The 288358-nt window shown below is 37.7% G+C and overlaps 13 protein-coding genes across 15 annotated transcripts in view; 1 reads left to right on the forward strand and 12 right to left on the reverse strand.

Moving 5' to 3' along the window:
• Positions 1-18216: 18216 nt before the first annotated feature.
• On the reverse strand, positions 18217-29782 carry ubl3b (ubiquitin-like 3b). The gene is made up of 6 exons (XM_067386307.1): positions 29301-29782; positions 28799-28950; positions 24217-24325; positions 23030-23116; positions 22720-22797; positions 18217-19839 (listed from the first exon to the last, which is right to left on the reverse strand). Exons 2-6 carry the CDS (start codon positions 28823-28825, stop codon positions 19787-19789), a joined length of 354 nt encoding a protein of 117 aa, XP_067242408.1. The 5' UTR covers positions 28826-28950; positions 29301-29782; the 3' UTR covers positions 18217-19786.
• A 2267-nt stretch (positions 29783-32049) lies between these two features.
• On the reverse strand, positions 32050-43263 carry slc7a3b (solute carrier family 7 member 3b). The gene is made up of 12 exons (XM_067386340.1): positions 43115-43263; positions 39615-40024; positions 39207-39368; positions 38711-38882; positions 37218-37336; positions 36906-37128; positions 35927-36066; positions 35727-35829; positions 34701-34933; positions 34388-34554; positions 34188-34296; positions 32050-33958 (listed from the first exon to the last, which is right to left on the reverse strand). The coding sequence occupies exons 2-12, from the start codon at positions 39982-39984 to the stop codon at positions 33813-33815; spliced, it is 1944 nt and encodes a 647-aa protein (XP_067242441.1). The 5' UTR covers positions 39985-40024; positions 43115-43263; the 3' UTR covers positions 32050-33812.
• Positions 43264-43505: 242 nt separating this feature from the next.
• On the reverse strand, positions 43506-49689 carry si:ch211-126c2.4 (uncharacterized). 2 transcript variants are annotated; one of them, XM_067386320.1, is made up of 9 exons: positions 49614-49689; positions 47314-49195; positions 47163-47205; positions 46558-46719; positions 46294-46383; positions 44124-44189; positions 43939-44010; positions 43782-43849; positions 43506-43635 (listed from the first exon to the last, which is right to left on the reverse strand). In XM_067386320.1, exons 2-8 carry the CDS (start codon positions 49174-49176, stop codon positions 43782-43784), a joined length of 2364 nt encoding a protein of 787 aa, XP_067242421.1. In that variant the 5' UTR covers positions 49177-49195; positions 49614-49689; the 3' UTR covers positions 43506-43635. The 2 variants fall into 2 exon arrangements, 1 of the variants encoding a protein (XP_067242421.1); XR_010895210.1 differs by lacking the exons at positions 43506-43635; positions 43782-43849; positions 43939-44010; positions 44124-44189 and having other exon boundaries at positions 46558-46736.
• Positions 49690-55745: 6056 nt separating this feature from the next.
• On the forward strand, positions 55746-64769 carry foxo4 (forkhead box O4). The gene is made up of 3 exons (XM_067386355.1): positions 55746-57702; positions 58770-60239; positions 61328-64769. The coding sequence occupies exons 1-2, from the start codon at positions 57271-57273 to the stop codon at positions 60213-60215; spliced, it is 1878 nt and encodes a 625-aa protein (XP_067242456.1). The 5' UTR covers positions 55746-57270; the 3' UTR covers positions 60216-60239; positions 61328-64769.
• A 1055-nt stretch (positions 64770-65824) lies between these two features.
• sesn4 (sestrin 4) lies at positions 65825-84285 on the reverse strand. Its single transcript, XM_067386366.1, has 8 exons — positions 84132-84285; positions 75297-75494; positions 74685-75113; positions 71652-71766; positions 71320-71444; positions 70680-70846; positions 70327-70471; positions 65825-68099 (listed from the first exon to the last, which is right to left on the reverse strand). Exons 1-8 carry the CDS (start codon positions 84195-84197, stop codon positions 68010-68012), a joined length of 1335 nt encoding a protein of 444 aa, XP_067242467.1. The 5' UTR covers positions 84198-84285; the 3' UTR covers positions 65825-68009.
• A 6722-nt stretch (positions 84286-91007) lies between these two features.
• c1hxorf65 (chromosome 1 CXorf65 homolog) lies at positions 91008-93245 on the reverse strand. Its single transcript, XM_067393973.1, has 5 exons — positions 93125-93245; positions 92308-92430; positions 92133-92198; positions 91621-91736; positions 91008-91375 (listed from the first exon to the last, which is right to left on the reverse strand). The coding sequence occupies exons 1-5, from the start codon at positions 93243-93245 to the stop codon at positions 91292-91294; spliced, it is 510 nt and encodes a 169-aa protein (XP_067250074.1). The 3' UTR covers positions 91008-91291.
• A 1301-nt stretch (positions 93246-94546) lies between these two features.
• Positions 94547-100596, reverse strand: il2rgb (interleukin 2 receptor, gamma b). Its single transcript, XM_067386381.1, has 8 exons — positions 100483-100596; positions 99940-100027; positions 99620-99795; positions 98579-98715; positions 98341-98497; positions 98164-98260; positions 95669-95753; positions 94547-95585 (listed from the first exon to the last, which is right to left on the reverse strand). Exons 1-8 carry the CDS (start codon positions 100568-100570, stop codon positions 95394-95396), a joined length of 1020 nt encoding a protein of 339 aa, XP_067242482.1. The 5' UTR covers positions 100571-100596; the 3' UTR covers positions 94547-95393.
• A 791-nt stretch (positions 100597-101387) lies between these two features.
• Positions 101388-103041, reverse strand: zgc:92907 (uncharacterized protein LOC436733 homolog). Its single transcript, XM_067386395.1, has 4 exons — positions 102872-103041; positions 102573-102735; positions 101621-101759; positions 101388-101518 (listed from the first exon to the last, which is right to left on the reverse strand). The coding sequence occupies exons 1-4, from the start codon at positions 103037-103039 to the stop codon at positions 101407-101409; spliced, it is 582 nt and encodes a 193-aa protein (XP_067242496.1). The 5' UTR covers positions 103040-103041; the 3' UTR covers positions 101388-101406.
• Positions 103042-105107: 2066 nt separating this feature from the next.
• rap2c (RAP2C, member of RAS oncogene family) lies at positions 105108-109170 on the reverse strand. Its single transcript, XM_067372730.1, has 3 exons — positions 108285-109170; positions 106312-106616; positions 105108-105787 (listed from the first exon to the last, which is right to left on the reverse strand). The coding sequence occupies exons 1-2, from the start codon at positions 108555-108557 to the stop codon at positions 106338-106340; spliced, it is 552 nt and encodes a 183-aa protein (XP_067228831.1). The 5' UTR covers positions 108558-109170; the 3' UTR covers positions 105108-105787; positions 106312-106337.
• Positions 109171-111793: 2623 nt separating this feature from the next.
• Positions 111794-163866, reverse strand: mbnl3 (muscleblind-like splicing regulator 3). 2 transcript variants are annotated; one of them, XM_067386422.1, is made up of 9 exons: positions 163590-163866; positions 149531-150620; positions 134284-134448; positions 133984-134184; positions 132545-132778; positions 127156-127306; positions 121871-121978; positions 120867-120961; positions 111794-118125 (listed from the first exon to the last, which is right to left on the reverse strand). In XM_067386422.1, the coding sequence occupies exons 2-9, from the start codon at positions 149702-149704 to the stop codon at positions 118108-118110; spliced, it is 1146 nt and encodes a 381-aa protein (XP_067242523.1). In that variant the 5' UTR covers positions 149705-150620; positions 163590-163866; the 3' UTR covers positions 111794-118107. The 2 variants fall into 2 exon arrangements, with proteins under 2 accessions (XP_067242523.1, XP_067242534.1); XM_067386433.1 differs by lacking the exon at positions 134284-134448.
• A 1952-nt stretch (positions 163867-165818) lies between these two features.
• On the reverse strand, positions 165819-172486 carry hs6st2 (heparan sulfate 6-O-sulfotransferase 2). The gene is made up of 2 exons (XM_067386410.1): positions 171527-172486; positions 165819-167569 (listed from the first exon to the last, which is right to left on the reverse strand). The coding sequence occupies exons 1-2, from the start codon at positions 172084-172086 to the stop codon at positions 166726-166728; spliced, it is 1404 nt and encodes a 467-aa protein (XP_067242511.1). The 5' UTR covers positions 172087-172486; the 3' UTR covers positions 165819-166725.
• Positions 172487-174397: 1911 nt separating this feature from the next.
• On the reverse strand, positions 174398-215540 carry gpc4 (glypican 4). The gene is made up of 9 exons (XM_067386448.1): positions 214849-215540; positions 190992-191150; positions 182179-182576; positions 180221-180386; positions 179457-179587; positions 179142-179288; positions 178903-179027; positions 177239-177411; positions 174398-177123 (listed from the first exon to the last, which is right to left on the reverse strand). Exons 1-9 carry the CDS (start codon positions 215000-215002, stop codon positions 176906-176908), a joined length of 1671 nt encoding a protein of 556 aa, XP_067242549.1. The 5' UTR covers positions 215003-215540; the 3' UTR covers positions 174398-176905.
• Positions 215541-224653: 9113 nt separating this feature from the next.
• gpc3 (glypican 3) overlaps positions 224654-288358 on the reverse strand; it is a 194103-nt gene continuing 130398 nt past the window's right edge. Inside the window, exons 6-8 of the mRNA XM_067386460.1 lie at positions 280954-281065; positions 252352-252571; positions 224654-225473 (exon numbers count right to left, since the gene is read on the reverse strand). Of these exons, the coding sequence (XP_067242561.1) occupies positions 225295-225473; positions 252352-252571; positions 280954-281065 (511 nt within the window). The 3' untranslated portion in view covers positions 224654-225294. The remainder of the gene's footprint in view (positions 225474-252351; positions 252572-280953; positions 281066-288358) is intronic.

Genomic DNA, 288358 nt, shown 5'->3' on the forward strand with positions numbered 1-288358 from the left:
TGAAAGCAATGGCCAGTTAGAGGTGTTTATGTTAGAATCTGCTCAACACTCAAAGTTTTTGTCCAGCATTGAGTTCTTGCACGCTCACAAATCATCTCATTATAACAAAGCGTAGACATTAAATAAGAGATTCATTGTACAGTGTAGACAACTTCAGTGATTAGAACTTTGTAAGATCCCGTCAAAGCGATGAGTGACAGCTTTTTAGTAATTTTATAAAGGGAAAGCTCTTTGCTTGCTTTAGGTGATATATAATCAGTTCAGAATTTAAAAAAATCTTTGGTTTTTCATGCTTGACCAGCGGCCACTTACACGCTTCAAAGTTTGGGAGTGGCATCTGTATGCATTTGAGCAATTATTGTTGTCATGTATGCATGATTTTTCTCTTTTCCACAAAAAAATTATTTTGTGTCTCATTTGATTGGGTGGACAAGCAATCAATCTGAGTGGGCCAGTGCCACCCTGGCAATAGGTTGTTTGCAATCACGTGGTTTTGGTGACGCGCGAAATACCGGTGGAGGGCAAGCATTGAAAATTAGAATGGAAGAGATGGAGTCCTTTCTGTGCTGGTTTAGAAAGGTATAAACAGAAAATCACAACATATGTTGGACGTGATCTTTATGTTATGAAGATGAGCGACTTTTCCACTGAATTGAAAGAATTCCTGCCATCGAGGAGGTAGATATAGAGAATGTGAAGCTGCCGTCACGCCGCGTTCAGATCTAGTCTGGGTTTGTTTACATCGCACTGCCTTTCTGCTAGTGAAGTTATAGGGCAGTATTTTTGATTTTCTGTCGCGATTGTGAAAAATATCGCCATTGTAGGTCATGCTGAATCGAGAATTGCAACATGAGCTCACATCATCGTTCAGGACGTAGGCCTACGTAAGGACTTTAAGCAGCAGCTGCTGATACAACGGCAACGGCATTCTGGCGTTCCATTGCGCATGCGCAAATTTAACTGCTACTTCTTGACGTTCTACTGTAACCGTCTACTACGTCAGGGTAGCCGATTTGCCGTAGTCGATAATTCGTGACAGACTAGATAAGTAAATGTTATGTTCTATGGTTATGTGGTATTTTAGTTGTATCTGTCATTTAATGCCAACAGCAACCATTCTCTTGCTTTTATTTACATGTAGCCTAATGTATTGTTTACTATGATTAAATGATCCACGCCATCCTCTTTGTTGTTGCTTAGTGATTTTTGCGTTCTTTAGCTACGGCAGTTGACAGTTTACTTCCGGTCGTCGTTGCCGTTCCATCAACAGCTGTTGCTTAAAGTCCCAATGTCACTGATTTAACTCCCTATCACTCAATAAAATAATCACATATAGCTGAGTGTTTTTTAAAGTGTTGTCTTTGTTGTTGAATCGACTTCTGTCAGCTTGTTAAACATTTATTTATTTGGATATTTTCTACCATATGATAACTGAAGCAGCAGCGCGTGACACTGTTCTCATGGTAACCAGATCAACATTGTGAACGGAATACTACAAAACTGAAGTGAAAACACCAAATTATCATTCAGTGGGATAAAGTAGCTTATCTTCCCTGCAAACAATACCATGAAGAATGTGGATATTTAACCAAGTCAAAAACAAAAAAGGTAAGCAGGTATTAATTTCAGTAGCCTATCAGCAGACGCAAAACGCTATTAAAGGCGACAACTTTTAAAGTTAAAAAACGATATAAGTTATAAAAAACGGTATAAGTTATGTAAACGATATAAACACCTTTTGGGTTCTCGATTTTATCGATCTGAGCAACCACAAACGACGCAAAACATAATTTTCCCAAAACGAATTTTGAGAGAATTCCTATATAGAAAAATTACTCCCTGCCCTCCAGACTCATTCGCGCTGCTGCTGTGACGTCATGTGCAAACAACCTATTCACTTCTACTGCTTTTTTTCTACTACTTAACTGGTAGGCTATATTGTAAAGGGACAGTTCACGCAAAAATGAACATTTTCTCGTTATTCAATTGTCCTCTTGTTCTGAATTTGTATGTTGTTATAATATATCTTATTTATTATTATTTTAAGTTAATGAGTGAATAATGAATTAAAGTCACCATGAAATCAAAATTTAAGTTTTTTGGCTTTTAGTATGAGTACGTTAGCCTTACTCTTATCTATAAGCTAATGTGCTCCAAAACAATGACAAAATTCATATTTAGAAGATATGTGCGTTTAAAACTTAGTCTTTCACTTCCGCCAATATGGATCAATGATTTTGATGCTATCACCCTACACTTCAGCTCCTTGTCAGATTTTCTGTCCAACCAAATGCTCTCTAGAATTGAAAGCGTCCTGTCCCCTACATCTTAAATAGATGCTGAAGTTGCGGCTGTCACTTGTTCACACATTTACTATTTTCTACATGGTGAATGGCGCAAAGTGCACTATATAGGGGACAGAGAATGAAAGTCTGGTTTCACATTAGTGTCACGCAAACCACCGCAGCGTGCACACAGTCTGCTCCGGTCCAGAGACACGATAGCACAGAGCGGATGATATGCGCGAGTCGGCACAGACCACAAAATGTATCAGACCCATGTGAATTCTTCACAGAATGCTATATTTTAAAGTGATATAGAGAAGGACAAATGGTTAAATATTAGAAAAAGAAACTGAGGCTTTACCAAGCTCAACAGCTCTGGCTGAGCTGTGAAATAAATGAAATGCTATTGGCTATTTTAAAAAAGGGGAGGGGCTGTTCTATATGCCCCTCCCTGTCTTCCTGTTTCAGTGGATATTACGTCAACACATTGAATAATGCTGTGCGTTCCAAGGCACTTCAGTGGACCTTTAAATATCAAGTCTGTTCCTTGTATCACGTGGCTTCAGAAAACATGAAATATATGAACTACTACTTTGAATTTTTTTTGTGTGTGTGTGCGCTTGATAGCCATAGTCACTATTAGCTGTCACTGTATGACAATTGCTTTTTAGTTTGTTTTTTGTCGTTGTTTATTATTATTATTATTATTATTATTATTATTTCACAGAAAAACAGCATACAGATTTAGAACATCATGAGGCTGAGTAAATAATGACAGAATATTCCTTTTTAGGTGAACTATCCCTTTAAGTCTATGCTGAATTCTCTTTGCCTCTGCATTTAAGGACAAAATAAGCTGAATAGCAAACTGGGTTGTGTTGGGAATTGATAAGAATGACAATAGCAATTTACAAGCCAACCATGACAACTGGGAGTGACCGGAGGAGCAGGCTGAAAACCTCTTGAGGGACCAAGATTCATGTGGATTTCTGTCTTTGCAACTGGATTGTTCTAGAATGACTGTGGCGTTAGTCATTCTAGAACAATCCTAATGCATAAAAGAAAACTACAATATAAACCACTGCTCATGATCAGAGCGGTCTGCTTGAAATATGAAACAGAGTTTGAGGCCAAAACATCAGTTTTCAAAAATATATTCCTTTCTCAACCTCCGATTTATTTTCTGAGCTGTCAGAATTAATATATATCTATATACAGCATAAGCTCATGCATTATCAAGATGACAAAAAGACAAAGACTTTTTCATCTCCTGTGTTTCTAATGTGATTTCTAATCCACCACAGAGACACGTTTGAGCCTCCCTGTGCATTGCATTTGTCTGCACGACTGCAGTTTTCCTTCACCACATCTCAAACTAATTACCAGACGTACTTCACAAGCCAAACAAACTGCAGTCTGCGCTTCGTCTCTGATACTGCGTAATGAGACATTTCCCCTTTGACACTTCACAACAAAACAAACACAACTACTTTCCCTTGTACATTCCCTATAGTTCTAATAGGTGTTGTGCTGCCCTTTTTTTAAACAGACATCACATATCAGTATAAAAATATTTAACCATTCATACCGAGTAGACTTAGACTTATTTGTCTTCATTCAAAATGATGCAAATCTATTCAGTTCTTCTACAATGTTTGAAGCATTTAGAGCCCTTATTACTGCCAAAATTGTGAAACAGGAAAAAAATGCAATAGTAGAGAATGGATAGGACAATTTAATGTTTTTTTAAGAGAGAGAGAGAGAGAGAGAGAGAGAGAGAGAGAGAGAGAGAGAAAAGAAAAGAACAGTGAGTCGGATGGAGGGAAGAAAATGTGGCTTCTTTTCCTGCTGCATTCTTTCCTTGATCAGGAATTCTCTGAGGTTTTGGCAGGCAGCTTTTATGGAGTCTATCTCCTTTACTTGGGGAAGGACAGATTGTATGTAGAGTGCTGGGATAACGGTGCAGGACACTGAACTGTAAATCAACATACAGCCTCTCTTCTCCATCTATTCATAAATAACAGCCATAAGACTGGGTCAAAGAAACCTCACACTCCTGGTGATAAAAACAGCTCATAAATAATATTCTTGGATTACACATGACCTCTTCCAGATTTAGTTTTAATCTTCTTTACTAATCTCACCTTTGGTATTTCAATATATTTCAAAGAGCCCTGCCCTGATATGGTATTTTATCCACTTCTTTTCCTCTGAGGTGGATTCCAGTGCTGTCCCGAGAGCATCATTCCTCTGGGGCATTAGCACCAGCAAGACCAGGCTCATCACAGCACTGCACTGTTAATGCATGTCAGTGTAGCAGAAGATCCATGCGCGATCTCAAACATTTAGTGTCTGGCCAAAGAAAACATAGGGGAAAACATCATCCCTGTCCATGACAGCAGGAATCTATCTGAGAGAAGCTTATAAAAACAGAGCGACGGTACTATAAAAGAGTGGATTGTGACAGCGGGTTTGTACCAGCAACAAAACCAACATCCCATCCTTGCATTAATCTGCTCAGAATAGCCACATTTGACACCAGCTCTGTGCTCTATTCAGGACATAAAGTATAGAGAGAATGAGCTTGTTACAAGACAGTTACACTTGCACAAAGAGACTATGGGAATGAAGCTCTTTAGGGTCTTCCCATACTTCACAGAAGTGAGAAAGCATTTTTCTACGCTGCAGAAATGTTTTGTCAGGCTGACTAAAATGTGCTTCATGTGGTAAATGAATTGGTTTATTCTAATGTTTCATATAACCAAATAAACCTGACTACTGGTTGAATGTAAGTTAGTATATTTGTTTGATTTGTTTATATATATATATATATATATACACCGATCAGGCATAGCATTATGAGCACTGACAGGTAAAGTTAATAACATTGATTATCTCTTCAACACGGCACCTGTTAGTGGGTGGGATATATTAGACAGCAAGTGAACATTTTGTCCTCAAAGTTGATGTGTTAGAAGCAGGAAAAATGGGCAAGCATACGGATTTGAGCGAGTTTGACAAGGGCCAAATTATGATGGCTAGACGACTGGGTCAGAGCATCTCCAAAACTGCAGCTCTTGTGGGGTGTTCCCGGTCTGCAGTGGTCAGTGTCTATCAAAAGTGGTCCAAGGAAGGAACAGTGGTGAACCGGAGACAGGGTCATGGGTGGCCAAGGCTCATTGATGCACGTGGGGAGTGAAGGTTGGCCCGTGTGGTCCGATCCAACAGACGAGCTGCTGTAGCTCAAATTGCTCAAGAAGTTAATGCTTGTTCTGATAGAAAGGTGTCAGAATACACCGCAGTTTGTTGCGAATGGGGCTGCATAACCAGTCAGGGTGCCATGCTGACCCCCGTCCACTGCTGAAAGCAAAATAAGGGTCTTGTTTAGCGAAACGATATTCGATTTTCTAAAAGAAATGGTAAAACAACAATGTCGGATGATTTTAAAGTTGAGAAAATGAGATGTACTTCCGCCTACGTCAAGCGTGACCTTTCCATTGTGATTATGTAATGCGTGGCACATAGCAGAGCAAGTGCAAGACGAGCATTTGTGGTTAAAAAGTATATACATTTTTATTTTTTTTAGAAAATGACAGCGTTTCGCTAGATAAGACCCTCATTCCTTGGCTGGGATCGTGTAGAGCCCTTTGAAGCTGCATTGAAACTGCAATTTGGACCTTCAACCTGTTGTACCCTAGTTAAGCTCACTACATGGAGAAGAATCCTGGAATGTGTTCCTCAAAAACCTTAATTTATTTTCGACTGAAGAAAGAAAGACATAAACATCTTGGATGACATGGGGGTGAGTAAATTACCAGGAAATTATAATTCTGAAGTGAAATAATCCTTTAAAGGTGCCCTAGAACCCCTTTTCAAAAGATTTAATATAAGTCTAAAGTGTCCCCTGAATGTGTCTGTGAAGTTTCAGCTCAAAATACCCCATAGATTTTTTAAATAATTTTTTTAACTCCCTATTTTGAGCCATAATTACATATGCACAGATTAAGCGTGCGGCCCCTTTAAATCTCCCGCTCCCCCGCCCCTGTGAGCTCTCAACTGCCTTAAACAGCAAACACAAAGTTCACACAGCTAATATAACCCTCAAAATGGATCTTTACAAAGTGTTCGTCATGCATACATCGATTCCTGTGAGTACAGTATTTATTTGGATGTTTGCATTTGATTCTGAATGAGTTTGAGGCTGTGCTTCGTGGCTAACGGCTAATGCTACACTGTTGGAGAGATTTATAAAGAATGAAGTTGTGTTTATGAATTATACAGATTGCAAGTGTTTAAAAAATGAAAATAGCGACGGCTCTCTTGTCTCCGCGAATACAGTAAGAAACAATGGTAACTTTAACCACATTTAACAGTACATTAGCAACATGCTAACGAAACATTAAGAAAGATAATTTACAAATATCACTAAAAATATCATGTAATCATGGATCATGTCAGTTATTATTGCTCCATCTGCCATTTTTCGCTGTTGTTCTTGCTTGCTTGCTTACCTAGTCTGATGATTCAGCTGTGAACAGATCCAGATGTCCTGCCCTTGTGTAATGCCTTGAACATGGGCTGGCATATGCAAATATTGGGGGCGTACATATTAATGATCCCGACTGTTACGTAACAGTCAGCATTATGTTGAGATGTTCGCCTGTTCTTCGGAGGTCTTTTAAACAAATGAGATTTATATAAGAAGGAGGAAACAATAGAGTTTGAGACTCACTGTATGTCATTTCCATGTACTGATCTCTTGTTATTCAACTATGCTGAGATAAATTAAATTTTTCATTCGATGGCACCTTTAAGGGTCATGCTCAGTTGAAAAAACTCTTTAAACATAACTTAATCTAAAAATTTAAATTCTGTCATTATTTACTGACATGTCATTCTGACCCGTTTTCTTTTTTGTTGTGTTTTTTTTGTTTTTTTAAGGAAACACAACAAAGATAATTGTTCTTGTCTGACATCAAACCTGATGCTTGCTGCCATATTTCAGAAGATTTTTGGTAAAAAAAAAAAAAAAAAAAAAACATAAAAAAGGCTTCAGTTTTGGTCCCTTCCGCATACATAAAGTTTATTCAGAGATTCTCTGAATAAAAGGGGTGAGTAAAAAAAACTGATCTGAAAACAGTCCCATGACTTAGTATTTTAACAGTGCTCTGGGCCTGTAGTGCATGAGGTGTTGGATTTTTAAACGCCCCATAAGTCATTAATAGCAGCACAAATGAGCCACACACAAGAAATCCAGTTTCTCTTGTGCAACATTTAAGCTATATGATGCAAAGATGTGCAATAAATGTCCCGCACTAACTTTCTGTTATTCTCTTGTGTATCAAACTTCAGCTCAGAGCTGTAAACAGTGCTCAGACTCGAAGATCAGTCCCGCTGCTCTTTAATTAATAGCATGAGAGACCGAGATGGGATGATACACAGACTGGGCTGCAGCTGCGTGTCCTCTTGTTCAACCTCTATCTCTCTGTTTTGTCCGATTGAGCACAAAATCCAGTATCCCAAGAGAAAGCCTAGTCTCCCTAATACTCTGCCAAGCACAGGCTAATACATCCTCCTTCACAATTTTCCCCGGCACATCCCCAACAACGAATTTCCAGAGCCAACAGTCTCCAGCATGCTGGAGAACAAGAGCTCCAACATATTTAAGGATGAAATCCAGCTCCACTACACCTTCTACACGTATGAGAAATTATGACGATAAATGAGTTTTAATATTATATACTGCTGCCAGTGTAGTGTCTGGATTTATGATGAAGATCTGGAGCCAGAAAGCCAGTCTAAGGCCAATAACTGTCAGTGAGGACCAAATGTGAAAGCAGCTGTTATTATGCAATACTTTCTAAATGACCCACAACAATCGCCTCAGGGTGGCTGGCACAAACTGGGCAGGTTGTAAACTACTGACCTCACAGGTACAATCCCATCTGAAGACTTCCTAAGCCAATCTACAATGAAGGTGTTGCAGATTTATGTGCATAGTTGTCCAGGGTGTTAAGTGAAGAGGACGCTGAAAGCTGTCAAACTAAACTTCTTCCTCCAGTGCTGAAGCATAGAAGGAATCTTTTGCCAGAATAAAGGAATAATCTGGGTTAAGTATGAATTAAGAAAGCATTAGTGGCAAGTTTCTCTTGTTCCTCCTTTTCTTTAAAAAAAAAATAAAAAGCAAAACATCTGGGTTGCAGAGAGGCACTGTAGAAAAGGGGCCACAACATTGCTGAAAAGCCTAAAACAACTGTAAAATGTTCTTTTTCTTTTTTTATAATCTACATTATGCAGACTACTGAGTTGAACCTGTTCAACTTTTATTGAATCCGGAATATTCAGATGCTTCCTATGATTTTTACATCTTTGACTTGTCCCCATTATGTATGAGTGAGCCAAAAATAGTCAAAATATTTATCTAAAAACCTTGTTTAAAATAATCAATAGAAGCTGATATGTAGAATCTGACAATATAATAAGCTTGGCAAAAAATTGACAGCACAGCAAGATATACACAGCACAGAACAACCATCAGAACGCAGAAAATTGCAGAGTGGAGCCTAAAGCAGAGTTTGGGAGATCCGACAGCGGAGTTGATTTATAGCAGGGTGTCTCTGCTCTTTATGACCATGCTACAAGGGCTTCCCCTGCGGTTTTTAACAGGCAACCGTAATGGAAGCCAACACCTTCAGAACACCTGTCTAAGGTTGCACACATGTGTGGGCATCCTTGTGAAGGTTTGTGCATTGTACACAAAGGGATAAAGGGATGGATTAATTCAATATCCTTGATCTTCACTTTACTTCAAGCTCATAATTCCCCCAAAAAGCTTTCATGAAACATTAGATTGAACCATAGACTTTCCTCATCTTCTTGGATGCCGATGAACATGAACTTCTGACATGCTCTTTCAGTGGATGTTCTGCCAGTAAATGATAAAGTGAGCTCAATTTTCCACATCAGTCAGGAGGCTGGTCTGGACAAGTTTCACAGTACCCAAACAGAATCCCCAGATGTAGAATAATAAAGTGTGCTCATATATCTCTAAAACACTCAATATCACACAAACAAGTTGATATTCAGATAAATAGGACAATTAAATAAACTGTTTATATTGAGTAACTTACATTTTAGACACAATATTGTCAGTTTCTTTGTGTTTTTTGCTCCTTCAACGAACATTCCAATGAAGTTCCGAATAGCCAAAGCGGAGTCGACCTCCATGCACATCTCAGAGGAACAAACTGTTGTGGTGTTCGCTCCTACGCAAATGAATAATAACGAAGCGAATGATTCAATGACACACTCAAACATATCATTTGTTCGCAACGTGTGTGTAACGATTTATCCTACAGAGTCGGAGGAAGAATCTCCACCATTAATAACAGATAGAAAAGAACCCTACTTGCTGGAGTTCACAAGTGGAGTGGTACAAACAGTGAAAAGTCAGAATTCTTGGAATGTTGCACGACCAATCAATTTCGAGGACCGGAACTAATTGTTTTATTATCTATTCTATGTTATAAGGAATAATTGACGATGGGCCGTTGAATTCTTAGAAAATAATGCACACCCGAGGAGGTAATGTGGCCACAATGTGAAGCAAAGCACACCTCGGGTTTGCTTTATTATTTTCTAAGAATTCAACGGTGGAATTCAATTGTGTGTTAGTGTAGTTTAAAGAATAGCTGGTTACTTAAAGGTTCTGTAAGCAATCCTGGGTGGATGTAACTTCCTGTTGACGTTCGAAGTGTTGTCAAACAAAACAGAGGCTAGCTAAACCCTCCCTTTTCCCCCTCGCCATCCCCCTCCCCCTCCCCTCCGTGCTTTCTGAAACATGAACGCACATTTAAAATCATTCTTGTCGGTTATTGGCTGGAGCATGTTTGTTTTTATTGCCGTTTTCGGAGCTTGTGGCGACTACAGAGACCGCATTTTTACAGTGTGTTCAGGGGACAGGCAGCTAGAGGATAGTGAGGAGATGTTTGCTGTATGTGACAAAAAATGTTTTGGCCTAAAAACGCGTGACATCACTTAGAGCACCTTTAATAAAAAAAGAAAAAGTAAAAGAAAAAAAAGATAGGATAGTATATATTGGGATCATTTACTGTCAGTGTGTGAACAAAAGGCCTAATCAGATTAATTTATATTAGTATTCTACATATTTTTTTTTTTTTATAAATAGCAAACTATGCCAGACTATTATGAAACTGATTAACACATTACTTTTAATATGGTGGGAAAACTGCAGAGATTCCATTACATACAAAGGCAATCATTAAAAAACATTAACCACAAGCATTAAAGACATTAAAGAGTATAGACTGAACACTGAAAAGCTGTTTTGTGCACATCTTCAGTGTATAAATCAAACACAATAGGAACCAATTAAAGCTTTGATGAGAACAGAAACGGCATGACAAATACCAGGAACAAAAAAACAAGGAGACTGATGTTGTTGTGACAGAAAGTGGTGGGAGAGATTAAATTAATATCATCTGCTGGGTATATATAGGGAATTTTGTACAAAATTCCCTATTGGGCATATGAAGCACAGATGAGTCTATATTCAAACCAGAAAGACACGCCGTGAACTGAATGCAAAATGTTTATTCTTAGGACAATGAAAGGCAGTGTATTGATCTCTATCTGTTTCTCTTTGATTTTTTATATAACATAAGATAAAGAAACTGAATTTTTGCTGTTTTCTTCCTTCATTCTTGATCCAACCTATGTTTTTTCTTTTCATTTTGGCTGGAACTGCCGGTACAGAACATCCGTGGAGCCGCAGAATGCCTAAGCGAGTCCAGAAAGCTCTCAGCACTTTGTAATCCTTCAGCTCTTTTCCTAATGACTGACCTTAAATCCTCAGTGTTGTGAGAGATATTGTGCTGTGTAAAAACAGCAGGACATCAAGGAAACATTAATCCTTGTCTCCCCCCCCCCCCCATCATGTATTATAATAATTGTGAATTTGCAGAAAGACTTTAAGAAAACTTGAAATAAGTCCTGCAGCTTTGTTTTAATCTTTAATAAAATGTTTTTGGATTGTTTGTCGAGCAGAAATTATACTTCTAGATGACCTGTAGCAGTCTTGTGTCCTCCTCCTGTGACATAAGTCAACAGATTTCAGCACACAGCTGGTTCACACTTGCTTTGGCCATGCAGCAGATCCTTGGTGAAATCATTTAAGTGCTGTATTAAATGTCAGACAGAAACAATATCCTTCATACGCCTTTTGAATACACTGTCACATACAGGCACTTATGGACTTTTAGTGCTGGATGACAAAATGGAATGACAGACTCCAGTGACCTGAGGGTTGGCAGGCCACTTGGTTCCTGAAAAAACATCTCATGGTTATACAACGTGAGAAATAATTCGGCAAACTCTCTCAAGTCAGAATGTACTGCTCCAAACAGGCCGCCACAAATCATTCTGCTCACAGATGGAATTAGTCCTCACGTACCACATCTAAAAGCAAGACGTCATATTAAGTCAATGTGTTTGTGTGTGGCAAGCTGCTTTCACAGATTGGATGGATCCACTTTAAATGCTTGAGAAAGATTAGGAAAGAGGAATGCAAACAAGCACACAACACAAAACTTTATGATAAACATAGCAACTGAGCTGATGTTTGATTAAGGCGTGTGTCTGTATATTTTGTTTAGAGGAAACCAAACGAAGAGTTATGGATGATGGGGGATGTTTTTGTTTGCAACTCGGAGATGATAAATGCAAAGGATCCCCTGACATGTGCAGTTACAATGAGGTATTAAGCCATAAAGAACAGCTCACAATTACTTTGAGTTTTACAGCTTTAATTTTGTGGTTTTAATGAATTATATAGTAGGTGAAAAACAGTATGTGAAAAGAGCAGTATATCCGAATTTATTCATGAAAAAGTAGACAAAAAGTACCCGGATGACCGAGAAGGTGGAGCTTACGTTGGCTCCCCCTCGCTAGATGTCCAGCGAGGAGGAGCAAATGTACAACCACACCCTAATCCTACCCTAACCCTACTCACAACTCTATCTCTCCACCCCATTCGATGTCAAGAGAGCAGAAGCTGGCCATCATAGACTCTGCAGTGATTACCACTTGGGATGACCTGCTACTTACGGCAAGATTCTGAACTGTGTATCCAATGGACACTTTACTATCCCATGAGGCCACGGGAGAGAATTTTTGAATGGCTTTGAAGTTATAATAGCCTTGCTTCCACCGAAATTCCCCAGAACGATTTGTCTCAGGAACGTTTTCCCCCAGACCTGTTGCTGTCTGCGTTTCAATCTTATTCTAAAGTACCCTGAAGATGACGTAGGACTGCGCGTGACTTTCCAGTTCCCGCTGGATTTCGTCCTCCACATATAAGCTTAATAAAGCCTGAACCTTGACTTCGGTCCATCTGTCGTATTTTTTAAACTCCATTGTTGATTCGAATAGCAAACAACTCTTACTGCACCCTTACTGTTGAAATAAAATGCTGCATGAACTCAACCAATCTGCATGTTCAGCACCCAAGTCCCACCCCCAAAAGTTCCTGAAAGTATTACCTTGCGAGGGGGAAATTTTTTAATTGGTGTGTTTTTAAAAACACACCAATTACCACCACAAAGTCCCTGGTTCCTGGGGAAATTTCCTGCAGTGGAAGTGTGGCTAATGATACAATGACAACATGGCAAATACGCCCAGATACCATTGATATTACGCACATATAGTAGAACATATTTTTTAATGTTTGCAAAATAATTACTTATTCAAAAGAAGTACTAAGAGATTACGAATGCATTCAGATGCAGCCAATGTCTTAATGAGTGAGTCATTGAATTATTCACTCAACAGATTCAATAACTCAACATTGATTCATTCAGGAACAAAACACCAGTACTGTGATTGATTTTGAGGTTCAGGACAAAGTAACTGGCTATTTTGTGTCTAAAATGTAAGTTAGTCAGTATTGACTTCTTGTTTATTGAACTGTCGTACATAAAAGAAATCATATTCACAATCGTGCTTGTTGGTCTTAAGTATCAGCAGATTGTGATGGCCAGCAGTCTTTCTCATGTGATATTGATTTATTATTAAAATGTATTGTGGTCTCAGACTTTTGGGCCCCATTTTATATGAATTAATGGCTTTCAAATGTGGCCACTAAACTTAGCAGTATGTGAATAACCAGTAAAGTAGCCAAATGCAAAAAATATTCTAAAAGAGGCAAAGGCAGTCAACAGATTTTCTGTGGCCTGAGCTTCTCCTTGTTTGTGACTGACCTCTTAGCTGGAAATCTCCATAGTGATCCCAAAGGCTATTCGCTGAGCGTTTGGCTCCTTCTCATCAGCTTTATACTGAGAGTCATACATCTTTAGCACCATCTTCTCAAAGAAAAAGAGAGGAGTTTGAACAGAAGCCAGTTCTCCTGATGCTTACTAAATACACAAAGTCAGACAATTTGCAAGAAAATGTTCCAAAACCTCAATAAAAATTACTTGCCCAATGTTCACACATCATCTGTGAGTAATTTGCATGGCAGCAAAACAAGAGCGCTTGTGCTCTGATCTTCTCTCGTTAAAACCTATAGTTCTCATTATATTCTTCACAACTTTTTAACAAGGAGAAAATGATGTTTGTTTGGTTTGTAAACCCATAGCAGCGAACGCAAAAATGCATTATTCCTTTTCCCCCCTAAAAATTGAAATTGCGCAAATCCTGTGATGAAGATCCCCTGAATGCCTGCCGTAAAGAAAACCAGCCGATGGGGCTCTTGGAAGGCTCCAGACCCAATTTGACAATTTAGATGCAACAACTTGACTCTTATTTCCAGCTTTCAAAACGAGTGTCTTTGAGTCTAATACAAAAAAAGTGCTATAATTTCACCCTCATGTAAAGTCTGTTTCAAATTATAAGACAATTATACATTCGTAATTTGGTCATTGAAACATTCATTCTTCACATTTTATGTCCAAATTCCACATGTTGACCAAAAAAAGAATAATAAATCAAATCGAATTTGCAGCACATGAGGACACTGTCTAAAGAGGATAAGCGATAATACTGAAATGGCTGCATGACAGCTAACAGAACGAACAACAACAGCTGATGTTTATCACACTGCTCTACTAAAACTGTGAGAAATTCTCCACCCATAATGCTTAGAGGCACATGTCTGCAAATCCTCTTTAGCTGGTCTCCCTCTATACCCCTCATTCTCTCTCCTTCCATTGCCACAAGGTACAGAGCTCACATTGTTATTAAACGGCCCTCCCTGCAGCCCTCCCTCCCTCTTTTTTTTTTTTTTTTTTTTTTACAGTGGCATGTTATTGAACTCAAGGGACCACCTGGTAAAATAAACAGGCAAATAAAAGAAAGGGGAGATGTAACAAAGTCCCAGTGCCTCCTCCCATCCTGCCATGAAAATAAAGAAGCATGTCCGGTTCCCCTCCCACTTCAGTCAGGCAGCTCCAACTCACAGGTCTTATTTTACAGATTTTCCTATGTCAAACCACAGCTGTATGCGCTCGTGTCATTCCTATAATTGAGAAAATGGCTTCTGGAGGAGCTGGAGTGAGTGGTGAGAGGAGTGACCTTTAGTGCAGTCACGAAAATGTTTCGCACATTCAAGACGTGTATCCGCCGGCTACAGATTCTCTCATGCCTCGAGCAGCAACTTGGCAGAGGACGCAAGCATGCGTGCAGAATGACGGCGCTGGCACACACGCTCATGCACTCTTTGTGGCAGGGAAATTGGCTTGACACTCAATACTCTCCCAGACGCACTACTTGCTTCTCTGATAAGCGACAGAATACCACAGGGCAAATGATCTGGATGGACGGTCAGAGAGTCCAGGCTAACGGTAGCCCGCTTGCTTTGTTCACAGCTGGTTTTAATATCAGCCGTAATGACAGTCTGGGAGCAGGACGTACAGAATTGGAACTTGAAGAAAAAGCAAAAACAGCCCCCTACTGGTGCTGAACGTGACACATCCATCATTCTGTGTTTATTATATATTTTCCACTCATGAAAGATGGTGCATTTTAGAGTGAAGGATATATAGAGCTTGTTGGATAAAGGTCTCCGAGGGTTAAATAGATCACACCACTTCCCCTGACCACTTACATATTTGTGTTTGACCTCAGAGAATCCCTAAAACCAAACAGAAGGATAAAGAGAGAGCTTTAAGTTTTAAGGCAGCTGCTCCGTTGTTTCTTTCCAATCTCCCACGAGACTTCCTGCTAAACCATTAGTGGGGCTTTCTGTTTAGGTTAACCCTGGATCTGATCCATCCCTTCACACATAACAAGCAACAGAGACCTGAACTCACGCAGGTTAAGTATATTATTATAGCTCAGGTTTAGAAGATTGACAGGATTCAGACTGACTAAAGCAGAGCAAGTCACAATTTAGGCCTACACAAATATATATTCAATAAACTTATTAAATAAGCATAACTACAAATGTTGTACTACATTAATTCTGAGCTGTGGTCCTGTTGAAAAAAACAGTATTTGCTGGTTAGGTATGTTTTGAAGCTTCGGAGCATATATGAATAATGAATAATGAATCAGTGTATCGAATCATGATTCGGATCGCATGTCAAACCGCCAAACTGCTGAAATCACGTGACTTTGGCGCTCCGAACCGCTGATTCGACATGCTGATTCATAACGCTCAGAAGCTTCCTGAAGCAGTGTTTTGAAATCGGCCATCACTATACAAGTCGTTATTTAGTTTTTTTCGGCGCACCAAAAATATTCTTGTCGCTTTATAATATTAATATTGAACCACTGTACTCACATGAACTGATTTAAATATATTTTTAGTACCTTTATGGATCTTGAGAGAGGAAATTACATATGCAGGCCTCACAGAGCCATCGGATTTCAACATAAATATCTCAATTTGCGTTCCGAAGATTAAGGACTTACAGGTGTGGGACGGCATAAGGGTGAGTAATTAATGACAGAATTTTCCATTTTGGGTGAACTAACCCTTTAAGCACCACAACTGTTTTCAACACTGATAATGAGAAATGTACCAAATCAGCATATTAATATGATTTCTGAAGGATCATGTGACTCTGAAGACTCTAGTAATGATGCTGAAAATTCAGCGTTGCCATCACAGAAATAAATATTTAAAACATATTAGTTATTTTAAATTGAAATAGTTCACAATATTGCTGTTTTAACTGTATTTTTTGACCAAATGCAGCCTTGGTAAGCATGAGGCTTCTTTCAAAAGCAGGGCTCTCAAGTGTCACGCATTGAGCGTGACAGTCACTCATTTCGGTCTTTTGTCACGCACTCCCGCCACACATTGTATTTCTCACGCAGAAAAACTATTTATCATATATTTAATATGCCGCAGCGCCCAAAATGTATCTGGTCGCGCCGCCCTCTCTGGAACCGGGACGGAATCAAGCATAGACATATAATATGTTTATTATATGTCTATGGAATCAAGCGCGTCTCGAACCTGCCACTTATCAGCCAATCAAAAAAAGAAAGAGGCTACACAATAGCCAATCAGAAAATAGCACTGTTGTATCTGGGTAAGATTTAACGCAACAACCAATGAAAAAAAAGCATAATCAAAGCGTGACCATTATTAGTTCCACAAATACAGACACAGGCTCCCACAAATAAATTAATTCAACAAAGGTAACCTCTTTTGCTACATATTTTTAATGGTTTAAATGTATACTCTACATGTTTGACCACTTACGAACTCTCATTTAGCCTACTATATGATGTGTACATGACTAATGTGCCCAACCATCAGCAATAAATAAATTACTTTTAGAGCACAAAATTGTTTACAAGAGAACAAATTTCTTTATTGATCTAGTACTGTGTCACAAAATCCTGCGGGAAACACTGTGGATGCATTAATCATTGCATCTGTCTTTCAAAGAGGTCAAGTAAAAGGCAACTAATAAGCATAATCTCATTCACCCTGAGGCCAGGTTACCGACCCCAAACTTTTGAACGGTTGTGTACATTACATTGTATGCATGTATGTTTATTATGAGACATAAGCAGCGTATAATGCGGTTCATTCAGTCTTTCTCAACTTTTAGCTTTATTATAATAGTGTGGCCCAGTGCAAAAAGACACACCACGAGAAGTTCACTATAAAGCGATTAAGAGCTTGTGTGCTGGAGTCAATGCACGATCTGGACAATTCTTCTTCCTTCAGTTCTCTGCCAAAGTCAACTGGAAACCTGGACATGTCTCAACAAGAAGTCATGAAAGGACTTTTCAAAAACAGAAGGAAAATTTTATTACACGAGAAAAAGTCTACAGTAAATTAAGGCTCATTGGAATCAAATCTTATAGGTCAAGCTACTGAGCCTGCTGTCGAACGGTCAGTGGAAATTGATGGTCATAATAACAAAGAGACTATTGACTTTCCAGAGTGAACACAAGCATGAATACAATTCTAAGTAATGATAGTGATTATGCTGGCCCATTTATTTAATTAATGTTAAATAAAATGCTAATTGCATCAATCCAACTATGATCAAGCAGGCCAAATAATGAGAGAAGCACGCAGTAAAGAATGACGTCACAGAACCAACCAGCGAACCGGAACCACATCGCCATCTAGAGGCTGAACCGCAGCACAACAAACAATTCTGATTTATTTATGAAGGATGTGAGAATGACTTTCAACAAAACAACAGGTTATTTCTCATTGAATGCAACGCTAATGTATACAATACTGTGCTAGAAGATTTAGTCTGAAATACAAAGTAATGTTAATAGTAATGGTTAATTGGTGATGCAGTTATATAGGCATTGTGTTATTATAGTGATTTCTGAATGACTGGAACATTGCCGACCAGTAAGCAAAGGCTGGGGGAGATATCCTTTTTAGTTGATAAATCAATTAAAATGCAATAAAATTCACAGAGACAGTATTATTTGAAAGATTTTATTAATTTATAATACAAGATTTAGGGATTTTTTTTTTACATGTAATAATTTGTAGCTAATTTTCATAGCAGTGACAATGATAAACACACTTGCAGTAATTGGCCAATCAAAAGAAGATTAGACATTTTCTGTGGACACTTTCCACAAAAGCCTCATCCTCTCACTCACTCAGTCGCGCACGCACACACAATTAACACGAGTCAGCCATCTGATGTGTACTAATAAAAACTCATTCTCAGACAAGATAAAAAGGTCTCCGATATTACTCCATTATTAATAATATTAAATTTCCCACAATCAAAAAGCAAACAAAACAGAAGGCTTACAAACATTAGGAAATAAAACACTCAGTTGTTTCTTTCTTCTGGCCCAGTGGGAGGCCATTAAGGCCGGTCATCCCCAACGCACATTTTTACCTCTAATGCAACAGCGTAGCAGGGGGTCCATGAATCCATAGCGCTTATAATGGGGGCTTTTACCAGCCCAGCCCTTCGCTCCAGACAGAGCCTTTCAGATGATTTCCGTATGCTTTGCACCTGGGCTGTGTCCCACAGGACGCATTTTAAACAAGCATGGGACAGGATACAGATGATATATTCTGACTGGGCAAGAAGAAGAGTTTGTGTTACTTCACATCAAACACAAAATCACCAAGCTTCCCTCATGCTTCTTCAGCGGAGACGAGAAGAAAAAAAAAAAAGAAGGCTATTCAAGTAGACACAGGGTGAATGGTTTTCAAAGAAGGCTGGTACACACCCAGGGCGAGGAAACACTAGACTAGGGTCATGCACAGATGTTGACATAACTAGGTAGTAAGAGGAGTCTGGTGACTTTGAGATCCACTCTCGATTGGTCCTATGACAAAGGCAAAAAACGCAGGTGGCCATGGCACAGTCAAATCCACCAGCGCAATAGCAGACTCCTTCGGTCCACAGCAACAGACTGGTGCTCGTGTCATCGCACCTCTTTCCGTAAGCTCCTTCTGTTTGAGGCAGGTGGGAGGATTAAGACTACAACACACACATAGTGACTTCAGATAAGGATCCGTGTTAAGTGCAATCAAAAGTCTGTGATTATGACGCATATTAAGCTTCATCTGAGTCAGGCGTGTGATGCCAAGTGAAAACACTGACACTTGGGTGTTGGGAGAGCAGAAGGTCTCTCGAGTACAGGACGTCCCCCTGAAAACCTGTTCACACATCATCAGTTTACATAATTTCCTTTCAATGATTCAGGTATTTCATATTTGCACAGTTTAATATTTTCAGAGGACGCAGCGGCCTATAAACAAATGGTCAATTTACTAAGCAAAAAAGTAATTTTGGCAACCAAACTTATCGAATACGAGAAAACCAAATAAAGGCAAACGTATGAGATTTAATAAACTTGGCACAAGAGAGTCTCCAGCTACTATAAGGAGCAAAAACACTGAACGAAAAGTAGTCGCACTGTCCCTGGAGCTGTTCTGTAATCATCCAGAATGCACCATGGGTTGGTGAGCAGAGACAGGAGCGGGGAGCAGAAGGACAGAAGGAGGCGGGGGAAGCTTTGTCTGGGTTTTACAGCAGTAGACAGCAGCTGCTCTCTGTGGTCTTCTCCCTGTTCCTCTGGCCTACGAGAAGAGAACAAATATTGAGGGACTTCTAATAAATCAAAGGCAAAAATGTGAACCACAGGTCCTCCTCTGAAACACTCTTCAGTTACAAGAATGTGAGGGAAAAGTAGGACACTGATGACTTTAAGAGGAGAAAATAGCCGTTTCTTCCTCGAATCACATGCTATGTGTAACTAGTCTATAATTAATGAGGGGTGGATTAGAATCAACGTGAAACCACATTCAGAGCGCAGTTGCTTTGGTAATGTGATGCGTTTTCAGAGTGAAAGAGAATATTCAATGAGAAATGCAAATACGGGATTTGATTTTATGCATCAGAAATTGATTGGATCAAAGTGGGCGTTCTATACGAACTTTATAATCAGACTCAAATTCCATTTCAAATATGAGCTGCTCTTTTGAACTCTCTATCAAAGAATCATGTAAAAAAAAAAATTGTATTATGGTTTCCACAAAAATATAAAACACTGATAATAAATGTTTCTTGACATGTGACACTGAACACTGGAGTAATGGTGCTGAAAATTCAGCTTTACCATCACAGGAATAATTTACATTTTAAAATATGCATAAAGTTATTAAAAGTTATTATCTTGGTGAATATAAGAGACATATATACATATATATATATATATACATATACATATATACATATATACACATATACACATATACACATATATATACACATATACACATATATATACATATATATACATATATATACATATATATACATATATATATTTTTTTTTTTTTTTTTTTTTAATGAATTAATGATAGTAAGCTATCTTACCCAAATTTTTGAATGATAGTGTATATTAAAGGGTTAGTACACCCAAAAATGAAATTCTGTCATTAATTACTCATGTCGTTCCATAAGACCTTCGTTCATCTTCAGAACACAAATTAAGATATTTTTGATGAAATCTGAGAAGTTTTTTTTATCCTCCATAGAAAGCAACGAAATTACCACATTCAAGGTCCAGACAAGTAGTAAAGTTAGGTTAAAAGAGTCCATGTGACTACAGTAGATCAATTTTAGGGTGTGTTCACACTTGTAGTTCGGTTCGTTTGGTTCATTTGGTCCGGACCAAAGAAAAAAAAACATTTAGTCCTGGTCCGGTTAGCGTTCAATTTTATCACTGAACCAAAAGATACCGAACCTAAAGGCATAGGGATACATTCACAACGTGATTGGTCGGATTTTATTACGTACTGCCTATTTTGAGACGGAACTTACCGAACATCCAAAACAGTGCTGTGTGCTGAGGTAAATGCGCTCGTTGTGTGTGCGTAGCCTGCATGTGATGGTATTTTGGCCAGCTGGGAACATGGAAGAGCTTATAAAATGTGTAAAGTAGTCAAAACACCGGCGGGAATCCATCCGTCACACACACAAATGATCTGCTGCGTGGAGACGCGCATCTGATGCCGTGATGGGCAAACTCGCGACTATGACAAGAAAAACCGACATGCGTGAGGATTCTGTCCTTTTTAGGGTCTCGTCTTCCTGTTTTTGGTTCAGTTACATGTCTTTGGTCCGTGTCTGTTCATATATCATTCGAACCGCACCAGAGTTCGTTTGGAAGCAGACCGAGACCCATCTTTTCAGCGGTCTCGGTCCGCTTGTTTGGTGCGCACCAGGGTTCGGATGGCAGCGTTCACATATGTTCAAATGAACTGCACTATCCGAGCAATCGCACCAGGGTTCGTTTTAATCGAACCAAACATGACAGGTGTGAACGCACCCTTAATGTTATGAAGCGAACTTTTTGTGTGCAAAAACAAAAATAATGACGTTATTCAACAATTTCTTCTCTACCCTGTCAGTCTCCTATGCAGTTGACACAGTGCAGTGCTTCTGTGTTTATGTCCAAACGGCGGCTCAGTATTGGCCGATGCTGTTCATGTGAGCAACATGATGTGTGCATATGATGCTGACGCAGGAGCCGGCCAATACAGAGTCAGCGTTCTGATGTAAACTGCATAGGAGAATGACAGGGTAGAGATGAATTTGTTGAATAAAGTCATTATTTTTGTTTTGTTTTTGTGCACATAAAAGTATTCTCATCGCTTAACATTAAAGTTGAACCAATGTAGTCACATTGACTATTTTAACGATGTCTTTACTACTTTTCTGGACCATGAAAGTGGCAATTTGGTTGCGTTCTATGGGAGATAACAAAAAAACCCTCGAATTTCATCAAAAATATCTTGATTTGTGTTCTGAAGATGAATGAAGGCGGATTTGGAACGACATGAGGGTGAGTAATTAATAACAGAATTTAAATTTTTGGGTGAACTAACCCTTTAAGTAAATATGGTCAATTCAGTTCATGTTTAATCAAGAGAACTTAAAACCACAATGATTGTGGTGGCATAAAAATGTTCATGTTAACTTTACCTACTGTGAAACAACAGTGTGAATGCTGGCTAAAATAAGCCTCTGCTCTGAAGCCAGGCAGTGTTTCTATTATATAATGTATTCTCAATACATCAAAACATCTAACTTGCTTCCTCATTCCAAACATAATAATGACAAGTCATAGTGAACATGACACTTGCTCCAATAAAACCAACACAACTTGTTAAACAGGAAGTACCAAGGAAAAGGAAATTTACAAATCTTACATTACAGTTTTGACTCAGTGTGACTAGATAAAGCTCAGTGTTAGGCCTTTAATATGGCATTATGCATCTTAATTATTATAATGTGTCTGGAAGATTGGAGCCAGTTGCTACCTGGCAGCACTCCTCCAGTAACTGCTGTGCCCTTGTCCTTAAGACAAAAAGTGGATGTGGATAGGCAAGCCAAGGACATTTAGCCAAGTTTAGAGCAGTGGGAGCTTGCCAGAGAAATATATCAGCACTTACCATGGGAGTTCGGCTCTGGCAGCGTCTCTCTGGCAACCAAGTGCATGACAGTTGTTCGGCCAGGGGGCAACTTCAGAGCTATTCAACAGAGAAGTGGCATTCTGAAAATCTGCAAACAACTTGGCCACTTTGCCAGTAAACACAGCTTCTGACCTACAGCATATTTTTTCATTCATTTTCACAGTCCTGTTCTGTTCACAATAACGTGCAGAGAAATGCAGATTACCAGAGACAGACAAAGAGAGAGAAACAACAGGACTGTCAAAGTGCGCTGACCGTGACAGACATGCGGACAAGGTCTAGTGCTTACCTCCTAGTGTGACATTGCCGTGCAGGAAGCGGCCCTGGAAGATCAGCCTTAGGATGCTGGGGCTGCTCACACTCTCCTCCTCCCAGCCTGCAACACAAGTCATTACAGTCACTACTGAAACAGGCTTACATGAAGCTTAGCTATGAAAAAAAGATCATATTTTGACTGCATGTGGTCACAAATCCAGTGAAAGTAAACTAGCAATAAGAAAAGTCTACTCCATATATTTCTTCCATATATCTATGACAGGCATTCAAAAGTTAAAGTTTTTCCATGTTTATTATGCTCGCCAAGGCTGCATTTATCTGATCAAAATATTTTTACAACTTTAAAATGACTTACATTTTCAAATATATTAAAACGTAATTTATTTCCTTGATACGTTTAATCGTTTGCAAAATAAAAGTCTGTGTTTATGTAATATATGTGTGTGTTCTGTGTATAATAATTACGTATATATAAATACAGGCACATACATGGAAATATTATATTATTTATATATAAAATATTTAGATTTATATGTAATATAAAATATATATTAATATATATATGTATTTAAACATGCATATATTTCTTAAATTTATATATGTGTGTGTATTTATATATACATAATTATTATACACAGAACACACATATTACATAAACACAGACTTTTATTTTGTAAACGATTAATTGCGATGCATTGCTCCAGTCTTCAGTGTCACATGATCCTCCAGAAATCATTCTAACTCGATGATTTGGTGCTCAAGAAACTTTTCTTCTTATTATCATTAATGTTGAACAGTTATATGTTATGTGTAATATATTTGAGAAAAGATTCTTTTATGAATAGAAAGTTCAAGAGAACAGCATTTATTTGAAATAGAAACATCTTAACAGCCACTTTTGATCAACATAATGCATCCTTGCTGAAAAAAATGCATTAATTTTTTTCAAAAAAACAAAAAAAACAATTAGTAAGTCTTACTTATTAACTTTTGAATAATAATGTAGATATTTTAAAGTGATTGTTTTTTTGTTTTTTTTAATTAACGTTCTGCAATTGTTATAACATTTTACAGTGGATGATGTTAAGCATAGGACTTCCATATATTTTTGAGTGTGCACAAAAACGTACAATACAATACTTTGTAATACAAATACAACTTCAACCAAAGCTAAAATTAAAATATTCACTTAAAACATACCCGCTGGCCAGTTTTCAAAAACATGACGGGCAATGTCTGTGGCAGAGTCATTCGGAGAGAAGGTGAAATCCTGCGTCTTCCCACTTACAAGGATCAGCCGTAGATTCACCTGTAGCCAAGGGGAAGGAAAGAGGAAACAAATCATTAAACTGTGAAGCAGTGCCCTATAACCCATACACATAGCGACATTTCCACCAAATAGACCTTAATGACCCTTGAATCTGAGCTCACCCCACATAACATGAGACGACCTGGAGAGTCCTTTGCAGAAATGGGCATTCCTTCCTAATTAGATTTATGTTCAGCTTTAAGGGTGAAACTAGCTGCTACGCTCTTTAAAGGTTCTTGTGAAATGGTCTGGTGAAGGGTGAAAAGCAGGGTAGGGCAGAGAGGAAGTGCCAATGTGTTTGATTTCCATGTAGTGATACCAGCCCCCCCTCCTTCCTAGACACCCCTTCACCCTAATGCGATAACCCCAGGTGTCCCAGACAACCCAGGGCTGAGTTATTAAATTTACATGGCCCATGCATAACCCCTCGCAGGAGGAGGGGAGCAGCACGGTGGATTAGCACAATAAATTTGCCCCATGCTTGATTCCTATTAAAAAGCAACAGACAGACACAATGCCTCTACAAGCAGTATTAATAACACCACAAAGCTTTCTGCCACAGGCCAACACATGCTTCATGCTAATTTTCATACGTCTAAAGAGATACATCATGCATTTACTGCCTCATAAATTGTTTTTTAATGCCAACAGATCAAAGGCACCATCATTAAAACTAATTTAGAACATGTCAGAATAAGTAAAAAAACTAATACTAATAAAAATATTATACTATTATTTATTTACTACTTTTATAATAATGATTGTACTATAATAATTGTAATTAATATTATTAAATAAATTCCAGCAATAATAGATACTACAGCTATAAATTCATAGATATATTTTTGTTGGAAAACAATAACATTCAGTGCCAAACCTTACTGATTTGTTTGGCATTTTCAACTTGATTTAACTGATGCTTCCAAGACTATAATGACAAATAATTCAAACAATTTTGACTAAATCTCATCCATGTTAGCCGGCTAGACAATTTTATTGTTGGTTCAAACATAAATCAGTTTGCATTGCAACAATATTCAATATATCCGAGAAAAAAAAAAAACGAAAAAAAAAAAAACTAGTCCTGTCAAACGATTAATCGCATCCAAAATTATATTTTGGATAATGTTATAATATATATATATATATTATGTATATATATAAATAAACACACATACATGCATGTACACATTTAACAAAACACTTGAATATTTCTTTAATATATACAGATGTGTGTATTTATATACACATAATAAATATACACAGAACACACATATAATGTAAACACAAGCCATAATTTGGATGTGATTCATCACTATCAATCGTTTGACAGCACTAAAACAAAAAAACAAAACAATGGTTTAGCTTTGCAATGATGACATGAACTTGATTAACCAACACAAGATACTGTGATTTCGCCACACTGGAAACTGGCAGCATCATCTTTAAAAATAAACAGCACACCATAAGACTCAATGTCTGCATAGAAACACACAGAGTGCCAGTATATCAAGCCATAAATAAAATCAGACCAGGAACTTTGAGAGTACCGAACAGATTCCAAAGAGTCTCTTGTTCAGTTTATTTCTTCCAGGGTTTAAACGTCCTTTTCCCCCTTTCATGGTTTTCAATGACTGCAATTTAAACATTACATCACCCACACTCAGTGTGCAGAGCTTGGCCGGGCTTTAATGCTTTCGTTCAGAATCAGATGGAGAAAGAGGAGGGGGGCGTAAGAAGGTGAGCCAGTTGGTACTGGCACTGCTGTGTGTAAAGCCACATTCAACACAAAGCACAAAAAACGAAGGAAAACAAGCTTCAAGAAGACACTGCAACCAGTCAGCGGACCAGAACAACTTTCAACATGTTTCTGAGAAAGTGGAAGTGAAAGTCGACACTCAGTTCCTCTCAGTTTCCCCTGAAAATGTGCGAGTACAATTTAGTAAGTCTGCTTATATTAGCACTCAATAATTCAATTTGAGTCAAACATACTAAATCGTAACAAACGGCAGCTCGCAATAGGGGGGACCGAGTTTTCCTTCCACCCCACCGTGACAGCAGCCCAGGTCATGACCCAAACAGTGGAAGCAATTAAATAACATGAGGAGAAAAGGACGACCTCTTCACGCCACAAAAATATGTTCATCCTCTCACACCACGTGCCACCTAAATCCTTACTAAAGGCCCCCCAATGCCCTAACCTAACCTACTGTGAAATCAGGCTCCTGTGCCGAGGGCATTTGCAATGTAGGGCACCCCACCCCCATTCAGACACTCTTGAAAATATTCGGCTTTCACCTATGGGGACCCGAAGCGAGAACAAAAGAGGTCAAACCATGATGCATGACGTCATGATAACAGACTGTTTACAAACATCAAGCCCCCGATAAAGGCATGGAAAGCCCTCCTCCAGCCTGTTCGGGTGGATTTAGGGTGTTATCAGCAAATCTGTGACGGATAATATATACAAGAGAGCATAAACAAATAAGCACTCTCTGCTGCCCCAGTTCTTAAAGCCTTGACAAATACAAAACACCAAATCTACCTAAATGCCCCAGAACCAGTACGCAAACACCTCTATAATCTCACGGCTTATACATTTGCTGCAATATCTTCAATCATGTTGCTTTTATCCCCAAATCAAGAGCATAAAGGCATCACCATTTTCCCCATCCCCAAATAATGGCAGCAAAATCCAACCCTGAAACAAACAGGTTCAGAAAACAACAAATCTCAAAGCAAGAGTAGGACTGAGTGTGTAACATACGAGCTTCATTTGGTTACCTCAGACTCAAATTCACAACTACTCTAGTGTAAACTCATATTAGGACTAACAAGAATGTTCAGTGTTATTTTAGTATTATTTATACATTTTAAATATTTTAAAGTGCTAAAATTTAAGTGCTTGTGTCATTTTCATTTTTCGGAGCATTATGAATCTTTTGTGTCGAATCGGTTCGGAGGTTCGGAGCGCCAAAGTCAAGTGATTTCAGCAGTTTGGCGGTTTGACACTCGATCCGAATCATGATTCGACACACTGATTCATAACGCGCCGAAGCTTCATGAAGCAGTGATTTGAAATCGGCCATCATTAAATAAGTCGTTATTTTGTTTTTTTTGCCGCACCAAAAATATTCTCATCGCTTTATAATATTAATATTGAACCACTGTACTCACATGAACTGATTTAAATATGTTTTTAGTACCTTTATGGATCGTGAGAGAGGAAATTTCACTGCTGGCTATGTAGGCCTCACAGAGCCATCAGATTTCAACTAAAATATCTTCAGTTGTGTTCTGAAGATTAACGAAGGTCTTACGGGTGTGAAACGGCATGAGGGTGAGTAATAAATGAAATTATTTTCATTTCTGGGTGAACTAACCCTTTAAACTAATAACAGGGTTTGTACAGATACTGCAAAATGAAATGCCAGGACTTTCAAGCATTACTTTTTTGGTTTTCAAGGACTACAATCAGAGATTTCACTTATCAAACAAGATCTTTATTGTCTTTCAAATACTAAAAAAAGGTAAATAGATAAATAAAGATAAACTAATAAAACAAAATGGTACAAATAATGTGCAGCACATGCAATGACTGAATGAATGAACCATTGAAGAAATACTATGACAAAATATATTGCTTTCCTTTCTCAAACTTATTTTTTCATACATTCCCATGAATTTATGATTGACCTGAAGAATGCAAGCTGTTTGGATATTTATATGAGCAATATCATGCTCATAGCCATGCAAAATCGCTCTATATCGCTTTCATTTGCCCTGAAAAGATTGTTTTACCGATAAAACACTTTCAGTAATTCAAGCACTTTTCAAGTATCTTTTCATAAATATGGCTGTTTTCAAGGGTTTTCCAGAACTTAAATGTCAAAGTCAAATTCAAGTACTTCAAACACTTTAAGCACCTTGTATGAACCCTGTAATAAACAATTTCACAGACAGAAATACAATGACGTCTCCCCACAAATGCGTATTAAAGAAACAGTTTACAATGAAAACTGTCATCATCTGTTCTCCCTTAGTTTGCATAAAACATGCAGGATGTAAACAAAGACTAGAGCAGAAAGTTTTTTGGTGAATCATGATGAAAAGTTCAGTCTATTCATTAGATAAAGCCATCAAAGGCTTCAAAAGGTTTGAAAAATAGTTCATGAATCACATGGAGCACTTTTTTCCATCTTTTCAAGAGCTTAACAGCCGTGGTCACCATGCACTTTCATAACATGGACGTTCTGCTAACTTTTTTTGTGTGCGTTTCGCATACAAAATAATGGCAATAAAATCTGATCTGTCCAGCAACAAGGTAAAAGTAGATGATGACAACGTACATACTTCAGTGAACTGCACCTTTAAGATCTGAATGCATTCTAAAACCTGACACCTGATGCTTTATCATTCTGATATTGTGTAATGGTGCATGATGCAAAGAGAGAACTAGACTGATATACTCACTGTGTCAGGATCTCTCTGAGAGGTCATGTCTGTGATCAGAGGTGGAGGGCAGCCAGGAATCGATGGGTGACCAGCAGTAAGAGGGCAGCACAACCCCTGGCACAAAGACTCAGTATGTCTTCTCCCTCTGGCCTTTCTCTGCCTCGCACAGCCTAACACCAAGTCAATCATTCACAACATACCACAGATCTGTTTACTATACACAGTCCAGTGTTCAACACTGCATTAACACAAGATAATTAATTACTATCTTAAGTCACATACTTCACTTAAGTATTACAACACAGGGTTCATATGACAAGACATTACAAACCCTAATTCACAACATCCTGGTGAATTTTAGCAAGTAACTGACTGCTAGGTAGTACTTTAAGAGATCCGATAAATTGATTAATGAATATGCAGCCATATAAACAATACACTGCATATGGCTAATAAACAGACTGACGTTTAACATCAAAGATGTGTAATATGGAAATGCAACAAAACAAACATCACATACCTTTGCTCTACTTGACTTAAAGCCAAACTGTTGTTTGCATTACTGGATCAGCATTATATATCAGAGTCCGTGTTAGGAATCCAGATCTGCCTGCGAATCAGACACTACACCAGGACGAGCTCGACTGCTGATTAGGAAAAAATATAGTCCGAAATCAAAGACGATGACACGCAAACTATAAAAGAAGAGAGGTGTCTAGTTTAGGAAACGAGAGATGTGATAGGTTGTATGAGCAGAGACAGTGCGCGCGACCGCTGGCCTTGAGCTGGAATAATTTTGACTGCGGCAAAATAAAGAGGAACTAAAACGACCGTTTTGAACGAGTCACAGACGCCTATCAGATCCAGCGTGGTCGTTTGATGGTCCAGTGCTTCCCTAATATATTAACTGACGGGTATATCCATCGTTCTAATCAGATAAGATGTAATCAAAAACACTCGCAGCGCTCGAACAGATTAATGGCTGAGAATTTAAAGACACCGGAAGTCAGCTGGCCATATATGCAGGAAACGGAGAGCAAGGCTTTCTGGGACTTGTAGTTTTGAGGCAGCTCTCCATTTTGATCGCACTTTGCAGAATGGCAGTCATTTCACATACTGTGTGATGGAATGTGGGGTTTTAAAGAATTAGTCCACTTTTAAATAAACCTTTCCTGATAATTTACTCACCCCCCATGTCATCCAAGATGTTCATGTCTTTCTTTCGTCAGTCGAAAAGAAATTAAGGTTTTTGAGGAAAACATTCCAGGATTTTTCTCCTTATAGTGGATTTTAACGGCTACCAACAGTTTGAAGGTCCAAATTGTAGTTTTAATGCAGCTTTAAACGATACCAGACGAGGAATAAGGGTCTAATCTAGCGAATCGATCGGTCATTTTCGAAAAAAAAAAATACAACCGTTTATGCTTTATAAACACAAAATATCGCCTTGAACGTACTTCCCGTTTCCGTATTCTTCAAAACGCTTACGCTGAATCTCTCTAATGCCATTATGTAAACAAACTCAACATTTAGCATGAGAAATACTTACTTTATTGGAATACTTCTATAGGGAATTCCTTATAAAATGTAGTTGTTTCCACACTCAATTCAGCAATCTTCCCCTTTGCCTTTCATTTTAAAAGAAAGCTACTGAGTGACAACTGAATGACAATGCTTGATATATTTATTTGATGATAGCATAGCACATAAAGGCACATTAAATAGGCTATTTACATAGGATTAAGAGTGAATTTGTTTCAGAGATAAAATACTTTCTCATTCTAATATGTCTAATATAAGGCATATGTGTTCTTATTTACCCAAAAAGTGTAAATACTGCAGATCTAGGTAACCATCAAAACTTTTCGTTTCCAATCCCAACCAGCCCGGCACAGTAACACATGCTCAACCAATGGTGTGAGCTTAGGCTGTTTTTTTTTTTTAACCAATGGCAGATGGGGGGAGCATTCTGGAAACATGTCTGAAAACAGTAACTATTTTTGCAGTTCATTTGGTGACATTGGTAGCACAGAAATGTACGTAACATGAATGTAACATGAAACATTAAGTCTGTTACAAAACAGTACACCATAATATCTGTTCAAATACATTAGCAATACAGCTATTCAATCATGATGTAAATTTGTAAGCCAACCCAGATTATTTAAAGGATTGGTTCACTTTCAAATTAAAATTCCCTGATAATTTACTCACCCCCATGTCATCCAAGATGTTCATGTCTTTCTTTCTTCAGTCGAAAAGAAATTAAGGTTTTGATGAAAACATTCCAGGATTTTTCTCCAAATAGTGGACTTCAATGGAGCCCAAACGGTTGAAGGTCAAAATTACAATTTACAGCGATCCCAGACGAGAAATAAGGGTCTTATCTAGAGAAACCATCACTCATTTTCTAAATTTATTTTAAAAATTGTATATGTTTTAACCGTAAATGCTCATCTTGAACTAGCTCTCTTCTTCTTCTTCTCTATTTGAATTCCAGCAGTGTAGACACTGCTAAGTGTATTACTGTCCTCCACAGGTCAAAGTTTGAACTAATTTGTCATATACAATATGCTAGAGAAAGTATATAACAATTAGTTCAAACTTTGACCTGTGGAGGGCAGTAATACACTTAGCAGTGTCTACACTGCTGGAATTCAAATAGAGAAGAAGAGAGCTAGCTCAACATGAGCATTTATTGTTAAAACTTATAGATTTTATTTATTTATTTTTATTCTCTAGATAAGACCCATATTCTTCGTCTGGGATCGTGTAGAACGTTTTGAAGCTGCAATGAAACTGTAATTTTGACCTTCAACTGTTTAGGATCCATTGAAGTCCACTATATGGAGAATAATCCTGGAATGTTTTCATCAAAAACCTTAATTTCTTTTCGACTGAAGAAAGACAGACATGAACATCTTGGATGACATAGGGGTGAGTAAATTATCACGAAATTTTAATTTGAAAGTGAACTAATCACTAATCCTTTAAGCTATTCACTCAGAAATCAAAAACAGGCACTTAAAAAAAAAAAAAAAAAACCCATAGGAAATTCCAGAGTGAATGCATTCCTTGAAAATTTTCTTCAGCGTTTAAGACTTTGAACTTAACAGCTCAATACCTCTGAAAGAACAGATAGTCACGGCACTGAGCAATGTAAAACCATCACTTTTGAGGAAATGTAGTCTACAATAATACCTGTAAGGGTCTGTATTATTAGAGGAAAAGGAAGTGACAGTTCAAAGATAATACTACTGACTCGTAGCTCAACTTTGTATCATATAATTTTCAATAAACAGGAAGAAACAGTTCCAGCTCAACTACACAGCAGCACTGCGTAAACATTAACTGTAAAACAGGCTTTAAAGTTGCAACATTTGCATCAAATTGCAATAACTTTACTGTACAAACCGCTGTGTAGTGTAAAGAGCCATACATCATTCTGCCCATGTCAATATGATGCACATTACAGCAACAAATGAAAAAGCCACCAAATTCCCAAAGCTCCATAATCCCCACTTTAAGACCTACTTTTCCTTAAAGAAAAAAAGCATTTACATTGCTATGTTTTTACAAAAAACATGAAAGCAGCATAAACAATGTTATCTTAAGACTATAACTACAATGGCAAAAAAACTGCATTACAAATAAGAGCACTTAGATGCTTACATTTAACATGAAAACTAATTTTGTCACACAAGTAACAAAAAGACTATATCAGAAAATTTGACAATCATGTAAAGTCTGATTTTGCTATTAAGCACTTTTAACATTTAAGACAATTAGGTCTTCCTATTTTACATCCCAAATATGTACAGCTCAATAGACAAAACTATGCCAAAATGAATTGTTGTTACTGAAAAAGCCAAAAATATGTATATATACACCCATAAAAAAATTACAATACCATCAACAATAAATACATTTTCTTCCTACTGGTACATAAATACATCCATACATTTACAAAAAATGTACAAGAATATACTTTTACAAATAGAAATGTACTGATGAAATCCAATGTATCAGTTTAAATATTTTTCATGTATCACTTTTTCAATCATATCAAGTTTATAAAATTAAAGTACTACAAGGACGTTTTGAGTTCAAAACAATAAAGCACATTCTATTTTACTAAATATATTACACTCTCCCAATTCTCTCTGGTCCAATAAAAATATTTTGATTTTGTTCACATTGCACACAAAACCAATTCGTCTTTAAAAGTGAATTTAGGACTGACTGTGCTCACTGTCATTTTGCAAGGGATGAATTGTGGTCCATTTGCTTACAGTAGATAGGCTCATCACTACCTACATTGGTCACTATAGTAATGATGTAAATGGCAGCATAATGCAAAGAGACTTATAAAACACCTGTTGGGTGGAAAGAGAGGACAGAAATGCCAACCTTGACATCTTGCCGCAACTCATGAGGCACATTATAGAACATCGTTGTGCAATTACTCACATCCACTAGTGAATGTAACACAGTGTGCTATGAGAGAAGTGAATTTGGACATAAAGGATGTTAAATACACATTGCATCATGAACTACATAAAAACTCAAGTTGGATACGCCCAATGAGATTTGCTGCCTGTCTGAACAAAGTCTTTGAGTAACCTATTCCCATTAATTATGACAGAGAGGAGACATTCTAAATGACCAGAGAACACCCAAAGGCAGAGACACCACATATTTTCAAGTGTAACAGCTCTGTTCCATCTCTGGACTGGTTCAGAAAAAACATGTGCATTCAAGAACACATAGGACTAGACCATATCATAATGAAGCCCATACATACATAAGTAACACTGTTTACAGTACCACTGCGCACTGACAAAAGGTAAATTATTAGTAGGAAATACACAGTGTACCCACCCACTGAATAAAAAAGGTTGATTGAAATCATTTTTCTTGTCACTTTTTGATACATACTTCAGAAAAATTATAAGGTGCAAAAATGAAAGTGACTACAGCATTTTACAAAACCGGTTGTAACATAGCTGCCATACCAATCATGTCACTCTTCTTAAGGTGTGGCCCCCTCACGTTCACTGTCATCTCCAGCCAGGTAGATTGGTTTCTTTCCTTGAAAAATGGGCTCAAATTTTTGTGGGGAATTGTTTTTACCCTCTGAGCTGTTCCATATTCCATACGCAAAATAAATGAGAAAACCTAAAAGAGACAAAATCAGACTTTCAAACATAGTGACAAAATATCCAAATTATTATACAATTACAATACCATTCAAAAGTTAGGGGTCGGTAAGATTTTTTGTTACATTATAAATGTCTTCACTGTCACATTTGATTAATTTAATGCATCCATTCTGAATAAAAGTATTCATTTCTTTCTTACTAAACCAAAACTTTTAAAAGGAAGTGTACATTTATATATAACTTACCAAAAGCCATCCATACTGCAAAACGAACCCATGTAGGCCCATCCAATTGCATCATGAGGTAAATATTTACAAACATACTGACCAGTGGCAGGATGGGGAGAAAAGGCACCTGCAAAATGTAGACAGAGGAGTATTATAACTGCCTAAAGATCTGACGTTCTCAATTTTTCAAGCACAAGGATAAGTATTCAAGTCTGTACCTTGAAACTGAGATCCTGTTTACTCTGCGGCTGTCGCCAGATGATGATGATGCAGGCAGAGGACAAAACAGACAGGATAACAACCAAAGTGATATAAAAAGGGCTGCCCATCCCCACCTGCTGAATGTACACCGACAGCACCACACACAGCATAGTGAACAGCACAGCTGAAGAGCAAAAAAGAGAAGGTGGTTATCTGCCTGTTCACTTTGTGAACAACAAATTTATTAGTTTACAATTCCCTGAGCTTAATTTTACAGTTAAATGTAGCAAAAAAAGGAATCATAAAAGCTGGACCAATGGAAATACTTACATATGGTGCCAGTAGCAGCATAAACAATGGTGCCTGAAATCTTGGTGGGTACATCACAGATAGGATGCACCAGCATCCTTATGGAAAACCTCTCCTTGAGGGGAGTTGTCTCCAGGTCCTGGCCGTACTCATCCCCGCTATCCACATCTGCCATGGCTCCTTTAGCCTCCAGCCTCTGTAGTTCCAATGGCTTCTCATCCGCACCACTGGAGCCAAGGCTGCCTGGCTGGTACCTGCAGATGAAAAAAATAAAATAATTAAACTAATAAAAAAAAAAAAAAAAATGTTTTTAAAAGAATTCTGGACCCACTTTATATTAGGTGGCCTTAACTACTATGTACTTATGTCAAAAAATATGTACAATGTACTTATTGGCTTCATATTGAATTGCAAAACACTTTTGCTGCTATTGAGGTGGGATACGGGTAAGGTTAAGGAAAGCTTTGGTGGTATGGGTAGGTTTAAGGGTAGGGGTAAGGTGTAAGGGATTCGTCAACAGTGTAATTATAAATGTAATTACAGAAATTAATTACAGATGAAATTACATGCAGGTGTTTTTAAAATATAAGTACAATGTAAAAACATGTATGTACACAATAAGTACATTGTATCAAATGATTAATTTAAATGCAAGTACATAGTAGTTAAGGCCACTTAATATAAAGTGGGACCAGAATTCTCATGTGCTCACGAAGGCTGCATTTATTTGATTAGAAATACAGTAAAAAACAGTAATATTGTGAAATATTATTACAACTAAAAAAAAAAAAACTATTTGAATATATTTTAAAATGTAGTTTATTCATGTCGTGTCACATGATCATTGAAAAATCATTATAATATGCTGGTTTGGTGCTCAAGAAAAAAATATTATTACTATCAATGTTGAAAACAGCTATGCTGCTTAATATTTATGTGGAAACCATGACACATTTTTCAGGAACATTTGATGAATAAAGTTTACTGCATCCATATTTCTTTCAAAACCCCCCAGACTTTTAAATGGTAATTTACGCATTTACTCACCGGAGAATGAGTACACACACAGCGACCAGAGTGTATGCCAGCAGGGTCCCGATTGACATCAAGTCCACCAAGGCAGCGAGATCAAACAGGAAGGCCATCAGGGCTACAGGGAGGAAATATAGGAGATTCTAGGAGTTAGTCACAATTGATAAAGGAGTCATCTACTGACAGCCATTACATGAATAAGAATGCAGTCTTACCTGCTACAATGCCAGACACAATGGTTGCCAGCATGGGTGTCTTGGTTTTCTTGTGCATGCGGGAGAGAAAGCGAAAGAGCAGACCGTCCTCAGCCATAGCATAAATCACACGAGGCATAGGGAACATGGAGCCCAACAAGCTAAAGAACATCAAAACAAAACAAAAAAACAATCAGAATGTATTAGTTGTTGTTTCATATTGACTTACAAATTCCAAACAGGCATTTTTGCATCCTTGAAGGGCATTTTGGGAAGGGGACACCATTTGTAAGAGTGTTCCAAATGAAAGTAAACAAATGAATCTCTTCATGAAGTAATTTCAAGGAAGTAATTTAATTGTTTATTATCATGTGAGCCAGGGTTACAAGCCCTCAAGGTTAATGTTAAAGGGTTAGTTTACCAAAGAATTCTGTCATTAATTACACACCTCATGTCATTCCACACCTGTAAGACCTTCGTTCATCTTCAGAACACAAACATAGTTTCGATGAAATCTGAGAGGGCATGTGGATTATTTTAACAATGTCTTTAGTACCTTTCTGGACCTTGACAGTGGTGGTAAAATCTTACGGGTGTGGAACAACATACGGGTGAGTTATTAATGACAATTTTCATTTTTGGGTGAACTAACCCTTTAAACCTAGCTATGGCGGAAGAGTTTGAGTTGTATAAACAGAATAATTCAAGTTGTTTTGTTGTGAATGTGATATATTACACATGCATTTCATAATAAGTTCATATAAAAGTTTCATAGGTAAGAAATGTGTTTAATGCCTAACTTATAAAGTTAAGAGCAGATCGGGAAGCATATTTTAAAAACTTAATTATAAATGTACATTTATTTGTATCATATCACATAAATGCCCTGCTCCCTCCAAAGTTCTCTTTGGAGTGAGTAGGGCATAGAGATGCTCACTTCCGATTGGAATTTGCCCTTTATGTCAATGTCAGTAATGTAATTACAGCTTGATAAATGTACCTGGTGGAAAGGGCACACAGAGACCCCACAGCCACAATATAGCGAGCAGGCTTCCAGTTCACATATTCAAAGGCCTCAGGAAGTGGACTCTCTACATTCAGCTTGTAATATGGCATCATGAGTGTGAGCGCTGCAGACACTCCGAAGTAGGCAAAAAAGCAGATGAGCAGAGAGGCCACTATGCCGATCGGGATGGAACGCATGGGGTTTTTGGCCTCCTCACCTACGACAACATCATCAACAGAGCTGTGGTGAGTTTGGTTTTAAAAGTAGGACATACTGGTTTTACACGAGAAGTTTTGCTTAACTTACTTGTGGTTGCAATGCAGTCAAAACCAACAAATGCATAGAAGCATGTAGCAGCGCCAGAAAGGATTCCAGTTAAGCCAAATGGCGCGAAGCCACCTGAGCCGAATTCTTTTTCAATGTTGCTAAGATGTGAAAAAGATTTCAACTTTAAATTTACGGACAACACAATGCATAAACATTCTTATATACATTTATACATATATAAAATATTTTTAATTAAATAATTTCTTTTTTTAATGTTTACTTCCCTTTCATTTTCATTCATTGTAATTTTCATCTGATTTATTAATTTTTATCTTTCTTGTAATTTAGTTGTGAATATGATAATGACCTCAAAGACCAAGTTTCACATATTAATATTTTTCATTTATAATTTTTTTGTTTACTAATATTATCTTAACTTTTAGAAAATACGTCTATTAAAAATACATATTTTTTCATTTGATACCCTAATTTTAATCTTAATTTAACTGTAATTTTTATCTCATCAGATCTACACTGCCCTCCAAATGTTTGGAAACACCCCTGGCATTGCGTGGTTTTGGATGATATCAGCATAAATCCTTATTTTTTTTGGTGCAAATACATTACAGTAACTTGACATTATCATTGATGACCAGCAATAATAATGTTCATTTTGATTACATAATAATGGCAATATATACATGTCAAAGTAAGACATGCCCCTTGCCAGCTGTGATGCCTGGTTACTGCTTTAAACTTTTTTTGGGTCAGCACACCTTAATAGCTTCAACAATTGATTGCCAATTAAGTTTAGAATACAATGAACCAATCAGAACCCAGTTAAGGCCAGATAGCTGCTAATGTTGGATATTTTGATGAATCAAAAATTTAAGTTTTTTCTATGTATAAACTGTTTATTTAATAAAATATGTTTTCGTAGTTTGTGTTGTCCCTTATCAGAGCAAAATTATCACAAATTAAAAAGGATTTATGATAAGGGCTGTCAAACGATTAATCGTGATCAATCGCATACAAACTAAAAGTTTGCCTAATATATATGTGAGTACTGTGTGTAATTATTATGTACATATAAATACAAACACATTCATGTATATATTTGAGAATATGTATATGTATTTATTTATATTTTTATATAATATATATTATATATAAATACAAATATTTTGTACATAAATAACATATTTCCCTTAAATATATACATTAATATGTGTGTATTTATATATACATAATTACACACAGTACTCACATATATATTATGCAAACTCAAACTTTTATTTTGTATGCGATTAATCGTAATTAATCGTTTGACAGCCTAAATGATGCATGTCAATATTGTCCAAAACCCCACTTTTCTAGGGTGTTTCCAAACTTTTGGATCTTTCTTGTAATTTAGTTGTATATCTGTAATCAGTAAATATGACCCAACTCATCAACTTTAAATTATGCTCGAAACTACTTTCCTGATTACTATTGCTATGCCTACATATAAAGGTTGAGGAAGTGTGACTTACTGTGCTTGAGACATGTTGGTGCCGTTAAGGTAGTCCTCCACAGTGAGGTTCCAGTTGGCAGTGTCGCCTTTCACAAAGGCCGATATGATGACAAATGTCAGAACCACCAGGTTGATTCCTGTGAAGATCTTGTTGACAAGTGCAGACTCACTCACTCCAAATGCCAATAATCCTGTAGTGTGGGAGGTGAGAGGCAGCAAATTCACACCATTATGGTCTTTTGCATGGCAATGGTAAAAAGTAAGTGTGATTATATTTGTGAAGCGGATCATTTAAAATGATTTTAAATGTAGCTTGTGTGGTAGAACCAATGAACCATCTTTTTTTGATTCCCCCATCAGAAACACACTAACCAAAGCCAGGTGTTGGATAAGAAGTGAAGTCAAGAAGAATAATTCTGGAACAAAGATCCACTGGCTTAATGGAATAATAGAAGATCTCGAGTTTGTGCTAACTAAGAATTAACTAAGCACCATCATATTAAAGTGCTTCTCACCAGTAAGCAACATGACCAGGATGAGGGCAAACAGATCTGGATACTCCGCTAACACTTTTCCAGTGTCTGGAAATGACATGGTGCCATTGAAGAAAACAGAGATCTTCTTCTGCACTAGATCATCAAAAGTTGAGCTCCAAGCTCGTGCCACACTAGCTGTGCCTGTGAAATAGAGAGAAGGTAGTGAAATGTAGATGCAAAAGACCTCAGAAAATCCACTTGTTATGTTAAGAGTCCTTCAGTCCAGAGAAGTAAACACTTTCAAAACCACTTCAACTCATTTGTAATAATCACATATAATTGATCAAACTCTTGGGAGCTGACAACTAATTAGTACATTTGGATTCAAAAAGAGAAAAGCTAATTTTAGTCACGTATTATAAAACTAGATAATATCTATGTGCTCACCAATCACATACGACAAAATGAGGTTCCATCCCGTGATGAAGGCCCATATTTCACCCACGGTCACGTAGCTGTACAGGTAAGCGGATCCCGTCTTGGGAACACGTGCACCAAATTCAGCATAGCACAAGCCAGCGAGGACAGAGGACAAGGCCGCAATGAGAAAAGATACCACGATTGCAGGTCCAGCCTTCTCTCTGGCCACTTGCCCAGCCAGGACGTACACACCTGCACCCAGTGTCGCCCCCACACCGAGGGCTATGAGGTCCAGAGTGGTGAGACAGCGAGCGAAGCGGGTTTCGTCCTGAGAGGTGTCCAGCATGCGACGCCTCAGCAACATCTTCCCAAAGGAGGCAACTTTATTCTGAATCATGATGGATAACGTTGAGGAGACGGGGATAAAGCTGAAGGCACTGAAGGAGAAGAGAAAATGTATTATATATATATATATATTTATTTTATTTATTTTTTGGTCAGAAAATACTGCCTTCTGTGCTAATTAGGTAAAAAAAAATGAGTGGCCCAATTTAGATGTTTACTTTGAAGAAAAATAACCTAAAGCACAAAAGGACAAGCTATTTTCAACTTTTTTGACTTGAAACAAAAAAGTAAGGTAAACTTTTAAGGCCCATTCACACCAAGAACGATAACTATAATGATAACTACATTAGCCTCCACAACAACGCACTATAATGTTGATTATAAGCACATACTGCTCTTTAAAGTCGGATTGGCTGTCAATGTTTTTATCGTTTATTAGCTGGTATGTGTGTAATGATACCATCATGTCATGATTGGATACATATCACGATACAATATTATTTCGATACTCCAAGAAATGGTGAAAGGATAACAAAAAAAAGATTAAATTGCTAAATTTGGTATTGCATTGGGAGTGGAAATGATTAGGCTTGGACTTAGCGCTGGTAACCCAATGCATAGGACAATGGTGACACCAGAATAAAAATATTCATGATTCTAATGGTGAAAAACAGATTCATTTTAGAAGAATATATTTGCACTCTGTCACTAATTAGATACATTTAAAATAATGTAAGCCACTTTTTATTGGTAACAAGACATTTGGCATTATCAGGACCCACAAATATTCCCCCATTGCACTATTATACACTTTATTCAACATTATATATAGTAGTTTAATGTAGTGCTGACACAAAATTTTAAAAAATGTAATGTTTTCTCATGTTTTGGGTGAACTATGCACAACACATATTAAGTGATTCAAACTACATGGTTATTCATTATAGGTGTGGTGTGGAATTCTCTCTTTTCATAGAATTATAAAGATTATTAAAACTTTATAGTTTTTGTCCTTGGTGTGAACGCCCTTTACCCAAGTCATTACATGTAAAGCCAGGGCATAAAATAAGGGTGCGATTTCCAACACACCCCTAGACACAGACAGATCACTGAGCACTTTATGAACAACTCATTTCACCACAGGGCAGTTCAATCCATCAGGAGACATAATAAGATTACTATCTAAAAGGTTTATATTGCCTTTTCAATTATTGAGTCATAATTCATATAGTACAAAAGCTTTAGAGCACTGACGTTGGTGTGGACGGAAACAATTTTCAGGCAAGACCAAACTGATTAATCACAATTTACTGGCTAGATGAAAAGAGCAGACTGGGTGAAATTGGATCATGGCTGAGGTCAAAGAAAAAAATTGAAAGAAAATGAAGAAAAAAAAAAAAGTATACAGAGGTAACTCACCCTCTCAATACAAATTTTGCAACTATTTTAAAAATGCTTTTTGAATAATCTTTACATAAGACAAATATTAGCGGCTGAACAGTTGGCAGTCCAAACACTTTCCAGAAGTAAATAGAGCAAATGCATGGAAGGTTTTCTGGTGTGGTTTCGGACCAGCAGCTTGAGTACTCATACATGTTTGATCAGATCCTGTCAATGGAACTAAGTAGACCACACTAGAAGTAAACCTGCACCTGCTTACATGACTATCTAACAGTTAAAAACTTCTAACACTAACCCTTAAGAATTTTGTTACTGCATTATTTGTGGTCAAAGCAAATCCTCACACATAAAAATAAAACAAGGATGACTTTTCTTTTAAAGTAGTACTGTCTACCGCTACAGATACCTCTTTTTGCATAACTCCACGACGTCACTACACGGAAAACATTTACTTCCTTCCAGGGGCATTACATAAAACCACTAACACTAAAAAAATAAATAAAAAAATCACCAACTTAAAAACAAAGCAAACTAAAAAATCTAGTCCATGAAAATGGTTGTTAAATCTACCAAAAAGTGTAGCACTAACGTAAACTATTGTGATGATTATCAGTAACCTCACATAAAGCACTGCCTCAGACACTGATAGGACTGAAACATGATTAAAGGATATTTTATTGATCTTCCAGTAGATCAGACAAGCACATTCTAACTGTGAAAAACATTTCCTGTTAAAAGAAAGAGCAGCAGTCATGTAGTAGATATCAGACATTCCTATGCCCTGTGCAATTAAATAAAAATAATTTCAATCAATAAGCAGGCAAATTAAATAAGTTTGGACATGGTGAATTCACAGATCTCGTGTCTATAATCTGAATATCCTTGCTGGCACCTGCGTCAACCTACTGATAAATTTGCTTATTTGAGAATCAGATTAATATCAAGATGATGCTTGAAAGCAGTTTTTGAACCAGAGGCAATTTCACTGAGGCGTGAACTTAACAATTATATATTTATTTGAGTATCAAAAATGAATTATTGATTAATTAACTTACAGGTTATCTAATACTGCAAGTTTGCTTGTGTATCTTTACTACCTGTAGCACCTGTTATGACACACCTATATTTACAGTAATGGAATTCCATTATGACTAAATGAAACTACACTACTACAGCTCAGCATCCTATTAATAATGCTCTTGTTTTTGAGACACATTATAGATCCAAAGGACATGAGTTACATGATTTATTAGGAATGACTTATTAATTCAAAGATATTACCGTTTTATTAAAAAAAAAAAAAAAAAACATGTTTAAATTAAGCAAAACTGTACCTGGAAAAGTAAACATCAAGAAAACGTGCCTTCATGATGGAAACTATCAATGTTGCAAGGCAGCATAATGATTTATGTCATTTTCAAAAATATATACATGAACGTATATTTTTCATATTATTGCAGTAATAATTGATCGTTTTTGCATACGAAAATTACATTTCAAACAGTCCGAGAAAATTGTATATGCTAGTATAAAAAAAAGAATTAAGAGTACATTTAACATCATCTAAATATCTACAGGCGCGTGCGCGCCATTTCTACCACGAGGATGAACGCAATGATAAACATATGGGATTTCCGCTTTAATGCAACGGAGGCTTTCAACACTTATGACAGAAAACATAATTCAGATCTTTTAGTTAACGAATACTCCCTTCGTCACATATGTGAAGATTAAGAATGACATTATAGAAATAAACGTTAAAAGGGCTAAATAAACGTTACCCTCTCTTGAGACGATGAAGTGAAAATCCAGCAACTCAGACAGACGATGAGAAGCGTGGCATGTAGTCTAGAAGAATGAGTAGCTGAGCAGGACATGCAATACTAAACAGAGCCGGAAATTCAAGCCTTTTAAGGAAAAGCCGCTTCCCCCAGGGTCGGTTTTGTCCTGACGTCAGTGACAAAGCCAGACGTTGACAACCATTGTTTTGGGAGAGTGACGTTGTTTTTCCAGCTCTGCTTATTTCTGCATTTTAATTTTAATATCACAGGATGACATAACGAACACAATGTGTTATAATGTAAAATATGAATATTCTCCCATGTTCTCAAAAACAAACAATAAACCATATTGTAAACATCATAATTAACGAGGAAAAGGCTAAACACTTAAGCCAGACAATATACTTGATCGAGTTAGATTTTATTAACAAACAGTGTCACATTTTTATAAACATGCATAGAACTGCACAGAAAGTCCACAGCTGTTAAAAAGTTAAAACTTTCCTCATCACTTTTCTTCTCTATGTGTGGGAGAGAGAGAGAAAAAAGAAAGAGAATCAGGCAGATGTAAACAATTTTGCTTGTATTAATATCAGCATAATACAATGATTTGATATTTATCTGTAGAAAAATAACAATGCCAGGAATAAAATGCCAGAATACCTACTTAAATTCTCTTCATATCTCTTACACACATCTCTAGTTTTTCGTGCAATGGTCCCCAGTTTGTACACTCTATAAAAGATAAAGGTATCCAGAATATAACAACAAAACATTATCTCGTAACGAATAATGAGGAAAAAAATATGAAAAAATACAGATACCTGAATGCAAACACATTAGTTCTTGAAGGATCCTCTCAAGTTTTTCTTGATGTTGCAAACAATCAGCACAGCCTGGATGGGGGGTGGTTAAAAAGATTAGGTAGAATTGAAAATATTAGACACTATTTGTGAATTAGAAAATTTATTGTATGAGATCTAAGATGACAACAACCACCAAAATTCACCTGATTCATGTGTTCCTTCAGCTGGATGCACAGCATCACTCTCGACCGTAGACAGTGCAGCATGTGCTAAGGATACAAACACACATAAAATACATTATAATGGATATTTACAATAAAAAGATAATATTTTACAAATATTTACTACAAAGTTTTTGTCTTTGTCATGGGATGGTAAACTATACCAACCAATATCTAATTGTCTTAATAGTGTTTTCTCATCCTTCTTCACATTTGCTCATCCATATGTACATGAACACTACTGTTGAAAAGGTCAGGACTGAATTTTATCATCATATAATTGATTAAAACATTTCTAATGCTGCGAATTATTATTATTAGTATTTGAGAAAAAAAAAAAAAAAAAAAAAAAAGCTTCTCATCTTTACCAACAATGGCACATACTGTTACGTAATCCTGTGCTAATTTGGTACAAGAGGAAACTTTCTTCGTTTACAAGCACATTTTTTTAAAAGTGGATCTTAATTGGTTCTTAGGAGAAACTAAACTTGACCAAACCAGGACAGAGAGAAGTGGACAACAGAGGACAAGTACATCAAAGGGTCTAGCAGCTTCATTATCCGGCGAATAAATTCTTGTTTGAGATGGTCAAAACAGTTTGATCCTAAAAATCCATAAGAAGAGTCCAGTGTGAACAACACAGAACTTATTAGAAACAGAAATATTAATTTGCAGCATTTTATAATGCCTTAACTGTAATGTTTAATTAATTCAACCCGACTGGCATGTTCTGTGCTGTATTTTACATCCATAATTAGTGCAGTGCATTATGGTGCCATGGATGCCAATGTACCATCTTATAATTGAGTTTAAACAGACCTATAAATCTCCATTTCAAAAGAAATGAAAACAATCAAAAGGGGAGGCATGCACACACAACTCCTTTACATGCACAAATTAAAAAAGGCTTCAACAACAAGCTCCCAAATGCACCAGTCCGTTCAGCAAGGCTATTACTGCGCACTTCACAAGGATATCAATCCAACTGGATTACATCTAGTCAGGCAGGGAAAATATCTTGCAAATAAGACATGTAATGACTCAATTCTCTTGTCCAGTTTTCTGGCAGCTTTAGGAAAAAATATTTTGCATTAGGAGCTGTCCTGTTGAGATTTGTCAGTGTGGCTTAAGGCAAAGGGTGACTATTTTCCACATTTTGGAGACTAATGTTCTTGAGTATTGCTTTGATACACCCAGTGTTTTTTGTACATAATGTCTTTTAATTTTTAAATATCACAAAAAATTGTTAGTAGCTATGATTCCACCCAAAGCTTTGAATTTAACTTGAGCACAAAATTGGAATCTTGTATAAAATATTTGCAAATAAAGCAGTGTTTCCATCTCATGGGTTCAAGAGAACAAAATATCCACTTCCAAGGAAACTGGGAAAAAAAAATCTAATAAAAATGGAAGTCACTGCAACTAGGGAACCCACTGTGACTTTTTTTTTTGCTACATCATAAATGCACCTCAGAGGAGGTGTAATGTTATCTTGCATTTGAATGCCTCTTGTTTGGGAACAATCATGTGATTTGCTTCTCGGAGAAGAACAAATCATTCTGATGACAAACTGCTTAGGCATTTCAGAATGATCAAGCCAACATTTGAGATGCTGTGCAATAAAATTGGTTCACTGGTTAGTTAATTTATCCAGTTGATTGAGGCAGTTACATTTAGTTTGCCAAGCTTTTTGTTGCGCATCGAGGGATTTATTCGGTCAATGTGTTTTCATCACAGTTTATCCGCGTCGTCTTATCGGATAAATTTTTTTTTTTTTTTTGAGTATTTTATATGCATCTTGGCGTTTCCATTCAGCATTTCTTAATGCAATGTCCAAAAATGTGCATAAAAACAGGTGGATGGAAACATAGCTAGTTACAATAATCCTAGTTTTATGAGGGTATAATAAAAACTGAGTGGTATTGTACAAAGCAATATCAAAATACACCAGAGACTGATAAATATTACAATAAATTGCTAATTTAGTTGGCTTTCCTTATAAACCTTCATTGGTTTTATTAAAGATTTTTAGTTTTAAAAGGTGCTGTAGACCTTCTGAGAGATATACCTGTTATTTATCAAGTCTCACTAATGCACTTAGAAGTCCTCTAGTTGATAAAAGTAAATAAAAAATAAGGACAAATGACCGCACCAATTCTTTTTCTCTTTGCCGAAGGCAAACCATCACTGTTCAAGTGCTTTTGGCCCACACTGGAAAGCAGTGAATTCCTCGTCCTCATACCTTTCATAGATAGAATTAGAGGAAACATGATTGGAATGACAAAGCATTACATAAAATCAGAGCCCTTCATTTACAGAATCATATTTATATTTACTATGTATTCATGTTGCATAAAGGTATAAAATCAGCAAACCTGATCTTAACAAAATCTAAAGATAGACAAAGGAATAGTACCTGGTAATGCTGTTGTTGGTTTATTACAGGACTGAGTCTGAATGGTTTCTACAGAGGATTGTGTAGTCTGCGGTGTCTTAAGAGCCATCCTTTTACGGGTTGGGGGCTTTAGTCCTGATTGTTTCACCCGGGGTATACCACCAGAGCTTGAAGGCTTTGCAACTGCAACCACATTATAGCTTATAGAAAGCACAATTACTATATAATACAGCATAGTAATAAAATACAGTTATGTACACTACGTTCAAAATGTTTTAAAGTTGTTGTAAGAAGTCTTATGCTCACATAGGCTGCATTTATTTGGTCAAAAATATTATAATAAGATATTTTAAAATGTAATTTATTCCTGTGATGCAAAGCTGAATTTTCAGCAGCCATTACTTTTTAAACATTTTGTGGGAACTTAATATTTAAGGATTCTTTGATGAGTAGAAAGATCAAAAGAACAGCATTTGTTTGAAACAGAAATGTCTTTACTGCCGCTTTTGATTAATTTAATGCATCCTTGCTGAATAAAAGTATTTTAAATAAAAAACTTAAACCTTTGCAAGGTAATATAATTATGTGCATGTATAAAATGTGTAAAAAGTGTTTAAGCCACTCACCAGCAGTGAAGTTATATCCAGTGACAGAAGAAACCATAGAGGTCTGTTTACATAAAAAAATAATATTAAATTAAATCACATTTTAACCCAATTAAACCCAACATCTTGTATGCATCCAGGTGGCTGATTCATAAAGCATTGGGTTTCCTACCTTAACAGTGCTAGCTGACGCTATGTTCCTGACAGGTGCGATGTTCTTCCCCTTGTTCACCTGTACTGTATTCCTCTTGCCGAGCACGGTGGTGGATGATGTGTCAGGATGATGCGGGGCCTGTGGCCCCTGGATAGTCTTTGGTTTGACCACTACTGATGAGCTCATGGACGACTGTGGCCTTGGTGGAAGACTAGATTTGGGATAACTGAGCTTAGAGGAAAGTTGAGGAAGCTGTCTTTTGATTGGAAGTTTTGTGGGAGGCTTGTTCTCATTTGCTGGTTCTGATGTACCGTGACTTGAAGTACAGTTCGCCAAGACCTTCTGACCTGAGCTCTCAGTCACCTGCACAGCATCAGTTCCATTGTGATTACTCACACCAACAAGCTCATCATTCGATTGGGCCTCAATACTGTTGATCACAGACAGTCTTTTTCTCATCGGTGTGGGCTTAGCATCTCTCAGTATCTCAAATCTGGATTCTTTGCCAAAAACGATAGGTGTGGAGGTAACCATGAAGCTCGTCTTCAAGTCCAGTGTATCATCCAAACAAAAAATACTGTTTCTGCTGATATCAGAGGAGGGAACGGACTCAACTTCAGCCAATCCAGGTCTCTCTGTCATTTTGTGATGCTCTTCTGCTTTGAGCTCAGGAGATTCATTGGGAGCGTCTACAGAGCAAACAAAAGCTGAGGTGCTTATCTCAACTTCTGTTTCTCTGCTGTTAGAGACAGGTTTAGTGATTTCCACTGCATTAGAAGCACCATTAACCTGGTCAGCTAATTCTGTGCTTGGGGGGTTTATTTCTACAGCGGTATCCTTCAAAACTGGAACGTCTGGTGGAGTAAGATCAGTAGTTGTATTATGTTTAGTAAACACTGTCTCAGATGGCTTTAAAATATCTGAGCTCGATTGTTCAGTCTCAGCAGAGGGTTGATGAGGAGCACTGGCCATTTGCTCCACAACATCAACTGTTACATTGACTTTTAAATTAGCTTCCTCTGTGTTTTTTATTTTATCATCTTCAGTCAAGTTAAGACCACCATTTGGTTTTTCTTGTGGCTGAATGTCTATAGTTCCTTCAAGCTTTTCTGTAGTAGTGTTTAAGGGTGCACTGTTATCATCAGATGAATTGGCTTTAGAATGTGTGCTGTCTATATTAGGAATATCCACAGTTGCATTAACCCCGTTGTCTGGACTCTCTTTAAGGTCATGTGACTGGACCACGTCAACAGTGGTATTTCCTGAATCAGCCTTTATACTGGGGACATCAATGTCCACTGTTGAATTAGGGTCAGGCCTCTCCTTTGACTCCTGAGACTCAAAAGTGCTGTTCTTCTCCCTGATGTTGTGTAGATCAACAGTCGTATTACCACCAGTGTCAGAGCGTTCTTTCAAGCCTTGACTCACATCAAAAGTGCTGTTCTTCAATTCTGCACTCATGAAATCAGATTTCTCTAAAGATGCAATGGATACCGTGGGATCATTGCAGTGTCCATCTGCTTTATCTGCTGATGCACTAATGTCTTTCTCATTCTGTAGTGATCTAGTGGACATGCTTCCATCGGCCAACTGACAGGGCGCTCCAAGAGAGTGATTAAAAACAGAATCATCCTTATTTTTGGTTTGATTTTCTGATGGTGTGCAAGCAAGGGAATTCAACACAGTTCCAGCTTCATTTGAAAGAAACGACGGGCCGACAGTGTCATCCAGAAATCCAGACACTTGGGGAAAAGGTTCATCTGCAATTGAATAGAAACTATTACACAGATCAGGCAATTTGATAGCCTGGTAAGAAGAAATTGGTTTCTGAAGAGTCGATCCACCGGCCTGGGCAAGCTTTCGCCTTAGAAAGCTCTCCATATCAATAGCAGGCGGGTCTCTGAAAGAAACAAGAAGTCTGGGAATTCATTTGTAGCTTCCTGAAATCTACTTACTGACAATCACACATCTCACAGAAGATGACACATAAGTTATACAAAAGGAAGAACCAGTTTGAATTCCTTGAATACAGATCTAAAATTAAACACTAAATTACCACATTGAGAATAATCCACGTGTTATATAAACATCTGACAATAGTTCGGGTTTTATACCATTACATAACAGACTAAAAATACTAGAATAAACACAGTTTGTAACTGACAACTGCAACGAATGTTTTGCTATGGTAACACAAATAACCCTCGACACGGAAAATTACTAACAATCTTATTTTCCAAAAGAAACTAGCAAACTCAGTTGCATTCCTAAACAAATAAACATATCATAATCTTTAGGAAGCATTATCATCTTCTTACCAGGTCTCTAAACAGGCTGAATGTTAGATATTTCCGCGTCGATTTGAAAACGGGGACATTCTAGTCATTGGACAAGACGCTCAATCCTTGACCAATCAGAGCGACGATCTGTGACGCGTCAGAAATATCACAGCGCCCCCCAGTGCTGGAAGTCAATATAGAACGAACACCTCAGTAATATCATTGATTTATTTCTTATATAAAAATATAAATTTGCCATATTTAACAACTGGATATATATGCACACACATCTGTTTTTTGTTTTTTTCATGGTGCTCGAAAACAATTGTCGATATACGACCTAAAAGGATAAAAATATTACTATTTATAGCACATTTTATAGGCTATAACACACTTTTGAAAAATTTGATGCTTCTTGTAAGTGAAATATTTATTTATAATAAATCGCTGTCACACAGATAATGGTAGTTAGTGAAATGGTTATATAGACAATGCAAATTTATAAACTTACATAAATTGTGAGCTGTTAAAAAAAAAGAATAGAAATAGGCTTACTTTTCAATTTTAACATAAAAGAAAAGTTTTCTGTTCTTGTTAGCTTTCATATCAGTACAAATCTGTTAATAATAGATTGCATGCATGTACGCTGAATTGTTGTTGAGCTTGTGACATCTTCATTAACCGATTTTTATTTCAGAACATAGAAAAACGTGATATCCATACATTCAACACAAAAAGTATAATAACATTTCATTAAAAAAAATTAAATACTGTAGCCTAAATGTTTGGTTGTAACACTTTTTCAGCATCTGTAACTCAGTGAATTTTTGAGCTAGAGTGCTCAAACCTTTATACCCACATTTGTTCACTATAAAAGGCACCTATTCAATCCTCTGCAAGAATATCACATCCCTTAAGAGTTGATGTCAAATACATGTTGTACCTTTGTTACAATCTACCCAACTACCGGCTGTAACACATGCTGGAATAAGTTATAACAATTAAATAAGAGATGCAAAAACAGAGGCCACACTGAGACATGCTTCTAAAATAGCTTTACTGAAACAATCCAAAATAATAATACAGCAGTCTCTTTTTGTGACTGACCATATCTCAAATCCACTTACAGTTCGACTGTGTGTGTGTGTGTGTGTGTGTGTGTGTGTGTGTGTGTGTGTGTGTGTGTGTGTGTGTGTGTGTGTGTGTGTGTGTGTGTGTGTGTGTGTGAATTAGTGTACTAGAGCAAACTTCCTTAAAGGATTAGTCCACTTTTAAATAAAATTTTCCTGATAATTCACTCACCTCCATGTCATCCAAGACGCCTTCCCTATTCTACTTATGGAACGAACGCGACACCAGTTTCGTTTTTTTCCATAAGTAGAATAGGGAAGGCGTAGGACATACAGCGTAAACGTTTTGAAGAATGCAGAAAGCGGAAGCACGTTCAAGGCGATAATATGTGTTTATAAAGCATATACAGTTGTATTTTTTTCGATGACCAATTGTTTTGCTAGATAAGACCCTTATTCCTCGTCTGGTATCATTTAAAGCCCTTTGAAGCTGCACTAAAACTGTAATTTTGACCTTCAACTGTCTGGAGGCCATTGAAGTCCACTATAGGAATATATATCAGGAAAATTTTATTTAAAAGTGAACTAAACCTTTAACAGTATTTATGCTTAATGAACACTCAACTCCAGTGTATCTGTGTAAAGAACATGTAAGTCAATCAGTGTAAATGTGTGTGTGAGATTGTGTGTCTATGTGTGAATATTCTCAATTAGAGTAACAATGGTGAAAAATCAATGTTTTTAACCCTAGAGTGCAGGCTTGGCAGGCCCAGAGACTGCACTGGGCACAATTTACACACACTTTCGTTGGCTTGCCAAATGACTCCATACAGAAGTTTTACTTGCCTGAGGTTTTAGAATCCTCATCACTGGCTTTCAAAATTTTCTTCGCAACTAATTTGACTGACCTAACCTTTACTGAAACAACTTCTATTAATAATAATAAAAAATTGCAGACACATCTCTGTCTTTCTTCTCCACTGTCTAGGCATTCTGTAAGATACTTGTATGTAAGGGGTGTCCCCTCGCAGGCGTTGTTAGCTGTATAGAGTACCTCAGAGAGGACGTGTTTTTGTAGGCAAAACCCGGAAGCGAGTTAGCATTTTAGGCCTTCCGGTTCCATCTCCCTAAAGTCTATGGGTTTTTTGAATGGTTTTTGCTAAATCGCCTGAAATAAGGTCTGTGGTTAACAACGCCTCTAAATATTTTCACGTTTTGATCTTTGACATAAAACGCACCAGTTATAACCCGCTTGTGATTTTTTAAACCTTTATTGTGTCTTAAAAATGGCAGTTGTTAACAAGTTACTAAAAGGGACTACTTTCTTTGGCGAGGACTTTAGACGTCATCATGACAAACAGGACATTTGGACAGCATTTCTCATAAAAAAGTGGATTCATACACAGCGCAGATCATAATCAGAGCATGTTTTTAAATAAAGTTTGAGGAAGCTTGGTGGTGGTGACGTTGATCCGCAACCATGCTGTGCTGTAGTCCGTTTATAGCCTACTGTTAGCCTTTTATATCTGACCACTTTATCTAGGCTTCAAAATCTATAAATGTTGTGTTAACTTGTAAAGATGATCTTGATAGACAAAAGGTGTAAGTATCATAACCATTTGTTAAACACAGAGCTTATTTTTTGCGCTTTTCCAAAAGTCTATGGGAAAATTGCATAGGTTTTCGATCGAGGGAACCCGTGCATCGCTAACTTCCGGGTTGGCCTACAAAAACACGTCATCTCTGAGGTACTCTATTAGCATAATGGTTTAAAATTAGCAGATTAAAATGTATCACATTTTGCTTGAGAAACTACAGTTTAATGTAATATAAGTTATATTATAGTTTTGGTAAAAAAAATTAAAAAACATTCTTGACTAAAATTCTGTTGTTTTTTTTTTTCTTTATAAAATCTGCATGTGCCTGTTTACAGCCTTGACAACCATTATGGATGAAGTGGGTAAATAATGAAATGATCACAGGACTCCTAGCTTATCCCTGATTGGTGGTGTTACAACTCTCCCCATACCACATATGGTGCAGATTTAAAGGATTATTCCACTTTTAAATAAACTTTTCCTGATAATTTACTTACCCCCATGTCATCCAAGATGTTTATGTCATTCTTTCATCATTCGAAAAGAAATGAGGATCCAGGATTTTTCTCCATATAGTGGACTTCAATGGCCTCCAGACGTTTGAAGGTCAAAATTACAGTTTTAGTGCCGCTTCAAAGGGCTTTAAACAATACCAGATGAGGAATAAGGGTCTTATCTAATGAAACTATCTGTAATTTTCGGAAAAAAATGTAAATGTATAGAAAAGCGGAAGTACGTTCAAGGCGATTATTTGTGTTTATAAAGCATATACATTTACATTTTTTCTGAAAATGACAGATCGTTTCGCTAGATAAGACTCTTATTCCTCGTCTGGTATCATTTAAAGCCCTTTGAAGCTGCACTGAAACTGTAATTTTGACCTTCAACCATCTGGAGTCCATTGAAGTCCACTATAAGGAGAATAATCCTGGAATGTTTTCCTCAAAAAACTTAATTTCGTTTCGACAGAAGAAAGAAAGACATGAACATCTTGGATGACATGGGGATGAGTAAATCATCAGAAAAAGTTTATTTAAAAGTGGACTAATCCTTTAATTAAAGCAATAAGGAATTGTTTTGGGACATTTTTGTAAAATGAAAAGAAACAGAAGGGACTGTTTGTAAAAAGTCTGAAATTGTGTATTAAATCACTTCATTTTGACTAATGAATGTTCTGTGACATCAAAAGGCAAGTTAGGACCTGGATCGTAAGTCCCTTTAAGACAAGTCATTTCACTCGGCGGCCATCTTTGAAACGCCTCTCAGGCATTCAAGTGCAGCTCCAATCTCTCTGAATGGGGAAACATCAAATTCTACAAAGCTTTTTGCCAATCTTTCGAATGAATTTCGTATTTGTCAACAATGAAATCTGACAACAACTGTCTCATAAATTTTGTTTCCAAACGCTCGAATCATGACAAAAAAACGATATTTTTCAGGCTGGGTCAAGTTAATCTGGATCAGGTGTCTTTTGTGCCTCATTTCGGAGGTGCGAGTCTGACTGTTTCTATATGAACCGGCGCTTCTAATGGCCGCTGCAGTGATGCGATGACTTTACCAATCGCTGATTGGCTCTTATTTAGAAGGCGGGAATTATTCCGCCATATTGCGCGTTGCACTTTCTCCCATTCAAAATAATACGAGTGACGCGTCTTGTGTTATATAGTCTTTAGTTGCATCCCAAATGACGCAGTATACACTATGCACTTTTGCACTATGCACTCATCCATGTAGTGCGTGAATTATATAAGGTTATTTTGTCATTTAACAACGGAGTCCAATCCTCCCTTCCCTTCCACTACGTAATTAAAGCTGCGACAGTTGTGTGCATGAAGTGTCCAACATTCCACACTTCATTTTTTCCGTTAATTTAGTGCATCATCCGGGTATTTAAAGTACACTTTAGGTGCTTCCCAATTCGCGTACTTATGCACTATTCTATGACGTTTTTAAGTACAAATAGTGCAGTAGTGCGTTCACACTGAAAATTCCAAAAAGAAAAAGTGCACTTTAAATACCCGGATGATGCACTAAATTAACGGAAAAAACGAAGTGTGGAATGTTGGACACTTTGTGCACTCAACTGTCGCAGCTTTAATATGTAGTGGAGGGGAAGGGAGGATCGGACTCTGTTGTTAAATGACAAAATAACCTTATACAATTCACGCACTACATGGATGAGTGCATAGTGCATAAGTACATAGTGTATAAGTGCATAGTGTATAGTGCGTCTTTTGGGACACAACTTTTTTCTTTTTGGAATTTTCTGTGTAAACAAACTACTCACACTATTTATACTTAAAAACGTCATAGAATAGTGCATAAGTACACAAATTGGGACGCACCTATACTGTCATAGTTTGTCTTATTATTGGTAGTGGTGAGATAGCAATTCATGCTCTACCCTAACTGCAAAGTAAAATTATATATATATTTTCCCAACCACAAAACTAGTATTTAACACTTAGTTATTTTAACAATTATTTCACTTTTCTTTGTCAATCTTCAGTACCGGTTTTGAGTATGTAGTGCATACAAATAATGAAACCACAAAAGAAAAGATATCTTAAATGTTTATTTTTAATGTCAAACGGTTAACATAACTTTTCATTGAAAACATATAATTGATAATGAGCACTAGTGTGGTGTCAGCTACTGATTTTTATTATTATTATTATTAATATTAATAATAATAAATAGTGGTGTTATGATGTGTTATTGGTCTAAAGGACTGTTCAATTAAAATAATATCTAAATGAATCAATTACTTTCTAATATTGGTTTTCACTAACATTGGGAAACCTGAAGAGTTGCATCATACTGTGTCCTCACCGCAATTCTGGGAAAAGAGGCAATGCTTTGGAAGGTCCTATGGGTATTGTAGTTCTCATGGCAGATTCGTGCGAGACAACTAACATGCATTTAAAAACTTACAAGCAACAGCTGATCTAAAAATAACAACAGTCACAAAATTAAAGTCCGTTTTAAAATATTACATTCAGTGGAGGTTATAACACCAAGACGTGGGCTCTTCAAAATGTAGCCTAAATTTGCTGTATATCAACTTTTTTTTCAATCTTATTTCAATAGTTTCAAATAATGGCGCTTCTTCATTCTGGCGTAAACATCTAACATAAAAATAGCTTCCATCCACTTGATCTTAATTGAAAAACGAGATTGCAATTTCACCGGGAACCATCATCATGAGGTCAGGGGATCTCGCGCACAGCATTCCATCGGAGGTCTATAGGGGATTATTAAGGATCTTCACCCGCTTCAAAACAACATAGAGACCCTAAAATGACAAAACCATCTCCCAGTCAGGACTCCCTCTCGCACGCACACACATATTTATAAACTATTACATAACGTTTTGTGTGCTCAGTCTTTTTCGGGATCCCGGTTCCCTCTGGTTGTGTTTACGCTGCACAATTTATCACATGACTGACTGCAATTCCCATCAATCCCTTTGACGCATGCGCAGGACCCGTTGTCTGGCAGTGGTAAACAGACGTCAGAAGGGAGTCTTCGCCTCGAGTCAAAACAAAACAAAACAAGAAAGATCTACGAGGAATAGCTGTTTGTCCATCTCCATTAACAGCAGAAGGGAAACGATTTCGCGTTAATTTCAAGAGACGACCGAGTTAATGAAAAAAAACAGGTTTCTTCGACTTTTACCGGAGGGATTTTAACTCATAAAAACTGGAGTTGGCTAACTAGGTGTCCATCTAGTTACTCTCTCCATAGTAAAACTACGCTTTCGAGTTTGGTCCCAGAGGCCGGTGATTGTCAAGAAGCGGACGGGCTGCAACTTTTTATCTTTTCGAAGAACACATCGACTGTAGTGAGATTTGGGAAGGCTTCAACGGAACGGACACGTTCGGCTTAGATGTGCCCGCGCGAGCATCGTGTGTAGCTGCGTCTCGAGGAACATGGCAGATGGTGACACGCGCCAGCACACAGCGTGGAGGACCGTGCAAACTTGAACGACAGTAACTTAGATTTTTATTGTATGGTAAAAACCCATAATATGATCGAGCACTCCTCTAAGATATTATCTTGGTATTTTTTTTAAACATGTACATTTTGTTCGTGATGATTTAAGTTAAAGCGCGTTTTATTCGTACGGCTTCTTTTGGCGATTTAAGTTAACGTTCTTGCTGGTTTGTTTTAAACCTTGCATTTATTTGTTTTTAACTTAATAATGGATCCCGATTAATAACATAATATGGCTTTGTTGATTTTGACAGGCAGCTCTAACAAGTAATTCCCATTCACTTGAATTCGTTTACAAGTACAGTATTTTTACATTATATAGAAATACACTCAGTTTACAAGAGCAGCTAGTGTACGACGCGTTTATAGCTTTTTGTAGAGTTTATCAATTGGTCTGCTTTGTTCTAAAAAAAGTCTAATTGCGAAAACCAATCAACCATAGGAACCAGCTGGAGGTGGATATTTTAGCAATTACAGCGTATGTTATGATTGGTTTCACGAATTTAGTTATTTAACTGCCTCAGTGATTGTTTTTATCTGTGTTTAAATATCTATGAAAAGTTCATAGAGTATCGGCGCGTCTTCTTTCCAGTGGTTTATTTCAGTAGTTGCTCTTGACAATCCAGCTGTTTTGATGTGTAGTGAATTTCCTTTGTTCTTTCTACATAAACAAAGAGATCCCCATCCTATCCTCGTTTGCTCTATGTAAATCAGAAGGTTTATGTTAGTTACTATTAAGGAGATTATTTGGCCCCTTTAATCTCCAATCTGAGGATTAACTGACGCTATATTGGTGTGTTCAGATTATTACGAATGTGCTCTGTTACCATAGACAGTCACGGTTAAATTTAGTCTTGATACTGTAGTGTAATATATCAAGAGAAAAATCCTAAACAAGATTATTTTAGTTATAAATAGTCATACCATTCATCGCCCGGTTGGTGTATTGAACCGTGTTTTTAAAAGCATCGCCTCAAAACTATTTCACTGAAATCCAGCCTTCGTCTGAAATTATCTGGATTGCGTCGCACAATGGAGGAAGAGAACGTACCCCCGATTGACCCAGATTTTGAGCCGCAGAGCAGACCGAGGTCATGTACATGGCCGTTGCCTAGACCCGACATCTCAGCTGTCAAAGCAGGGGGCCCAGACGGATCAGAGTCTGCTGCTGGAACTCCGCCCGCCGAAGATGATAAACACGAGCCTCAGCCAATCATATCCGAGCCTGAGAAAGTAGCGCTCTCGGAGGGCGGGGTCGTCGCTGGAGTGGGCGGGGCAACGCCCCGAAAAGGCACTTCGCGGCGTAATGCCTGGGGTAATCAGTCCTACGCAGATCTGATCAGCCAGGCGATTGAAAACTCTCCAGAAAAACGACTTACTCTGGCGCAAATCTATGATTGGATGGTAAAAACGGTGCCGTATTTTAAGGACAAAGGAGACAGTAACAGTTCTGCTGGGTGGAAGGTATGTAGAAGAAAGTATTGATTTAATAAATTTTAATATTAATAATCAGGGTTTGAAATTTTAATTACCGGCCATTAAGAACTTCTGCTAGCCAAAACAAAACAATCAGAAATAAACCACATGATCAAAATCGAAATCTTTTTATTACAGCGCAACGAAGCCTCTCCTCCACTGACACACATTAAAAAAAGATAACCCGTTAATGATAATTAAAATCATGCTCCAAAATATCATATCATGATGACAAAGTTATACCAAAGCAATATTATTTCATTGGTGATAAATGTTTCGCAATAAAGACGCTTTTAGAAGGTCAGCGCTTTTAGTGAACGAAAACCAAACTTAATTAAAGAACGAACACTTGAACTAACACCAGCGTGATTAAAAACTGCCTAAAATGACAGAAATTGTCTTGTGGAAAAAAAAATTGAAGTGTAATTTAATTGTTTAGTATGGGAAAAAAAGTGTGCACAATTTATTCATTCGTTCCCTCGATTAACTAAAACGTGCGCACAATTTACTAATTTGTTCCCTCAGTTTACTAAAACGTGCGCATGATTTACTATTTTGAAATATTTAGTAAATCGAGTTGTGCGCACGATTTAATAAATCGAGGGAACAAATTAGTAATTTCTTGCATGTCATGTGTGGGGCTCCGTAGTTTAGTTTGTCTCACGTCCCATTGGAATACATGGAGAGGGTGTGGTTTATGACCTATACTGCTTTCAGCCACCTGGGGGCGATCAAGACACTTTGGCTTCACTTTTCAGGACTCGTGTGGCACGCTTAAGTCTGTACAGTGACACGCAAAAGTTTAGCATATGTGGCATATTTTTTGGACTACGGACAACTAGGTAGTGAGACTTTTGAGTGTGATTGATAGAACATAATCAAAAACAAACCTAATTTATCAGTGAGTTCATAACATTACCTGCCAGGGTTAATTGGCAGGATTTAATTTCAAACCCTGATGATAATATTTTCAGCCCTGAATCTTGTTATGCAGTAACATTTCTATTTCATGTTGTTTAAATTTTAGATTTGATTTATTTTTTTGTCCTATTTAGAACTCCATTCGCCACAATTTATCGCTTCACAACAAGTTCCTGCGAGTGCACAATGAGTCCACAGGAAAGAGCTCTTGGTGGATGCTCAACCCTGAGGGTGGCAAGACCGGCAAAGCCCCTCGCCGCCGCGCCGCCTCCATGGACAACAGCAGCAAACTGCTTAAAAGTCGTATGCGAGCAAAGCAGACTAAAAAGCAAGCTGGAGCAACTGGGATTGGAGGCTCTGGAGGTGCCCTGCAGGGTGAGGGTGCGTCCGGCACCAGCGGTGCAGACAGTCCCGGTCCTCCGGGACAGTTTGGAAAGTGGGGAGTGAACAGCAGCAGCCCTTCCTCTCGTGGCAACCTGGATGACCCTGACATGTGGACGAGTTTCAGGCCACGCACAAGCTCCAATGCCAGCACACTGAGCGGTAGGCTTTCTCCCATTGCCACGGGGCAGGAGGATGAGGATGACCTACCGGAGGACGGCCTTCTTGGTGGCTATTCTACAGGGAATCTTCCCCCAACACTAACTGAGACCCTCATGGAAGAACTGGATTTGATCGACGGGCTCACTTTAATGACGGGTCCGCAAGGGGGTGCGAGCCCAAGCACAGCTCCCCCTGCCCCGCCTCAACCGCTGCCTTCTGCATCCACTCTTCTGCCTCGAGGATCCAGCTTTTCCTCCTTTAGGCAGCTGCAGCCAACGAAGGCTTCACAGGGATCCACTCCACCAGGTCCGCAGAGCTCGGTTCAACCCAGCGGCGGATCCAGCACAAGCCCTTCAAGCTTCGGGAACTCCCTCTTCAGCCCTCTGCCCGGTCCTGGTCACAGTGGTTTCAGTACTCGTGTGCCCTCCAGCCTCGAAGCTCTCCTGACCTCCGATTCGCCCCCACCCAGCGATGTCATGATGACCCAGATGGATCCTCTCATGCCGAGCCAAGGAGGTGGCAGCCTTTTGGGGCTTGCGGGATCTATGTCCAGCAGCCAAGCTAAAGCAGGTCAGATGATGTTGAGCAAAGGCATTGACACAAGCACAGTGGGGCAGATGAGCCTCCAAACTCAAACCCAACTCCAGCACTCACAGATGGGCTATGGAATGATGCACTCATCCATGAACCAGGAACCGCCTCAGCTCGCAACAGTAAAGACCCAGCATCAGGTGCCAGGCGCTGGGCTTCTGCAGCATGGAGCGCTCCCCTCACCCGGTGGGAACGGAGGCCTGCAAGGTCTAGGCCAGTTTGCGACAGCGCCCTGCTTCATGCCCTCCCAGGACCGCCTGCCTACAGACTTGGATATTGAGATGTTCACTGAAAACCTGGACTGTGATGTGGAATATATTATCAACAGTGATCTTATGGATGGAGACTTGGTTGACTTCAACTTTGACCCCATCATACAGGGTGGACAGGGCTATCCTGGGCCAGCGACCACACAGAGCTCCTCCCATAACTGGGTGCCCAGCTAACTCCATTATTAAAGATGAGAACAGGTAATGTATTGGAATTTTGGTTTGTTTTAAATGGATAGTTCACCAAAAAATGACACCTCCTCACCCTCATGTCGTTCCAAACCTATATGACTTACTTTTTTTCAGAGCACAAAAGAAGACATTATGAAAATGTCTTCTAATGAATGTCAGCTGGGTCAAACATTGTTTTGGGCCCCATTGAATTTAAAGGGTTAGTTGACCCAAAAATTAAATTTCTGTCATTAATTACTCATTCTCATGTCGTTCCATGACCTTCATTGATCCTCAGAACACAAATTAAGATACTTTTATGAAATCCAAGAGGTTTTTTTTTTTATCTTCCATAGAAAGCAATGAAACTAACACATTCAAGGTCAAGAGAAGTAGTAAAAACATGGTTTAAATAGTCAACGTGACTACACTGGTTCAACCTTAATGTTGTGAAGAAACGAGAATACTTTTTGTGTGCAAAAACAAAAACAACGACTTTGTTTTTTCTCTTCCCTGTCAGTCTGTTATGCAGTTGGTGAACGCATTGCAAAGCCTTCGTGTTTACGTCTGAACGTCGGGTCAGTATTGGCCGGCACCTGCATCAGCATCACACGCATGCATTGTGGTGCTCACATGAACACAGCCACGGCCAATACTGAGCTGGCATTCAGTCGTAAAAAGTACATTTTGCGCACAAAAAGTATTCTCGTCACTTCATAACATTAAGGTTGAACCACTGTAGTCACATTGACTATTTTAACCTAACTTTACTACTTCTCTGGACCTTGAATGTGGTAATTTCGTTGCTTTCTGTGCAGGAGAAAAAAACTTCTTGGATGTCATCAAAAATATCTTAATTTGTTTTCTGAAGATGAACAGGTTAGGAGCACCATTAGAGTGAGTAATTAATTACAGAATTTTCTTTTTTATTGGTGTGAACTAACTCTTTTATTTAAAACAATTGTTGAAACATCCTTCAAATATCTTCTTTTGAGTTCTGTAGAAGAATTAACTTTTTTTTTGTGAACAATTCCTTGAGTTTCAATAATGTTTTCTAAAGCAGTTCGTCTTTGTCTCCTAATATGTTAATGTATTTTCTCTTTATTTTTTCTTTACAGGATTGTCCCCCATCCTTAAAACGACCTCGAAAAACCGACATGGCACATTGCCAGAACATATTCTCATTTTTTTTGCCTCTGCATTTGCCATTGTACCTCAAATACATAAACTGCTTTGGCTAAGGACAACACGCACTTGGCCAAGAAGTCTTGTGTCAGAACTTTCAATTAGATGACAAAATCAAACCTCATACACGTCAAGTGCCAATGTCAACTGAAGAGTGTGCTGTTGGACACATATAAACATATTTTTTTTTCTCTTCTTGTCTTATATGTGCAACATTTTTTTTTATTTGAAAGGTGCATTTTTTTGGGCCAATCTTGGACTAAAGAAGCACAACTAATAAACAGCTAATCATGTGTATTGCATTAAATGCCTATGATGCACAGTGTAAGATGGAGATGGTACTCCTTGATCTTCACTCTGATAATGGAAGTCATTCAGCCAGGAGGATCAAACTTTGCAGCTTTTCTTGATGTGAACTCTTGTTCGTTGAACAGCAGTGGAGAAGTCTGAGCATCCGCGATTCTGCATTGATGGAGTGACTTCCACAGCTGGCCTAACGTTGCTGTCTGCCCCCTCTGAGGACGAACACAACATGGCACCACAGGAATGTTAAGTTGAGAACAACATTAAGTGACGATGGTTTCACCAACCCCAGAACACTGAGCAGCGTGCAAAAGCGCTCTCTCAGCGGTATGATGCATACTTGTGCAACAAAGAGGTGAAACTTTGCTGAAAGCTTCAAGGTGTTTGGTGAAGCTGTGGTGTTCAATGTGCAATGTGTGGCTTTTATGACATCTGCTCTCAAAAAGATTTTTTTTTTTTTTTTCCTGTGATATGTGTCGAAGAGGCTGATAACTGAATGATGATTTAACTGTCTGCTCTTAAGTGTTTGTTAGTGATAACAACAGTATGAAGAAATGTGATTTTTTTTTTTTTCACAGGGCATTTTGATGCATCTTTTAATCCTGCCAACAGGTTTAATGGTATAGTGTTATTGTTGGAAACTCGGTTCCTTTATGCAGGATGCAATATCTGAAGATTTTTTTTGTGTGTGTGCGGGAGGGCGTGTGTGTACATTTGTGTGCGTGCAAATATGTTTAATGCTCCCGAAACTTGATTCCAACACACTGACAAGAGAATACAAGGTTATGGTGAATCATTTCATTAAGGCACAAAAGAAAGTTTGTTTTTTGAGTTATATGCGAGTTTGAAGCGAATCTTGAAGAAACATGGCTACGATACTGAGGTTATGGTTCCTCTGGCATGTTTGACTGTGTTCACAGAGGCACAGAGGAAAAAACTATTTTCTCATTGATCAGTTTTTCATAAACAGCACTACTCATATTTTGTTAAAAAAAAATGCTATTAAAGAACAAAAACAGTTGGATATAACGACTACAATTCTAATCTAGATTGGAGCATTATCGTTAACAGAGACTAATAAGAAAACATGCTGTTAATTAGCTTTTTTAACGGTCATTTTCTATGTAATCTTTTATTTTTGTAAAAGATGAGATGCATATAGATTTTATACAATAACCAAAGGAACACTAAGGACTGCATGTTGGATGGATGGACGAATTGCAGTGCAAATAAGCTTTACAAAACCTTTCCGAAAAATCAACATGTAAACTAAATCTTAATTTGATTGATTGCATGATTACATTTATCAGAATACAATGTTCCAAAAGTTGAAATATGCTATAACTGTTTGTGCTAAAAAGAAAAGAAAAGAAAAGCTCAGTTTTCTAGGTTGCATCATGAGCTTTCTAGGCAATGATTTCATCTCAAAACACAAGACTGGTCCAACCGAAAAAGGATTAATCCAATGTTTCACTCTCAGGGTTATAAAAAAAATAATAATTAAAACAACTTCTGTTAGGAAGTAATGAGATAATCATGTTATGAGTTCAGTGCTCACGGCCTTGTCTAAATTAAATGAGTCATTTATGCAAGCCAACGTCACGTATATATTTTAACATTGCAGAAATATATCTAATGTTGCAGTTTATTACGAGAGATTTAATGTATGCATTTGTAGTTCCTACAAAAACTTGTAAACTGCCAATGAACACTATAGCATGTCGCTCCAGAGCAAACCATACAGTTTTAATGCCCTTTCTTTTCAACTTGTACCTTTTCTGTAATAGAAGGGTTAACTTTTATTTAATAATTTGATCAGATGGTTTTTACTAAACCAGCAGTCTGACTTTTTTTTTGTGGTTTATTCTGTTTTAGGGGTGTATAAATTGGCTTCAGTTTGAGAGCTTGACATTAGTAACTCTTATCACATTAATGTAATGGTCTGAGTGCATTAGATTAGCCGTTAAAGCACTCTCTCCTTACAGAGGAATCATTTTTATCCTATTCATCGGTGCTAGATATTAAATACGACAATTAAAGAAGGCCATATTTGATTGGTGCATATGTAGACATCAGGGCCTTTAAGAATTTTATGCAACACATATTGAGTACAATTTCTTAATGTAGAACATAGTATGAGAAATTTACCTATGTTTTAATTCCCAAACTCTCTTTTTCTATATTATAAAAGAAGCTGTGAATGGGGAGGGAGGGGCTTTGCCATCTCGCCACATATTGTGTAACAGTACACCTCATGAATGGTGTCAGCGTGGTGTAACGTTTGATACAGCAATTGATGATTTTTTTTCAATCAACCGTTTACATCGATGTTCTTGTCTTTTGGGGCATCTTTTCTCATGTTTTTATGTTTGTGCATTTAATGCAGATCCTTGATGTGGTTGTTATACCTGCATGGTACATCTTCCAGAAAGCTTCAGGCTGACAGTCACCTTTGGCATTTTCTTTCGTCATGTTGATATAAGTTTGAATTTTTTGTGATTAACACCCTGGTTTAGTTTCATTTCCCAAAGTGCAGATATTGTATTCGCCCCATTAGACAGACATCACAGGGCTGCTGCATGAAATGCAGGAATTCCATACCTTCCCTCTTTCCAAATCACAATCTCTCTTTCCATGTTTGATATTAGCCTTCTTTTCCTTTAATATCCATTCTTTTAGTTCTTTTAATTTTTCCAGGAGAGTTTGCTAAGTATCCCACTTGATAACACAGGACATTAGTTTATGATCTGGGTTGGGTTTTTTCCTCTCATTTTGTTTTGGGTTATGGCGGGATGTAAGACTGATGAGTTGTGCATAGCCAATATACTGTATATGTACTTGATTGCTTTTTTTTTTGTTTTGTTTTTTTTTGGCTTAATTCATTTTGTCCCCCCATATTTTGTTAGTCAGAGGTCATTGAAAGCAGTTCAGCATAATAGAAATAAACCTAATCTGTTTAACGCAGACTGTTTTGTCATTGGTCCATTCATTTGACATTAGCACAGATGCAGGACATTCTTAAAATCTAGACTTGTTAAGCATTATGATAAACTGAGGCTCAGAGTAACCATGCGCAGTAAATGTGAAATAAAACAATAAATTAAATCTGAATGACCTGGCTTGAGGTCACACAGAAGCTTGAGCTGATAATACATCTCACCTTAAAATAATATTCCAAGTTAAGTGTAATTTAAGGTCAATCGACGTTTGAAAGTTAATTTCCCTTTTTATATTTTCGATAAAATCTTGGTTACAATGAATGAGGCCCGCCAAGAACGATAACTTTAACGTTTTAATAATTGTTCTAATTGTATGAGAACGGGAATGACAAGAGATGAAAGAATCAGAATGCTTTTTTTTTCTCAGGTGATGAACGATTAAAAACAGTGCATAAATGTAGAAAAGTTATTTTTGTAATGTTATAAAAGCTCAACCCGTAAACATCAGTGGACCTCCTAGGCTAGATTTGAAGAACCATCATGTTAACACGAGTATTATTTACGTCTTGTGGCTACACTATGGAAAAAGTGAGTAGTTCAACGTTAACATTTAAACGCTCCACAATATTAAAAAACCTGGAATATTTTAATGTTTTGTTTGAATTGCTCCTGTTATTTTCTCAAAGGGGTTGTGATTGGAGATCTACCACTAGATGGCAGGATTGCACTTGTAGTCTCCGACGGCATTATTAAAAATTAATTCCCAAATAATTTGGATTTAAGACATTATGAACTTCTGAAGACATTACAATTATTTTCATCAATTGTTATCACAACATTTTTTCTTTTGTCAAATCAACTTCAATAGTTAATATGGTTCAGATAACATAATGTTTCGAGTTTCTGTTGATTAAACCAAACGCCTTCATTGTATTAACTAAATTTTTTTAATTTCACTGAACTCAAAATTTTAAGGCAACCAGGTAACTTTAAGTTAAATCAACAATTCTTTTTTACAGTGCTATAATTCCTATAAATGAAAGATGTTAATTTACTGAATCTAGACTAATAAAACCGTTACACATTCAAACATAAAAACTCACAAGACACATCAATGATATTGCATTTCTTTATAGAAAAAATAATCTTTCACATTTCAAAACTTTTTTTTTTTTTTTTTTTGCTTGGTTTTTCAATATTTCTTTGTTTTTTTTTTGTGTTTTTTTTCTCTTTTTGGTCAGTTTAAATTTTCATAGTTTCTACATTTACGTGGTAAATAAACATTTTGGCAATAGCCATGCTCGTTCAGTCTCCACCGCCGACGCACCACAACATCTTCCAGCTGAGCAGTCTGGAAGTCTCTATGTTTGAGGGATCTGGCAGACTGCCATTCAAGAACAAGCATTTAAGACAGTCCTGTTTAAGGTAGAATGGCCGTGCTGCAGTTGTATTCTGCTCCTCCTGACAAATGTCTCCGGTTGTCCGTAATGAACGTGCTTCTGGCTCATCTTCCATTCTCAGCTCGAATTAATGCAGTAGCATGAGACTTCAGTCCAGCTTAGCCATACTGATGAGCCATGACTCATCATAGTCAAAAGGCACCGAGCATCCAACACAGACTGCGGCTCCTGTACTTCTTTACACATTTCTGCTGATTTACATATCTTAGCATCTTAAATCTAAACAGTTCAGACAAGAGCAAAACTGACAACATCATCACCCTCCCTCAAAAATAGGGACAAAAGTAATGCAAATGTTAAATATTAAACACACAAAACCAACCATAGGTGTTGCCCAAGTCATTCTGCCAACTGTAATTAGGCAACCAGAGCCATGAGAGTTTAACACAGTACAGGTATTTGGCCTTGTCAACAAAACTGGACATTGAATATATTCATGGCATCAGAGGGCTCAACGCCTCTCTAAGATGTTTGTAAGGATGACAGCCGCAACCACACTCGTACAAAAGGTTCAGTGCCAAAGATAATAACAATAATAATAATAATAATAATAATTTTGTGCAGGCTGACCACAAACCTTTCTGCATCTCACAGACAGAAGCCTTCGTTTGATCTATACCAACGTGTTAACGTTAAAATCACAAATTATAAGCTTATTCGGAGCTCCTTCTCACATACATCACAAGGTGACTTTTAATTTTTACACGGTAAAATATTTTAAAACATGTCCTAATTATTGCGGATTCCTTTCTCGTGAACAAATGTCTACAAGCCAGCGTTAAATTAACCAGTGCTTCTCACTGAACGCTGGTCTTTTCAGAATCCATTCAGTGGGTCAGTTACTTAGGGCCTATCAAGACATACTTTTAAATGGTATTTAAACAGTTTTCAAAATTAGCACACAATGTAATGGATCTCAAATACACACTATTAATTTGGCCAGTCCGTATAGGGCAGGTGCCCTAAGAAACTGAGAAAGGCTGAGAACACTACCAACAAAGCAAACATACAATTTAAAGTAGTTTAGAAAATGCAATTCCTTTTAACTGCTTGGAACCCATCAACTGTAGGTCTTCACATTGTAAAGCTGTTTAAATGCCTACTGAGATGAATCGGATGAATTATTATGGATCCTATAAAAGTACCCATAATCAATCTTTATAGCACCCATGCAGAGAGGAAAGCATGTGGAAGATTTAGAAAAAGAAACATCAATGCTAATCTATCTGAATAAGACGACGACCTGCTGTGAGCTGAACGAAGCCACAGCCCAAAGCTTATTGATATTCTTTAGATACTGACTTAAAAGTGCTCATTTAAAAAGAAAGATACAGCCGTTGAACCTTCTCCTACCCTTTGTTAAATTTTGCTCACTATTCCACATTCGAATGAAATATCTGGAAGCCATGTTAAGCAAGCGCCTTTGTCCAGTCACTCATTTCCCTGTAAATTGGCTTTGACCTTTACAGAATTTTGTTACTTGGAGACAGACCGTTGGACACGTCTCTCAATTGAATAGCAACAGCAAAAAACTAACAAAACAAACAAACGGGAAAATATTAATAACAACGACAACTGAATAAAAATAATTGCACATTAACCATCTGGGATAAAGATAAAAAAAAAAAAAAAAAAAAAAGAGGAATGAGTACACACACACACAAGAACAACTAACAAAATTATGTAGGAGAAACACATGCAAAATGACAGTAGGGGCGAGCGATTGCTTTGCACTTTTTTTTTTCTTCTAAAGTTTCACCTTTGGCAAAGATTTTTTTCACAGCAGTACCTTATGTCACACCAGTCAACTCAGAGACAACAAATACAGAGACGGAGAGAGAGATCTCTGCTTGTATTTCTTTGCCTTGACTTCCGTTCTACCACATCCCTCTGTGGCGCTGAATGCTCGTGTCCTATGCGATCATGTATTGGGTGATGGCTCTGAGCGCATACAGCAGCTCGGCCTGCAGACGGGCCTCCATCACTAACAGATTTACATGAACCTAAAACAAAATGACAGAAAGATTTGTAATAAAACACTATCATAAAATATCATGCAGCCATTTAAAGTAGATGGTATATAAAATGCTGTCAAATCGATTAAAAAAAATTAACTAATTGCACATTTTTTTCAGTAATTAATCGCAGCATTGGAGTTTTAAATATTTTTATATTGTAATAATTCAGTTAATCTCCAAACTTAAAGATAGTATATTTTAAATATTTGTTTAATGACATCTTTTTATGAATGAAGGCCAGTATCAGTGATGTCTCTATGACACTGACATTCAACATTACAGTATAACTAAAAGCTATCAATTTAAACATTTATTAGGCTTTAAAAAATAACTTTTAATTTAAGTGAACTTAAAACAATCGTCACATAAACAGATTATAATAAGTGTTATATTTACTAGTCACCTTCCTATAAATATGCAGGAAATATACAGGAATTGAATAAAGTTACCAAACACTTCATTGCATAAATTAATTAAATAGAAAAAATCCTTATTAAAGCTACAATTTTCTGAGTTACTTTGTTCTTTGATTAACATTAATGACACATCACAGCAACTGGTTAATTAGGCTGCTGTGACTTTAATTCATTCTTGTCTTGTAATGCTTGAAAGCATTTGCGTGAATAAGAGCATGATCATGTAATGTCTAGCCAAATTATGACAAAAAACTGAAAACTGTTAAACTGAAAAAAATGTAATTGCATGCATTAACGCGCTAATTTTGACAGCACTAATAATTATATATATTATATATATATTATAATTATATTTTTATATATTTCGGATATATATATATATATATATATATATATATATATATATATATAAATACATCAGTTAAACCATCTCGGAGTATATTTACAATACAAACTGTGCAGTCCAGTAACGTATGTCTAATAGTCACAAGAGTTTGAAAGTCAGTAGGAAGAAAAAAAGTATTTAGAGGTCCAAACTGAATAAAATACGCAATTTGGTGCAGTTGCTGATTTTTATATGGTCAAAAAGTGATGACATTCTGCTAGCTTGTAATGTAAATCAGTGAGATTGTTATAATAATATAGTAAACTACTTGAATAAAATGCATATAAATATCAGTTGTCATTCTATGGGCGTGTGTCCACAAAAGCGTTTTTTCCAGCATCTAACATACTTTTCCAATTGTTTTCAATGGGAGTGCCACGTTTTTTTAGACGCCAGGAGCGTAACGAGGCGCTGAGCGTCTTTTTCATGCTCAATTGCTGAGAGCTCAGCGCTTTTTACCGGTCGCCTCGAGTTAAAGAATGTTCAACTTTGAGTAAAACCCTGCGCTCATCACTGCATTTGTATTTTGTATTTGTATTTTATTTATATAGCACCAATTTAATACAACATTAGTTGTCCAAAGTGCTTCACAGTGCCAAGAAAAAAACAAAAGTAGAAAAAAAAAAATTAATAAAACAATACAAAGCACACATATAACACACATTAAACATCCCTCTCAATCATTAGAACTTGCATTCAGAGTTAAGCAAATGTGATTTCAACATAGCTTTAAAAACAGGTAAAGATTTGATGGATCTAATCGCGACTGGGAGATCGTTCCACAATTTAGGACCGGCTCGAGAGAAGGCTCGATCACCTTTGTGTTTGTATTTTGTCTTAGTTACACTAAGCAGATATTTGTTTTCGGATCTCAAGGATCTTGGCGGAGTATACACTGTCACTTTTTAGCCAGCCGAGTGAGCCAACCAATCAGAGTGCAGGAGGGGCGGGACAAATACAACACCGACCAACTGTCACAACATTCCTGCTGTACAAACGACATCAAAAAGTAGAGAACGGAACAAAATGGATGACAAATTAATATTGCTGGTCTTCGAACATACATAGAAAGTACTCTACATTGTGTCTGCATTTTTAGTCTGAAACAAATTATCTGCGAAATCAATTAACGTGATGCCAAAGCGCGCACAGATAGGTGTTTTCAGCTGGCTAAAAACGTTTGTGGACACACGGCCTATATCTCCCAATAATGTCTTGCTAAGTTGATATTTAAATGCTTAGTTTATTTTAAAAAAAAATCATGACGTATGGATAATCAAGTAAAACTAAAGATCATGTTGATCATTTAGAGGCCTTAGAGATTTCCATATTACATAAGATACAGTAGGCTTTATAGGGTTAAGCAGAAGGTACTGAAGTGTACGCAGCACAAATTTTGACAGGAAATCACCTTCTCTGAAGCTTTGACAGGGGCCCAGGACAGTGGGCATAGAGGGGTCTTGCTAGAGTCGGGGTAGCAGGCCACAGCTTTAATGTAAAGTTTCAGTCCACGCTCCAGTAACCGGTTAACTTCCCCATAATCGTAATCATCATATCTGAAGGCAAACATGTCAACGTGTTATTTTTGCATTTTTCAGCATGTTCAAATATAGTTGATGAGTCACAAGAAAATGTAATGTAGGAGTGTGTAGTTGAAAGCTTGGCTTAAAAATAAACTCGTAAATAAAAATAAAAATGTAAACTAAAACCAAAGTCAAAAGTGTAAAAAAATAAATAAATAAATAAAATATCAGGGAACTGTACCTAATTCCATAGATACAATGAATATAGTTCCAGATGGCTCGTTTGAGATCGGGGCTGTGAGGGAAAGGGAGGGAGGCCACATTGCGGAATCGCTCGTCTAACAAGTGCCCTATATCAGAGTAGAGCCTGTTTACCAACGAAAAACCATGATCCTCCCATGAATAATCCTGCACAGAAACATACACAAATAGAGTTCATTACATCAAGTTTACCACAGAATTTTAAAGATTGTTAAAGATAATTTCTGCATCACTAGTGCCACCAAACAGAATTACTTAAATAGATGACATTTTCAAACAGGTTTCCCCAAACAACATGATTTACTTTTTTATTAATTGAAAGGTCAAAAGAACAGCATTTATGTTGAACAGAACTTTTTGTAACGCTCCATCACTTTTGATCAATTTAATTCAATTCCATCCAATTCCTATTCAAATCAAATGTAGGAAGCCTACTTGAATGAAACAGGGATTTGAGAGGACTTGTCAGTGGCACAAAGTTACCTTTTAAGGTTTTGAGAGTAACGTTAAGTTCTGACAGTCTTGAGAAGGGCGGACATGAGCTGTAATTCTGACCCTTAGTACCCTTTTATGCTACTACTTTTGGTAGGTGACACCCAATGCAATCTCTCAGTCCCCACCTGCACCCGGAATACTTGGAAATGGTCCTCCTCCCGTCTGGCAAATTCCTGGTAGCCGAATTCTGGATCTGTGACGAAGCGGGAGGGGTCTGTGGAGAACATCGCCTCCTCCTCCTCCTCCACATCTAATATAGAGTTGCATTTGAGAAAGAGAAAGGCAGGTTACGAAAGAGAGTCCATGAGGGAGAGATATATACACACAAGAAAAGGCCCTTGTGTAAAAATAACTCGAAACATTCATCCCAATCCAAAATTACGCTTCCTGTTTACAGCAGCGTTGGGAAACATGGTTACATGACACACTGTCTTTAAACTGGTGAACAACATCTTACCAGCATATAGGAGTGTCTGTGAATGGAGTCGGTCTCCTTTTCTTTCCTTGATCTCCTCCTGTGATTTCTGAATTTGTTCTAGAAGGCACGCAACTTCGCAGCTGGAGTCTAGGGACTACAAAAAAAAGGACAAAAAAAAAAGACCACAGTTAAAAATAAAACAAGCAGGTTTTGCCTGTATTTCAACAGACTTCACAATGCTTGCACACTGCTGTAGTAGGGATGTCAAATATAATGTTACTTAACCATGCTGATAGTTAAATTATAAGGTATGACAGCAGTCTTTCTACAGTGTTGATAATGCCAACTCAAAGTATCCAAATTGATCAAGCCAACCATGATTAATATGTGTGCCTATCTTGAAAAATCACAAAGTGAGTAGAAAGACCTTGTTAGTGATGCATGCATATTTGTAGAATACAGTTTTTGTAGTTTTTGTAATACAACTGATGTACACCATGTTCCAAATTATTATGCAAGTGACATTTCAGTTAGATTTCAGTAGAATAAACATTCAGATTTTAGTTTTTCTAAGAAAATGTATGTTTATATGTTTATGTGTGTTTGAGATTGATACCAGTTATCTAAAATGACATGGATAAATAAACAGACAAAATAATTTGCCAGATCTATGGGAAACCCTGCTTAGAGGTTGTTCCACATTATTAAGCAAGTCACAGTTCTCATGCAATATGGGGAGGAAGAAAGATCTTTCTGAAAATGAAAAGCATGAAATGGTGCAATGTTGTGCAAAAGGCATGAAAACAATTAATATTGTGGTATTTGAAGCTTCTGGTGTTTCTGGAGTCTCAAGAAGCTCTCCATGCAGGCTGGCAGTTGTGCATAAAGATGCATTTCAGCCACTCCAAACCAAACCTCACAAAGAGAAACATTTACAGTGGGTTTAGAAATACATGAAGACTCATTTTTTAAATAGTTTTATTCACTGAATAATGCCGTACTACAATGGATGGTCTAAATGGATGGATTTCTGGATGGTTGGTGAATGGCCACCATGTTCCAACAAGAATGTGACGTCAGCAAGGAGCTGCCGGGTGATGATTTGGGCTGGAATATTGGGAAGTGAGATGGAAGGTCCCTTTAGGGTCTCTGAAGGTATTAAAATTACTTTTGCAAGATATGTGGAGTTCATAATTGGCCATTTTCAGCTATGGATAGTGCCTTCTGAAATACAGTGCACTATGCACTATCCCATGCTGCAAAAAAACACCACAGCAATAAAACTGTTTGAAAATGTATTTCTAAACCCACTGTAAATGTTTCTTTTAGTGAGGTTCGGTTTGGAGTGGCTGAACTGCATCTTTAGGCACAACTTTCAGCCTGCATGGAGAGCTTCTCAAGACTCCAGAAACACCAACAGCTTCAAATACCTGTTTGCTGCTCAACACTGGCTTTTTTTTGTATATCTGCCCTTTTAATACAATTAATTTTTTTGACAGGAACTTTCATTAACAAGCCTTTATCTGACCGAGTTCTGCTGTGCTCTAAATCACTCACAAATCTTATGATAACTGAATGGAGATTATCGAATTCACACAATAGTTGTTTTCATGCCTTTTGCACAACATTGGGCCATTTCGTGCTTTTCATCTTCAGAAAGATCGATCTTCCTCCCCATATTGCATGAGAACTGTGACTTGCTTAATTTGGAACAACCTCTAAGTAGGGTTTTCATAGACCTGGCAAATTATTTTGTCTGAGACTGATACCAGTTATCTAAAAAGACATGGATAAATAAACATTTCTTAGAAAAACTAAAATCTGAATGTTTATTCTACTGAGATCTAACTGATATGTCACTTGCATAATAATTTGGAACGCAGTGTAGTTTTTACACTACCATTCAAAAGTGTCTTATGCTCACCAATTTATTTGATCAAAAATGCAGTAAAAAAAGTAATATTGTAAAATATTATTACACTTTAAAATGACAGTTTTCCATTAAGTGACGTAGGGCAGACATTTTGCAAGAATTGGGTAAATAATGTTTTGCAGTGGGTCGTTTTTGGTGTTGTTTAGGTGTTCTTTGATACGTTTTGTTTGTTCAGTTGTTTGTTCAGTTGTTTTTTTCTTTATAATTATGTTCATATAGGGAATGTATAGGATTTTTATTTGTTTTTGGATAAATTAACAAAACCTGTTTTTTACTATGATATATTTTAAAATGTAATTTATTCCTGTTGAATTTTCAGCATCATTACTCCAATCTTCAGTGTCAAATGATCCTTCAGAAATCATTCTAATATGCTGATTTACTGCTCAAGAAACATTTATTATTATTAATGATAAAAACAGTTGTGCTGCTTAATATTTTTGTGGACACTATGACACAAATAGATTTTGTTATTTGATGTAGAAAATTCAAAAAGATTTTTTTCTTTTATTTGTAATAGAAATCTTTTGTAATATTATAAATGTGTTTTCTGGCACTTCAGATCACTTTAATGTGCCCTTGCTGAATAAAAGTATTAACTTTTTAAAAAATCCTATCAACTCCAAATTGAGTAGTGTACATTTGAACAGTAGTGTATATTTGATACTTTTTTTTAAATTTCTGAATGTTTACTTGAATACTGATAGTGCAGTTAAATATTTATAAAAAAAAAAATCCACTGTTTACGTAATTTGCATCAGTGATGTATTGCTTGTAATTTGTTTGTTTTTTTCCTCTTTCAGCAATGTGTTATGAACTGAAAAATACTTAAACACTACATTATTTAATTTTTAAGGGCATTGATTTATTTTAAAAGTTAAATACATTTTAAATTAACATTTACATTTAATTTTAACCAATATTAACAAATTAAAAGTGCTCAGTAGTGTATTAACAGTGGAAAACCTTGAAATCTTCCTGGTATGAGTAATTACTACTGTACTTTTGGTATTGTGATGACTCTGCTGTATATTTTATCTGATTTCTGTTATTTACCAGCTGCTTCATCCAAACCTGAAACATAATTCAGAGTCAAACATCTTTTACCAACTGCAACTGTAGTGAATGATCATTCGTACCCTTCGCCGTGGTGCTTTCTCTGTGGGTCCAGCAGGGGGTGGTGATAAGGCTGTGTTGCCATTGGCAGCATCACAAAGACAGTAGCCAGGGGGCGTGCCGTGATGCACTCTGAGAATGGGAGTGGCGTCCGAGTCAGAACCAGAACCAAAAACAAAACTGCAAAGGGAGTGACAGTGGGCCAGCAGAACCACAGCTTGAACAAGCTCAGCCAGAGACCAGCACTGCTCTCCCGTCTTGAGCAGAGCCTGTATGTGCGAGCGTGCCGTGAGCCAAGGCTGATGGGCCAGGACCTTGCTGATGTGGTCAAGGTGCCGTAGACGTGGGGGTGCAGCCTCCAGCCCCTGAAGCCATAACGGGTCTCCGCCCACACGCAGAAACTGGGCTGAGTGCAGAGACACCAGGTACCCACAGTGATGCCGTGCTGCAGCCTGAAACACAAATATGTGTCATCAAATAAAAGCAATAAAGTTGAGATGTTATTTGAGCCTATATTTGTCCTATTGTTTGTAATTTGCTTCCTTGTTCTTATTTTTATTAACAAACTAGCTGAAGTAAAATAAAATGTCTCATAATGTGACTTTGGCCATATTGCCTGGTCATTCTGTTCTTACCATGATGGCAATGTAGTGGCGGTAGGGCAGAGGCAATGGGCCATCCATATAGAGGATGTAGTGCTGTGTGCGCAGGAAACTCTCCAGGTACTGTGGGTGAGAGGCCATCTGCTGAGACACCGTATCCAGACGCCCCCTGTTGGCCAGAGCCTTCATGCACAAGAGAGAAGCACGGTCTTTCTCAGAGTTCACCATCACCTGCCAAATAATTTAAAAAACAACACTGAGAAATTTACATACAAAAGGAGGATAAAAAGAGCATACCTCTTCAGTGCAGTTTTTGCATTGAAAGTTTGTGAATCTCAAAGGGAGCCACCTTAAAATGAAATTCACTAGTGCTTGAAGCTTTCCCAACAGAAAGAAATAAAGAAATAGTAGCAAACAAACATGGCTTCTGCCACGGGTCCTGTGGGTATCGAGGGACAGCAATAGACATTCCACACTAAGTGTGACCCACTGCCAGTTTGGCCTCCTTTAGTATACAGAATAGACAGACGTCTGTCGACCTCAATCTCCCACTTTCACACCCCAAGATGCTTAAAATACATCCAGATGATAAAAACAGCAACTGGACACCATACCTATGTATAATCACTGGCACAGCTTGGGAGCTGTGGCTCAATCATCCGTGTTTAGCATATGGAGTCTATTTTAGACAATTGAGACACCTTGTGGAAAGGAAGTTGATGTGAAAATAGCAAATATAATGTCCTAGTGCCTTTGTTTCATTGGTGTTGAGATCTGCTGACTCATGTCTTCATGCTCTTAACTGCTGACTGTGAAGGCCAATCGAGGCCTTGTTCCTGTGCCTTTGCCCTGCTTTTTGTCTGACTGTGGGATTATGGAAATCCTGCCCACTCCCCTCCTGTTTCAGCGACTCACAGAGAGAGAGAGAGAGAGAGAGAGAGAGAGCGAGAGAGGCCCTGTTTACACCTGGTATTAAGACGCATTTTGGTCGATCGGACCACAAGTAGACGAGGAAGACACATATCCGTTTACATCTGGTGTTTAAATTTGTCTCTTTATCCACTTTCAACCACTTCTGTCCGGATATCTTTGAGGTGAAGATCTATGGGTGGGTAAATGTTTGGGGTTTTTCACATCTTTCTATCTAATGGACAAAATAAGCTTGCACAATTTACATATGAATGTGCACAGAGACAACAGAAAAACATACAGTTTCAGTTTCTGCTCTGATAGCCGCAAGACCGGCCGAATGCAGTGAATGGTGAGAGAACATTGTGCTTGGTACATTTTTTGTCTTTAAACCAAACTTTGATATCCAGCCAACAAAGTTTAAATCACACTTCCCATAATGTGTACGCATTATGTCAGTAGGTGGAGAGTAGGCGGTCGTTTGTGGCTGTTCAAACACATTTGACCACATGAGCTTCTACACTACAAAAGCAATCTGGTCGAATGGTTTTTTGACTACCTCTGGAAGTGGTCCAAAGTGGACAAGCTCAAAACATTTTAGACCCCATTTACACCTGTATTAATTAGTAGTGCAAGAACAACTTAATAATAATAACAATAAATAGTTCACCAAAATGTAGTTGCATTCTCCGCTTTGAAACCATCTAATTTTTCTGGTGGTGGGGAAACTAGGAAGCAATTATTACCAATTTCACAATTCCACACAAAAATACGTCACATTGTGGAAGTTCGGCACATTTCAAATAACACTTAAGTTTCAAAAGTACATTTTGACACAATAATGGCTCTGTGGAAATGGTAGATTTTTGATTAACGAAGCAGTGGAACTACAATGTGTCTAAGCTAGGGCTGCACAGCATGGGCAAAAACATAACATTCGATATTGATATAACATGATATTCATTTTATACCACTAATGGGGAAGGAAATGCATTCCACATGTATGTTAGACCTCAAGAATGAATGTAAATATCTCCACAGGGTAATCAACCTTTTTAATTTAGGGACCCACAAAATCATCTTTTTATTTTTTCTTTGAAGTACATTTTACTATAAAATAGAAAAATATGTCAATATCTTCAAGTTAAACTGAACTTTTATTTTGCCAGTTTGTCCTGTAGACCTTTTAGTTTCAATGTATACTTGACAATAGCTTTTCTCAAATGAAACCGTGAAATGCTCATGAGGTGAATTCTCAGAGCAGCACCGGAGATGAAGTTCATGTGTACTGTCCTCATATAGTGTGACGGCAGACCATGAAAAAAAACGGACAAAACTGAGCCGCTCATTCACACAGAGACAGACAAAACCTTTTAGTCACACGCACCTAATCATCTAGATGTGGGCTAGTTATCATTGTTCGTATGTGATATGAGTTTTAGTGTTCGACAGTATGTACTGGCAGCAGTTATTCCTTTGAGTAAACCGCTGCTCCGTGAGTCTAGCTGGAGTTCAGTTACACTTTTCTTTTGGTGGGGGATGGAGAAGATGAGCTCCAACAGAATGCAAACCAACATGAACGTGGTCACGTAATGAATGAAATCTTGTTACAGTTACGGGGGACAACTGAGGGCCGTGGCCAAAACAGCTCTGAGCCATCATAACTCTTCCTGACAGTACTGAAGATTCACACTGATAGCACAGCGCGTACTGCACCTAAAATCCCTTTGAGTCACTAGTACATATTTTATGGCTCCAAAAAACCACTTAAACTTACATTAAAGAATTGATATTATTAAGCCAACTGAAAGTCTACTCACTTTCTTTAGTGATGATTGTGAGGGAAAGTATGTGGGTAATAAATTATGCTCTGGCCTACGGACTAACCTTCCCTTCCCAGCTCTTCATACAGCGGCTGACTGAAAGGAGAGGGTTATAAATAGTTCTGGGGGACAGCTGAGATAGCACTTGCATAGATAAGATAGAAACGCCATTCCTACGCAAGTGACACCACGAAGAAACAAAGATATCATAAACATCTCTCCAGTCAGGTTCTTTGAGTAAACATGCATGCAAGAGTATGAACTTAAACACAAGACTAAACCTTCAGTCAATATTTGCATCTTAACCCAGTTTAATGTGCATTTTTATCGAAATGGAGTTCTGCATTGAGGTGCAAACTGTGGTTTGTTCTCGATTTGGAAAATGTGTCAGCATAACCTGTTTACTGAGGTATTTGAATGACTGAAACTCAACATAAAGGGTCATTTCTCCCCCCAAAAATGCAAAACTGTTTTAAACATGTTTTTAGTACATTTTTATAGATCTGAAAGTGTTAATTATCTTGCTGGCAATGCAGGCCTCACTGAGCCATCGGATTTTATGAAAAATATCTTAATTTGTGTTCTGAAGATGAACGAAGGTCTTACAGGTGTGGAACGACATGAGGGTGAGTAATAAATGACATCATTTTCAATTTTGGGTGAACTAACCCTTTAATATTAAGATGATTTTTTAAATAAACACTAAAGCTGGTTAATGACAGATTTTGAGAGGCACAATGATGAAACAGGAACAAAGACACTCTTTTCCATCAAGAGAAAATATCCGGGTCAAGTCGCCGCTGAAAATACGATACGTTTCTGCCTGAGATAGGGTGTCTTGTCATTCAACAGAGTCAAGGATTGCAAAACATGTGCAAGCAAAACATGCCATGCAAAAGCACCATGGTCTAACATTACAGTTACCTAGAAAGTCAGGCATTTTGATACACGTTCCAGATCAAGTGGCAATTTTACATAACTTCCATAAATTTGCTCTGTGTTCAAAATGACACACTATACACATATACTATGTATTATGTACTCTACTTTCTAGTGTATGAACTTTATAAGGTTATTTTTGTCATTAAAGGTGCCCTAGAACCAGTTTTTACAAGATGTAATATAAGTCTAAGGTGTCCCCTGAATGTATCTGTGAGGTTTCAGCTCAAAATACCCCATAGATTTTTTTAAATGATTTTTTTTAACTGCCTATTTTGGGGCATCATTAACTATGCACCGATTCAGGCTGCGGCCCCTTTAAATCTCGCGCTCCCTGCCCCCCTTGAGTTCTCAACTATAATACATTGCATTTACAAAGTTCACACAGCTAATATAACCCTCAAATGGACCTTTAAAAGATGTTCATCATGCATAGTGCATGCGTCGGATCATGCGAGTACAGTATTTATTTGGATGTTTACATTTGATTCTGAATGAGTTTGATAGTGCTCTGTGGCTAAAGCTAACATTACACACTGTTGGAGAGATTCATAAAGAATGAAGTTGTGTTTATGAATTATACAGACTGCAAGTGTTTAATAATGAAAATTCTCTTGTCTCCGTGAATACAGTAAGAAACGATGGTAACTTTAACCACATTTAACAGTACATTAGCAACATGCTAACAAAACATTTAGAAAGACAATTCACAAATATCACTAAAAATATCATGTTATCATGGATCATGTCAGTTATTATTGCTCCATCTGTCATTTTTCACTATTGTCCTTGCTTGCTTACCTAGTCTGATGATTCAGCTGTGCACAGATCCAGACATTAATACTGGCTGCCCTTGTCTAATGCCTTGTACATGGGCTGGCATATGCAAATATTGGGGGCGTACATATTAATGATCTAGACTGTTACGTAACAGTCGGTGTTATGTTAAGATTCCCCTGTTTTCCGGAGGTCTTTTAAACAAATGAGATTTACATAAGAAGGAGGAAGCAATGGAGTTTGAAACTCACTGTATGTCTTTTCAATGTACTGAACTCTTGTTCAACTATGCCAAGGTAAATTCAATTTTTGATTATAGGGCACCTTTAAACAGTCTGATAGCCCCTCTACCTCTGGTACGCGAGTAAAGCTGTGGCAGTAAAATATATGAAGTTTACAACATTTTACACTTCATTTTTTCAGTTAATTAAGTGCATCATCTGGGAATTTTTTTTTGGGTGGGGGGCAGTTTTTTCAGTATGAACACTATTTATAGATACTGTATGTATTTTGCACTCTAAGTTTTAAGACTACAGAAGTGAAAATACAGGCCATACTGCTAATAGAGCACAAGCCATATAGGGACAAGTCATTTAAATGGGATTAAGATGCTGAAGTCAGCTTCAAACAACAGATCAAACATTAGTCTCCATTGGGACGCTAGTACAATTGCACTTTTCCTGGTAAACAGATCACATGTCTCAGAGTCTGTTCGCAATGCCCAAAACTCCTCAGCAGTGACCCAGAAAAACAAGCAACTGCAAATACAGTTATATTCAACATCATGGTTCAATACGGAGTGTTACTTTCATAGCCTGTACCGGCAGCTGCTCAAAATCACAAGGGGGAGTCTGTATACCTGGAACGGGACAAAACAACTTGCAATTAACTACTAATGAAACTTTAGAGGGAAATTAGAGACAAATGCAAAGTCAGATGAGAGGCTGAGAGACATTCACACACCCACACAGATGCGGTTCAACGAAACGCTGCAACAGATGCTGTCAACTGAGGATTTTTAATATATATACTAAAACTGTGATCAACAAAATTTAAAAGGACAAACCTGACATTTAAAGTATAAAGTTCATACATAACACCAGCCCAGTTCTTGGTCAACCGTGCAAGGTTATTTTGAAACTTGGGCCGATATTTGTCTATACAGGATGCCTCATCAGCACCAGTAACATGCACCGACATGTCTTTACCAACAGTCAACACGAAACAGGAAGTCAGTCTCATATCCTCTTGGCGAGTCCCTCTACGATTCAGCTGAAATCTTATTTATTGGGTAAAGATGGCACTTTCAGCAATCATAATTCCTGTTTCTGTGAACAATGACGGCATGCATGGCCTTTACATAATTTATTTGTACATTAGAAGTTATTTGTTAGATAAAAACGAGTTAATGCGCGATATGTGTGATATTGCAGAAAAAAAAAAAAAAAAAACGCATGATCACAACATGAACAAACAAAACAGCTTTAAGATTTGAATACATTTGCATGTACTCTTGCATTGAGATTTGAATGAGTTAAAGTGTTTATTCTAGCTGGTCAAAAGGTCCAAATACCAAAAAAAGGGAAAAAAATAAAAAGGGAATAGAGAACTTAAAAGGGACAGTCCACTCAAAAAAGAAAATTTACTCCAAAATGAAATCGTTAACTCACAGTTCTACACCTATATGACCTGTTCTTCTGTGGAACATAAAAGACTGAGAAATTGCTTTTATTTTTTGCAAACAACGGTTTGTCATTTTATGTTCCACAGAAAAAAAAAGAAAAAAAAAAAAGTCATACGGGTTTGAAGGTGAGTAACTGATGACTGAATTTTTGTGTGAATTATCTCTTTAAGTGTGCAACATATTGTCCTTCACTAAACCAAATAACCAAGAAAGCAGACATAGTGAAAACAGACAAATATAAGCCTACAGCTCATCTTTTGTCATTTGAGGACGGTCTAAACATGACGCTCTAAATGGCGGGGGGATTCAGTTTAGGGCCCGAGTCCAGAATAAGAGCAAGACGCGATATTCAATCTGCATTCTCAGAAGGCCTGGAGGGCTCCATGCTTGACATGCGCAAATGTCTGAACTGCAGTTGCACAAACCCCATCGCTCTGTCTCTGTACAAAGGAAACACTATTTTGGCCTGCCAACCTGGAAGCCAGGAAGAACAAAACAGCCAGCTGCACCTCACTGGGGGTTGGACTGAAACAAGCCCTGCAGCAAACACACACACACACACAGTAACACACAAACAGACAAACATGGCAAGCCACATATGGATGCAGTCAGACAACCAGGAAGACTGACATTTACATCAGCAGACAGTGTGACATACATTCAGCAGCTTGCGTATGACGGACAGTGAAGCGAAGGAAGATTATAGAGCTGTTTGGAAAGTCCGAGCTTTGGTCTGCTGGTGAAATTGGTTAATTATGTTAGCGTTGTGGTCTTCATATCCAGAAGTGAATCATGGTGTCAGTTATTCCTCTTCTATATATTATCCTCTTCCTCAATGTAAGCCACATAACAGATTGCTATTGCATTATTTATTTATCTATCCTTAAATTTAACCAGGAAGATCCCATTGAGATATCATAATCTGGTCAAAACGGGAGCACACATAGTTCCATACAAATAACAAAAACAAAACAATCCAACAAATCAAATAGGCCAAAGGTCAAGTGAAGCACTTACAAGACTCTATGTCATTTGAGGACTGTCTAAACATGACGCTCTAAATGGCAGGGGCATTACAATGTTTAATTAATGAGTTTTTCAATGTTTTTCGACTAATTTTACCATAATGTTCTGACCAGGATTGTCAGTATATATATATATATATATATATATTTATTTTTATTTTTTCAAAGATGCAGTCTATGTGAAAAACATCAAGGAAGCTTTGAAACGCACTGTGCCACTTCTCACCTACAGACATTTTCACAAAGAGTGTCTATCACAAAAGGACTATTGGTTAGTTAAGGGAAAAAAGGGAACGAGTTTATTATGCTAACAATCCAAGTACAAGCCTAGGGGATTTTTTTTTTTATGGGCTGGCAAATGAGAGCATATTTCTGAGAAATGATTAAATGATACATTCCTCTATTGTTCTCCTGTATGCGGAGCAGCGCCGTCACAACAGCGGCCCCCTCAGGTTGCAGAGGGTACTGCAGGCGAATGAGGAGAAAAACAACTTTGATTGGCAGTACATCAGCATCACATCGCACAAATGGAGAAAGAGGAAAAAAAACCTCACACTTACCAACACCAAAAAGTCAAGCATGTTAATAAATGTTACATCTTCCCTTAGAGTCGTGCAGACTGTCGTGTCTTAGGGTTGTAACTACAAATGTCTTTGTGTCCGCGCGACATGAACTGCGAAAAAACACTACGACAGCGCTACAGACATGACAGATTCTCATTTTCAAATGCTTTAAGCTTTGACAGGATGATAAAGCACACAGTTGCAATGAGACATTAATACCAGCGGTACTCACAATGAGTTAAATCAATGTTCCTATGCTGATCAATTATCTTCATGCATAAAACAAGACCTTTTTAACAACTCAACAAAGGGCTCAGACGTCAAACACACAAAACTTCAACAAGCTAGCATTAAAAAAAGCCTATTGTCATGTAGGTAGATCAGTTCTTTAAACCCATAACCATGACTTAATCTGCACCAAAGGCTTTCAAGACTGTTCCAGACTGCAGTCTTAATTCCCCATGAAGCTTAAATGCAGAATATCTCCAGCATTAACAGTTTTCAAATGCAAACCTTTTATATTAGTTGCAATATGAAACAATGGCCCTATGAACTGAGCATATGCGCGACAAAAAAGCTGATATTACTCTTTGCTTTAAATGCAATGGATTTGCAGCTCTTCATGACATAAAACGCAAAATAAAATGACAGAGCATCAGTATTGTGCGAGTTCAAACCCGACTTGTGTTACAGATACAGCAGGACAAACGTCCTCAAAGTCAAATTAACTGTAAGTATGCAGGTTTACACGGTGTAAACACTTTTGTCTTGTCATAAATGAACTTTATTTGAGGAACAATGAATAATTAACGCAACGAATTAGCGTTTAAAACTCGAAGTGAAAAGTAGCATCAGAAAGTCACATATAAAACGGATTGGTTCTGCAAATATGTGAATCATGACATTCGCGAGTGCTTAAAAATAACGGATATTTTCTATGGCGATGAGTCTTTTCTTTCAAAGAGGGACTTTTGAATATGTATTCAGAAATAATGACACATATATGCGATTGAGGAGCGTTTTTATCATGAATGAATGAACGACATTAAAGAGTCAAGCTTTTGCTAAGTAGATGAACTGTCAACTTTGAAACTTCCCTGCAAGAGTCTAGGTTTACAGTTAATATCTTTACTTCAGTGATATGTTACCTGATTTTGAACAAATTGACACTGGGTTCCAAGGCGATAATCCATGTTTTTCGTGCAGATGATCATTTTCCTCCCTGTAAGTGCATGAATGCGGCTCCTCTGGCTTTCTTGGTTCTTCTTACCGACTCGCTAACAAAGGCCAAGCCGCTCTGAGATCTACATGTCCGGACATACAGCTGCAGTGTCAGTGGGTGAAAAAACAGTTGACTGACACTTCCACAGCGACGGTGTCCAATCAGAGCGTTTGGAAGGCGGGTCTAAGAGTGGGGCGATGGCCAATCAGCTTTCAGTACTGATTTGTTTTGTGACGGCTGTGTTTGTCCGACATCCGAGCCAATGAGCGCTGTCATGTGGTGGAAAAGTACCTGTCTGTTAAGCCAGTTAAACCCGCCTACTTTCATGACGCAATGCAGCTTGACAATATCGCCCTGAGAATAACTTATAGCTTGTTTTGAATGAATTATTTGGCCGTTATTTATTACTGGAACAAACCTGTAATGGACAACATACATCATAGTGTTACTGCTCAAGAGAAAGTGTTTAATTTAAATATGTGGTAATCTAATATTTATAACTTAAAGTCGGTATGAAATGGAAAGTGAGATTCTTCCCTCATGTGACGTATTTTCGAACAAGAAAAAATGTAGCGGGATTTGATTTGTCCATTGGGAATCGATCTCATGTGATTGACAGGTTGTCCTGCCCTCGCGCCAGTAAACACGTAATCAGAGAAGAGATGTTGTTGCAAGAGGTAAGACAGGTTATTTTGATTAAAGATTAAAGGGTTAGTTCACCCAAAAATGAAAATTCAATTTATTACTCACCCTCATGTCGTTCCACACCCTTTGTTCATCTTTGGAACACAAATTAAGATATTTTTCATAAAATCCGATGGCTCAGTGAGGCCTGCATTCACAGCAAGATAATTAACACTTTCAATGCCCAGAAAGCTACTAAAGTGATATTCAAAGGGTTAGTTCACCCAAAAATGAAAATTCTGTCATTTATTACTCACCCTCATGCCGTTCCACACCCGTAAAACCTTTGTTAATCTTCAGAACACAGATTAAGATATTTTAGTTGAAAGTCAGTGAGGCCTCCATAGGGAGCAATGACATTTCCTCTCTCAAGATCCATTAATGTACTAAAAACATATTTAAATCAGTTCATGTGAGTACAGTGGTTCAATATTAATATTATAAAGCGACGAGAATATTTTTGGAGCACCAAAAAACACAAAATAACGACATATCTAGTGATGGCCGATTTCAAAACACTGCTTCATGAAGCATCAGAGCACAAATTAATCAGCGTATCGAATCATGATTCAGATCGCGTGTCAAACTGCCAACGGCTGAAATCATGTGACTTTGGCGCTCCAAACTGCAGATTCGATACACTGATTCATTTATGCTCCGATGCTTCCTGAAGCAATGTTTTGAAATCGGCCATCATTAGATAAGTCGTTATTTTGTGTTTTTTGGCGCTCCAAAAATATTCTCGTCGCTTTATAATATCAATATTGAACCACTGTACTCACATGAACCAATTTAAATACGTTTTTAGTACATTAATGGATCTTGAGAGAGGAAATGTCATTGCTCCCTATGGAGGCCTCACGGAGCTATCTGATTTCAACTAAAATATCTTAATTTGTGTTCTGAAGATGAACGAAGGTCTTACGGGTGTTGAACGGCATGAGGGTGAGTAATAAATGACAGAATTTTCATTTCTGGGTGAACTAACCCTTTAAAACAGTTCATGTGGCTACAGTGGTTCAACATTAATGTTATGAAGTGATGAGAATACTTTTTGTGTGCCAAAAAAAAAAAAAAAAAAAAAAAAAAAATCAACTTTATGAATCTTTTGTTTCGAATCAGTGGTTCAAAGCATGTATCAAAATGCCAAAGTCACAGGATTTCTGTAAACGAGGCTGCATTACATCATAAGTGTTTCGAATTTTCAGTGGTTCACCACTGGAGGGCGTGACATTGGCAGTTTGATGCACGCTCCGAACCACTGATTCGAAACAAAAGATTCGTAAAGTTTCGAAGCTTCATGAAGCAGTGTTTTGAAATCGTCCATCACTAGATATTGTTGAATAAAATCATTATTTTGTTTTTTTGGTGCACAAAAAGTATTCTCATCGCTTCATAACATTAAGGTTGAACCACTGTAGTCACATGAACTGTTTTAAATCCATCTTTAGTAGATTTCTTGGCATTGAAAGTGTTAATTATCTTGCTGGCAATGGAGGCCTCACTGAACCATCGGATTTTATGAAAAATATCTTAATTTGTGTTCTGAAGATGAATGAGGTTTACCTAATAGCATGAGGGTGAGTAATTAATGACAGAATTTTCATTTTTGGATGAACTAACCCTTTAAAAGGCCACATGTATTTAAAAAAAAATAATGATGTGAACGGATAAATCATTCATAATAAATAGGCTACTGCAATATTCCATAAAAAACAAGAAATGGTTTTGATTTTATGGTGACTTTAAGGAGAGTTTTATTTTAGTGACTTGAAAAAAAATCAAAAGTATTTTTTAAAATAGATACTCTTGGTTCCCATTTTCCTCCAGTCGAGACTCTCACAGCTATTATGACTAGGCTGTTTATTTAATTTTTTATAACTAACTAACTACTGAAATATGCTTGAGTAGTCATGCATTTGTAAAAGCTCCATCAGATAGGTTTATTTAACTGGAAATTGCACAATAATGCACAAGGAGACTGCACAATTCAGCTGGTGAATGCAGCAGTCCTGTCGCCTAAATTTATGCAGTTTTGGAAAAACTTTTATGAGTGTGATCATTTTAATATACTCTGTCACATTTAGAAATAATTTAGGGCAAAATATGATATAGTGGAGGCTGTTTGAAAGAAGGCGAGTCATCATCTGTTTCATATGCCTCATTACAGAGTGTCTTTCTATAGCAAATATGACAAAAGTGCTTATTCAACATGTGATGCCCTCCAGTTCCGTTCCCCTCAAGTCAGAGTGATCTTAACAAAAGCCTTTGGGCTCTCATTGTCTGGACTCATTCCATCATCTCTCCAACTACAAATGAATAGGGCTCTTGTTTTGTTAAAGGTCTTAGTATTTGGAATACAGTCAAATTTGTGCTGTTAAACTAAGATGAATTTGTTGTCTTTGGATGTAGGTGATGCCTGCAGATTAGATCCAGTGAAAGTGCATCAGACCTGACCCCAGACAAATGTCAACTCATTCTTTTTAATTTAATGTTTGTAAAATGAGCATTGCAATCTTGCAATAGAATATTTTACCATGTTTAACGGAGGGTGGAAATAACAGCAAATATTTATTACTGCAAAATGTAACAAACAGGACAGAATGTGATATAAGGTTTCTGATGTTGAAAGTGAGAGTGTTTGCTGACATGCCCTGTTTACTCAAGAATGTGTTTAGAATTTATAATTGATAGAATTTATGAAATCCCTTAACAATTTATAGGGCCACATGTCTGAAGAGCAGTAAAACATTACGGTTAGGGTAATATCAAATGCATTACTTCTTTGCTCTGTGTGTGTTAAAGCACTAAATCACATTTTGTTTTGTTAATCAAAGTACATTCTCCTAAATGGAGGGTGCACTGTAAACTAATACAAGCCTCTTTTACTCTATCTCACGCAGAACAACCAGTCGATTCAGCTGCCTCACTCTTCTGGTCCCTCAAAAGTGCCAGTTACTGAATCATAAGTGCTGAGGGTGACCCAGAGTGCTGTGAATGCTTAAAAAACAAGATCCTCTGTCCCACAAGGAGAAGGGACTTGTGTTCCTGTGTTAACAGTGGATAACAGACTTTTGAAAAGACAGAAACTCACAATAACAAATTGATAAATAAAGCAGCAATGTATAAAACTGTAAAATTAAATATAAGCAATAAAATTGCAGTAAAATTAAATATATTAATTGTCATGAAAATGAAAGGAAAGAAATCTAAAAAAAATAAAATAAAAAAAGGCTTTAGTCTTTAAGCAAAGTTTTATTTTTTTGAAATATGGTCTAGAGTGAAGACAGACAACACAAATGTTAAAACTAAACAATTATATATTTTTTTTCTAAATAAAGAACAATAGAAAAATGAGCAAATCAGACTAATGGCATCTAAAATGGCATGTTTTAATATGTTTTTATTTTCACTGCCAGTTATTTTTTTTCACATTGCAGTTTCTTCAAAGCACAGCCACAAGGGGGCAATTTATACAACTTTATTTTGAAAAGTTGCACTCTTTGCTCTCTTTAACATTTATAAAAAATATTCTAGTTTTTGTCTGACATTACAATATATTTATCTTTGAATAGACTTTGGATTTCAAGAGAGCTAATACAATAATAACAATGGATTGAAATTGAAAATGGCATCATGACACTTCCCTTTTGTATCAGCACCCTCGACAAACATCTCATAAAAGTATACGCGCACACACACAATGACATCTGGGAATGCTGGCTGATATATAATTATGAGAATGAGAAATTAGAACTTAAATGTACAAAAGAAGCCCCGTGAAACTTTACACAGAGGTTATTCACACAGGAGGAAGTAAGGCATTACGTATTGACCACAGGCAAGACAGCTGCAGCCTTCAGTTTGTAATATAGGCCAATAAGGCAGTTTCAGTTCAGTACTGTCAATCACATTCAATATCATCACACAGTATGACTATCCTTTCTGCTAGAATAACTGACATTTCCAAATTTCACAACCAGGGCTTTAAAGAAGAAAAAAACAAACAAAAAAAAAAACAGTCAGGAGATATATGTGCTGTACAACATCAGGGAAGGATGTCACGAAAGATTATAATGGCCATAGACGGTAAAACCGCTAACTGGCATTTCACCCACTCGTTCCTGTCTAATGGCTGCATTCCGCCCACATTGTGCTCTGTTGAAATGCTGAAAAGGAAAAATCTATGTGCTGAGTAACACATCATAAAGTTCCTTGCACCTGCAGGGCCTACGTACGTTTTGCTGAAAGTCTGCAGCTGCATGGATGAGAGAGAGACAAACAGGATACTGATCTTGAATTATATTTCAAGATATCATCATGCCTTTGACATAAAACTTATTGCAAAAGTACAGTTTACACCCACTGACAGGTTGATTGCTTACCAAATATAGATCCACGCATTAAAGTTTGTGCAGTAACTACACACACCAATCTATAAATATTCCCCTCTTAGATTCTCTCTCAATTTGCACCCAGCTGGGAAAAGCTTGGTAACAAACAGGTATTCATACTAACCAATCACAGGCAAGAAGATGACCTCATCTGTTGCTTAATTGCAAGGGACCAGTGGAAAATTCCAACATTTTAAAAAAAACACAGGAATAAGAAAATACAGTCAGATAGACAGACAGATAGATAGATTGACATACAGACAGATAGACAGACAGACAGACAGACAGACAGATAGATTGATTGAAAGACAGACAGACAGATAGATAGACAGACAGATTGACTGACAGACAGACAGACAGAACGACAGATAGATAGACAGACAGACAGACTGACTGACAGACAGACAGACCGACAGATAGATAGATAGACAGACAGACAGATTGACAGACAGATAGATTGACAGACAGACAGACACAGATAGATTGACAGACAGACAGAAAACAGACAGACAGATAGATTGACAGACAGACAGAAAACGGACAGACACAGATAGATTGACAGACAACAGACAGATTGACAGACAGACAGAAAACGGACAGACAGACAGATAGATAGACAGACACAGATAGATAGACAGACAGACAGATAGAAAGACAGACAGAACGACAGATAGATATAAATAGATTGACAGACAACAGACAGATTGACAGACAGACAGAAAACGGACAGACAGACAGATAGATTGACAGACAGACAGATAGATAGACAGACAGACAGATAGACAGACAGACAGAACGACAGATAGATATAGATTGACAGACAGATATATTGACAGACAGACAGATAGACTGACAGACAGACAGATTGACAGACAGACAGATAGACAGAAAGACAGACAGACAGATAGATTGACAGACAGACAGAAAGACAGATTGATTGACAGACAGACAGACAGACAGATAGACAGACACAGATAGATTGACAGACAGATAGACAGAAAGACAGACAGATTGATTGACAGACAGACAGACAGATTGATAGACAGACACAGATAGATTGATTGAAAGACAGACAGACAGATAGATAGACAGACACAGATAGATTGACAGACAGATTGATTGACAGACAGACAGACAGATAGACAGACACAGATAGATTGACAGACAGATTGATTGACAGACAGACAGACAGATAGACAGACACAGATAGATTGACAGACAGATAGACAAAGACAGATTGATTGAAAGACAGACAGACAGATAGACAGAAAGACAGACAGATAGATTGATTGAAAGACAGACAGACAGATAGATAGACAGACACAGATAGATTGACAGACAGATTGATTGACAGACAGACAGACAGATAGACAGACACAGATAGATTGACAGACAGATTGATTGACAGACAGACAGACAGATAGACAGACACAGATAGATTGACAGACAGGCAGATAGACAGAAAGACAGACAGATTGATTGACAGACAGACAGACAGATAGATAGACAGACACAGATAGATTGACAGATAGACAGAAAGACAGACAGATTGATTGACAGAAAGACAGACAGATAGATAGACAGACAGACAGATAGACAGAAAGACAGACAGATTGATTGACAGAAAGACAGACAGATAGATAGACAGACAGACAGATAGACAGAAAGACAGACAGATTTACAGACAGACAGACAGACAGATTGATAGACAGATTGACAGACAGACAGACAGACAGATAGATTTATAGAGACAGACAGATTGATAGACAGATTGACAGACAGATTGATAGACAGACAGACATACAGATTTTTCCTTTTTGTGCATTTTCCAGCATAAGGAAGATACTCGTATAATACCTGAGTTTTAGTCAATGTAGTAACTTTCCTGAATCACCTAATGAAAAGATAAACACTTAAAAAATAATACAGCATTTCTGATGAACATGTCTGTAATTTTAATGAATTTAACATTAAAAATGAGCATGAACACTGATGTGATGGTGTTTGCTCAGTTCCTGCTCTTTTTGTCCCCTGTATTGCGCTGGACTTCATCGGGGGCATTGACATGTGTAACTTTCTTGCGCTTTTTAATCTGCACAGCCACATGAAAACAACACACAATATTATCGTTCACATAAAGGTAACGTTACCATTAGTTTTACAGGTACATCTGTGTATGCTTTACAGCAAATTTCTGGCCACAGTTATAACAGTAAATTGAACAATGTTTTTTTAACAGTGCAGCTGAGCACCTACTGAATATTACAAATTGAGGTGAGAGCAGGTGGACAAATACGAGAGAACTGTGAAATTCAGATGTGGCTCTAAGATACTCACCATTTTAGTCAGGGCTTGAGCACTGTTTTTCTCTGATGTAGCCATAAGAGCCTGCACAATCTGAAGCTGCTTCAGACGAGTTTTCTCAAGATTGTCAATCTGAGTCTGTAGAGTCTCTGGAAGTCATAGACATCACACACACACACACACACACACACACACACACACACACACACACACACACACACACACACACACACACACACACACACACACACACACACACACACACACACACACATTAACAAACAGGGTAACAGCAATATAAAATACAATGAAACTGCTATAAAAACAGCTCAAATATTAATGAAATTGTAACTTAGACTGATATACATCAATACATATAAATGTATATATATAAAGTTATATAATGTTTAATATTTATATAATATTCTCTAAAAACAATGTAGGATATTAGTTATCTTTCAAAATATTTCTTCATAACTAAATTATGTTTAGATATTCTAAAACTGATTAATGAAATTATTTTTGTAGTGTACATGCAATGGCACCTAATACAGCAGAGTGAACACTGGATAGTAGAGCTGAGACAGAAGTATAAGCCCCATCAGACATACCTATAAATACACACACACATAAAAAACCCTTGATGCGTTACTTTCAAACTATACACAAACTATTCTCTTCAGGTTATCAAGAAATATCAAGTGATAAACTCAAACTCACGCTTAATGATGCAAACAATGAATGACTCTCTAGCCTTCAGCAGTCCACAAGCAGACTCTTGTGAATTCTGGGGCTGAAAGAGGAATTTCAGCATTCCTCGTTCATCACACAGGTCTATGATCACTGAAACACACACACACACACACACACACACACACACACACACACACACACACACACACACACACACACACACACACAGATTTGGATGGATAACCTTAAGGTATATTGTTTCAAACACGTGTAATAACTGTCATATAATCCGTGTTTACTGTTTCTGTGCAACATTTTAGCCCGCACAGAAGCGCAGATGCATTAGGGAGGAGGACAGTGTTAATGACAGTGGTAATGAGCACTCCATTAAGTGATGGGCTGATCGCAGGTAATGTCCCTTACTACATGCCACAGATGTAATCAGACACCGTTGTAGGAGTATGTGCTAAGAGAGAGTGTGAAATATTAACAGCTGAGATCCGTGACATCCTGCACAGAGGTCACGCCGGGTTTGAAGGGGCACGCTGGGCTTAACTAACCTCCTCTGACCTGGGATCTCTAAAGCATGTCAAGTACAGTTTGGCGTGCTCTCAGATACGCTTACAGGGATAAAAGACATTTCTTTGCAATGAATGTGCACTCAGAATTTGAATGACAAGAGCACAGCTCTGGAATGACTGAAAATATCTTAAAAGACAAGATTGTGTTCAATAAAAGTGCCTTAAACTGGGAAAAAAAGTGCAAATACAGTTTGCTTAATTATGCACTTTGATTATCCTCATATGTTGATGCATGAGAAAACGCATGAGAGAGCTGTACATACCTGACTCAGCAAGTCGCAACCTGGTTTTTATGTGCTGCATGAGGACAACAACTGGACAATTGGTGTTGACCAGGAACTGATCATTATCTAAATACACAGACATCACATTGATCAGCTCCATGTTATTTACTTACAGATCAAATAGAGAAATAAAACTATTTATTTGTGTACACAGAAAGAATATTAGGGTTAAGCATATAGATCTAAAAAAAGACTGTTTAAAAAAGTTGATTAATGATCCTTACCTCCATGTTTAATGTAAATAAACATTGCGACAGAAAAGAACTTGACACTTCACTGGCTGCTGTTCGGTTTTTAAGATGCTGCCGGCTGTAGCTGTGCTAACAAATTAGTGAAACAGCAGACAGAGAGTAACACAATCATCAAGACTGTGATGTCACAATGACACGGAATCAGAGTAAGATGAGGAAAAACATCTAAACTACAGCAAGAAAAACAACAATAGCATAATATGCATAATCAAAAGTTTTTATTACATATCTGTTCAACATGTTACCAAACTTAAAAAGGCAGTTTTATTACATATTATGTGCATACCCAACAAATAAAAGGTGCCACACAATTTGAAGTGATTTGAATGGATTTTGTAATTGTTTTTCTCAGAACTAACTTTTGCATTATTATTAAGCAACTGGTCACAAGGTGGTTCTTAGTGGATTTATGAAGTCATATTCACCGTCAGAAAGTGTAGAAATACCTGTAGTCTTAAAGGGTTAGTTCACCCAAAAATGAAAATTCTGTCATTTATTACTTACCCTTATGCCGTTCCACACCTTCGTTCATCTTCAGAACACAAATTAAGATATTTTAGTTGAAATCCGATGGCTCCGTGAGGCCTCCATAGTAAGCAATGTCATTTCCTCTCTCAAGATCCATAAAAGTACTAAAAACATATTTAAATCGGTTCATGTGAGCACAGTGGTTCAATATTAATATTATAAAGCGATGAGAATATTTTTGGAGCGCCAAAAATAACAAAATAACGACTTATTTAGTGATGGCCGATTTCAAAACACTGCTTCAGGAAGATTCGGAGCACAAATGAATCAGTGTGTCGAATCATGATTTAGATCGTGTTTCAAACTGCCAACGGCTGAAATCACGTGACTTTGGCGCTCCGATTCACTGTACTCCGGTGCTTCCTGAAGCAGTGTTTTGAAATCGGCCATCACTAAATAAGTCGTTATTTTGTTATTTTTGGCGCTCCAAAAATATTCTCATCGCTTTATAATATTAATATTGAACCACTGTGCTCACATGAACCGATTTAAATATGTTTTTAGTACCTTTATGGATCTTGAGAGAGGAAATGACATTGCTTACTATGGAAGCCTCACGGAGCTATCGGATTTCAAGTAAAATATCTTAATTTGTGTTCTGAAGCTGAACAAAGGTCTTAAGGGTGTGGAACGGCATAAGGGTAAGTAATCAATGACAGAATTGTCATTTTTGGGTGAACTAACCCTTTAACTTGAAACAATAGAGATATTGTTTTAGAATTAAAAACCTAACAATACCCCCAAAAAAGAGAAACACTTGTGAAAGTGTGCTATATTTCTTTAAATTAAATGCCATCGGTTTGATATATTTTTAAAATGATGTAATGCAATGACATTCATGTATTTTTGTTTTTAAATTTGGGTACAGTAAGAAATTAATCCTTCTGTTCAACAAGAGTGCATTAAATTGATCAAAACAATAACAGCAAAGGCATTTATAATGTTACAAAGGTTCCATTTCAAATAACTTTCTATTCATCAAAGAATCATGAAAAAATATATCACAGTTTCCACAAAAATATCACATATTTAATAGATATAATATAAAATATTAAAAATATTAAGCAGCACAAATTGTTTTCAACACTAAATCAGCACGATTTCAGAATGATTTCTGAAATATCATATGACACAATTCAGCTTTGCCATCACAAGAATAAGATCAGATTCTAAAATAGAGAACAATTATTTTAAATTGTAATAATATTTCTCAATGTTGTTGTTTTTACTGTATTTTTGATCAAATAAATTCCACCTTGGTGAGCATAACAACTCCAAACTATTAGGGCCACTGTAGTATTGATTAAGAAATGTTAGTCATTTAATTTTCCATCTTTCTTATACTCAAACTCTGCATATAATTGTAAAAGATAAATGTGCAAATGAAAACAGACATTGAAATGTCACTTGTGAATGTGTACAGTAAGAACGAGATGACAGTTCAGGTGAAAGGTTAACACCTCTTCGTCTTATGAGCTCTGCTCTTCTGCAGGCTCTTCTGCAGTGCTTGGTTCATCACACTTGTCGGTTTGAGGAGCAGGACTGGCCACAGGTGTGGGATCGGCTTCAGAAGAGGGTGTAACCTCGCACACATCGCAGGACGGCTCTGTGTAGTCTGGCTCAAAGGCATCCTTCAGCTCTCGGGAGATGTGAACCCAGCTCTGAGAATAAAGTGAGAGGGTTACAATGCATCCAAGTTTGAAGAGCACATTTACTCATGAAATAGAGCACAGAGTGTAGATACCTCAACATTTCCATCATGTTTATGGAACAAATCCTGTAGGTTCTTGCTAGGGTCAGGCACAACTGGAAGTAAGATGATCCCTTTCCTATTTAATATGGATTGTATTTCATTATTAGTATCATCACTCTTTATTATTACATTATATCAATACAATAAAAAAACTTTAATAAATTTACTTAGTTACTAATATATAAATAGAACATAAAGTCTTAATAAATTATAAAAAACAATAGCCTGATTTTACAGACATGGGTTAAATTAAGCCAGGATTAGGCCATAGTTCCAATTAGGACATTTAAAGGGATAGCTCACCAAAAATGAAAATTATCCCATAATTTACTCACCCTCAAGCCATCCTAGGTGTATAGGACTATCTTCCTTCTGATCTTGGCTCTTCCAAGCTAATGGTAGTGGATAGGGGTTGAGATTTTGAAGCCAAAAAATGCATCCATCCATCATTAAAGTATTCCATACGGCTCCAAAGGGTTAATAAAGGCCTTCTGAAGTGAAGCGATGGGGTTTTATGATTTAAAACTTTCTTAACTATAATAACTAGCTTCCAGCAGATGGCCGTATGCATCGATTTGTGTCAGAAAAGTAACTTCTGACCTGAGCCGACACATGCGGAAGCAAATTTTAGAGGATTTTTATAGAAGAGGAGCTTGAGTTTGTTGCACAACTTATTTAAACTGTGAGAAGCGTCTAAAGCTTATGTTACTCCATCCTACGTCATACATTGCGTCAAGGGGTTACTCTTGTGGTTTGTATGGTCGTCTGCTGGAAATTAGATATTATAGTTAATAAAGTTTTAAATATGGATATTTTTCTTACAAAAACCCATCGCTTTGCTTCAGAAGGCCTTTATTAGAAGGCCTTTATTATCCTCCTGAAGTTTTATTGATCATTTTTATGATGGATTGATGCATTTTTTCGGGCTTCGAAATCACGCCCCTGTTCATTACCATAATAAAGCTTGGAAGGGCAAGGATATTTTTAAATATATCTCTGATTGTGTTTTGCCTATAAGAATATAGTCATATACACCTAGGATGGCTTGAGTGTGAGTAAATCATGGGATAGTTTTCATTTTTGGGTGCACTATCCCTTTAAGTAGCCTTTATAAGTGTGCCTTAGAAAAAACAACTGGGGCCTCATGTATAAAACTTTACGTAGATTTCATCCTAAAAGTGTGCGTACACACAAAAGACAGATTTTCCGTATGCACAAAAGTTTTTTAGATTTATAAAACCATGCGTACACCAGAACCTGTGCAAAATTCCCTTTATAAAACCCAGTCAGTGGAAGATTGTGCGTAGCTACATGAATCTCCACCCTGTTTCCTCCCTGAAAAAACCATATTTGCAGCTTACAACGCCTAGTTTTACTATGCATTACGTCATCTGCATATCATTTCCATGCACATTCCCCTCCACGTGACACTATGTTTAATGGCACAAGACATTAGGAAAATATGATTATAAATGCTGTCACATTATATCGCTAAAAAAAAATCATTCACTATCCTTGTCTTGGTTTAGAAAAAAATAAATCAAACTTGTATAACATACTGTTCAGTATATTTTCAGTGAAGAGTTATTCTCGTTCTTTTCCACTGGCCAAATAGTATTTTTTAATTGCTTTAAACAAATCAAATTTATGCAATTTTGCCAGTAAACATAGCCTATATTTTAGGATGTTTATATATTTTTAATTGAAACAGAAAGGCGCCTTGTTTTGACAAAACATTTCAAAAATAAAATCTACATACTGTTTCCTTCAAAATCTATCCTTCAAATACAAAGGCATTTTTCATAATATTGGGAGGACCATGAAATGGGTTATCTTTAGGCTACTGTGTGTCTGTGTACGACACCAGCAGCACACCTACATTATTCGCACAAAAATATTTTCTCAGAACACGAGTAAAGCGGAATTATAATGCACCAAGCAATCCTCACTGTAGTTAAAATATTAAAACACAGCATGCCACAGGAAAAGTGTTCAAAAGCAGCGCATCCACTACAAATATTTCTATTTAAAGTTAATATAAAATATTGTAACTTCAGTATAATGATTTCATGTCATTTCGGTGCTTAACTCTATTAAGGAGAGTGACATATTTAATCTAAATGTGGGAATTGAAATGTTTAAATGGAAAACAGAGTTTAAAATCATTCTGTTTACTTCATTACTTCGCTCACTCAAGTAAAAGAATGCAAATACACGGTCTAGAACTCCAGTACGGTGTGCACATTTTAACGCTAAATTTATTTTTTATAAATCCTGACATGTGCATGGAAAATTGAGTATGCATATTTCAGTGCCTTTTTTGTGCGTACGCAACGTTAATACATCAGGCCCCTGGTGTGCATCTTGACAAAAAAACAGCACTAAAACACGCATTTTAGGCTAGGCTTAAGCCTTGTCTGTGGAATGGGGGAAAATATCAAAAATGTTATGTTTAGGAAAGACTGAATGTCTTGAACATCTCTCACCTCTCACAATAGCACAACAACAAACCCAGACAGAACAGCAAAAGTACTGACAGAATACCATACAACCACTGCCACCAGCCTTGTCTGCTGATGTTCTCTAGAAAACAGAAAAGCACGATTGAAAAATGTAAGAAGAGTAAATCTCTACATGTCCCTCACTGTCACTGTGTAGCCCACCTGCACTGCCCCACTCCACTGGAGGGCTCCAGTCACTCCATAAATCTGAAGAACCACAGACACCAGCGACTGTGCTCCGGACTTGGAAAACATAGTGCTTGTTCCGCGAGACCTGCGTCAGACTGTATGACTTTACTTCTGTCACATTTGTTGACAACTGGGAGCAAAAGAGAGATGAAGATGAGACAGTTGGTAGAATGAATGTAAAATGGTCATAATATCGTATCTATTTTCTCACCTGAGTTGCGTCTTTCTGGTTGCGGAGATTATAGACTACACAGTTATTTTTAGGGGTGGTGCTGTTCCACTGTAGTAAAAGTGTGCTGTTGTGCTCAATCCACTTCACTGAGAGGTTATAGGGCACATTTAGCTGCACTAAACAAATATATGTACAATAATAAACAAATGAGTTATTAGTTTGGAGGGAATCAATTATGTCAGATAACTTACAACATACTCATTAAATATATCTAATAATACATAAAGGGATAGAGTCATTATAACAAAAAAGGGGTGATGAGGATCTTGATATACTCTATTCACTAAATGTATAAAAAAGTGGACATGAAATATTTAAATTGTTTTATTATGTGTCATAATGAGAAGAAAAAAACTGGCAAAAGAATGCTATGATTGGCCAATCAGAAGCAAGAAACACAGAGAAATTAAATGATTTTAAGAGGACTAGAGGGTGAAGAAATTATGTATATTAATAATATAAACTACCATTCAAAAATTTGGGGTTTGTAAATTTTTTTTTTGTCTTAGAAAAAAGTAGTTTATGCTCACCAAAGATGCTATTATTTGATCAAAAATACAGTAAAAAAATATTGTGAAATATTATTATAATTTTAAAAATCTGTTTTGTATTTTAATATATTGTAAAATGTAATTTATTCCTGTGATCAAAGCTGAATTTTCAGTATCATTACTCCAGTCTTCAGTGTCACATGATCCTTCCGAAATCATTCTAATATGCTGATTTGCTCAAGAAATATCTCTTATCATTATCAGCGTTGGAAACTGGTATGCTGCTTTGTATTTTAGTGGAAACTGTGTCAAAACTTCTGTCAAAAGAACAGCATTTCTTTTGAAATCTTTTGTAACATTATAAATGTCACTTTTTATTCATTTATGCATCCTTGCTGGATAAAAGTATTCATTTTTCCAATAAAAAAATAAATAAATCATACTAATCCCAATTTTTGAACAGTAGTCTAGATTCACAAGCATCTTTTGACACACCATTGAGACATTGTAAATCTGTTTGATTTCTTACCACGTCTCTGGAGGGAATCAAAAATTTTTGTAAAAGTGTGGTTTCCTTCAGTTGACACAGATGTATGAAATTTTGAAAAACTCTGGATATGGTTTTTGAGAGGAATTCTGCAGCCTACAGTGTAATTGTGCTCCAAGATGTATTCTCGACAGTAGTGGGAGTCGTCGTTTGCAAAGCTGACAAAGTAAATAGAAAATCTAATATTATTTCTCACTTATCAGTTATTACCACAAAACAATATTCAACATGTGTCAAAATAATACACGTAGATACATAAATGTATTCAGGAATATGGGTGAAATGGGTTGTGGGATACTTACTTACTGCTGAAGGTGTAGTTCATTGTTGATGTGTCTGGGATCCAGATGCACTGCACATACTCGAGGTTGATGATCTTACAATCCACAGCTACACGGGCCAACATGTTCCCAAAAATATTAATGTAACAATTCACAAATAATAAAAAAAGTGTCTACAAGTTATTAATTTTTTTTTTTTTTTTATTGTTGAACTTCAGTTTCCCGCAACCCACACAGAGAGAATACTTATCAGTTTCAGAATCACAAACCTCAAGTGCATCACACACACGCACAAAAGACATCCGAAAGAAAAACCGTGGAAATCCCCACTACAACCATCTGAACTTATCTCCCAAACTTTTTGTCTTTTAGAAGACAAAAACTAAATGCAAACATACAATCACAATCCTCTTTTACAAACAGTATTTTCTCAGTGAGGATTATAATCCCAATCTTGTGATAACTCATAAAGGTTTGCGAACATTTATAGCATTGTTAACCACAAAAAAAAAACAAAAAAAAAAACACTATGTAGTACAATGTTGTGTGTAATTATATACTTACTCGGAGCAGCTGCTGAAAAGCATGGTTGAAAGGGCAGAATTAAGAACAGAAGCCCAAAATATAGTCTTGGTGTGTGAATGTAAGTCATGCTCTCCTCTGAGCGTCTGAGCAACAAATGACTGTGGTCTAATACTACACAGGATGTTCATTACAGCGTGTTTCCTTGACAACTTCCGGGTTTTTAAGTATAAATATCTTGATAAACAGCCTGACAGTTCCTTTGTCACTTAATAGAAGTCATGAGGAAAAAAATAGATATATTTAAAATAATTTATTAGTAATTACTGTGATCTGAAATTTTATAATAACAATGTTTTTTTTCGATCAACAATTGACTTTTCATATAATTGGCCAAAACAAGAAAGCACTGCTTAATACAGCTGCATATAACTCTCACCACTATGGTGTCTATATCATTATTATACAACCCTTTAGTGCATATGTAACCCCACACCCAGGTCCTACTCACCCCGCTCTGTGTGGGCCTCGAACCTGGGTTTCCGGCGTGGGAGTTGGGCGCTCTAACAAGGAGGCTAAAGGCTGTAACCTCTAGTGTCTGTCGCTAGAGCATCTCTTGAGGTCAGAGGAGTGAAGTTTTTACTTGCACAGCAACTATTAGCTGGCCTCCGTCACACTCACCCCCCTAAACCTCACTCCCATCCCGGTCACGGCACCAATGTAACCCCTCACCCAGGTCCTACTTACCCCGCTCTGTGCGGGCCTCGAACCTGGGTCTCCGGTGTGGGAAGCGGGCGCTCTAACAAGGAGGCTATATATCATCAAAGGTCAGTTATTAGTTTGGTAAAAACTAGTTCATCTCAAATCATTAGATTCCAGAGTGTCCAGTGCAGGTATTCCCATTAAAACAGGTTCATCCTCAGCCCAAAATGCCATCAGTAATCGTCACGGTCCAAGAGACAGTGCTTAAACAAGTCCGACGGCTTTATCTAAAAAGTTGGCGAAGATCTGAGGTTGACCAGGCACATAAGTTGACAAAGCAGACAGATCCATATCCCTCAAAGTCTGAGGCAGGGTACTGTGATAACGGGTTAAAAACACATGAAGATGGACATTTGCCGTTAGCACATCAAAAGTAACCATAATCAAAAGACTTGGTCACTTCGCATATAAAACAAACCTGCAAGTGCAGTAGATAAGATGAGAATCTGCCTGCAGCTGCTTTGCGAGCTCCAGCTGATGATTGTCCATTAATTTATCATTGACCACCACGAGGAGAGGTTTATTTGCTCCGAGTGCTTCCAAGCAGCTTCCTGCTCCTAATGGGGATAGAGCCAATATTATGACCTCATTTCTAATCTGGGTTCACCTTTTTAAAGTCCACACCAAACATTACAGGAGGGGTTTGTAATCTTTAAGATGCCATGGACCCCCAAATATGATCATCTTTCAACCCCCCCACCATAAAATTTAAAAGGCATCTATGTATTTTTAAGTATAAAGACCTAATTTATACTATGAAAAAATAATATTATAAATATGTGTAAAATATTGTTTGGAGATTTTTTTTGTCTTACGTTACATTAAAGGGTTAGTTCACCCAAAAATTTAATTTCTGTCATTAATTACTCACCCTCATGTCGTTCCAAACCCGTAAGACTTTCGTTCATCTTTGGAAGACAAATGAAGGTCTTACGGGTGTGGAACGACATGAGGGTGAGTAATTAATGACAGAAATTTTAATTTTTGGGTGAACTAACCCTTTAAGCTGTACTCTTAGATGTAGTATTTTTTATTTTAATCAATTTATTGACTTACTATAATCAATGATTTAGTTTAATCATTTTATTATTATTACTTATTTTACACTGTTTGTCTCTATACTTTTCCTCTGACCCTGTTGCACTACCTTTTAGATATAATTTTTTAACAGACACAATTATGCAGAAATTAAAGTAGAAACATGTTATTCTAATGATCTGATATTCACATTTGTCAGTCCAGATCTGTTATCTGGTGTTACTGATCTGATAGTTATTATATAAATTATATATGTTTTCTGAATTTGCCTGCATAAACCTAATTTATGTTTTAACTGAACTGTATTTTGGACAAAACAAGCTTTAACCCACCAGCATGACTGATGACCAGATCTGAGTGTCTCATGTCCTCGGCGATCGAGTCTTTGAAGCGAAACACTTGCAGTGTCAGTCCTGGACAGCTGTCTGGATCCGGCACGACTGAACCTCTGCCAACCTGAAGCACCATGTCTGTGTATCCACGGTGAATTAATGCCTTCATTCAGAAACATAAGTCATTAGTGAGTCAGGATATCTAAACCCTCACGGGATACTGCGGTTAAAACTAACTCACAGGTACCTAAATGTATTCGTTTCCTTCGCAGCTCACTATTTAGGAATGATATTATTACCTTCACAGACTCTTCTGAAGTCAAAGTGCCAATCAGATCATCAAAACTTGTTGTCCCGACAGTTACAAATACAGTTTTCATTGTATCAGTGTGATAGGCTTTACTAATTGTAGTAGAAAACAGACTGGGAAAAAATGAAAACAGAAATCGTGTAGAAAAAATAAACATGAAGTTTCTCTCCACCCTTCAAAATAAAAGTCCTACTATAAGGGAACTACTCTACCTGAGTCTTGTGTCTGATTTTAAAAGAACTTGGTGGTATCTCAAAGTATTCTAAAATATTTTTTATATAGATAGATAGATAGATAGATAGATAGATAGATAGATAGATAGATAGATAGATAGATACTGGTAGTCCACTGTATGAAGAATTTTCTGGGTATAATATGTCACACTTTACTTTATTTTGCTATCCTCACTTACATAAATTAACTATAGTGTCCTGCACCCACTAGTAAAAATATATCAAAAATAAATGAACTGTCGGTGAGCAGAAGAGACTTCTTTAAAAAACATTAAAAAATCTTACCGTTCAAACTTTTGACTGGTTTTGTGTGTGTGTGTGTGTGTGTGTGTGTGCACATATATATATATATATATATATATATATATATATATATATGCAGTAGCCTAAGCAAACAAACAAAACAATACATAAAACAAAACACTTACAGAAGCGATTTACAAATGAGAACAATAGAAGCAATCAAATCAACAAGAGGTCAACAGTATGTCAGTGCTGTGTCAAGTCTCAGTTAGTGAAATGCACGTAGCAAGTTTTTCTTTTTAAATATAAAGAGAAAAAGAATAGAAATATAAAAAGTGCTAAAATTAAAATGTTATTAAAAAATATTGATGAAAAAGATGCCTTTTTAAACATTTTCTGAAAAATTATCATGATGATGATCATTTTCTCTGAATGAGTTAGACAGGTCATTCAAACATAAATATTTTATTTGCATGGCCCTTTCCTGTTATGTAGTACATAACTGCACATCTCATTAGTTATCTATATATTTATATCTATATTACACCTTTTGCTAATATGAAAATCATTCTGTTATCAAAGTATCATATGATAAACATGGGGGGGGGCATTTTAAATAAATATTTTTACTATTTTCTGGCATTTTTTTATATATATATATATATATATATATATATATATAGAAATATGTCCTTAAAGACATAAAAAACTTACAGAGCACCAATGACTCATGTAATTATTAAATCCTTTTATATTGAAACCTACTGAGCACCCTTTAGAGAACTGGTTCTCAATAAGGGCGCTGGGGGCAGGATGATACACCTGAATTTGGAGCCCTAAATTACTTGTTTTTAAATATATCCTCTAAGTCTGGATAGTGAACTCTTGCTGGGTGACACAAGAACATTCAGAGATGACTCCTGAAGCCACTCCCATGAGTCACAGAAGGTCTTTGACTCAGATGTGCCTTTTGTCAAGTGTCTCTGCTACAGATATCTAATCAAGTTCTGCAGATGGTCACCATTCCAACAGGTTTTTCCATCTCCACACAGAATGTTGCAGCTGTTACAGTAGCTGTTACGTTCTTACCCATCTCCTTGACCAAAGGCCTTATGGGCAAACAGCAAAGGGCTGAACCTTGGTGATTTTTTTTGTATTTAATACAGCATTTAAAATACTTTAGAGAACACACATGGTTTTAATTCTCTCTCTCTCGGCTAAAGTCCTGAATTTCAGTTAGATGTGTATAGAACATTACATACAGTATATTAACGGCATCATCCCTATATATTTTGTATATATTATAAAAATTTAAATCTTTAAAACAGGTTTTAGTTGGGAAAGACCCACATAATCAGTAAGCAAACAGTGTTCCTCAAGCTCATCACGAGATCCGCAGATTTCAGACATTGGGTTTCTGCCACAATAAGACAGATTGTTGGGAACTGATAATGGCTGATTTCCAGGCAACCCAAAGGTCATTATCAAAAGCCTATTGTGAGGTATTGCATGCATCAATTGTGAGTTCTTTATTTAGTTGTTTTTGGTTTAAATGCCTCAAAAATGTCATTGATTACCAACTTTGGTATTTGCACATTTTTTGTGCTTACAGTATAAAGAGCTAAGAGTTATATTCACATTACTGCAATGAATGACCTTTAACATTGCAAGTTTCTATAGAAGCAGTGGTGGAAATGTGTCAAAAACAAAGATTACAAGAAGAGACTGACAACACAGGTTTCAGACTGTAATCATTTAAGGCATCATCAATGCTGTACTTCAGAAACAATGCATACTATAGTCACAAAAAGCCAAAACAGCCAACGTAATATAAAAACGCAATATTCATCTATCTCAGTAATTAAAGACTTTAATAAATAGAGTATTAGGAGAGAAAGCATACATACCAGTAGTTTAAAAAAAAAAAAAAATCAAGAGGGGGGGGGGGGGGGGAGAACAGAAATTTTAAATAATGAGGTTTCAAACCTGCATAATGGCTGTTACAGTTTAATAATAAGATATCAAACTTAATATGTTAAAAGAAAAAAAAAAAAACAGGGAACATTTACAACAGAGCATCTCCAGGGATGTTATAGCCCTGAGCTGACCTGCTCGTCATAACACTTTTCCCTATATACGAAAAATAGCTATTAATAGCCCAAAAGTTTTCTGTGCTCCAATTCGCAGACTTGAATTGTTTCCAGGTAACCAAAACATAACTTGAAGATATTGTATATGTGCTCTACAATCCAGACCCAGGAGGATTTGAGTTTTGAAGACCCTGCGATGATTTATTTCCGGGCAGAACATTCAAGCCTCGGCCAGATGTCTTAAGTGTCAGAGTTCAAGGGGCTCAGTGGCACAGGTGTGGCTCAGAGGGTCATACGATCAGAGACTGGTTCAAAAGAGCGTCCGTCTGGATCATGTGTCTAAGAAACACAGAAATGAGAAATGTGCTGTGGTTACAAGAAATAGAAACAACTTTATTGAACTCTTTGGAATTTAACTTTCAAATAAATGACACCCAAGTCTGAAGTAAGATAATTTTCAATCAGCAAAACCTCTGAGGCTGTAAAAAACTGTTTACATAAAGACACCACTGAAATGCCACATCTCCGGAACTCGATTTCCTGTTTTGTGACATCACTTTCCATTCAGGATGTTTGGATTTCCTTTTTCTTCACAAGGATCGTCCAGACAGCTTCATCTCGATGGTACTGGGACTAAGCAGTTTCACATTCTTGTTGTGATCCAATGATAACGGAGACAAGTCAGACTAGAGCTTCTGTCCTCAGTTTAGATTTATTTGTACTATCCATCTATCTATCCGTTTATGTTTGGTCAGAATTATCACAACACAATTATATGCAAAGACAAAAAAGAGAGACCCAATGAGATATGAGTGCACTAGAAAGCCTGAATGTTGGTTTGTTTTTTGCTCGAAGCTTTTTACCTGGAGTGAAAGTAAGGCCGGGACGTTCACTGCACAACGCAGGCGGTGCAGCACTGCTCTTGCTTCTCGGGCAAAGTGGTGTAGTTCATCTGCCTCACAATCTCCGCAAACAGCTCATCCACCATGCTCTTGCTCTTGGCCGAGGTCTCTATGAAGGGACAGCCCCACTCTTGTGCAAGGGCACGGCCGTCAGAACCCGCGACCTCCCGCTCGGACTCCAGGTCTACCTTATTCCCCACCAAGATCAGAGGCACCTTCTCAAAGCGCTTCACACGAACGATCTGGTCCCGCATTGGTCTGATGTCCTGCGGAGCATGGAGATAAGGGTGTGTTCATGGGAAACAAATGTAGATAACACACAGTTTAAAGGGATAGTTCACCCAAAAATGAAAATTTGATGTTTATCTGCTTACCCCCAGTGCATCCAAGATGTAGGTGACTTTTTTTCTTCAGTCAAACGCAAATTATGATTTTTAACTGCAAGCGCTGCCGTCTGTCAGTCAAATAATAGCAGTAGATGGGAACTTCAACTATAACAGTAAATAAAACTTGCTTAGACAAATCAAAATTAAAACCTGCGGCTCGTGACGACACATTAATGTCCTAAGAGACGAAACGATCGGTTTGTGCGAGAAACCGAACATTATTTATATCATTTTTACCTCTAATACACCACTATGTCCAACTTCGTTCAGCTTCCTGTTAGTGAGGTCAAAAAACGCGTTGTGATGACGGAAGTGATGTCTCGCCCATATACTTCAATGAGTGCGAGACATCACTTCCGTTGTCAGAGCACGATCAGACCTCACTAGCCGGAAGCTGAACGAAGTTGGACATAGTGGTGTATTAGAGGTAAAAAATGATATAAATACTGTTCGGTTTCTCGCACAAACCGATCGTTTCGTGTCTTAGGACATTAATGTGTCGTCACGAGCCGCAGGGTTTAATTTTGATTTGTCTATGGAAGTTTTTTTCAACTCTTATTGTTCAAGTTCCCAATCACTGCTATTATTTGACTGACAGACGGCAGCGGTTGCAGTTAAAAATCATAATTTGCGTTCGACTTTAGAAAAAAAGTCATCTTCATCTTGGATGCCCTGGGGGTAAGCAGATAAACATCAAATTTTCATTTTTGGGTGAACTATCCCTTTAAGAGAAATGAACACTGTGATGAAACCGAAGTAGCAACAGATCTTGTCTTCTGTATTGTAATGTACCATTGAGTGTAAGAGATCATTAAAAAGGAAAAATGTAGGGCGGGGAATTGATTCTGTCCATAGGTTGACTTGATTTTGAGATGTGGCACTCAAAAGTGAAAACAGATGAACGCGAACTTTACGGGTGTGGTTTAAGCGGACAAAATGATTGGAAAAGTCCTGTATACGTAACCACAGAGAAGTGTTGTTTCACCAGAATATCCACTTATGACATTTTGATTACGCATATTGCTCACTGTAAGATCTAACATGCATTTTAAAATGGGTGAATATTAATTTCATGCCAACTTGTTGAAGTTAGGGGCTGATGACTTCAAGTAATTTATCTGGCTTCAAGTAGACATCTTTTTTTCTGCTTTAGTGTATTAGGATCCCATCCAATTATGTTGTTCCTAAATATATTATTTTTCTGATTTGTGGAATAAAATATTTTCCTATGTAAAACAAAATGTTATGTACATGTTTTGAATTGGATAATAAAAAAGTTATAATACAAATAGTGGGTGTGTGAGGTCAACAGTGAATTTGAATATACCAAGTTTCAACCTGTTGCATGTGTCGCAAAACTACTTTTACTTATGATTTCATGTCATCTAGTTTGGCTGAAGTGGTTTAGGTTTCTAAATCACAGAAGTTCCTGGTTTTCCGACCTCGTTTGTGGTATTACGCAAGTAACAGTGGTCATAATGTCCTAATTTAAACCTCAAGTGCCTATTTGCTGAACTAGTATCACTAGATATGAGATGCAGCACTCACCTGAAATGACTGCTGATTGACAAGGCTGTAGACTAGAATGAAGCCTTGCCCATTTTTAATGTACAGATCTCGCATGGACGCAAACTGCTCGGTCCCAGCGGTGTCCAGGATCTCCAGCACCGAGGGGGACGAATCCACCTCGATCTCCTTCCTATAGAAGTCCTCAATGGTCGGGTCATATTTTTCTATGAATGTTCCGGTCACAAACTGGACCGTGAGTGCGGACTTGCCCACGCCGCCGCTGCCCAGCACAACCACCTTATACTCCTTCATTTGGTCTGATCCAGGCTTAATCTACAGCTAACTTTACCTGCTCAGCATCGGCCATAAAACCTAAAAAATACCACAGCACTTCTTATCGAGACGTTTTATGATCAAAACAACACCAGAGGAGCACTTTTCTCGGGTTCGAAGAAATCAAAAGCACAGATTCAACAGAGGAGTGTTTTATCTGAGTGAATGTCTAGCTAAATCCACAACGCCCCTCCATCTGCACTCTATCTCCATCGAGATCCGATCATCCGAAAGTTTATTAGCCACAGAGGCGATATAAAACACAAGTATAGTATGTAGTCGTGTCCATGTTTGGTGTCCGTGTGAATGGAGCGCTACATGACTAGCGTTAGCTGGCTAGTGCTTCTAAAAGAGAGCGAGGCTGCACTCACACACAAACGGCCCTTTCCTGATTTAATACCGCTTCTAAACGACGAATTTAATCACCGGCTTCAGGTTTCTTGGTCTGAGATCATCAGCTCATAGACGCTGTCTTTGAATCCTGCATTGCCTTCCCTTCTTGTGTCTCTTTCCCCCGGCCCGCCTCTGCATATCGGCCCAGACAGCAGCAGCAGCGGCCCCGCAGCGGAGCTCTTCTCACACAGTCGCGTGAACGAACTGTTCTTCAGATTCGGATCATTTCAATGAATCGGTTGAATTGGTTCACGGACTGGACGAATCGGCGAGGGTATTTGGAACCAAGGATTTGACTGACAGGCCTTAAAGGATTAGTTCACTTTCAAATTAAAATTTCCTGATAATTTACTCACCCACATGTCATCCAAGATGTTCATGTCTTTCTTTCTTTAGTTTTTTTTTTTTTTTTTTAGAAAATGAGCAATGGTTTCTCTAGATAAGACCCTTATTTCTCATCTGGGATCGCTGTAAACTGTAATTTCGACCTTCAACCATTTGGGATCCAGTGAAGTCCACTATATGGAGAAAAATCCTGGAATGTTTTCATCAAAAACCTTAATTTCTTTTCGACTGAAGAATGTCATCTTGGATGACATGGGAGTGAGTAAATTATCAAGAAATTTTAATTAGAAAGTGAACTAATCCTTTAAATAGCTGAATAGCAGAAATGTTACAAAAACGTACAGGAAATATGTTTACAAATTAACTGTATGGTAATTTTATCAACACCGTTGATTTACTGTGCAAAACGTTTTCCCAACAGATATAGGCTAAGCAATAGTCTGAATTACTTTGTTTGATAAACTGAATAATGACTGCAACAACAACAACAACAACAAAAAAACTGAAATGACATACATGCAAATTAAATACTCGTTTTAGTAAAACTTAACATTTTAATATGGGACGCCAGTCAGAGCCGACGTCGTGACGCTATTACGTTATGACGCAAGGGGAGCTCAAAGTCGTTTTTCTGAACCGGTTCAAAAACGAACTGTTCAAAAGAACCGATTCGCAGACATAAGGCGGGCCCCGTAGAGAAGCGCTTTTCTCTCACACGCCTCACACTGACCAATAAACATCCGCCGGAAATAACATCACTCTCACAATAAGTATTTAAAAAGTATAAACACAGGACAGCAATTTAGAATAGAAAATAAGTTTATTTTTATTTTATTTTTTATGTAAATCTGAATGGCAATGAACTAATTAGTTTTCAATAACCTGAAATGAATATAGCAGTATCTTTGAAAGCTGATTCTGATTCTAGGGGAATCATTGAAAAAAATAAAAATAATAATAATAAAAAATATACACAGAGAGAGAGAGAGAGAGAGAGAGAGAGAGAGAGGGAGTGCTGGGTGGATTACTTCCAAATTAGGTGACAAACATTGTAGTTAGTAATGTAATCTAGATTACTCATTTAAGGTAATGTAAATGACTAAATGACTACTTTTCGGGGTACTTTTGAGATTACTTTTGACCTAATTTGTTTATTACATTGATCTGAATGGGATAATCTTGTACCATACTGATATAAAAATACCAAAAGAAAGAAAATATATTTCATTCTATTCCATATCAACAACATAATGTGCATTAAATACTACATTACATCAGGTACATTACTCCCAACTGCTGAGGGTTTGTGAGTTGAAATGAAAAGCTATTAAGTAATTAAATCATGAAAATTAAAATAAATAATTTAAAGTAAATAATCAAAATAAAACAAAAATAAAAACTTGTCTCAATAAAAATGTATACAAAAATAATTGTTTGAAAGACAAAACCCTTCTGAAGACAGTCAAACATGGTTAAATGACTCACTGAGTGATTGATAATAATAATAATTAATGTGTTCATCAGAAGCTGATTAGATATGCAATCTTGCAATGAAAGTGAAATGATTTGTGTAAATCCAGTGGTCTCAGTTTTCACTGAGTCAGATGACTAGTGGCTGGTCTGTGTGATCAATTACAGAAACCCAGAAGACCTTCTGAACTTATATAAGCAGTAGACCTTTTCTACATAGAAAGGAAAATTTAAAATATAAGAAAGTATAGAATCAATGAATCATGAATAATTTACTGTCATTGTGACATTCTGATTACGTAAACCAGATTACATGTAATCAGTTACTACCCAGCACTGTATATATATATATATATATATATATATATATATATATATATATATATATATATATATATATATATATATATATATATATATATATATATATTTAAAAAAGGCTTTCAAAGATACTGTTTGACTCTTTATATACCACCACCCACACCTAGCATTCCCCCGGTTTCACAGACAAGGCTTATAGTCCCAGACTAAAATGCATGTTTGAGCTGTTTAAACTGAAAGCAACTTGCACTGATGTATTATTTTAAAATATGTAAGTGTCATTGTTTTGTCTCAAGATGCTTTTTTATACGGCACGTTTATAAAAGCTACTTAAATGTCCCAATTAATCTAAACCCTGCCTGGCCATTAAATAATAATTAATATTATTTATAAAAAATATTGGTATATAATAATCACCCTTCAATAAAGTCTATGTATTCAGCTATTGAGACAATATTTAGACTTTATAATACTAAAATGATAAAATAATAAGATAAAAATATGACAGTCAACGAGCAGTCTAATAGTTTTTTGATAGCGGCTAGTGTGTTTTCAACATTAACGCAGGTCAAACCTAGGTCATTTAAGTGTGTGATCATGAAGTGGTCATCTGTTTCTGTTAGCGGTCACTCTCTTCAGAGAGGTTTGTATTTGAACGCAGCCAGGAAAGAAAAAAATAAAAACACACCAAACACAGTCCAAAATTGCCTTTTAAGTGCTTTATTAAAATCAAACAAAAAGAACATAAGTCTTAAGTATGTATATATTCCATAGATTTATATATTGCAAAGGGATTGACAAGAAACACAGTTCTTGAAGCACATACAAGCACAATAAGCTAAATAGAAAGAGAAGCATTTCATATAAAGAGTCAAAGCATTCAGTTTTATCTTGTCCTACAGTGGGAGAGAGAGGAATCTATTACATATGGCTTTGAAACAATGTAGACATTCTTTGAACGGTTCCACACACATAATAGCATTTACAGAGGCATCAGCAGATGCCTTTAAAGGGACATAACCTCTGCATCAACGAGCGATTTCATTTGAAACTATACAGCTTTGTACAACATTAATGTGATGCTCCGGTCTCGGTGACTTCTATACGTTAACACGAACCAGTGACGTTAGTGTTCCAGTCACAGAAATGACGATGACGTGACTGAATGTAGGGCACAGTTAGGTGGAAGTCTAACCTCAATGGCTTTCTTTACAGACCAGTCCTTTCACATCACACTGAATGTTTAGGCACAGGATAATGGACAGCAGAAGAGTGTTTGTTGATTTTCTCTGTCAAGCACAGTGGTATAAGGAACGTCCCGTGTATTTGCATTCGCATTGGGAACCTTAGTCTATGCTAAGTCCTAAGTGCTACCTCAGCTTTACAGTCAAAAGGCTGAGGACCATGTTCAATTGGTCCAAAGGTGCGTCTATATGCAAGAACCTACAAAAAGACTCGGTCTCTCCCTCACTATTAGGGCAAGTGCCATGGCAACAAAATTATTGGCTTCCAAAGCAACTGTAGAGCACAGAATGTACAAGTTTTCTTCAACAGAGGGTTTTGTCTGGCGATTTCACGTGGGATTTTGAAGCAATTTGTTTGAGGATATCCTGTGAGATTTTCAGCTTTATTTGTTGTTCTTAGTGAATGCACAAGAATGGAAAATGTCCGTCAACAACCAAACCAAAAGGAAAACTGAAATTCGGTATTTTGTATAACCTGCAGCAATGCTTTCCAGCTGCAGTCTGATCCTGAGGTGCTCTTTATGCGCCCCGTGCTGCCCTTCCTGTTATTACACCCCCGTCTTACATTGCATCTAATGGGACTGCACAGAAAACAAAACTGTGAGCCTGAAGCTCACACGACGTAGAGGTAAAAGAGAATCGAGTTGGCCGTTCTTTGGTTTCTGGACTCGCCCGCACCTCGGGATCAGACGCAAGCGACGCGCTTTTGTAAGCTGCGCAAAACTACAAAGCCTTTTTTGACATCATTTTCTCCGCAAAATGCAACATCATGCTTAACGATGAGAACGAGGGCATTAGCAAACAGAACAAACAACAAATTTCTCCGCGACACCCCGGCAAAACAGCTTCTATCTCTTTAACTGTTTACCTGTATCCCGAACAATACAGACATTTGATTTGAATCTGCTCTTCTACACACATATATATATATATATATTTATTCATCTATGTATATTCAAAATAAATTCTGAATATTTTGACTCAGTTATGTACATAAGTGCAAACAAGGTGAATAACACACATTCGTACACCAATGGGGCGACGCAGGTCACCAGGTCCCAGCACAGCTGGGGTGCAGTCTGGGCGGGCCAGAGGGGGACAGAGACTTAAATCTGGGGCTCACTGTCGCTGACACCGTCCCGTTTCTGACATCACAGGGCTGCGCTATTTATAAAAACCAGAACGCACCATTGCGAATGCATGGCCAGCCCTTTTTGAACCAAATACGAGACTAGAAAGTCTTTCCCCCCCAAATCGATCCATCAGATTGGTTCAAAAGCTCAAATGCTGTTTAAGTAAAGATCTAAAAGTGATCAGCAACCCCAATAGAAAAATAATAATCATTACAACAGAAATAACGTATGATGTCTCCAAAGGGCCTTTGGACATAAAGTATCTCACAAGTCTGTATATATATATACGTATAATATATATATATATATATATATAATATATATATATATATATATATATAATTTTTTTTTTTTTTTTTTTACAAAATAGTCAATCATCTCTTTTTCCAAGACAACTTAAGAACACATTCCCTTTCTGAATAAGTTAACGTTGTACATTATTTCACTTGAAGTGTGAAAAAAATTCACAATTAAGATATACAAAGGTAGCCATGTTGTAGTTTTGTTGCCATAGCAACAAGAACTTACTATCATAGGTAACAATGAATCTATCATTGTAATACATACAAATGTGTATATTGATATATAGATATATAGATTAAGTAATTTTTTAATCTTAAACCACTAACTGCACAAACTATGATGTAGATTATTTAGATTATTTTAATTTCATGCGATGACAGACTTCACGATGTAAGGTAAGGAACCGAGTAACGCTAATGATCAAACTCAAACTACCATTGACAGCTTTGTCAAAACACACCGTAACATGACTGAAGTCGTGAAGATATAGTTAAAACAGGTACCATTAATGCGTGTCAATAAAAACTAGAATGATGATGATGATGCATTTGTAATACGTACACATAGATTATTCTAGCTAACTACTTTATGCAGGTATGCACACTTCTTAAAAAGTGAGATCTTAAAATCCTAAAGCCCCTGATGAGGCACATTGTTTTTTCTTTATCAAGTATTTCATTGATTCCAGCTGGATTGCAGTTGGAGAAGGCATAATTCTTTATATGAAAGAAAGAGAGAGAGAGAGAAAGAGAGAGAAAGAGAGGAGCATCTACACCTTGGCTGGGCAATGGAACTCAATTACAACACATCAATAAACAGAAAAGATCCTTCCTAAAGAAATCCACACGTATTTGCCCCAGTATTTCTTAAAACAATCTTAAAACACATTATACACAGATGTTTACAATACAGATATTTCAGATATAACACAGTATAGTATCATCTTGCTCGGATTTTGTGTTGTTTTAGACCACCATTGTATATCGTTTCATTTGTGTTTGGCCTAGATAGTGTGTGCTGATCAGCACAAAAGGTGAAATGATGTTTTTAAGGGCTGCTTATCACAAACAAACAAAAATAATTCAGCTTTATGGCTCTCTCTTGGGGTTATGCTGTTGAAACAACATGGCTGTCCCAAAGGAGACAACAGTTTAGAGAAGGGTCTTTGAGATAAGTGATGATAAACACTTTTTTTTCTCGGTTTTCTGTCTTTTTGTACATCAACAGTGGATGGCATTGGGAGGCTTTCACTTCCTTGATATGTTGAGAAAGGTTGTAGTTTCATTCGACAGGCGTCCAAAACCTCTCGTGACATTCTCTCTGTCTTAAATGTCACATTCATTTATGCATGTAAAGGCCCGTGAGGGGCGGTAATGTCTTGTAAATGAAGCTTTGGCTGATGAGGGCCTTTACTAAGTACCCAGTCTGAAAATAATCAATTTTCTTTTTTTTTTTTCTTTTTTTTTGTTCCTTTAATGGTAACATGTCTACATGAGAGCTGCAGCTTTCAGCTCACAGTCCAAACAAGGATAATATTCAACTGTCACACGGTCATCTACGCCCTTGCATTTTAGAGTCTGCCGACTTTTGAAAGTAAGGACACAGTCAGTGATTTAACCTTTTCACACTCTAAACATGAACACAACAAACACAAACTTAAATAGTCAGAAGTCAACCAGTTGTCTCTCTCAAAGTCAAAACGGGCAAAGAAATTCCAGTACGACGCTAATGGATTGCAGGCCTCTGTGTATCGTCTGTCAGACACAGTTTTCATGTTCCATCCATGGACGAACTATCAATAACATATTACGGCAATAATCTAATAGAGCTCTTGGTTGGCAAGGACTGGAACTCTATTAGTGGGTGCACATGGTGTCCACTGATGCAGTAATAAAAACATCTGCTGAAAACTGGCCTACTGTCAGTTTCCGACTCGCCTAATGAACGGTAACAATAACTGAGATGTTTCAAAACAAAGCACAAGATAATTGCTTGCTCAAGTGGCTTTACATTTGTTGCTCGAGTGGGCACATTTGCGATATTGCAATTTAAATCCATCTGGCTCATGACCTTGGCGTGACAAGGCCCGATTGCGCAGTCCAGTGATTGGCACAGGGTGACCTGTCAGGGAGTCATTGGCACAAAAGCAGTGCACTTGACATGTCTGTGCAGGGGGGCGCACATGGTGCTGAGTACAGCAAACTAATGGGAGAGATGCAGAATAATTACATCAGGTACCGGTCTGTAACTTCTAGAAAGGCTTTAGCGTATCTCCTTGTTGCGATTATGAATTTAACATATGTGTGCCAATCTGCTTTAAATGAGTGTGTATACAGCTAAACATGCAGTTAGAAGTGATTAAAGAATCATCTTGGCATCTGATGACCAGATCTTATAGTACTATGGGATGCACCAAACATGGCTGAACAAAGAGTGGAGACGAACAGACTGTCACACAGCAGGTGGGACAGAGCATAGATTGTGGCAGAGACAGTCCAGCCATCAGAAGGGGTTTGTCTACAAAAGACAGACATGGTAACAGGGTGAATCTCATGAACATATGTCACGTTTCACATCAAAATCAGAACAAAGAAGATGAAGCCTCATTTAAGCGACGTCATTCTCATGACAATTAAACCACATTTCAGTTTTAATTTTGATTTTTTTTTTTTGTAACTAGCACATGATTTTTTACTGTATAACAGCATTTTTTTGTGATATAATTATTTGTATTATTATATTTTTGTTAAAATTAGTATTAAATACAACCATTGACATTATTTATATATAATTATTTATTGCATATTACGGTTATATATATATATTTTTTTTTGCATTATGGTAATGGCTTAATGTTTGTCATTCAGTTGTCTTTTTTTCTTTTGCTTTTTGGGTGACATGTTTTCGTGAGATTCACACAATAACCGTAGAAATGTGATATGTACTAATAATCGAAAAAGCAAATAAATGTCATTATTTTTACAGTATTTGAATATCCAGGACATCAGGCGAAGGAGTATCTGCAAGAAAAACTGACTAGTCCAGCTGGAATAGAAAAAAAAGGTCCAGTTAAAATCTTCTCAATGAGACGTCTTTTACATCCAGAAGGCCTGCAATCAGACCTTACATTTCAGTGTGCAGCACACTTTGTAAAAAGAAGTGCTCAGATTTAGTCTGCTTAAGGCAGTTCTATTTTTAAAATGGAGGTACGAGAATGTGAACCAATCTTGCGTTTGACCATCTCGATGTGGAGCTTGAAATGCGAGGTGAGATACTTCAGGCATGAATATTAACACTTATCTCAGTAGACCAGTTTTAGCCTGTTGGACAGTGGTTAAATAAATAATACTCTTTCATGAGACCAAGAAAAACCAAGTCACCCACAACAACACACATCTCTAAGTCGACGGAAGAACGACACATTGATTCTGAAAGGCTACACAGGTATACTTTCTTAGTCTATGATAAAATGCAAGTCAGTTGTAGTACAGAAGAATGGGGAAAAAAGACGTCCACACACTTGTAACTCAAAGGCACGAACAACGACATTTTGAAAACCTCTCAACAAAAACCCTAAATCAGTATCAAGAACAGATTATCTTACAAAAGAACCAATCGTTTTCAAATAATCTTTTTTTTCCTTCTACATTTTGAAATGTAAACATGAAATAAAAACGTGCCACGTTCATTAATTATAATTAAATGTGAAAGAAATTACCACCACCACAACTATGTAAAATATCATTAGCAGGTGTCGCTCTCACACGCTCTGTCGTCACATTTTACGACGGAGAAACATTCTGTCTGCTGATGATCTGTATCGGCTCCATCTCTTACCATACATCGGCTCTGAAATCTAATGTTCACCTCCAGAGAATTCATTTTCTCATCTAATTGGTTTGCATGTATTCGTATGGCTGTGAGTTACGAGAGCGTTCCGTCTCCTGATTCAGCAACTGCACGCTCCTTACGTCTCCTTGCTTTGAGATGGCATGCTTCCTTATACAGTTGTAGGTCCAAATTTAAGTATTGCCTGTTTCAATGTCAACAAACCTCTGTTGACGCCAAATGAAGTGGGCATCTCTGATATGAGGATGAATGTATTGCCCGTTAAGGACTTACTGATTAGGCACATGTTTGTTGCATTCAATTTTCTGTTGTGTTTGGGCACACGTTGCATGAGTGATGGGCCTGATTAGGTTGTAGGATTGCGGGAGAGGCTTACTGGATTCAGCGTCATAGGCGCGGCCACCAGGAGTTTAGGAACGGGGCAGAAATGGGCCTCCATGGGAACGCACTGGAGGTCGATGGGGTCGGCGCTCAGTACCTCGGCGGCGTCTACTGGAAGACAGGTACAAATACAGCCCACAGATAAGGTAGTGAACCTCTTACGGTCAAACAAGCAATATGCAAAGAGAACGTAGTCAATTCTTATCTACTCCGACATCAAACCCGCAGTTCGTTTCGAAAATGAGAAAAAGACTTACAGGAGAATGAATAAATATTGTGCCATATCATCACGTAATGCATCAGTTATCTTGAGACAGTGGGTGCAGACCGGCGATTCCACGTTTGTAATTTTGCAAGACATATTTCAGCATAAAAGCAAGCGAAGCAGGAAATGAGAGCTGACACCTCAGGTCTGTGCAGCATTACTGGTATATACCTGTACTTTAAAATTACTATTAGATTATAAACCAGAGCTGAAAATAACAATGAACGTCTTGGCAGCTTACATAATGCTTAAACGATCCGCATTGTAGCTATTTAGGAAGTAAAGAGGCAAGCAAAACATAAACTACAACTAAGGTTGGCCTCGTCAATTCGTGGCTCATCTATGATTCTGCAGGACACATAAACTAAACAGACTAAATGGTCCGTTTCCTCACATTTTGTACTTTGAAGCTAACTGTAAGAATAAGACAATGAAGAAGGAAGGACAAACAAAAATTCAGAGAACTGTCATCTGAAAACAGACACCCACATCCTATTTACAGAAAAACGCAGAGGACACGTATACCATCTCACTCTAATGTGAGCCACAGAAACAACTTGCTCTATGGTGAAGGGGGAAGAAAAGACAATGAACTTTTGAGTTTTGGCATTTAAAGGAATAGTTCGTTCAAAAATGAAACTTCTCTCATCATTTACTCACCCTTATGTTGTTTCAAACATGCAAGATTTTCTTTCTTCCGTGGAAAGCAAAAAGCAGAATTTTGTGATGAATCATTGCACCGCTCGTTCCATACAACAATAGTTAATAGTGACCTCTTAATCTCCAAAATTGACAAAACCCCATGAAATAAGACGATACCACTTGAATTGTACTTGAACAGATCCTTGATGTCTTTGATAATCAGATCAAACAGTTCACTGAAAAGAGCTGGCTCAATAGAAAAAAGATTAATTCAAGAATTACCCTGTTGAAAAAAACAGCATATGCTGGTTAGGTATGTTTTGAAACATGGTTTATGCTGGTCCTTAGTTGGTCCTTAGCTGGATTAAAGGGTTAGTTCACCCAAAAATGAAAATTCGGTCATTAATTACTCACACTCATGTTGTTCCACATCCGTAAGTCCTTCGTTCATCTTCGGAACACAAATTAAGATATTGTTGATAAAATCTGATGGCTCAGTGAGACATGCATTGCCAGCAAGATAATTAACACTTTTAAATGCCCAGAAAGCTACTAAAGACGTATTTAAAACAGTTCAAGTGACTACAGTGGTTCAACCTTGACAAGAATACTTTTTGTGCGCCAAAAAAAACAAAATAACTTCATTCAACAAAATCTAGTGATGGGCGATTTCAAAACACTGCTTCATGAAGCTTCGAAGATTTATGAATCTTTCGTTTCGAATCAGTGGTTTGGAGCGTGTATCAAACTGCCAAAGTCACACCCCCCAGTGGTGAACATCTGAAATTTCGAAACACTTATGACGTTTACTGAAATCCTGTGACTTTGGCAGGACTTTTGATGCACTCCAAACCACTGATTTGAAACAAAAGATCTGTAAAGCTTCGGAGCTTCATGTAGCAGTGTTTTGAAATCACTAGATGTTGAATAAAGTCATTATTTTGTTTTTTTTTGGCGCACAAAAAGTATTCTAGTCACTTCATAACATTAAGGTTGAACCACTGTAGTCACATGAACTGTTTTAAATATGTCTTTATAGCTTTCTGGGCATTTGAAAGTGTAAATTAACTTGCTGGCAATGGAGGCCTCATTGAGCCATCGGATTTTATCAAGATAAACAAAGGTTTTACGGGTGTGGAACAACATGAGGGTGAGTAAATAATGACAGAAATTTCATTTTTGGGTGAACTAACCCTTTAAGCTGGTCAAGTAATGGTCCTAAGCAACTAGCTCCAGCTCAGGACCAGCATATATCAGCTCAAACCAGCTGCCATGCTTCAAAACATCTAACCAGCATATGCTGGTTTTTCAACAGGGTATTTTAAGTATCTAATCAAACAGTTCACTGAAAACTACTGTCTATCTTATCATATAAACTATCATATAACTTCAGAAGACTTGAACACAACCACACAGGCTACTTTAACTGTGCCTTTTTTTTTCTTTATATGTTCACTATGAACTGTTGTTGTAAGGAAAGAGCTGGCAAACAATTCACCATTAATGACTAATATTGTGTTCTATGGAAAAAATAACAGCATACAGGTTTGGAATGACACAAAAGTGAGTAATTAACAACAGATTTTTCATTTTTGGTGAACTATCAGCAGTTGTTTGCTCTAACACACAGTGAAGACACGGAAACAGACAGACAAAGATGTGAACACACAAACATGGTGGAACTGGGACATTGTGCTAAAGAGGTAAAGAGGCTCCTCACTGGTCCACAGAAAACTCAATGACTCAAGGTCATCATGTTCTACCATTCTGGATCAAAAAATAACTCTCTTTACTCAAATCTCACCTTCAGACATTGCATTTTGATTTTAAAGTTTTTCTTTTAAAACATATATATAAAAAGTTAAAAAAGCATTATTGTCTATGGACCAGAGTCGGATGCCTAACAGCTGTAAAAAGGAGAGGCCAAAATGAAGGGGCAAACCTGGTTGGAGGTGGCTGATTCAGCAAAAGGAACATTGGTGACTGGGGTCGTAGCCGACGAAACAGTGGAAGTGGTGGCACCGTGCATCATGGGAACTTTTTTCAGGCGAGTCAGACAAGAAACAAGGGAAGGGGGAAGGTGGAGGGGAGGAGGAATGTTATGAGTACCATGACATAATATGCCAGAGGAATAGGCTGAGTCATGGCAACTACGTCTTCATGTACTGCAAAGATGATGTATTCACTCAAGAACAAACATGCAAACTTAAAAACACTTTGATTTATTACGTTTTAGCTTAGAGAGTTTTATCCCATCACAATTACTTTTAGATAAAACTACTGAGAAACCTCTAATGGGCAAAATAAAACATGGCCGTCATCAAAATCACACACTTTTGGAACAGACAGGAACGTCTGACTGTCATATTTTGATGGGGGCCGGAGAATGGATAAATATACAGTAGGGGAAAAGCAGGGAATGTAAATATGAAATTCATTCCCGTCCAAATATTGCCTTAAAATAATATGACCCTTTATGTCTTAGCTTTTATTCTGAGTTAACCTGATATTTGACATAATTGTTCTAAAACACCTGTAAATATGAATTAAGAGTTTAGGACTATTAGTAATAAAGATAAAGAGATAAAGGTCATATTATATGAAAAACTGCAAATTAAAATAGCATGATATGTATACAGCAAGTGCATCACAGATGTCAAATAATGAGATAAGAACTAAAAATACAGACATGAGCACAGGCACACACTGGCACACGCACTGGTTCAACGCAGATCTAGCCTTTTGACAGGATTGGTCAATTTCTTACCCAGCTAAATGACTGTTAAGGACAAATTTAACTTGGCCAGCTAAAAACTGGGTTTCTGTTTGGGACTATTTACACCGACTGCGGCCAGAAATGGGAGGGGTGGTTTCTACCTTTCTAAACAGGTAAATGGTAAGGCTGTGTGTGTTTGTAAGGGGAGGGGACCTAGACTCTACCCTCACCAGGATGTCCAGGCCCTGACAGGTAACGGCTTTGGGGGGCCCTGCAGGTGGTCCAGTCTCGCCTCTCCCAGCGGCCCTCTGTCATTAGGCCTTGGGGTTTGAAAAGGCCTATAATAGATTTAAGGGGGTGAGGGAGAGGAGAGGATGAGGAGGAAAGGGCACAAAGAAAAAGGAACCAGTCTTAATGAGTCACGCTGAAGGCTTTGGCCTTGCTTATTTGTGCCCGCACTGTGCCATCAGCTGCACGCAAAATCACACGCACACATGCAAGAACCAAATGCACACGTCATACACTGAGCCAAAATAATGAGCAAACGATAAGAAGCGGTGAAAGCACACAGGTTGGGTGTAAACACAGTGACAGACAGGACGGGGTCAGGACTCTAGTTTGAGGCCTCATGAGGAAAATGACTGTGTAAGGTGCACATGTTAAGCTGTCCTTGTGCTTTTCAGTACATCTTGTATTGATGTTTTTAGGTGATTTTTCTTCGGCTATGAGCACTTTTGTTCTCCTGAAAGTCATGAGCATTTCTACCACATTCCAAATTATGTACTGTGTTTAAAAGAATCCTTTGGTGGAAATGAAGGTGATGGAAATGAAATTTTAATCATTTTAAAAATAAAATTGTAAACTGTATAAAATACCTAAATAATACCACACAGTAAAAATATTCTGTTCAGAAGTAATATTTTATTAGCAGCTGTAAACGACAGTCATAACGTGTAAAAATTCATTATTTAAGCACATTATTTATTGTAATAATCTCGATCATAGATGGTAAAAACCATTTACAGCCAATGCAGGCTATTTACCACGGGGAATATATGGTTTAAAAAGCTTTTTAAAAGTTATTGAGGTTGAGTCAAAAATGTAGGACCAGTTCATCAAAGTTGCTTTTTGAAATAATCTCCAATGTTTATCGAATGATTTGATGGAGAGCGGCGGTCCTAGAGGCAAAGTTGCTCAGAATGAGTTCTACCATGTGGTACGAATGTGGAATTTGGTACACAATCCTTTCCACATGTGAAAAACATGAAGGCGCCTCCCAGTGGCTGATTTCTTTCGAATTTCTCACAGGGCCTTGCATCAAACAGGCCCAGATTGGCCTCCGTTAACCTTGTCTGATAGCTGCTCACACTTCATTGGCTGATGGCGGACATGTTTTTTGAGATGCGTCAATGTCCACATAGACAATCATGGGACCTTGGACAGAGACACTGCATGCCAATTTTCAAGTCGATCGGACTAACGGTTGCGTAGTTATAGCCATTTTCATTTTTTTTCCCTGTTATAGCGCTACCAAGTGGCCAGTCAACGCATCCTTTTTCATGCGACTACAGAATGAGCGCTTACATAGGTGTGCTGAGGTAAAAATATCTGACGAGTTATAGTCATTTTAGTAAAAGTGACTCCGGCCACGTCTTGGCGGCCCTTACGCTGCATTCACACGGGGCGCCGGTGTTAACGCTTCTCATTTACTTTGAATGGGTGATGTCATCCGTTGCCGAACTGAATTGTGGGTTCCATCGCGTCACTTCACTAACGTTGCAAGCGGCAGAAGTTGAAGATTTCTCAACTTTTCAAACGCCAATGCAGGCGTCATCCAATCAGATGGCCCTATGGAAATTCCTTAGAGCAGTCGCTAGCCAACTGCGTTCGTGCAACACCGGAAAGTAATGTGGTTGGCTGTAATCACTATAACGGTCGCGTCAACACAAGCTTCAGACACGCCCTCCGTCAAGCGTTGACGCTGACGCCCCGTGTGAATGCAGCGTTAGGGACCGTGAATCGAAATTTCAAACTTTTTTGTTTGATAATTATTGACAAGTGGACTCCAGAGAATCTTGTTGCACTGGTTTGGTTACAATCTGGCCAAAAACCTATGACTAGTTGGCAAAAGACGTTTTTTCAAGGATTCAAACGATATAAGACACTTGAGCCTACACTTAAAGGGATAGTTCACCCAAAAATGAAAATTTGATGTTTATCTGCTTACCCCCAGTGCATCCAAGATGTAGGTGACTTTTTTCTTCAGTCGAACGCAAATTATGATTTTTAACTGCAACCGCTACCTATCCTGTTAGTGAGGTCAAAAAACGCGTTGTGATGACGGAAGTGATGTCTCGCCCATATACTTCAATGAGCGCGAGATCAGACCTCACTAGCCGGAAGCTGAACGAAGTTGGACATAGTGGTGTATTAGAGGTAAAAATGATATAAATACTGTTCGGTTTCTCGCACAAACCAATCGTTTCGTGTCTTAGGACATTAATGTGTCGTCACGAGCCGCAGGTTTTAATTTGGATTTGTCTATGGAAGTTTTTTCGACTCTTATTGTTCAAGTTCCCAATCACTGCTATTATTTGACTGACAGAGGGCAGCGGTTGCAGTTAAAAATCATAATTTGCGTTCGACTGAAGAAAAAAAGTCATCTACATCTTGGATGCCCTGGGGGTAAGCAGATAAACATCAAATTTTCATTTTTGGGTGAACTATCCCTTTAATGGTTTAGGAGCTATGAATGATTTTGTACTTTTGACTACTGTAGCGCCCCCCCTCAGGCCAATCGGGGTGAGCCTTGGTAACATTGTAGATGGTGTGAGTACTACCAGCCCTTAAAGTTTCAAGTCTCTATGACTTATGTTTTGGTCTGCCCGATCACTTTTAGGGGAGAATCCTTGGAAATTTTAACAATTAGAATAGGGTTTCAGCGCTAAAAGCTTGAACCCCTAATTATTTATTTGAATAATCAGTTATTTTCAGAATTATTGACAATTCAATTTGAAATGATTCAAATAAACAACAGCTAGACTGAAAATGCCACACAATAAATATATTCGGTAACACTTTACAATAAAGTTCACTAGTTAAACATTAGTTAATGTATTAACAAACATGAAGTGCGGTTCATTATTAGTTCATGTTAACTAATGAACCTTATTGTAAAGTGTTACCAAATATTGTTCACAAGTGATATTTACCTTGATTTTTTTTAAATGGCAGCTGTAAACAAAGCAGTCATGTATAAATATTTATATAAATTATTAATCTGAATCAATGATTTAAAATTATTTTCACAATTATTTACAATTAATATGGAAATGATTTATGACAATTAGGCTAGTTTTCAAAACAAAACAAACCAAAACCAAAACTTTCACGTCCCCTTAAAGTGCCCACAGCTGGAGAAAAATCCTATGGTACACTGCTGGGCCTTTGGAGTTAATTGTGGATCACCTTCCTGTCTGTCACAGATCTGAGATGCTGCTGTAAGGTAACCGTTGATCCAGAAAGACTGGGAAGTGACCTACCAATGCCTCCAGATGGAGCCATGCAGAATACGGAGCCTGCAACACCATGCACAAAGAGCCCAGGAGAAGAGAGACCGAGGAGGATGGACGGGTGGAAGAGATGGGGAGAAGGGGGAGTGAAAGCAGCATGAGAACAAGACAAAACAACTTTAGAGTTAGTGACACACAGCGAAAGAGCGATGACCATCATTATGGGCGACATGGTGGCGAGATGGAGACATGGACACAAAGCAGGGTGAAACCAAGAGGAAATGAATCACGCTGGCAAAAAAGGTCCTCATCAGGAGGGGGATCTTAACCTGGATGCCAATCCGTTGTTGTGTCAATACTCTTTTATGTCTCGTCGGCTGAGTAGCCCTGAGTGCTAACAAGTTCGGCTTGATTGTTGTTTAATATTAAAAACAACATGCAACAGCTTTCACAGCCATTTACCTTTTAAAATGTGCTGTATATTGGAGTTAAACAGAAAATCTAGAATGGGGCTTCATTTCATCCATAAGGATTTGATTCAATCAGGAAGGTGTAAAGTATATTAGGCTATGATACATATGAAGATAAAAGCCATTTTTCATGTAGATAAACCTATTTTCTTGCTTTAAAATAACATGCAATGGATATTCTAGCATAAAACACTCATTAAGAAAGGTAAAATGGCCCATTTTGATTTCATGTTGTCTACAAAGACCTCATGAAATGGTTTCATCAGTAATACTCAATTGTGATGTTTTAAAAGCTTTTATTTGTCTTGAAAAAGGCGTTTGCTAACAAGTGTCTAAATGGAACTACAGAGGATAGGGACATTAAACATCATCAGCCGAACAGGTAAACTCATCTACGCACTAGTCAGCTTTTACAGCCATATTATGTTGATAATCGCGATCTTTCAACTACTCTAACTCAAATTTTCAGGGAATTTGTTTTTATGTAAAGACTAGATAAGCTGTTAGAAGCTTAATTAAAAGTGAAGCTGAATTAGGGCTGGGCGATATATCGAATGCTTTTGTCACGCGCATTTTGTCAGTAAAGCCGGTTCCCTGATTGCCGCTAAATCACCATCACCTGCTTTCAAATGCAGCGGCATTTAATAGACAGAGCCGTAGTTCACTGACAAGCCACGCAATATCGCGTTCATATCGCAGATGTATCACCTTCGATAATGAATGCGATATTGCGTGGTTTGTCGGTGAACTACGGCTCTGTCTATTAAATGCCGCTCCATTTGAAAGCAGGTGATGGTGATTTAGCGGTAATCAGGGAACCGGCTTTACTGACGAAATGCGAGTGACAAAAGCATTCGATATATCGCCCAGCCTGACGCTGAATTATCATAAAGAACAAACTATATAAGAATCAAACGTTTGTTTGGTCAAAGAGCTTTTTTTTGGCAATAATCCAAAAGCCAAAGGAAAAATCCTTTTGGGTTTTTATCGAGTGAATCAGGGTGATGCTAACTTCTGGGTTGGCCTTTAAAAAAAACATACGTCATCGTGGCAGCGCTTTATAGATTGGAACAAAAGCCACACGATTCCAATTTGATATTACTGGGTCATTAAAACTCTCTGCTGGGTGGCAAACCTACTGTAACTATCCTCTCAGAGCGTTTTTATAAGGCTGAAGGGTTGCCGCTACAGTCATTTAGGCAAAATACAATCTAGTTTTTCTTGTGAGAACAGTGAACATTGTGCAGTGCAGCATCAGAACAAGAGTGGCTAATGCATGAGGAGACAACGCAGGACTGTATGCATCATGGTACTAGTTAGCATGACATATGTGTATAGGGTGGACTACTACGAGATAAAGAGAGCAAGTGGGCTTACAGGGAGAGAGATGGCAAGCAGAAAAAGTGCTCAAGTCCTCATCTAGCCGGGCACTTTGTCTTTAAAGTGCTGTATGTATGCAAGCCAAACTATTACAGGAATACAGTGATATTAGAGAGCAGCTCAGGGGGGAGTCATTTGTCTGTGTGAGCTCACCTGTGGGAATGAACGCTGGCTGCTGCAGCTGCATGCTGGCCAAAGCCTGCTGGTAGTGGAACATGCTGGGGTTGAAGACGGCAGCCGCGCCGTTAGTCTTCTCCAGGGTCGGTCTCTTTGGTAGCTGTTGCATGGCTCCTGGTGGCAGTGCCTGAAGTGATCAGGATGACAAAGAAGAAAGAGGAGAAAAACAAAAAGAAAGAAAAAGAAAGATGGTGGGTGGAGGGAGAGGTCAGAGACAGCCATGATATTGAGCCACAGAAATCTTTCTACAGTGTGTGTTCATGTCCATGTATGACATATTGTGTATTCATCATTCTAAGTGTTGCAAACCATGTCATAAATTAAAGAGAGAAATGGGACATGTATTTGATTATTTCTTTTAGGATGCAACAGAAATATTTTGATATTATTGCATTATATTTTATCATGCATATATACCACTGTTTGAAAGTTTGGGGTCAGCAAGGTTTTTTAACTTTCTTTTAATGAATAAATCCTGAAAAAAAAAAGAAAAAAAAAAAAAAAATATATATATATATATATACAGCTATGGAAAAAAATAAGAGACCACTTAACATTGATTTCTGAACTTGAAGTGGTCTCTTAATTTTTTCCATAGCTGTATATATATATATTTTTTTTTAAATGTATATATATAAAAAAAAAAAATAATTAATCAGTAATATTAAGCATTTCAGCACAGATAATAATAAGAAATGTTTCTTGCGCACCAAATCAACATATTCAAATGAATTCTGAAGGATCATGTGACACTGAAGACTGGAGTAATGATGCAGAAAATTCAGCTTTACCATCACACGAATAAATGACATTTGAAAAGATATTAAATTTGAAAACAGTTATATAAATTCTAATAATATCTCACAATATTACTGGTTTTTTTAATCAAATAAATGCAGCCTGTAATAATTATGTGACTAGGACTATTTAAAAGCATTTTAAAATAATTTAATTGTTTTAAGATGTATTTTCAATAATTAAAAAAATTAAGGTCTGAATCTAAAACAAAAAAGATGTAGACATTTCCTCAGCTTGTTTACTCATAAACTCTGATTCTATCAAAATAAATGCAAGTGACCAAATTTGACTATAATCTTGCTGACTGTAGTTTCGACACAAGCTGAAGCTTTTTTTATTCATGTTATACTGTTCCTCCATCTCTGGGAAATGTCTGGGTTCCGTCTCTATTTCTCTATAAGGGGCGTTAGCAGCATGTGGCCGTGCATGAGGAGGAGTGAAATCAGAAACAGAAACTGAGGTGAGGCATCGTTATCTGCTTCTGATAATTAAACAGGGAATGCTCAGTTCAGAAGAAGGCATAGTGAGGAGGATGTATGACTGTCTTCCACTGTGTAATTCTGTCTGAAGACTGATATGCAAGGTGATAAGAGCAAGGTCAACAGGAAAGAGGATATCTGTGATTCGCAAACAGAGGGATGATGGGGGAGCAGTCTGGCCTTATGATTTACATGTGAACTCTATCCCAAGTAACTCAATAATAATGTGCTGTACTGTGAAGCACTCAACAGTCAGGCTCACAAAATAAAAATATCAATCCAAATCTCCATATTTTTAACACAAATATACAAGCATCATTTGTATATTGCATTGGTGGTTCAGTGGTAGAATTCTCGTCTCCCTTCTTCTGGTGCAGTCGTGGCCTAATGGTTAGAGAGTCAGACTGGTAACCTGATGGTTGCGGGTTTGATTCTCAATACCGGCAAGAAATGATTGCACACAATCGCTCACAATCGCCACAGCAAAATGGATGCCCACTGCTCTGGGTGTGCGTCAACGGTTTGTAGTGTGTGTGTGTTCACTACTCGCTACCCCTAATGTGTGTGCACTAACTGGATGGGTTAAATGCAGAGGAAAAATTCTGGGTATGAGTTACCATACCATATGATTTAAACGTCACTGAAAACAACTGCTTAACTGCTGAATTGATTACAGATCAATTATTGCACTCTACCTACACTCCTGTGTGAGATTCACCAATCAGAAGATGTTGTTTCAATGGAAATGAGAACTGAAAAAAAAAAAAATTCTAGCTAGATATCAATCCAGAAGGGGGCGCACGGTAATGCAACATTGTTTGCTAACCGCCATAACGGGAAAAAGCGCAGAAGAAGAATAGGTGATCGATGCGCAGGCTGTCTCATTTCGAAGGCTGTCGCATTTGTCGGCCGCATACGTCATAAAGGATGTCTTATTTCAGAAAACTAGCCATTATAAAATTGACCGTTATTTCTAGTGAAACTTACATAGTTGTAATTTCTGTATGACTTTGGAATGTAGTGGTCAGTTTACTTAAAGGGATAGTTCACCCAAAAATAAAAATTCTGTCATCATTTACTAACCCTCAGGTTGCTCCAAACCTGCATAAATTTCTTTGTTCTGTTGAATACAAAGGAAGATATTTTGAAGAATGTGAGAAACTGAACAGTTCTGGGGCACCATTGCCCCACCATTGGAAGTCAATGGTGCCCCAAAGCCGCCTGGTTACAAACTTTCTTCAAAATATCTTCCTTTGTGTTCAGCAGAACAAAGACATTTATACAGATTTGGAACAACTGTCCCTTTAAAAATCAGACTCAATGAAGTACGTGGCTGACAAATACGATCTCCGGAAGACGCAGCCTTGGAAATGAGACAGAGGCATCGATATTATTACGTGTAATCTCTCAACCAGTGTATCAACCGCGGAAAGACATTAATAAAACATATCTGACGTAGCATTACATTTACCTTAGGCAAGTCATTTAGTGTCCACAGCATTTTAGTTCACCAGAGAAATTAACTCTAGGTGGGAGCATTTCAATATATATATGTACGACATTAGCTTATATATTTGATATATTTACTTTAACTGTCTTGATTATTTAATATTTTTAAATCAATTTTTCATAAAAACAAGTTATGACAGTAACTCACAGTAAAAAATGATTAGATTTAAAAAATGCATTGAAGTAGAAAAATAATTTAAAAAAAAAAAATTTTATAATTAGATTTAAAAGTTTTATTTGAGTGTTGATTATTATATCTAAAAATAAATAGCAACGGAATTTAATAGTTTGGGCTCTATTGTTAATTGTAACCTTTAATATTATAGTAATGTGCAAGTCATTTGTTCAATAAACCACTGTTTAATAAAAAAGAAGAAAAAAGAAGCAATTTTATGTTCAGTTTTCTCCCCCCTGATGTACCGAATCCGTACCGAACCATGACTTCAGTACTGAGGTACGTACCAAACCGCCATGTTTTTGTACGCTTACACCCCTAACAACAGCCAATATGTTACTGATATATAATTTGTATCCTTATAAAAGATGTAAAATACATTATTTTTTTCAGATTTTCAAATTTGAATAAAATGATGCGAACTTGTGATTCCGCTCTGAGCTAGTTGGTTTGGTTTAAAGTTTCAATTTTCTGAACTGCCTGTGGAGAAAATTAATGAGAAATATACTTCTAGAACCCAGAAGTATAAAAAATAATCTCTGCATATATTTATTCAGTTTCACTTCACTTCTAACTGATTAGTTTACACAGAGGTTGTGGCTAGTTTCCTGCAGCATTAACATGTTCATCAAAAACACAGACTAAATGCAAATGAGGAATTAGAAATGAACAAATTAGCAAAGAAAAGACACAAAAATAGGTGAAAAATTAAAGTACCAGGTTGAAAGTTGGCTGCAGGCTGCGCTTCAGAGGATGCGCTGGGGGCTGGGTATGCGAGCAGTGACCACATGACGATGACAAACCAATCAACGACAGTGGACATAAACACAAGACAAGAGAATGAGCCGTGAAGGAACAGATGCAGCTGAGGTTAGAGAGAGAGAGCTGGGTAATAAGCTTGTAGGACAACAAAGAGAGCTGTGAGGATGTAAAGACAATCAAGCAGTGTTCAAAAAGAATGACAGCATGAACCGAGAGGGAGTCAAATAAAGCCAACATACAATAAAGCCTAAGGCAAATCAGGTGACTGCAAGAAGCAGGGGAGGATATCTGGATAAGGTTCCCACATCTGTGCACTGTAAATAAACCTCTGTAAAAATGTTACATGATAAGACTTGGGAGGAGTGGGATAAAGATGACATTATTAAAGGGAAATTGGCTGCAGTACACTCTCGGCTGAAAGGCTGCTAACTAGTGGAGGTTTCTGTGGGAATGAATTGCTTGTTTTTTTCCTTCTTATCATTTTTCTCTCCTGCACCTGCACTGCAGACACTGTTTGCTAGCGATCATGGAGCCCTGGTCTTCATACATCACACAAGAGACAAAGAGCTCGCCTACAGACACACACACACACACACACACACACACACACACACACACACACACACACACACACACACACACACACACACACACACACACACACACACACACACTCCCCCTCCTGTGGGGGATCTGAATTATTTAATACACTCCTGAACCTCACATTGAAGGTGTGTGGAAAGTGAGTTATAAATACACACACCTTCATCTGACACTAGTAGAGCTTATTGAAAATGGCGTTCTGGCCAAAACTAAGGTTGCTGGTCACTTAACTCCAGGTTACCCCAGTGAGGCTGTCCCTGTAACATGTAGTGAAAGTTGCCTTGGATACAATCGGATGCTAAAATGGCTATTTGCATACTAAAATTGCCCAGTATAAGATGTGATAAATGAATTGCCTTGTATTACAAAAAGAATGCAACGATACCTCCTTTTCCACCAAAATGGTGCTAAATGATGACGTAACTTGCTAAATTACAACATAAAATGGCCACAAATAAACAGTGCATTGTGGTCTGAGACTTATGAGTTTGAAAAACAAAAAAAAATTGTATGATATAATATCATTGAATAATGAATGGTAATCATGAATGTTATGTTCATTCATTAATACATTTTTATATTAAAATCTTTTTGATTTATGCTATAACAAGCTACTTTTGATTAAATATTCAGAATTTATTTAAATATGTAGCCCATTCAATAAATAACAATGACTTTACATTTATGAAATAACAACTTTATTAGATTAGACTAACTTTATTTATCCCCCAAGGGAAATTTATTCACAAATTATTGTAAAATTGATGCTTTATATTATTCAGATGGATGGATAAAATAAAGCACTTTCATTCATCAAGGTCTTCACTTGCTTAAAAAGTTTAAATCAATAGTGCATTAAATGATGTTTAGCCTAATTATCAATATGTCTACTACTTCATATTGTTACCATATTATCTTTACTGATGGTATTTTTACACAGAACACCATCTTCTGTACAGTATAAGTGATGTGTAATTGTCATAATTATGAGAATTAGTGATTGTGATGTCATTGTAATGGGATCGTCTCAGTAACTCACCATGGCAGCAGCATTCTGGCTGGCTTGGTGCTGCGCCGCCTTTATCCGGGCTTGTAAGTGAGCTGGAGGGTGAAAGTACTTGCATTTGTCTCGGGTGCAGCGGCCCTTGATGTAATCCATGCAAACTATGACGGAGTTCTCACTGCCATCCACCATAGCGGCTTCCATTGGGTGGGCGTAGCGGCAGTCGTTCTCCCCACGCGTGCAGTTTCCCCGCTGGAATTCTCGACACACCTGGGAGCAGGACAGCAGAGATTTACTATCACCTATTAGACATGCTTAAAATCAACCTTAGTTACAGTCATTTTAATGTGAGTGGCCCTTGTCCAACTCTGTGTTGTGAGTGGTTGCCAGGGTGTTGCTATAGAGTGCCCACACACTTTTTCAGTGACACTGGATCCGGAAGTATTTTTTCCATTCATTTTTCCCATAGCGATTTTAAAAAATGTCTTTGTTAAACAGTTATAAACCATGAACCAAACCAACCAGCTATGAGATAAATCAGAATATTACAAACGGTGCACACAACAGATTTATTGAGGGAAAGAAGTAAACTACAACCCCATGAAGCATTGCAAATGACAACCAAATTAAAAATGGACAAAAAAAACAAAAAACATTTTAGCTGTTAATTTTATGTAAAGAAACATATTGCAAAATATGTGCATATATATATATATCTATATCTATATATCTATATCTATATATCTATATATATATATATATATATATATATATATATATATATATATATATATATATATATTACGTGTGTGGCTGTGTGACATATATACACAATAAAAAAAATGTTTTATAGTAAAAACAATGTTTTTAATAAAACAAAGTGTTGTTAAATATACACACACATATTTTATGAAAACAAACTTTTGTTAGATGTGATTAATTGTGATTAATCGATTTGACAGCACTAATAAATACATATATACATATATATATATATATATATATATATATATATACATATATATATATATATATATATATATATATATATATATATATATATATATATATATATATATATAGTCTGTCTTGAAAGGTTTATACGTTTTTACTGTAAAAAATCAGTTCTATCATTCTATTAGGTTGATAGATTATGTTGCTATGCGGTTGCTAGGGTGTATTGTCTGGTTGATAGGCGCTTGCTTACTGGTCACCCAGTCCTAAGTCTCTATCACATTCTGGCCTGTAATTTTGACTCATTCAATGCAAGTCTATGAGATTTTTTTTGCTTGTTATATCGCTTTGGAAAAGTGTGATGGCTTTGGAAAAGGGACAGCATGCAATTTGAGATATATTTCATGTCAGCAGCACAAACGGTGTGGAACGAGTTACATGCTTAAGTATGTGTTTAGCAACAGTTATAGTGATATTATTAGACCACTAACAACAACAGCAAGTTGTTCACTGTTTAACACCTCAAGTTTGTCTGTGCGAACATGTTTCTGCGTTGAATTTCCATTGCCCATGGCCATGCCGGTGGGGCTCCCCGGGACCAGCACGGGGGCGCTGGGCAGAAGCTCGGGCATGAGACTGATGCCCGGGCTCATGTGGCTCAGGTATGGGCTGAAAGCCATGCTCTGACTGTTGGCCAAGGAAGGCGTAACTGGGAAAGAGGTCTGGAGAGGAAACACAAAGACAACAAGGGATAATAAACCAATGTTTTCAAGCCGACAGAAATGATTGTGACGTTATTGGTTATGAAAATCTGATCTCACGATGGGCTGCAGCTGAGCTCCAGGCAGCATGAACTGCATCTGCTGGGCCAGCATGGCGGCTGCGGTCTTCTGCTGGATCAGGTTGTTCCTGCCGTTTATCTCCAGCTGGGTCTTGAGATGAGGTGGAGGATGCAGGTACTTACAGTTATCACGTGTACAGCGTCCCTTAGAGGGGTTGAAGAGGGAGACACAGAGAGAGAGAGAGACAGAGAGATGAATTGCACTGAATCTCAGCTACTAAAAGATCCAAGACTGCGTGACAGGAAGATAAGGGCTCCGTGATTGAGAGGATAAATTAAACGGGAATCCCTAGATATTTGACAGTGCCGATTCCAACTTTCCACTACAATAGAAACATCCAAAACCCCATCAAATGAAAAGAAAACAGCATAATCTCAGGAGTGCTGAAAGGTCTGAATATCAAACGATCAGAGGAAACAGCAAAATGACAGCAGTGGGACATGTACGGAAAAAGAATTTCACTACTTCCAAATGAATTGACAGTGACAGCCTTCCCTTTCTGTCTGTCTGTTTGCATCAACAATCTGCCCGTCTGTGCGGCTGACAGATTATATAGCCCTTGTGGCTGTTGCACGCACTCGTACTACATATGGATCGGACGTATAGCGTGAAGCTTATCACCCAGCTGTCCAAGCAACATGTTGATCGTCGAGCAGCAGACACGGTCAAACACACACACCAAACGTTCATGAGCTTGGTCGATTAACTGGGAGACAAACTCGATGAACCCATGGAGCAATGCCATTTGTTCTGCACTGTGTAAGGAACTGTAATAACCCAGTAGGGAAACATGTCGTTCCATCAGTCTGACAGTTAAACACTCTGTCTATGGAAAAACCTTCTCCAATTCCTTTCATTTAAATTTCTTTTGTTCAATTTTCTACCCTTTTCCGGTTATGGAGCTCTTGGGGGATAGAGAAATGGAGCAGGGATCACCTGTTATGTATGGCACAAAATTGATAATTGCATGTTAAATCTAGGGATTGGTAACAATTATCGACTAATCAAGACCTAAAACTTAAAGGGTTAGTTCACCCAAAAATTAAAATTCTGTCATTAATTAATAATCACCCTCATGTCATTCCAAACCCGTAAGACTTTCAATCGCCTTCAGAACACAAATAAAGATCTTTTCGATGAAATCTGAGAGCTTTCTGTGCCTCCATAGACAGCTATGCGGCTAACACTGTGGCCCCATTTCAGGTTTCAGATTCGGTTGAGCTTCTGTTTATGTTCACTGATCAATGTTTATATGTGAATAAAAGCCTAAATTACATTTCATATAAAGCGATCATGTCTCTTTAGAAAATTTGGACTAAACCACTCAATTCATATGGATTTGTTTTACGATCTCTTTATTAACTTTTTCAAAGCGGTAGTTGCGTAGCAGTCTATGGAGGGACGGAAAGCTCTAAGATTTCATAAAAAAGATCTTCTTTTGTGTTCGAAGATAAACGAAAGTCTTCTGGGTGTGGAACGACATGAGGATGAGTTATTAATGACAGAATTTTCATTTTTGGTGAACTAACCCTTTAAGATATTTTTAATGAAACCTTCTGTCCCTCCACTGAAATTTCAGGTAACCAAAACTTATAATATCCAAAAAGTTCATAAAGACGTAAGGAATCGAGTCTTTTGAAGAGATAAGATTGCTTTAGATATATGATATGTTAGTTTGTGCTTCGAAGATTAACCAAAGTCTTATGGGATAGGAATGTCATGAGAGTGAGTAAATGATAACAAAATTTCCATTTTTGGGTGAACTACCCCTTTTAATGTTAAAGGTAACCTTGAATGAAAAATTGAATTTACCTCGGCATAGTTGAATAACAAGAGTTCAGTACATGGAAATGACATACAGTGAGTCTCAAACTCCATTGTTTACTCCTCCTTATATAAATCTCATTTGTTTAAAAGACCTCCGAAGAACAGGCGGATCTCAACATAACACTGACTGTTACGTAACAGTCGGGGTGTACGCCCCCAATATTTGCATATGCCAGCCCATGTTCCCAACATTATGAAAGGGATTACACAAGGGCAGCCAGTATTTAACGTCTGGATCTGCACAGGTGAATCAACAGACTAGGTAAGCAAGCAAGGACAATAGCGAAAAATGGCAGATGGAGCGATAATAACTGACATGATCCATGATAACATGATATTTTTTGTGATATTTGTAAATTGTCTTTCTAAATGTTTCGTTACCATGTTTTGCTAATGTACTGTTAAATGTGGTTAAAGTTACCATCGTTTCTTACTGTATTCACGGAGACAAGAGCCGTTGCTATTTTCATTTTTAAACACTTGCAGTCTGTATAATTCATAAGCACAACTTCATTCTTTATAAATCTCTCCAACAGTGTAGCATTAGCCGTTAGCCACGGAGCACAGCCTCAAATTCATTCAGAATCAGATGTAAACAATATAACAGTATACAATACTCACATAATCCGACGCATGCATGCCACGTGCATGACGAACACTTTGTAAAGATCCATTTGAGGGTTATGTTAGCTGTGTGAACTTTGTTTAGGCAAGCGCGAGCTCCATGGGCGGGGAGCGTCAGCATTTAAAGGGGCCGCACAGCATAAATTGGCTCATATAATGATAAAAAAAAAAAAAAAAAAAAAATCTATGGGGTATTTTGAGCTGAAACTTCACAGACACGTTCAGGGGACACCTTAGACTTATATTACATCTTGTAAAAAAACGTTCGATGGCACCTTTAATCTAGTTTCTTTTTCTTTCTTTTTTTCAATTAAATAAATCGTTTAAGGGAAGCGAGATATACAATTTGATGAAATATTACAAACACAAATGTTTTTGACAAATTAATCATTCTTTTTTAAAGGGATAGTACATCCAGAAATGAAAATTCTGTCATCATTTATTCACCCTTATGTTACTCATAATGATTTTCTTTCTTCTGCAGAACACCAAAGACTTGATATAAAGGAATGTCTGTCGCTCTTTTACACACAATGAAAATGAATGGTGACCATGACATCAACAATATTTAGATTTAGACTTTAGACTTTTTGGTCATGTTGCGCACAAAGCTTTCATATGGGTTCAAAAGACTTTGAGTAATACGTTATGTAGACTACTTATATGGCATAATTCATTTTAGAGCTTGACAGACCAAGTCTTTCACTGTAATTGCATAGAAAAGAGCAGATTGGACTGTCAAACATCTCCTTTTGTGTTTACAAAAGAAAGAAAACCAACTGTGCCCGCTTGGATTGTTTGGTGAATAAATAATGGCAAAATATTTATTTCATTTACCATAGAATGTGTATTAAAGAAAGCAAACAGTCTATGAAAATTTTTTATTCTAATGTCATGCAGACATTTTATTCTAAAAGAAAACCTCTACACCAAATCTTCAATGCTTAAAAAAGCATGATTGGGTGCACTGAATGTCTTCCTTTAATGCATTCAGATCTGTGAGGGAGGAAGAGTTAAAATACATCTTAATGCTTCATGTTGCTCTTTATAGACATCATCTGCAAAAATGAGTTATAACAATCTTCGTCAACAGGCATGCAAAGGCAACAATGACTTGATTTGCTGCAAAAACTTAGATTTTTAAGAGACTCAATTTTTACTAAAGTCATCACAGATTTAAATGGGCTGTTGGGCTCAAAAACCGAATTGAGCTTCTTAGCATGGAACACGCAGTTCTAACAGGATGGAATCTGAATGGAATCCCGATGCAACCCTGATGGAATTCAAATTAAATTTGTGGAAAGAATGAATGCAGATGGTATCTGTGCAACGCTAACAGTTCAGACACAATGTCAAAGCGTCACTCCATATGAACAAGATGGACAACTGTCCACCACATACAGCAATTTAAACACTTGTCTGTGTCTTCGGTAGCCTCTGGGCAGCTTTTAACAGCGATGAAGTCCTAACAAAATTTGAAGTGAGTGAGTGTGGGGGTGTCTCTTTGCTGGCCAGTGTGATCCGGTGCACTTAATAGAGATGAAAGTGGGAGTCTGGAGTGTCAGTGTGCAGGGACAGCGTGATCAATGTGTACTGTTGAGGACTTGGAGATGTTCCACCATCCAACTGCTGCATCATTCAATGCAACTCCCACACATGCAGCTCCATATGACACCTAGTCACACATAGTCAGGCGGCATAAAGCCATATCCACATCACATCCTGTTCTGGCTAAGAGCAGTGCCCTTGGCTTGCTTGTAAAAGAAGTGAGCTCAACATAATCAGAGTTGGAGCGTTTCTCTATAAATAAAGATTACATTCACTGCAAACCCAGTGACAGTGTGTTAAAGTACATGACAACAAGCAATGTTTACCATCGGTCTCCCTGCATCATCCTGAAAATCACACACACCTGAAATCTCACCATGACCAGTGTGGCGGTATGTTATGCACCGGGTTCGCACTGTGTGGTATTATTTAACTTCACTTCAAAGTCAAAAGTAATGCCTAAATATTTCAATATTTTCAATACACAAACAATGTTATTAAATAATTATTTAAACAACCTAAATTTATACTAAACAGAGTATACAGGTATTAATATACAGTGGGCAGAAATACATTTATTCAATTCCGATTTGTGCCACTTGTGGTGCTAAATCCGATACAGATGTTTTGTAATGCGACCGCAGTCATATCAGAATTCATGCGATTTTTACATCACTTGAGATCAACATTCATCACGATTCTGCACTCATGGGAGTCTATTGAAAGATTTTACATACCCAACGTTATCAAGACAGTTGTGAATGGTAGTCAGTCAGAAGGGCAGTGATGTGTCAGAACTTGTAAGTATAACAGAGACAGCTCTATAATACAACGTATTAAAACGTGAGTGCTCGTATCATAAAAGTTTCAAAACTCTGCTCTATTTTGTCACATCATTGTCTATATTTTTCATATAGCCTGCGCATAATTTCGCTGGTCTCTGCGGCAGATCACACTATAAATAAACACGTAACGCTTACTTTATTGCCCTCCGTGTTTACTTCTATATGACAGTGCACTGTGTGTGTTGCCAAGTCTGTGATTTTCCCACAGAATTGGGTTACTTTTTCACTGTTGCCGCGGGTTGTTTTGCTACTCCAAGGGTTAAAGCAATCACACTAACGTGATATTTAACCCCCGGAATGCGATTTTTACCAGGATACTCCACTGAGCTAGTTTTGGACTAGTTTTGAGAAGCAATTGAGTGGACTTTGTGGTAAAAACCTGGCAACCCCATTTGTATCGTTCTTTTGCGCATGCAAGTCAGTTCAGAATCTGTTCACACTGGAAATCTGATATTGGCCACATATAAAACCACAATGTGAACAAAAAAAATTAGATCTGAGCAAAAATCGGAGTTGAGCATTAAAGGGTTAGTTCACCCAAAAAATGAAAATTCTGTCAATTATTACTCACCCTCATGTCATTCCACACCCGTAAGACCTTCGTTAATCTTCAGAACACAAATTAAGATATTTGTGATATATCTTCTTGAGGCCTCCATAGGGAGCAATGGACACTTCCTCTCTCAAGATCCATAAAGGTACTAAAAACATATTTAAATCAGTTCATGTGAGTACAGTGGTTCAATATTAATATTATAAAGCGACGAGAATATTTTTGGAGCGCCAAAAAAACTAAATAACGACTTATTTAGTGATGGACGATTTCAAAACACTGCTTCAGGAAGCATCGGAGCATTGTGAATCTGTGTATCTGTTCAAAGTCACATGATTTCAGCCATTGGCAATTTGACACGCGATCTGAATCATGATTCGATACACTGATTCATTTGTGCTCCGATGCTTCATGAAGCAGTGTTTTGAAATCGGACATCACTAAATAAGTCGTTATTTTGTTTTTTTGGCGCTCCAAAAATATTCTTTTCGCTTTATAATATTAATATTGAACCACTGAACTCACATGAACTGATTTAAATATGTTTTTAGTACCTTTATGGATCATGAGAGAGGAAATGTCATAGCTCCCTATGGAGGCCTCACGGAGCCATCGGATTTCAACTAAAATATCTTAATTTGTGTTCTGAAGATTAACGAAGGTCTTACGGGTGTGGAACGGCATGAGGGTGAGTAATAAATGACAGAATTTTCATTTTTGGGTGAACTAACCCTTTAAGACTCGCAGTGTGAACATTGCTTTTGATACTTAGTCAAACTACAAAGTAGCCAAAAAGATACTTAAATACAGGAACTAATTACATTTCCTCAAATACTTTACACCACTGCTTTTGTGTGTAATATGCATCAGGCGGTCTATGAACGCTCTGATTTTGAGGTTAATGGGACGGTCGGTGGGCGTGCCGTCTGAGCCTGATACGATACCTAATGACACCCTCCTTCAATTCTTCTCCATAAAACCATCACAGGCAAGACACTCCCATGCAAGGATGTACACAGTCACAGATGTGTGTAACATTGTTAACTGTGTGCCCTGACACTTGTATGTCTCTTTGACACACACTGACATTGAGAGCAATTGCATCAGCAGCGTGTATTGTGGGAGTGTGTGGTTAATGAGCAGACCGTCTCAAAGGAGCAGACAGGTGATCCTGCCAAAGCACACATGAGAACCAGCCTCACAGCCAAGCTTTAACATTTTGGAAGACAGTGAGAACACGCCGCTCATTTCAATAGAACACAGTGATACAGAAAACACAGGTCGTCACCACAGAGAGATGCGGGAAATGAGCTGAGGGCTCTGACAGTGTCCCCATGAGAAGAGAAACGGCAGAGATGAAAAGCTGTAAGTCATGTCATGTAGGATGGACTAGGTCAGGGATCTCCTCTGCGTCGTCATGGTAACACACCCGGCAACCGAGAGTAAGTTTTGCCTCATGCTGTCTCCTAACTACTGATTGGCCAGACAGGAAGAAAGGAGAGGGAGGAAATAAAGGAGAGAATGTACAGTTGAAAAAAGGCAGACTGCATATCTGATTAAACCACAATAAACTTCAATTAAAATCTGAGTGCTGAATCTTTTCATAATGCAGATTTCTCTTGTTCAAAAAGCATATTCTTAAACAGACTGTATTCCTCTAGAATCTTAGATAACATGTGCTGTGCCAAAAACATAATTTCATTTTTCAATACAATTTTTACCTTTCTTATAATTAAACAGGCTGTTTTTGCTACTGTCCCTTTAAAAGTGAACTCACTACTTCTTTATGTTGTGATGGACAATATGGCAGTTGTCAGGACAGCAATGCATGAGTAATCACTAAGTGAGTAGTATTTTAACTGCTCATGTGATTTCAACACATAAGGGGACCCACTCCATGTATAATAATACTTGCTTTTATTAGACTCTTAACTTGACTGCTGTCCGTAATGTAATGTTTGTAGACATACTCAACAGATCAAAAGATTGGGGTCAGTAAGAGTTGAAGTCCCCCTCTAGTTAATAATTTTAACGCCCACTGGCATGTTAGTGAGATGACGAGGAGAGAAGAGGATCAGGATACAGAACTAAAAATAACATTACCTTTCAAAGGATCCTAATGCTAGGAATATGGTTATTTATTTTCAACAACGTCTCAGTTGAGCTTTATTTATTTGCATTCAGTACATTTCACCATGGATTCTTTGGTAAATCAGTTGTTTATGATATGATCTCGACAGTAATGCAACAACATGTAAGTAACTGTGTTAATTATAATACCTGATCAGTGACCAGTGATTTCTGATATGTAATAATTCATGTAAAGTCAGATGTTCTTTGTCTATACAGTAAATCATACCAGTGACTAAACGGTCAACTTCACATTGTCTTAGTAGGATGAAAATAATCCATTATTTAAACTGTGATTAAATTACATCTAGAAAGCGATCAAATCGCGTTTTTAAGATTGTCTTTGGTTCACTGCAGTTTTAAGGAGGAAATACTCAACAATGGTGTTGACTTTGGCGCTCCGAACAGCTGATTTGATACGCTGATTCATCTGTGCTCCGATGCTTCCTGAAGCAGTGTTTTGAAATCGGCCATCACTAAATAAGTCGTTATTTTTATTTTTTTTGGCGCTCCAAATATTCTCGTCGCTTTATAATATTAATATTGAACCACTGAACTCACATGAACCGATTTAAATATGATTTAGTACCTTTATGGATCTTGAGAGAGGAAGTGTCATTGCTCCCTATGGAGGCCTGACGGAGTCATCGGATTTCAGCTAAGATATCTTAATTTGTGTTCTGAAGATTAACGAAGGTCTTACGGGTGTGAAACGGCATGAGGGTAAGTAATAAATGACAGAATTTTCATTTTTGGGTGAACTAACCCTTTAAAGCATATTAAAAATACCACACAGACATATAAAGAACATTAAAAACTTGATTTTCACCACAGGGAGTCTTTAATACTTGTATTCAGAAAGGTTGCATTAAACTGGTCAAAAGTGACAATAAAGACATTTACATTAGATGCGTTTACAAGGACCCTAATAATCCTTTTTTGTGTCAAAAATACATTGTAACCAATCCCATTTGTATGTGGGCTGGCTTTAGCATATCATTAACTATGAAGCAGTGGGTCTCAAGAGAAGCCAGGTTATCCCGGTATATTCTTCTGTTGATATGAAAAATCGGGTACATTTAGCAATATAGCAGGTGAATCATGCATATGACTTTCTCCACTGATGTTCTGAGTTGTTCAAAGTGTTTGTAAGGATACTGATTTTCAGAAAGCAGCTGTCTGACTGAGATGGTGAAAGGGAACATGGTTTGTATAACACTAGCAACACATTATTAGCTGTTTGATAACGTAGTCAAGCCAACGGCTAATCATATCAATTACCGTTATGTGTCCAACGTAGAGTGCGATACATAAAATGCATTACCATTCTGATACTTTAACTTATAGACGAGCCTGTATAATTCACTCTTCCTCTTCTTCTGAATCAGTTACTGGTTCAAACATATATGACTGAATTAAACCAGTATTTCTACTTGCCATTGTGTAGCATTTACTACAGTAAAATTGGGTGGATGAGGTATTCCGAGCTTGTGCGATTGAGAGGAGGGGCTAATCTGCATATTCATGGATCTGCCTATACTAAATTAAGCAAAGGTTACATTCAAGCTATTTTAAGGCATGAAGAACTTATTTTCACTAAGAGAAAAAAAAGTTTAAATATGTCATATGGTAATCAAATATGAGTTTTATGGGATAAAATGATTGACTACAGGGGGACTTTAAAACAAACTAAGGGTTTCTGTATCACTTTCAAATGTAGTACTTTTCTGTTTGTGCCAAAACACCCCTGACATATTTAGCTGGCCTGTATCACATGACTGTGAGAAGCGAGCGTACAGCCATGCAGTCACACCACAAACACAGAGACACTCACTTCCACATTAAACTGAGAGAGATGGAGAGAATGGCAGAATGGAAACATAGTTTGGTGTGGTGCTACTTTTCACCTGTAGAAAAATGTACAGCAAGATGCAATGATATATATGATACATGGTATCTTACTTGTTTTATTCATATTTGGTATAATTAATTACTTATTATTATTTAATCACAATATATATATGTCAAATACAAGATTATTTTTATACCTATTTCACAGAATTACTGTTTTACTGCATTTTTTAATCAAATATATGCAGCCTTGGTGAGCATAAGAGACTGAAAAACATTAAATAACCTTCCCTACACTTTTGATCAGTACTTTAATATTCACATAGTAAATTAACTCTTTTATTGCAAAAGTACAAGGTAAATCCTGTTTTCCAAATGTCCCCATTAAATGTACTTCCTGGAACTGTGTCTCTCCGTGTCCATTTAGTTGTCCTATTTTCTAAAAATAACTTTTTAACTCATGTTCATGTGAATAAGACGCAGTCAGTGACAGTACCTGCTGATTTAGTTTTTCAGACAGAAGCCTGTGCCAGCGCCAGTGCTACATCAATAACTGAATCACATTTACATAGACTAGCTGACTGCCTAATTCATGCTTCTCTGATACGTTTTCAAGCAAAACAAACCAGATTAATGGTCAACGAACAGCAAGACATTGTGCATCAGGGGCTAGTGGAAAAAAAAGACACAACAGCAGCCATTAGGGGATATCGATAAATTAGAAAAGATGTGGAGGTGTGCAGGGGCACAGAGGAGAGAGAGTCCTGGGGGGATGAAACTGGGTCTGGAGAAAAATGCTGGAATTATTTTAACATAAAAAAATGTCATGATTATGACTGAAGGGGGCTGCACTCAACACCTGAGATCTTGCACAATTAAAGGGTTAGTTCACCCAAAAATGAAAATTCTGTCATTTATTACTCACCCTCATGCCGTTCCACACCCGTAAGACCTTTGTTAATCTTTTTAACACAAATTAAGATATTTTAGTTGAAATCCGATGGCTCCGTGAGGCCTCCATAGCAATGACACTTCCTCTCTCAAGATCCATAAAGGTAATAAAAACATATTTAAATCGGTTCATGTGAGTACAGTGGTTCAATATTAATATTATCAAGCGACGAGAATATTTTTGGAGCGCCAAAAAAACCTAAATAATGACTTATCTAGTGATGGCCGATTTCAAAACACTGCTTCAGAAAGCATCGGAGCATAAATGATTAAGTGTGTCGAATTTTCTGTTCGAAGCGCCACAGTCACGTGATTTCAGCCGTTGGCAGTTTGACACGCGATCTGAATCATGATTCGATACACTGATTCACTGTCGGCCATCACTAAATAAGTCGTTATTTCGGTTTTTTTTGGCGCTCCAAAAATATTCTCGTCACTTTATAATATTAATATTGAACCACTGTACTCACATGAACTCATTTAAATATGTTTTTAGTACCTTTAGTACCTTTAGTAGAGAGGAAGTGTCATTGCTCCCTATGGAGGCCTCACTGAGCCATCGGATTTCAACTAAAATATCTTAATTTGTGTTACAAAGATTAACGAAGGTCTTACGGGTGTGGAACGACATGAGGGTGAGTAATAAATGACAGAATTTTCATTTTTGGGTGAACTAACCCATTAAGTACAAGATTTATTTACCTTTTTTGAACTGAAGAACTCCTTAGCAACTACACAGCATACTGTGTCTGGCATACTAGTGCTGTGAGTGGTTGCCAGGGCATTGCTAGGGTGTCCTGGGTGGTTCTTAAGTGGTTGCTGATAATTTGCTCTTTTTTATCCTTATCAACTTAAAAGATGTATTGGTCGGATTACCTAGAAAATTCTGAAGCACCTAAATAAAATTACATTAGCATGAGCATGTGAACATCTTTCTCTGCAAGATTTTTGGCATAGAGGTTTCTCAAGCAAAGGTTTGTCTTGTGTGTGGAAAACGTTTTTTTTTTTTTCCGGCAAAGTCACTATGAAAATAAAAATTGACAATTCAAGAGATTCAAGAAGTATTATTAAACAGTGTATCATAAAGTATACTTTTTACATACAGTACCATACCTGAAACCAGTGGCGTAACTTTGTTTTAAAAAGTGGGTGGGACAGGAATGTGTATGGGGGGGGGGGGGGGGGGTATGTATTGTAATTGTATTATTACAATAATAATAATATGATATTAAACTTAAAATGATGTTTCTTCCTTACATCTGCTATAATACTATGTCTCGAGAGTATGTATATTAGCTAATATGTGGATCCGCTGATGAAAATAGATTGTCCTGATGGGCTGGAGGCAATATTTTCGTTTAGCATGCAAGAGATTCTGGGTTCGAATCCAACCATGTATGATTTTTTTTTCTCTCATTAAAACCAAAGACGTTCGTCAGTGATTGTATATCAAGAGCAGGGACACGTTTATTTGTATTTTGTTTTGTGATTCAACGTCACGAATAGAGAGTCTATGCAACAGTTAAGCGATAGATTGAAGCGCTCGTCCGTGTGAACACTGCACAGTGTGCACGAGCGCCAAGAGAACACTGTTGCGCCTCTGATAACAGCGACAACGAGCACTCAACATGATTTCAAAAACAACACATCCCAGCGCCAGATCGCCTATTATTAACACAAATTGATAATAAACTAGAGGTGTTTCTTTTGTATTAGATATCCACGAGATGCAGCGAGAGGTTTCAAAAAGTGGTGGGGACAATATCGACCCTTTCAAAAAGTGGTGGGGACATGTCCCACCCGTCCCACCCGCAAATTACGCCTATGCCTGAAACAAAATAATATTCCCTCAAAATGAAAGGTGAATGATGCAGACATAACGCCAGCAGGGGTCACTCATACTTCATTAAATAAATGAAAATAAATAGGTAATTTAGCTGAAATATGATATAATTATAATTTTTATTATATAATTACTAAGACTGTTGCAAAGTGATACACAGATCTGTTCGGTGAAGCTGTCATAGCCGTGCTTTATCGTAAATAAATAAATCAGGAACAAGGTCTGTAACGATCCATTTTATAATATAAATTATCCGTACACCTCATTGGCTTTTACATGCGTCCTCATAATCTTTCATTAAAAACATTAACATCCCCTCCCCCTTACGACAAAATCTCTTCTCTGATGACGCGTGCACCAGCGTGGGGGCAAGACAATAACCTGTCACTCACAGCAATTAGCAAAAAACAGCAATGATCCAACCAACTTCCGACTAACAAAATCAAGTCCCGCCCTACATTTTTATTATTCAAGAAGCCGTTTCACTCAAATATGTGTCACAATAGACAACGCAATTTCCGTTTCATGCCGACTTTAAGTGCACCTCTTCTTAGCACTTACGCAGGAGCCATTTAAACTCTTCACACACACACACACACAGAACATTATGAAGAATGAACAGCAAACAGTTTCTCTCATTTATTTCCTCTAGCTTTTATCTCTCTCTGTCATAACAGCAATCTAACCCTGAGTTTTTAGATAGAGACGGCTGGCTGCTTTTACTGTTCTGATAAAAACAATCAAACAATTGGATGAGCAATTAATCTACACAGGTCACTGGCACCCAGTGCTAACAACTGTAACACGGTTCACGGGGATTACTGTATCCAGTCGGCTGGCGCTGTTGCTAGGCTTCGTGTAGCTTTCTCTCTCACTCCTCCTCATCCTGAGCTCCCCCACACATGCTGTACACAGCCAAAAAATGGCCAAATAATACATTCTAGCTCAATAAAAGAGGAGACAGCTGCTGCACTCAGACAGAGAGGGCCTTGTCTGGCTCTTTCCCCGCACATAAACACATACGCAGAGACATAAACACACAAACACATTTGTTGTGCTCATAGCTCAATGCTCAGCACCACAGTTAATGTGAGTCCTGATTGTCCCACAGCTCCATAGAGTTCCTTCCTGATTTCACCACGGACAATCAGAAGATAAAAGGTATAAAATTTGAGCTAATAAATCAACAAACCTCCTAAAGCTACACAAAAATAAAAAAATTTGAATTCTGTTGCACAGTTAATCTGTTAGTAATACAAATGATTAAAAGGACAGTTCACCCAAAATTTCCGTCATCATTTACTCATTGATGATCAAAATCTCTATTAATATCTCACAAAAGGAGAAATTATTTAATGTGCTGGTTTTTACTTTTCATGCAATTGCACTGAATGGGGACTAAGGATTGCACACTAAAAAGTACTCAAAAGCTCCAAGCTTCATCATAAAACTAATTATTATGACTATATTTGAAGACTTCAGATGCAAAAGCCTCCAAGTGCCGTCTGAAATTTTCTTCTAAAATGAGCATTTTTATCAAGCTCATATGTTTAGGTTCAGTCATTTCACTTTAATGTCAATTAATAGGTCATTTTCATTGCCATTAAAGTGAAATAAGTGAACATAAACATACAAGCCTGATAAAAATGCTAATTTTAGAAGAAAATTTCAGACGGCACTTAGAGGGTTTTGCATCTGAACTCTTCAAGCTGTCTAATGGCATATAACGGCTTTGTGAAAGAAACAAAATTAGTTTTAAATTGTTATTCACTAAATGATGTCCTATTCATGAATGAATCATTATTTTTTCACATCAGTCTGAATGATACATTCATGAATCTGATCTGGTTTCTGAGGCCCTGTTCACACCTGGTATTAAGATGCGTTTTGGTCGATCGGATCACAAGTAGACGAGGAAGACACCTGGTGTTTTAATCCGTCTCTTTTGTCCACTTTCAAATGCTTCTGTCTTGATATCTTAGAGGGGAAGGTCTATGGGCGGGTAAATGTATGGGGTATTTCAGATCTTTCGATCTAATGGACAAAATAAGCTTGCGCAATTTACATATTTACAAATTTTAAATCCAGTCTAGCTAGCGCGCTTCTCGTAATGTTTACGTGTCAGGTCAGTAGGCGGTCCTTTGTGGCTGTTCAAACACATTCGACCACATGAGCCTCTACACTACAAAAGCAATCCGGTCAAATGCGTTTTTGACTACCTATGGAAGTGGTCCAAAGTGGACAAGCTCAAAACAATTTACAACCTGTTTAAACCTGTATTTAGCGTCGTCCACTTGTGATCCGATCGACCAAAATGCATCTTAATACCAGGTGGAAACAGGGCCTACTCACTGACTTCATGATCCAGTCAGCTCAATTTTTGAATAGATTATCTGCAAATAATAACTTAAACTACTGTGATGCAAAGCTGGATTTTCAGCATCATTATTTAGTCTTCAGTGTCACATGATTCTTCAGAAATCGTTCTAATATGCTGATTTGATGCTCAAGAAACATTTCTTATTATTATCAAAATTGAAAACAGTGAGTTAACGATGGCAGAATTGACGTAACTGTTCCTTTAAATGTTGTGCCGCTGATTTATGCTCTCAAAGAAAAAGTAACAAAAAATCACCATGGATTATTTGGAGATAATCCAACAGTATTAGAATGTTTTTTGGATACATAATGGTATTCTTGGCAGTTTGGAGGACCATGTAAATACTCAGGGTCGTAACACACTCCCAGCATTCAGTGGTAGTCAATCAATATTCTTTTTTTCTTTTTTTTTTTTTTCTTCAGTATAATAATGTAATATAACTTTATAATCATAACTAACCAATCCCAGACCAGAGGTTTTAGAGTTTTAGGATGACACAAACTCAAAAGCTGATTTCAGGACATCAGAAGGAGAGAAAACACAACTCAGAAAAAGAGCCTGGAGGTTTTGACAAAATGACCAAATATTGTGTGTGAGTGATTAAATCTGCACTAAAACATCACATAATGCTCTAATAGTTTATATATCACAGTGCAATAATAAAGTGTATTTACCTTGAGTGAGTCAAAACAGGCGATGACGCGGCCGTTCTCCACGTGGCACGTGCGAGAGGGGTGAGCAAACTTGCATTCGGTGTCCGAGCGCGAGCAGGTTCCTCGCTGGAACTCTCTGCACACCTCCAGCGTCAGCCACTTGGTGTCACGGCCCATGGTCACATTGACGGCCATGGCGGTCCTTCGGCGAGTGGCGGGTGAGCGGAGGGCTGGGGTAGGGTGGGGCAGCCAGGCGTGATAAAGCACAAAGGCTACAAAAAAAGGAGCACAGTGGCGAGGAGATCCTCAGACTACCAGTCTAGAGATGAAAACCAAACTCTCTTATTGACAGGAAGGGGGCATAGTCTGGTGAGTAACCAAAGGGTAAGTATGATGAAAATATGAGAATAGTTTAAAGTCAGGTAGGGAGAGCGATTGATCGAGAGTGCTGAGGTGGGGTAGGTCACTGTAACGTGCTGCGGTGCATCTTCGGCTGCCGTCCAGGAAAACAAGGCATTAAAAGTAGAGTAGAGCGGCACTTTCTATTTGTCTGCAGTGGTCGTCCCACTGTCTAGACTCACCCTCCGGAGCGCTCTCTTGCATTGATGTAAAACGGACTCTCTCTAATTTTAGGCTTCTGAAACCCCCTGCCCTGTTGCCATAGCCGCAGCAGTCCCTAAAGATGCTCGCATGTCTGGGTCACAAGGGATGGAGAGACTGCAGAAGTGAGGGGAGAAACACTTTGAGAACCCAAGGGGGAAACCAATCGACTCGTATTATAAGGTGAAACGGCGAGCAGGCAAAGTTGGAATCGAGGAACAGGCAAATGGGTTGATTGACTGTCAGGGTGAAATATAGCCCAAGCCAAGGCCAAGCGCACACGCACGCTCAAGTCAGCGGGGAAAAGAGCGTTCCGAAGCAGAGACCAGCCAGGATGGGAGTGCGGACACAGACGAGGGCTTCCGCAGCATCCAGATGAGGCACTTTATGGTGATGCAAGTCTTCTTTTACTTGAAACGCTTTCTCATCCCTCCTGCTTTCCCTGCATTCCTTTCATCGCACTGTGACGTGTCCTCGCACACTTCTAAGAGTCCTCTTGCAGCAGGAGAACCTGTCTTTGCGAAAAGACACAAAAAACGAAGACAACAAACTCAGTTAAAACAGCTTCAGAACTGCAAATACACTTCGCAAAAGGAATATTTTGCAAAATACAAGTAATAAAAGTGCAAAACAACAAAGGAAATGCATGAAGCCGCAGCTGTTTATGTTGCAAACCTGTAACTGGGGAATACAGAGGTGAGCGACAAACAGAGAGAGGCTGAAAGCGCATGGCAGAAAGCGCGAGTGAGAGAGTGCACGAGAGGTAGAGGAGGAGTGCAGACGGGAGGCAGGCAGCAATGCAAAGGCTGCGTGTCTTGATTAAGAGATAGAGGGAGGGAAAATGGGGAGGAGGCAAAGAAAGGGACAGAGAGAGAGAGAGAGAGAGAGAGAGAGAAAGCACATGGGAGACCGCAACGTCACTTTATGGCTCTGGGGCAGATTGAAGTTACAGAAAGTTAGCACAAAACAAAACAGCGCTCGTTGCGGAGGCCATAAATTATGCGGCGATCGTCACTCTCGGTGTTCAGGATCTAAACGCTGCTTTTGTGAGAGAAAAAGGAAGTAAAGCAGCTGAGAGGAAGGGCAAATTTCCATAGCTGCAGCTGCTGAGCACGGAACACTGCAACAGCCAATCAGCAGCTGTGATGCAAACAGGCAAGGTGGATCGGCCAATCGGGAGGAGCCTAATTTATCGATCGTTAGTCTCCCCACCCTCTTTGTCATTGCATTGCTCCTTGGCTGAATCCGAAGGAGAGTGGCTCTCTCGCTTCCCCGGAGCGTTACCGGGAAGGTTTTAACGTATGGGCGATCGGTCTCGTCGGAGTCACAGGTGGGAGGATGAAGGAGAACTGAATGGATCGTTATCGCATTCATTCAAGGAGAGAGGTGATGTGGGAAGGTGCAAGGGCTGGAGAAGTGAAATACAGGGGGCGGTGCCACAGGGGGATGTGAGTGGGTGTCTTGGGTGGGTCTGACAGCTGATATGTGGTCCCATGAGGGGAGAACGAGACAGTACAGTGAAGAATAATCAATGCTGTGATGACCAAGCATACTCGAACCGTTGCGGGAGGGAGGGAGGGATGGCTAAACAAATAAAAGGACGGGAAAATGAAAACAAATAAAGCAGAGGTGAATGAGCAGACAGTGAAGGGATTAGAGGAGAGGTTAAGGCAGATATTATCTGTCCCTGTGTCTCACAGCGACAGACACAGACGGAGGAGGCGACGGGCGGGTGGGGGGGGAGGAAGCGCGTGAGCGGAGCACGCAGACAGACGGTCCAGAAGGAGAGCAATGCGGTGAGGGGAAGATGGAGATCGGGAGAGAAAATGAGGGAGAGAGGATTGAAATTGAATTAATGACACCCACCTCCAGAGACAAGAACAAAGGCACTAAATGCAGCGCAACGTAACACCACGCAAAGCAGAAAGTAGGTTTTACAGCAAGCTGACGTGCGCACCCTCCCCCAATATCAGCCCTACAGTAAGATCGATGAAGATGCCCCCCCGGGGAACGCGGACCTGCATTGAGCTGTTTGTCAGCACTGAAGTTAGCACATCTCTGTCTCTGAGCAGCATGGTACCTCAGCCACACCTGCTTCCTGCATGCACAGCGAAAGGCCAATTATCTCATTTATATGTAAGCAGGTGAACGGAGAGGTGATCCGTGAAGAGAACATGTGGCCGTGACGTCAGCCGCCACGTCTGATTCCCTCCATAGACGCCGCTATTACCTTAATATGCAGTACAAGCGTCGCCCTCCCAACGATTGCTAATCCCCCTCGCAATGATAATCATCGTTATTTCCCAAATTGGATGATTTTTATCTTCGCGGCTTGCAAAGCTAACGATCGCACACACCCGAAACAATGGGACCTGTTATAAATAGATGTCTTGAGCTGATTTTACAACGTGATTAAGTAAATTATTAATGCAAAGTAGACTGGCAAAACACAATCTGACTAGTTGGTGTGGGTCTGGCCTAGTTACTACAAGCTGTATTTACTTTACAGACATAAAAGCAGATAACACTAGTAGAAAGATATATTGTTTCATCTAGAAGGACAAATGAATGAAAAGTGAAAAAGCAAAGACTAAAGTGTTGGGAAAGTAACTTGCTAAGGTTACTTATACTTTAAACTAGTTATTCTATTGAAAATCAATTGATTGATTTCAAATATCAATTCTTGATGCTCATTTCCATTTTAAAATATAGGTGATTTCATTTTTATGTGAGCGCTAGATTATGGCAAGGTAATCTAAATGTAAAAATAGAGGAAATGAGCATTTACAGTTAAAAGTTTAATATCAGCTGATACCAATATTAAAAAACAAAACAGATATTGTACTTATATATCATGCATGCCCAATATTTCATTCTAACAAACAACTAAAATGATTCCAGGGACTGTAATCAGTTCATTTATGGTTTCATAAACCAACTAAAAGATGCAAGAATGAATCAGAATATGAAGTGCCTCAGCTTGTTTGGGCTGAGCATGCAATACAATGTGACATTAAAAACAGCAATGCAGCATTTTTAATGCACATTGGAAAAACTAGCTTGTTAAAGGGATAGTTCACCCGAAAATGAAAATTATCCCATGATTTACTCACCCTCAAGCCATCCTAGGCCATCTTCTTTCAGACGAACACAATCAGAGATATATTCAAAAATATCCTGGCTCTTCCAAGCTTTATAATGGTAGTGAATGGGGGGCATGTTTTGGAGCCCACCCAAAAATGCATCCATCCATCATAAATATAATCCATATGGCTCCAGGGGGTTAATAAAGGCATTCTGAAGTGAAGCGATGGGTTTTTGTAGGAAAAAATATCCATATTTAAATGGCCGTATGCATCGATTTGCAGCGGAAGAGTAACCCCTGACCCGACGAAGAACAAATGCGGAAACACAGAGGATAGAGCAAAACAAAACACCAGTCATGAATTAGAAGTCTAAAACAAGAAATTTTAAAGACAAATGTCAGAGGATTTTGATATAAGAGAAGAGGAGCCCTTTTTTTTTTAACCGCGTTACTCTCGTGGCGCAAGTCGTCTTGCTCAGTATGCGTACGGTCGCCTGGCAGAAGCTAGTTATTTTAGTTTATAAAGTTTTAAAGATATATTATTCTTACAAAAACCCATTGCTTCGCTTCAGAAGGCATTTATTAACCCCTTAAAGTTGTATAGATTATATGGATGCATTTCTTTTGGGCTTCAAAATCTTGCCCCCCATTCACTACCATTATAAAGCTTGGAAGAGCCAGAATATTTTTAAATATATCTTTGATTGTGTTCGTCTGAAAGAAGATAGTCATATACACCGAGGATGGCTTGAGGGTGAATAAATCATGGGATAATTTTTTTTTTTTTGGGTGCACTATCCCTTTAAATTAAAAAGCTACACTATTTTTAAAAGAGATATTAACACACTACCTAAAACAAATATTTCTAATGCACAAACAAGAAGACAAATAACCTTGCGCTCAATACTAATAACATCAGCTATATGTAGTACAATTGTTATACAGGCTAGTGTAAGTGCTGGTTGTGTGTGGTCAGTTTACTTTGATGTTCTATAGCAGGCAGGCGGCTGGGCGGAGGATATACAGTACAGTATACGTGTGTGAGTGTTTCTGGTGCAGATCTACAAAGGAGGCTGTAAATATCAGAAGTGTGGAGGTGGCGAGTGTGTATTGTTTCTACAAGGTCACTGAGCTGTATACACATCGCACTTGTGGCAGTGTCCTTCAGGCACCGCATGTGCATGCACAAGAATCAAGTCAATAACTGGAATGTACAGCAGAAGACTGGGCGTCTGAGAAACAATAGTCTTTTAAAAAAAAACTGGCTGTGGTTTGTAGACGCTAGTGTGCTATTCAAAGCCGTCTCAGTCTGAGAAGTCACAAAATCACACCTACTGTCTGTCTGTGAGAAATAACATTATTCCGGCTAAATTACATTCTAAATGCTATATGCTTTGAGTTAGGATGAAATTTAAATTCACATTATTTATTTTGTAAATCCATGGTATTGATCTTATTCAGTCTCAGAAAAAAAGCTGTCACTGGGAAGCTACCCTTTCAAAAGGTACACCTTTGTACCTAAAGAATGCATATTAGTGCCTTAAAGGTACATACTGGTACCAAAAGTGTACATATTAGTACCAAAAAGTACATATTAGAACATTTTTACCTTTTTCTTCATCCTAGTGACAGCTTTTGTACTATTTTTTTTTTTTTTTTTGAGAGCGTTGTGAATGATTCTTCAGTGCATGTTTTTTTCCTATCTTTTTTTTTAAACTTTGACTGCATATGCTGGACTTCATTTCAGTCTGCTGGAAATCTTTTAGTCTGCTTAAACCCAGCCCTTTCCACAATCAACTACAAGCTTGCATATTATTGACTGCAATCAAAGACTATAGAAAGGCGATTCACTCCTATTAGTTATGAATGGGAGAAACTGCAACGTGCAAAATGGCGGAATATGTCCTGCCTTCTAAGTAAAAGAGACAATCGCTGATTGATAAAGTCATTGCGTCAATGCAGCTGCCATTAGACGCTCTGGTTCCCATAGAAACCTGAGACTCGCGCTTAAGACTGCACATACGCATTGGCTCGTCTAGCCTGAAAAATACGCTTTTTTAGTGCTATTTGAGCATAAGATTAAGAAACAACATTTATGGGAAAGTTCATGTAAGATTTTGTTGCCGATTTGAAATATGTTACTTAATTTTGAGTTCGCCAAGCAGTTTTTGAGATTTCAGGATTCCCCCATTTAAATAGATTGGACCTGGATGCCCGAAATAGCTGCCCGGAGGCGTTGCAAATATGGCAGCCGAGTGAACAGACTTTCCTTGAAAAGGACTTTGGTGCAATACCACTTCTTCAGTGCAATGCCACCAATTTTTGCGAATTAATTTCACTTGGATGTACGTCACAATGCGGAAAGAAAAGATATGTCATTACAACTGTTTCATTGGGAAAAAATTGTTAATTCAAAATTAAAAATTCTGTCAATTTATTAACCCTCATTTACTCACCCTCAATTTTGGTTAAACTTACTATCCTTTAAAAACCAGACTCCAGAATTTGTTATCTATTCGAGACACACATGCTGAATGAGCTAATCTTAGATCTTGGAATTATCGATTATACAGATCAATATGACAACAGCTGCCCTAGGTGAAATAATTACAGTGATCACTAGAGTAAACATCATTTAGTGTTCATTTGAGGTCTATTTTAACCGTTTTCACAAAGCCTTTCACTGTAACTCCTGAACCAAATCGACAGAATCAAGCATTAACGTGTACTAGGAGGAATATTAATTAAATTGAGGTAAGCAAACAAGACTACAATGTAGAAAAAAAACTGCTGACCAAAATATTCTAATAGCCAACACAAATCTCATGGCTTGATGAAGCAACATTCTGCAGACGTGTCTTTTTTTCAGGTCCCACCGGAGTACAACATTTTGCTTATGTAAATAAACCAAAGGCCACGGGGCCTTTTGAACATTTTATTTTTCATGGAAGCTCAGTCTTTGGGACATGCCTCATGTGTGAATAGGGAAAATAGAGCAATGCGGCACTTGCATGCTCACAGTCATAACTAAAGCTGACCTTGAAATGCTGGGAAGGCGATGATGGGCAAACAGTCGCAGCATTCAAATGACAGGCATTTTCAATACAGGTTGCCGCCACTGCAACTCTAAAAGTCTGTGTGGCACAAAATAAGCCCAGAAAAGCAAGTGAACTAACTACATCGGAATGAAATGCAGAACCAATGCAAGATTGAATCTGGTTCTCCGCCTTTGCCATACTCGTCCGCAGAGACGGCAGTGGGAGTGTGAGGGTCAGTTGGCAGAGGTCAGGGCAGGAAAGAGAGGAGTCTGCTGTTCCAACGCACTGCAGCGCTCAGCAGCACTGGAGCGCCACAACATAACCTTCATACCACAGAGCTGACGCATACAAGGCGAGCCCAGCATGACCAGCACATACTGCAGCTCCAGCAGCACAGCACATGCTCCCCACATGCATTCTGCAGCTTGTACTGCAGCATTTCTCACAGTGAAGTGAGAGCTCAGTAGCTCAAGTTAACCTTTGTATCGCTTCTTAGTGACAGTAATCATTTACATCATTTACTCACCATCATGTTGTGACAAACTTGTATGACTTTCTTTCTTCTGTGGACGATAATAAAAGATATTTTGAATAATATCTTTGCCCGTACGATGGAAATCAACGGTGACCAAAACTGTTTGGTTACCAACAACAATCTTCAAAATATCTTATTTTGTGTCCTGCAATCATACAATTTTGGAACAACATGAGGGTGAGTTTCATCTTTAAGTGAGCTATGCCTTTAAATGTCTCTTTGGCACTGCTTATCTTGCAGGCAAATAGATCTAAAGTAAAATGAGAAATGAAACTCAACCCATACATATTCTCAGAAATAGAGTCATGCTTTGGGGAATTTGAGATTTTAACAAGGTTTGCTGTTTAAATATGATTTCAAAAAGCAGATTCTTCATTATTTATTTTTCTTAAAGAAATGGAAATAATGGTATTATTTCCCCACCTTCATGTTGTTAAATCCAAATTCTCCAAGCTTCTAAATGAGAAAAAGCACCATAAAGTATCATAAAACATATCCATATGGCTTTGTGTGAGGAACAGAACAAAGTTGCAGTCATCATTCACTGGAACGACTGACATCCATCCTAGGTCTTGGTGTGTTTATGAGATAAGTAGGGATGTATGATTCATCAAGTTCAAGTTCAAGTTTGGTTTATTCTAAAGCACATTTAAAAACAGCCACAGGCCGACCAAAGTGCTGTACAATAAAAGCATAAGGGTATACAATAAATAAGCACTTAAAATCACAATAAGAACCAGACAGAACTACACATTAAAAGCCAAGGAAAAAAGATGAGTTGTAAGACAGGATTTAAACTCAGATAAAGCGGAAGCCGTTCTGATTTGGTAGGTTATTTCAAAGAGTGGGACCAGCCACTTCAAAAACTCTATTTCATATAGTCTTTAGGCGGATTCATGAGCAAATCTTCTTTTTGAGTCATATCTTTTCAACAAGTTGGTTGATTTAGTTCATAAAACTGGACTAGTTCACAAACCATTCTTGAGACTCAATGATCATAATGGTTCAAAGTCCACTGGAGTGGAAGAATATTAGTAAATAACAACAAATTTCACTCTGTCACTCAATGCTATCATGTGGCTTAATTAAATTGTAGTCATATGGACTACTTTCATTGTGCTTTTTTGTCAATTTGGAGCTTGATGGCCTCATGAATGTCAGTAAGTGAAGGTAGAATTATCTTTTTTTTTAGTGGACTGTTCCTTTAAGAAGAGTAGAAATGGCTAAAATAATTCATAGTAAAGGAATATCATTAAATAGCGGCTTAAATTTTGCTCTGTCACAAAAAGCTAGAATACAGAATTATAGTGCTCGATTCCTATAGACTAGTTTCATGAAATTGTCACTTTTGAGTTTGACAGCCTCAGTTATAGTTCAAATGTTCCTTCATTTAAAGGGATAGTTCACTGTAAATTGAAAGTGTTTAAATGAAAACGGAAATGTCACGTTTTTGTTAACCTCGATTTATCAAAATTTGTGTGCTTTTTCTGGGTGAGACAGAATGAACTGCAGCGCTAATAGAGTCACACCAAAGGTCAAGGTCAGGATTTTTGTTAAATAATACATTAAATTTCATATCGTATACCCCCAGAACACTTGGAATATATGACACGTGTCGCATGGGATCATTCTGTGACACTTTTGCTTCTTTCTTTTTTTTTTTTTTTTTTTTAAAAAGCTTGATGCTGGTCGCTATTCGCTTCCATTATATGGACAAGCGTGAGCGGGACATTTTTTTTTTTTAATTCTCCATTTGTGGTCCATAAAAAAAGGGCATACGACATTAGAACAACACCAGAGTGAGAAATTTAATTTTAATTTTAGCATGAGCTATCCCTTTAAGAAAAGTTTCAATCAGAATAAGATGGCTGCATACTTCTTTAAATGTTCGAATTATATGAATAGACACACTGTCCTGGCCATTACAGGGAACAAACTGTCTGAATGACATTTAAAGGACAAGGCTGATCAGTGCAGAGAATCTGATGCAGAAGTATGACCCAAATGTAACCGATATTAAACCATGTGCGTACTTCCCTTAATGAAAGGAAGCAATGCAAAAATACATAATTCTCTGTTCCTCAGAGCCAGAACTGCAGCATTCACTCAAGAAAAACCCAGAGAAATGGACAGTTCTGACAGCTTAAGGTGGAGACATGCAGGGTCTCACATGTTGGAGAGAGGTTTTGAGACTCAAGAGCTTGTGAGACGGGACTGGCAGAGGAGAAAAGCCCCCAGCCACAGGGAAAAATAATTAGGTTAAGTATATATAATCCTTTCAGCCTATTACAGCCCCACTGCCTCCATTCATAAAAACATGCAGCTGCCTGAGCTCGCTCACAAACTCACAGCAAGAACAGAGACACGTACGGCGCTCTGGAGAGCACAAACAAACTCTAAAATCATAGGCTTAGAGCTACATGACACATTACAACAGGCTGAGCCTCTTCCCCTCTGCCCTGCTCAGTGTAATGTTGCAACAACAAACTGCATTCGAGACGACTGTGAGGAGCAAGCTGGATCAAAGAAGACAAATACATCATTTAATGTAATTATGAACATCCCAAGATGTTCAAAAGCAGGTCAACTCTTTTAAATGAAGCTCAGACTTGCCAAATCCTCATTTGCGTTTGTGCAAATGCACCCAAATTATATTATTTACTCGAACAAATGGTGCGTTGCACTTTACAGAATAGTGGTTGAAAGCTCATTTGTGAGTAACACGATCTGAGGATGTCATAACCTACTTGCCAAAAAAGAGGGCAGTAGGCATATTTATAGAAAGCAATAGTCTAGTTCTTATAGAGAACCGATATTTACAGCAAGATAGCGATATAGGACAGCTTAATCAATATTATACTGGCTCAATCTTTGATCATTTGTAAATGCTGTTGCTTTATCAGCTCATCACCGTGTTTTATTGTCATTTCAAAGCATATGGCAAACCATATTTGGTACAGCAAAGCGGAAGAGGGGAAATGAGGACATGTGTGTACAGTAACCCTACTCTCTGTTCTTATCATTAATTTTATAGGGTGAATGAAAGCGAGAGCAAAGTCCACGGCGTCAGTGGCAAACGTGCCTGAACCTGTGGTGCAGTTTCAGCACATGCGGCAAAATGCGGATGTGAGGTGCTAACATGGATTGTGTTTAAAAGACTGCGAACGTGTGCATGTGGGACCATCAGGGGGCTTCCTAATAAATCATTTCCTATCTGCTTCCTACGATTTAAAAAAACGCTGCCATCTCAGCAGCTCACCTGATTTAACCCCACATCATTTTCTCACGTCTATGGCTACCTGACCTGTTGTGAACACTGGGAACTAATGAAGCTTGTCGTCAGATGGCGTTCTGTCTTGGTGTATGGCGTATGTGGGTCTAGTTCTAGAAGTGCAGGATAAACAGACCCCTCGGGGAGAAGGGTTAGTGCTAAGAATCGGCCTTGTATTACCACCAAGATATATGACTTGTCAGCCATGTGAAGACCTTTAAATCGCAGATATAACTAAAGGGCAGTGATGCCACTGAAGTCTGACAGACACCAGCCCTCTAAAGCAGCAGGACTCCTCTGACCTGACCTTTGACAGCACACATCAAGGTGTGAAATCAAACAGAATGTCAACCGCCACTCACATGACTGTAGGTGCTCTCGCATCATCACTTCACTTTAAAGTAACTGTATCGTCAAGCATATATTATTTGATATTCTTTGCACAAAATCTGTGGCGTATAATCAAATGAGATAAAAAAAAGGCATTAATATGAAGCAAGTCCTAAGCACGATGCAACAACTGGCAGTTTCAGGGACACGATTCTTGAGACCTTCATAGCCTTACTGTTTTAATTTGTGTACAGGTCAATAAAACATATTAAATTTCATTTCAATGTCATATATCAATTTAAATTGTTATACCTCTTAGTGTACAAATGTCTTGTGCCAAAAAAATCTTCTTGAAATTTGAATATGGCACAACTGTGTTCCAAATTTTATAAATAAAAAATATTATAAATAATAATATTTTACAGCAACATTCATTAGTTAACATTTATTAATGCATAAGATATAATAAACATTCATTTATTCATTTAGGTTCATATTCATTTATATGCTAATTCATATTCGTTTATAATACATTAACTAATGTTAAACAATACAACTTAAAATGTTACAATAGCTTACAATAAATGAGTGTAAAACATTAATAATAATGCAAAATTGATAAAATTTCATGTTAACTACATTAGCTTAAGTCAACATATAGAAACCATACACTATCTACTCAATAAAATTGTGGCAACAGATTACACGCAATATTATTAAGTCTAAGGTGTACCCTGAATGTGTCTGTGAAGTTTCAGCTCAAAATACCCCATAGAATTTTTTTTATTCATTTTTTTAACTGCCTATTTTGGGGCATAATTAGAAATGCGACGATTCAGGCTGCGGCCCCTTTAAATTCTCGTGCTCTCCGCCCCCTCCCGAGCTCTCGCCTCTATCAGTGCATAAACAAAGTTCACACAGCTAATATAACCCTCAAAATGGATCTTTACAAAGTGTTCGTCATGCATGCTGCATGCATACAACGGATTATGTGAGTATTGTATTTATTTGGATGTTTACATTTGATTCTGAATGAATTTGAGGCTGTGATCCATGGCTAACGGCTAATGCTACACTGTTTGAGAGATTTATAAAGAATGAAGATGTTTATGCATTATACAGATTGCAAGTGTTTAATAATGAAAATAACGACGGCTCTTGTCTCTGTGAATACAGTAAGAAACGATGGTAACTTTAACAGTACATTAGCAACATGCTAACGAAACATTTAGAAAGACAATTTACAAATATCACTAAAAATATCATGTTATCATGGATCATGTCAGTTATTATTGCTCCATTTGCCATTTTTCGCTGTTGTTTTTGCTTGCTTACCTAGTCTGATGATTCAGCTGTGCACAGATCCAGACGTTAATACTGGCTGCCCTTGCGTAATGCCCTGAACATGGGCTGGCATATGCAAATATTGGGGGTAACAGTCGTTACTGTTATGTTGAGATTCGCCTGTTCTTCAGAGGTCTTTTAAACAAATGAGATTTATATAAGAAGGAGTAAACAATGGAGTTTGAGACTCACTGTATGTCTTTTCCATGTACTGAACTCTTGTTATTTAACTATGCCAAGATAAATTCAATTTATTTCTAGGGCACCTTTAAGTAAATTCAGCATAGAGGAATTGAGTTAGAATTAATCAAATTAATTCCTTAAAAGTCGTGTGTAAAATTAGCAAATAACATTAAAAAAACCACAAACTGATATAAAAACTTCCCAACTAAATGAAACAATGATCGCCATAATAGTGACCAAACATTTTCAATAAAATCAACATCAACATCTAAACCTCTGTTAATTCTGGTGTTTCTCTTTCCTTCAGTGATTCAGCTTGTTATCATCAGGTGTCTTCAATGTTGGCAATAAAAAATAGTTCATAATTCATCTTTGACGTCTGTCTGTTAATCAGATATTTTTGTTAAAATTTTACTTGTTTTAAATGGTTGACATTTAAGGAATTCATCTGATTAATTCTAACTCAATTCTATTTGTTGTATTTAATTAATAATATTGCTTGTAATCTGTTACCAAAATTTTATGTAGTCGATATAGCGTATTACTTTTTACAGTGCTCTTTATTTTACAGTGTCCTTGTAACACGTTGCATGTAGTTACTATAGCAATTACTATAAACTGTGCATAATTACATGTAACTAACCCCAAACCACATCCAATTCCTAACCCCAAACCTATAGAAAGTGCATGTAGTTAATCATTATTACTCAGTACTTAAATGTATAATTACATTGCAACACGGACACCTTAAAATAAAGTGTAACTGAACCTTATTGTAGAGTGTTATCTATCTATCTACATTGGAGAAATAATTACTAATTAATTTCCATGACTGTGGAAAGCCTCTATACTAAACAGTTGCCATCAACAGGCTTAAAAAAGGTCATCAGACTAAAGAATATTTTGTAGAAGGAAAGCTTACAAAACTATCCTCTCAAGCATGGGTGACAAAATAAACTAAAGCATTTGGCTTCGGACAGTTGTCTGGGCTGGCAAATGTCCGATGATGTTAAAGGTAAACGGGACAAAGGACATTTAACTTCAACCACACCAAAATACAAAAGCCACCCTCACAATTTTTTTTTACAGTACCACCTTTTACATGTTCCAGGAAATCAAGGACATATTCAGCTCCAACCGTGGGTAAACACCTTATGGTTGGGACTGCATCCAGCACTGGCCATGAAAATTGAAATGTCAGCATGACAGCATTACTTGTCTTAGATGCCAGACACAAATACAACATCAGAAAAGACTGCACCTGACTATTACAGGGGCTCATAACATGTGAGCAGAGTTTGAGCTCCATCCAACCAGTTTACAAACTAGGTGCTGTTCAGGGCACCACAGCACTGATGGAAAGCTCAACAGCTGTCAGCAAGTGCATGATCAATGCTTGACACCGAACTGCATTACAGGCGTTTTATTATAAGTGACAGCTCGTGCGGTAAGGTCAAATGATAGACTTGGCTACTAAGAACACGAAGAAATTCAAATTCTAGTTTTATGCGTCACGGTGCGAAGAGGCCATGTGCTCAAAAGCAAGGTTAGAGATGGAGACTCATAAACGAACGAGCGAGCGTCAGTCGTGACAGCGAGCAATGCATTACACCAATCACATTTGCAATAACATATGTGCGGCAAGACTGGAGAAGGATATGAAATATTGGTCTTTATGAAAGCAGATGACTCACCTGTGCAGACAGCGCGCGACTAGAGCTCGGGTGACATCAAATGCAGCGCAAAGCGAAAATAAAGATTTGTCAATAACTACGTCACGATCACTGGCTGATGTGAGGCGCGCGCTTTGGTTGCAAAAGTTCCCGCGTTGAACCGAGAGCTTTCGTTCGCGCAGTTTGCAGCTTAAAGCCTCGTACAATGACCAGCGGCTGCGGGGTGTTTCGAGTTGAACGACGAAGCTAGCGATGGGGAAGCGTGAAGCGAACTTGCTAGCTGCTGCTAGGCAGAAGACGAGACGAGGGAGGGCAGAAGGGAGGAGTAGAGCGAAAGTGTGCACGGCACTACGTGCATTCCCATGTATTGCCTCCATTTTAGGGGGATTCCCACTCGACCCACTGCAAACTGCGCCTCATGGATGAGGAGAGCTATAATGAGGAATATTTCACGCAAGGTGGAATTAAATGGAATTAATATCGTGCAGTACAGCAGCTATGCAAATATTTAGACACGAATACAAATGTTACTGTGCTTATGAGAAACGGCCCGGGTGTTTTAAAGGTGCACTCCACATTTTTTTTAACTCACAAACCTTACATAAAGAAGTGAATAATTATATATATATATATATATATATATATATATATATATATATATATATATATATATATATATGAAATATTAAATTTCTGTATACTCGCATAAGATGAAGGCCTCATTAGTCTTCTAGAAAATACCGATTTATTGTACTTGGAGCGGGTCGCCCTCTCGTGGAAGCATCCATGATGATATCACATGACCTGGCGTATCATACAATTGACCAATTATTAATATTAATAAACGTTATTTTATATACTGGACAAAAAACACATGCCTGGGGCAATAGAATAGTGTGGAAAGATGGTATGGATATGAAAGTGCATGATCTAATAATCCAAACAACATAAGTATAAAAGGAAATTTAAAGGTGCTAAAGAGGATGTTTTGTTTTATACATTTTTGCACTATTTCTTGAAACTGTCTTCACGAACTGATAAAAGACTATGTATTAGGTGCACTGAAAGTAATAATATTAATATACATCATCCGTGCACGAGGTAGGGCCTTAAAAACATCAGCCGTGTAAATGATTGGCCCTCTGGCTTGTCAATCGCTCCAGTAACTTTCCACACTCCACAGGCGCCGCATGCAATGTTTTTGTCAGGAGACAGGAATAACAAGTGCAGATTATGAGTTACCTGCGCTGAGTCCGACATAATGAATCCACTAACACGACACAGCGAATGCCGGTGGTAAACACTCGTGTTCCAATACTCGTGCATGAGTTTTGGGAGGCGTTCCCTCGAGTGAAGGAGGGGGGTTGTTCTTACGCATGCGCTCATTTCAAAAACTCAGTAAGGCTGCATTCACACGGGGCGCCGGCGTTAACGCTTCTCGTTTACTTTGAATGGGTGACGTCATGCGTTGCCGAACTGAATTGTGGGTTCCGTCGCGTCGCTTCACTCACGTTGCAAGCGCCAGAAGTTGAAGATTTCTCAACTTTTCAAGCGCCAACGCAGGCGTCATCCAATCAGATCGCCCTATGCAAATACCCTAGAGCAGTCGCAGCCAACTGCGTTCATGCAACACCGGAAAGTAATGTGATTGGCTGTAATCACTATAACGGTTGCGTCAGCACAAGCTTCAGACACGCCCTCCGTCAAGCGTTGACGCTGACGCCCCGTGTGAATGCAGCGTAACAGTCTTTGGATTCTCAGTAGACGAAAAAAAATCCTCTCTATCACCTTTAAGGGACAATACTGATGTAAAAGTTAATTGGTGAATTGCAGCAGCCAGCACAAACCACCAGCAATATTCAGTTGTTATTGTTTGTGTACTGTGTATAATTATTATGCATATATAAATACGCACACATTCATGTATATATTTAAGAAAAATCTGTTATATTTGTATATAAAATATTTTTATATATATATAATATAAATATATATACAGTATATCCAAATATTTCTTAAATATATACATGAATGCATGTGTATTTATATATACTAATTATACACAGTACAAACACATATTATGTAAACAAAAAGTTTTATTTTGGATGTGATTAATCGCGATTAATCTTTTGACAGCCTACTTAAAATCCAAAATGTGCATTTTGATATATGACTGCTTATGTTCTACAGGTCACATGTGTTTATATATGCAAGCTTCCTTGTTACTTTGGCTCCATCTGCTGTAGAGAAAAAAAATGAAGAGACACCCTTCCAGATCAACTAACCACAAGAAATTCGACTTATTATTTTTAAAAAAAAATGTATTTATTAGTACTCACAGATGTTATTCATTTTTCAGAGCGATCTGCACCCCTCAGTACAACCTATGGTGTGGTTTAAAGATGAAGTGGTTCACAATGGCTTTTTATTTTCAAGTAGCAAAATACCATGATCCAACCCATATCACGTGATCCTATTAGCAAACATATAAATAAAAGGAACGAGAAAGAAATGCATTTCATATAAAACATCTTAAATCAAAAAAATAAGCCAAAAGACAAATGTTGGACTTCAACAAAAGGCCGAGTTGTGATGTGCATGGGATTGTGACTGTTGAGGACACTTGAAAAAAAAAGGCAATATTTTAAATCTTACATTACAGGAATGTAAATAAAAATGTGCTGCCACCAGCTTCTTCCTCAGAACAGCAAAGTCAGAAAACAATGTTTCTGAAACATTCCATTCTTTGGCTTTTATGATTAATATTAAGCATTTGCTATTCCTCCATAATGATTTTCAGTAAATTAACTGCAGTGATGATCTCCCTGCAACCTCATGATGCCCTCTTCGCAAGGGCAGAGTGGGGATGGGACTGTTTATTTTAGCGTATCTTTAATTCACAAGTCACACGGCTGCAAGACAATAATTCAAATTATATTTGACAGTAAACTGGTGCTATGAATCAATATATATATGGCAATTATGATGTGCATTCCACAAAAATCATGTGTCACAAAAAGAGAAACCCGCAATTAATAACCCGTACATGCTAATATTTAGCAGTGATTTGGGATTAAAGGATTATAGGTACCCCATAGTAATAAAATGGAATCACCATTTTCTAGTCCATTATTGAGTTCAACCAAATAGCTGTTGGCTACCGCCACTGCTCCACATTTTCTAAATAGTCCAATATGGTTTCATTGCCATCCTCCTCTAACCAGCTGTCCTCTACCTGTCCTTCAGTCTCACTCTCCACTTGTCCAGCATCTGCTTGTTTTTCTTCAGAGAAAGCGGGATATTGTTCTGTCATTGGTGGCTCCTTGGTAGGTTTAAAAACGGCTTTTCCAGTCACCCCCCACCAAGGCTTCACCTTGGCACGTAGCTTGCGTCTCTCCTGCAGGCGTCGCTGACGGGCCTCCCTGCGCTCCTGCTGTCTGGCGTACTGGAATCGCTGCAGGAAAAGGTCCCGCGCGTACTCGTACAGCTCTACGTCCCACTGGTTCAGCTCTCGAATCCTGCGCTGGGTCTCCGGTTCCACCTCGACGCTCGCAGCGCGGGTGCCGTTGAGCTGCGTGAACGGAGCGATGAAGGACAGGCGGAAAGTGTGCTCGAAGAGGTACTGCGTCTTACGCTGATATTCCGTCAGACCAAAAAAGGCCATGTTTCGCAAGTTGCGCTTGGCACTTTCCAGTAGAACGGCCCACCGCTGGTTCTCACTCATGATGGAGAGGTTATAGCAGCCCACCAGGCTGAGGTCGGCCAGCATACGGGTCTGTCTGTTGTTGGCCAGGTTGTAAGGACACGCCATGAATTCCTCCAACGTGCAGCCTGACCAGTCGTCACCAGTGTAACAGCTGGGCAGCTCGGTCAGGGTGGGTAAACGGCCATCACAGATGTGTTTTGAGGCCTTCCAAGTGGCACCGCGCTGAACGTGCCTCCATTCGCTCAGGTACCGCCACACCGGATCCCTCAAGATCGTGATGTAGTAGTAGTTCCTCCTACATCAGACAGGAAAGAGAAGAATTTATCAAATTAAGTTATCAAAAAGCGGCAAAATGAGTTGAGAACAAAGTGAAATGTTATTTTGCGTATGAACCATTAAGTGGGTAAAGCTGTCGTATTTTGTGCATGTTCAGTGACAGAATTATTCATGGTGAGGTTTCTGTTGGAGTGTGTCAGGGGAGCGATCTTGATGGAAAACGGAATGAATTATTGCTGGTTGACTGTAATTATGGGCATTTTAGCATAATGAGCGAATGAGAAGAATCATCTTTCAGCTCACATCCAAAACACTTTCCATATGAATATCAATTAAGATTGTCTGGACAAATCCATTCAACAACAGCACAGAGAAAGTCTCTGGAGAGCCTCAACTTTTTCCATTACTTACAAGCCAACAACGAGCCCATGGGATTATGATTTCATCTAATTGTGTCCATTTGTGCGTTTATATCTGTATACATCATATCTGTGTTTATCTACATTATATCTGCGTTTTATATCTGTATACATCAGTCGATATTGTTGTATCTTTAATTGTTCATTTACCCCCATTCTTCATTTTTCTTACCTTTGCAGTCATCTAACGCTCAGGCTTTTATTATTTTGACAAGGCTTGATTGTTGTAAATCAAGCTTTATATGGTTATTAACCAAGCATCTCTTGCCAGTCTGCAAATGGCACAGAATGCAGCTGCTAGACTCTTAACTGGTGTGTTGAAACTGGAGTGCATTACTCTGGGTTTAATATATTACTGGCTTCCAATTCACTACATAGGCTAATTGAAGTGTTTTTAAATCCTTGAACAGACTAGCACCTGCATACATTCCTATCTGTTCACAATCCAGTGAGGTCTCTAAGATCATCCAACCAGTGACTGCTAAACATCCCTCGGGCTAGGCTGAAATTGGCCCGTTACCAGTGGAGACTCGTCAGGGGAGGCAAGGGAGGCACAGCCTACCCAAAATTTTGAGGCAGAAAATAGGAGAAAGATGATTTAATGTTAATAAAACTCCCAGTTATTATTAATATTTCATTTCATGTCTCAGAATGTGAGTTTCTTGTTTGTAATTTCAGCAATGTAACACCATAAAATATCACTGAAGTTGGAACCACAGCTGCTGTTCCCCAAATGTGCCGTTCGGAAAACTGGGTCGAGTCTGAGAGGATAAGAAAGTGGAGGGGGAGGAAAATCATAGACAGAGGGATGGATTTTTTTCCTTCAAGTGATATGCTACTTTTATTTTCTTGCTGTATACATGTAATTTTTTGAGTTGCCACTGTACACTACATGATTTTAAAGTAAAACTCAAAAAATATCTGTTGTATATGGTTTTAATGATGGTCTTTATTTACTTAATCGTTGTTTAAAAGGTGCTCATATATACACACACACAAACAACCATTCAAAAGTTTGGAAACATTACTATTTTTAATGTTTTCGAAAGAAGTCTCTTCTACTCATCAAGCCTGAATTTATTTGATCAAAAATACAGAAAAAAAAACCAGTAATATTGTAAAATCTTAGAATTTAAAATAATGGGTTTCTATTATACTTTAAAATATAATTTATATCTGTAATGCAAAGCTGAATTTTCACCATCATTAAATCCAGTCTTCAGTGTCACATGATCCTTCAGAAATCATGCTAATATGCTGATTTATTACAAATGTAAAATAGCATCGATTTTTAATATCTGTCATTCATTGGTTATCAAAAACAACAATAGCTGACAATTTTCGCCTTAATATTAACAAAGGTGCATCCCTACATTCCCTACTCCATTCTACTGCTATTTGAATATTAACAAATATTGCACAAAAAAAAATTTTAGCACAGAATGAACTAACATCCCCTGGAGAACTCGCCAAATCAAAAATAACCAACTCATTCGAAGGCAAGCCTCGCAATTCAAAACCAAGCAGGGTTTAGGGTAAACTAAAGGTGATTAATGTTTATTCTTCAGTGAGGACTAAAAAAAAAAAATCTTACTGGCCTTAAACTGTTGTCCTTTTTTTAATCAATAATTGATTAATTTTTTTCCCCTCAGCTTTAATATTTTTTAAAGTATCTTATGCTCAACCAAGGCTGCATTTATTTAATTAATAAAAAAAAAAAAGAGCAAAAACAGTAATATTGCACAATAATGTAAAATAACTGGTTTCAATATACATTTTAAAAGTGCCCTAGAACCAGTTTTTACAAGATGTAATATAAGTCTAAGGTGTCTCCTGAATGTGTCTGTGATGTTTCAGCTCAAAATACCCCATAGATCTTTTTTTTAATACATTTTTTTAACTGCCTATTTTGGGGCATCATTAACTATGCACCGATTCAGGCTGTGGCCCCTTTAAATCACATGCTCCCTGCCCCTCCGAGCTCTTGGCTATAATACAGTGCATTTACAAAGTTCACACAGCTAATATAATCCTCAAATGGATCTTTACAAGATGTTCGTCATGCATGCTGCATGCATGGGCTCATGTGAGTATAGTATTTATTTGGATGTATTACATTTGATTCTGAATGAGTTTGAGGCTATGCTCCGTGGCTAACGGCTAATGCTACACTGTTGGAGAGATTTATAAAGAATAAAGTTGTGTTTATGAATTATACAGACTGCAAGTGTTTAAAAATTAAAATAGTGACGGCTCTCTCGTCTCCGTGAATACAGTAAGAAACGATGGTAACTTTAACCACATTTAACAGTATGTTAGCAACATGCTAACGAAACATTTAGAAAGACAATTTAAGAATATCACTAAAAATAACATGATATCATGGATCATGTGAGTTATTATCGCTCCATCTGCCATTTTTCGCTATTGTCCTTGCTTGCTTACCTAGTCTGATGATTCAGCTGTACACATCCAGACGTTAATACTGGCTGCCCTTGTGTAATGCCTTGAACATGAGCTGGCATATGCAAATATTGGAGGCGTACATATTAATGATCCCGAATGTTACATAACAGTCAGTGTTATGTTGAGATTCGCCTGTTTTTCGGAGGTCTTTTAAACAAATGAGATTAACGTAAGGAGGAAGCAATGGAGTTCAATGTATGAATTTTCCATGTACTGAACTATTGTTATTCAACTATGCCGAGGTAAATTCAATTTTTGATTCTAGGGCACCTTTAAAACAATCTATTCCTGTGATATCAAAAGTGTCAGCATCATTACTCTTCTAGTCTTCAGTGTCACATGATCCTTCAGAAATCATTCTAATATGCTGCTTTGATAATAAGAAGAAAAGTTTCTTGAGCACCAATGTTGAAAACAGCTGCTCTGCTTAACATTTTTTTTCTGGACACCGATACATTTTTCAGCATTCCTTGGCGGATAGAAAGTTCTAAAAGAACAATATTTATTTGTAATAAAAAAATGTTGTAACATTACAACATTGAGTGTCTTAACTGAAACTTTTGACTGAATTTGTCTTTGCTGAATAAAATTATTAATTTATTTTCACCTCGACCTTTTAAAAGGTAGTGCTCAAGGCACACAAACGCTTATCAAAAGCAATGCCTCCCAGTGCAAACACTATCAAACAGGGTTTATCCCATGCTAAGGGGAGTTTATTTAAAGGACAAGCCTGAGAGAATGGCAGATGTTCTGGTGCCAGCAGGCTGTCTGCCCTCCAGGGTGTCTGAAAGAGTGAATGATTATGATGATGGGTCCCCTGTTGCAGGAATGCGCTGAATGAAAGCACTCTCTGGGGTTGAGCATGACCTGTTGGAGGCCTTTTGTCTCCACATAATTGACTTGCTAAGAGGCTTCAGCACTGAACTGAACGAGAACAATGTGAGGTGGAGGAGTGGCGAAACACACCGTGACACCACACAAAACACAATACCATAACAAAAGAAATAAGTTTGTGTGTGAAGACGCGTTTCAGTCCATTACAGACACCAAAATCAGTTTATTACACTGATAAAACCCAATCAAACTCTCACCTGGGAATCCCGCGCCTCTCCTGAGACTCACGGTTGCTCATGTAAGAAGGCACGCAGTTAGTGAGCTCCGTCCAGTCCGCGTGCAGACCGCAGGTCCAGCCGGTGGAGAAGCGGGAGAACAGCCAGGTGTCCCTTTTGCCCGGCCGGTAGCAAGTGCACTTCTTCTGGCCCGCATGGCACTCGCACGGCCTCTCCAGCTGGATGTTGCGGACCAGGTGACGGCCGAACGTGGTCCCCCCGGTTTTCTGGATGTGGAGAAACACTATAACATCGTCTCCCTTGATGTTGAAATCTACAGCGCGATTAAGGTCTTTGGTGGTGAAATTAAAGCGAGGCACAAAGCGAACCAAAGCACCGTCTTCTGAGCTGTACGGATCCCCAGCACCGGCTCCGTTCATGCGTTCCCCGGGCTCGCGACTCCCTAGTCTCGAGGACAATGATGCCAGGTGCAGCAGCTGGCAATCGGACGTAGGACAGACGTATTGTAATACAATAACACCGAAACACAGGACCATCAGCAGTACGATGAGAAGCCGGCTGTAGTAGGATTTTTCATCCATCTTCTCGCTGGAAAAGTGGAAGCATTACTCAGTTGTGCGGGTCCCCACCGCGTCGCGTCGGCCGGGAGGAATGTTGAACAAAACCTGTGACTCGAGCCTCAGCACATCAAAATATGAACACGCCCAGCCCCTTTTGTGGATGTTAGTCTGCTGGTATCGGACGTAATTAATGTCTACATGTTTCCACGAGGCTTTCCCGTCCGTAGTTACACCGTATCGCGCTGAGATCTTCAGATAACTTCTGCTGTTTACCTCTGCCTCAATCTCGTACTCTCTCTTCCCCGTTCCCACCCGCTTTCTCTCTTCACAATAAAAGTCCCCATGAGGACGCAACTGCGATTTTACATATTGTTTTCTCTTTTGCAAGGCAAGTGGTTGTCTAGACATTTAATTTGCTCAAATATCACCTCTAATAAACAAAAATAATTTTGTTTTATATTTCACATCTTGTCGTTGTGAACAATAAAAAAAATCACAACACAAAATAGCCTACCTAAATAAATAATGTTAATTAAATTTGTTGTTTGTTTATAACAAATCTTTAGGAAATCTTTGGGAAGTAGCTGCCTAAAATGTTTTAACACATTTTCTATACAATTGGAAGAAAACATCAAGGGATGCTTATTTTTGATGTGCTAATGAAATGCCAGTGGTTCCCAAACTGGGGTACGCGAGGTGACAAAAGGGGGTACGCGAACAAAATGCTGAGTAGTTCATTTAATTCTACATTAAAATAGAGCATGTATTTCTAACTGCCAAAATTTCGATTAAATCCAGTACATTTAATCAAATTACCTCATCATTTGCAGTCAAAAATGACTGTATCCACACAAGCAGCATGCATAGATTGCGTGCCGAATCTGCTGCTTTAAATCGTGCTAAATTACTGCCGTTCTCGACAATGCACCTTTGTAAAAGTGGGGATTTTGCACTTACTCGCATGAAGAACAAATATAGACACAGATAATGAATTAATTTCGATTAAGACTCAAACTTTCTCCCGTACAAAAACATACCTTGTGTGAGTTCTTGTATTTAATGATGATAACGAGCAAGAATGCAATTGTTCTCAAATATCCACATGACTGCAAACGTGACATTATTATACAACAGGTCAAAAAACAAAACGTACATTTTAAACACAGTACTTGCCAGTATTTACTCTATTTTGCAATGAAATAATTACGAGAACTACAATACACGTCTGTGTTTCGCGAACAATTCTGCGGCTTTGAACGAATCGTGAGTAAATGATTCAATGATTCATTCACAGCCACATGCTTCGTTACTGAATGAATGACTCGACGACTCACTCATACAAACAGTAACTTGCTGCCAACTACTGGCGGTTTTAGTTTAATATTTAAAAGTTTTGCTTAGTTTTACCATCATTGCATATTTCTCAATTGAACATTTTTATTTAAAACATTATTTATTTTATAAAGTTATTCATATAGGTAAAAAATGCACTGGAAAATCAATTTAGGGGGCAAATATTGTCCCTTAATGGTAAAGGTGTGACTGCAGTCGAAGTGGAAGAAAGGGGGTGTGTAGAAGGATGGTAATGCCTTCAGGGGTACTCAACGCTAAAAAGTTTGGGAACCACTGCCCTATATGTACTCAAGTGTTGGGGAAAGTTACTTTTAAAAGTAATGCATTACAGTATTGCATTACTCTCTAAAAAATAACTAATTGCTTTACTTAGTTACTTTAAATAAAAAGAAATGCGTTGCATTCTGGATTAAAGAAGAATATAAGGAAGTTCAACACTCAAACACTATATCTAAATTCATTTTTTCTTATTAGATTGGTTGAATTAGATCATTGAAGGTCAGCAGCAAAGACATTGGTTAATAAAGTGAGATTAAATACATAAAGTATATTTGTGTCACACAGCGCACACAACACCTCTGAAATGTATTTCTCTCAACATGGGGACAGGAGAGCTGTCAGTCAATAAATGTTAAATTGCGTTACTTATTTGAAAAAGTAACTTAGATATTTTGTTGTAAATTGAAAAAGTAATGCGTTACTTTACTAGTTACTTGTAAATGTAATCTGATTACGTTAATCAAGTTACACCCAACACTGTACGTAATCGTCTTCATCTTATCTTAACAGTTTAATTTAATAACACAATGAAGACTAACACTTCAACTTAATTAATGGCTTTGATTAATCAACGTTCATGATTGTTCTAAGTCTTTGGTGTTTCATTAATGGGTCCCTCAAAGAGATTTTCAAAGCAATCATGCAATTCACTGGCAACAGAGCAGAAATGACATGACACATTTAAATATCTGCAGTCTTTATTTCAACAAGACTAAGAAATGTTTAATATAACTTTTCTCTTACATTTTTAGCATCTATCTCTTTGTTTTGCCCATATTAAGCACATACTCTGAATGGGTAAAATCTGATGAACATCTCTCAGAGACCACTAAAACGACTGCTCATTATTTACATTTTTTTCCTTTTCTTTCTTCAGTCTCTCTCACTCCTCATCACAGATGACTCCTTTGATATACAGGGCTGCGGGTCCTGCAATCTGTCCACCTGAAGTTCAGCATTCAAACTAAAGATGACATTGCAGAGGTTCATTCAAGAGTCCATGTCATCTTCGCACTGACTCGGAGTAGCTTGACATACTAAGCACAAGACGCTTCCTTTCCTGGCCTTTACATCAGAGCCATCTTAACATGTGACAGTGGGAAGCTTTGGGTCATAAGGTAGGATAGAAAGCACACATTGCTTCCTATTCGTTGCAGCACATCAGCCTAGGAAAAAATACATATCCGATCTGAGGTGCGGCGCATTACTGCTGTAGAGATATTTACTCATTTCAGGCTCCTGAAACCCTGACAAGATTCTTTGCATGTCTGAGGACTGGCCATTCATCCATACATACTGAACGAATCTCCAAATGAATTAATAAAAACAACAACAGTAAAAAGCTGAAATATGCATGCTGCAGATATGATTAAAAGCATCATTTAAAAACTCTCTTGCTGTGAGGTATCTGAATGCCAATTAAAAGTGCATGTGACATCAGGAACGATCAAGGACCGATGGCCAGCCCTGTCCTTGCATCAGCTTGTACGATTTTCATAATCCCCTAACATAAAACTATAACGACAAAAACAAATGCTTACGGTAGCTTGGTTTACAAAATCTAAATATTATGTATTATGAAATTTGAAGCCAATATAAAACCATCAAAGTGTGAAATCATTAAAATGCATTCATCTACAGACATAAATATTTTGAATACTGAAATTAAGATACCTAGAAAAGCGATGCTTGCGAATGCCTTTCAAAGAGACATGAGGTTAAATAACTTACTGTACAAGAGCAAGGGGAGATAGTTTTTGTTTCTGAGAGGTGAAAAAAACTTTTTTCTTTTTTTTTTAAACCAACCAACAAGCATTTGTCACACATTTGAATGGGAACTCACAAAAAAAAACAAAAAAAAAAGTTAACTGGTATTGGATCGTACCACACATACATACACAGTCTATTGCTCTATATGAGGAATGGTTTAAAAATACCGTACCCAATCGGGAATGGGTAATAGCTGGACATTTTGTGTTAAAAACAGAAAAAACAAAACAAGAGAGGCCACCCAACCTCTCAAATTAGCACCGGCTGTCACTGTGTAGAAATCTTGCAGTACCTATCTAATAGTTTTATACCTTACAATACATTTCCAGCCAGATAAACACCTCCACATAAAACCCTGTGTAGAATTCATCCAGACAGCTCAGACGTGAGCCATCTTCAGCACACGCTCGTGTCCAGCTGGTCTTCCTGTAAGTTCATAACTAAACATTCAGTAAAAAACAACTTTCCTCAGGCCGCACAGTCTGCATCATGCAGGAAACATGTCTCTGCATGTCATCTTTGAGGGAACCATCAAGGCCTATTCATCAATGAATCAACTTTCAAACAGACCTTACCTAACCAAGGCTCCTTCTTCATTACACACTATTAAGTTATTACTGAAGACTATATTCTCAAGTTATGTGTTATACAGCTGAACGTATTTGGGATGATGATATGGGGGCTGTGAAAGTTGTTTGGAAACAAATACAGAAAAAATAAACTTTTTTTCAGAATAACTTTCATGTCTGGGATTCCGCAATTTTGATTTCATTCATAAGGCAGCATTGTATAAGTTATTGTCGATCAAAGCCCTAATAAAGGGCCCATTTATAAACTATTTAAGGCATCATGAAGTATTTATCAACCTCAATAACATCCAAGGAACATACATGATCTGCAGCTAACCGAAGCCTCCATGCACACCCACACACACACACACACACACGCACTCAAAATGGATTAAAAGTCAGTCTAACGAGTACTTCATACAGATTTGCTTAAATCACATACATGTGTTATATGGGTTGATTAATTGTTTACCTTTAGAAAAAGCACTTGGATGATATATACAGCCAATCACACATCATCCACCCAAACACACACTCAGTCTGACCTACTTTCAAACAAACACCGGCACTTATTTAAACCATAACCGAAAAGATCACTATGAGGAGTTGACGATTCTGGACTCTACAGACATAGAGGAACAAAACCCAGCTGAGTGGAAACGTATAGCTGTACATAAATGAAGTCCGTTCTTATAAACACAAAAAATACACTGAAGGGAAGTTATTTGAATATTAATAACTTGAGTGTCTTCCCCCGATGGCAGGCAGACGGAGATCCTGAAAGCAGTGTCTTTAATGTCCTATGGCAGTTTTCTGCTCTCTCGTTCAAATTCGTACAAACATACATCCTCTTCCTCTCTGGGCCGGTCTTATCTCGCGTGAAGGGTGAGCAGGGCGAGCAGGAGCGCCGCCACCGCCAGTGCCAGACTGCAGGGTGTCAACCGTGTACCACTGGAGGGCTGGTTGCTCATATCCTTGAGGATGCGAGGCTTAACGGGCGCCGGGGTGGAGAAGTAGATGTCGCCGTCACTGTCGCAGGAGGGCGAGTCGCAGCCACTTCCGCTTTCCTCTCCGCTGCCGGCATCCTCTGAAGAGCCAGGAAAGACAGATAAAAGTTAAAAACAGGGCTTGTATCTTCACACTTATTTTCAATTCAAATTTAACCGTTGTTACTCAAATGTGCAGAAGCTGATGCCTCGTACCATTGACAAATGAGATGTCAGTGCCAGTGTAAGCGGCCTTAAGCCAGCTGGTCATTTCCTTCAGCACTGCTATTTGCCGCCGAATCACCATGTCTGGTTTGGTGATGTCAACTTCCACATCAGGATTAGACACCTGATTGGCTAAGCCATTGCCCATGACGACAGATTCGTACCTGCATGTGAAGAAAGAAAGAAAGAAATGTTGCAGTTTGAGTCAGGAAAGGAATGAAGGAATTTTACTGTATAATGTGCAATGACCATTAACAGTGTCGTTACAAAGCTAGTCTAGAACACATGCACCAAGGTCTTAGTAATGATCTCATGTTTGTTTCATATGCTTTCAAAAAAAAAAAAAAAACAGTCACAATTTATATTAGGTGTCTTTAACTACTGCTTACTTAAAAAATATTTAGGTACTATGTATTATTGTGTTAATTTAATATCGCAAAACACGTTTGCTGCAGGTTTGGTGGGATGGGTAGGTTTAAGAGTGGGTTAAGGTGTAAGGGATGGGTCAAAAGTCTAATTATAGAAATTAATTACAGCTGTAATTTCATGCAGGTATTTTCAAATGTAAAAACATTTATGTTCACAAAAAGTTAATTGTATAAAATAATTACTTTAAATGTTAGTACCTTGAAGTTAAAGACATAATATAAAGTGGGATCAAAAACGTTTATATTATTTAACAAGTGAAAAATAATACCATATTTTCTTTAGACCATAAGTGTCCATGTGTTATTTTCAAAAAATTTCAAATATATTTTTTAATGGATTTTTTTTAAGTTAAAAAAATAATTGAAGGGTTAGTTCACCAAAAAAAATCAAAATTCTGTCGTTTATTACTCACCCTCATGTCGTTCTAAACCTGTAAGACTTTTGTTCATCTTCGGAACACAAATTAAGATATTTTAGTTAAAATCCGATGGCTCTGTGACGCCAACATAGGGAGCAATGACATTTCCTCTCTCAAGATCCATAAAGGTTCTAAAAACACATCTAAATCAGTTCATGTGAGTACAGTATTAATATTATAAAGTGACGAGAATATTTTTGGTGCACCAAAAAAATAAAAAATAAATAACGACTTATTTAGTGATGGCCGATTTCAAAACACTGCTTCATGAAGCATCGGAGCATAAATGAATCAGTGTGTCGAATCTGCTGTTCGGAGCACCAAAGTCACGTGATTTCAGCCGTTGGCAGTTTGACACGCAATCTGAATAATGATTCGATACTCTGATTCATTTATGATCCGATGCTTCCTGAAGCAGTGTTTTGAAATCGGCCATCACTAAATAAGTTATTTTGTTTTTTTGGTGCACCAAAAATATTCTTGTCGCTTTATAATATTAATATTGAACCACTGTACTCACATGAACCGATTTAAATATGTTTTTAGTACCTTTATGGACCTTGAGAGAGGAAGTGTCATTGCTATGCAGGCCTCACTGAGCCATCGCATTTAAACAAAAATATCTTAATTTGTGTTCTGAAGATTAATGAAGGTCTTACGGGTGTGGAACGGCATGAGGATAAGTAATAAATGACAGAATTTTCATTTTTGGGTGAAATAACCCTTTAATCACTAACCCTTGCATTTTATTTTATTTAGATCAGATCGGACAAAAAAAAAAAAAAAAAAAAAAGACCCATTGACCCACCTGCTTTTGGCTGTACCATTCCAGCATTCATCACCGTTGGCAATCCGGTCTCCAACACACACTGTGTCCGGCAGGGTGGACCAGAACTTCTTGGCGTGCTTCAGTTTCTTCTTGACATCCGTCAACTAGGAAACAAACAGTTTTGTTACAAATGTTTCATTCTGATCTAGTAGAATCAAATCAACATGTTAAAGAAAGTGTTTGGAAGGGATATGGGTGGTAATAATCCTTATCCTTACCAGTCGGTCCAGGCTGGTGCCAGCGGCAGTGGTGGGTCTGGCATCAGGGCTGTATGGTCGGAAACGCCCAGGGAAGCCCGAGTCTTTAGGAGAGCGCCGGGTGCGGAAAGCCATGTTGGGTTTGGGCTGCCCACAACCCTGAAACACCTGAAACAAACAAATAACCATAAATATAAAATATCTAAAACCATTTATATACATATTATAATATATATCAATAAATGAACAATAGCAGTTGTCAAGTAAAAAAAAAAAAACATGCATTTGCGATTTACATGTCAAAATGTAATTTTGAAAAGAAATTAAAAACCACACCTTCTGTGAGACCTGCATGCTGTTCTCCTGCATGTTCATGATGGCGTCTGAAATCTTCACGTCTATGGGGTCCATGACAGACTCAAAGTTAAAGGGTCCCTCTAGCCTCTCAGCGAGACCCAACATGGCATCTAAAATGGAAAATAAATGCATTCATCAGAAGATCACCCACAAAACAATCTATTTCAACACCACTTTTCCAAATACCCATGCCTAAACAATTTCGCCGCAAGTCGTTTCCACCACTAGAGGGCAGTATACAGTCATCAGTCCAGGCTAAGTTCAAAAGGAACTCAAGTCTGTTACACGAACAGCTTGTTAAACAGAGTTGAACAAGCGCCCCAATTAAGGTTCCCCCAAAAGCTGTCAGGCAAAGTGAGCAAATCCAGTCCCAGAGTCCCGTGAGCCAGGAACAGTTTGTGAGAGCGCATGAGAATGTGTGACAGGACTTGGGACCACAAGGCCTTCAGAGCCACAAGAGACCCAAAAACACTTCATGAAACATGCAAGGATAAAAACAGAGCTGTTCCCCAGTGTTCACTCCTAATTCAAGTCAATTTCAATCCTGGTTTCAAGCTGAGGCTTCACATAAATTGTTTTGGCATTAGAGCAAGTGAACAAGAGGAAACCATTTCAGCGTGACCTGTTCATTTTTTAATCTGTGCTTATTATACTTCTGTTCTTAGAGTGGAAAACTGGTTCCATCACATCTAATAATGGTTCAGTAATAAATCAATTACTTGAGTCATTTAACACTCTCTTACCCAGGAAGTTATTCCACTCTGTGTCCAGATCGGCCTGATTGGCCAGGCAGCCTCGCATAACGTTGAGACAGTAGTTCTTGCAGGGCTTCAGTGCCACCTGGCCGGTACAGTATGGGCAGTAATACATCTTCATAGCTGCACGCACGCAGCTCGGAGAGGCGCTTACCTGAGAGAGAGGACGAACAAGAAGATTGTAATTGAGCGGAGTCAGCAAAACAGACACCGGAGGAAAAGGTTAATGAGTCTCTAACCTAATTCATATGCCTGATGTTGCTGATAAAACACTGAACGGAGAGCAATAGTGACCTGGCCACCTTTCATAAGGTCACTGCTGAACTTGTGTTTGCTCAATTTGTCATTGGAGGTTCAATTGCTTCTGCTAACTCACTACACACGCTGAGAAGCCTTGGCCTCTGATCTTTTAATGCTGGGAGATAAGCTGCGATGGGTCCATCCAGGTGTCCCCCTTCACATACTGATAAACCCTATAGACCTGTACTTTAGATCTCTGTCCCTGAGCTCTGACTCGCTTAATAAACATGAGTCGCCATGCTAACCAAAGGCAACGCTAGAGCTGGGTGGTATTAAAGATTTGATTCCGATTTACAAACTCTTAATTCGACAGTTTGAGTTGATTCTAATTCATTGGGGTGGGTGTCAGTTTTGCATACAAAATTTTGCTTGCATAAAAAATTCTTTCACTAATGCTGTAACTTAAACAGGCTAGCGTTTCAGACAGATTCAATCTGATTTAAATTGATCTTTTCCAGAAAAATCTGTTCATAAGCAGGGTTACCATTAACTAATAATAAACGTGAAAACCAATAAAAACATATTTTGCCGAAATATGAATATAAGCGGAAATAAAATCAGTAGATAATGAAAGATTCATTTGATTGAAAATTGAGAATTAGAAATGAAAATTAGATGAAAAACATCTTATTTTAATTTGATACAAGGGCAAAATGTTCCTATAGTTCAAGTTGTAGCACTAGAATTACTAACTGGAAATAAATAAAAACTAAAATTGATTATAAAAAAATATGTGTGATCCTGGACCACAAAACCAGTCATATGGGTCAATTTTTTGAAACTGAGATTTATACATAATCTGAAAGCTGAATAAATGAATAAGTAGGATAGGACAAAATTTGGCCAAGATGCAAGTATTTGAAAATCTGGAATCTGAGGGTGCAAAAAAAAAAAAAAAAAAAAAAAAAAAAAAATCGAAATATTCAGATAATCGCCTTTAAAGTTGTCCAAATTAAGTCCTTAACAATGGACATCCACTCACAATTATATTTACGCTAGGGAATTTACAAAATATCTTCATAGAACATGATCTTTACTTAATATCTTAATGATTTTTTGGCATAATAGAAAAATCGATAATTTTGACCCATACAATGTGGAAAAAGTTGTCCAAATGAAGTCCTTAACAATGGATATCCACTCACAAAAATATATTTTTTATATATATTTATGCTAGGAAATTTACAAAATATCTTCATAGAACATGATCTTTACTTAATATCCTAATGATTTTTTGGCATAATAGAAAAATCGATAATTTTGACCCATACAATGTATTGTTGGCTATTGCTACAAATATACCCGTGGTCCAGGGTCACATTTGTCAAATAGAAATTAAATATTAAGCCTAAATAGTAATATAAAAAAAAACTTAAAAAATAAAATCACAAAACATAAAACTACTTAAAATTAAAATGAAAGCTTATATTTTTATATTTTCAGTTAATTCAAGATATATAGTATATAAATATTACTAAAACACTGTTCATAAGAGTCAGTGATTGTGCTTTATGTTTTTAATTCACTAATATAACTAGTGATATAAAAGTCACCTCAATCAAACTACAAATTCTGGTAAAATATCACTATTTTTGCTGAGGTGCCAAATTTATTAGATGGGACAACCCAAAACGCATGCTTCTCACCGTGGAGACTTTGCCCACCACCTCGGGCATGAGCGCCAGGCCGCGGGTGAACGTGCGGACTGCAATGAACGAACGGGTTAACTGCAGGCGGAGTTTGCGTGGAACGTCACCGAAGGGTTTGAGCTGCTCCATGTGCCTGCTGACGCACTCCATGTACGAATCGCTGAACTCAAACTGCACATTGACCAGTCGGAACATGCGCTCCAGAAGCTCGGTCCAGAACTCCGCTAGCATGTCGTCCAGGTTGACAGCGCTGCTCCCGTGGCTGTAGTAGCGGCGTAGGTCACGGAAGAATTGCTCGAAGAGCTCGGCGTTCTTCACGTACATCAAGCCGTAGGTCCGCACGAACATGTCATTGAGGGATTTCTCTGCATTGTTCAACAGCTCTCTAAAGAACTCTGAGAAGAAAGAACAATATCAAGAGCGTTGGTTAGTTTTAAATGCATCAAACTTGATGAAGGTTGTGCAAGAGCTGCTGTGAATGTTCTGGTGAGATTTGTGGGCGAAGAAAATTCCCAAAAACCTCGTCATAAGTTTTATGTTCTGAATGTGCACTTGTAGTGTAATTCATATATAATTTTTGTAATGAAGTAAAAGGCCACTTAAGTGTACTTTTAGTTTACTATAAATGCTTGTACTTCTTCACAAGGGTTACACACTATCATGTTGTTCCAAATTCTGTTATTTTGTTCCCAGAAACAATTTTTCTTTTTTCCAAGAATCTTCACATCAGTCTTTTTTAAAATCACCACAGGCTGTCAAACTCCAAAAAGGACTAATAAACATGTAGGCCACAACTTGTGCACTACATTCTTAGTCTTCTGAAGCTATCTGATACTGGGAGGAACAGATGGACAGAAATTTTTTACTGTTAATCTCCACTGCAACTCAAATAAAATATGGTGCAGGTTTGACATCATGATGTTGTGTTACGAGATGCTCAAAAACCAATAACGATTGATGAAGTCTAACCTGTCAGTTTGTCACAAGTTAAAGTATGACCGGTAAAACAGGCAAAGTCATCCAGACTACATTTACAGCGCTTTTTTTGGCTTTTTATGAACGTGACAGATGTGGCCACAATAAACTGTCAGAAAAGATCTCAATAAAGATTCATTAAAAATTCCATTTGGAACAACATGGCAGGGAGTAAATGACGGCAATTTTCATTTTTGAGAGAACTACTGCTTTAACATTCATTAGTTGTAGATTAAGAAACTTTTGAAAAGTAGTATTTTTGGCAAGACCTCAGCTTTAAAGTATTCTTGGATAAGAAACACAATCCAAAAAAAAAAAAAAAAAAAGAGATCTCTACATCTCATCTTTAAAAGAATGTGCACTTACAGGCCCTGAACATAAATACAGCAGATATGATTTTGAGCACTCACGTAACATGGAACAGAGTGTACAAGCAGAAAGACTTCACTTTAGAAAAAGCACACAGACTGTCAACTTCAACACGTATAAAATGAATTGTTATTAACTTTGGAACTTCAGCTGGCAATACGTCCATGATTTTGTCGTTACAATGACACTCGAGAGACGGCGATTTAGTGCTCCGCAGAGCCCTCAGCCTAACTCGCTCTCACTGACTGGAAAACCTACCAGAACTGCCAGGGAGGCCAGAAAAGCATACGCTTATTATCTAAACAGATTAATGCATATTCCATTTGCCCCAATGCAAGGTTTTCACTCGCTATGTTCCAGGAAAATAACTTTTGTGTCGAAGGAGAAAGAGCTGAGAGTGCAGAAAGGATGAAGGGCAGCTCGTGGTTCCAATAGGTAACGTCTCGCCCATCAAGCCGGCTGAGGCTGACCGCTATCAATGGCATTTTCCTGTTGTCACATTCCATTCGCTTTTCTTTCTCTCCGCACCGCTCCCGCTCCGTCCTTCAGAGGGCTTTTCAATAGGATTACTGAATAATGCCGACCCCCCTCCCCGAAAACGGACCTGTACCCCCCTGAAACCCCTCACTCTCTCTGACTCTCTCCTGCTTTCAGTTCATCAGTGGCTTCAGAAGGCTCTCTTCATTGGAGACGGGAACAATGCCCTACTTCATCCTGTGGAATGTCAGGCCCCCCCCTTCCCTCCCAGCCTCCCCAAATAATCCAGCCCCTCTCTCCCATGAAACTCTCTCTCTCGGCCGGCAAACCCTACTTACTTAATCTGAACAAAATGAGAATTCCAAAGAAATGCTTCACCTCTCTTCCCGCGCTCACACACGCTTGCCCCGCGAGGCGCGCCATTTGTTTTTCGCCTTTGTATCACCTTTCTCCTCTCGCTTAAAGCCTGCCGGCCCACAGCACAGATGCCCTGCGCATAATGAGCAAGACTTTGAAGTGTTAAGTGGCCATGAATCCGAAAGCGCCGTATGGTGTTCTCGTAAACCGTCTTTCACTACCCATGGGCGTCATCGACGCAAACAAGACACCTCGGGTTTATAAACAAACAAAACGTACTGTGCTGCTGTCAAGTCCGCTTCGAGTGAACACAAAGTCAGCTGAATGATAAGAGGTGTGTGTTCATGTGAGAGACGGACAGGGGAATGCGAGTGCATTCAAGGGCTTTTCTAAATGCCCCCATCCTGCTGTGTAACCACGGATACCGGAAACACCGCAACCCTCGCATTTAGCTCCCCTCCCACGAGTGGCCCTCGGCCCCTGGCCCCACACAGGGAGAGAGATAGAAGGCACCCAGATCCACGCTCCATTGACAGAGATTAAACCTTAAGGGCCGCCGCACCCGCCTTTCTCCAGATCCAGAGGAATGCCAGAGCTGTCACAAGTTTAAAGTCAGGGGGGGAGAAAAGAACAAGAAAGTGAAAGAGGTGATAATGAGGAGGAGAATATTTTCCAGGTTTGCAAGTCACTGTGCCATTACTAAAGAAAAAATGTACATGAACCACATTTATCAAAAAACCACTTCAAGGAAACGCATGTTAAATCACCGTCAAGTGGAATGAATTTCTGTAGTTCTTGGATGATTTTTGTGCATATGCATCAAGGCACAACTACAGACAGTAATTATACACCAACTAAATGCAAAAAAAACGTTTGCTAAACCGCATGTGGGTCAATGGTATGATGCCTTTTTTGTCAGAATCTCAAAAACACATTAAAATGCTATTCGTACAATGCAACAATAGCAGGGAAAAGTGCAGTGAAGCAGTTTTGTATTAAAATATTTGTATTTGAAAAACTTTTGTCAGTTATGTGGCGTTATAGGGATGCACCGTTTGGATAACCGATAATTCTTTATATTTGAAAGCTGATAACGATATACTGGTATGATAAATCTAAATCAAAAATGTATATACGTTTTGAGAGCCTGATTACAAAAACAAAAGTCTCACCATTAAAAGCCATGCCCGAGCAAACAGTTATAATGTTCTTATTATAATATTATATAGAACTGTATTATTTTCCTTTTTGAAGTGATTTCAATTATATTTCAAGCAATTCAAAACCGTAATGGAGGACGGTGCACATCTGAAGTGTCTCAGCTGAAGGAAATAATCCATTATTTATCAGCTTTAATATATAAGCCAAATTTTCTTATAAGGCCGATAATGATTACATTAAAAATGAACATTTAATCGGCCGATATCGATATGGTGGCCAATATATTGTGCATCCCTATGGTGTAACCAACTTGCAGAAACAAAACAGAAGAAAAAAAAAAAAACAGGAAATATCATTATAGAGGTCCTCTGAAGAACCACATGACCATGTCAAGGTCAGTAAGTCTCATAAAATATCAGATAATTTGACCTTTTTATGAGAGGGCAAGGTTAGTTTATGTTGTAAATTGTCAAGAAAAAAAGTCACGTCTCCAAAAGCTTAATAAAATTGATGCATTAACTAGATTTAATTAACTAATCTGGATAAAAAAAGATTAAAAAAAAAAAAAAGATGCATTCATGGTGTATTGAAAATGTTATCACTTTTTATGTGGTTACACCATGACATTTTTAAAAGTCATTAAATAAAAACTTTCATATTGTTTTTCAACAAGAAAACCCAAAAAACATATGGGCTAACATGAGTACATTTCTGAAAACATGGCACTTTTTTTTTTTTTTAAACTAGATTTTTAAAAGATGTTTCCTTTTCTTTATCATGGACACTCTTATACACGCTTGTCACCGACCCATTAACAGTTGTGCATAAAGCAAAGTAAGTCACTCAACAACATCCACCATCCCCCACGCCTCTTCCTCTTTACATCCTTCCCAACATAACTGCTGAGATTTTGGGACCCGGTGTTGTAAGCGTTACAGTTGGAGGGGCGTTACTCAGGCGTCCTGCTTCGTCATTAAAAGAGACTTTATGATACATGGGAGTCTGCCAACAAGCAGGCTGTGGACCTCCCTTCTGATTTTTCCATTAAAACGACCTTTCTGCATTGGTTTAGAAATGTGTGTGAAAGGTTACGGGAAGGTGCTCGCTGGGAGAACTACAGAACCATGTTACAATATCTATGAGGAGGAATGGAAAAGGGGAGTTTAGACTCACACTTCAACAAATGTCTCAAAATAGGTCCCAAAACACTTGAGTGCCCAAACATGTTCCTCAGGCATCTAGAGGAGGGAAAATTCCAGACTTATTCACTGTCCCGCCCTCCACGCTAGCTTATTCCTCTACTCATCCCCCCTTTGATAACTCTTCTTTATCCCAGGCAGTAATTGTTCCCCATTTGTGCCAATTAGTTGCTCAGCTTCTTTCTTTCCTTGTGGGATTTCAACCCCCCTGCAGAGGTGTCGAGGATGAGAATTTGGTAGGGGGTTAATCCTGAATCTTGCAGCACAGTCGCAACTCCGCCAGACAGGGTCACCTAGACCCAGACCGGATGCACAGGGAGGAACAAACACACCAAGCTCTAGAGGGAAAACTATTTCTGGAAGGGGACTTAATTGCCCGTGACTCCATCCTCGAGGCTTTCAAAGCAGAGGCTGCTACCAGTGGTTACCCCCCTCCAACCCATCCAAACTCACTTAAGAGTGTGTGCACTTAAATTCATTTCATCTTAATGACATCTAGCCGCCGTGTTGATAGCGAACATGTTCTGCCGCATTTCCTGCTGAACAAGTTGTGTGTAACCATTAAGTCTTCATTACCATCTCCATCTACTATAAATACATTCACCTCAGCATCCTGTAGGCCTGTCCAGCACGGAGGAACCGTCTGTTGTGCGTAAACAAAAGTAAAATGCTTATCTTCCAATGGCGAAAACCTCTCTTAAACTCTCAAAGAGACTTAAGCATCTCATTTACACCGTAGACATTTCCATAGAGAAGAAAATACTCACGTTTCAACGAAAGAACACATTGAGAGTGTCTTTGTTTGCAAGCATAAAAGCTACTGGTATTTTAAGGCCCTTTAGCTCATTAAGTCACATGCCAGGGTCTAGTGCACATTTAACGCAGACTGGCGATTCAGAGCGTATTCCCACGGTAAAAGTTCAAAAGACCTGAGAACCTGGAGATGGAGAAGAAATGAAAGGCATAACAGACTTATGGCAGAGAAAAAAGGGGGAGAACAGGGACAAAAGGCAGCAGAGAAAAAGAGCAGAGGAGGTGGGCGGGATCTGGCCACCACCGCATTCCGACACGTCACATTCCTGCTCACATCTGGCTGCAATACACACAATTCCTGTTACCATTCACTCCCTGAAGTCTCACTTTCTTTTTACATTCACACAAACAGCCAATCTTGAGAGCCGACCAGGTCACCTTTCACTGCCATCAATGTTCCCTGCAAACATCACCTCTGATTTGGTTCCCTTCCTCCGCAATAGGGATGATAAAAGATGTTATTTCACTACCAAGATGCTATGAATAAATAAATTTAATGAATGTAAAAATTATTACATGCCTAATAAACCAGTCTAATGTGCCTAATAGTCTTGTCTTTACATTTTTTTTTAATCATTATTAAACATTAACAAGAACAAAAGAAAATAAAAATGTATACATAGCAAAAATAAATATGCTATTGAATGCACTAACAATATTAATAATTATTGATAGAACAATTATTATTGTTTTATTATTTAATGTTAATAAAAAGTGAGAAAAAATGCATTTTTATATTTATTTAAAAAAATACAAGTAAAAATGCAGTGTTTCCTTTTTTGTTAAAATTTTTTTTTGTTAGAAAAATAATTAAATTATTATTATTATTATATATTAATTAAACCACATTATTAACAATGCCACTTTTACTTTGAAAAACACTTTTTTTAATATATATATTATATAAATAAGTGTTTTTCAAAGTAAAAGTGGCATTGTTAATAATGTGGTTTAATTAATATATTACTATAATAATTATTATTGTATTGCAATTTGTTTTTGCAGTGGTGCCGGAATTAATAGAGAATCATGAAATTTCAGTGGTATTGCCACTGACTATTGAAATTTTTACTATTGTGACAACACTAGCCTACACAAACACTCACATTATGATGTTGATACACATTCAAGAGAATGCCTCAAACCATGAACATCATAACACACCCCAGCTCTCGCAGAACATGCCAGAAAACCGACTGTGTTGAGTCCATTAAAAACCGCTCGGATGCTCTGCCAGAGTAACAGAGCTCTGGTAAAGCTGGATGGCCACATGTGAGTTAACATGGGTCTCATTTAGAAATAGCTGTGGCTCAGAGAGGATGGGTGACGAATCACGTGTGAGTGGAGGGAGATGTGCCATCAGCACTTCATTTATCCTTCTTTAACTGTCCAGTCAGTGATCATCAATCCAAACACCATCTAACCATTTCATCTCAGAGGCTTCAAACCGTTATAGTCTTGGCTCATTTCTAACTCTTTCAGCTACCCAAAGGGATGTTTTTCCTTAAAATCTACCCTTGATGAACTCAAGCTGGGCCAATCCGGATGCATGCGACCAGGTTTGTCTCACTTTTCCCCATTTGACACGCTTTTTATGACATTACGCCATGAAGGGAAGGGAACACATAAAACATGCATTATAAAGCAGGCGATAGAGTGTGTGTGAGTCTGTGAGATAGCCGGCAGAGCGTCTGCGGGGTTTTCCCCCTCCTGAATGAGTCAGCAGTGTCGATGCATGTTCCCATGCACCCCTCTGCCCTGCACTGGGGAAACCTGATCCCTCTCTCTCAGCCTGATATTCACTGCAGAGAGGAAACCAGGTCTCTACATGTGTGTGTGGTCTGTCTGCATGGCTGAGAGTGCGTTTGTGTGTGTGTGTGTGTGTGGGGCAGATGACTCTGGGATGTTGAGGGACAGGTGGAGAAATGGATGCATAGACTGTGTGTCTGGCAGCCGGGGGTGTCTGTCAAACTAACTGTAGCAGTGTATGGAAGGGGATCAGCAACTGATGAACCAACAATATTGCAGCACTCGTTACTCACCCTCAAGCCATCCTAGGTGTATATGACTTTCTACTTTCTGATGAACACAACCGGAGTTATATTAAAGGAATAGTTCACCCAAAAATGAAAATTTAATGTTTATCTGCTTACCCCCAGGGCATCCAAGATGTAGGTGACTTTGTTTCTTCAGTACAACACAAATGATGATTTTTAACTCCAACCGTCGCTGTCTATCAGTCAAATAATGGAAGTGAATGGGAACACAATCAATAAGAGTTGAAAAAACTTGCATAGACAACAGTATTTATATAACTTTTTACCTCTGAAACACCACTATGTCCAACTGCGTTCAGCACTCGGTTAGTGAGGTCTGATCGCGCTCTGACAACAGCAGTGATGTCTCACGCTCATTGAAGTATAAGTGCAAGACATCACTTCCATTGTCAGAGCTCGATCAGACCTCACTAACTGAGCAGTTGGACATAGTGGTGTTTTAGAAGTATAAAAAAGATTGTAAATACTGTTCGGTTTCTCGCACAAACCGACCGTTTTGTGTCTTAAGACATCAATGTGTCGTCACAAGCCGCAGGGTTAAATTTGGATTTGTCTATGCTGTTTTTTTCGACTCTTATTGATAGAGTTCCCATTCACTCTCTTATTTGACTGACAGATGGCGACAGTTGGAGTTAAAAATCATCATTTGTGTTCTACTGAAGAAACAAAGTCACCTACATCTTGGATGCGCTGGGAGTAAGCAGATAAACATAACATTTTCATTTTTGGGTGAACTATCCCTTTAATAAATATCCTGATGCATCCAAGCTTTATAATGGCAGTCAACAGGTAGCAATGAGCATGGCTGAAGAAAGTGCCTCCATCCATCATAAACATTCTCCAACGAAGCGATGTGTTTCAGTAAGAAAAATATCCATATTTAACAAGTTATAAAGTAAAATATCTAGCTTCCACCCGACCGCCTTCCGTATTCAACTTACAAAGAAAGTTACTTACTCTCGCAGTTCAAAATGCTTACCTTATGTTCTGCGCCTTCCATATACAACTTACGAAAAAAACGTTACGCTTTCTCTATCTTGACAGAAGCTAGATATTTTACTTTATAACTTGTTAAATATGGATATTTTTCTTACACAAACGCATCGCTTCACTTCAGAAGGCCTTTATTAACCCCCGGAGCCATGTGGAGTATGTTTTGCTTTGGATGGATGCACTGTCTTGAGCTTCATACTCATCGTTTCCCATTCACTGCCATTATACCTGCCAGGATATTTATTAATATATAATATAAATAACATCAGAAAGAAGAAAGTCATATACACCTAGTGTGAGTAAAGCTTGGGGTAATTTTCATTTTAAAGTGAACTAATGCTTTAAAACAAATGACATGATCTGATTTGTTAGATTTGCATGCATGAATGTGTGTAAGAGCAGTACTGACGGTCAAAGTGACGGTGTCTCTGGGTGAAGGTGTTTTGTAGATTAGAGCTGAGCTGATGAACGGGGGCTTTCAGGTCTGTTCGGCTCTGCTGACTCAACTTCTCCTCCATCTCCAGAGTACAGCAGGAGAAACCTTGAGGACACACTTTCAGGTGGTCTCCTGAAAAACACAGACAGATAGGGAAGAATTGTAAAGTTCTGCCACGACAAAAAAGCAACTAGAGAACATGAACTGGAAAAAGACATGCTGGAATGATAATAATCAAAAAAAAGTTTATAAAAGTGACAGTATAAGATTTAACAATATAACAAACTATTGTTTTTATTTTTACCTTTATATAACAATAATAATAATAATAATTTTTATTTTACTTTATTTGATTTTTATTACATTACAAACTTTGAGATGTAAACTAACTTTTCACTGCTATGATATGTAATTTGTAAATAAAAAAAATAGAGGCATTTCCAGTAGTGGTCTGTATAATGCTGACAACACAAAGCTGTTTTACAATGCCAATAAAACTCTTGCATCTCAAATGTTAGAGCAAGTCCTTTTATTTACTTATTCTTCATCGAAATAAATGTCTAGACGTTTGGCAACCCGAAATCTGAAAACCTCATATCTGATACAAATCAAACAAAGAACAGAACTGAAGGCAATGTGCATACAGTATAAAGTGAGCTGACAAGCCACAGGCATCCTGGATGAAAAGCAAAAACTGAATATTCAAGACCCTACAGACACAAGTTTCAGTAGTTCTGAGGGACCCCGGCCTTTCTTCGTGATTCGCCCCATTAGAAAACAAGCCTGCGCTGCGGCCGACAAGTGAACAGCACAGATGGACAGCGAGCGTCTGGATTACACAAGGCGTCACATTAACATGGGGAGTGTGAGCAGGGCGGACTGCGAAGTTGCAGCTGCAATAATGTTTTGTTTTTCTTTCTTTTTTTAATGCGGTTGTTGGAATTCAAGAGAACACAAGGGTCCTTTCAGCGGACTAGACTCCGACCGGCGGTTTGGCTACCCCTGCTGCTGTTCAGCAAGGCTGGCCATTCTGGATTGCATACTGCACACCGATGAGAGACCCCTGCTCTTCATTCCTCAATACGCATATACATTCATCTCCATGCATTTCATTTTTATTCAGCGAAATTCATATCATTTTGAAGGCCAGCATGTTCCTGTGAGAGATGATCAGGGCACAATCTAAAAATATTATAAACCTTATCAGCATGTCTCATGAATATTAATTAGTTACATAATACTCACCCAATAGTCGTAAACGATTTAATGAAATGCATGCAAGTGGGCGCTAGCTAGGGGTGTAAATCGGACAGTTCATCACGATACGATATGATATCGATTCTGTCAGCCAACGATACGATAGTTGCCAATACCTCAAAAAATTCCACGATACGATTATGATTCGATTCAGGGCTATATCGATCGATTTATCAATATTTAAATTTTTACATTTACAAACAACAAAAAAACAAAATTAGTTTTTTTAAAAATAAATAAAAATAGTATTTATAGTAAAAAATAGTTTGTAGTATTTCCCGAGTATTTCAACTAGAACTGGCAAAGTTTACAAATAACGTGGGATTTCTTTGCCTGCCCATCTGCTTTCAGAAAAATACAAAATGTTTCCAAACCCATGATTTGCGTCCTACAGCAGGCACAAACTTTTCTGCATCTGTCTTTTCGCTGCTACAACCGCTTTGTTGCTCCATGGCATTCGCAATCTGACCATAGACAGTAAAAGAAATGGACACAGCGACCCCATTGGAACTCAATTGAGTCAAGTGAAGCCCATTTTTAGCGATTTTTAGCACTTCCGCTTCTGACGCGCAGACTCACACTAAGCTTGATGACGTCCGCAACCTGTCTGATAGATGTAAATCTTCTAGTAGCTGTGCGTGCAAACTGCCATCGTTAATCTTGCAGAGACGGCGAGCTTGAGCGGGGAGTTCTTTGGCGTGAGTGAGCAGGAGTAAGTATTCTGATTAATTATTTTGTATAGTATTTTAAAATGTAACGCCAGTACGCCATATTAAGATAATCTCCCCTATTGCCTGCGAACTTCTCCTCCTGTCTGTACGGTAATTTCGCTACTGTGCGACAGAGAGTCGAGTGGTTATGACGCAATCGTTAGCTTATTTTTACAAAAACTGTTTCTACGGGGCCATAATGTAACATAGAAGGTAATGGAGCCCTTTATACATTGTTGTGTATCTTTGGAAATAAATAATGGACAAATGGAGTCTTTAAACGCCTCAGATGTAAATTTATTCACTGTCAAAGTGACGCCAAAATGAATAGGAGTCAATGGGGATGCTAACGCAAGTGAAGTTCTGCTACAAGATGGCGGCACCCGGCCGACTTCAACTTCCGGTCGAATTCCTTGGGCACTGAATCTGACACGCAGGCAGACTGTATGGTGTGAAAACGAAAATGCGCACTTTGGCGGAAATTTGCGTACGTTACGTGAGGTTGTGGAGGGTGTCAAAATAAAAGGTACCTCATATCGATATTATAATTGTGGCATCGATGCATTGTATCGTTAGATGTTTGATCGATGCATCGATCCATATCGATGTATCGTTACACCCCTAGCGCTAGCCATATTAGGATTACCATTCAATTGATTGATTTCACCCAGAAATGAAAATTCTGTCATAATATACTCCCCCTCAAGTTGTTCCAAACCTGTATAAATTTCTTTGCTCTGCTGTACAGAAAGGAAGATATTTGGAAGAATGTTTGTAACCAAGCAGATCTGACTACCATAGCAGGAAAAAAAAAACTATGGCAGTCAATGGGGGGCAAGATCTGCATGGTTACAAACATTGTTCCAAATATATTCCTTTTTGTTTAGCAGAGCAAAGAAATTTATACAGGTTTGGAACAACTTGAGGGGGAGTAAATGATGACAATTTTCATTTTTGGGTGAACTATCCCTTTAATGTCTACAACTGTAAGCAGACACTTTTAGATTAGATTTTGTCCAAAAAGTAGCGGAAAAATCAACTAAATTTCTAAAAGCAGACATACCCCCAAGTCAATGATTATATAATGATATAATGATGTATAATGATTGCTACGCCTCTAGGGTTGACAAACTTGCTGCACGCTGCCCAGTGTCTGTAATGTGCGCAGTGCATTCGATATCTGTGACACGACTCGTATCGTAGCATCTGCTGAACACATCGCGTGGGTGAAAAGCGAGGAGCTGTTGAGAGCTTACAAATAATCACCATCTCGCAAAATGTCCAAGAGGAATTGTCACCGACGACTGCCAGGGCTTGTTTTACACAGGCGGAGCAGGAAGGAGAGACTCTGTGTAGATCGGTGATTACAATAAGACTGGTATTGACTAGGGTGTCAGTACCACCTTATTCAATCAATCCTGCATTAAAGCAGCTTTGCCCAAATTACAAGCAAAAGCTATGACTTCATACATATAAGGAGTCAAACAACTAGACTATGAAGCTGAGAAAGAGCAGCACCTTCACCCTGCCGCGGCCCCAGTCCAGCTGTACCCCTCAACTCCACTGGGACCCGTCCAAATCACTCACTCACTTTCACACACTTGGCATCAGGTACATACAAGACCTGTACATCATATCTAAGCCCAACAGACAGCTCTTTGTATATGGGCATTTGGAGAGAGAGAGAGAGAGAGAGAGAGAGAGAGAGAGAGAGAGAGAGAACCTAACCTGAAAAAGCAAAGTAAATATTCTAGTAAAAACACTGAAAATGGAACCAAATTTAAAAGGTCTTGCAAATTACTGAACAGGGAAAACAATTCTGAACCTCTGACCATTTCAATACAGCCCATTAACTAATCAAAACAATCAAAGGGTGATTTTACTAAAGATTTTTTAAGCTAAAAAAAATAATTGGAATATGTTTGACAAGAAAATACTATTTCAGTCCGTCTACTTTCTTTTTTAGTTTAATTCAACGTGTTACTTGTAGTTTCTATGTAATTATTTGTGAAATTTTCTGTGTGAAAATTATTTCAAGTGAAATCCTACACCACTTTTTTTCGAGTGTACAAATAAAAATACAGCATTCTTTAGGTTATACATACTATAAAACATCATTTCTGCACTTCAGCACCAAAACCCATCGGCTGAGATTGGCCCACTCAAACAAACAATTTAGAAAGTGCCACAGTATTTACACTCTTTATTCAATATGTTTATATAATCAATACTTCTATCTTTTAAGAGGACAAGTCAATATGCCTGCAAAAGCTAATCTGGGCAGAAATCCATCACACATGCATAAGGGAGGCTTCGTCGATTTCACGTTGCTTTAACGCAAGGCCAAACTTTTTGACAGAAATAAGATCCATTTCCATTCACATGTGATCCTTAGGAGTAACCCACCTGACTATAAATCTGAAAGAGGGATTTTGTTATTGCTGACTCCAATAAGTCACTTCCTGTTGCTGTTCTGGAGGCCTAGGAACATTCTGTTTTGCTGACGGATGAAGGGATGGAAATTGCCCTGTGGACAAAACCCAGATTAGTCCCGACACCCCCCGTTCCCCTCTCTCCTTCTTCCTAGGCCACGATGGCCCCAGACAGACTTCAGCCTCCACAACCCCACGCTGCTAGCCAGCAGGCTTAACCGCCGGGGTTAAAGGTTAACAGCCACTCCTCTGAGAGAGGCCATGCACTGTGACCCTGCTAGGATTGACCAGCAGACCCACCACCCACACATATTACACGCACACACATTCAATCACAGGCCGGACCCACTGAGTCAGAAGTCATAAATTCTCCGGGGGATTATTTCAGGCCACCCGTCACTATAAATCGCTCTGGCCACCACATCAACATGCCATTGCCAAAAGAAACAGAGTAATGGGCTTCCCTTGTCTGCCTTATAAGACACATGCGGAAACTTCCACATGCTTTACGCAGCACCATGATGAGCCATGGAGAATCATCATTCCACTTCTTATTTGAAAAATTTTCCTCAACAGAACAGATTGAAAGACATTTAATCTATTCTAGAAAAACCAATTGACATTTCTACAAAAAACAACACTGTGTAAATGCAGCTATACGCATGGTTAATGTTTAACATTTGAAATATAACTGACAGCAATGATATCTTTGAATATTTGCATGCATAACTGCAATTGGCTTTCTTTCATGCATTTATTTGCATATTAAACCTTCTTTGACAAATGGCCGACACCATGAATTAAAACAAGGTTAAAGGATGAAAGTACACTATTTAAAGAGCTGTAATATTTCTGATGCAACAAAAGGAAAATTATGTCGTTAAGTTTTTCATCCAATATCTTATTTTATTGTTTTTATATTTTTAGTTCAATAACAACACTCTCACTAAGGTCAACTGTCAAGAAAGATAATTCAGTATGCAAATAAATGCAAGAAAAACTATGTAAATATTGCAATATTTTTGTAATATTTTGAATAGTTAACATGAACGATGTTAGTCAATGGAAGATTTTCATATTTTAATCTTGAAAATGTCCACAGAACAAAAAATTAATGTTAAAGGGTTCAAGACGAATTGAAAACTGAAGATTTTATTTTATTTATACTTTAGTTTTAAAAATATAAAAAATAAAAAAAACACGTTCACTCTCAGTGATGAGAGACATTCAAAATGGACGTGACAACATGACTCACACACTACTGTGAGAGTTGACTACAAAGCAACATGGCTAACATCCCAACACCAGAGCCTTCTTCACACTACCACAAGCTGCAATTACCACAGAAGGAGGGGAACTACTATTTGACAAGAAGCTTTTTTTCCTGTTGTGCCATGGGGTTTAAGACGTCCCGACCCAACTAAATCAGATGTGTTGTTTTGGCTAGTTTTCAGGAGAGATAACCACAACTTGCAGATAAAACATCAAACCTCAAGGGGAAATGCTCCAAATGAGTCTTGCTTGAAATGTTTGTGGAATGAGCGTTTAATGAGTACACTCCCTCCCTTTGGCATAAAACACTCGTGCATTGCTATTACCTTTGAGATGAGAGTGGATTATTGAGATAAAAGGCAGGGCGAAATTAAGCGCAGGCATTTCAGACAGATAAAAGCTAAATATTTGATTTCTAAATCATAGCCTTTCTATTATATGGTTGTCTCCTCCAAAATGTGCCTTTCATGTTCAGACATGTCCCCGTTCATGCACTCTCCTGCCTTCACACCATCTGCATGAAGACAGATCTCAGCCCTTCTCTCTCTGTGTGGCCTGAGGCTATCTTTGGACGGTCCATCCTTCATTTACAGACTCATGAATACAGGGTGGAGGAAGGAGCGCTTTCACAATGACTCCTGACAATCGTCCTTCTCTAAATTGTCTAATAGCCTGAATGGACATGGGTCTTGATATCAACAAGACAGACATCATGCAACACATAAAACACACAAAACCTGGAGTTGGAGTGCTTTACAAGAACAACAAGATCCAGAAAATATTAGATATTTTTAAAAGACACTCTTGGTAATCACAAGGGCTGCGGGATATTGAATATTCGCAATATATTCGCAATGATTTTGCTGACAATATAAAATTAAAGCATTGTGGATATCATTATGACCTTTTGGAAACTTATTGGTGCAAAAAAAATGCACATGTCATTTCATTGAACTTGACTGATGTAATGAAATGACGAGTCTTCTTTGTGTCAGAATCTACAAATAAAATGGTTTGATAGTGTCTTTAATTTAAATTTTAAAAGCCAAAATGAGAGTAAATTCAAACAGCCCATTTCAATGTCGTTTCAAAACTCTGAACGCAACAACTTGTTAGCATCAAACTCAATTTTTTACAGAAGTGCCTGAAGGATTTTCCATATTAAAGTAAATATTGCCGCTTATAGCTAAAGTATTTTACATTCCAGTATTTTACTAAACAAAATTAAATATTTTGAGTTTACTTTGTTGAAATGATGATTCCTTTGAAGATGACCCAGTAAACCAGATCATTTTTAATAGTCACCATTAGCGCTATATCTTTATTTAATTCAAGCCAAACAGTCTAAATAATTTGGTTCACTCAATAAGTATGAGAGACCACAACTGGCGTCTTGTTCATGAGGAAACAGCTGGCGCTCTCTATTAATAGAGTTGTACAGAAGGTAAAGATACAACTCCTCAGGTTTTCATTGTGCGGTTCTCACCGCAATGGGAGCGTATTCAAACAGGAAAACTGTAACAGGAACCCATTATTAGAGAGCAACTGCTCATATGGCGGTAATAAAGAGGAGAATTACTTTCTCTTTCTCTCCAAATCCAATCCAGCATCTCTCAAACACTGCCATGACAAGTTTACAACACAATTGCCAGCACAATGATGCCTTTCAGAGACTTGCAATAAATGTAGGATGGCTAAATGGAAATGACAGCGGAGCTGGCCGGTGCATACGAACACTAAACGAAATGGTGGATGAAGTCAAGGGGGTATTTTATGGCACTTGAAGTGAAGCACTGAAAAAACAGGCCTTGGTAAAGAGGTACTCAACACTTACATGTAGGCTATATTGTCCTGTAACCATCATCAGATTTAATGGGACAAGCTTTTACTTGCTCACTGTCAGTCTATATGACTACCCCTTTCCCTTCTTGACATATTCTACACTTTTGCAGTATTTTATTTTTTGCATTTTAGTGCACTTATAAAGTTAGTCATGGTTTCTGTTTTTTCAGGGCATCATAAACAGTCATATTTTAGTTTTTAATTACCAATTAGGCTTTCACTAACCCTTAAAATTACACATGAAGTTTTGTTAATGTACCTTTAAAGCAGAATTATTTTTGGATGTTAAAAGCTTAAATGTAGCCAAATGTTTCAACAATAAGTAAGCTATTCATAGGCCGATTCCCTGGAAAAGACTCCCTCGAACACTGTGGCTTGATAAAAACATTGCTATGTTTGTTGCCATTTTAATACCAGACTATGCCAATGTTGTGCATTTAGCACAGTTTGATGATCAACGATATATACATTTTTTAAATTAAATTGCAGCCTTTGATTTGATAAATCACACCAAGCTATATTGCGATTATCATGCAGCCTCATTTATTTATTTTAAATTAACATTCGATATAATTATTTATTAGACTTTCAATTCGCAACTTCTTTCTGTTCCCTCATGAACCCCTATTTAGGAAACCCTGAATTGGAGTATTAGATAAACAATGCATAAATGCGAGTGGTCATATGTTAATACACTGATATTCTGGCATCATAAACATTCGCTTTCAGAATGACCGACTTTTTCCACTTCGTTTCCATAAATGAGCTTGATGAACCTTAGAGTTTGTCTACATAGGAGATCAAACTCTCATTTCAAAAGAGCAAAGAAAATCCTATTTTCCACCAACTCACGCATGTTCTGTTGATGCTGTTAAAGCGCTAATAGGCGTGATCACATATGTAACGTGAAGGGGGCGATTCAAAAAGCTCTGAGACTGTGCTCAAGGACACATTCCTCAGGTCTAACACTATAAAAACATTAGCAAAAAGCTCACTTCACAGGTCTGTTGACCTACAATTAGAGAGATGTTTTTCCAATCCAGCCCCCCTTTCCATTCCTGATATATCCTCCTCCTGCTCTATGGAGAGCTCCTACTATTCCCTGATCCTCTGAGGCCATATTTGCAGGTTACACTACTGATCCGGAGCAGAGCATTTTCCATAGTAGGTTGTTTACTTGCTCCATCTGGTTGATCCGTCCGCAGAGGTCACGTATCATACCGTGTCTGGAATGAGCGCTGCTAATCCCTTTCGCCATTTAATCTTCAGATATGAGCGATATTCTCTGAGAGACACATCTCTCCGCAGCCCTGTGGGGCAGGTGTCATATTAATGAGGAACTGAGTTAACAAGCAGGATATCCCACGCCAACTGGCCCAACTGACACTCGCACAGGGCAGGAAACCCTCTCACAATACTGTACAGTCCAGCCAAGGGCTCATTCAGCAAACTACGGCCCTTGTGTCCGGTAAGACCGAAATAAAGGAAGAAACACACAAAGTGATTAAACAAAACATGATGCCAGATCCCGGTTTGCCCAAAATTTTCCATTTAAATTCATAATAGGGCAACAGGTTTAGTCTAGAGAGACTTTTCCTCACCAAATTGTTAATGGTTAATGATTTTACAGAGGTAATTGTGCATGTACGTGGCAAATATTCAACAAAATGGTTAATGTGCAGTTGATGCAAAACATGTCCATGAATTTTTTAGGTTCACATTTACGTAAGTTTAAATGCGTAAGTTTAAAAGTACTGTGATTATTCGCTTTTCACCATTCTATCTTTGTTTTTAAATGGTCTTGCAGTGTGACAAATACATCTTTAAAATTCATTTTATTGGTCTTATTCTGAATGACCAATCCACGGACGCGTTTCATGTTTTCACATTTTTTTGACCTCATAATTTTGACTTCCGGTAATGTATGCCAATCATTTCCTAACCTTAAACTCTGGCGATTTCTTATAAATCAACTGCAAGCTCTCATTCAGATCCGCCTTCAACCAATGGATAGAACAAAGTTTTGTCTTTTTTTTTTTAATAATCCTTTTAACTCGGGCATGCTGACCTATGAGGTTGTCAAATTAAAATTTGAATTTCGAATATTGTGACAAAATCATAACCAAGCGGTTCACAAAGAATGCATTTTCTGCGCTGCTTTTCCATTATTTGCTAGACGGACATCTTTGACCGTTGCACTCGCATCTTGCACATGATAGCCGTATGTTTAGAAAGCCGTATAAAATTAAAAGAAATTAAATTTTCAAAAATCATGTCTCGAGATTTTGTATGTTTTTTTCCCATTCCACTGCATTTCATGTTTTCAAAAGCAAAAGTACTCTGTGCGATCGGTGCTTTGGCACTATGTATTAAACTATGCACAAACACATCATGCTTTTTTCTTCATAATTGTTTATGCAATTTACAAAATTATATTTAATTTATATTTAAAACCGTTTAATATGGTACATTAATATTTTGCTCATTGCATCCTCTTGTGGGCTCATGAGACAACCCAAAATATGCGTTCCCCTTATTTAAATTATTCATTTAAATTCAAATATTAGTAATATTTAAGTAAAAGATTCAAATTTAGTTTTTCAGTCATTTTAACAGCCTTACTGACCTACCAAAAGTATTTCATGTCAGCTACCCTTGTTTCAATAGAAACATCTTAGAGCAATAGTTACATTCTGCACTACATACATCTGGTTGTACTCTGAACCCACATAAATCACAACCAAAAGAGATTTAGACCCACAGAAATGTTTCAATCCAATTCTTGCTGAGCTCTTTATTCAAATCATATAAAATAAGCACTCAAGGTTCGCTTTGCAATGGTTCAGATATTAGGAATTTCAGTTGAGGAGATTTAGAGTTGAAGAGACATGGCAGTCTGCCACAAGGCCAAGAAAAGCATGTGTGTGAAATGATGCTTCCTTAAATTAATCAGGGATTAAAATCTCTCACACAGCTGTCAAAACACCAAACCACCAACATTTTCTTTTCAGATGGCATGCGGGTTAATGAAGAGGAAATAAATGGGCAAAAAAACAAAGCAATATGTTTGTCTTCATCAAAAGTCAAGGTCCCGATCGTATACTACCGAGCCGTTACACTTGACTCTTAATAACAGGCTTATGAGTCTAGACGCTTGTGTGATCATTAACCAGAGTAAAAGCACAGCAGTTAAACCATCTCCTGCTCTTCTGTGGTGCACTGAGGCACAAAGCAACATGTAAAACACAAACCAGATGTAAAGTATGATGCTGGGCAGGGAGCCTTAATACCACGTAAATCCTCAAACTCTGAATCGGTGCGGTGAGACACACATATGTTAGATTGGTGCCTGTGTGTGTGTGTGTGTGTGTGTGTACACACTTGAGCGATCACCCACAAGCTCTCATCCTTTTGTACCAGTCAATCTCTGATTGCTAAACCAGAGCAGGGCCTCTGGCCAATTAAAACTCCCCACTGGTAAGCATTCCAAAAGGCTGCCATCCATGAACATTTACCCAGAAGTCCTTGGGGAGATTCCACAACATCGCTACAGTCTCTCACTCCATGTCTGTCTCCCTCTCCCTTCCCAGCGTGCCGTCTCCGGCTTTGTCTCCACTCACAAAAGCTCCCTGCCTACACCACTTCCCAGGTCACCTCATTGTGAATCATTTAACTTGGTCTGCCTCTTTCAGAGACACATTAAAAGTCAGGACACTGCATGTTTGGAGTTTAACAGAGGAATCAACGGATCTCTGTTGTTCATTACTTTCATGAAAGCTGGAGTGTGAAGCTTCTCGTTCAAACTAAGGGAAGTCAGTTAATGACAGAGCAGGGTCAGATCTCATGGGCGAAAGTAGACATGCGCAACGTGGCGGTGAATATCACGTAGCGTTTTATTATCAAACCTAACAATAGATAATATTATCCATAATTATTTGTGCTTAAAAAGACATCCAACATCTACAGACTTCTCACAATCTCTCAGACTTTCTTATCCTAAAATCATCACCAATTACTATGGATGAAATAAACAGACTCCAAGTACATTTTTTTGGTTGAATTGTGAGGTTCTTTGACCATTTGACTACAATTTATTGGCTTAAATATTGACCCAATATTTTTGTTTAAGAACAGGCAAAACAGTATAGATTTATAAGCCATCATATTGTTTACGCACCATATTTCAGTACTGGTAAGATGTTTTATAGCAGTGCCTTCCCAGGGAAATATCAGAAACTATAGTTGATTCATCCACTTACAGAGCTGAGTAAGGGACGTGGTGAAGACGTGGACACAGCGGCTCCATGAAATGGAGCAAAGTTCAGTTGGAAGCAATTACACACCCCCATCCAATACCTCCAGCCAGAGATACAATAAAAGACAAATTACAATGAGACGGCGTGTAAGCAGAGACACTGACAGCCTGGAATGCACCGTTTATTTACCCATGAGGAAAAAGAGGGCAAAAGGTACAAACCAGGAAGAGTCGAGGAGGAGGAGGGGGTTGAAAAAGAGGAGAAAATAACACATGAAAGCTGATGACACAGCTCACTCTGATGCTACAATGAAGGAATCCTCAATCCCTCTCCAAAAATGAACATCTGTGCGCATGTTTGCATGAAGACACACACAGATGGATGACAGTCGAGAGGTTAGCAGGGGGTGGGAAGAGCCAACGTGAGAAACTGCAGGCCTGGCTGAGCAGTGACAATACATACATCACCTAAAATAATCAGTCAAACAGTAAACAACCTGGGGGGACCGCGGAAAACAGACTTTTCCTCTCAAACATCAACAATGACAAACCAAGGCTCTGCTGTAATGCAAAGTAATGCCAGTTATGCTAAGAGGTAAACACTGCCTCCCCAAACACATCTTCTTTCCGTGTAATTCATCATTACAAAATGGAATTCAAACCAAAAGTATGCCTTGAGCACACATGTATATCATAACATGTATAAAAATAGTTACCAGAAGTACATTTCCCACATAACTCAACTATCTGTATATCTCTTTCTATCTGGGTCTTTCTATCCGAGTCTCCTACAGTATAGAACTGAGCTCTTTAACTTCAAACAGCCATTGAAGATCGACACAAACAACCTGAGGTACAAAAGGGGGTATTTCTAGGTCAAAGCATGTCTTGTTTGGAAATTTGCAAGCCAACCATAAGCCGCATACGACTGAAACCACAAACACGCTCACTGTACGGCTCTCCAAGTCTAGATCGCCTTTATTTTTACACTCGTATTCTTCCTGACTCTCAAAATCCGATTTTTAAAAACAAAACATCTCCTTAACCTTCAGCATATGAAAGGTTTTAACGCAGGAGCGCTATATTTTATCCCCCTTGGTAAAGCAAGTCAGCGGAAGCCCGAGCCATTCTTTGACACTGTTTATAACCGACATCTAAGAGTGGCTGAAATCCACCAGATGTCGAAACTGATGGACAAGAATCGAGGTAATGTGTGAGCTGTGTGTTAGAAAGAGAGAAGAGGGGATGGGGAAAGAGAAAGAGAAAGAGAGGGGCCCACGGGCAGGATGAGGTCAGGCCAAAGATCATATTTCCAAGTCCTCAAAGCTACAACGCTGCAACAATGATTCTGATATACCTGTTGGGCTTAGGAAACTGGATAGCCGTGAAGTTGGTAGGAAGAGCGGCAGCAATAAGTGATTGTAGCGTGAGTAAACCTACACCGGGATAAACTTACTATGCTTTTGACTGACATCTCACCCATCTAGGATAATATATATGGACAGGTATGTCAATAAATCAACCAATAAGAGGATCTTCTACGTTTAAAGACTGAAAGGAGATCAAATGTGGCCATTTTGGGTTTTCAGGCCGGGTGTCCATTTTGTCTTACAGTGAAATCATTGCTACGACTTTGCCCAATCTAAAAACATTCATCCAGGGTCTGCATGAGTGAATTGTGGCAAACTGAACAGTCATATTACACTAGAAAAAAAAGAAAGAAAAAAAGTCACTTAAATGTCGGAGCCAGGGGTGGGACCGGAGCCGAGGCATTTGGTTTTGATGACCGTTTTAAGAGTTCCCATCACCTCGTCAGTTAAATTGACGGAGGTCTGTGAGGTAGCTCTTCAACCGCCTCCACCCGTCTGCATGAACACACACCACCTCAATCCTCCAATCTCTCCAAAGGCTTTTTACATGTGTATGAGGTGCAGAATTAGGTAATCGAACGGGTTGTATACAAGCGGGCTGAAACGAGTCCTGGTCTGAGGCTCATCAGGGGGAGTCTTGATGTTGGCCGTGGGAGTAATTAGCAGGGATTACAGGAAATCTGGAACATTCCCAGAGCTGAGGGCTTCTGCTCAAAACCCAGATGAGCCCCTGGCCTACATTTCTCGGCTCTCAAACAGCCACAAATGATTGTGAGCGGCAGGAGAAAAACCACAGACATAATATAGTCATGATTATCATTATTGCTTTACATTTAGGTTGTTATGATACAATCATATCACGTTTCAGTAACACTTTACAATGAGGTTCAATTTGTTAACATTAGTTAATGCATTAGGTCTACTGTTAGTTATACTTTTACAGCTTTTATTAATCGTAATTTGTTATATCTACATATTCTAAAACATTTTTAACATTAAGTTGGATAAATTCATATTAGTTAATAAATTGTAAATGAACATGAAACGCTCATAAAATAAATGCTGTAAAAAATTTTCATGGCTATAATTCACGACACGATGCATTAACTAGTGATAATGATTTGAACTTTAGTACTATCGACTCTTCTGTTAACACTAGATAGACTCATATTCATATTGTGTTGTCTCAACTCATTTGGGGTCGGTACGTTTTTTAATGTTTTTGAAACAGAGATTAGAATTGCAGAGATTAGTTGAGTCTTGAGTCTCAGAAAGCCTAAAAAAAATGATCAAACAGCACCTACATGAAGTACTGCTCTCATCCAGAAACAATCTCCAGCATATTCAGTTGTCAGACAAGACTGGAACTTCATCTGGACTGGCTTTTATGGTCAGATGAAACAAACAAAAACAAAAAAGAGCTTTTTGGCAGCAAACCCACCAGATGGGTTTGGTGCACACATGAATAAAAAGTACCCCATGCCCACGGTTAAATATACTGCTGGATCTTTAATGTTGTGGGCCTATTTTTCTGCTGGAGGTCCTGGACATCTTGTTCAGATACATGGCATCATGGATTCTATCAAATACCAACAGATAAAAAATCAAAACCTGACTGGTTCTTCTAGAAATCCAATAATGGGCCATGGTTGGATCTTCCATCAGGACAATGATCCAAAACAAACATCAAAACAAACACAAAAATGGGTCACTGAGCACAAAATGAAGCTTCTGCCATGGCCATCTCAGTCCTCTGACCTGAACCTTAAAGAAAATGAGTGGAGTGAACTGAAGAGAAGCACCACCAACATCTGAAGGTTCTGGAGAGACTCTGCATGAAGGAATGGTCTCTGATCTCTTGTCAGGTGTTCTCCAAACTCATCAGGCATTATAGGTGAAGACTCAGAGCTGTTATCTTGGCAAAAGGAGGTTGCAAAAAGTTTTGAATAAAAGGGTGCCAATAATTGTGGCCAACGTGTTTTGGAGAAAAACATTTATTTCATAATGTGAGTTCCCCCCACTTTCAATTCTTTTCCTTAAATGAAAGGTTATAATTTTGTGAATTTTTTGAATGAAAGATCAAAAGGATAAACAATGCAGATTTATTTTCACAGCTGCTTTTGCTCATAATTACTAAGGTTGCCAATAATTGTGGAGGGCACTGTACATACCATACTTTTGCACTACATTGTGTTACACCTCCAGCATATCTCATTTGGTTGATTTTATGCAGCTTTTGGAGGTGTAAAGAATTTATGATGTACAGAACCTTGAGTGAAGGTCTCTGCACTGCTTACAGCTGGAGTAACAACACCAACCTGACTTAAAGCAGCAAAAAAAACAAAAAAACAAAAAAAAAACACCACCTCTCAAATAACACACACAGGGAGCTTTTACAGAGGAATGAGGGCAAGGGAATGTCCCAGTTGAGACCTGTATCCAAAGCTCCAGATTCTAGTCAGTCTCTGCTTGCATACTCCACCACATAGCAGCCATGCTAATGCCTGACAACAAAGCCACGGGAGGAAGGGTTTGAGCAAACAGCAGCCATCGCTGTAGCAGTCTGTTTTTGTATTAAAATCATCTGGAAAGCTTCCCACACACAGAGCAGATAGGGAGGTAAAAAGAGTGGGACAAATGAAAAGAATGGGGGGGATAACACTTGGACAAGACTATGTAGAAATCCAGGATGGATGAAACAGCACAGAAAGAGAGAGAGAAGGAAAAAAGTAGTGTAGAAAAGCTGCTTCGGCACAAACACTTCCTACAAAGCTGTGCCTATCCAGCGGGATGCAAGGGAACAGGAACAGACCCACCGGCCAAGTTTGGGGGCCCAGGGAGTGTCGATTTAACAGCATGCAAATGGGAAGTGTTAACAAGGAACTTCAGTGGCAGCCTGTATCTGCCTTCAAGTGTGGAAAGCCACAAACACAGGGCCAGATTTTACACAGCACCCATCCGACATCACTCTGTACTCTGCCAGATTTACTCAGGGAAAACCACAAACTACACTAACAATGTCACAAGAGACACAGGTCTTGGGCTGAGGAAGTGTGGGGCTTTTTTTTCATGTCTCTGCACATCTGCCTCATTCAGAGAGCACGGATGACTCAGGGTGAGTCAGAGCTCACGAATCCCGCCCCGGGCCACGTTTCGGAGCGTTCCTCACATTTCCTGTGAGCGGGTCACACGCTCTCGCTCAATCATATGTGGTGGCAGCTCCTCTTAGTAACATGTTAAGTTGCCACTCTTCTTCTGTCAGTCAAAACTCCCTTCTCTTTCATTCAACGGTCAGTCAATCCTCTGTTGAAGATGCTCCAGCTGAGTCTTTGTTGCCACTCCTGGCTCTGAGGACCCAGTGAGGAGGTCTTGGTGGTCCCCTGTGGAATGCGCCAAGGAGGGGGCAGACTCTGGGTAAAAGGGGTGCCCCATTGTTCCCACACACTGAACTTACCCCCCACCAGGCCGTCGCTTGGGGGGGGTTTGCAGGGGGCATTAAGAGGAAGCCAAGTAAGAGCTCAAAAAAAAAAAAAAAAAAAACCCAAAAAAACTTTCTCCACCCATCTTCATAGATTTTACTTGCACAGATCATGGTAAGTCATAAATAATGAACATTTTGAAGAGAACATAGATTTAACCCAGAATACCACATCTACATCAGGAATCAGCTGGTCCAACCCGAACTCAGAGAACAAAATAACTATTTTACGAGGTGGCAATTTCGTATCAATTTGTACTATGCGATTCATATGGAAACGTATGATTTTTAGGGAAAAAAACATAAGCACGAAGGTTCATGTCTAAATATAATTGGCAGTGGTGCGTAAACAGATCATACGAGAAGGTACAAGGGGTCACTGATGAATAAGGTTTTTAAAAGTGTAAAAAAAACATAATGGAGATGTAATTAATTTTGAAGTTTTATTAAGTGTTAACAATGAGATTATGTGGTTTTTATAAATCAATTAACACTGCTTTTGTCATTTTTTACAAGATGGACAAAATTTGTCACCAAAAAAGTAATTCAGTTTAACCAAATTTTGGTTATACCGAATGATGATATTTTCAAAAAATGCTAACCGGTTGATATCTAGCTAGCAAAAGAATAATCAAACATTTTATATTTAGTACAAGTTTTTTAAATATTACAATATTTTTCATGTTTTATAGTGGTTGTACCGAATGACCTGATGCATGCGTATGAGCAAGTGAAAACAAATTTTTCAAATAGTTAAAAGAGAGTTAGTTACTTTGCTTCATGACCATGTGGTCCTTTGCAGGTTACATGATACTGACCACATGACTTGATCCAAAGTGATCCCTTTATATTGGTTACTCCGAATGACATCAATTTACCATAATACCATTTTTCCCTATGTTAATATATGGTGTTATAAAATTATGCCAGAATAAAAAAATATAAACATTTATTACATTTTAAGATATTTTAATCACAAATAAAATGACTGTATTGGCCTTTGGACGGTTAAACCGAATGACCTTTTGACACTTCAAAATCTTTAAAATACCTTTATATGTAGCAAAATATAATTAAAACCTTTTAGATTCAATAAAAGAGATCTAGTTGTACTAGCTTACATACTTTGGATGTCATATCTTTATTTTTTATTATTATTAAGGCCTTTGGACAAAAAAAAGAAAAAAAAAAGACCTGTGACGTCATTGACGCACAAATTAATATGAATTAGCCACCAATTCACCAAAATGTAAAATAGTTACGAATTACCATGAGAGTGTGTTGGCCAGGTTGCATTGTACTACTTCTCCTCCTGCTTGCTCATTACCAACCGCTGCTCGGCTCACATCCACAAGACCACTTCCTCCTGATAGCCAAACTCAATTACAGGCAGTTATCCACAGGGCTCAGGTCACTGAGAGCACAGCGCACAGATCAGCTCCGATTCAGTCTCCCCCACAGCAGGAAAAACATTGCATTGCATACCCATTTGACCATCTACAGACAATTCAATATCTAAAAAAGGATAGTTGACATTTCAAACAGCAAAAACAGTGCTTGTCACTTGTCATCTGCCTTGAAGTAGAAGGGTATTAATGTGCATAATCACTGTAAACTAATCATTCGCAAAATACTGAAGTGTTTTTATTTTAATATTACATTATCCTCTAATTTAATGAGCGACATCTGCCCTGATAATAGTACACACAGCTGACAACAGTGACAACTAATGTGATTTGTTCTTTAATTATCGCACTTGCGCAATTTTCCTCTGATTAGCTGGAACAGTTTTTGTGTTTAGGGAGGGCTCTCATCTGACACGGCGGCAGACAAAGGTCTCATTAACTCGGCAAAAATTAACTTTCTTATTGGCATGATCAAATTGTGACACTCAACCCATCTGACTGTCAGTGGAGGAAACAGTAGGTTTGGCATTTTACCCAATTAAACAGCTAAATTCAATCGACTTTATATCCTTATTCTGTAATGAACTGACTGCATACAGATGAATTCCCATTCATTAATATGCAACGTTCAAATGAGGTGGAACAAACCTGCTGTTCTGCATGTTTAGAGGATGCAAAGCTGTACAGCAAATGAGCTCTTATCTTATCTCTATATCCAATTACCATCTCTTTGGTGGGGGGGATAATGGATTTAGACGCTGTACAAAACACAAGAGAGCTACGAATTCTGCAATTCCATCAGTAGCTGATAGGGATGCTCCGATCAGGATTTTTGCAGCTGATACAGACTACCGATTTCTTGTCATCACGATCAACTGGTACAGATCCCAGTCACTCAAGCTTTCTATATGTGATATGTAAGCTCTCTGTTGGCTGTCACTTTCGACCACTTACACCCTGAAGGCATTTTTAATATTCTCATATTCTATGGAGCACAGTAAATCATGATTTACCTCATCTGTATTCCATTTACATGCACATCAGCAGCAACCTTTTACAGTTTTACCTCATCAAAATGCAATCGGTTCATGAGATTCGCCAAATTTAGTGACTATTCATCAAATCACAAAATGTGATAATCAGCCGATACCGATTTGCAGCTGATCGATCAGAGGAATAGTAATAAAAAAAGACTGCAAAAATAAATCTTGATGCATTTAAGCTACAGGCCAAAGATTAAGTGTGTCCAATTCAGATCTGATCTGTACAATATCAAGAGGCCAGTGAGGTGAAGTCATCGCTTCTCTGAGTCTCATAATGTACTCAAGTAATTAAGAGTAGGATGAATCTTTCAGAAGAAAGGGGAGGAAACATGTCTGATCTTTGCCATTGTCCATACCTGAGGCATGACATAAGAGCAAACTGCCAACCATAAAGCAAAGCAGATTTCTCCAGAGCAGGGAAAAGAATTCTGCTGGATCTCTATGAGGAGCTGTTGACAAGGCGAGATACCAATCTGCTCAGTATCAGTATCTGGTCAGCCGCCTGCCACTGGCTGAGAGGCACTTGACAAGCATGTTTTATGACATCTAAGCCAATCAAACAATCAGTAAGGCTAGCTTTTTATAATACTGCCAGGCAGTGCTTTCGGATTGGAGGACACAGACTGTTTAGTCCTCAGCAGGGATCCATGTACTTCAGGGCTTAAAGAACTATGAAGGCTCCTAAAGTGCAATAATCCACAGTCCTCTCAAACTGAGAGGCACTCTGACCATGAAGAAAGATCTCACCTCTGCTTAACCAAAAGCTCCCTGCTTTCAAAATCTCCTTACAAAAACCATGCTTGTCAAGCAGAGAAACGCAGAGCAAGTTTGAAACACCAATTTCACACCACACCACCTTAGTTGAATTGGTAGCATGAAGTGCTAAATGTAGGTCTCAGCAAACTTATTTGCTAAACATTGTACGACTCAATAAAACCATAAAACTTCTGCTATACTTGCACTCCTACCTGGCTTCTGACTTGCCTTTAAAAACAGAATTAGCTTTTAAAATATAGTTGTGAACTATTTAAGTAATTCATCATAATACAGTAACCACATTTGTTAGACAAGAGGTTAAAAGAGGTAAAAATTAAAGGGGTAGTTCAGCCAAACAAGAACATTATAGACCTGGGGCCAGTTGCATAAACTTAGTCACTATATTAAGACTGTGTCTTAAGAACTAGTTTGACCAACTTGCAGTTAACCAAGGGGTAATCAATGTTATCTTTCCAATTCCAATTACACCAATTTACCTTTTTATGTAACAGACTTTAAAAAGTTAGGACCACTCTTCAAGAAAAACATTAGTGTCTTAACTTTTAAGACTAGTCTAAGTGGTTTATGCAACCGGCCCCTGCTGGTTTCACAGACAGGGTTTAGATTAAGCCAGGATTAGGTATTAGTTCAATTAGGATATTTAAGTGGCATTTAAAAACGTGCCTTGGGGAAAAAAAAAAAATGACTGGTGTGCATCTTGAGAAAAAACAATGGCAGTGATATTTTAAGATATGACAGTGGAAGTTGCTTTCAGTTAAAACAGCTCAAACACACATTAGGCTTGGCTTAAGCCTTGTCTGTGAAACCGGGTGTTTTAAGCTTCTAATGAGCTTCTGAATAATATTTAAAGACACAAATAAAGGAAAGACATTGTGACTCATCGTCATAACACACTACAGCACATTTGTTAAAAATAGCAAGAGGCAACTTCCTTATTACTTCCTTATTTTTGGTTTACTTCCATATCATGAACTCCTACGGTTAAAGGCAAGATGGAGAGTTAAAATGTAATTTCATCCTTTCACTGCAAATCAAAAGCAAAAGATACTCGCAGCTCCAGGAAATCTCGTCATGTTGGATGCAGTGCCTGCAAAAGCCGTAACGTTCTATACTTCTGATTTACAACTGTAACAAAAGCAAAACGACACTGAAAAGAACAGTGGTCTTCAATGAAACGACCAGCCTCTCTCGACTAGTGTGAATCACATGAAAAACTATTCTGTGTAGAAATAATAATACCCTTCCAAATGAATGGCTGGAACGAAGAAAAATCGTCATGCATGGGGTGTAATTTTGACCATTTGCCTGATTAGTGCTACGTGTAGGACTGGCTCAAACCATAAAGATGGAATTGTGCTTCGGGACTACAGAAGAATAAAGAAGACATGTTTTGACTACAAGGTGAAGAGGGCCAGCTCTGAAAGCCAGAAACAGGGGGCCACTGCCAGTTCAATTAGGTTCTCCTGTGGACCATTTTCTCCCTAGCAACAGGAGACATTGTTAAGCCAAAGCAGAGCTTTTTGTGCTTCCTTTTTTTCTTTCTAAGAACCTCCACCCCTCAGCGACAGCAGACTATGTCTATTTCTCTGTATCAATTATCTCAGTCTCTTATTGACAAAGGCATGCTAACTGAGGTTAGCCTTGCACAGGGTCCAGACGCATTTTGTGCACCATTGTGAGAGGTACACGCGCATGGCACCCAAACCTACCCTCTAAACGAGCCTTTATAATTCATTGTTTAAAGCCATCACAACAAAACTGGGGATTTGACACAATAAAACATGACAAATGCAGACATGTTGGGGAACACTCAAAGTTTGCATTACAATGACACCACAGGGTAGACAATGGACCTGTTGGGCTGGTGTAAAGTACAGGGAAAATTAAAGCAGTTGTTTCTCTTTACCTAGATGCAGTCATGCATGCACTTTGTTTAATCATCAAAAAAAAAATCATAGGAATACATTAGATAATACACAAAAGCTCACGCCGGCCCTCAAATTCAACTGATTTCAAAATGCTTTTAGCAGTGAGGAGTAGGGTGTAACAATACATCAATATAGATGGATGCATTGATCAAATAACTAATGATATGTAACTCAGAAAAATATGTGATTAAAGTTTTTTATTATTATTTATTTTTCTGTGTTATTAAAGGATTAGTTCACTTTCAAATGAGTGAAATGAAATGACCCCAAGCTTTACTCACCCTCAAGCCATCCTATGTGTATATGCCATTATAAAGCTTGGATGCGTCCAGATATTTATTAATATAACTCAGATTGTGTTCATCAGAAAGACATACACCTAGGATGGCTTGAGGGTGAGTAAAACTTGCTGTAATTTTCATTTGAAAGTGAACTAATCCTTTAACTGTATTTGTTGTTGTGAATGTCCCAATTGGGATATAGTATTTGAAATATCCAGAAAGTTCAATCATGTTATATCATATTTTAGCTGCATTTGTGAGTTCATAAAAATTGTTTTTGTAAAAGAGGCACATTATATCGTAGTATTGGTATATCGATCACAGGTTTTGAGGTATCTGCAAACACTGTATTTCTGGTCAATGTCATGCCATGTGATGAAATGTCTAATTTACACCCCTAGAGAGGAGAAAGCTGTCAATCTGCCACACAGATCAAAGCCAGAATTGCTTCATGAAACTCAGCGAACACTTTGGCTTCTTAGGGACTCTTTTCTCTGTCAGAGAAGAAATATACAAGCTAATTGGTTATTTTTTTGTCTGAAGCACAAGTTAGTCGTATACCTACTTGGTACAAGTACAACTACTTGTATAGTGTAAAAACTTGCAAACTACTGTATACATTAAAAACAACAGCACTCTTGCGATATTGCTTAAAACTTCATAATGCATACTTGGAGTGTGTCATGCCAAATTCAGATTTCAAATGAGAGGTTTCATATCTGTGCATTGGTTCATGGTTAAATTCAATGCCCTAAATGTAGAGTACAGAAGCATTTGGACCAGCCTCCAAGTCAGGAAAGCTTTCTCTTTTACTTAAGGGGAAATAATCCAAACTGTGTCCCGAGGCTAGCTTAGCCCCCTCATTCAAACCTTGAAGAGGAGCTAAAAACTGCAACTTGTTACGCCCCCGCCCCCATTGCCGCTCCAGATAAAATCAGTGCATTTACATGAGCATTAAGCGCTTCTGAATGACAATCACTGTCCGATGACTGACTCTCGCTTATAATGACAAAGTACACCACTTTGAAACAAAGACAGCAGCTGGGGGTGCGGAGGGGAGGAACGACGGAACACTTGTAACTATAGAAAAGTAATCACGAGCTGCATCCCGTTTAAAAGATGCAGTTACTGCATACTCGCAATCCAAAGTGCGGTAACGCACATGTTAGCCGGAGAAAGCGACTTAAAGGGACAGTTCGCCCTTAAATAAAAAATCGGATATGTACTCAAAACTCGTGCTTTTTCCTAAACATTTGGTCTTTTATGTCTGTGGAACACAAAATGTGATGTTAGGTAGAATGACAGTCTCAACATTCACTTTGATTGCATCTCCTTTTTCATATAATACAAGTGAATGGTGACTGGGGCTGTCATTCTGCCGATCACCATTCACGTTCCACAGTAGAAATAAAGAACAAAAAATGAGGACAGTATTTATTTAGGTGAACTATCCTATACTGTAAGTCATTATTGTACATTGTCAAAAATACTGTCTTACTGAAATTGAAGGCCAATATGATGAGTGAACAACAATATTTGGGTTTTAAAAAGTTATAGATAATCAACATGTGGTCATAGTAAAACCCTGAACTTTATACACTTTCTTGGAAAATACAAAACAGACCTTGTTATGTCCTTCACTCTATTTATGCATGGCCGATTGTGTCTATTTACACACCTTGCTGCTTTTAGTAGTTACCTAAAGCCTTGATAATCAAATCTTTCTTGAAAAACTGTCACAATTTTTTTTTTTAAGTAAATAAAATCAGTGTAACTCACCGTGCACTCCTTTGTTGGGAACATCGTTGACGTTGAAACCTTTTGAACTGTAGGCAGTTCTGACTTCATTGCAGTTCTTTAACTTCTGATCAGCCTGAGCCGACGCCAAAACCACAACCGACAGACATACAGTAAAAACGGCGAACATCTTCATCGCTGACTGCTTGAGCAATGGATCACCAAAAAGTAATAGATAAAAAGTTCAGTCACGAAATCTTTTCGATTCGCACTTCTGATTTCCTCATGAGGATGCGGCGTCTCTCGGTGTTTAACTTCTTTTAGCCGCTCGGACTGGGTTTTCTTGAGCAATAAAAACCGGGCCTCTAAAAAGAACAACGAGCGAAACAATCCTGCAGTGTGTAACGAATAAAAAACGAATAAAAGTAACGAGAAACAGTGAAGTAGTCAGTACTTTGCGCTCTTCTTTGCGACTTTTTTTTTCTTAAGAAAAACAAAAGCAAATCTGCCCTATAGTCCAGCGCTATGCACGCGCACACATGTTCAATGTTGATACTTCTTAACCAGTTTCTTCTATTGAAAGGATCCGCAAAGCAGTTTGCGCTGTAGAAGAAGAAGCGAGAAAATTGAGATAAAAAAAAGTTATAGGAAAGTTTTCCCCCTCTCGCGCTGGTGTGCAGTCGGGACGCAGAGTGGGAATCGAGGAGTTGCTTGTGCGCGCGGCGAGATCTCAGCACAGAGTCAGGACTGCGCGAGCACGCAGCTGAGTTCCGGACAAAGAGAGCTGGCCACGCGAAACACACGGGGTGGAGCATGGCGCGCGCAGGAGGTTACATTGACTTAGAATATTAACATTTACAGTCTGCCAGTAACCGTGTACATACTGTTCAAATCATTCCTGTACTGAGTAGATATAATGTTGACACTTTACAGAGGTTTCTGCCACTTTAATTGATAGTTAAGAGCATATATAGACAGACAGACGGATAGATTTTTACATTACATTAATCAATCAGCTCACAAGAAAGGCACTAAAGAGGTGAGAACATAACCTCTTGATATGTCTGCATGTCATGAAATGTGACACAGATCTGCAAAGGTTGTGGTGTGGCTAGAGGCCCAATGACAGCAAGAAGATTGGGAAAGAGAGGCTGAAAGAAACAGAGAGAGAGACTTGGTGGAATCTCAGCCCATGCATGATGAGCAACCAAACCAAAACATCTCACTTAGATTATGACAGTCTTCAGGGACAGCAGCCCGTCTTTCCAACAATGACACAGCCCATAATTACAGTGGTTTTTGTGTGGTTCAGAACAGTTGTTGTGAAACTCCTGAGACTTGAGCTTTTTTGAAAAGTCAGGATGTTTAACCACATATTTATTTATATAAATTTTGCTGCATAGTACATAATAAACCCAAATAAGTTGGCAAAACTCAACTCAAATCAGTTTTTAATCACATTTTTTAAGCAAGCAGAACTAGCAGATTTCAATTTTGTACTCATACATTTTAATTGATCTTAAGGGTTAGTTCACCCAAAAATGAAGGTTCTGTCATTAATTACTCACCCTCATGTGGTTCCACACCTATAAGACCTTCGTTAATTTTTGGAACGCAAATCAAGACATTTTTGCTCAGTGAGGCCTCCATTGACAGCAAGATCATTTCCCTTTTCAATGCCTAGAAAGGCATAAAAACACATTTAAAGCAGTTCATGTGACTACAGTGGTTCAGTATTAATATTATAAAGCGAGGAAAATACTTTGTGCACCAAAAAAACCCAAAATAACGTCTTTATTCAACAATATCTAGTGCTGGATGATTTCAAAACACTGCTTCATGAAGCTTCGAAGCTTTATGAATCTTTTGTTTTGAATCAGTGTTTCGGAGCGTGCATCAAACTGCCAAAGTCACGTGAACTATTGAAAGTTCAAAACACTTATGATGTAACGAAGCCTCGTTTACTGAAATCACATGGATTTTGTCGTTCTGAACAAAAAGATTGGAAACAAAAGATTCGTAAAGATTCAAAGCTTAATGAAGCAGTGTTTTGAAATCATCAATCACTAGATATTGTTGAATAAACTCATTATTTTGTTTTTTTTTTGGTGCACAAAAAGTATTTTCCTCGCTTTACAATATTAAGGTTGAACCACTGTATAGTCACATGAACTGTTTTAAATATGTTTTTAGTAGCTTTCTGGGCATTGAAAAAGGAAATGATCTTGTTGTCAATAGAGGCCTCACTGAGCCATCAGATTTTATCAAAAATATCTTAATTTGTGTTCCGAAGATGAATGAAGGTCTTACGGGTGTGGAACAACATGAGGGTGAGTAATAAATAACAGAATTTTCATTTTTGGTTGAACTAACCCTTTAACTTTAACATTTTGAGTATGTTGATTCATACATTTAACTTAAAATTACCATTTAATCTCAATTTAAGCATTTTTAGTAGAAATTTAGCTAGCTATAACTAGCTAATTCAGCACACATTAGCATAGCATAGCAATTGCTGAAAGAGTGGCAATACAGAGAATTTAAAGGATTAGTTCACTTTCAAATTAAAATTTCCTGATAATTTACTCACGCCCATGTCATCCAAGATGTTCATGTCTTTCTTTCTTCAGTCGAAAAGAAATTAAGGTTTTTGATGAAAAGATTCCAGGATTTTTCTCCATATAGTGGACTTCAATGGAGTCCAAACAGTTGAAGGTCAAAATTACACTTTACAGCGATCCCAGATGAAAAATAAGGGTCTTATCTAGAGAAACCATCACTCATTTTCTAAAAAAAATGTAAAATTTTATATGTTTTAACCATAAATGCTCATCTTGAACTAGCTCTCTTCTTCTCTATTTGAATTCCATCAGTGTAGACACTGCTAAGTGTATTACTGCCCTCCACAGGTCAAAGTTTGAACTAATTTGTCATATACAATATGCTAGAGAAAGTATATAACAATTAGTTCAAACTTTAACCTGTGGAGGGCAGTAATCCACTTAGCAGTGTCGACCCTGCCGGAATTCTAATAGAGAAGAAGAAGAAGAAGAAGAAGAAGAAGAAGAAGAAGAGAGCTAGTTCAAGATGAGCATTTATTGTTAAAACTTATATAATATAATTTTTTTTTTTTTAGAAAATGAACAATGGTTTCTTTAGATAAGACCTTTATTCCTCATCTGGGATTGTGCAGAACGTTTTGAAGCTGCAATAAAACTGTAATTTTGACCTTCAACCGTTTGGGCTCCATTGAAGTCAACTATAAAGGAGAATAATCCTGGAATGTTTTCATCAAAAACCTTAATTTCTTTTCGACTGAAGAAAGAAAGACATGAACATCTTGGATAACATGGGGGTGAGTAAATTATCAGGGAATTTTAATTTGAAAGTGAACTAATCCTTTAACATATACCTGTTCTCAAACCAAGCTCATGCACTTGATTTAAACATGATTTAATTTGAGTTCGCCCTACTCAAACCAATTAATTATTTTGAGCATTAGGGTTTACATTAGTGCATAAAATAATCTATTTTAAGCGAAAATGTAATCTATGACCATAATTTTTCCTTTATATGGATTATTTTATAGATGAGAAAGTCATAGATGGTCCAGATTGTTCTATATCATTGCTACAGTAAGCAATGACGCTTGATGTTCTCTCAAATGGTTTTCATGTGGCCTTCATTATATGCAGTGATTTTTCCTTAATCTCTTTCACATTGCTAATCGTTTTCCATTCATTCTTAACCTTGAAGTGCATCAGCACAGAGGGCGCACTTTGACATGTCTGGATGTGTTGGAGCATGTGTGTTTCATGTGTTGTTGTGGCTGTGTGTGTGTGTGTGTGTGTGTGTTTATGCATGGTCTAGGGGGGAGCTCTTAGCAAACTGACATTCCAACTATTGTGTCCCCACATTCCTCAGCCTACCCCATTCATGCTGTGTGACCAAAGCTGGGAAAGCCAGTGGCCAATGAGATCCTGCGGAGGGGTTCTGGGGTCCGTTGATTGTGGATATGAGAGAGTGGACCGGTGTTATAGCTACTCAATAGAAAACAAAAGGTGAGCGCTCTCTTTCCCAGAATACTAGTAACGGATAAATCCACAGCTTTGCGATGCTACTGCACAAAAACGTGTGCGGTTAAGATTATACAAATCTGTTTCATATTCCACTTCATCGGTTTCTGACCGATTACACTTAAAATCTTGATTTTTAACATTTTGGATGTCTAATTTTTTCTAAAATAGTTTTGTTAGTAAAAAATAAAATTAACATTCTAAATAAACCAGAATCACACTTAAAAAAAAAAGAATGAGCGTAATTAACTTAGATACTTTTTTTTTGTACTTAAAGTATTAAATGTGTATAAATTAATGTCCAAAAAAGTTTAATTTGTCATGAACTTACTAGATTAGAATTTTAATCATTCTTAATAATGATTAATATCATATAATATATTAATAGAATTATTAATAATTATATAGAATTAATTATTTATTTTAAGTAATTATTACTTTATAAATTATTACTACATTATATTTCTGAAAAATATAGGCTTTTCATTTTAATTGATTTATTTTAAATGTGATGAATTCACTTATACTTTTTTTTGGTAAAATTATTTATTTTTTAATATTTTTTATTTATTTATATTTGTTATCTATTTATATTTTTTATTATGTATATATATTTTATATTTTTATCTATTTATATTTCTTAGATTTATATTTATTTATTTATTTATTTATATTTCTGCACTAACTTTTTTTTTTTTTTTTTTTTTTTTATAAAATTTTTTGCTTTTTACCAAACATTGTTTATTGTTTGTAAATAGTTTTTTTCCCCCCGGCATACAAATAGAAATAAGAAAATAACCATATTTTTTAGTACAGTACTAGATTAAATAAATAACGCAAATAATTACTTATTAATTATTGTTATGGCCAACAAAAATGATAAATTAGGTACATTTACATTTTACAAACCTAAATTGATAGCTCACAATGTAATTTTGATAAATTGTTGTGTAGCTCTGGCTTGTATTAAGTAATGAAATTGAACAAACACCAAAAATTATTATTATTATTTTGTTTTTGAGTGCATTATCATAGTGGCCCATTAGTATGGAGATGGTTTTCACCCACAAAATCACAAAAACAGTCATAAACAAGTAACAATTTATGTAGAACACAATTAGCCCGACTAACTGTGCCACCCTAAACAAAGAAGACCAGTTGGTCCTAAAAATGGGGGATCCCTGTATAGCCACTTTATTACCCTAAGAAAACATTCAACCTGCGCATTTCAATGGGCCTGTTTGCCCATTCTCACTCGTCCATTAACATTCAGAGAGTAACCAACAGCCCCGCTCAGCCTCTCTGCAGCTCTCTCGCCTGATAACCGGCCTCTCTTCACTGCTTTAGGGGAGAAAAGACCAGAGGGACACAACAGAATCTGAATCCACGAAAAATGTGAGTGCGAAAATAAGAGCAGTCAGACTAGGTTAGTAACGAGATAAAGTCTGTTAAACACACCAGGGGATTGTTTGTGTGTGTGTGTGTGTGTGTGTGTGTGTGTGTGTGTGTGTGTGTGTGTGTGTGTGTGTGTGTGTTTGTGGGTGGAGAGGGGTGACAAGATTATAAACACAGAATAAATAAGGTTTAATTTGCAACTGTAAGTGTGAGGCTCCACAGGTGTGTCTGACAGCTTTGATCAGCTGAGAGGCAAAATGGAGATGAGTGGAGTTGATAATATGCTATTCATTTGCCTTCAGTTTAGGTAATTAGGTCAACATGCATTTTTTAATACTACTGAAAGACTGAATGTCAAAAAGACACCCCTCAACTGGTTGGAATGAGAATTGCATATAGGTATGAACGCATACACACTTCATACACTAGTATCCCTAAAGACTAGTTTTTCCACAAACAAACTACCAAAACAACATCACAACTGCAACTTTAACATTTTTATTTGATTATCATTTACATGGAAACTTTTTAAATTATAACACATGTACTTTATTGTCACAAATAAACAGTATATGTACTCTGAACGTTCTTTGAAAAGCAGTATTGACCATCAAACATTCTGTACACTGGGTTTCACAGAAGAGCAGGTAGAGGCAGGACAGATTCTCCACTAATATGAGGTCTGAGTAACTGTACCCTGGAATGAATGAAGGGCTCCATTTTACCCCCCCCCCCCTCCCCCGTCGCTCTGGTTATTGAACGACTCAAGCCAAGCTCAAGTACTCAAATGTGCCAAATGGCCCCTGAATGCACCCCCACTGTGCAATCAGTACCAGTATAAACAGTATTGCAGAATTCAGAGTTTAATTACGGCACTCATTCCGTTACTGGCAAAAGCACATCCTTCATTTAATACATACTGTATGACAACAAGCCATTTGTTTCAATTAATCTGACATTTTTGTATATCAATTCCTCGGCCATAGTTTGTTTTTAAAGTTTGTATGCCTTTTTCTTTCATTATGCTTTCTTGCAGCTTAGTGTTTATATTACTTTTACAATTTTACATAAAGCATATCACTGAAAATATCTTTTTTGGAATACATAAAATTGTGGTATTTTAATTTGTAAGCATTTAAACTCAAATTTTATTTATTTCATATAATGTGAAAGAAACGGAAAGCTCAAACAAACAGAAGTTCTAATGCAAAACAATTGCTGCAACCAGTAAATGACTGCCTTCCAATTGGCCTCTACCTGTGAGTCATTAAAATAACCAGCACATTTTCTGGATAAAACTCCACAGTTAAAGCGATCATTATCTAGGCTGTGGATCTGAAGGACAGCTGTGAAAATGAAGACAAAAGAGCATTACTGAGAAATTTGAGCTAAAGTAAAACAAATGTTTGAATTAGGAAATGTGCACAAAACATTATCCGAATGTCTGGATGTCCCAGCGGGAACTGTTGGCACAATTGTCAGTAGGTGAGGGCTAAATCAGAGCATCCAGACATTGTCCTGTGAACAAGGAGACCTGTGAGGGAAGCTACAGAGAGGCCAGTGATTAGTGAAGGTGTACCAGTCAACCATATCAAGAGCTCTGCGTATCACTGGCCCGTTGGGGAGGGGGGCACAGAGGATCTCATTACTCCTCACATAAAAACATAACTGCAGCCTGGCAAGAAGCATAATATTGACTGAGTTGCAATGTGTGAAAAGATTACATAGTCAAATGCAACCAGCGTTGTCAAGATGTGGTGAAATGTGTGTCGTAAAACAGTGTTCACCTTAAATAAAACACCATTCTCAGTAAGATTTGTAGTGCTGTGAAGTTCGGGGCATCTTATTAACCCAAAACCCAAGTGATGTTAAATAAATACAGAAAAGTATTACAAGAAAACTGCTTCAAAACTGAACTTGAGGAGCAAGTTTCAGCAGGACGGGAACTCGTGGTTGAATTATAGAAGCTGGTACCAGCATTGAATTTCAGGGTTTTGATATTTAAAGGGTTAATTCACCACTAGCAATATGGGCTTTTAATAAAACTTGGCTGTCTATGCAGTAAAAAAGGTGAACCATTTTCTGAAATCGGTGCTACATCAATAGAGGAAACAGAAAAAGAGCTGTGGCATTTTCTTTTTGATAAAAACTTTTGGTGGCACCCATCTATTTACCCAAATCCACGGGAATACAAAAAAATGCGGAAGCTCGATCTGTAGTTTTAACAAAAAATGGAGCTGTCTAAAGTCCGCTGGATGAGGCAAAACGTTACGTCATCCAGCAAACTTTTGACTGGATATCTGTGCGCAGGTAACATGGAGCAAGAGTACACATTGTTCATTTACATATAGACATTGTAAAAAATACAAAGCTGGTAAAAGATCTGCTCAAATCATCTGCCTATTGGTATCAGCCAAAAGTTTCATGAATAGTTATGCGTTAAACTGTCAAATTGAAGGTGACGAATTGCAAAAAAACAAACAAACAGGTTCCCAAAACACTTTGGACAAACACATACTCCAGTCTCTGGCTGATTCAGAAGGTGACACAACTGCTTAAAGAGTTATTTCACCCAAAAATGAAAATTCTCATGTTGTTCCAAACCTCTTAAAGGTGCTAAAGAGGATCTTTTCGTCGACTGAGAAACCAAAGACTGTGAGTTTTTGAAATGAGCGCATGCGTAAGAACAACCCCCCTCCTTCACAGCTCGTTTCGAGGGAACGTTATGTCGGACTCACCGCAGGTAACTCATAATCTGCAGTTGTTACTCCTGTCTCCTGACAAAAACATTGCATGCGGCGCCTGCGGAATGTGGAAAGTTACTGGAGCGCGCAGCCGCGCACGTCTCTCACAAGGAACGTCACGGCTGTGATTGACAAGCCAGAGGGCAAATCGTTTACACAGCTGATTGGCTGATGCTTTTAAGGCCCTACCTCGTGCACAGATGATGTATTTTAATATTATTCCTTTCAGTGCACCTAATAAATAGTCTTTTATCAGTTAGTAAAGACAGTTTCAAGTAATATTGCAGAAATGTATAAAACAAAACATCCTCTTTAGCACCTTTAAGACTTTCGTTCATCTTTGGAACACAAATTAAGATATTTTTGATGAAATCCGAGAGCTGTCTGACTCCTCCATAGACAGCAATTTAACCACCACAGTCAGGGTCCAGAAAGGTAGTAAAGACATCGTTAAAATAGTCCATGTGACTGCAGTGGTTCAACCGAAATTTTATGAAGCGATGAGAAAACTTTTTGTGTGCAAAAACAAAACAAAAATAATGATTTTATTCAACAATATCTTCTTTTCTTTGTCATTCTCCTACACTGTTTACTTTCAGCGCTTCCAGGTTGAATGCCGTCAGAATGCCGGCTCAGTATCGGACAGCTTCTGTGTCAACATCACACGCATGCGTCATGCTGCTCATGTGCGCATCGTCGACCAATACTGAGACGGCATTCTGATGTACAACCTGGAAGCACTGAACGTAAACTGCGTAGGAGAATGATACAGAAGAGAAGATATTGTTGAATAAAGTAGTTATTTATGTTTTGTTTCTGTGCACAAAAAGTATTCTCGTCGCTTCATAAAATTAAGGTTTTAACTCGGTTTTAACCACGATGTATTTAGTACCTTTCTGGACCTTGAAAGAGGTGGTTACATTGCTGTCTATGGAGAAGTCAGAGAGCTCTTTTCATCAAAAATATCTTAATTTGTGTACCGAAGATGAACAAAGGTCTTGTATTGCTGGTGTGGAACAACATAAGGGTGAGTAATTAATGACAGAATTTTCAGTTTTGGGTGAACTTACCATAAAAATAATAACATAAAAAAAGGAAAAAAATAATAATTTATAATCTAGTAAAATAAAAATGGGCTAAGGTCTGAAAACACTGTGTATCATTCCAGTTTGGGGGAGTCTAACACAGTGAGGCGAATTCTTTCAGTTTGTTTAAAACACTTTTTCACACTTAACACACAATGACATGCCTTTGAGCACTGCACAGAGATCAGTAATGAATTACGTCACAGGTTATGAAAGGAAAACAGTGTCCATAGGTTTCCCATCTGGTGTTAAATTACAGCTTTAGCCCTTTATATATGAAGATGTCCAGAAACAGAAAACCTTATAGATGCACAGATCCATCAACATGCTGCATTTTTCCTTGAATGCAAATGCTACGGTGACCTGCGAAAAGAGGGAGGAAAAGAAACAACAGGAAGTGCGGAGGGAGTCCATTTAAGAGAACACTTTAATCACACGATTATAATGCAAGAAAAGAGGAAATGAGAGAGATAATGAGAGACGAAATCAAAGAGAGATTATAAAATACCACAATTTCTGAAAAGGGAAAGTCAGCATTCTAATAAAACAGTTTAAAAGCATTTTTTTGTAAATGAAGTACAGCTGTGTCGCACTGTAAGGAGAGGGTTTCACAACGACATGCCGATGCCTTGATGTCCTCCGCTCCAAGGGTCATTTACTGCACAGGAAATGAGCGGCAGAGGAGAAGCTCACTGCAGTGTATGTATGAGAGACGGTCTGCGCCACTAGAGCGGTTGTACGTGTTCTCAGACTCTGTCAGTCACGCTTCCTTCTCCTTAAGTGTGCCCATTCACTCACAAAAGCTGAGCCTCTTTGTCTTTTCAAAAGCGATTTAGCTCCTTTTCCTCCAGAAGGCTTTGGCCTTTGTGTAAAACTGCATGTGTATAGCAAAGGGGAGGCGATGCTCAATGCAAAACACATGGCTGTTGTGTGGCATACGAGCATGGAGGGAAAGAACATGATTCTTGTATGTAGAAGTAATGCTCTTCATGCTGTTCATTAGTCTGAGCGTGGTAGATGATACTGAAATCCTCAGGTCCACACAAAATATAGAAAAGAACAGGTTCATATAGTAAGACTTGAGGCTGAGAAGAGGAAAGGTTCTTGTCCTTGGCCAAAACCATGGAGCTTTATGTACACACGGGCATCGGTATCGTTTCTGATCAAACGGGTTTGGAGATGGATTCATCACTGAATACCCATTGTTATGAGGATGATGATGGTAAAGATGAAGGTTGCACTAGGAACAGATGCCGCCCGTGCCGCTCCAGGTACGGAAGCTCCGCCTTTTGCGTCTTTAGCCAGTGTGGGAGTCAGGAGCAACTCGTGAAGCGTCAGGTCATCAATTGCCAAGTTATCTGCCAAATCTTAGAAAGAGAGAGAGAGAGAGAGAGAGAAAAAATCATATTGATGGACATGCAGAACATAAAATAGACTGATAATAATTACATCAATTATAATATTTGTCAAATAAAGCTATTATATTCAGAGGATTTGGAAAAGTCCCATAAAGAATGAATGACTCTAATGAGTCACTTCTTTTTAGTGAATCAAACACATTACGAACAATCAGTGTAGTCCAATTCATGAACAACTAGCTCAGCCCAACCAAGTGTAGCCTGTAGTGTAGACAATTAATGACTCAGTTCTTTTGACTGAATCAAACACATTCTGAACAATCAGTGTAGTTCAATATCTGAATTAACTACTTTGATAATCAGTTCTTTTGTGTGAATCAAACCAATGCAGCACAACCAAGTGTAGCCTGATTCCCGAACTCTAATAAGTCAGTTCTTTTAAAGGTGCCACCGAACGTTTTTTACAAGATGTAATATAAGTCTAAGGTGTCCTCTGAATGTGTCTGTGAAGTTTCAGCTCAAAATACCCCATAGATTTTTTTTAATTCATTTTTTTAACTGCCTATTTTGGGGCATAATTAGAAATGTGCTGATTCAGGCTGCGGCCCCTTTAGTTGCTCACGCTCTCCGCCCCCTCATTGCATAAAACAAAGTTCACACAACTAATATAACCCTCAAAATGGATCTTTACAAAGTGTTCGTCATGCATGCTGCATGCATACAATGGATCATGTGAGTATTGTATTTATTTGGATGTTTACATTTGATTCTGAATGAGTTTGATAGTGCTCTGTGGCTAACGGCTAATGCTACACTGTTGGAGAGATTTATAAAGAATGAAGTTGTGTTTATGAATTATACAGACTGCAAGTGTTTAAAAATTAAAATAGCGACGGCTCTTGTCTCCGCGAATACACTAAGAAACTATGTTAACTTTAACCACATTTAACAGTACATTAGCAACATGCTAACAAAACATTTAGAAAGACAATTTACAAATATCACTAAAAATATCATGTAATCATGGATCATGTCAGTTATTATTGCTCCATCTGCCATTTTTCGCTGTTTTCCTGGCTGCCCTTGTGTAATGGTTTGAACATGAGCTGGCATATGCAAATATTGGGGGCGTACATATTAATGAGCCAGACTGTTACGTAACAGTCTGTGTTATGTTGAGATTCGCCTGTTCTTCGGAGGTCTTATAAACAAATGAGATTTATATAAGAGGTGGAAACAATGGAAACTCAATACAGGAAACTCACTGTATGTCATTTCCATGTACTGAACTCTTATTATTTAACTATGCCAAGATAAATTCAATTTTTAATTCTAGGGCACTTTTAAGTGAATCAAACACATTACAAACAATCAGTGTAGTCCGATTCCTAAACGAATGACTCTAATAAGTCTGTTCTTTTTAGTAAAGCAAACATCCAGCACAACCAAGTGTAGTCCAATTCCTGAACGAATGACAATAATGATTTGTTTTTTTTACTGAATAAAATACATTATGAACAATCTGTAGTTCAATTCCTGAACAAATGACTGTTCTCTTTAGAGAATCAAACACATCCAGCTTACAACTACCATAACAATCATTAAATTCTTTGCAATTCACTTTCCTACTATTTTATGTGTTTTCTGGAAAATATAATTTTTATAGCGTTTGCATATGTAACCAAAATGTTCAGTGGTTATTTTTGCGACATTTATGATAGAATGTATGTGAATCTGCTCTTCTTAAGGTGTTTGTACCCCATGATTATAACATGAACCTTTCCAGTCATCTTGGCGACGTATGTGTGCTTAGTCTGGAAAAATAGCTACTTCCATTCTCTAATAACCAGTCATCAGTTTTGTTATGTCGTCGTCATACTGGAGTGAGGAATATGGCAGCGTTCCATTTTAAAACCATTTAACAATCTTTTTCGTCAATAAAAGAAACTAAAACATCTTTTCTTTTATCTCAGCATCTACAGATGAGGTGTATTGTCTGGGAAGTCAGCCATGAGGGAGACAGAACTATGAGGTGAAAATTATGAAAAAGGAAAGAGGATATCAAGTATGGAGAGGCACGCCAGCTATGTGTCCCCTGTGAAGTGTCCCTCTAAGCTGAGGAGAATCTTATTTGTTCAATGCACACAGACGAGCTATGGCATATATACACACACATGCTCTCATGCCTTATGTAGCACATACCTCAAATTCCTGTTCTCAGTCTGACATAACTAAACCATGTAATATACACAGAATATACATATAAGCAATGTTTTAGAATTCTGTAAAAAATAAAATAAAATGTAAAGGTAAAATAGACAAACAGAATAAGAAAAGACTTCAAGGTCACTAAACAAGCAAGTACATTTGTGTCATTGATCATGTGACTGGGTGCAAATGTTCAGATGTTATCAAGAAGTTGCTTTTTGGATCATTTTCAAATCATGCTGGAGAACATGATTATCAGGTTTAACACAAACCATTGGAGTTCACGTCAGCTTGACTGCTGATGTCATTAAACCAAATACTGAGACATTCTCAAATTCACATTCATTTTTCTGCTAAACATTTCATTCAAATTATGCTGACAAAAACTGGATTAAATTAGACAACTGGAAAACAAGTAAAGATTTATATAGCACCTTTTAAGAAGTGCTTTACAAAAAAAAAAAAAAAATGTAATAGAATAAAATAAAACTACAAGAATAAGAAAATAAAATGCATAAAACATGGTAGATTGTTCTCATCATCTTATTCTAGTTTGCCCTTATTGAAGGTGCAGTAAGTGATTTCTTAGAAACACTGTTATTATCTGAAACCAGCTCAAACAATCACACCCCTCCCTTGTTTGCTCCACCCACAAAATGCGTAAACGAGTCTCTTTATCATAGCTGCAGCGAAGCAAAATAACACTTAATGAAAAATAAAGCAAAGATGACAAAAGAATGACAATGAAAAACAAAAAAATGAATGTACAGTACACAAAAATATATACAAGCAAGAGTTTGTTGTTAGAGTTAGCCAGCAGCACACCAGCTCCAGACAAACATATATGTTGATGTTTGAATCTTTAGATCACATTTAATTATTTGTGCACTAAGATGAGTGGAGCATTTTCACCCCATTATAATGCAGGGTTAAAAACAACCCAATTTGGGTTGAAAATTGACTGTTACGTAACAGTCGGGATTATTAATATGTACGCCCTCAATATTTGCATATGCCAGCCATTCAAGACATTACACAAGCCAGTATTAACGTCTGGATGTGCACAGGTGAATCATCAGACTAGGTAAGCAAGCAAGAACAATAGCGAAAAATGGCAGATGGAGCGATAATAACTGACATGATCCATGATTACATGATATTTTTAATGATATTTGTAAACTGTCTTTCTAAATGTTTCGTTAGCATGTTGCTAATGTACTGTTAAATGTGGTTAAAGTTACCATCGTTTATTACTGTATTCACGGAGACAAGAGCCGTCGCTATTTTCATTATTAAACACTTGCCGTCTGTATAATTCATAAACACAACTTCATTCTTTATAAATCTCTCCCACAGTGTAGCATTAGCCGTTAGCCACGGAGCACTATCAAACTCATTCAGAATCAAATGCAAACATCCAAATAAATACTATACTTACGCGATTAGACATGCTGCATGACGAACACTTTGTAAAGATCCATTTTGAGGGTTATATTAGCTGTGTGAACTTTGTTTATGCTGTTAAAGGCAAGCGTGAGCTCCGTGGGCGTGGAGCGTGAGCAATTAAAGGGGCCGTAGCCTGAATCGGTGCATAGTTAATGATGCCCCAAAATAGGCAGTTAAAAAAATGTATTAAAAAAAATCTATCGGGTATTTTAAGATGAAACTTCACAGACACATTCAGGGGACACCTTAGACTTATATTACATCTTTTAAAAAAACGTTCGATGGCACCTTTAAATGTTCACCGAACGTGATGGGCAGTTTTATTGAACCCAACTATTGTTTAAAAATTACTATATGGCTGGCTTAAAATGAACTCAAAGGTTGTAAATTAAAAATCTGACACATAATTACTAGAGGCAACAATAATAATCAAAAAGTGAACATTTATTAAGCAATTTGTTTAATTATCATTCATTAAACTTATTTATAAATGTTTGTATATTAAACATATTAATAAATGTTAATTTCCAACATATTTTGGGTTGATTTTAAGCAAGCAGTGCAGCAATTTTTAAACAATAGTTGAATTAAATAAAACTACCTAGCAGGTTAGGCAAACATTTAACCCAACCGCTGAGTTAAAACAACCCAATTGCTGTCTTTGTCCACTTTCAACCCAACTTTTTTTAATCCAGCATTTTTTTTAGAGTGTATACAAATGTAATCACACACAGTAACCGAACATGACAAATGCAGTCTGTGTTTGTCAAATACGGCTTACCTCAACATTGGTGGAAGGCCGTGCGTGAGCATTTTATGGATCTATAGAAATCAGTTTACACAACATAGTGGGCATCTGGATGTATTCAATCTCATCTACTAAGATCAAATGCCATATTTAATACCCTCCACACTAGCATCTTCACGTTGCCTCCTTCGTTTGAGGGGAATTTAACCCCACAGGGAGGAAGTGCACCATTTGGGCCAGCGGCTGCATGGTGGTGGGATCAACAGGAAGGCATGCACCTTAATTAATTCTAGACCCTGAACTCAGCATGCCAGCCAGTGAGAACCAGGCTGAGAGCAGGAAAAAAAATGGAGGCCTTCTCTCAGGGGGTCCCCTGGATGCCCGGGGGCCCATTTCAGCACAGTCGACTTTAAAACAGAGGAAGGAGGCAAATAAATAAAGTCCCGGCACTGAAACCTCCTCGAGATTTCTGTGCAATTACGACAGAGCTTGAACGCGCGCCAGAGAACAATTAACTTTTTCTTTCCCTCCGTCCACTGACAAGCCAGCGGTTAGACATTCCACGGACCCTGAAAGGCTGATTTTTCATTGTGACAGCGGCACACTGTACCACTAGTCCAATTAAAGCAGGGGTGTAATTCAATACAGCTTTTATATACACTACACCCTAAATCAGACGAGGTGTTGTGTGTGAATGTGAATGTGTGTGTGTTATTGTTTGCTGTGCGAGTATGGAGAGGTGTGAGTCACTGAGTAAAACCCCAAATGTTCATAAAAACAAGAGGGCTGAGGGTATGGCTGCAGCAGCCAAAAGAAACGACACAGAGTGCAAACCGTGTATAACCCAACTCCACAATGTGACTAATAATATCTTGTTATAATGAGCCGTGAACACTTGTGTATAATAATGTGAGTGACGGGATCCAGACAATGGTTGATGGTCCGGTTGACACTTGTGTTGGATCTGATATCCACACAATGGCAATTAGTTTGATATGTGAAGGCTGGCATGCTAAATATAGAAAACACAAAGTCCTACTGACAACGAATGAGCATGAGATAGTCTGACCAATAGCACCAAGGCTTGCAAAAGCTATCAATTTTCAGCAGTATCAGTCTCCAGGGCTCTCCTCCACCATGCAAGCGGAGCTCTGACTGGCTTTATCACAGAGTTACGAGCTCCAGTTACGACACGGGTCAGAGGTCAACACTCAGCCATTGATTGGTAATGGTGGGCTTGGACTGGCTCAATGCCCGCAGCGCAGTACATCACAGGCACAGCAAACAGAAACACAGAAACAAGTTTTAAATGTTTATTGCAGCCCTCCATAGTAAGAATAAGACACTAGATGACTGCTTTAGAAGACTAGTTTGTTTCAAGACCTGGTTAAACAAGATTTATAAGCTCTTAGTGTTTAAAGAGAGGTGATAAGGGTGTTTAAGAGCCTCACACTATATGCTTTGCTCTTCTTAACTCAAGAGGACAATCTTTGATCTTCCAAGCAACAAACAAACCTACGCTAACTTAAATGTGTGGAGAATTCTTATCGGGGTGCATCCTACTACTACTACAGCTCAAACTTGGGGATAGAGATTTCAACAACTTAAACTTGTGTTTTAGTGACATTTTGACATAAAAAGCGTTTTGTGGATTTTAGTTTGTCTATGAGCATTAGAGCCATCAACACTACCACTCAAAAATGGTAAAAAAAAAAAAGTAATTTGTGAAATATTATTACAATTACAATTACCTTTTTTGGTAACACTTTAGAATAATTCACGCTATGAAGCATTAGTTAAGCATTAGTAATTAGTCAATTCATCATTTATAAAACATTAATAGATATTAGTAAGCATTTATAAATACAGCTATAAATGCTTTGTTCTTGATTTATAATAATATCTATAATGAGTTTAATAATTGTATTTTCATACTTTATTAATGGTCAATTTATCATTTCTAAATTATGTATTACAAGTTATTTAGGAGCTGTCAGTGGTTCATAAGATCATTTAGGAAGTGTAAGTAAATGATTAGTAAAATTTTTAAATGTACATTTATGCATCTTTTTACACTAAAAAATGCTGGGTTAAAAACAACCCAAGTTGGGTTGAAAATGGACAAACCCAGCAATTGGGTTGTTTTAACCCAGTGGTTGGGTTAAATGTTTGCCCAACGTGCTGGGTAGTTTTATTTAACTCAACTGTTGTATAAAAATTACTGTATTGCTTGCTTAAAATGAACCCAAAATATGCTGGAAATTAACATTTATTAATATGTTTAATAAATGAGCATTTATTAATAAGATAATGAATAATAAACAATAAACATTTATTAAATTGCTTATTAATAAATGTACACCTTTTGATTATTATTGTTGCCTCTAGTAATTATGTGTCTGATTTTTAATTTCTCACCTATTTTGGATTCATTTTAAGCCAGACATATAGTCATTTTTAAAACTACCCAGCAGGTTGGGCAAACATTTAACCCAACCACTAGGTTAAAACAACCCAATTGCTGGGTTTGTCCATTTTCAACCCAACTTGGGTTGTTTTTAACCAAACATTTTTTAGACATATAGTATTAGTTACTTAGTGTGTTAATAAATGCTTTATTAACATATTCCTAGTGTCAAAACTACCTCAGTACTAACTTTAAAACATTAGAGAACAGCAGTACAGAAGATCACTGAACCTTTAAATCTTATTTATAAAAGCTTTAGAAAGCATAAATAGTCTCACTTTACATGAGCTCACAAAAATAGTTAATTGACAACTTCTAAATGTTTTATAATTACCTGAATTAATCATTGCAGTAGGAATATGTGTTAATAAAACATTTACTAACACACTAAGTAACTATTACTATGTGTCTAAATAATAAGATGTATAAATTAATGTTTTAATAGTTTATTAATCATTTACTTACACTTCCTAAATGAACTACTGACAACTCCTAACTGGTTTGTAAATAATGTAATACTTAATTTAGAAATGATAAAGTGATTATTAATAAAGTATGAAAATACAATTATTAAACACATTTTAGATATGCTTATAAATCAAGAATAAAGCAATTATAGCTGTATTCATAAACTACTTACTAATATCTATTAATGCTTTATAAGTGACGAATTAACTATTAACTAATGCTTAACTAATGCTTCATAGCGTGCAGTTATTATAAAGTGTTACCCTTTTTTGAATATATTAATCTATTTTAAAATATATTATTATTATTTTGAATTTTCAGTGTCACAAGATTCTTCAGAATTCATTCTGTTATGCTGATTTGCTGCTCAAGAAAGATTTCTTATTATTATCAATGTTGAAAACAGTTGTGCTGCCTTATATTTTTTTCAGGATTCTTTGAGAAATAGAAAGTTTAAAAGAATACAGAAAGAAAATCCTTGTTGAGGAAAGATGTGATTTTCAATAGGCTATATAACTAGGTTTTAAAACAAAAGAGCACTTTTGGCACTGAATTGTACACATATACTAAGCTTAGAGTTATGGTTGTGATGAATAAAAAAGCGAAATACTCACAAAAAGAATATATGCCTCTCATCAGTCTGGCCTACATAGTTACCAATGTATACAGTCTCCGTGCAGAACATTCATCAAAATCTAATAGCTCTTTAGAGAGATTCAAAAAGTTTTGAAATGCAGTTCATCACACAGTACAGGATCTCTGCCAACTCCCAGACAGACCTCCACTCCACCTGGACATACAGTTGCTATGTTTATTCTGGAGCTCCCATCCGCCTTACAGGTGTTCCTCAGGACTAGATAAGTACATGGAATGTCAGTCTCCAAACACAGGTGCTCCTTATGAAAGTGAGCAATACTGCTTTACATTGCTGCTACATCTGTGAAGCCGGGGTTATGAAAACACACAGAATGACAAAAATGTAATGGAGCATTCCTTCGGCATAAATGTCCTTTAGATATCAGACAAAACGCAGACATCTGATCATTAATCTTCCCAGATATCTTTTTATTTTTATAGCAATTTAAGTATCATATAAAGCTACTTTAATATAAATCACAAAATACCATTAGGCAGTGCTACTGACTTGGCTTTTATGAGCGATTATGGTGATTTAGATCCACTGCCTGCAACCGATAAAGCACATTTTGTGCTGTGTAGGTGTCAAATGAGACATTTTCATTTCCAAATGTTTCATATCAATATCCTTTCCCGACAGACATTAAGATACAAAGCAAACAGACTCTTATTGCCCAACACAAAATATTGCTCTAGGGTTACACTCAATGGGCATAAAAATGGCTTTATTTATAAAGCAGAAATATACACTGCTGTTCAAAAGTTTGGGGTCAGTAAGTTTTTTTTCTTTAAAGAAATGAATACTTTTATTCAACAAGGACAAAAGTGACAAGACATTTATAATGTTACAAAATATTTATATTTTAAATAAATGCTGTTCTATTAATCTTTCTCTTCATCAAAGAATCACAAAAAAAAAATATTATTTTCAATAATAATAAATGTTTCTTGAGCACCAAATCAGCATATTAGAATGATTTCTGAAGGATCATGTGACACTGAAGACTGGAGTAATGATGCTGAAAATTCAGCTTTGCCATCACAGGAGTATACAGTTATATAACAATACAGTTATTATTATTATTATTATTATATTTCACACTATAGTTTTCACTGTATTTTGATCAAATAAATACAGTCTTGGTGAGCCATTAACAATTAATGTAAACTTAATAAATTAACTTACCAACTAAACTTACTGCACTCTAAAAACTAAAACACTGGTTCAACAACAACAAAACAATTTTAACGTTTTCCACTAGAATTTTTAACTTAAGCCAATTAGGAGAATTACATTAGTTCAAAGCAATATTTTGAGTTGATCCAACACAAGTAAGGTGAAGACGTTTTTTTGCCACAATAAAAACACATTTGAACATGAACTTAATAATTGTCAACATGAATGCAGCTATTTAAGTTGATCGAACATAATGTTTTAAGTTAGGTGAAAACGCTTTTTGGACACAATAAAACGCATTTCTAAGTAACATGAACTTACCAAGCACCGCTTGTCAGCATGATGGTAAATCTCCAAAAACCCACATTAACAAAAACTCTTCTAAATTAGCATAACAAAACACTAATTAATGCTAAATCTCCCTTACCATTAATCTTGTGCAAAAAAACATTATATAACACTTAATTTTAGCATTTACTCTCCCTTTCAATTGCCATGAGCAAAGCATGATGGGAAATATAAATCCCAGCCCAGTTTCACTTAACTTAAGTTCGTCTAAATTAAAAGAAGTGTTCATACAACTCAAAACAATGAACCACATTTACACGTCATCAGATTGTATTTTACATTAACATAGCTTAAAATTAAATACATTTTTGATTAACTGAAAATGTTAAACTATGACAAGTCACGATAGTATATCGAATCAATAGGCATAATTTGTGTGTCATCCAAGTTCAATAAAATAACAATTACAATTAAAAAGTCGAACAGCATTTCAGAACTTGATTTTTTATTTCACAACTATATATAGTTTTTAGATTGTGGCTGGCACCGGCTCCAAGCTTTTGAATGGTAGTGTATGTCATATATAAAACCTGTTATTTCAGTACCACACAAGATCTCAACAAACGTAAGTGAACACACTCTATGCTCACATATTCAGCACAGTGTCTCTGGCTGATGCTGCTGCTGCTGCTGGTTCTGGTGAGGACAGAGGGAGGAATGTGAGCATATGTCTCCACACCCATCACCCTGACCACAGGCCCACTCCAGCAGGCAGCCAGCAGCTAGCCAAGAAAAACTAGCCAGCCATGAGGAGGCCTAGACACAGTTACAGAACACTGATGCACAGCTAAAGCACATCCAGACATAACTACAGTACACAGACACGTCACTACTGCACACTGACAACAGCAATGCTGCGTTATGTTGTTTACATCGGGAATGATTCAAATATGCTTGGGATATAATATTAAGTGTTAATTTATTTGTTTTTAGTGAAGGGAAAGACCTGTTAGTGTTTAATGCTGCTATGTTTGACATTTAAACATTTGCTATGTTTGACATTTAAGGTTTTGTGGTTGCCATTGTGCTGAAGAGTAGATACATGAAGGTAAACACTAAACAATGACTGCTCTAATGCCAGTGACAAATAATATCTTATTTGTTCATTACATATACATGTTAAATGAGTTATGTTATATATGCGCTATGATAGCTGTTGATCTCAACTGAAATAGATAATGCTTCCAGGGCTACAACTCTGGGAGTTGGAGCCACTTAAATTTAAATAATCAACTTAATTTTAAGTAATCAACTTAAAAATTTGTGATTATGCTATAATTTATGAAGTTCCCTATGTAGCTTGTTGGTTTAACGTAAATCCACTCAAAGTTGTCACGACTTAATGCAATTAATGCAAACTGCACGTAATCGATGCAAGTTATGTTAATTTTTTTGTTGTTGTTGTTAAAGGGATAGTTCACCCAAAAATGAAAATTTGATGTTTATCTGCTTACCCCCAGGGCATCCAAGATGTAGAGGACTTTTTTTCTTCAGTCGAACGCAAATTATGATTTTTAACTGCAACCGCTGCCGTCTGTCAGTCAAATAATAGCAGTGATTGGGAACTTGAAGAATAAGAGTCGAAAAAACTTCCATAGACAAATCCAAATTAAACCCCGCGGCTCGTGACGACACATTGATGTCTTAAGACACGAAACGATCGGTTTGTGCGAGAAACCGAACATTATTTATAGAATTTTTACCTCTAATACACCACTATGTCCAACTCCGTTCAGCTTCCGGCTAGTGAGGTCTGATCGCGCTCTGACAACGGAAGTGATGTCACTTCCGTCATCAGAACACGTTTTTTGACCTCACTAACAGGAAGCTGAACGAAGTTGGACATAGTGGTGTATTAGAGGTAAAAATTCTATAAATAATGTTCGGTTTCTCGCACAAACCGATCGTTTCGTCTCTTAGGACATTAATGTGTGTTCACGAGCCGCAGGTTTTAATTTTGATTTGTCTAAGCAAGTTTTATTTACTGTTATAGTTGAAGTTCCCAATCACTGCTATTATTTGACTGACAGACGGCAGCGGTTGCAGTTAAAAATCATAATTTGCATTCGACTGAAGAAAAAAAGTCCTCTACATCTTGCATGCACTGGGGGTAAGCAGATAAACATCACATTTTCATTTTTGGGTGAACTATCCCTTTAAGCCAACATATTATTTTTTAGAGAGTGGGAACACAAAAGAACATAATTATTTGGGAACTAAACAGTTTTGGTTACCATTAACTTTCATTGTAAGGGGAAAAAACACTGAGATATTCCTGTAAACTACCATTCAAAGTTTGGGGTCTATAAGATTTGAAAGACATTAACATATTCTTTTATTCAGCAAGGATGTGATAAATTAAACAAAATTGATGACATTTATAACATTACAAAATTTCTATTTCAAATAAATGCTGTTCTTTTGAATATTCTATTCATCACAAAAAAAAAATGTTTTTCACAAAATATTCATTGATAATAATAAGAAATGTTTCTTGAGCAGGAAATCAGCATATCAGAATGACTTCTGAAGGATCATGTGACATGAAGACTGGAGTAATGATGGTTAAAATTCAGCTTTGCCATCACATTTTTAATATATTCAAATAGAAAACAGTTACTTTAAATTATAATATTATTTCACAATAACTTAAAATATTTTTTACTAAAAAGAAACAGTCAAAAGGTGGAAAACAGTTTGTGGGCGGTAAAGCAGAGAATGAGGAAAAACTCTTTCTTTAGAGCAGTCTAACACAGTATTAGATTGTTCGTTTGAAGATAACTGATTCTTTTCCTCTGTGAACCGTCCTAACCCTATGTCAGCATTCCCCATCAACCCCTTCAATGGGCGCCATTGTGGGGCAAATTCAAGTCAACACATATTAATTAGCACAACCAATGTCAGCGAGGCCACTGGTGTCAGCTATATGGCTCCTCTCACTAAATCTGCTCATAATTAGATTTACTCAAACATATTTTTAGCTCTAAAGTTCAGATTAGACACAGGGAGAAATGGACACAAAGAGGGATAAAACAGATTCAGAAACAGATCTTACCACAGTGGGAATGTAATTTCCTGTGGTATGGTGAAGGCCTAGTTGCTGTCTCACCATTAGAAATCACTGTGCAAAGGTCATTTAAGTGAGCTGAGCTGATAGCATACATGAACTCACTGCTCAGAAACGCTTGTACATGCTCCAAGTGCCGTTAGTGCCAGAGAGGCTGTGAACATGCTGACTGAGATTAATAACCTGAAACCTCACAAACAAGGGAACAAGGACTAACAGTGACTAAGACAGCAAGTCCATACAAAAAATACAACAGTAATCATATTTTTAGTTGTGGCCTAATGGTTGCAGTCAATGTTCCCTCTAAGTTGCACGTGTGTATAATAATTGCCATGCAGAGAACAGACATGAAAATCATGTGTGGGGAAATCCATTTGATTGTAGTAGTTTAATTGAGAAATAATTGCAGTGCTCTGGACAACCGCTATAGAGTTATTGTCGCTGTAGAGTTGTAAGCGGTGAATGCGGGTTACAGGTTCCATAGAAAGAGAACGATTCAGCGCGTGAGCAGCCGCGGGCCTGTGCCAAATTAGCCGCGGTAAGAATACTGTAATGTTTGCGTACTAAATACATCAATACGAGAGGCAACGCGAAAAGAAATGTGAAATAAAACGTCATGTTTTAATGAAAAGTGGCGGAAATAACGGATGATGGGCACAGAATGCTAACAAAACTCTGAGACATTTACAATCACACATTATATACCTCCGTTTAAATAGATTATTGTGTGTGTGGTGGTGTGGGTTTCAGGGATGTTTAGATAACTATAAAAGAGTTAACGTCAACTTTTCTTAAAAATATTTAGCTATCAGATCTGTTTAAATGCTTCCTTTGTATTACTTTATAACATATTAAAACAAATGGAAGCATTTAAACTGATATTATACTGTATATCAGTTTAAATACTTAAATATTATATTTTATTATTTTATAATGTAAGCTTAATAAAAAAATATCTCACAAGGGGATTGTTTAGGGCTCCTTGCCACTAAAAATCTTGAAACCTCCCGGTATGTAAAATCTGGGAAATTCATAAGCAATAAACATGTAATTTTGATGGTTTAACTCTGTCTGTTGTTAATAATTGACTGTATAAAAACACATTATGGTTGTTCCAAACCCTCATTGTAACTGCTCATATTATATTATTATAAAGAATTGAACTGTCCTGCAGGAGGACAGAAATGATTTTTTAATAGAATTTCTTGGTAAAGACTGGTACAGTTAATACAGCAATGTGAAAAAATCTCAAGTAACCTAAAATGTGCTTGATTTAGTGACTTGTTTTCAAACATATTTTTTAATATATCACTAAGTTACATCAAGGTAACAATGATAAAACCATTTTTTTGTGTGTGTGTTTACTTTGATTGTACAGGTCTGATATAAAGTATGTTTTTACTCAGGTGGCCAAAATGTGAAAAGTTTTGCTTGGCGAGAAAAAAAATTAGAGGGAACATTGGTTGCAGTCGGACATGTAACCCCAAGGCTGCGGGCAGGGTTGCCAGGTTTTCACAACAAAACCCGCCCAATTGCTAAAAATCAAGTTCCAGGGGGTAAAATCCGTGTTTTTGGCGGGGTTCCCCTGGTAAAATTTGATATTCAGTGGCTAAATATCATATTTTATTCGGGTTTGTTTCAATCTATGGACATGAAAAACAACCCGCGGCAACAGTGTAAAAGTAGCCCAATTCTGCGGGAAAACCGCGGGTTTGAGTCTCAGTACCAGCAGGAAATGTGTGTGTGTGTGTGCCCAACTGTTTATTTACTAACATTCTTCCAAAAGTTTCTTTTTTGGGTGACGTATACCTTTAAGTCAAGTTTGCTGCTGAGCTCTTTTGCCATGGTTTGTTTCTACAGTAAAGGCAACTTGTTTTGAAGTATTTATACATTATACATTTTCTCTATGGAGTAAGTGAATGGGATTTTTACTTCCAGAATCCAGCTGTTACACTTTATAGCGCCTCTTGTCGTAGCAAACACCGCTAACTGTGGTATTTTGGTAGAAACTACGTTTACTGTGGTGATATTTTGTAACTATTTTTCACGAACTGCTTGTAGACGCACTGAACAGAAACGACTGCCACTAATAAAATCCCTATTAACCTCAAATGCAACCTCATGGCTCTTTCTGTGCTTCCTGGCTTACGGATGAACCGCAGTAGGTGAGACACAGTTTGTGTTTCCAGTCTTTGGGGTGACGGACAGACATGACGCAGAAAGATGTCTGGAATCAATTCTGGACGTCCTGCTAATGTAAGTAAAAAACCTTCACACAAACAAACACTTTCTTTTGGAAACTCTCGGGCACAGAAATGAATTGGAAGGTGAAAAAGGCATTCTCTGTGTGAAATACGATCCTAATTTGTCATAACACAACTGTCGAGATTCCTATCCTTTTCCTTTAATGTGACGTTACCTTTGTTAGTGTTTGAAACCTGCCTACCGCATACAACAATGTTTGGTGAGACGCCATAAACTCCCAGCCACCATGTTAAGCCTTCCACAATGGGAATGACTGTAGATGTAATCCATCTAGCTCCTGTGCATATTGAGTCAGGCATTGTTTACACAAATGCTGGTTAGGTATCATTATTTCTCTGTGTATGTGGTTATCTGTTAAGTGCATATGGTTGAATGTGTGTGGGGAGGGATTGTTGTTTATATACAGAGGAAGAAATAAGGAACCCTTGTAGAAGGACCCAGATCAACTGGGCTGTTTCTCATGGCAAACTTCCTCTCTCTGTGATCAGGATTATTTGCAGATGCGATGGTGCCATTGCTCCTTTCTCAAAGAGAAAAAAACCTCACCATCTGCTCTTTTTTCCATTTGCTGATCTCACTTTTCTCATCTTGTTTTACAAACAGCCTTGGATGAGCCCTAATCTAACTCTACAGGTCATAAGTGGTGAGATTTTACCATTTTCTGTTGTTAGGTGAGAAATCTTTACATCCATGAATCTATTCTGATGCTTGATAACAACACTGCCCATTCATTCTCCTGGTGCATTCTTCATAATTTGTCCTATTGTGGCGAAATGGGCCATATGGGTTGGAAATGTCAAAAGGTCCCAAAAATGTAAGAATGTCTCAAAGAGCTAAAGATATTAACAATTTCAAAGAATATACTTATTGCAAAACAATTAACAATCATCAAAGAGAGAATGAAAACATGTTTTGATGAAGCAGGAAGTGGCACAACAGTACACCAGATGGCCCTTAAACTGCATTAGGATGTTAGAAAATGCTAGAAAACATTATCCTTAATAAACAAAGAGAACCATATGAAAAATATTAAGCTGTTTCCAACATTGATAATAATAAGAAATGTTACTGAGCAGCAAATCATCATATTAGAATGATTTCTGAAGGATCATGTGACGCTGAAGACTGGAGTAATGATGCTGAAAATTCAGCTTATTAATTACATGTAAAGTAAATTTTAAAATATTTGATGAGACTTCTTTAAAAAATGCCTGCTTTTTCAGTCCATTCAATGAAATTACTCAGCATAATCTCTAAAGGGCTGAACAAAGACTTATTTCAGCAAATTAAATGTTACCATATTTCATTACTAAGATGTAAATTTAAGAAACATTCTCAGTCTTACCGTCTGGGTTTTTGTCTTTCTGGGTTAACATTCACCATATATTAAGGGATTAGATAACTAAGAAATGACTTTACTCTTGCTCATTTCCTGCACATTTTGCCCTGTTCATTTCCAGGTGTATTTCAGGTTGATTTCCACATTACACTGAGCCGACATCTGTGTTGTCTATAGCTCCAAGCACCTGGGCCACTGCAGCCAAACATCTGCAGTCCAAACACCACTGAATATGCCCTTACATACACAAACATGGTCATGCATTCTCATACCTGCGCACAAACTCCCATACAACAAGAACACACGCACATTCACGCTGTTCACTATATCAGGGGTTTTCAAATTCAAAGACAGCAGGCCTCCCTTCCAGCACAACATACTGTACACAATCCTCAATACAGCTATAAAAGATTCAGTCAAGAGCAGTAAATGATTTTCTTTTTCTTTTGTTGTTTGATTAACATTAACGACAAGCCTATATGAGGATGTTGTCACTTTAAGATTTTATGCATGGATCCAATATAATGATCATTTCGCCCAACTGTTTACTTTCACTTCAGACATAACTGACTGTGTTTAAAGGTGCTACAGAGGATCTTTTCGTCGACTGAGAATCCAAAGACTGTTAGTGAGTTTTTGAAATGAGCGCATGCATAAGAACAGCCCCCCTCCTTCACAGCTCATTTCAAAGGAGCGCCTCCCAAAACTCGTGCACGAGTGTTTGTTTACCACCGGCATTCGCTGTGTCGTGTTAGTGGATTCATTATGTCGGACTCACCGCAGGAAACTCATAATCTGCAGTTGTTACTCCTGTCTCCTGACAAAAATATAGCATGCGGCGCCTGTGGAGTGTGGAAAGTTACTGGAGCCGCGCTCGTCTCTCACAAGGAACGTCATGGCAGTGATTGACAAGCCAGAGGGCCAATCGTTTACACGATGATCGCATAAACGATTGGCTGAAGTTTTTAATATTATTACTTTCAGTGCACCTAATAAATAGTCTTTTATCAGTTAGTAAAGACAGTTTCAAGTAATATTGCAAAAATGTATAAACCAAAACATCCTATTTAGCACAAGATGGGCATTTTGACGCATACGTTTGTGTAATGGACCATTCAAGTGCAATAAGTCATGAAAATGAACTGAATTCAGCACACATGCACTTCGGATGTGCTCCAAAGAAAGCGGCCTGTCAGTACTGAATTCAGTTCTCTGTTGCAGTTTATTGTGTTTTTAATAACTCATTATCAAGCACGCCCCGCTCTTTCTTCTCATTCATGTTTCTTTTGCTGCTCTAAGCACGGATATATTTACATACATTTAAAGTATATAGAAAAGTCCTATCCTAGTCCTAAATCCTATCGCCCAGCCCTACTCCGCTTCTCCCCTCCCCACACTTTGGAAACCCCTGACTTATATAAATGAGGACGTACTATAGACTTATGATGTTCTTACATAAAGCTAAACATAAATATTACAGACTAACTCAATATTTAATAATGTAAATTAAATCATATTACTGTTTTTCGTTACACTTTACAATAAGGTTCACATTGTCAGTTCATTTCAGCTCATTTGGACCAAAATGTATTTTTGATGCTTCAAAAACTTCTAACTAACCCACTGATGTCACATGGACTACTTTGATGATGTTTTTATTACCTTTCTGGACATGGACAGTATACCGTACATACATTTTCAATGGAGGGACAGAAAGCTCTCGGACTAAATCTAAAATATCTTAAACTGTGTTCCGAAGATGAACAGAGGTCTTACGGGTTTGGAACGACATGAGGGTGAGTCATTAATGACATAATTTTCATTTCTAGGTGAACTAACCCTTTAAGAATAAATTTGAATTACAACTGAAAAACAGTATATTTATAAATGAATTTTAACCAAGATCATCAAATGCTCATTATTAGTTCACGAAAGCATAAGTCATAAGTGTAAAATAAAAAAAAAATTAAAAATTGTTTATGAATCTTTTTTTCCAAATATGTTCTCAAATGTCCCAAAAGGGAGGTTTTGTCATATTTAACTAGCTTCTGGGGACAGGATTTCTCCTCAAAGCAGAGCTAATTAAACCCACCCACTCACACACACTCATATAAATGTATACTTCCTCACATAAACACAAACTCACACGTACACACACAAACACACATACTGGTTTCAATGGGGACTTTCCAAAGACATAATGGTTTTTATACTGTAAAAACTGTATATTCTATCCCCTAACCCTAAACCAACCCATCACAGAAGAATCTCTGCATTCTTACATTTTCAAAAAACTTAATTTAAAATAATTTATAAGCTGTTTTCCCTAATAGGGACCCAAAAAATGTCCCCACAAGGGTATTACTATCCTTTGGTTTCCATAATGTAGGGAATATCAGTACACACACACAGACACACAGCGCATTCTACTAACACTTGGCAGGATGGCCTCATATGCAGCTTGTTTACGGCTGTGGCACAGAGCGCCTGTGCTGTAATGTTCCGTAATGGAAAACGTGTGCTTTGCTCCTCACCTATCAGGTGCTAGAGGTCAGAGGTGACACATGGAGCCTGTTAGCATTCCAGCTTCAAGATCAGAGGAAGGATGAAACTATTTATGCTGCTAGAGTAGTGTATGCTCCGTGTGCTTGTGTTTGAATGCTTGTGCCTGTCGTTTCGTCTCACAAATTCACACCATCCATCACAAAATTTCCTCTCCTCTCCGTTCCTCTTACTCTCTCCATATCTTCAGTAAATCTGTAGCAGACCCGAGACTCGGGCCCTGCCCAGGCTCTCACAGTGAGCTGCATGTTTCACATTACAGGCATATTTCCACATTGTATTTTGCTAACCCTCGCCTGCTGATAAAGGGCCAAAGAGCTTCAAAGAAAAAATGCTCCTCAGCACTTACAGTGACCAAACGTCTGCTGAGCACTGGAAAATAACAAGAGCTCTTTTGACAGGACTCATGCTGTGTGGCGGAGTGGTCAAGGCTACGGAGCCCAGCGCACTTCGACCGGCCTTCTCGAAAATCCCCCGACTCCAGGGGTTTGGCCTTTCGGTGATAGCTACATTCATCAACTCCTCCTGGGTTCCTCCTTGATAAAATGAGAAGGGAACTAAAGGAGCACAGAGAGTGTGGGAAATGTAAGGAAAGTAGCAAAGCACTTGCAAGAGACGGGCTGAAAGAGATACTTTGTTTTAAACTACAAAATGGGGTGATCATTCAGGGTCTCGATGAAGAAAAAGATGAGAAAGTGTGATAGAATGGGGCGGAAGCTCATAAAGAATGAAAAGCAGTGATGACAGCAGGGCATGAGGTTTTATGGTTTGGCTTAGTGCAAGCGTGCTGTCCCAACTAAAAGTGATGAGACTGAGAGAGCAGGTCTATGTCTGGTTTATCTGTCACACACTCACCACTACACACAACAGTTTTCAATTCCACTCATCTAATACAATCTTGCAAAATAAAATCCATTCCTCTTATTTGATTGGCCGAGCATCATTTCCGGAATGCTGATATTTTTTTGAACATTCACACTTTACAATAAGATTACATTTTTTAACATTATTTAAATGTGTTTTGTTATTATGAACTAATTACAGTATATGTAATCAACAATAATACAATCATGTAAATTCATACAGCTTAAAAAAGAAAAAATATGTAGAGAAAAATGTACTACCACTAACAAATGTACTAAGTAGAAATGAACGAACACTGTTTATTGTTAGTTTATGATACCAGCTGCATGAACTAATGTTAACAGATTGAAGCATATTGTAAAGTATTGGGAGGTTCACTTTGTAACACTCTGCTTATTTGTGTCCATGGCGTTTCAACGCTTGACCCTGCTTTTGCTTTTTTTCAACTATTTATGTTGGCAGTGAAAAAATAAACATAATAACCGGCCAGTTATTTCTTTTTAATGTCTTGTTTATAGAATCGTTGCATAACAAATGTATCACACTTGAAACCAGTGTTAATTTTGTTAACGAAAACTATGAAGAAAAATGTTCGTCGACAAGCTTTTTTCCCATGACTAAGACGAGACGACGAGACAACAAGGTCATTAAACGATAACTGTGACTACATCAACATGCAGTCTCGTTGGCGAAAAAAGACGAGACTAAAATGTAGTTTTAAAATAAAAACTTTACCACAATCTCTGTCGGACAAAAAAGAGGAGACATAATACCGACTGCTGTACAAGCCAGTTTGCGGTTGCCAGATGTCAAGAGTTTAAAGTTCCTGTGAAATCAAAATTTAAGTTTTTTAGCTTTTGGTATGAATATGTTAGCCTTAAGGTTATGAATAAGCTGGTGTGTTCCAAAACAATGACAAAATTCGTATTCAATAAGCATTCAAAATTTATAGTCTCTCACTTCCGCTAAAAAAATGGATTACGGATTTTCATGACATCACTGCAGATTTCAGCTTCTCATCAAATCTTCTGTCCAATCAAATGCTCTCTAGAATCTGAAGTCCCGCCCAGTGTTAATTTTGACAGCAAATTTTGATTTAGTTTTAGTCATAGTCTTTTGACTAAAATGCCATTTAGTTTTAGTCATTGGAAATTGTTTTAGTTTTAGTCTAGTTTTAGTCGACTAAATATCATAAGATTGTAGTCGACTAAATCTACAGTAGAATTAGTCGACTAAAATCTAATTTAGTTAAATTGTAAGCATTAAGCATTTCCAATAAAAATGCTTCCACAGATCCAATACACTGATATAGGTACATCTGATATTCCCCAAACTGTTTATGTTCACCCAACTGTACTTTGCTCACCAAAGCGGACGGGTTTTGACCGTTCAAGTGCAAAAGCATGTGAAAGAGCAAAATTCAGTACTTTTCAGGGATCGACACACTTATCATTGAGGTAGACTACTATTATAGATTTCATTTTTTCAGTTTTTCCTGCTTTCATTGTAATTTTAGTTAAAAGTTTTAGTAATTTTTTGTGAAATGAAATGAAAATTATCTGTTATTTCAACATTATTCATGATTTCTCAATATCACGCATGCCTTTTATGTCTCTTAGTTTTTGCTTTTAAATGTCTATAACTTTTTATTTTGTGTTTATTTTAATACCTCAGGTTAAGCTAAAGCTTAGAAACTATTAAGTTTACATTTTTATATACTTATCTTTCATTTCAGTTAATGTTTATTTCAAGTAATTAAGATTTCTTTGGTTTTAGGTTTAGTTAACAATAATAACCCTTATACTTGTAAAATATATTGAATAATGTGTCAAATAATGATCTTAGTCTTTCCTTCCTGTGACAGAAGATACAGTAGTTACTATGAATTAAACAGAAATTAAATTAAATACAGTTTATTGTTTAAAAAAATAACAATAATGACCAGGAAAAAAATAATAATTATAAACCATCCCGAAATATGAAGCTGCGGCTGAAATCGGTCATTTGTTCACACATTTACTAGTTTCTACATGGTGAACGGCACATAGCGCACTATATAGAGGATAGGAAATGATTCAGACAGTGTAAATATGCTTTCCATTGTCACAAATGAAGTCCATTTTCGAACCGCCGCAACGCGAGCTCAGTCTGCTCCGGTCCAGAGACATGAGAGCACAGAGTGGATCATATGCGTGAGTCTGCACAAACCACAAAACATTTGGACACATTTGAATTCTACAAACAATGCTATATTTTAAAGCAATATGGAGGAGAAACGGTTAGAGATTATGAGGAAAATTGGGTTTTTACGAGCTCAACGGCTCCGGCCGAGCTGTGATCTAGACAAAAACACTATATTGGCTATATAAAAAGGAGAGGGGCTTCTTGATATATCTGCCCTGTCTTCCTGTTTCATTGGAAAATACGTCAACACAGTGAATAAAGCTGTGCGTTTCAAGGCACTTCATTGGGCCTTTAAATTTTCTGCCGTGTTTTACTTAAAGGTATAGTTCACCCAAAAATGAAAATTTGACGTATTGGCGTATTAGAGTTAAAAAATGATATAAATACTGTTCACACAAACCGATTGTTTCGTGTCTTAGGACATCAATGTGTCGCCACGATCCGCAGGGTTTAATTTGGACTTGTCTATGCAAGTTTTATTTACTCTTATAGTAGAAGTTCCCATCCACTAGCATTATTTGACTGACAGACGGCAACGGTTGGAGTTAAAAATCATCATTTGTGTTCTACTGAAGAAACAAAGTGACCTACATCTTGGATGTGATGGGGGTAAGCAGATAAACATCACATTTTCATTTTTGGGTGAACTATCCCTTTAATCTTTGCAATCTGGAAACCATGCGAACATGCTCTCTCCACACAGTTTTACACACTTTTTTTTTTTTTTTTTTTAAATATGGATGTCAGTAATATTGACATCCATATTTCAGTTTAAACAACTAAAGTAACTTTATATAAACCCTTTCTCTATCAGCCTCTTCCATTCAGATATTTAGTAATAATTTTAATCATTTTTATTCTCTGCTTTTATTGTTATTTTTATTTCTTATGCATCTGTTGTGATTATTTTAATTCCTTTCATATGTAAAGCACTTTGAATTATCATTGTGTATGAAATGTGCTATATAAATAAACTTGCCTTGCACAAACCCTTTCTCAAAAAGCATAATTTTTGATTAGCGCTGGACTGCTCTGCTGGTCACATTATCTTGTCTAAACGGGGCGGCTGACATTAAAGTGAGTGTGGTGAGGCAGATGACACGACCTCAGCACTGGCTCTGTGTATCTCGGGGTGTGTGCATACGACACACACAGCCTGTGTCCTGGAATAGCTCTGCTGGTCTGGAATGCATGGGTCGGTATGGGGGTTGGGGGCAGTCCTGGGGGGTGAGGAGGCCTGGAATCTCTGTCCAGATGACAATTTATCAATCAATCCAGATCACTCAGAACATCCTCAAAATTACTGGCCGGCTGACAGCTTTGATTCACGGGGGGTCTAGGCCAGAGCTGCGGCCTGTCTGCACCTAGTTGTTGTTCGGTCACGTTCCCCAGACCCTTGTGCAGTGCCGAAGCCGTGTCTCTTCCGCAGAGCTTTGAGAAACCAGATCCACGTCGTCCATCTCAGCGCACCAGGCACAGACAAGACTTCCCTTAGTGAACCTGCCGAACCCTAACCTTTGGCATTCTGACTTCCTGACCCCTCCCTAAACGACCAAAATGGGATGAAAAGACAGCAGGGCTGAAGCATGTTTTACTGGGTCATCAGCTTTCTGCCTATCTGCTGTTATCTATGTACCTGTTTCATCAGAGGCTTAAAGTTCTATACTAAAACAAACAGACATATTTAACCAACACTTGAGCAAGTATATTGGTCAAAGATTGCACAAAAACATGAAACAGGCACAACAAAATTTACAATTATGAATATAATATTAGCTGAATAGAAAAACTGAAACTTTTGTAAATGCGTAAACAACAGCAAAGAAGCAGAATTAAGCTGTACTTTACTTGTGAACAATAACTGGCCAGTTATTCCTTATTAATGTCTTGTTTATAGAACTGTTGCACATACATATCACACTTGAAACCAGTGTTAATTTTGTTAACGAAAACTGACGAAAAATGTTTGTTTTTTCCATGACTAAGACGAGACAATAAAGTCATTAAACGATAACTGTGACTATATTACCATGCAATATTGTTGACGAAAAAAGACGAGACTAAAATGTAGTTTAAAAATAAAAACTTTACCAAAATCTCTTTGTCAGAAAAAAAAGAGGAGACATAATAGAGACTGCTGTACAAGCCGGTTTGCGGTTGCCAGATGTTAAAGGTGCCATTGAATGAAAAATTGCATTTATCGGCATAGTTGAATAACAAGAGTTCAGTACATGGAAATGACATACAGTGAGTCTCAAACTCCATTGTTTCCTCCTTCTTATATAAATCTCATTTGTTTAAAAGACCTCCGAAGAACAGGCGAATCTCAACATTACACCGACTGTTACATAACAGTCGGGGTCATTAATATGTATGACCCCAATATTTGCATATGCCAGCCCATGTTCAACGCATTACACAAGGGCAGAACGTCTGGATCTGTGCACAGCTGAATCATCAGACTAGGTAAGCAAGCAAGAACAATAGCGAAAAATGGCAGATGGAGCAATAATAACTGACATGATCCATGATATCATGATATTTTTAGTGATATTTGTAAATTGTCTTTCTAAATGTTTCGTTAGCATGTTGCTAATGTACTGTTAAATGTGCTTAAAGTTACCATCGTTTCTTACTGTATTCACGGAGACAAGAGCCGTCGCTATTTTCATTATTAAACACTTGCAGTCTGTATAATTCATAAACACAACTTCATTCTTTATAAATCTCTCCAACAGTGTGTAATGTTAGCTTTAGCCACAGAGCACAGACTTAAACTCATTCAGAATCAAATGTAAACATCCAAATTAATACAATACTCACATGATCCGAAGGATGCATGATGAACATCTTGTAAAGATCCATTTGAGGGTTATATTAGCTGTGTGAACTTTGTAAATGCATTGTATAATAGTCAAGAGCTCGGGGGCAGGGAGCGCAAGGATTTAAAGGGGCCGAAGCCACTTAATCGGTGCATATTTAAGGATGCTTCAAAATAGGTAGTTAAAAAATTTATTAAAAAAAATCTATCGGGTATTTTGAGCTGAAACTTCACAGACACATTCAGGGGACACCTTAGACTTATCTTACATCTTGTAAAAACTGGTTCTAGGGCACCTTTAAAAATATACATTTTCTGCCCAGTGTTTATCTTTGCAATCTGGCAAATCTTTAAAAACAGTAACACTGATAAACTTTCGTTCCATAATTTAAATAGGGAAGGCGTAGGACATACACTGAAACTGTAATTTTGACCTTCAACAGTGGAGACCATTGAAGTCAAAATGTTTTTATCAAAAACCTTAATTTCTTTTCGACTGACGAAAGAAAGACATGAACATCTTGGATGACATGGGGGTGAATAAATTACCAGGAAAATTTTATTTGAAAGTGAACCAATCCTTTAATACATTGCTACACTATTGACAAAAGACAATGGAACTTAACACTTGGAACAACCATAGGCCTAAAAAATACTGTATTAGCTTAAGACATGTTAAACTGTGATATAATAATTAAATGCCAAAACAGCAGAAAGACTCCTGGAAAGCACTAGCTTTGACATCAACAGAATTAATTTCTCCTCCCTTGTAAATGTCCTACCCAACATGACTGATAGTATGGTTTTATTATAGCATTGTTTTGCCCTGCTGTCCACGACACTATCAGAACAATCCTGTGATCCATTCTTAGGTCGCGAACCACTGCCCTAACACACACACACACACACACACACACACAAACAGAGAGGACTGGAGAGAGGAGAGGGATATAGAAAACCAAGACAGGAAAGATATATCGCCAACTGTTCATCCCAGCATCCAAAACGCATTCTCTTCATTCTTAATAATTAAAGCAGTAAATCTTCTGCGAGAGGGAGGGAGGACGCGCACACAAACACCACTGGCTCACAGTTCAGAGAGCATTCAAACCTCAGCGCTCGATGCTGGATGTTTTATCATCGGTTCGCTTCCTCTGTGTGAATTTGAGTGCTGATATGTGTTATCCTGTCCTTCCACATGTGCTTTATATGTTGGATTCTCAGTCTAGTCCTGGGCCCCTGGCGGCGCTACCCAAAGAGTCCAAATCTCTGCCACAACAACACGACCAGGACGACAACTCCCTCTGTTGTGTTTGCTCAGCTGGTCCGGCTTTGTCAGTCAGTATCAAACTCCTTGTTCCTGCCCCTCTACTGTTATTCTTTGCCTCTGTTTAGTTTCTTTGCACTAACATGGTTTGTTGGTTCTTTTGTGCTTTGTTTTGCATCAAAGGGAACATCTCCCATGTACCCTGTTTGTTCCCTTGGACAATGACAGGGTCACGGGGTCGCTGATAACAGACGGCTACCTGTAACCTATGAAGTTGAGGCAACCAAGGCTCCACAATAAGGACTGCCTTGTGGCCCGGGGCCAACGTGAAAGATGATGGATGTTGACGGAACTGTCACTGTCCCAATCGGGCCAGTTATGTGCTGTCACGAAAGTTTATCATTTGCATGTGTTTTCAAGTCTTGCCAATTCAAACATTCAATCTGAGACAGTTTTGTGAGCACACACGCAAACATGCTTGCACAGAAAGCTGCCTCTCAGACAGCGTGCAAATACCAAATTGAGACCTCTTTCGAATCTTCTTGTTGTGCTTCAAGGGACCGAAATATGTCAAAATGCCTGTCTTGGAGAGTATTCTATATGTCTTAAGACAACTTAAACAGTTGAGAAGAAACCATATGTGAATCAGAATACTGAATCTGCGCTTTGTCTTAAAGTGACAGCAGTCTAATAAACCTGCTGCTATCTGTGTTTTTAATGTTTATCAAACAACAAAGGAAAAAGAAATAAATCCCTCACTGCTCTCGACTGAATAACTTTTGTAACTTTAATAAGGATTAATCTATATTTAATTTATACAGTGAAGACTATGCATTATTTTATTTTGTGAAAATTTTAGCAGGGCGAGTAAAAATGTAGAACCATTACGCCAACAGAGCCAATAGAAAAATCCTTAGTGTTGAGCCCTGTCAACTTTAGCATATATTAGCCAATATAATTTACAGTAGCACAGGTTAAAAACTCATGGCATTGAGTTTAAGTGAGTGCTATATCACTGACCTGAGAAGATGCGTAGACGGTTGCGTCTCGGGGCCCGGTTGCGTCTCGGTGGCCCGAGTCCTGAAACGCCAGTACACTCATCTTCATCATCGCAATCCCCGCTTTCTAGACCCTCCTCATCCTCGTCTGCCTGGCCCTGTCCGGCTGGGTCTCTTCTCGCAGCGCCCCCTCCTGGACGAGCCTTCCATCGCTTCTCAGGCAACGTCACCATCCGTAAAAGCTACAGAGAAAAGACAATAAGCATAGAGAATGGTGTAAAAACGTAATAAAACAGTACACCTTGATGACCACAGACGTATGCTGAACTTATATGCTACAAAAGCTGTAAAACTGAAAAATAGATTTAAAATAAAAACAATAAAAAACAATTCAAAATGATTAAATATATAAAAAGATTCAAAATGTTCTTAGTTTACCTGCATGTCAGGTGATCATTAACCGAATAAGAGAACCATCAACATTAAAATGTGTACAATTATTGAAATATTAACTTAAAGGTGCCCTAGAACGTCTTTTTAAAAAATGTAATATAAGTCTAAGGTGTCCCCTGAATGTGTCTGTGAAGTTTCAGCTCCAAATACCCCATAGATTTTTTTTTTATTCATTTTTTTTAACTGCCTATTTTGGGGCATCATTAACTATGCACAATATATAGGTTGCGGCCCCTTTAATTCTCATGCTCTCCGCCCACGGAGCCCGCGCTTGCCTTAAACAGCATAAACAAAGTTCACACAGCTAATATAACCCTCAAAATGGATCTTTACAAAGTGTTCGTCATGCAGCATGTCTAATCGCGTAAGTACAGTATTTATTTGGATGTTTACATTTGATTCTGAATGAGTTTGATAGTGCTCCGTGGCTAAAGCTAACATTACACAGCGTTGGAGAGATTTATAAAGAATTAAGTTGTGTTTATGAATTATACAGACTGTTAGTGTTTAATAATGAAAATAGCGACGGCTCTTGTCTCCGTGAATACAGTAATAAATGATGGTAACTTTAACCACATTTAACAGTACATTAGCAACATGCTAACGAAACATTTAGAAAGACAATTTACAAATATCACTAAAAATATCATGTAATCATGGATCATGTCAGTTATATTGCTCCATCTGCCATTTTTCGCTATTGTTCTTGCTTGCTTACCTAGTCTGATGATTCAGCTGTGCACAGATCCAGACGTTCTGCCCTTGTGTAATGCGTTGAACATGGGCTGGCATATGCAAATATTGGGGTCATACATATTAATGACCCAGACTGTTATGTAACAGTCGGTGTTATGTTGAGATTCACCTGTTCTTCGGAGGTCTTTTAAACAAATGAGATTTATATAAGAAGGAGGAAACAATCGAGTTTGAAACTCACTGTATGTCTTTCCCACGTACTGAACTCTTGTTATTTAACTATGCCGAGGTAAATTCAATATTTAATTCTAGGGCCCCTTTAAAATCTCAAGGGTTACTTCAAGTAAATAGTTTAGGTTAAAGAGATTCAATTGAGAAAAAGGTTTGGGAATCTCTGGTGTAAAACATGCATCATATATCAGTATGAGATTAGGTTTATGGATTTGTGCTCAGATCACAATCACACTGTAGATGAAAACTGTCAAACAAAGTCATGATGAAATAAATTTGTTATTACTAAAAAGCCAAATATTTCATTTCACTGTGATTTCAGCATACTGAGTAAAATGGCCAACATCTGGAGGGTGGAAACTAGTTAGTTACTGGATAGACTTGGAGTAATATTTGAGAGATTATTGTGGAAGACAAAAGCCATCATTTCTTAATTTGACAAGAAAAATAAAAATGTGGTTTTGAATTTTAGTGGTAGGTGACAATTCTTTTAGAGCACGTCATGTCTTAAGGTGTTTAGCTCTTTACTAGTTTAAATAGCATTTTGTGATGTTTTTATAGTTATTGTGCAAAATAAACAAGCTGATATGACTTTCTATTATTTTAAAAAAGTAAAAAGTTGCTTAAAATGCGAAAATAAAAAAATAAGAAATAAAAAATCAGCCCAGTTCTGGAACCTAAATTACACACTTTCACTTTTATTTTTAACCTTAAATCTTGATGTTGATACGTACGCATCCACCACCATCATCTTCTGATTTTATTATGGGTTAAGCAGGTCAGCTGCTTCCTGACAAAAATGAAATTTCATAAATTGCTTCATAGTGGACTACATAGTTATAAATGGTATGTGTAAAACTTCACACTGAGGACTGATTTTGAGCTTGATAAGGTTAAATATATAAAGTTAATGAAATCAAGCCATTCATTTCCAAAAGAATTTTTCTTGTCTTTTTTTTTAAGTACTACACTCAAATAGAGTCAGGCATAAAAGGATAAACATAAAATTATTTGATTCCCTCATCGACCGCTGTTGTGTTTTGCCAAACTATAATTGCTGAAAATTCCATCGTCCCCCTCCGTCTTCTGCTTTTCCTTTAATCTTTCTACTCTGTCTCCCTCTTTTATTGATTTCCTTCCGATGTGCGGACACAAGCATGTGCTTGTTGTTGTTGCTTTTTTTTCATTGCTGTTGTTGTTTTTGTCTACAGGAGAAAATTGAGATCAGATGGGTCTGGCTATGGATGGCTTCACTCCGAAACAAATCAGAGGGCAACAGCTTCTGACCAGCACACGGATCTCTCTCTCTCTCTCTTAAAAAAAAAGGATAATTATTTTATTATACCCCTCAGAAGATAAACAGGCCTTACTAAACATACAAACCCCTCCATCTGTGATTTAAAGTCAGCACATTCTCAGGAGGTCAGCAGGGAAAGTCATACAACATGTTCCACCAGATCTCCACACAGGCCTCCATTCAGGCCTGAACACGGAAGGCACAGACTGCCTCTGTTTGAACAAGTCCGCAGGGTCGGTTATAGAACTGACAGAGAAACTGATTCATTTATGCAGTTTGCCCACTGGCAATGACACCAAAAAGCATAAACCGGACAAAAGACGCCTGATAACGGCGTGAAAATGGATAGCGCCACCTAGTGAAACCGCACTCCCTCAATGACTTCTGCTGTTCATAAAACTGAAAGATCAACAAACGTGCCTGTTTTCCCTGAGCGGCATTACGGCGAGGAATGGGCCTTTAATGCACTCTTGTTTCAACAGCATGTTTTTGGAGAGCTGCATGAGTTTAAGCCCTAAGCACATTTACTGAGGGCTCTGAATTCCTTCCTGAGGACCGTTGCCCAGTAACGACGTGAGACGAGCCATCCCCACAAACCATTTAAACTCTGAAAGCAAACAGTCGTAAAGAGGAAAAGAGAGAGAGAGAGAGAAATGCGGTTGAGGGTATTTTAAAACAAACTCTAAAAAAGGTAGAAGGAGAAAAGAAAAGAGAAAAGCTTATGGACAACTGTTTGGCATTGGGTATACGGAGAGAAGGCCAAATGGATGGAGCACAGCCACTTGCCCCCTCACACACACACACACACACACACACAAATACATGCACATGTGCAGTGGCCAGCTGAGGTAGCACAGGATGCTTTGGCTTGGCTGATTAGAGTGCATTTCTAGTTGGTGCCACTGTGTCACAGTGAAGGGCAATTTTTTCACATTGCATGCAAAAGCAGCATGCATTTATTTGGCCTGCGATGGTAACTAGGTACAAAATTCACATTGTGCACACTGCTGTGTAACAGAAGAGTAGGTGCAAGTAGTATTTCGTTGGCGAATCTATTTTTCACACATAGCACGCTGAACTCAGAAGAAAACAATGAAAATACACTATAAATCTATTTAACAACTCTGTGTTTTGTAATATAGGCTTTTATGAAGCAATATAAAATAATGGAGTGAATTACTAACCCATTGTTTGAAAAAAGACATCGGTCGCATATTGACAGGCACACAAACATGGTCTATTCAATCAGACAATTTAATCAGTATGTAGTCTATGCTCTGAGCAATGGGCATGTTCCATGGTAAATGCGGCCCCCCCTCCTCATGTAAATTAGATTTATTAAGATCAAGTCTATAATAATCACAGATGCAGCTGTGGTCTGACAGTTTGGGGGGAATTAACAATGAGCGTCAGGCGATGGTCGATTATACACAACCGTATAAATATTTGGGTTTGATAACAATTTTCAGTGTTTTTGAAAGAAGTCTCTTATGCTCACTAAGGGCTTGTTCACACAGAACGTGTCTTTGTGTCTAAAAACGTGAGATGCAGCACTCAGGAATGTTTTTTTAAAAAGCGCAGCGCAAAACGCGAGGGTCTCAAGACGCACTTATGTGATGTAATAACAGCAATAACGGAAATTATAGACATAAGCAAAGAGCAGAATAGATAGACACTATTTTAGACATGGAAAAAAGAAAATATTCACACTAGCTATGGCTGTCCTCAAATCAAACAGCTGCCATGCCAACTTGCTATTGTAAACAGAAGCTCGTAATGATTGCCCCGCCTCCGAGTTCTTCTGATTGATCCTCTGTTTTGGAACTGACATTGATGAGCTGCTTGTAAAATTTGAAAATCTTTAAACTTGACATGACATCTTAAAAACGCGGCGCTCATGTGAGAGCGTAAAGGTCATACACATCCGTCTAGGGCGTGTTTACATAGAAAAGCAATGGAACGGTAGCGCACTGGGGGGAAAAAATAGCGTTCTGTGTGAACAGAACGCGTCTTTGCGTCTAAAAAAAAAGTGCAGCATAGAACGCGAGAGTCTCGAGACGCGCCTTTGAGACGTGATGCAATAACGACAATAACGGAAATAATAGAAATAGGCAAACTGCAGAATTTACAGATACAAGTTTTGACATGGAAAAGAAGAAAATAAAGTTGCCATTATATAAAACAGTTGTCATGCCAACTCGCAACGCTTGCCCCGCCTCCGAGTTCTTCTGATTGGTCTACTGTTTTGGAACTGACATTGATGAGCGGCGCTGCGTGTAAAGGTTGAAATTCTTTTAACTTGACACGGCGTCTTAAAAATGTGGCGCTCGTGTGAGGCGCTGCAAAAGATGCGAGCGTAACGGTCATGCACGTCCGTCAAGTGCGTGTTTACATAGAAAAACAATGGGAAAGTAGCGCATTGGGCGCATTGGAACACGTTCTGTGTGAACGGCCCCTAAGGCTGCATTTATTTGATCAAAAATACAGTAAAAACTGTAATATTGTGAAATAATACAATTTAAAATGACTGTTTTCTATCATATATATATATATGAAGAGTTCAGATGCAAAAGCCTCTAAGTGACATCTGAAATTTTCTCCTAAAATTAGCATTTTTATCAAGCTTGTATGTTTATGTTCAGTTATTTCACTTTAATGGCAATGAAAAGGTACTACTAACAAACTTCGCTTGAGACTTACTGATATAAATATTATAATTGAATTTATTTGGAGTACTTCTTTATTGCACAATGCACATTTCTTAATATTAAGCCTAAAATGTGTTTCAATATAATTATTAGTAAGGATCCCAGTATATCAATTAAATGCAATATTTTTCAAGCGTATTAAAGTATACTTGCAATAATCCATGTTAGCACAACCAAATATACTCAAGTATATTCTTTAATTAATTACTTCTGGATAACTAAAGTACAAAATAAGTTGTTCCAATATAGCAGATTTTAAGTATATCAATTTAGTATACATTTGCAGGGGATTTATACAAGTACATAAATATGTAAATGTATTTGCAGTATACATAGCATAAAATAAATGTATCTTGGTATATTAATTTTTCACTAGAGATGATCCATCAGTTTTATTAATGCATACTTGCTGAATAAAACTATTAATTTCTTTATTTCAGTGTAGAATATATAGAAATGTCTAAGTTAAAGAAGTTTAAAATACCCACCATAGTAACCACATAAGAACAGCACCCGTTGTAAACTCTATAACCTACATCCTGCAGTGTGTATTTAAGTGGACTTGTTGCTGTATAAAAGTCTGTGCCTTGTCAAACAAACATGGTTAAAGGGCAAAGGGAAAAAAGAGCAATACCAAAAACTGTGTCCTGTTCCCGCATCCCCACTAATAACTCCACATTGGCCGACTCCTTTTACAATTTATTGCAGTTAATAAAAGAAACACTCAATATGGTAACCCAGATATCCCTTTATTTTCTGTCTTAGATCAACACTGTCAGAGTGAAGACACAACGTGAGCCTGAAGCTGCAGCGCCGCTACTGCTGTGAATACTGGAGAGCCTTTAGGAAGCACAGAGGATACAACTAAAACAAAATATGCTTGATAAATCAAGAACAAGCCACATATTTAAGGACTCCCCTCCTCCTCTTTCTCTCTGTGGTTCAGAGGCTTTGGGAACACGGAGCTCATGGAATGCAGTGAAGCCCAATGCAAAAAATGCAATTAGTGTCTGTTCAGCCATGCGATCTCTTCTTTCCCTGCACAGAACGCAAAGGAAAACTCCACTCACAAACTCATACAAAAGGGCTAACATATGGCAAAGTGCTCAGGGCAGAGCAGTCGCGAGAGAGACGCAGTGACCACAGACCTGTTGCTGAGCCCCACACCAGGCCTGAACTCTGCTCAGGGTCAGCGCTCAGAGCAATATTGTAATGCCACATGGCAGTTTACTGTTTAATCAAGCAGACAAGCAATGGAGCGTATAAGAGGAGAAAACTCACAGACGGGTTTCTGGAAATTATAAAACCATGACTAAACAATGATTAGCCCAGTGTAGATCTCATGCAGAAAACCTGCTGGCACAATGATTTGGTCTTGTGGGTGTGTTGCTTTGGGTTTCCTAAGGTGTTTGCAGTGTCTTGCTGTGTGGTTGCTATGTGTGTACTTACTGACCCAAGACAATGCATCATTTTTTGGTTAAGATCTTGTATTGACAATGCAAAAGGTGAGCAAAAATGATTCTTTAATGCTCTCCGAACCATTCTTTCACAATTTTGACCCTGGTGAATCTTGACATTGTCATCCTGGAATATGGCCATGATGTGTCTTCCTACATGGTTATTTAAGAAATGAAAAGCTGCACACTTCATCTTTAAGGGTTAAAAGAACCGTTGCCAAACATATAAAATGCTAGAAACATAATAATGATCCATTCATAGATTCTTAAGTGTTTGCCTATTAAAATCCAAACAGCAACTTATTTTTTTTTTAGGCCAGGCAGTGTATAAAACGTAACATTTATAATGTTTTAAAATATTTCTATTTCAAATAAATTATGTTCTTATGAATTTACAACAAAAAAAAGTCCTGAAAAAACATTGATAATAATAATAAATGTTTCTTGGGCAGCAAATCATCATATTAGAATGATTTCTGAAGGATCATGTGACTCTGAAGACCGGAGTAATGATGCTGAAAATTCAGCTTTGCCATCACAGGAATAAATTACATTTTAAAGTGTATGAAAAACAGATATTTTAAATGTGTGTAAAATGTTACATGGAAAATATTTCTAGGAAGTTGACACTATCTTTTTTAAATCATTAGAGTACTGTTAGATGTAGAAACCAGAAGAGAAACATAAAACTCATCCTGTCAATAGAATAAAACAATTGTGATTAATCGAGTTTTTTTTTTTAAAGCAGAATAAAACAATAACAATGTCAAATTCTATAAATAATTATTTATTGTTTATATACATTCCCCTGCAACCCCTTCAAAAACCATGATTCTCTGTTTAAGGACTACAACAAATGGCTGGTAGTGACTACAATGAGCTTCATTCAGGGTTAGTGACATCACAAAGCCTAAAATTTACATAAACCCGCCCCCGAGAACACGCAACAAAGGGGGTGAGCCATGTTGGGCTGCTTTAGAGAAGAGGAAGAGTTGTTGTAGTAGAGTGTTGTTGCCATGCTGTCATTTTACGCCGGACTGCTTCACAAACGAGGGTCAATTCAATGCTGGATTTGAACAAAAGAGTAACACGACGGCACATGCTAGTCGATGAGCTGAATCAACTCCACAGCAGCTATTTAAATTTATCCACTAACCGTTCAGAAACATCCAGTTGCATTCTGTAAGTTGTAACTTCTTCCTGAGTCTCTCCATCAGTGTCCGACTCCGGTTTGAACAATGTAAGGCTGAACACCATTACTGACAATCATCATTTTAGCTGCGTGAGATTCTCCAGCTTTGTTGTTGCTGAGCAACCGAAGCGTGAGCTGTTAAAGCTCCGCCCTCTTTTGGAAAGCGGACTGAGAGCAGCAGCTCATTTGCATTTAAAGGGATGCACAAAAATGCTGTGTTTTTGCTCACACTCAAATAGGGGCAAATTTTACAAGCTGTAATAACTGATCTGTGGCGTATTTTGAGCTGAAACTTCACAGACACATTCTGGGGACATCTTGTGAAAGGGGCATTATGGGTCTCCTTTAAAGTTAGGGGTTTGTTTAAATCCTTAAAACTTAGTTTGAGCAAATAGTTATTATTGCATTAAAAGCACCTTTAAATATTCCTAGATAAACTCCATTCCTTCTTTTTTTCCGCTCTAAAACAGGTTTTGTAGAAAAAATAATTTTCTTTTGATCTCTTCCCTCAGTCTGCCTTGCAATACATCAACACTGAAAAAAAAAATCCACCTACTGTGGAGAAAACATGAGAGGACAAGACTTTTTTCTCTGTCTCTCTTTCTGGTAACCACAACACACGCTGTGGGGCGGCAGTGAGCAGCTGAGGGTTGTGTACGGCCTGGGTATAAAGACCCCAGAGGGGACGGAGATAAAGCCTGTGGTTTGGCCCTCACACTGCAGCACCATATCCAGCGTGTCACCGCTCTGAAGTCTAACCCAAACAGGGTCAGTACAGGGACACGGCTTCCCTCTACAGCAACCTACATGTTTATGTTTTTGAAACCGAGGAAACCGGATGAAATGTAGCGAAGGACGGATTTTTTTCCATTCCACCTCTGATTAGCATCATACCGTGTATTGTGCCTGCTCAACACGAAAAACGAGCATGTCTGAACATGCGCCGTAGCTTGTGGTCTATTCATATAGTGCTCTGTATGCTGCCATACTACATGTGCAACAGCTATTACGTTACCGTTCAGATGTTTGCGGTCAGTGAGATTGTTTTATTCAACAAGGATACATTAAATTGAAAGTGACAGTAAAAACATGTATAATGTTACAAAAGATATCAATGTAAAATAAATGCAGTTCTTTTTGAACTTTCTATTCAACAAAGAATCCATAAAAAATGCATCAGCAGCACAACTGTTTTCAACATTGATAATAAGAAGAAATGCTTCTTGAGCAGCAAATCAGCATATTAAAATGATTTCTGAAGGATCATGTGACACTTAAGAGGACAAATTCCGAGTATGGGTTACCATACTTGGCCTTCAAGGATTAGTTCACTTTTAAAATTAAAATTTCCTGATAATTTAATCACCCCCATGTTATCCAAGATGCTTATGTCTTTCTTTCTTCAGTCGAAAAGAAATTGAGGTATTTGAGGGAAACATTCCAGAATTCTTCTCCATTTAGTGGACTTCAACAGTTACCAATGGGTTGAAGGTACAAATTGCAGTTTCAGTGCAGCTTCAAAGGGCTCTACATGATCCCAGCCGAGGAATAAGTGTCTTGTCAAGTGAAACATTCGGTCATTTTCTAAAAAGAAAATTAATATTTTTTAATCATCATCTTGCACTGCTCTGCGATACACCATGCATTGCGTAATCACGTTGGAAAGGTCACACATAATGTAATCTACACATAGACACTGAGGGCCCTATAATACACCCGGCGCAATGCGACGCAAGGCGCAGCGCAAGTGTGTTTGCTAGTTTGCGTCCGGTGCCGTTCGCGTTTTCCCGTTCAGCGCCACGTCCTTAAATTAGTAAATGCATTTGTGCCAGTTAGTGCGCCCATGGGCATGCTGGTCTAAAAAAGAGGTGTGTTCAGGCGCATTGCTATTTTAAGGAGCTGAAAATTTTGTTAGAGTGCGCGTTGACTTTGCTTATTAAACACAGGGATGCGCTTCACACAAACATGCCAAATATTAAAAACAAAAGGATTACAGTGTAAAAGAATATTATTGTGTTGGCTACATAAATATAAAAATGTAATTATGAATTAGGCTATCTATATTCAATTCAGCATATTACTACTTATAATGATTAACGAAATTGGCTAATTTATTGAACAATCGTGCCAATACACACACATATATATTAACTGACTCATCGCGCGGAGCTATTTGAAAGCCTGCATTTGCAAGCCGCACACGAGCAGATCGGTTTCTTCGCCTGAAAAGCGTTCAGCTTTTCCGCCAACAAATTCCGGCATGTAAATAGCAATCCGCTATGACGCAAGCGCATCTCGCTCTTAAAGGAAATGGGAGATGACACTCTGATTGGTTTATTGAACGTTACGCCCATTACTCATTAAGAGAATAGGGACAACCCATTTCAAAAATGCGCCCCGGCGCATGGACCGTTTTTTCCGTCGTTAAAATAGCAAAAGTGGATTTGGACACGCCCTAGGTGCACCTGCGCCGTGCGCTTTACACTTTGCGTTTAAATCGTTAAAATAGGGCCCATAGTGTTAATCTACCACGGTAGGGTAAAACACTCCAATTTCAAAATCATCCGACATCAACATTGTTTTACCTTTTTTTGTAAAGGCCGTTTGACTTAGTCTTTGCACAATTGCTTTGAAAACACTTGCTCAGTACTTCCTTCTACGTCAAGCTTGACCTTTCCAACGTGATTACGTAATGCATGGCGCATTGCAGAGCAGTGCAAAATGAGCATTTGTGGTTTCAAAGTATATAATTTAAATTTTTTTTTTTTTTGAAAATGACTAGTCCTTCAAGTCCACTATATGGAGAAAAATCCTGGAATGTTTTCCTCAAAAACCATAATTTCTTTTCGACTGAAGAAAGAAAGACATGAACATCTTGACATGGGGGTGAGTAAATTATCAGAAAATTTTAATTCTGTGTGAACTAATCCTTTCATGTCACTTCATTTTAATATTACTGTTTCTACTGTATTTTGGATCAAATAAATGCAGCCTTGGTGAGCGTAAGAGCGTCTTTCGAAAACATAAAAAATTCTTATCGATCCAAAACTTAGTGTACACCACTTCTGTGCTTTATTCTGGAGAAATACGAACACTCTCAAATGCTCGCAGCGCACATCGTTCTTTAGAAAAGAATCTGAATAATCGAATAAGCCTGGTGCTTAACCTCAGTGTAATTTCGTTTGAATTGTAATTTCCTGCATTCTTAAAATGATTACATTATGACCTCTGCCCTACATAGAGCGCTTTTGAATTTCCTCATTCATATGAAACCAACCAAAGGTCACGCACACATAAACAGCCCCAAATGCTCCGGAAAGAGGGTTTTTTGTGGATAGGTTAGGACCTTACAACCACTTTAGTTGTTGTGGTTCATACTTGAATAAAGAAGGGATAAAAGCAGTACATTTCCACTGCGTGAGTCATGGAAACTTCAATACAAACCCGCATGCGCGCACAGATTTCATGCATTACTCAACATTTATTGAATTCGAGGTGATAAAGAGGGGGTTTTTGTGGACATTTATTCCCTTTCTCCCTCGCTCAGCGTCCCCTCTCACCTGTCTGAAGCAGAGGCAGTCACGCAAGACACTGTGCATCTCAGTCAGATGAAAGAGACAGATTCATTTCCCAACTAATACCTGTTGGGACAGGAGCACAAAGAGCAGGCCTCCTCTAGTGGCCTTGGGTGTGGGCTTCTCCAAAGATGATTTATGAGTGTTTTACCACATTTGTCTGAATCAGTTCCTTTGCAATCTAAACAAGTCCCTGTGGTAGCTTCCCCAGTGCTGTAACAAAGCCATTTATCAAAGAAAGCAAGCAAATTACAGATTTGTGTGCCTTTGAACAAAGATATGTTTCATTTGAAGAAAAAAAAGGAAGCAAAGCTACACAATTTCAGAGAACTGAGCTTCCTTGTTACACTACAAATGGGCTTTTAATTGTTTCTATAACAAAAACATGGATGGAAGAGATGTGACGAAATGAAATATACACACATATGCTTTATCCTTTAGAAAGTTGCACTTTTCCAAATAAAAAAAAATGAAGTAAAAAAAAAAAAGAGAAAAGAATTCAGTGTCCTTTTATCTAGCAGTGTAAATGTTGGCATGTTTGCAGTAAATGTAGGCGATTGTTTGACAGAGCAGTGGGAGCTAAAAGGGTTTCTGATACGAGGGCCGGTGGCTAAATCTAATTAGTGTCTGAGGACAGGCTTCGCTTGTCTTCTGCTCCAGGAATTGACATGTTATCGCCATCGTTCCCAGAGTCATGTGGTCTGACAACAGTGCATCTGATATCACCATCTGACTCCCAGCTCAGCATTCTCTCATGGACACACTATGTGCACTTTAAAGCAGTGGTTCTCATGCAGGAAGCCGGGACCCACTAGGGGGCCTCAGTAATCCTTATCCATAATTGGGTTGGGGGGCAAAGTCCAAAAAAGGAGTCAAAAAAGATTGAAAACCACCATTTTAAAGAGATAATTCACCCATTCTGTGAAACACACAAAAGAAGATATTTTGAAGAATGTGCTGGCTGCTCTTTTCCATTACAATAAACAAGCACTGAAGCTTTAGAAAAGGTCCAAAAGCAGCTTAAAAGTATCATATGCGATAGAGTCTTCTAAGGCCAGACAATAGGTTTCTATGAAAATTAAACTGCATTTAAATCATTATTCAGAAAGCTAAATAATTCTAGTTAAAAAAATAAAAATAAAAGTTTAATAATTTTTTGTCACTGATTGATTATAAAATAATATAATAATATTGATTTATGTCTGTCTTTATGTGGGCCTAACTTTTTTCTTTAGGCCTAACTTTATATTCATGTACCCTCTGGTGCTCATTGGTCATTTTTGACCGAAAAATTTTACGTTTTGTTTTTTTTATAGAATTTTTCAATTCTTCATCGGACTGGTACAAAACTTGGTAAAGGTTTTGGCACTTGCTATGTGAAAACACACACACACACAAAATCATGGACATGATTCAAAAAAGTTAAATGGTCCTGAAAACTTGTGCTCCTCGTGGTCAAACATGACCACATTGGAAATGAATGGGAGACGAATTAAATCTAGTGAAAACTTTTGGTACTGCGGCCAAACAAAATCTTACTGAAAGCTAATTTTTTCAGATATCAAGCTCAAATTTGGAACACAACTTGTTTAGATTTATGGCTTTGATTTTAATACAGTTTTAGAGTAAAACGTGTTTTTGAAAATATATATTTCATATAAAAATAATGAAAATAGTATTTTTGTGCATTTTTCATAACAATAAACGTAAAATTCTGCAACTTTTTTTAGTTATTTTTAAAACATTTTTCACTTCAGCAATAATTTTCCAAGTGTCATCTTTAAAAATTAAACAAAATTAAGTTTACGACTGTTTAAGTATTTCATTGCTCAAAAAGTGAATAAGTGGATTATAATTAAAGTGTAAATATAATTTAGTACCATAAATACAAAATATTAAACTTAAATATAGAACATTAATTCATTGAGAAAAAAAATGAGTTAAAAAAAATGAGGGTTAATTTTAGACTACTAGTTATCTAGCCAAGAGAAGTCTATTGTCTATTTCCTGAACACTATTATTCCCATATGTACAGTATAGGCCCTGTGTTATCATGTAATTCCACAAGCTCCCTTTTGTTTTAAAATGATTTTGACAACTCTGATCTATAACCTGACCCATTTTTCACATTTATGCAGACAGATTTAAAAGTATAATGATCTATACAAGCAGCTTGAAAATATCCATTCATGCAGTCTAGAAAATGTGTGTTTTTACAGTAATGCCGCAGGTCTTATCTTAAGCACAGACACTGAGCAGTACGCCACATGTGTGAGCGTTCACTCCTTCCTCTTCATTCTTTGTCGCATAATCTAGCTGCTACATTACAGAGACACTGATTTGAGTTGTGAGGCCCCCATAACAAAAGGAAAGAGAGACAGAGGAGACCCTATGATGACCTTGCACAGAGAGGAAACAGGAAGTGACACCTCTGACCCGCCGAGGGGCTCCTGTTGTGTTTTCCAGTGAGGCCGCTGATAGAGCACCGCGTTTCTCTGAGGTTCCTCTCTCAGCTCATGCTGGGAGATATACGGACGAGTCATGAGAAACAGCACATAGAGTCAAATCTCACAAGGAGCCCAAGGGAGGTTTGAGTTACACTACAGCCCGAGAAACAACACGGCTGTAACCCTTCCACCTGTATGCTTCTCTCCCTCTCACACAATCACATCTCAAAGTATTCAATCTACAGAATTCTCAAGGTAACAAAAATCATGTTTGTCAGGAACACTGACCCCCAGATGCGAGGCGCGGCTCCTGGTAGGGCATATCAGGGGAGACCATGCAGGGTTACTTTCCTAAATAAGAACTAAGACCAAAACTACTGATGTAAAACTAAGGTAAAATAAATAATAAAATAAAGTAAGTGAAGAACTAAAATAAAACCTAACTGTTGTTAGTAACATAAAATTACAAAAAAATAACAATCAAAAATAATTTTGTATATACAGTCAGAATATTTGGGGATATCTGCAGGTATTTTAAAGGGATAGTTCACCAAAAATAAAATTCTGTCATTCTGTCAATGTCAATTCTGTTTCGTTCATCTTTGGAACACAAATAAGGATCTTTTTGATGAAATCTGAGAGCTTTCTGTTCCTCATAGACAGCTACGCAACTACCACTTTGATGCTTCAAAAAGTTCATAAAGAGATTGTAAACTAATCCATAAGAATCGAGTGGTTTAGTCCAAATTTTCTGAAGAGACACAATAACTTAATATGATGGACAGATTTAATTGAAGATTTTATTCACATATAAACATTCATCAACTCGCACATTTTTGTGTGACTTTGATCAATTTAATGTATCCTTGTTAAATAAAAGTATTAAAGGGTTAGTTCACCCAAAAATGAAAATTCTGTCATTTATTACTTACTCTCATTCCGTTCCACACCCGTAAAACCTTTGTTAATCTTCAGAACACAAATTAAGATATTTTTGTTGAAATCCGATGGCTCCGTGAGGCCTCCATAGGGAGCATTGGACACTTCCTCTCTCAAGATCCATAAAGGTACTAAAAACATATTTAAATCCATTCATGTGAGTACAGTGGTTCAATATTAATATTATAAAGTGATGAGAATATTTTTGGAGCGTCAAAAAAAAAACTAAATAACGACTTATTTAGTGATGGCCGATTTCAAAACACTGCTTCACGAAGCATTTGTTTTCAGCCATTGGCAGTTTGACACGCAATCTGAATCATGATTCGACACACTGATTCATTTGTGCTTCCTGAAGCAGTGTTTGGGTGAACTAACCCTTTAATTTCTTAAAAAAAAAAAAAAAGTTTTACTGACACCAAACTTTTGAACTGTAACTAACAAAACCAATGAAACTAACTAAAATTAAACTGAAATTTAAAACAAATCTGAAAACAGCATTAAAACATAGAGGGATAGTAAAAAGGTTGCCATAGATCAACTTCCTGAAGTGTTTGTTTAAGCAGTCCAACATGAAAACTTCTAGCTCAACCAATGACGTATGTTTGGGGTGACGCTATCTGTCTGTCTGCACAACTGTAAACAAGAATGAGGTGATACAGGTGTTTGTGAACACTTCAGCCAGCTTAATAGGCACTACATGCAGTTTTGTTTATTTTGTATTGCTATTATAGTAAATACTGCAGTTCTGGTCAGTCAGTGTCTCAGGAAGTGCCCTTTGTAACATTTCCATGTCACAGGAAGTCTTTCCAGCAGAACAGGATAACAAATATGTCCTGTTAGTAAACAGGTTTGCCGGTGACCATGTAGGTGTAAGATCATTTCCTTCAGCGCAGATGAGCTGTGGTTGTAGCGTTGTTGCTGGCTGGCTGTGTGGTAATTGTAGCCAGTGGGGTGGCTAAAGTGGGTGGGGGTAGATTGGTGGCAGTAGGGGAGCACCAAACTTCTGGCCTCCGGGGGCTTTGCTGAGAGGACTGCTGGGAGGAGGGTCTGGGGGCTTGAGCCTCATTAACAGCTAACTAATTGGAAGGAAAAGACCTCTCATGTGCTCTGTCTGACCTACTAGACAGCAGGGGAGAGAGGAACAGATAGATGAAAAAGAGAGGGGGATGGAGGAGAAAGGAGCGAATGTGAGAACCTACTGTACTATAGAGGGAACGGCAGAGGAGAGATGTAAGAAAGTGCCTAGAGGTTGCCTATTTCATAGCTCAGGAGACTCCATGGGGTTTCATTTAACTATCAATTTCGTCTCAGATGTTTCTTGTAAAATTCCTTAGTGAAAATAAAAATAAACTCAACTGAGACAATTAGAAACTTTGAAACTAGCTTGACAAGTTACTCTTTTGAAAGAATACTTTAACTTAAGCTATACACAAGCTGCTAATAAAAACTAGCTAAGTACAGAGAAGCTATTAAGCAGCATAATCCTTTTAAAATACATCACTAAAATAAAATGAACTGCTGAGACTCTCAAATTAAATTTGAATCTACATTATAGAACTCTGGTCTCGCTATCACCACCTGTGGCTGACACATGAAAATGTATGCACTGCTTTTCTGTGCGAATTAATCTGATGGTTTGAGATATACAGATGGTTCCCTGTGATCACTATATTGAAACAGTTCTGTCATTCTATCACAAAACTCACTGACAGCTAGAAGAAAGCCCTGCAAAAAATATATCCAAAAATATGTCATCAAAACAAGCAAATAGCATATCTGCCACCACAGAACATTTTTTCTCTGTTTATGGACATGATGGGTTCCCCCGCTGTCCAGCAGAAACATTTGATATATTAAAAGGGACCTTTTATGCCCTTTTACAACATCATTATGTTTTTGGGGTCTACTAGAATAGGTTTTCATGCTTGAATGTTCAAAAACATTATTTTTCACATATCTTACATTATTGCAGCACCTCTATTCCCAGCCTGTCAGTAACGCTCTGTTTAGCTCCTGTCTCAATGAACTAGTTGTCTGCCACATCATATAATGTGAGAGCCATAGTGAATTGTATAATCATGACAGGTTTAGATTACTCACGGACACAAAGAAATGTTTTGCGTACATCTGCAGATCCACTGGAGCGAGCTACGAGGTGCACAGCTCAAATGTACTAAGCATTTATAGACATTTTTGGTTGTTTAAAGGTGCCCTAGAATTAAAAATTGAATTTACCTTGGCATAGTTGAATAACAAGAGTTCAGTACATGGAAATGACATACAGTGAGTCTCAAACTCCATTGTTTCCTCCTTCTTGTATAAATCTCATTTGTTTAAAAGACCTCGAAGAACAGGCGAATCTCAACATAACACTGAATGTTACGTAACAGTCGGGATCATTAATATGTACGCCCCCAATATTTGCATATGCCAGCCCATGTTCAAGGCATTACACAAGGGCAGCCAGTATTAACGTCTGGATCTGTGCACAGCTGAATCATCAGACTAGGTAAGCAAGCAAGGACAACAGCGAAAAATGGCAGATGGAGCGATAATAACTGACATGATCCATGATAACATGATATTTTTAGTGATATTTGTAAAATGTCTTTCTAAATGTTTCGTTAGCATGTTGCTAATGTACTGTTAAATGTGGTTAAAGTTACCATCGTTTCTTACTGTATTCACGGAGTCAAGAGCCGTCGCTATTTTCATTATTAAACACTTGCAGTCTGTATAATTCATACACACAACTTCATTCTTTATAAATCTCTCCAACAGTGTGTAACGTTAGCTTTAGCCACGGAGCGTGAGTCCAAAAAATGTGCAGGCTCGTATTAAAACATATTAGCCATTAGCATCTGCTCTAGAGTTCTGTTTTGTATTAAACATGACAGGAGATTAGGGACGAACATAAATTGGTTACGTCGACCTTACGTTGATCGTTTCAGCCCTACTACTAACGCAACTCAACCAGGCCTCGCCCGTTTTTTATATATGGGAATTATTTAAATGAGCAGAAGTGTGACGTGTACGTTCCCAGAAGAAAACTTGAAGGTGCAATATGTAATATTTTCTGTCCGCTAGAGGCCTATTCAAAACAAAGGCATAGCTTAATGATGCCAAGTTTGACCGCAAAATCTTGGGACATGTGGTCTTCACCTCAATGGCCAAAGGAAAAGAATAGGGATAGGGCTCGGGAAGAAATCATATTCATGGATGCGATTATTAACGTTACTGTAGTATGAAGCAGAGCAGGACCGAGTGTTGCGGGAGCTGAACGAGGCCGCTGGAGCGATTGCGCAACACACGGCTCACGAGCAGCGGGACTTTTATTATGCCACAGTCACTGGTGCCGCTTCCGCTTTTCTGGTCATGAGTATGAGGTAACACGGCTCTGTTTATCATATTAGATACATTTGAGTGTTAGAGAAAAACTGCCTTTGGAGTGACTCTGCAACAGCAGAATTACACACTAAAAAGTATTATAGGACCCCTTTTCTTACCACTGAAAGATAATCAGAGAGGGAACAGAAAAACTAGAAAGGAATGAAAATGTAAAAATTGGGGAAGTCTTTGAAAGAGATAGTTAAAGAGAAAGGGCTAGAGGAAAGAGACCACATGAGACAGAACAAGGTTGTCAGAAGACTGCATTAAAAGGAACCATTTTCTAAAAGGAAGGATATCTTTCTGGGAGCTTTTGGTGTGAGGGCCACAGCAGATCAAGCCGTTGAGAACAGAGACATGCAGAGGCCATCAGGAGCGGCGCTGGGATCAGGGTCGAGCCCAACCCCCATTCTACTCGGGATTTATGGAGGTCTTTCTAGACTGCTTTAATGTCAGGTGTCACGGTTTATTTGAAAAACCCTCACAGTCCTGCACCTTCAAACGGACCAGCATCGCACTGAAACACACATTAAGCAGCCATTTGAAGTGTGCACATGTGTGTGTGAGAGTATTTGTATAAATATGTGTTTGCGTGTACTTAGACTCACGCGACCATGGGAGAGTTTGTTTCTTCAAACTACCAGCCATGGTTAAAGCCAATATACTTCACATACCATCACACAAGTTTTGGATTGAACCAGTAAATTTCATAGCATAAAATAGAGATACATTTGGATACATTTGGTTGAAGGTGGTCATCACAGAAAACAACACCTGAAAAACTACAATCGTAATGGTACATCTTCAAAGGATCATGGTATTACTGTGGCACATTCAACCAGTAAGCAAACTAAATGTGCCAGGGGCAATTAATAAAACCCAAAATCAGGGTATTAACTTGGTAAATGTACACTACAACTGTATAGCTGTTCCCTTTTCCAATTTGATTCTGATGCGAAGAGGCCTTTAGCGTGTGGTACTTTTTGGTACTTCTTATTAGAGTCGATGAGGTGTTGAATATAAAGGTCCTGGTGGAGTCAGCGGCAGCAGGACGCGAGGCTGCGTGCTGGAATGCGGAGCTCTGGTTTGTTTTGCTGTCTGCTCTCCTGACTTACCTGCGGCCCTCCCTCCATCTCTCCCTCTCTGCCGCTGGATCTAATTAGGTGAAGGAGGGCTGCGGGACTGGAGTGTGTCACATACAACTCAACACAGCCAGGAAGGAGAGCGGGAAAGAAAGTGGGATTAACATGGGAGAAAAAGCATAAGAAATGTAGGGTGGAGTTCAAAGAGAGAGAGAAGAAGAAAGTAAGGGCATAAACCGGGGAAAAGAAATGCAGAGAAAAAGTTCCAGCCAGGAAATGAGAGAAAAAGTGAGTGTGCGTGAACGATATCTAGCCTAGAGTTGTTTCCCACAGTACATGAAAAAAGAAAAACATAGCATCTAATTTTTCACAGAACATTCCACAAATCTAGGACAACATGAGAAGTGACATGTAATATATGCTCACCTCTCTGCCCTACACATGGTAGACACATCTCAGCGCTGGAGGGAACTTCTATAATCAAAGACCAATCAGGTAATTGCAGTGTTTCACCACTATCCCCTGAGCTCCACTGGGAACAGGCTTTTTTTGAACAGTAACTCAATACCCTGGAAAGTCCAGATGGTCCTGATGACGGCACCAGCGGAAAGACATATTTTCCTAAATATGAAAATCTAATTTGGCAATATGCGTAAATTAAACTATATGTGAGGCCAGTGGTTGACAGAGAAGTTGCAGATTTTCTCTTAACTCTGTCACTGGTATTTCAACAATATAAGCTTAATGTATGACAACGTGGCACAAAATCCAGTGCAAATCCAGACCCGTAAATTTAGGTAGGGCAGATTTTGGGTCTTAGAGCTAGTTTATGATAAACATTTTTTGTAAGCTTTATATTGTACACATGCAGACCACTTTATTCAGCCTAAGGGTGGCGCTCTAATGTAGATAGACCAGCTTTAAGTACACATGACGCACACATAGAATGCCATCTTCAGGATTGTCTTTAATGTAGTACTTATTGCCTCCCAATGTTGTTTTAAAATATTACAAGTTGTGGAGGAATTCCAGTGAAAAAGTGAGAAAAAGTCATGTTTATTCTCATAACAAACATAAAATAAACACAACAGTAGCTACTATTTAAAGGTCTGGAGTGAGGTTTACGCAAGCTAACGTGAGGGAAGTCTGAAATCTGCCCCAATGGCTGTCAATTAGAGCACGCTGCAGTTCTATTCTTCACCACAGATTTACAGCGGGAAAACTGTGGGGCGCTGTAGAGCTGGGGAGGGCTCAGGCACCCGCTGCTTCACTTAGGCCCGGTCTCAAAATGGCACACTTCTATGCACTTTCGGTCTTGTCCGTTAAGTCCATGAGACCGTAGGGTGTCCCATTTGTCAATTTTAGGCTTCAGAAGGGTGCTCGAGAGCACCCCTTTGTGGCCGATATACGCCCTCGATACGCACTTTTGCTGAGCCCGTACCGGTGCGAGCTCCGTGGCAGACTTCTTCCCGACAGTCAAAGTGACGTTACGTCACTAAAGTGCAGACTCATACGAAGGCCGTGAGTGTTTAGGGTGCCATTTGGGACAGAGCCTTAGTATCATTATACATGCCTGCCGAAGCCATACATTAAATTTTAAAGGTGCCCTTGAATTAAAAATTGAATTTATCTTGGCATAGTTAAATAACAAGAGTTCAGTACATGGAAATGACATACAGTGAGTCTCAAACTCCATTGTTTCCTCCTTCTTATAGAAATCTCATTTGTTTAAAAGACCTCCGAAGAACAGGCGAATCTCAACATAACACCAACTGTTACGTAACAGTCGGGGTGTACGCCCCAATATTTGCATATGCCAGCCCATGTTCCCAACATTATGAAAGGCATTACACAAGGGCAGCCAGTATTAACATCTGGATCTGCACAGCCGAATCATCAGACTAGGTAAGCAAGCAAGAACAACAGCGAAAAATGGCAGATGGAGCGATAATAACTGATCCATGATTACATGATATTTTTTCTGATATTTGTAAATTGTTTTTCTAAATGTTTTGTTAGCATGTTGCTAATGTACTGTTAAATGTGGTTAAAGTTACCATCATTTCTTACTGTATTCACAGAGACAAGAGCCGTCGCTATTTTCATTTTTAAACACTTGCAGTCTGTATAATGCATAAACACAACTTCATTCTTTATAAATCTCTCCAACAGTGTAGCATTAGCCGTTGGCCATGGATCACAGCCTCAAATTCATTCAGAATCAAATGTAAACAATATAACAGTATACAATACTCACATAATCCGACACATGCATGACGCAACATGACGGACACTTTGTAAAGATCCATTTGAGGGTTATATTAGCTGTGTAAACTTTGTTTATGCACTGTTTAAGACAAGCGCGAGCTCCGTGGGCGGAGAGCACGAGAATTAAAGGGGCAGCAGCATAAATCGGCTCATATTTAATTATGCCCCAAAATAGGCAGTTAAAAAAAATTATTAAAAAAAAATCTATGGGGTATTTTGAGCTGAAACTTCACAGACACATTCAGGGGACACCTTAGACTTATATTACATCTTGTAAAAAAAAAACGTTCAATGGCACTTTCAATATATCCTGCTCACTTTACAACTTAAAAATCTAGAAAATCTAGAAAAATATTTGTTGCAGAATACTGACCACATTTACTATTTATTATTGATTCAGCTTATATAGAGGTCTATGCTTTGGATGAATATTTCGCCAATACAGACGAACCTTGGCTGTAAAAATCCACTGTAAATATAAATTGGATACATTTCCTTATTGATCTCCATTATGCCACATTATTTAGGCATAAGATTAGGTATATGTATCAAATAACTCATACTAGCATCATTATTATATAAATATCTAAAAAAATAATAAACAATGATGTGTTTGGCCTACACGACATCCTAACCAGGCACAATGTTTTTTTGTTTTTTTTTGGGGGGGTGTGTGTGCTTGGTTCCTATTTCATGCTGACTAGCCCCATCCATTATGACATCACATCGTTGCAAAATTCCAATCCACATAAATGTATAAACCTTAAACCTCAAAGATATTCTGATTGTTCAGCATGTTGGCTTTCATTTTGGACAGACGATTTACTTACAGCATGTCGGTCTCTGGAAACTTTGTTTCATCATGTTAGTCCTTAAAGTTGAATGCAGAGTGATATTTCTTTGGCTGTACACTGATCTCAGGGAAAGTTTACACATTTATTAAATTAAATTTTTAATAAACTGTGGAGGGCGGTTTGTAGTTTAACAGCTCCCATCAAAGGAAGTAAACTGTCCACAAATGACGCACCATTCTTGTATAAACACGAAGAGACGCTGCAGACTTTACAGATCAGCATGAGTGAATGTTTGACAGTCATAGGAGCAAACACAAACACACATGAAGATAGACTGGGTGTGTGCTATGAGCTTCATCTCTGAACATCCATTTCCACGAGGCAGAAATAAATGGCTGATGAACACTAGCATATTAAGTATGCACTAGCACTATAATAAACACAGGGTTTGAAATGAATACTCACAAAATGCATGAGAATTTCCTTTGTATTATTAAACATTTTATAACACATTGAACATTTGCTATTTTTCCTCAGTCTTTATAAGTGGGTATTTTCGCATTAAAATATATGTCATTATATTTTAAAAATGGGGTCTTTGGCAAATCATAATTTTTGGGAGCCTTGGAATAAAAAAAAAAAAAAAAGACAAATTAAACCCCTGATCATATATCTACGGTGCAACTCTAGCGGTGGCTAATGCGCTAACTCGCATTCATTTAGGCCTGAGAGATCCGTCTCTGACTGAGTCATGTTTAGGCATGCAGATAAGAACACACAGACTCTTTGAGCACTTGCCCAGTTGGAATAGCTTGAGCACCCAGTCATTTTTTTCATTTATAGAGACGAGCTTACTCTAAACTTGGCCCCGCGCAGCCATTACATCAGCCGCATTAGGCGTGAGAAATTGGGGTCTGCAGAGCTCAGGGAGGGTAAAGTTTTGTCTTTTGGTGTTCAGAGCAGTCCCAAGTGTTTCTCTTTCAGAAGAGGCCCAAATCTGAGCCAACAAGCCATCTCTAGTGCCGCTACACTAACCCTCTTTGGGACACGGGCTTGTCACGCTATATACCCCGGGAACAGAAATATTTCAAACACTGTTAAGAGCTTCCAAAAACCTTATTGCCCCATAAAATCAAATGGGTCCACACCCAAAATGTTTTATAGAACTACAACTGCTGGAGAACACTTAGAAAGTGAAGTACATGCTAAAAGTAACAAGCCTCCCAGGCCAGAAGATGAGATGTTGGCTTTCTGAAACACTAGGAAAAGTCTGATATGAGTGTTCTGTCTGTCTGCTCTGGGAAATAACTCAAACCCCTAGCTATTGGAAACAAATGAGAACACACATTAGAACAGTGCCAGATAACACCAGATGTAAACTATTATCCCAGGGTTAAGTTAAACTGAACATTTGATTAAAACATGTTTGAGTTTCTGCTGATGAAGTAAAGGAAACACTACCAGTCTCACTAAAGTTCACAGTGACAGCGGTTTAATTGAGGAAGAACAAAAGACAGACGTGTCATTGGCAGTTAGTAAATATTGTGTCACTCTATTTTGACAAGGAATCAGTTTAATTGCTGTTAAATGAACATTTTGTAGGTGAAAGTGTTGCAGCAGAATGAACATGATTATTGTAATTATCAATGCATGACCCAAAAATCATTGGTGGAAGCTGCTCATGTGAAACTTTTCTCAACTTTACTGAGTCACCAGAGCACATCTCCATCAGTTGTTTGTGTTGCTGGAACTCTAACTGAAAATTAATTATTAAAGGTGCCCTAGAATTAAAAATTTAATTTATCTAGGCATAGTTGAATAACAAGAGTTCAGTACATGGAAATGACATACAGTGAGTCTCAAACTCCATTGTTACCTCCTTCTTATAGAAATCTCATTTGTTTAAAAGACCTCCGAAGAACAGGCGAATCTTAACAATCTTAACATAACACCGACTGTTACATAACAGTAGGGATCATTAATATGTACGCCCCCAATATTTGCATATGCCACGGCATGTTCAAGGCATTACACAAGGGCAGCCAGTATTAACATCTGGATCTGTGCACAGCTGAATCATCAGACTAGGTAAGCAAGCAAGAACAATAGCGAAAAATGGCAGATGGAGCAATAATAACTGACATGATTCATGATAACATGATATTTTTAGTGATATTTGTAAACTGTCTTTCTAAATGTTTTGTTAGCATGTTGCTAATGTACTGTTAAATGTGGTTAAAGTTACCATCGTTTCTTACTGTATTCATGGAGACAAGAGCCGTCACTATTTTCATTTTTAAACACTTGCAGTCTGTATAATGCATTAACACATCTTCATTCTTTATAAATCTCTCCCACAGTGTAAACATCCAGATAAATACAATACTCACATAATCCGATGTATGCATGCAGCATGCATGACGAACACTTTGTAAAGATGCATTTTGAGGGTTATATTAGCTGTGTGAACTTCGTTTATGCTGTTCAAGGCAAGCGCGAGCTCCGGGGGTGGAGAGCACGTGAATTTAAAGGGGCCGCAGCATGAATCTACGCATTTCAAATTATGCCTCAAAATAGGTAGTTAAAAAAATGTATTAAAAAAAATCTATGTGGTATTTTGAGCTGAAACTTCACAGACACATTCAGGGGACACCTTAGACTTATATTACATCTTGTAAAAAAAATGTTCGATGACACCTTTAAATAATGAATCATTTATGAAGGATTTAAACCAGATAGACAATTAGTTCCCCCCAATAATTAGAAATGGCCAAACTGTCCCCCCCAAAATGTGATATTCTTGATGCTGCTCTGCTGCACTCCATTTTGTACTGCACTGTTTGTTGTTAGAATGACAGAAAGTTTTAAAGTGTCATTTTTAGGCTGATCTGCCTCAGCTGTCTAACTTCCCTGTCAAAATGATTGAGATGGCCAATCAAATCAAAGAAGGCGGGGCTAACCGTCACAGAAGACAAGCGGGAATTCCAAAGCGACACTTATTTTTGGCAGTAAAATAGTGTGTGGTGAGACATAAGTACCCAGTAATGCAAACTACTCAACTTTTTTTTATGAAATTTCAATGTTTTGAATTATGCTATTATTTACATGATTCATATATTTAATTACAAATTATTTAAATTGATTACTTCATAATAGATCTGAAACTTTTACTGTTCTCACTTTCTCCCCCTTAATTTTTTAAAATCCTTTAATCATTTAATTCCTTAAATCATTTAATTCCTTAAATAAAAAACAATAACCCCCCCCGCCCCCCCCCCCCCAATCCCCCCCCCCACACACACACACACACAGCAAAACATGTTCAAGACATGGTTACAGCCTTGATTTAAACAATCTCTGTCAGTGAAGTTGGCCTAATTATGCCGTTGGACGTTGTCGTATCTTGTCCCGTTCTATCTCATTTAGAACATTGTGCACTTTCAAATGACTTGACTGCAGGACTATTCTCATGTTTGTCAGAAAATGCCATCATAAAGACGTCACATGTTGCCACAGCACAATCAACAATTTTCTTTCACCAAAAAAACAAACAAAAAAAACCTGTTCTACATGACTATACTTGTGTCCTCACAAAATGTCCTCACTAATATAGTAAAACCTGTTGAACACTGACTAGTGAGCTGGTACTCGCTAGTTAAAAGGTTTATAAATCAGGCAATTCATGTTTATATTTAAATCTAGTGTTTTGCACAGGTTTCTGTGAGGGTTATGTTTAGGTGTGGGGTCAGGTTATGTCATTAACCTGATATAAAAGCAATGGAAGTATAGTGAAACAAACGTGTGTGTATGTCTGCGTTTGTTTATGTGTTTATAGGGGCAGCGGATGTGTTTATCTGTGGTTCACAGATGCCACAGAGGTCTTTTGAAATGCACTTGCCATTTGCCCTACCAGACATGAGCAGCACTGACATCATACAGTCACCAGATCTACAGTATATCATGTGTATCTGTGTGATTATACAATATCACAATACAAACGCTGTTAAACTGAACATCAGCATGAGGTATTCACAGCAATGCTGACATTCAGATCAACCACAACATTTTGAGTGTGACATTGTTGAATTATCTTTCATTTCCCCTTTCTAAGACACAGTCTGTAGTACATCTTCATTTTGATCGTGTGCATAGTTGCCATGTACATGAGAAGAGAAGAGAAGAGAAGAGAAGAGAAGAGAAGAGAAGAGAAGAGAAGAGAAGAGAAGAGAAGAGAAGAGAAGAGAAGAGAAGAGAAGAGAAGAGAAGAGGTCTGTTTGTAGAGTAACTGAGAAAATGAGGGCTTGTCCCATGGAAGGCTTGACCTCCTCCACAGCCCGAGGGCAGACGAGACCCACGACTCATCTGAGCCGCTCTGATGTCTCTGTGGTCTGTTTAAACAAGAGCGCTGCGCTAATCCGCTCAGATGGGGCCACTGAGTATGAGGCCGCATGGGTTTCTCTCTATCTAGAACACACACACACACATACACAGTACAATGCACTAACATCTCATTCTGCTTTAACACAATATAAATACAGGACCCCAGACTTACTTTTAAAAGCTATGCATTATGATATTGTGTTACTTCCTAAAAGTAACTAATTGGTTACTTAGTTACTTTTTCGTTACTTTTTCTTACTTGGGCTGGGATTGCTTGTTTGTTTTTTTAATAACAACAAAAAAAGATTATATTTTTGGCAAATGTTAAGGCCCTTTCACATCAAGAGTGAAATGAATAAGCCTCAGACTTTACTCAGAAATTAATATTTACACCTGTACAGTAGAGGGCGCAGCTCAAACAAACCTTTCAGCTGTCCAGCCATTCTGGATTGAAGAAGAGGATACAGGAGATGGAAGTTAAACACGCTTATTTCTAAATCTAATCTAAAGTAATTTTGTCTTATTAGGTTTGGTTGAATTGGACCATTGTAGCTCAGCAGAAAAGACATTGGTTAATAAAGTGAGATTAAATACATAAAGTATATTTGTGTAATTTAATATAGTTAATTATTACAGGTTTGCATAAAAATTCTGAGATTGCATTTCAATGTTTTTATTCATTTTGAGGAAAACTAAATGTTTTTGTGCAAGTGATATGAGTAAATGCATGTTCATATTTAGTCCAGAACTACAATAACATCATGCACATACAACACCTCTGAACTTTATTACTCTCAACATGGGGACAGGAGAGCTGTCAGTCAATAAATGTGAAATTGCGTTACTTTAACTTAATAAACAAAATGTCTATGCTTTCACTATTTTCACTAAATCCCTCCCTGTTCTTGCCTTTACAACTCTAGACTATTGTTAGCCCTTCTTGTTTGTTGTATTCCTACGTCTCTTTGGATAAAATCATCTGCTGAATGAAAAAAATGTGAATGCAATAGGGGGAAAAAGTAAAAGTGAAAAAACAAGACTAAATGTGCCAATAACACACACTCACTTGGACTGAGCTTTACTAACTGTAGCCTAGAGCTATTCACAACGAGGCTGCATTGCAAAATAGCTTTAAACCCAGCCAAAAACACACATCCTCCAGGTACAGAGGAAGCGTCCTTTAGATCGCCCAGTGAGCTTCCTGTGGATGAGCCAGATGCTGTTCTCTCAGGATTACCAGAGTATACACACAGAAAATCTTAAAGGGTCAAATATCACTGTGGGATCTCGTTCACAATAGGGAACGAACTGTACATGAAATATAAGCAGACACACCCTGACACACACACAGTCAAGGTGATATGACACGCAGCTGTTGTTTTTTTAAAGGCAGGCAGGAAGAAAGTGAATGAAAGCCTCTGCTTTGTCTGCATTAATGTACAGATACCGGCAGCCCCTATCGCACATCCTGATAATCTACAAGACCACGCTTCATAAAATAGCGTGCAGACATGTGCATCTGTGTGTGTGATGACAGGCAGACTGTTGTGACGGAGTTAAAGCAGAGGTGATGAGTTTACGCATGGCTGTATGTCCGTGTGCTGACTGACGGCATAGCTGCGTATGATTATTTACAGATGTGCACTGTAAAGTTCACATGTAAAAAAAAAAATTTAAAAAAGTGCGTGCATGTTTTCTGATAAACAGCAACTCACCTGATTGATGTGTTTGAGTTTGTCGATGATCTGACTGATGACGGGTTCAGGAGGTTTTTGTCTGGATTCTGAGCCGTGTGGATGGACTCTCTTCAGCCCTGGACCAGGAAACCTGCAAAATTTAGACACACATCCATTACTCCTATTTAAACTGAATTACAGGTTTAATGCACAGCACACTGTTCATTAATTGAATGTGATTATTTCTCAGAGTGGTTCAATTTCTATATAGGTTTGAATATATATATAATATATATATATATATATATATATATATATATATAGTTGCATGAAAAAGTATGGGAACCACTTGCAGAATCTATGAAAATGTGAATAATTTTAACAAAATAAGAGAGATCATACAAAATGCATGTTATTTTTTATTTAGTACTGTCCTGATTAAGATATTTTACATAAAAGATGTTTACGCATAGTCCACAAGACAAAAAATAGCTAAATTTATTAATGTTCTTGAGGAAAAATCCTCCAGGTCCTGCAGATTTTTGCATATTTGAACCCTTTCCAGCAGTGATTGTATGATTTTGAGATCCATCTTTTCACACTGAGGACAATTGATGGACTCAAACACAACTATTAAAAAAGTTTCAAACATTCACTGATGTTCCAGAAGGAAACAAGATGCATTAAGACCTGCAGGACCTGGAGGATTTTTCTGAAGAACATTGGGCAGTTTAACTGCTCAGAACAAAAAAAGGAACTCATGAACAACCATCACAAAGCAAAAAAAACAGTCATAGATCATCCAGGTAACCACACACAGTATTAGGGACCAATGGTTCCCAAACTTTTGAATGGGGCCATTTTAATAAATTCAGCTGGTTTTTTTGTCTTATGGACTAATATGTAAACATATTATGTAAAATATCTTATTAAGGACAGTACTAAAAAAAATAACATGCATTTTGCATGATCTCTCTTATTTTGTTAAAATTATTCACATTTTCTGCAAGTGGTTCCCATACTTTTTCATGCAACTGTATATATATATATATATATATATATATATATATATATATATATATATATATATATATATATATATATATACTCTTAATTACTGCTAGGGTAGGTAGGTATTGGGTAGGATTAGGGGATCTAGAATATGAGCTTGCAGAATAAGGCATTAATATATGCTTTATAAGTACTAATAAACAGCCAATATCCTAGTAATATGCATTCTAATTAGCTAGTTCATAGTGAGAACTGGACCCTAAACTAAAGTGTTACTCTAACCATTTAGAATAAGTGAGAACCTGCCCGACCTGACCCGTGAATGACTGTTGAAAACAACATACAGTTCATTATATAGCTAAATCTTGTCAGGATGTATGCTAGTAGCTCTAAAATTGGCCTCTACTGCCACCTAGAGGCAAACATGTGACAACTGTAATTCTTGCACAAATTAAATTCCTAAATTTTAGACCTTTAAATTCCTTTACCCCTCTATTCAGCACATTCATTCAAACATGCTGCATGAGGACACCGAATTTAAAGGCACTTTACAACAAAACAATTCTTATTTGTAGATGCCAAGGGCTTTTTGAATAAACGATGCCTTGTGTTGTCCATTGTTCAAAATTAATCAAAACTAAAAACAAAAACAGGAGCATAAATATGAATGGTATCTATCCGTTAATCTAAATCTACATTCGCTTCCCCCCACCCCAAATGTTGTAGCTCTTAACAGACAGACAGACACACACACACACACACACACACACACACACACACACACACACACACACACACACACACACACACACACACACACACACACACACACACACACACACACACACTTAACCAAACAGTAAAACAGCACAACTGGGTCAGACATGTGCTGGCATCTGAATGTTTCTGAGCAACTGGAGCATATGTTGGGCATCATCAACTGCTAAAAATGTGTGTGTGTATGCGCCCAAGTGTTCCCCCGATCCCCCCGGGCCCCTTGGACTCGTGTTCCAGTTAATTACTCCCTATTAAAAGCTAATTAGAGTTGATGCACACGGGCACATTGGTGCAAGCATTGAGGCGACAGAGAGACAGTGAGTGACACATTTGACACTGCCATGACACCAACCACAACTCATCCAGAGAAGTCCAAATCTTGAAAAATCTTTTATTTATTTTTTATATCATCTTAAAACTTAATTGTTTTATTGCACGTTTTATGTTTTAAGGATGTTTAGATAAAAAAAATAAAAAACATTGATATTTGCAGTTCCATGAGCTTTAAGACAAAAGAGCCAAAGATATGACCTCATGTTCCATTCTTAGGAATGACATAATCCTGAACAATTCTATCCAATCATCTCTCACGGCACCTCATTTTACATGCAGTGCTTATTCATTAAGCCAAATTACATTTCCATACTTATTTATTCTCCTTATTACTCCCGATGGCAGCTCACCTCCCGCTTTTAATTATCACATTAATAATACAGACATGAGCTCCATTAGAAGGCGGAGATCAGAAGACATGGGCAGCGTTTAATGGTGGATGAGATTAGCTGGAGCTTCACGCATGAGGCGCCCACCTGTGTGCTGACCAGGGTCGATCACCATCAGGTCAACTCTGTGCTGTCTGCCTGAAAAACTTTCAGCTTTCTTCTGTTTAGGATGGAGGGCACATGATACAAAATTAATCAAACGTTATCGCAGAAATGCTCAAACATAATGGGGTAGCTGAAGTGAGAACTGTTTCGGAACACACACACAAAAAAATGCCTTTCTCTTATGAATTTTAATTAGGTGTGTTGAAAATGAGAGAAAAGAACTATAAAACATCTGAATCTGTTCTAATTCTTGCACTGAAATAATACACAATATACAAGAAACATTATTTGAAAATTGTAATTGAATGTTCAACAATTATGTTTTTTTTTTGTAATAGATTAAAATGTCCTTGTATATTGAGTCTTTGTTTTATGCGATTTGGAAGGGCGTGAATAAGCGATGATGGTTTAGTCTATTCTTGCGGATTTGACCTTTAGCAGATTGTCGTATTTTTACCTTGCAAGATGTTTGTGTTATAGAAAAGAACTGAAAGCTTGACATGTTCATATGTAGGTGTCACAACAGTATAGCTTTAACTGCTTCTAATGTTGACATTTAACACAACTAGAGATGCAGTCTAATTGAATGATGCCATACGGACGATTATAAGTCATTTTTGTTGGAGACTTTAAATGCACTACAGTAATACACGAACATTCAAAAGTTTTGGCCAGTGAGATTTTAATGCTGTTGAAAGAAGTCTCAGGATCCAAACTACTGTCAAAAATAGGATTGCAATATTATTACTGTTTTCTATTTTAATATGATTTAAAATATAATTTATTCCTGTGATGGCAAAGCTGAATGTTCAGCATAATTACTGCAGTCTTCAGTGTCACATGATCCTTCAGAAATCATCTAATATGCTGATTTGGTGCAAATAAACATTTCTTATTAATATCATTGTTTTAAAAATAGCTGCTTAATATTTTGTGGAAACCGTGATATATTTGTTTCTGGATTTTTTGATGAATAGCAAGTTCAAAAGAACAAAATTTGTTTGCAATAAATAAAATGCTTTTGTAACATTATACATCTTTACTGTCACTCTAATGTCTTTACAGTCAATATTTCAAAATAAAAGTATTAATTTTTTTTAAAAAATAAATTAATGATCCCAAATTTTTTGAAAGGTAGTGCACATAAAAAAAATACACACCAAATGCTTTAAAAAGCCCTTATACTTTGTGCAGTTCCTATAGAATCTTTAAAATGATTTCATAAAATGAAACGCTAGTACAGTATGTTTAATATGTTTGCATTAATGTTAACTGCCATGTTATATTGTATATGTAAAAAATATTCAAAGTAGACAGAAGTTGGCGTTTTCCGCATGTTCTAATGTAAAATATACCTCCATATTTCATCGGCCACATTTCATCCTAAAAAACAAAAACAGCCCACAACAGGCATTATTTTACAGCAGGAGCACAGGCAACCCAACTGTTACTACAGGAAATGACTAAACACCCTGTGGATGTACAGTCTGGACCAGCTACTCATGCTAAACCTGCTCAGAATCAAAATCCTATGGAGCACCACTCAGAGATCCAACATGCCCCACTGCCCAAACCCGCTGGAGACCACGAGAATCAATCACGAGTATCTTCATGAGCTAACTGAGGAACAGCTGAAGGAGAGGGAGGTTGTTGAGCTTGAGGAGGAGAAGTGCTCTAAGACTCGAAGGAAGGTTTACAAAACACAATGAATATCCTCCAATCTTGACCTAATGTTACTGACTTCTCACAGTTATAAATGTTTAAACAAGCTTGTCTGGCACAAACTCCCTTCAAACATAAAGATGTAGAGGTTGAGGTGGTGAAGGCAACTACAGTGATGTGGAGTAGAATATCCCTTTAAAGTATTAGTTCACTTTAAAATGAAAATTACTCGCCCTCATGCAAGTGTGTGAGAAAAATATCCATATTTAAAGGTGCCCTAGAACTTTTTTTTTTAAAGATGTAATATAAGTCTAAGGTGTCCCCTGAATGTGTCTGTGAAGTTTCAGCTCAAAATACCCCATAGATTTTTTTTATTTCATTTTTTTAACTGCCTATTTTGGGGCTTAATTAGAAATGAGCCGATTCAGTGTGTGTGGCCCTTTAAATCTGGTGCTCCACGCCCCAAGAGCTCGCGCTTGCCTTAAACAACATAAACAAATTTCAAACAGCTAATATAACCCTCAAAATGGATCTTTACAAAGTGTTCGTCATGCAGCATGTCTAATCGCGTAAGTACAGAGTTTATTTGAATGTTTACATTTGATTCTGAGTGAGTTTGATAGTGCTCCGTGGCTAATGGCTAATGCTACACTGTTGGAGAGATTTATAAAGAATGAAGTTGTGTTTATGAATTATACAGACTGCAAGTGTTTAATAATGAAAATAGTGACGGCTCTTGTCTCCGTTAATACAGTAATAAATGATGGTAACTTTAAGCACATTTAACAGTACATTAGCAACATGCTAACGAAACATTTAGAAAGACAATTTACAAATATCACTAAAAATATCATGTTATCATGGATCATGTCAGTTATTATTGCTCCATCTGCCATTTTTCGCTATTGTTCTTGCTTGCTTACCTAGTCTGATGATTCACCTGTGCAGATCCAGACGTTAAATACTGGCTGCCCTTGTGTAATCCCTTTCATAATGTTGGGAACATGGGCTGGCATATACAAATATTGGAGGCGTACACCCCGACTGTGACGTAACAGTCTGTGTTATGTTGAGATTCGCCTGTTCTTCGGAGGTCTTTTAAACAAATGAGATTTCTATAAGAAGGAGGAAACAATGGAGTTTGAGACTCACTGTATGTCATTTCCATGTACTGAACTCTTGTTATTCAACTATGCCGAGGTAAATAAAATTTTTGAATCTAGGGCACCTTTAACACATTATAAAGTAAAAATAACTAGCTTCTGCCAGACAGTTGCGTCAGTTACACTTTCTTCCTAAGTTGAATAAAGAAGGCGGTCTGGCGGAAGCTAGTTTACTTTATAACATGTTAAATATGGATATTTTTCTTACACAAATGCATCGATTCACTTCAGAAGGCATTTATTAACCACCTGGAGCCGTGTGGAGTACGTTTATAATAGATGGATGCACTTTTTTTTTCTTCAGGTGGTTTCCATCTACTGCCATTATAAAGCTTTGGAGCATCAGGGTGATTATTAATATAACTCAGATTGTGTTCATCATGAAAGAAGAAAGTCATATACACCTAGGATGGCTTGAGGGTGAATAAATCATGGGGTGATTTTCATTTTAAAGTGAATTAATCCTTTAAAATTATATAATTACGACTTTAAAATAATATTATCAGGACCGTCAAAACAACATTTAGCAGCTAATTAGCAGCTTCTCACTTAATACTACCTTTTAAAGGTGCCCTAGATTCAAAAATTGAATTTACCTCGGCATAGTTAAATAACAAGAGTTTGGTACATAGAAATGACATACAGTGAGTCCATTGTTTCCTCCTTCTTATATAAATCTCATTTGTTCCCAACATTATGAAAGGCATTAGACAAGGGCAGGACGTCTGGATCTGTGCACAGGTGAATCATCAGACTAGGTAAGCAAGCAAGAACAATAGTAAAAAATGGCAGATGGAGCGATAATAACTGACATGATCCATGATTACATGACATTTTTAGTGATTTGTAAACTGTCTTTCTAAATGTTTCGTTAGCATGTTGCTAATGTACTGTTAAATGTGGTTAAAGTTACCATCGTTTCTTACTGTATTCGCTATTTCCTGTATACGCTATTTTCATTTTTAAACACTTGCAGTCTGTATAATTCATAAACACAACTTCATTCTTTATAAATCTCTCCAACAGTGTAGCATTAGCCGTTAGCCACGGAACACTATCAAACTCATTCAGAATCAAATGTAAACATCAAAATAAACACTGTACTTACACAATTAGACATGCTGCATGACGAACACTTTGTAAAGATCCAGTTTGAGGGTTATATTAGCTGTTTGAACTTTGTTTATGTTGTTTATGGCAAGCGCGAGCTCTTGGGGTGTGGAGCACCAGATTTAAAGGGCCACACACCCTGAATCGGCTTATTTCTAATTAAGCCCCAAAATAGGCAGTTAAAAAAATGAATTTAAAAAAATCTATGGGGTATTTTGAGCTGAAACTTCACAGACACATTCAGGGGACACCTTAGACTTATATTACATCTTTTAAAGTTAAAGTTCTAGGGCACCTTTAAACAAAATAATATGCTTATGTTTCAGTCGATTTGTGTGGCTCACACTTACTGCAGAACATCTGTGCATATGTAAAGACAGCGGAAGATTTCTGTGACACTGCAGTTTATTTTCACTCATACGCCTCATTAGAACAACTCTCTATCCTTTTTTCATCCCATTAAATGTCTCAGTCAAACAAGCTAATACCAAACTAAATTCATTTTAAAATAACAGATTCTGTATTTATTAAATTACTTCAGATGTAGCAACTTGGTAAGTCTGTTTTTCACCCACAGAATCGATTGTTTTTAGTTTAACAGTGAATTATTGTAATTTTAATAACATTACTGATAATGTCAAATGATATCTAGTATAATATGAGGAGTGATTTTCTGGTTTAGAGTCGATGAGGGGGTACTTGAGCCGAGCTGATGGCCCTGTGGGAGCACACAAGACAAAACGGTTAGGAAACATTGGCTAAAATGAAGGCGGCAGATATTGAGAATGCTAAAATTGATTCTCTAGAAGGCAGAAATCTGTGCCAGTTTTGGTGACTTGATCCTTGACATTGAGGACTCCTCTGCACTGCCTCCAGCACAGGGGAAAATATTAT

The sequence above is a fragment of the Chanodichthys erythropterus genome, chromosome 1 (assembly GCF_024489055.1).
Source record: "Chanodichthys erythropterus isolate Z2021 chromosome 1, ASM2448905v1, whole genome shotgun sequence".
In the NCBI taxonomy this organism is placed as follows: domain Eukaryota; kingdom Metazoa; phylum Chordata; class Actinopteri; order Cypriniformes; family Xenocyprididae; genus Chanodichthys; species Chanodichthys erythropterus.

Coding starts and splice junctions, on each gene's coding strand:
- ubl3b (XM_067386307.1), bottom strand. CDS start 28,825: ATGACCTCTCAGAGAGATCCTGACACA. Junction 22,798..23,029: donor CGGCAATGTCACACTAGGAG/GTAAGCACTAGA, acceptor TCTGTTGAATAG/CTCTGAAGTTGCCCCCTGGC. Junction 19,840..22,719: donor GCCAGAGCCGAACTCCCATG/GTAAGTGCTGAT, acceptor CTCTTCTCGTAG/GCCAGAGGAACAGGGAGAAG.
- slc7a3b (XM_067386340.1), bottom strand. CDS start 39,984: ATGATTCAGAATAAAGTTGCCTCCTTTGGGAAGATGTTGCTGAGGCGT. Junction 38,883..39,206: donor CCTGGTCATGTTGCTTACTG/GTGAGAAGCACT, acceptor CCCACACTACAG/GATTATTGGCATTTGGAGTG. Junction 36,067..36,905: donor CTGTGTGCCCTTTCCACCAG/GTACATTTATCA, acceptor GATGTTCTTTAG/CTTGTTGGGCTCCATGTTCC.
- si:ch211-126c2.4 (XM_067386320.1), bottom strand. CDS start 49,176: ATGGAGAGCTTTCTAAGGCGAAAGCTTGCCCAGGCCGGTGGATCGACT. Junction 44,190..46,293: donor GGCAAAGAGAAAAAGAATTG/GTGCGGTCATTT, acceptor TTGTATCCTTAG/CACATGCTGCACTGTCTACG. Junction 43,850..43,938: donor ACTAATGTGTTTGCATTCAG/GTATCTGTATTT, acceptor TATCTTTTATAG/AGTGTACAAACTGGGGACCA.
- foxo4 (XM_067386355.1), top strand. CDS start 57,271: ATGGAGGAAGAGAACGTACCCCCGATTGACCCAGATTTTGAGCCGCAG. Junction 57,703..58,769: donor ACAGTTCTGCTGGGTGGAAG/GTATGTAGAAGA, acceptor TGTCCTATTTAG/AACTCCATTCGCCACAATTT.
- sesn4 (XM_067386366.1), bottom strand. CDS start 84,197: ATGATCATCTGCACGAAAAACATGGATTATCGCCTTGGAACCCAGTGT. Junction 75,495..84,131: donor GTCAATTTGTTCAAAATCAG/GTAACATATCAC, acceptor ATTATTTGGCAG/GTGATGGTGAACTCTGAGAA. Junction 68,100..70,326: donor CTGTCAAAGCTTCAGAGAAG/GTGATTTCCTGT, acceptor ATTTTGTTTTAG/GTTCATGTAAATCTGTTAGT.
- c1hxorf65 (XM_067393973.1), bottom strand. CDS start 93,245: ATGGAGCTGATCAATGTGATGTCTGTGTATTTAGATAATGATCAGTTC. Junction 92,199..92,307: donor CATTGTTTGCATCATTAAGC/GTGAGTTTGAGT, acceptor GTGTATTTATAG/GTATGTCTGATGGGGCTTAT. Junction 91,737..92,132: donor TGTTCACTCTGCTGTATTAG/GTGCCATTGCAT, acceptor TATGACTTCCAG/AGACTCTACAGACTCAGATT.
- il2rgb (XM_067386381.1), bottom strand. CDS start 100,570: ATGACTTACATTCACACACCAAGACTATATTTTGGGCTTCTGTTCTTA. Junction 99,796..99,939: donor AACTACACCTTCAGCAGTAA/GTAAGTATCCCA, acceptor TTACTTTGTCAG/CTTTGCAAACGACGACTCCC. Junction 95,586..95,668: donor AACATGATGGAAATGTTGAG/GTATCTACACTC, acceptor CTTTATTCTCAG/AGCTGGGTTCACATCTCCCG.
- zgc:92907 (XM_067386395.1), bottom strand. CDS start 103,039: ATGTTTATTTTTTCTACACGATTTCTGTTTTCATTTTTTCCCAGTCTG. Junction 101,760..102,572: donor TCTGGTCATCAGTCATGCTG/GTGGGTTAAAGC, acceptor TATCCCCATTAG/GAGCAGGAAGCTGCTTGGAA. Junction 101,519..101,620: donor CTTATCTACTGCACTTGCAG/GTTTGTTTTATA, acceptor CCGTTATCACAG/TACCCTGCCTCAGACTTTGA.
- rap2c (XM_067372730.1), bottom strand. CDS start 108,557: ATGAAGGAGTATAAGGTGGTTGTGCTGGGCAGCGGCGGCGTGGGCAAG. Junction 106,617..108,284: donor TCAATCAGCAGTCATTTCAG/GTGAGTGCTGCA, acceptor CATGCTCCGCAG/GACATCAGACCAATGCGGGA.
- mbnl3 (XM_067386422.1), bottom strand. CDS start 149,704: ATGGCCGTCAATGTGACCATGGGCCGTGACACCAAGTGGCTGACGCTG. Junction 132,779..133,983: donor TTCGCACAGACAAACTTGAG/GTGTTAAACAGT, acceptor TCCTGCTCCCAG/GTGTGTCGAGAATTCCAGCG. Junction 127,307..132,544: donor GCCAGAATGCTGCTGCCATG/GTGAGTTACTGA, acceptor TGATCACTTCAG/GCACTGCCACCAGGAGCCAT.
- hs6st2 (XM_067386410.1), bottom strand. CDS start 172,086: ATGGATGAAAAATCCTACTACAGCCGGCTTCTCATCGTACTGCTGATG. Junction 167,570..171,526: donor GAGAGGCGCGGGATTCCCAG/GTGAGAGTTTGA, acceptor TGTCTGATGTAG/GAGGAACTACTACTACATCA.
- gpc4 (XM_067386448.1), bottom strand. CDS start 215,002: ATGAAGATGTTCGCCGTTTTTACTGTATGTCTGTCGGTTGTGGTTTTG. Junction 177,412..178,902: donor AATGGTACAGCCAAAAGCAG/GTGGGTCAATGG, acceptor CTTCACATGCAG/GTACGAATCTGTCGTCATGG. Junction 177,124..177,238: donor TGACATCTCATTTGTCAATG/GTACGAGGCATC, acceptor CTGGCTCTTCAG/AGGATGCCGGCAGCGGAGAG.